Genomic DNA, 230,975 nt, shown 5'->3' with positions numbered 1-230,975 from the left:
TGGAGGTTGGTGAAGAACTCCAATTTCTTCAGCCTTGATATAATTGGAAGGACCATATCTTACGGCGCTAATCTGAAACCTATGGAATATTTCATTATTTGTTTTTAAAGAAAAAATGTTATTTATTTCAAGATATTTGTCAGAAGAATTTTCGAATGGTACTCATCATATTCTGTAGAATAGTGGCATTTTCGAATTAGATTCTAAATCTATTTCTAAACGAATTTAAAAGCATTTTCCTCATCAACTTAGTATATTTAAAAAAATTTCACTCCGGTGATTGGAATTGTTTGAAAAATTCATTGAACAAATACTTCCTGAGAACAAAATCCTCTCCGGTCAATAGATCCAGAGCTTACACAGGGCAATTGAGGTTCAGTGCAATCACTACCTTCTTTAATGGTGATAATTAAATCTGCATTTCCCAAAATGGTTCCCTCGAGCGTATAATCTTGTCACCATGCGATAATTTTCCAACAGAAGAATTGTCGAATATAAGCCTACCTAGTCATTAGCATTAATCACAGATCTTTCTTTTTTTTTACAATTAATATCAGACGAATTTCGCTTTTAATTTTATAACTACTATCAGCCAATTTATCAAACCTTAAATCTCAGTGATCATGATTTGTCAGTGAATACCGGTAGGAAAAAAAAAAAAAAAAAAACTAGGTGCCCACTTGCACTTATATTTGATGTTGATAGTAAAGTCGTATTAATTTTTTTAAATAAACTTATCATCTGGGATCCACAACGAGGCGGGCCGGCTACTGGATCTCAATGCGATTAATGTGGCGGAGAGTCGGCATCAATGGCGGAGGGCAGATGGAGGGGGATGGGTGATATTCCAAGCCACGAGCTCTCTCTGTTTTGGTGAAAGGTTGAGACGTAACTTTGATTTGCTGGGAAGTATAAGCAGGATATACTACATTAATTTGACCTCGAAACATAAGAATAGCAAAGTCAAGTCTGCTTTGCATCAGCTAAAAGTCAACACATTAAAAGGGGTTTAATATAATGCTTCTTTTTTATAAAAAAAAGAAGAAGAAGAAGAAGAAGTTTGGCTGGCTGGGAAGGGAAGAATCTTCGGGGGCTTTGTTAATCTTGATTATTAAATAACTATCTCTCATTAATCTGCCGCTGTGATAGGCACACTCTTTGACTTGCACCACAAGAAAATCATACTTTCTTGTTAGGTTATGCAACTGCTTAATTAAAAATATAGTTCTCCACAATCATTAATTAATTAAAAGGGTTTTAATATAATACTTTTTTTATTAAAAAAAAGAAGGGGAAGATTCTTTGAGGGATTTGTTAATCTTGATTAATAAATAATTATCTGTCATTAATCTGCCGTTGTGATAGGCAGATTAATGACAAATATTTTTTTTTATCTAATTATAAAAAATACTTGTTTATACGGTTAATAAAAATTGTTCCTAAATATCATTATATTTCAAATCTTGGTTTTATAAAATAATTTATTTTTTATTTATAGATTCTTGTTTGTTTACATATAAAAATCTATTTTATAGTAGTTTTAACCAGATATATATTTTTTAAATCTATATTTTTAAAACCCACATCTGAAAGTATTTTTTTTTTAAATAAATTTTTTTTATAGTGTAATCGTAAAAACTACACACTAAATAACTCTTTTTTTTTTTAATTATTAAATCTCAAGGACTATTTCGAAATTGGATCAAATTTAATCAAGGTTTGTTGCTCTATTTAATATAATTAAAAAGAAATGGAGAAAATTATAATTGACTTTCTTGTATTATTGAAAATTATTGCTGGCTCTTTCTTGCATATAACGCAATAATGCTTTGTAGGTTGAAAATTATAATTAACTTATTGGATTTAAAAGGTTCTTTAACATGGTATCAGAATTTTGATAATCATGCGGTTATAAATTCGAATCTCACCACCTTTATTTATTTAATAAAAATTAAACATAAAGTAATGTAAGTTTTTGCAAGTTTCAAGCTTAAAATATTTTTACTTGAAAGAGCATGTAAGAGAATAATATAAATCATATTTTAAAATCTCATCTAACAGCTTAAGCTATTGGGTTGAGATTGTTCTTTAATAAATGTAATGGACTGCTATAAGGATAGTGTTTTTCTAAAAAAAAAAAAAAAATTTCTCAAAATGGTATAATTCTGTAATGCTCTATATATGTCCATGAACTCATCAACATAATGGGCATGCAATACTATAAGGAATGTTTATAGGAGAAGTTGCTCTAATAGCTATGTGCTATAGGTTGCACTGCATGATATATTACGGCCTTCGATGAAGAATAATCTCACACTGCTCTGAATTGAGGATATTGCATCGCCAGTATAGTCCTATTCATAGCCTTTTGGATTTCATGATTTTCAGTATTGCCACGTTATTCAAGCCTTAATTATCGAGAAGTTAGTGCTGTATATTTTAATGGTTGTAGTTTAATTAGTTAGATTTTGAGTTTATTTTTTAAAAGTTATTAATTCAAATTTTATGAATTTTAGAATGATTAAAGATGTGTATAATTATTAATTTCAGGATCTCAAGAAATCTACCGAAATATATAAACTGGTTCACAATTAAAAAAACAAAAACTAGTACTGTAACATCATCTCACAGTATGAAAGCAATGATAGGCACATTTTGTTTTTTATCCAATTATAAAGAAAAACTTGTTTAGTTAATAAAAATTGTTCCTAAATATAATTATATTTTAAATATTGGTTTTATAAAATAATTTATTTTTTATTCATAGATACTTATTTATTATTTATTTTACATGTAAAAATCTATTTTATAGTAGTTTTAACTAAATATATATTTTTTAAAATTTATATATTTAAAACTGCATTGAAAAGTATTTTTTAAAAATTTATTTTTTCTTTAAACCGTAACAGTAAAAACTATACACACTAAATAACTCTTTTTTATTATTATTAAATCTGAAGGACTATTTCGAAATTGGATCAAATTTAATTTTGTTGTTTTATTTAATATAATTAAAAAGAAAAGGAGAAAATTATAATTGACTTTCTTGTATTATCTTATTGAAAATTATTGCTGGCTTTAATTCTTGCGTATAACGCAATAATGCTTCGTAGGTTGATATGAAGGTCCAAAACAAAGCTGCTTTTTAGGTTGATCCAATGGAGTTCTATAAGTAAATTACAAGAGTAAGTTGGATGGGAATATTTGAAATCAAATTAAAAACTGAAATGCAAATGCTATTTTGTTTTATGAGAAAAAAAAAGCCTACAACCCATTGTCTTTTGGACTAAACAGAAAAAAAAAAATCCTTGTGATAAACAAAACCCATTAAGCTTGAAGCAACATAGTACTGATGGTTTTGCGAGGGAGAAAAATGAAATTTGATGAAGTTCTCCCATTCTCCTTTACCCTTGTTGTCTTAACTCCATTCTTGCCCTAAAATAAATTACCTTTAGAGTGATGATTTATGTAGAAATTGCCCTGGAAATTAAAAAGTAAACGACCCTTAAATTTGAATTCCCAGAAAGATTGCATTTTCCAGCAAATTCTTGATGGTGCTAGTCTCAGCCAAAATCAACCGTGAGAAAATGAAAGCAACTATAAAAACAATCAAAAAGTGTTTTTGAGGAAAAAAAGTTTAGTGATTAGAAGGTGTGGAGATTAATTTGAGTTTATATAAGTGGTTGGATCATGTGGTAAAATTTTGCGAGCATGTTTTTTATTTGAAAACAAAGGGGAGGAAGTGTTGGGGATTCCAGCACCCCCATGCGCGGACCGGGGGTGTACTGATATTTGCTCAAACGGAGGGTAAAGCACACTGAGACAATATTTTAACGTGGTTCGGCAAAACCGCCTACATCCACGGGAGAGAGTCCATATTATTAGAGATATATAGAGAAAGGATTACAACATACATGGAGGAGGAGGAGGATCACTTCACTCAAACTCAACTCCCAGCTCTTTTGCTGCACTTGCAGCTGCCATATCAACGGCTCATATTCAATCTCAGATCCGGTTGCACGTAGGATCAGCTACACTGGATCCTGTCCCTCGGCTCGGCTCCAATTCGGCTCGGCTCATTCGGTTCGGCTTGGCTCGGCTCGAGTTGGTGACGTGGCAGGTGGGTCCCACTTGATGACGTGGCTGCTGGCTAGTCGTTGACTGGTCTATGACGTGGCTGCTGACATGGCATGCCTACTGTGCATGATGACTTCACCATTACATCAGGCTGATGTCATCATGGGCCATGCTACTGTACATGATGATGTCACAATTACATCATGCTAATGTAATCCCTCACATGTCTACTGTTCATGATGACGTCACTTTTACATCATGATGACGTCATCCTTATCCGAGTCAGCCACATGGGTCGGGTCAACTGGTATTCGGATCGGGTCAACTCATCCGGGTGAAGAAGACGCGTGGGGCGCGTCTGCGCGCGTGGACAGACGCCTTGCCGGAGAGTGATGGAGAGTGCGGCCATGTCCGACGTCCGATTTTGACGCCGTTTTCACCGTTGGCTTCGTCTCTTCCTCCTCTACACAGTGGTATAGTCAAAACACAATTTTGACAACTTTCATTTTTTAGCAAAAATCAAACACCCCTTTAAACCATCAGCTCTGATACCAATTGTTGGGGATTCCAGCACCCCCATGCGCGGACCGGGGGTGTACTGATATTTGCTCAAACGGAGGGTAAAGCACACTAAGACAATATTTTAACGTGGTTCGGCAAAACCGCCTACATCCACGGGAGAGAGTCCATATTATTAGAGATATATAGAGAAAGGATTACAACAATCATGGAGGAGGAGGAGGATCACTTCACTCAAACTCAACTCCCAGCTCTTTTGCTGCACTTGCAGCTGCTGCAATGGCAGCAAGGCTGCTGCCATTGCAGCTCTCTTTCTCTCCACTCTCTTGCACACACTCACGTTCTCTCTCTCATTTTGCTCTCACATAATGCCTCTATTTATAGGCATTTCATGGCAGCTGTTCCACTTGTTCTGCTGTCAAACATGGCTGCAAGGTTAGGCATGGTAGGTTGCCTAACCATTGAAAATGGTGGCTGCCAATAGTCAATGGTTGGTGCCAACCATTTGCTGCACATGCAATGGCAACAACCCAACAATCACCCCCTTTGCCATTCATGTGGGGCAACTATCCTCTTGCTTCTTCAGCACAGACTTGCATCTTGCAGCTCTTCCAAACTTACCATTCTGAGAGCATATGTGGTCGAGTTTACAGGTACTCGCCAAACCTTTCAATCACCAGAGTCACCAAAGCACACCTTTTCTCACACAAAAGGATCACTACAACCAGATGGTCTGTCACTTCACATCTGAAGAGTGTTAACGCTTGTCTCTGGGACACACTGCATTCCCCTTCGAGCGTATCAACCATGCTCGGTCCGGAATGATTCATCAAGCCTCACACCAAGGCTTACAACACCCCCTCAAACGGAAATTACCATTTCCAAGTGCGACAGTCATTATCTGAGTATCTCAATATGATCACGAGCTCACCACTCTTCCAAGAGTCTACTCATCCAGGAGTTGCGCCTGCCCTCTGTTCCACCCTAGGAACCACGCCTTACTTCTTCGTGAGTCTCTCGCTCTTAGTCGTAAGAGTCCAGGTAGCTCTCCACCTTTAACCATGGGGACAGCCCATTAAAGGTTGATCCATATATGTCTTGATACTTTGAGTATTACAATGCCTTCACCGAGCTCACCACCTTGACAAGAGTCAACTCGTTCCCGAAACTTGCGCATGCCCTCTGCTCCTTCATAGCAGCCGCGTCTTAATGCTCCACAAGTCATCCACTTATTGTCCAAGGCAAATGTCTTCTAGCTCATTGATCTTTAGCATGGAGGCAATATCCATGAAAGTCAATCCTGCATTTGTCTTCATACTCATCATAGCCACTTCATTGGCTATCCATCTGTCCACTCATATCCAGCCATCACATTGGCTCTGGGGTTGTTATGAACTTGGGCTCCTATCGTGGCCCACACACCTTCTCCTTAGGTGTCTCCGCTCGTCGTCATGCGGCGGTCTGAAATGGGGCTCCTATCGCAGCCCTCACACCTTCTCTAAGGCGTCTTCGCCCGTTGTTATGGGGCGGTCTAATCTTGGGCTCATATCATGGCCCTTACACACCTTCCATCTAAGGTGTCTTCGCCCGTTGTCATGGGGCGGTCGCATCCTCCTTCAGCTGAGATGCTTCAAAGTGGCTCCAAAAAAGTTCTCTACCACCATGTGCACTATGGGAGAGATAACTGCCACTGATTACATAGAAAGAGAAACTTGCGGTATACTCCTCGCAATCCTCCACCTCGATTTCTATGTTTGGAGCTTCTGTGCCTTTCTGTTTGACAGCTCCACCTACACCAACTCTCTTTGGTGTCTTCGCCTTTCATCATAGGCTGTTGCCTTGTATCACAGGCATTTGCACCCCCTCAATTAGGTGCTTCTACAACAGCTCTCTTTCCATCCTTGCATGCATTGGAAAGGTCTTCGCCTGTTGTCTTCATCAAGAGCATAAGAGACTTCCTGTTGTACAAACTTTAACAGTCTCTGCTCTGAGCTTCATCTGGGAACACTTCTTCTCCTTGCACCTGTTGTCTCATTACAGTACCTCGTTGGATCTTACAGGTACCTCTGCACAATCTCCGTGTGCCCTCGTGCAATTTTTGCTCTCTAGATTTCTCCCTATTCCTTGCTTATGTTTGACAGCAGCTCATCCTGTCACAACACCTGTCCAAGTCAAAAATAGGGTGCCAATCTTTATCCTCTTGCTGTATTTCTCTTCCATTATCAGGGTCTTCATCAATTCTCCCTTCGAGAAATCACAGTCACCGAATCTAACTTCTTTGGAGAAATCACCACTTCATCAGATCCTTGATCATACGGAACCCAACTGTTCCCTTATGCCGCCATCCTGCTAGTCTTCAACTGTTTCATTACAAACTGCTATATATACGAAAATAGTACCGTATGGATAATCCTTCCACTAAGCAAGTTCCCAGGAAAGATTGGAGGGGTCACACTGGTCCCGCTTAAAACCCAATCTCCTAGACAGAACTTCTCAAGCCATATCTATCCATCGTACTGTCTTTCCATATATATAACCATTTGCTAGCTTTGTCGCGGCTTTCCTTTACAAGTGATCTGGAATATACTGGTTTAATACATCAGTTCTCAACATCTGGCGAGACTACCAGTTCTTAGATTCGTCAAGATTGGTCTTCATCCATTTTCACTCTACACCTCTAATTGTCCACATGATCAGGTGTTCAGAGTGTCCCAATTTTGCCTTCCCTCAAGGCAGTTAAATTTCTCCCCACTTAGCAGTTCAGCACATGCAATTGGGTAAACATGTGCACCTTCTTCTTCTTCATCTCCATTGACCACCATGATGACCTTCAGATGCCTCCTGATCGGGCAATCTCTTTGATTAATTCACCACTGCCATTTTTGGTCTCAAATCTCAATGATCGGACCGTACCATTGCATTCGGAATGATCAAATTAGCTGGAAACAAGTCTGAAATCGTCCAAATCGCATTTCAGACGGCTAAGCTTTGATCAAAACAATTCTGGCCTGATAAGCGGCCCAGATTCAATCTCAGATCCGGTTGCACGTAGACTCTGCTGCACAGAATCTTATCCCTCGGTTCGTGGCTCGGCTCGGCTTCAAAACGGCTCGGCTCAGCTCGGCTTGCGTCTGGTGACGTGGCCGGTGGGACCACTTTGATGACGTGGCTGCTGACTAGACGCTGACTGGTCTATGACGTGGCTGCTGACATGGCATGCCTATTGTGCATGATGACTTCACCATTACATCAGGCTGATGTCATCATGGGCCATGCTACTGTACATGATGATGTCACAATTACATCATGCTAATGTCATCCCTGGCATGTCTACTGTGCATGATGACGTCACTTTTACATCATGCTGACGTTATCCTTATCCGGGTCAGCCACATGGGTCGGGTCAACTGGTATTCGGGTCGGGTCAACTCATCCGGGTGAAGAAGACGCGTGGGGCGCGTCTGCGCGCGTGGGCAGACGCCTTGCCGGAGAGTGATGGAGAGTGCGGTCATGTCCGACGTTCGATTTTGACGCCGTTTTCACCGGTGGCTTCGTCTCTTCCTCCTCTACACAGTGGTATGGTCAAAACACAATTTTGACAACTTTCATTTTTGAGCAAAAATCAAACACCCCTTTAAACCATCAGCTCTGATACCAATTGTTGGGGATTCCAGCACCCCCATGCGCGGACCGGGGGTGTACTGATATTTGCTCAAACGGAGGGTAAAGCACACTGAGACAATATTTTAACGTGGTTCGGCAAAACCGCCTACATCCACGGGAGAGAGTCCATATTATTAGAGATATATAGAGAAAGGATTACAACAATCATGGAGGAGGAGGAGGATCACTTCACTCAAACTCAACTCCCAGCTCTTTTGCTGCACTTGCAGCTGCTGCAATGGCAGCAAGGCTGCTGCCATTGCAGCTCTCTTTCTCTCCACTCTCTTGCACACACTCACGTTCTCTCTCTCATTTTGCTCTCACATAATGCCTCTATTTATAGGCATTTCATGGCAGCTGTTCCACTTGTTCTGCTGTCAAACATGGCTGCAAGGTTAGGCATGGTAGGTTGCCTAACCATTGAAAATGGTGGCTGCCAATAGTCAATGGTTGGTGCCAACCATTTGCTGCACATGCAATGGCAACAACCCAACAATGATCAAAACAACCACAACAATGATTGTTGTGTATGGACACCGCTCGTCGTCTGACATGCGACGGCTAAGCTTTGATCAAAACAATTCTGGCCTGATATGAGCCCAAGATTAGACCGCCCCATAACAACGGGCGAAGACGCCTTAGAGAAGGTGTGAGGGCTGCGATAGGAGCCCCATTTCAGACCGCCGCATGACGACGAGCGGAGACACCTAAGGAGAAGGTGTGTGGGCCACGATAGGAGCCCAAGTTCATAACAACCCCAGAGCCAATGTGATGGTTGGATATGAGTGGACAGATGGATAGCCAATGAAGTGGCTATGATGAGTATGAAGACAAATGCAGGATTGACTTTCATGGATATTGCCCCCATGCTAAAGATCAATGAGCTAGAAGACATTTGCCTTGGACAATAAGTGGATGACTTGTGGAGCATTAAGACGCGGCTGCTATGAAGGAGCAGAGGGCATGCGCAAGTTTCGGGAACGAGTTGACTCTTGTCAAGGTGGTGAGCTCGGTGAAGGCATTGTAATACTCAAAGTATCAAGACATATATGGATCAACCTTTAATGGGCTGTCCCCATGGTTAAAGGTGGAGAGCTACCTGGACTCTTACGACTAAGAGCGAGAGACTCACGAAGAAGTAAGGCGTGGTTCCTAGGGTGGAACAGAGGGCAGGCGCAACTCCTGGATGAGTAGACTCTTGGAAGAGTGGTGAGCTCGTGATCATATTGAGATACTCAGATAATGACTGTCGCACTTGGAAATGGTAATTTCCGTTTGAGGGGGTGTTGTAAGCCTTGGTGTGAGGCTTGATGAATCATTCCGGACCGAGCATGGTTGATACGCTCGAAGGGGAATGCAGTGTGTCCCAGAGACAAGCGTTAACACTCTTCAGATGTGAAGTGACAGACCATCTGGTTGTAGTGATCCTTTTGTGTGAGAAAAGGTGTGCTTTGGTGACTCTGGTGATTGAAAGGTTTGGCGAGTACCTGTAAACTCGACCACATATGCTCTCAGAATGGTAAGTTTGGAAGAGCTGCAAGATGCAAGTCTGTGCTGAAGAAGCAAGAGGATAGTTGCCCCACATGAATGGCAAAGGGGGTGATTGTTGGGTTGTTGCCATTGCATGTGCAGCAAATGGTTGGCACCAACCATTGACTATTGGCAGCCACCATTTTCAATGGTTAGGCAACCTACCATGCCTAACCTTGCAGCCATGTTTGACAGCAGAACAAGTGGAACAGCTGCCATGAAATGCCTATAAATAGAGGCATTATGTGAGAGCAAAATGAGAGAGAGAACGTGAGTGTGTGCAAGAGAGTGGAGAGAAAGAGAGCTGCAATGGCAGCAGCCTTGCTGCCATTGCAGCAGCTGCAAGTGCAGCAAAAGAGCTGGGAGTTGAGTTTGAGTGAAGTGATCCTCCTCCTCCTCCATGATTGTTGTAATCCTTTCTCTATATATCTCTAATAATATGGACTCTCTCCCGTGGATGTAGGCGGTTTTGCCGAACCACGTTAAAATATTGTCTTAGTGTGCTTTACCCTCCGTTTGAGCAAATATCAGTACACCCCCGGTCCGCGCATGGGGGTGCTGGAATCCCCAACAATTGGTATCAGAGCTGATGGTTTAAAGGGGTGTTTGATTTTTGCTAAAAAATGAAAGTTGTCAAAATTGTGTTTTGACTATACCACTGTGTAGAGGAGGAAGAGACGAAGCCAACGGTGAAAACGACGTCAAAATCGGACGTCGGACATGGCCGCACTCTCCATCACTCTCCGGCAAGGCGTCTGTCCACGCGCGCAGACGCGCCCCACGCGTCTTCTTCACCCGGATGAGTTGACCCGATCCGAATACCAGTTGACCCGACCCATGTGGCTGACTCGGATAAGGATGACGTCATCATGATGTAAAAGTGACGTCATCATGAACAGTAGACATGTGAGGGATGACATTAGCATGATGTAATTGTGACATCATCATGTACAGTAGCATGGCCCATGATGACATCAGCCTGATGTAATGGTGAAGTCATCATGCACAGTAGGCATGCCATGTCAGCAGCCACGTCATAGACCAGTCAACGACTAGCCAGCAGCCACGTCATCAAGTGGGACCCACCTGCCACGTCACCAAACTCGAGCCGAGCCAAGCCGAACCGAATGAGCCGAGCCGAATTGGAGCCGAGCCGAGGGACAGGATCCAGTGTAGCTGATCCTACGTGCAACCGGATCTGAGATTGAATATGAGCCGTTGATCAGGCCAGAATTGTTTTGATCAAATCTTAGCCGTCTGAAGTGCGATTTGGACGATTTCAGACTTGTTTCCAGCTTTGAGCGTTCCGGATGCAATGGTACGGTCCGATCGTTGAGATTTGAGACAAAAAATGGCGGTGGTGGATTAACAAAAAAGATTGCCCGATCATGAGGCATCTGAAGGTCATCATGGTGGTGAACCGCTAACTTATGAAGAATCCTTACAAGATGGAAACTCAAGCAAGTGGGAGTTGGCCATGAAGGATGAGATGAGTTCGTTGCTGAAGAACAAGACTTGGGAGCTAACCACACTGCCTGAAGGAAAGAAGGCTTTACAAAACAAGTGGGTTTACAGAGTGAAGACTGAGCATGACGGAAGTAAACGGTTCAAGGCAAGACTTGTTGTCAAAGGGTTTCAACAAAAGAAAGGCATTGACTACTCTGAGATATTTTCTCCAGTTGTGAAGCTCACAACAATCAGAGTTGTTCTGGGGATAGTAGCAGCAGAGAATTTACATCTTGAGCAATTAGATGTAAAAACAGCCTTTCTTCATGGAGAATTGGAGGAAGACATTTACATGCAACAACCAGAGGGGTTTGAAATACAAGGAAAGGAGAACCAAGTCTGCAAGCTAAAGAAAAGCCTATACGGTTTGAAGCAAGCTCCAAGACAGTGGTACAAGAAGTTTGACAACTTCATGTGCAGTTCCGGGTATACAAGATGCCAAGCTGATCATTGTTGCTATGTCAAACATTTTGACAACTCTTACATCATTCTACTATTATATGTAGATGATATGTTGATTGCAGGATCCAGCATTGAGGAGATTGATAAATTGAAACAACAGTTGTCAAAACAGTTTGAAATGAAGGATCTGGGAGCTGCTAAACAAATACTTGGCATGAGAATCTTCAGAGATAAAGACAAAGGCGTACTAAAGCTTTCACAAACAGAGTATGTCAAGAAGGTTCTCAGCAGGTTTAGTATGGATAATACTAAACCAGTAAGTACACCACTGGGGAATCATTTCAAGCTCAGCAAAGACCAGTCACCAAAAACTGAGCTAGAAAGTGGATACATGGATAAGATTCCATACGCCTCAGCTATCGGCTCTTTGATGTATGCTATGGTCTGTACCAGACCAGACATTGCCCATGCAGTGGGAGTTGTAAGCCGATATATGAGCAATCCTGGAAAGCAGCATTGGGAGGCGGTTAAATGGATCATGAGGTACTTAAAAGGGTCATCAGAAACATGTCTCACCTTCACAGCTGGTGGTTTGAAACTTGAAGGTTTTGTAGACGCTGATTTAGCAGGAGATGTTGATAGCCGAAAGAGCACTACAGGATATGTATATACTCTAGGAGGTACTGCTATTTCCTGGAGTTCTACCTTACAAAAGATCGTCGCTCTTTCAACAACAGAAGCTGAATATGTTGCAGTCTCAGAATCTGCAAAAGAGATCGTATGGTTGCAGAGTTTTCTGAAAGAATTGGGCAAGATGAATGAAAAGGGTACTTTGTATAGCGATAGTCAGAGTGCAATCTTCCTTGCCAAGAATCCAGCATTTCACTCAAGGACGAAGCATATTCAGATCAAATATCACTTCATCCGACAATTGCTAGACGAGGAGCAACTGATGCTAGAAAAGATCTGCGGAAGCAAGAATCCAGCTGACATGTTAACCAAAGGAGTTACTCTTGATAAACTGAAGCTATGTAAAGCTTCAGTTGGTCTCAAAGATTAAAAGATAGATATAGCACCATTTGTGTCCAAGTGGGAGATTGTTGTGTATGGACACAAATGGTTGTTGGCAGCCATGTCAAAATGAAGTGCTCACTAATTTCAATGGCTTGTTGCTCGTGCATTTACCATAAATACCAAAAATAAATAGAAATGAAGGTTTTCTTTGTTTGAAAATAATAAAAATGTTATTTTTGTTGATATTCAAGGTAATAATTTGTTATAAATCTATTATTTATTTTTAATTTCTGCCTTCAAATAGAGAGAAACTACAAATTTATTAGAACTTAATTTCGAGCAAAGATAAATACCGGCTTCGTATAATCAAAAAGAATATAAGAATATCAACCTTAAATCTTAAAAAAATTATTTGTTTTGTCCACCATCTCGTCTGAAAGAAAACAAGTGTAGAAGAAAATAACTTAATGGCAATAAAAGAAATAAAAAGGCACTATAAAAGCAATAAAGAAAGAAGTAAATAAAAACAATAAAAGAGAAAGATAAATTGAATTGAATTAAATTAAAATTACATGTATAAAAATGATATTTATTCACAGTAGTTTTATAAATTGCACATTGTCATTGCAAAATACATGGCCCTTCTATCACCTAAATTGTGTCACGATGTTTCAATCCCTATACAAATGACAATTGAATCAAAATCAAAGACAGGACGACTGAGCAATATGAACAATATAGAGAGAAACATATATCATATTCAAACAACGTTTTAAAAAAAAAATTACAACATGTAAGCATTATTGTAAAACCCAGACCAATGAGTTGACTCGAGATTTTACAAAAAATAAAAAATAAAATTATAATTGATCCAATAAAACCAGAATTAGAGTGACCGGCATATAACTCGGATGAGACCTAACTTATTATTATTTTATAATTAACAATAATCTTCTTTGCTCTAGGATAAAAGACTCATTCTTCACCTTCTTCCATTGTTTTAAAGCCCGATCCAGCGTAATAGATTAACTTTATTTGTAAACACAAATTAAGAAATAATCCGAACTCATTCCTTAATAAAAAAAAATTTCTACATACGATTGTTAAATTCTTGCAGTACACTGGACCTTGATATTTTTTCTTTCTTTCTTTTGTTGGTGAGATAATTTGTTAAGCAAAGGATTGCATATCTTCCTTTTCTTTTCTTCTTCTTCTTCTTGTTTTTTTTTGGTATAATAAAGAATGAAGGAAAAGACAACCAGACTGATCAAGCCTGCAACATCAAACGAACACCTGCAGGAGGATCCTCCCAGATAACTTCATATCGAGTTCATCCCATTGTAGCAAGAAAACCAGCATATTGATTAGCCTCATACAATGCAAATGCATCTGTCATGAAGCATATACACTTTCACTTTCCTGGTAGATCATACGAGGGATAAGAATCAGCAACAGAATTGGGTTGCTCACTTATTTTTTTAGCACAATCATCTCTTGAGTTGCTCACTTATTCTAGTGCAAATTGGGTTGATGATCCCACTAATCATCACTAAGCTAATGGATATTATTTCTTCCTCAGGGATTCAATCATTTCATAGAAAAAAGAAAAATATATTTACTTCTCGCCCTGGTTTTATATATATATATATATATATAGAAGTAGAACATCATGCTTTTACAGATATATGCTCCGAGAAATTGTGGTTGTGATAGCTTCGTTAGGATATGAGAGTTCATTTCTCAAATGCCACATTGTATCATTCTCATAATATTCAAAGTGTTTTTTTATTTAAATTTCTCATAACAAAGTGTTTATGATAGAACTAAATGTTGGGACCTATGATCAATGCTCAGAATTAAGAATACACAATTTAAGTGTTTTATGAAATATATGTATTTTATTTGTTATGGTGAGTAATTTAGGTTATTTATTTTTAGTTGATATAAATTTTTAATTAAATGTGCTATTTCGTAAATTAAATTTATGTTAGCTGTGTGATTTATTTGTGGTTAAAATGGTTAAAATTTATGTCTACGTGGGTTAACATTTCAAATTCATGACCTGGATCTTGAGACCATAATAACCTCAAATAAAACAAATCAAAACAAATTATGAAACTCGATTATCAATAAATCTATTGTTGAATAATAAAATTAAAAAAAAATCTAAAAAAAAAGAACACAAAAAGATGACATTTCATAACAAAATTATGAAAATGTCATCGACAGTCTCTCAAGGTCTTTTTAAACTTCGATTACCCTTAGTTTAACTTCTAAGCCTCCAAGGGATTTGTTATCTTTTTCTATTCTCTTTTATTTTCAAAACATCACATAGTCATTGTTTTTTAAAGTGATTTTTGTTTAGAAATATATCAAAATAATATTTTTTTTAATTTTATTTTTAATATCAACACATCAAAATAATCTGACAAAAAAAATTAAAGTAAAGAAAAAATAAAATAAAAAATCAATTTTTTTCAAAAACGCTTTTGTTGCAAAGAATAACAGGTTTTTAGCTTCATCAAAGGATACTTTATCACATAAGCTCCATTTATTTAGCACAATCGTTTCTTGAGTTTCTTCAAATGACATGATCTTAACAATTCTAAGTTTTTTAGGCTTGATAATTTCTTCAAATGATAGTGGTTACTACTGGTTATTAATTTAAAGCAAAGAAAAAAATAAAATTTAATTTAATTTTTTTTTAAAATGCTTTTGTTGCAAAAACAAACCGGCTTTTAGCTAGATAACCTCCTTTTTTTTTTTTTTTTTAAGAACAATCATCTCTTGAGTTGCTCACTTATTCTAGTGCAAATTGGGCTGATGATCCCACTAATTTTCACTAAGCTAATGGATATTATTTCTTCCTCAGGGATTCAATCATTTCATAGAAAAAAGAAAAATATATTTACTTCTCGCCCTGGTATATATAGAAGTAGAACATCATGCTTTTACAGATATATGTTGTTGTGAAATTAATTAATTATTTCATAGAAAAAAGAAAAATATATATGCTTTTACATATATTCAATCATGCCCTGGTTAAAACGGTAATCTATGTTGTTGTGAAATTAATTAATTAGATAAATAATTTGTTGGTAGAAAACATGTTAATTTTAAGATTATTATTTCTAATTGTTTTTTGGTTTTATTTAAAATTAGTTGTGATTTTTAAATGTAATTTGATAACTGAACTGCAATGAAATTCAATAAATAGTTACCACAAGTTGCTTGATAGGTGGTTGCAAAACGACGACAAATACGATTGCAACGGCATGTTGTTGGTTGCGAAATACGATTTGCAACCATTTTGGCTCCATTTGTAAGATTTGCAACTCCGTCTCAATTTGACTAGCTACTATTATTTGAGTTAGCTATCAGTAGGTCGTCAATTTTATTCTGGTTAATGTTCTGTTTTGAACACTATATTTTGGTTTTAAAGTATTTTGACGTATTATTTCGGAGTTGTATTATTTATATATAATTTAAAATATTAATATAATAAAAAGAAATTTAATTTAAATCTAAAGATAAACTAACTTGAAATAATGCAATTCAAATTTCAAACACAAGGAAAACAATAAGAGTTAAACTGAAATGACTCAATCGACTCAATGAGCCCAAAAACAACCTGAATGACCGGTGAAAATATAGTTTGAATAAAAAAATCAAGAAAACATATATTTTTTTAAAAAATATTGAGACAATAACGTATTGGATCGACCCGGGTCAACTTGGGTTAACCTTTCAAAGCCGTGACCCGGGTCTTGAGACCATAATAACCTCAAATAAAACAAATTATAAAACTCGATTATCAATAAACCTATTGTTGAATAATAAAATTGAAAAAAAATCTTAAAAAAAGAACACAAAAAAATAACCTCTCAAAACAAAATTATGAAAATATCATCGACAGTCTCTCAGGGCCTTTCCTAACTCCGATTACTCTAAAAGTTTAACTTGAGATATCATAATGTCAAGAGACTCCTCGTAAAATGTTAACCTAATCCAACAGTCGAATTAAGAAATATGATTAATACCGTAAAACTAAATAATATTTAAAAAAAAAAACATTATTTTGCCGGAATGGAACGGCTAGAATGAAACCGGAACGTTCCATTCAAAATTTGGATGGAATTTGTGGATGAAACCGAGATTCTTAGCGAGATAAAATCTATTCTAGTTTGTTTTTTTTTTTTAAATTGAAACGAGATATACCGGTTATCTCAAACAAAACAGAACAAAATTGATAGTTAATAGTTAATCAAATTAATGATCTAAGACAATAAAGTAGGATAAATATCATCTTGTATAGTGAAAGTGTTATTGTAGACCAAAATCATATAATCTTTATCTGTTGGATTGAAGGTGCAGAGTTATCCAATGATTGGAACTCACCTCTGAATTTTTCTTTTCTTTTCTTTGTTTGGAAAGTGAGAAAATAAAAAGGAAAATTATTTGGTAAGGGAAGGGAAAATTCAGTTATTGGTGGATTATTTTTAAAAAAAATTTTATGTTCCTCGACAAAGATGCAAGTGTTCTGTTTTTTTAATATTTTTTATTTATAAATATATTAAAATATTTTTTTATTATATTTTAAAAAATCTACATTTAAATTATTTTATTTTTAAAAATTATTTTATTATTATTTTGATGTTATAATATTAAAAATAAAATTTATTAAATTAAAAATATTATTTTAATATATTTTTAAAAAATTATAAAATCCAGCTCCCAATAAATATAATATTAAAGGTTGAAATTGAGAAAAAAATTAAATTCATGAGACTAGTATATAATCCAGTATAAAAAAAAATACGAACCATAATTTCTGAAACAATTTAATATTAAAAAATAAAACTTGAAAAAAAATTAGGTTCTTAAACGGTGAAATTAAAATTAAAAAAAAAAGTAAAAAAAAAAAACGAAAAGCGAAAAGAAAAAAAAACATAAAACACTATTAGAATAATATTTTATGGTTGTAGCTATAATGTTAAAGCATTCTTCAATCTACATTAGTTGATAATTCATGGGTATCCTTGTTGTTCTTTATTAATATACTTGTCACTGTTGTTTGTTAGTATTGTACTAGATGTGGCTTGTGGGTGGGTTGAATTCTGAATTTTTTTCAACATAAAAAAATAATTGAGTGTTGTCAGCTTGTTTTAAAGAATTATAAAAAATACATGGCTAAAGTCATGTAGTCCAATAAATTAATTTTATTTAATTATATGATAAAAAATAATAATAATAAATAAGTGTTTTTTTTAAAATGATCATGATGATATGGACAAAAAAAATTATTTGTCAAAAACAAATCATGAAGGTCAATTCCATAACTCAATGCTTAATGGTGTATTTGAAGTAAAAAATTTAAAAGAAACTAAAAAAAACAGCCCGAGTTAGCATATCAAATCCACAAACTATGTTGGGGGACTGAAATAATCTCATAGAAAAAAACAATTATAAGATCCAATTCTCAACAATCTACATTAGTATATCAAAACGATCTAAAAATACTAAAAAAATAAAAAATAAATAATTTTTTCAAAAACATTTTTAAAATACAAAAAACAAATATGTTCCAAACAGTTTATGTTTCTATGAAGAGAACATATCATTTACTATGATCTTAAAAATACATTCTCTTTACACCGTGTATTTAAAAGAGTGATTAATCTTGTTGATGATAACTTCAAGATTCAAACTCAAAATTAAGAGAAAAGGAGAAAATCTCTTTACCAATCTTGGGATTGTCTCAGCGAGGCATTGAAACTTCAAAAGCCTAGTTTAAGCATCAGAGATAAAGATTATGTTAGCTTTCGTTTGCTTTCAGAGGTAAGCAATTAAGAAAATCTCTTTGTTCTTCTATTTCTTTTTCTCTACTTTTAAATCCAGAGGTAAGCTCCAAAGGTTGCTTTCATTATCTAACATAAAGAACATTTCCCGCCAAAAGATCAGTCCAATAATAGCACTAACAGGTAAACAGTGCAAGAGTTCTTCGTGAATCTTGGTAATAGCGGCATTAATGGTGATGATTGGGTCAGAGGATGCGGAAGAAGACATGGTCGAGGATTAGGAAAGATATTTGTTAGAGATCGGCTCTGCTCTGATACCATAAAACATAACAAGCACAATCTGATTTATATACAAAAACGCTTGCAGTAATCTTGGCATATCAGCTGTCATTAGTTGAAATCTTCTGTTATATGAGTTGGCACATGATGACAGTTCATTCTTTCTTGATAGTTGTCATATTAAAATATAATTATTTAATCTCTATAATTTTAAATCTATAAATAACATAATCTTATTTTATTAATTTCATATCTTTTTGAATTTATTATTTAATTTTTTAAAAAATATTAAGTACATAGGATGCAAAAAAATAATATGAGAAAAGAAGGTATATTTCATTAGCAAATGACTTAATTAACCTTTGTCAATTCACTAAATTTTAACTAATTGTAGTAACAACAACAATAATATATTAAAGTTTGAATTTTGTCAAATTATGCAAAAGGGAAAGAAGAATACATTAATCTTAGATTGGTACATGAAATGAACACCGTCGCTGATAAAAATAAATAAAAGAATAACCCAATTCTCATCTTAAAATTTTCTTGGACTCGACAGCAATTCGCACCACTATATCCTTGTCAAAATAATTATTAAATTATTTCTACCGTGAAACCCAAGTACCATTCATATTAATTAGGCCTTCACTTTTTCTCCGGGGAAAAACAATAGCCAAAATAATCCTCCCATCTCATATCTAGCTAGGAACCCAAAACAAAGCAAATCATGTCTACCATAATATACAATAGCCAAAATAATCCTCCCGTCTCATGTCTAGCATCCTTGCTATCTTGGCTTGGAACATTGCTTCCAATCCATCGTGGGCATGCAGTACACGGACCCCACACTCAACCACTTGACAACAATCTAATGGTAAGAGATTGTCGTTCATATCTACCAGGTAGAATTTAATTGAGACCTCACTGTATTTACTAAACATATTCTTTTCTTTGGCAACCAAACAGGGATCAAATCCCACAAATATATGATTCGAGTCGATGCGCCTTTCATCATACCAACCATGGAGATAGCAATAGAGATCATGGCTATCACCGTGCTTATTGCGGAAGTGATACGCGCATTTAACTTGCAATCTATGGCTAACAGAACAGAATGCAATGACAGCACAAAGAGAGAAACCCAAGAACTCGCTGTTAGCCCAATCTGAAGATATCTGGAATGTTACTGTAGATCCCCAACTTTGATGGCTAAACCACTCCGGAGTCACATCTCCAGGGAGGCAGAAACTACATGCCCTTGCTAGAACATCAGGCTCCTCCTGTCAACACAATTCAAATAACATCTTTTTAAAATGAGATGAAGGAAAGAAAAAAGTATATCAGAGGTCTGAGAAACAGACCTGACAGTCCGCCAAGAATTTATAGGTCCTACACATGACAGAATAATCCTCCCATCTCATGCCTTGGAACCTTGCTCTCTTGGCTTGGAACATTGCTTCCAATCCATTACGATCCAGAGGATAAAAACGAAAGTAGCCCGGTATGATCAAATCAAAGCGATGTTTCTCACCTTCATACAATACACGGACCCCACACTCATGTACTTGACAAAGCTCTAATGGCAAGAGATTTCCGTTCATATCTTCCGGTTGGAATTCAACTGAGACCTCATTGTATTCACTAAACATATAATCTTCCTTGGAAACCAAACATGGATCAAATCCCACGAATATGTGTGCTGAGTCGATGCGCTTCTCATCATACCAACCATGGAGATAGCAATAGAGATCATGGCTATCACCGTGCTTATTGCGGAAGCGATATGTGCATTTAACTTGCAACCTATGGCTGACAAAACAGAATGCAATGACAGCACAAAGAGAGAAACCCAAGAACTTGCTATTAGCCCAATGTGAAGATATCTGAAATGTTACTGTAGATCCCCAACTTTGATGGCTAAACCACTCCGGAGTCACATCTCCAGGGAGGCAGAAACTACATGCCCCTGTTGGAACATCGGGCTCCTCCTGTAAACACAATTCAAATAGTATCTTTTTAAAATGAGACGAAGGAAAGAAAAAAGTATATATATGAGGGGTTTGAGAAACAGACCTGATGGTCCGCCAAGAATTCATAGGTCCTACGCATGACAGAATAATCCTCCCATCTCATGCCTTGGAACCTTGCTCTCTTAGCTTGGAACATTGCTTCCAATCCATCACGATCCAGAGGATAAATCCGAAAGTAGCCTGACATGATCAAATCAAAGCGATGTTTCTCATCTTCATACAGTACTCGGACCCCACACTCGTGTACTTGACAAAGATCTATTGGTAAAAGATTTCCGTTCATATCTTCCACTTGGAATTCAATTGAGACCTCACTGTATTCACTAAACATATAATCTTCTTTGGCAACCAAACAGGGATCAAATCCTATGAATATGTGTGCTGAGTGGATGCGCTTCTCATCATACCAACCATGGAGATAGCAATAGAGATCATGGCTATCACCGTGCTTATTGCGGAAGTGATACGTGCATTTAACTTGCAAACTATGGCTGACAGAACGGAATGCAATGACAACACAAAGAGAGAAACCCAAGAACTTGCTATTAGCCCAATGTGAAGATAACAGGAATGTTACTGTAGATCCCCAACTTTGATGGCTAAACCACTCCGGAGTCACATCTCCAGGGAGGCAGAAACTACATGCCCATGCTGGAACATCGAGCTCCTCCTGTTAACACAATTCAAATAGCATCTTTTTAAAATGAGATGAAGGAAAGAAAAAAGTATATCAGAGATTTGAGAAACAGACCTGATGGTCCACCAAGAATTCATAGGTCCTACACATGACAGAGTAATCCTCCCATCTTATGCCTTGGAACCTGGCTCTCTTGGCTTGGAACATTGCTTCCAATCCATCACGATCCAGAGGATAAAAACGATAGTAGCCTGGCATGATCAAATCAAAGCGATGTTTCTCATCTTCATACAGTAGACGGACCCCACACTCGTGTACTTGACAAAGATCTAATGGTAAGATATTTCCGTTTATATCTTCTAGTTGGAATTCAACTGAGACCTCACTGTATTCACTAAACATATAATCTTTTTTGGCCATCAAACAGGGATCAAATCCCACAAATATGTGTGCTGAGTCCATGCGCTTCTCATCATACCAACCATAGAGATAGCAATAGCGATCATGGCTATCACCGTGCTCATTACGAAAGTGATAGGTGCATTTAACTTGCAAACTATGGCTAATAGAACGGAATGCAATGACAGCGCAAAGAGAGAAACCCAAGAACTCACTATTAACCCAATGTGAAGATAGCTGGAATGTTGCTATAGATCCCCAACTTTGATGGCTAAACCACTCCGGAGTCACATCTCCAGGGAGGCAGAAACTACATGCCCCTTCTGGAACATCGGGCAGCTGTTAACACAATTCAAATAGCATCTTTTAAAAATGAAAGGCGGCAAATAGAGAAAAAAAAAAGATGTAAATCGGAGGTTTGATAAACAGACCTGATGGTATAACCTTTTGGTATAAAGTTGAAATTTCAATAATGAGTACTCCAAGATTTGATTGACCACAGGCAACCTCAAGCAATTAGTGAAAATGAATTCAAAAATGTTCCCCTCCACTACAGTTGATGACCTTGATACTAGATAATTCAAACTCTGGCAATTGTCTACATCCAACTTTGATAGCCGTGGTGGAAGCTCCGGTAATGATTGAAGTCTCTTGCAATTCCTTAATCCTAGATATTGCAACTCAAAGAGTTTATTGATGCTTATAGGTATAGTCCTCAAATTGTTTCCACTTAGATCTAACACTTCCAGTGACGATAAAAGACCAAGACTGTCCGGCACTTCCGATAGACTGCAACCATCTAGATTTAGCTTACGCAAACAATCTAGATCCACGCGATGTCTTTTAGATAATTGCAAGCCAACAAAACAATGGATGTCTTCTAGATATTTGCAGTTTCCCACTTCCAAACAGGCAAGTCCCTTCAGATTTCCAATCGGTGAAGGCAACTTTGTTATGCGTGTCTGTTCTAAATAGAGATATCTCAAACATACCATCGGCTCCAAAACTTCCGGAAAATCCCTAAATTGGAGGCAACCTGAGAGATTAAGCCTTCGCAGCTTTTTCAACTTACAGATGCTGCTTGGAAGAATCTCAAATTGTTTGCAGTTTCGCAGGTGCAATTCATTAAGCTCACACAAACATTCAATTGAAGAGGGAATCTCTCTTATTGCTGTCCCATCTAAATACAGCTCCCTTATATTTCTTGAAACCTTTGGAAACTCCGTGATACTAGAGCAACCGGAAAGATCAAGTTTTTCAAGGCATCCCAACTTAGAAACCGCACTCGGCAGATTCTTTAGCCTGTTGCAGCCAACTAGATCTAAATAAATGAGTTCCCTTAGACCACCAATTGAAGATGGCAGTTCTTCTATTGCAGTTCCATTCAAGTACAAGTATCTAATATTCCATGAAAAGTCAGGAAACCTGCTGATAGATGAGCAGCCAGAGATGTCGACGATTAGAAGAGATTTCAACAAATATATGTTTTCTGGAAGATTCAACACGAGCTTGCAGTTCTTCAAATTCAACGTAACAAGTCCACTGAGTTCCCCAATTGATTGGGGAAGCTCTTCAACAGCAGTCTCATTTAAATTTAAATATGTCAATTTCCCTGCAGTCTCTGGGCACTTCTTGAGATTTGCACAACCAGAAAGGTTCAGAGTCTCCAGACAACTTGAATTAATTCTACTGGGAAGATTGATTAGTCTTTTGCAGCCTCTCAAATCTAAATCAACAAGCTTGTCTAGATGTTGAATAGATGAAGGAAACTTAACCAAACTTTTACAGAATTGAAGATTCAATCTCTCAAGGTTTCTGGCCTTTGAAAGGTCTGGCAGGAAAGTTATGTGCTCACAATTGCTGAGGTTGACATCTTTTAAATTGCCGAGATTCTGAAGCAAAATGAAATCAACAGAAAGAAATTACACATGCATACCACTCTAAATTTCAAAGAAAGAACTATACATGCATAGAGTTATTTTAGAATACCTGGTCTCCTCTCCACAGTTGCTTGACCTTGCTAGATGATAGGTTAAGTTCAACAAGGTTCTGTGGACGAAAATTGCAAGGCAAAGATGTCAAAGGGTATCCATCCCAATGGAGATACCTCAACTCATGAGAAAGAGACTCGAGGCCACTAGGAAGGTGCACTGTGCATTTATCTCCAGCTGCAGAATTATAAATTTTTAGCAGTCTAAGATTATACATCCTTGCGAAGGCTGTAGAACTCAACTCTATTTCTCTTATTTCTGAAACATCCAAGAACATCCCTTCAACTTTTTCAGTTCTTATTTTTGAAACATCCAAGAATATCCCTTCAACTTTTCCAGTTCCCTGAAACCAGTAAAGGAGAAGCAAAGTTTAAGTAAGATTTTAAACTTACTAGTACAACCATAGTGCATTGCATAGGAAAGGGAAAACTTTCGGGCATATGAATCTTACCAGATTATTGGTCAACACTTGATATGCATCTTTTGGATTCCATAATCTGCTTTGTTTTCGTAGCTCGTAAGCAGATTCTTTTCGAACAACTTCATGGGCCATTTCTTGCAAAAGATCATGCATTTCAACCTTGTCATCTGAAATTTTAATGAGACACCTGTCAATGAGAACACTAAATCCAATATCTGTTTTGAAACCGCAGCCATCTAGTATCCGCTTTACAAAATCAACTCGATGCCCTCTAAAGAAACATGCAATGTCGAGAAATATACTCTTCGTGTTATTATCACGTAGTGCATCAAAACCTATTCTCAGCAAGTCACAAATGTTCAGCTCGGGAAAGCTTTCGATCTCATTTAATTGAGATTCCCAAAAATGTCTTTCTCTGTTGAATAAGAAGGAACCCAAAACTCGAAGAGCTAATGGGTTCCCTTTGGCATAATTTATTGCCGTGATTGACAACTCCATATAAGCTTTTGGGGGGTGGTTTCCCTTAAAAGCATTCAAGCTAAAGAGTTGAAGAGCTTCGTGGGAGTTTAATTCCCCAACCTCGTATATTTCATCAACTACATTCTTAAGTACTTGCTTGTCTCTTGATGTTACAACAACAACACTTCCTGCACCAATCAAAGGCACTTCATTTAAATGCTGGAATTGTCGTACATCATTCACATCATCCAAAACAAGGAGAACTTTCTTTTGGCAGAGTCTATCCCTGATGAAAGTAGGTATATGTGGTGTGCCAACACGAAGATTTTCTTCCTCCAGTAGTTTAGAAAGAAGTTCATCTCGTAGATCATTTAATCGACCCTTTTCTGATTCCTGCCTTATGTTCGGAAGAAAGTGGTGGCCTTCATATTGACTTGAGAAGCTATCGTAGAAAGCTCCAGCGATGGTTGTCTTGCCTATACCACCCATGCCCCAAATTCCTATTGTGCGGACATCAGATGGCACAATAGATAGTAATTTGTTGATTTGCTCAATGCGTGAATCTGCTCCAACCAGACCTCTTAATTTGCTTGGGGATGCACGATTTAACCTTTTCCAGATAGTTTGCACAACATCTGTTACTAGTTTGGACTCCGGACTGCAAAAAATGAAAGAAGCATCCTTAACTCAAATTGTATCTTTAAGAAAAAAATGTAAGTAATGTAAGCAAATTAAGAAAATGGTGAATGTAAGCATCTTCCAGATAATTTGCTCCAGTGATTTTTTTTTTATTATAAGAAAATGTTGTCAAAGGTGAGGTTTCCATTAAGGTGGAAGTCCATTGGCTGTTGATGGAAGTTAGTTTTCCACAAAAAAACAGAACAGACTTGTGCCTTTTGAAGCAACAAGTACTATGAACTAATTAGAAGCACAATTGATTTACAGGAGAGAAAAAAACTATAATATGCACAAGAAATCTTAATTGTTATAAATAAATTTTAATTGCTATAATTCCAGAAAAAAAGGTTGAAGATGAGAATCTATAGTTACCTAGTAACCTGTGAATCCCATCCAGATATACTGGCTGCATTTGTCAAGTCAGCCCTCCACCTTGGCACCTTGTCCATCTTCCCCTTGAAATTTTTTTCAAGCTCGGCAAATGCATTTCCAAAACTCCCAGTCTGTTCATCAACATCAGATGGGTTCACATGATAGAAGACCGGTAAAACAATCTGCCCATAAGTCTCTTTGCATTCAAGTATTTTCACCAGTTCATCCACACACCACGGAGAAGATGCATAGTTCTTGGAGAATATTACTACAGAAATTCTAGATTCTTCAATCGTTTTTAGAAGGGCAGGGGTAATTTCTCCTCCTCTTTCAAGCCTATCATCAATGAAGGTCTTGATTTTCTTACGACACAAAGCATCATAGAGATGGCTGGTAAAATTATTGCGCGTATCCTTGCCTCTAAAACTAAGGAACACATCATACTTCCATTTATGAGCAACAGCAGATGAAGATGCCATATCAGACAGTTACAAGATCGTGTCTTCCTCAATCACTAAGAATCGAAATCAATAACTGCTCTCCTTTTTCTCCTAAAGACATACAAAGAGCACCCACTTCAACAGCTGAACATTCGTTAAGAGAAATTGAAGTCTAATAGTACAAGAATCCACACAACATATATTTATCAGAAAATTCCTCAAACTCTTAACGATGGATATATACTAGCTTAATTTGATATGAACTATCTTAATTTGATCACTGTCACTTGCTACCAATGCTAGCTTGCTATACTTTCATTGAAAGAACAGTAACTAGGTGAGCAAAACGAATTACAGATGGAAGAATTAATATGTTCATGAAACAAACTTATCAAACTCGTATATATAATCTTAAATAAAGAAGACGCATGATCCAGAAAGACTTACCAACAGATCATAAGAACAGTTGACCTGTGTTTTGCATCAGCAAACAAGACGAAGAAGAAAAAATGTTGGCCAATGAACTTGTCAATGGCAACGGTAACCTGTCATGGCCGATGAATCTGTTAAATTTAAATAAGCAATAATTACAATTTTCCCTTTCCTGAGTTAAAAGTCTATTTGAGAGTGTGGTTGTAGTTGCTTTTCAAAGTATTTTTTATTTAGAAATGTATCAAAATAATATATTTTTTTATTTTTTTAAAATTATTTTTGATATCAGCGCATCAAAATGATATAAAAACACCAAAAAAATATTAATTTGAAGCAAAGAAAAAAATAAAAAAAATTTATTTTCTTTAAACGCTTTTGAAACGCAAAAACAAACAGGGTCTTAATGAACATCAATTAACCTCTCTTAAATACCTGGATGCTTACAGAGGCGGAAGTAAAGGGGGGCAAGTAGGGCCCGAGCCCCCACTTGCAAGACATTTTAATTTATTTTTTTATTATTGGATAATTAAGTGTGGAGAAGGTTTTTTATTTTAAAGAGGTGGGCCTTCTTACAGTAATTAAGTGTGACTTTTTTTTTATTTTTTTTGAATTATTTTGCACAGCCCTAATCTTGCAACCGGTCAAAAACAGAAATAAAAATACAAATCGCAAGAAAAAATTTTCTGCGGAAAGATTGAAGCAGAGCCACCAATTAATTTATCTTTCATCAAACAAAACAAGGTAACTTAAATTTAAAATCTATTTTTGTTTTGTTTTAAGATGTTTGTAAATAATTTGATGAGATTTTTTTTATAATTCTACCATCTTTGCTTCATTTTTTCTCAGATCTGCTAGTTTTACCAATTGTTTTTTGAATTCTTGTTATAGTGATTTTTTTCTAATTAATTAGATATATTTTATTGGTTTGTTTTGATTATACTTGGATTTTTTATGTTTTGTTTTTAGCAAATCCACCAAAATTATCAATTTTTTCTCACGATATATGTTTTGATTTTAGACTGAACCATGAATAAAATAAGAAGAATTGTTTCTTTTTTTGAAAAAAAAATATTGATAACTCACTGTCTAGTGAACCAACTCCAATGTGTAATGTTAAAGTTATAGTTGAGCAGCCCCAATGCGCTTCAGTTTACAAAGAACCTGAGTTGATTAGTGAGCAACCTCTTACTATGATCGACATTGCTCATTTAATTAGAGATCCAAGCAATCGTCCTCAAATTTGGGAATACCCAGTTAATCAACAAGATGAAATTTAAAGGGCATACATTAACCTGGGGCCATATCAACCTTTGATGTCGAATATCTGCTGACTGGTAAAAAAACATCCTCGTCGATTTCAGTCTCATTAGACTAGTTGATAGGTTGATTCGACTTTTTTTTACTCTTACTGTTTCAACAGCAACTACTGAACGAGCTTTTTCAGCGATGAAAATTGTTAAAATAAGACTTCGCAATCGAATGGAGGATGATTTTCTTGCAAATTATTTGATTGTCTATGTAGAAAAAGAAATTGCTGAAAGATTCATAATTGATATGATAATCGATAATTTCTATTATATGAAAGAACGACGAGTATAATTAAAATAAATATGTAAGAATCATTCTTTATTCTTTTTTGTTTTATTTCAAAGTTTATCAAACATAAATAATGCTTCGCTTTAACTAATGTTTTTTATATACTTTGTATGTTTATATTTGATAGGTATAAAGACCAACAACATTAAAGTGATGGATATATTATGAAGATGAAATTAACTTCATTGCTTTGACTCAATTTGATATTGCTTCGAACCTTTTACCTTATATAAAGGTCATTATATTTTTATAGTAAGTTATTTGAATAAAATTAAATTATGCAGGTTTTTTTTTACAACTCATGTACAATACATTAAAATAAATATTATATTTTGTTATATTAATTTTAGCCCCCAAACAAATAATCCTAGCTCTGCCCCGATGCTTATGTATTTTATATAAACTAGGTGCCCACTTGCACTTATATTTGATGTTGATGGTAAAGTCGTATTAATTTTTTTAAATAAACTTATCATTTGAGATCCACAACTAGGTGCCCACTGGCACTTATATTTGATGTTCATTAATTTGACCTCGAAACATAATAAACATAATTAGTTGCAACCACCTCATATCCATTGCAAAGTGGCAATAAAGTAAAATGGAAACATTCAAAGGGCATTTTTGTACAATAACACAATTCAAAACGACCGCAGACTAATATTCTAACCCTTATCAAGAGCATCTCCTCTCCTTCTCTCCCTATCCCTTCTCCTTCTCCTCGTTCCAATTAATGTGATAATATAAAAAAATTAAAAATTAAAAATATTTTTAAGTAAAATATATTTTTAAAAATGACCTTATATAACAGCACCAAACTTGCATTTTTTCCCTTTTGGATTCAACCCATTAGGCAATGACTTTGTCTTTTACAAATTTAATAAACCGATGATTTTGCGAGGGAGAAAAATGAAATATAATATTATTTTCTTTTGGACTAAACAATTTTGTTGCCTTTTGGACTCAACCCATTAGGCAATGACCTTGTCTTTTACAAATTTAATAATTTTCATATTTAAATGTTCAATCCCTGTCATTACCAAAAAAAAAAAAATCCTTGTGATAAACAAAATCCATTAAGCTTGTAGCAACAAACCGGTGGTTTAGCGAGGGAGAAAAATGAAATTTGATGAAGTTCTCCCATTCTTCTATACCCTTGTTGTCTTAACTCCATTCTTGCCAAAAAAAAATAATTACCTTTAGAGTGATGATTTATGTAGAAATTGCCCTGGAAATTAAAAAGTAAACGACCCTTAAATTTGAATTCCAAGAAAGATTGCATTATCCAGTAGATTCTTGTGTTGAGATTTTATCTCGTCTAATCAGGGATTGTATAGGTGTAAGATTCTATATTTATTCCTTGAATTAAAAAAATTAATTCCCGTAATTAGTTTCCAGATTTCCTTATATATTTAGTTTCTTGTTTTGATATAGGTTTGTATCCTATAAATTATATCATTCATATTCAATCAATACAATAAAAAATACAATTCCAAAAAAGATTGCATTATCCAGCAGATTCCTGATGGTGCTCTCAGCCCAAATCAATCATGAGAAGGTGAAAGCAACTATAAAAACCATCAAAAAGTGTTTTTTTGAGGAAAAAAGAGTTTATATAAGTGCTTCGATGTGTTACTCTTCACTAATGTTAATGGCTTGTTGTAAGTTCATTTACCATAAACATCAAGAATGAATAACAAAACACAAACTTAACTTTGATACAAAGGAAATGAGGGATTTCTTTGTTTTGAAATAATAGGAATGTCATGTTATTTCTCGTTAATATTTAAGGTAATTAATAGCTTGTTATAATTCTATCACTATTTTTAATTTTTTCTTATAAATTAAGAATTTAATCTTGAATGGAGATAGGTAATAGTCTCATAAAATCAAACAGATTGTAAGGATACCGATCTTGAAACTTAAAAAGATTATTTGTTTTGTCCCACCACCATTTATGAAAGAAAACAAATCTAGAAGAAAAGAACCATATTTTGAAAAGATATTATTTAAAAAAAAATATTATTTTAATGGATTTACAATAAAAAAAATATTTTAAAAAATAATATCTATCACACTTACAAACACCTCCTGAGATTAACCGGGGAAAAAAAGAGTGAAAAAAGTTGGAAACTTGGAATGTGATTAGCTGGTTGGAGACCTGGTTACAGGATATATGTAGTTGTGCCTTTTAAACATAAACTAGCCGATGTGTATTTGTGACTAACATGTGCCTCAAGGCCATACCTTGATTTATATAACTGGAATGTCTCACCTGCACTAATCTATTCCCATAATTAAAGTAAATATAGTCTTAAAAAAAAATAACTCACTAAATATAATAATCCGAACAAATAAGAACCAAAATCAACCAGTTGACCCATTGGTTTCATTCTAGACAAATCTTGATAAAAATACCTAGCGATGATTGCGACAATTGCAAGTTACTCTAATCTCCTTGAAAGAAATATATATTTTTTAGTCACAAAATTAGCTCAATAAAAGATTATTTGTTTTGTTCACATATGTTGACACTGTTTATCATATCAATTACCAACAGAAATATTCACTTCTTAATTGCACTGTTAATTATTGTTCTTTACAGAAAAAATCACCGACAGATTGAAACATCATTGGTGTTCTTTGGGGGATTTTTGAAAAGTTTTTTTTATTAAATTGAATATTTAGATTAAATATTACAGATAAAATCACTGACGGATTGAAAAATCGTAAGTAATATTTGGTGGTTTCTGAAATTTTTTTATTAAATTGAAAATTTAAATTAAATATTACAGACGGATTCACCGATAAAATGGTTAAAAATATTTATATTTAATTATGTGGTGGTAAAACCTTTGGTAAAATGCCCTAATAAAAAGACTAAAATATCTCATTTCACAACAGACGAACATCAATATTCCTTTCTTTCTCATCTTTTCTCTTCTCTTCTCTCCTTAACTCCTTCTCTTCTCCTCCACGCTCAAGTATGTCTTCTCCTCTTCTCTTCTTTTCTTTTCTCAGTTTTTTTTATTAACATGCTTTATGAATTTTTTTTCTCTCTCAGCTCCACTCGCAACTACATTAAGATAAGATTTTTTTTCTTTTTTTTTTATGTTTTTTTCATTAAATTTTGTTTTAAAAAAATTATGTTCTTAATAATTGTATGAATGTTGTTATAGGGATTTTTTTTTCATGTGAGATTAATTTTTAGTTGATTTATTTATAGGATTTTTAAATAGATTTTAATTATTTAATTATTTTTCTAGTTTTGTTAAATAGATTTTTTAAAAAAATATTTTTAAATAATCACCAATGAAATTGCATACAGTATTTTTGTTGGTTATATGACAAGGTCCTCGAGGGAAATACCGACGAAATGAAGCGGGTAAATTTTTTTTTCAATGCGCTTTTTCCATCAGTAAATCTATCGATAATAATATTTTTTTATTACCAACGGACTTATCGACAGATAAAAAATTACTGACAAAAAATTCACCGACGGAACATTTTCATATGTGATCTCATCGGTAAATTAATTACCAATGGAATGATAGTACAAATACTGACAGAATTTGTTGTACAAACTATCTAAATTTATTGTGGTCAATCATTTCCATCTAATCAATCATTGTCTTATCTTCCTTATCTATAGTCAATCATAAACTTCTTGGTCGATTATACTATTCATAATTAATTTCAGCTTATTTTTTCTATATAATAATACACAATATCTGCTCTTATTTGTTTTACACATAAATATTTATTTTTTATGTGAAAATCTTGTAAACACTATAGCTTGATTGGGATGCTATAGGGCATAATTGATAGATATTTGCTCAAGACTAAGTTGTCCTGAAAGAAAATAAATATAATATTGTTTTATGAGCCAAAAAAATTGTATTGATACGTTAGCCCACCAGCAATGCTTTTTTTTTTTGTGCTAAATATGCTCTACAGGAAACATTGTAATATTATTATAAGAATCTAAACTAGTTTCTAAGAGAATTTAAGACAATCTTAAACAATATAGACTCATGAGTTCTGATGACAAGTTGTAAATAAAATAGAGAAACGATCAGTTATAAGGAAGAAAGTATAGACAGAAAGACAACAAATGAATTATTAACAACTAAACTCCAGGTGATAGAGATTGCCAGAAAGTCAAGATAAAAGCCAAAGAATTTCATCATCACTGTAGAAAGAAACTGAGTAACTCTAACTAGAGAAAGCTTTTGTTGGAATACTTTCCATATAATTCTTTTGGCCAAATGAAACAATTTCATTTGATTTCTTTGAACCTTTTAGGTCTCCGACTGTAAACCTTCAAGTCATTTGTGGTAGATTCTGCACCATTCTTGAAGTCACTTCCACCGGGTTTCGCCTCATTGTCACGCTTGTTATCACGGCATCTCTAGGTTTTTCCGCCCACCAGCATTAGTGAATTGTTGTACAAGCTGTCTAAATTCCGTTGGAGTTGCTGCAAATACCTTACAGTATGGCAAGATAAAATCGCAATCGTTCTCTGCTTGGGTGTATAGTTGGCGGACCCCACACTTTCTCACATGACAATAATGCAAGGGGTTGTTGTCCAGATCTTCCACGGAGAATTCAACTGAGACTTCACTGAATTTACCATACCAAAAATCTTTTGTAGCATTCAAACAAGGATCATATCCAAAAAAAGGTGATCTGACCGGATAGATTGTTTTTGCAATGAGCCATAGCAACTGGCAAAGTAGCAATGGAGAACGCAGGGATCGGCATGGTCATTCTTGAAATGGTAAGTACATTTGACTTGGAATCCACCAGAGTCATCACAAGATGGTTCAAATGCAACAACAGTGCACAGCATGAAACCCAATAACTCACTACTAGGGCAATGTGAAGGCAGCTGAATTGTCACAGAACTGCTGAATTCTGCTGCACAAACCACGCTGGAACTTTACATCCTGGGAAGCAAAAACTAGATACCCCAGCAGCTACTGATGAAATCTGCATCATGAAAAACATGCTCAACTCTACATCCATTAAAACACGAGAGAAGAGATTATAATACGGGATTGAACGTGTGTGTGTGTGCGCGTGAGAGAGAGAGAGAGAGAGAGAGAGAGAGAGAGACCTCACTGTAAAGTCTTTTGGCATATAGCTGAATTTTCAAGAGAGCGTATGCCATGATATTGTGGTGTGCAGTCTCACCCATCATGAGACAATTAGTAAAGATGAATTCAAAAAATGTTTCCATCAACTATAGCTGATGAGCTTGGGACTGTTCTCAGTGATGTGCAGCTGTGAGCATCTAGTTTTGCAAGCCGTGGTGGAAGTTTTTGTAATGACCCAAGCCTCCTGCAATAGCGTAAGCCAAGATATTGCAGCTCATAGAGTTCACTGATATTTGTAGGCAGTCTAACAAAGTTGTTTCCACTCAGATCCAATGCTTCCAGTGAGGTTAAGCAGCCAAGACTTTTAGGCACTTCTAGTATTCCGCAACCACTTAGGTTTAGCTTGCGCAAATATTTTAAATCCACATCCTGCTCAAGCAATCGCAAGTCACCAAGATATTTTCCTTCCAAATATTTACAATTTCCCAATGCTAAGCAACAAAGCCCCTTTAGATTTCTAATTGGTGAGGATAATTTTCTTATGCCTGTTCTGTCCAAGTAAAGATATCTCAAAGATTCCATTGTCTCCAAAATTCCCGGGAATCTCTGAAATTGAGAGCAACCTGAGAGGTTGAGCTTTTGCAGAGATTTCAACTTGCAGATACTCCCAGGAAGAATATCAAATTTTGTACAGTTTCGTAGATGCAATTCAACAAGTTTGTAAAAACACCCGATTGACGATGATTTCTTCTATTGTTGTCCCATCCAGATACAGCTCTTTTATATTCCACGAAATATTTGGAAACTCTGTGATACTGGAGCAGCCAGAGAGATTAAGTTTCTCAAGATATGCCAGCTCATAAATGGTACTTGGAAGATTCTTGAGCCTTCCACAGTTGGACAGATCCAAAGAGATTCTCCAGAGATGACCAACAGAAGATGGAAATTCTTCTACTGCAGTTCCACTCAAGTATAAATACCTTGTATTCCCTGGTATGTTCGGAAACTTGGTGACATTTGAGCAGCCAGAGACATCAACAATAACAATAGACTTCAACAAACAAATACTGTTTGGAAGATTCCCAAGTTGTTTAAATTCCCTCAAATTCAAAGCAACGAGTCTACTTCGATGTCCAATAGATTGGGGAAGTTCTTTGATTGCAGTCTCATTGAAATTTAAATACATCACATGCTCTGTAGTCTCTGGGTACATCTTGAGATTTGAGCAGCCAGGGAGGTTAAGAGCCTTGAGATATTTCGATTTAATATTCTTGGAAGACTCAAAATGCTTGTGCAGCTTCTCAGATCCAAATCAACAAGCTTCTCTAGAAATTGAATAGATGAGGGAACCACTTTCAGAGTTGTACAAAATTGAAGATTCAATCTCTCAAGATTTTTAGCCTTTGATAGGTCTGGAATTGCAGTTAGATGCTCACAATTACTAAGGTTGACCTCTGTTAAATTCACAAGATTCTGCACCATCAGAGCATTGATAACAAAAAAAAATTAGTATCTGTACATTTTAAAATTCATTTGAAAGAGGAGAAAGATTACATGTGTACTGACTAAACCATACCTGGTCCCCCTTCCAAAGTTCTCGAACCTTGCTGTGTGACAGGTTAAGTTCAACAAGGTTCTCTGGATGAAAATTGGATGGCAAAGATTTCAGAGGGTATCCATCCCAGTGGAGATACCTCAACTCATCAGAAAGTGATTTGAGACCATGAGGAAGGTACACTTTACAGTTCTTTCCAACTTCAGAATTATAAATTTTGAGCAATCTAAGATTATACATCCGCGCAAAAGCTTTAGAGCTTAACTTGATTTCTTTTATTTTAGAGGTGTCAAAGAATATCCCTTCAACCTTTTCAGTTCCCTAAAGATCACAGCAAGGAAAAAAATAAAGCATGATAAGTAACACAAATCCATGGTCATATGTGAATACTTTCAAACTTCATAGACCAAATCTCGAAAAAGAAACAAGAAAAGAAAGAAATTAAGCATTCGCATACATGACACTCACCAGATTTTTTGTCAAAACTTGATTGACATCCCTAGGACTCCATAACCTACTACGTTTTCCCAGTTCTTTAATGGATTCTTGTCGGACAATTTCAAAAGCCATTTCTTGCAACAGATCATGCATTTCAAGCTTTCCATTTGAAATAGTAATGAGGCACCTTTCAGCAAGAAAAAAAACTCCAATATTTGTTGAGAAACCACAACCATCCAGTATTCTCTTCACGTAATCAATTTGCTTCCCTTTAAAGAAACACGCAATATCAAGAAATATGTTCTTCTCTTCATCACCAAGTGCATCAAAACTTACTTTCAACATATTATAAATTTTCAGCTGAGGATTTCTTTCAAGTTTATTCAATGCATTTTCCCAGTCCTCTTTCCTTTGGTCAAATAGAAAGGAACCCAAAACTTTAAGAGCCAATGGGTTTCCTTTAGCATAATTTACTGCCCTGATTGATAGGCCCTTATAATCTTTTGGAATGTGGTTACCTTTGAAGACAGACAGACTGAAGAGTTGACGAGCTTCACTGCAATTTAATTCCTCAACCTCATATATTTCATCAGCCACATTCTTAAGCACTTGTCTATCTCTGGACGTTACAAGAATTCTACTTCCTGGACCAAACATATCATGCCTTTCAATTAAACATTCCACTTGTTCTACATCACTCACATCATCTAGAACAGTAAAAACTTTTTTGTGCCGGATCCTTTCCTTGATTAAAGTGGATCCCATGCGTGGAGTGTCAATACGTAGATTTTCCTGCTCTAATACTCTGGAAAGGAATTCCTCTCGCAAGCGAATCAAGCCACCACATTCTTCCGATTTCTCTCTTACATTGGTAATAAAACAGCAGCTTTCATATTGACTTGAAATACTGTTGAAAACAGCTTCAGCAATGGTTGTCTTACCTATACCACCCATGCCCTATATTCCGATTATGCAAGCTTCAGATGATCTAATGCATAAAAGTGTTTTGAGTCATTCAATGCGTGAATCTATCCCATCTAGGCCCTTAGAGTCACCTAATGATGTGTGGTTCAATTTTTTCAAAATGAATTGCACAATTTCACTTACAAGTTTGGACTCAGGCCTACCAAATACAAGGAACAAGCGTTAGTAAAACAAAAGTTATCCCAAAAAAAAGTAAATAGAATAATGAAGATAATGCAGTATCTTTTTATTTTTTATTTTTTTTGTTAAGAGTTCATTTGGAATTTTTGTGATCATCACGCTTGTAGCAACTAACTCAAATTTCTTAAATTTATAATGTTTCTTGAAATTCACCAGTGCATAGCATTTTTAAGGCTCATTTAGAAGTCCTAGGAACATATACAATTTAAAAGTTATAATTTTGCACAAGTAAACCCACAAGAAGTGCGGTGACACAAGACTGGGCAATTAAGTTCCATCACAGTAATAGTCCTTCTGTGGATTCAAATTAACATGGGAATCAGTTTTAAAAGCTCAAACTGAGATATTATAACCTTTAAGTGAAATAAATTTATGCTTTTTAAAGTTATTATCCTGAACTGGAAAACATAAACTAATTAAATTGCTAAAGAACATGTCAAAGGACTGCCCCTTTTAAGCGACTATACTAAATGACCATTTCATGATGAGCAAGTATAATTTGGTTTGCATACTGAATAATGCTAGAAATACTTAATTCTGATATAATTGATGTGTTACCTCAAAAAGGATCGAGTTACTTCACCTAACTAAACAATGTACTAAGCTAGTAATTCGATAATTGCCAAGTGTTGATTCTTAAAAAACTTTTATTAGTAAAGAACAACGGCAGATTCTATTACCGTGCCCAAAAACATCTAGCCCCTTCATCTAATTAGTGTTTTGAAATTTAATGTGGAACGGTAACTCCATCATTTCCAGGGCAGCTAAAAATAAAGAAACTTGCATCCTTTCCAAATTCTGAAAAGTGCAAAGTATGGGAACTTTATTGTTCTTATTTATTTTCCAACCATTAGCTAGTTCCATACCCATTGGAAATCAGCCTTTTAACATTATGCATAATTTTAGCTATATTAGGAAATGGGCATGCTAAAAATGGCACAAATAATACTTATATTCATGTATTCAAGTGAAACCTGCAAAAGGTATGGAATAGAGAGAAGGCTACCTAGTGACTTGTGAATCCCATCCAGAAATATTGGCCACATTTGTCAAGTCAGCTCTCCAGCTTGAATCCTTGTCCATCTTCCATTTAAAATTTCTTTCAAGCTCAGCAAATGCATTTCCAAAACTCCCTCTCTGTTCATCTACATCAGATGGGTCTACAATCTGGTAAAACAATCTGCCCACATGTTCTCTTGCATTCTAGTATCTTCACCAGTTCATCCACACACCACGGAGAAGATGCATAGTTTTTTGAGAATATCACTACTGAAATTCTTCACTCTTCAATTGTTCTCAACAGTGTAGGTTCAATTTCTTCACCCCTTTCAAGATCATTATCTATGAAAGTCTTGATTTGTTTACGACATAAGGCATCATAGAGATGGCTGGTAAAATTGTCACGGGTATCCTTGCCTCTAAAACCGAGGAATACATCATACTTCCATTGTTGAGCAGTTGTAGAAGAAGATGCCATATCCGACATTCACTAGCTTGTGCAGAAAATCACTTGAAATCAGAAGATCATAGATACTCTCTTTTTCACTTGGTAAAGAAAAATTAAGGATATAAATCACAGCAGATAACACTAAACAACAGTCGAGAATTTTAAGAGAAGGAAAAATCACTAAACTCTTTAAACACTAAACGCTGAAACCCACCTTACAAATATCAAGGATTCAAAAATTTCTTCACAAAAAAATCACTAGATCCTTCCACGCCAAAATGCCGACAAAATGGGAATACTTGCAGTTTGTTAATGGACTAGAAAGTTAGAAACCATGCTCAAATGTAGGCTTACGCTCAATCATTTGATAAGAAAATAACTTTTTTTCTTAAATCTCAGCAAATAAATCTTTCATTCAGCTAAACTCAAAGGCAAACCGTGAGACTTGGAGCTTTACAGCACGCTTAATTTATCAAATAAACATGCAATCTCAATCAAGAAACCCAGAGAGAGTTGATAATTGAAATAAAGAAACAAACAAAACAGACCCAATCTCAAACCTTAAAACTAACGGTAGCATCAATTTGAATACTACAAAGTGGAAAAAAGAAACGAGTTTGGACTTACAGAGTAGATACAGGAAAGACAGTAAGAGGGGTCCGGCAGCAACTTTCTTGTTTGATGTTTCAGTCAGCCAAGAAACCATAGAAGAAAAACAACACTGATTCTTGTTTCCAACAAGAGACCGAGAACATCACAAGATGATCTTTTCCATGGGAAATGGATACGCAAAGAAGACTTGGGGGAGTGAAATGTCAATGCCACGTACTTTTATATCACTAAGGACGCATTAAATTTGGAACGGCTATGTTGGGGCTAAAAGGGAAGACAATTCCTAACTATTGGTCAAGTAGTTTACTGGCGAAGGAGACATACCTTTAAATTTTTTTTAAATAATTTGTATAAAATCTAATTTTTTTAATATATCTTATTATTTTCAGATTATTCAAAAAAAATATTATCATTTGTTAAAATATATATGTACTCAAAAATATTTTTTTAAATCTGAAAAAAAATGTCAAGTGTCATTGCCTCATTGGTCTCTCTCTTAACTAAAACTTTCACACTATTAAAATCTCAACAAATTATTTAATTTAATATAATTAGAGTCAAATTTAATAATATAATTATAAAATTATATTATTAATTAATTTTTTTTAATTTAAAGCATCAAAGATTAACTTAAAATAATAATTAATAATCAAAATAATAAACATAATGTATCCAAGTTTCTTTCAAATCTCAAAAGCAACCAAGAATATTTTTTTTAACTATTAAAAACTCACATATGTGATTGTGAATGTAGTCAAGATGAGAATAAAAAAATGAGATGTAACCATTTAAAGATGAGCTAAAAAAAACTTCTAATTAGATGGCTTGCCCCAACTCTTCAATTTTTTTTTTAAGAATATTTTGTATTTTAAAAATTTGAAAAAAATTAATTTTTTCTATTTTTTTCAAATTATTTTTTTATTTTCAAATTGTTTTGATATGCTGATATCAAAAATAATTTTTTAAAAAAATATATTATTTCAATACATTTCTAAACGAAAAATATTTTTAAAAATAATTTTTACCACACTCGCAAACAGACCCTAAACTATTTGCTTAAAATATTAAAATATTTATATGTTTAAACTTAGAAATATTTATTTAAAAAATTTAATTATTTCAATACACTTATAAACAAAAAGTATTTTAAAAAACAACTTTTACTACATTCGCAACCTTTATTGTTTGTTTGAAATTTTTATATGTTTAAATAAAAAAATATTTATTTCTAATAAAGCATTTTATCAGAAATATTTGCTTAAAATTGATTATATATTTTTAAAAAATTAAAATTTCAAAATTACTTAAGAATAAAAGATTTTAGAAATAAAAAAGAATACATTAATCTTAGATTGGTACATGAAATGAACACCATCACTGATAAAAATAAATAAAAGAAAAACCTAATTGTCACATTAAAATTTTCTTGGACTTGGCAGCAATTCGCACCACTATATCCTTGTCAAAATAATTATTAAATTATTTCTACCGTGAAACCCAAGTGTCATATTAATTATGCCTTCTCTTTTTTCTCCCGCGAATAACAACGCCAAAATAATCCTCCCATCTCATGTCAAGGTCATAGAACCTTTCTCTCTTGGCTTGGTGCATTGCTTCCAATCCATCATTCGCATGCAGTAGACGGACCCCACACTCAACTACTTGACAAAGATCTAATGGTAAGAGATTACCGTCCATATCTTCTAGTTGGAATTCAATTGAGACCTCACTGTATATACTAAACATATCTTTTTCTTTGGCAACCAAACAGGGATCAAATCTCATAACTATGTTTTCCGAGTTGATGCGCCTCTCCTCAAACTCATCATGGAGATAGCAATAGAGATCATGGCTAATACCGTGCTCATTGCGGAAGTGATATGTGCATTTAACTTGCAACTCAAAGTCGAAAGAATAAAATGCAATGACAGCGCAAAGACAGAAACCCAAGAACTCGCTATTAGCCCAATGTGAAGATAGCTGGCATGTTACTGTAGATCCCCAGCTTTGATGGCTAAACCACTCCGGAGTTACATCTTCAGGGAGACAAGAACTAGGTATCCTTTTTGAAAAATTGGGCTCCTGTTAACACAATTAAAATAGCATCTTTTTAAAATGAGACGAAGGAAAGAAAAAAGGTATATCAGAGGTCTGAGAAACAGACCTGAAGGTATGCCAAGAATTCAGAGGTCGTATGCATGACAGAATAATCCCGTCTCATGCCTTGGGACCTTGCTCTCTTGGCTTGGAACCTCGCTTCCAATCCATCTCGATCCAGAGGATGAAAACGAGAGAAGCCTGGCATGATCAAATCAAACTGATGTATCCCATCTTCATACAGTAGACGGACCCCACACTCAAGTACTTGACAAAGATCTAATGGTAAGAAATTGCCGTTCATATCTTCCAGTTGGAATTTAACTGAGACCTCATTATATTCACTAAACATGTCTTTTTTTTTTGCATCCAAACAGGGATCAAATCCCACAAATATGTGATCTGAGCTAATGAGCTTCTCATCATACCAACCATGGAGATAGCAATAGAAATCATGACTATCACCATGCTCATTGTGGAAGTGATATGTGCATTTAACTTGCAAACTATGGTTGAAAGAATCAAATGCAATGACAGCGCAAAGAGAGAAACCCAAGAACTTGCTATTAGCCCAATATGAAGATAGCTGGAATGTTACTGTAGATCCCCAACTTTGATGGCTAAACCACTTCGGAGTCACAACTCCAGGAAGGCAGAAACTACATGCCCCTTCTGGAACATCGGGCAGCTGTTAACACAATTCAAATAGCATCGTTTTAAAATGAAAGGTGGCAAATAGAGGAAAAAAAGATGTATATCAGAGGTTTGATCAGAAACAGACCTGATGGTATAACCTTTTGGTATAAAGTTGAAATTTCAATAATGAGTACGCCAAGATTTGATTGGTCTCAAGCAACCTCATGCAATTAGTGAAAATGAATTCAAAAATGTTCCCCTCAACTACAGTTGATGAGCTTGATTCTAGATAATTCAAACTCTCGCAATTGTCTGCATCCAACTTTGATAGCTGTGGTGGAAGCTCCGGTAATGATTCAAGTCTCTTGCAATTCCTTAATCCTAGATATTGTAACTCCAAGAGTTTATTGATGCTTATAGGTATAGTCTTAAAATCGTTTCCACTTAGATCTAACACTTCCAGTGACGATAAACGACCAAGACTGTCCGGCACTTCCGATAGACTGCAACCATCTAGATTTAGCTTACGCAAACAATCTAAATCCACGCATCTCTTGGGCAATTGCAAGTCAACAAAACATTCGATGTCATTTAGATATTTGCAGTTTCCCACTTCCAAGCAGGCAAGTCCCTTCAGATTTCCAATCGGTGAAGGCAACTTTGTTATGCGTGTCTGTTCTAAATAGAGATATCTCAAAAATACCATCGGCTCCAAAACTTCTGGAAAATTCCTAAATTGGAGGCAACCTGAGAGATTAAGCCTCTCCAGTTTTCTCAACTTGCAGATGCTGCTTGGAAGAATCTCAAATTGTTTGCAGTTTCGCAGGTGCAATTCAGCAAGATCAAACAAACATTCTATTGAAGAGGGAATCTCTCGTATTGCTGTCCCATTTAAATACAGCTCCTTTATAGTATTAGAAACCTTTGGAAACTCCGTGATACTTGAGCAACCGGAAAGATCAAGTTTTTTAAGGCATCCCAACTTAGAAACCGCACTCGGCAGATTCTTTAGCCAGTTGCAGCCAACTAGATCTAAATAAATGAGTTCCCTTAGACCACCAATTGAAGATGGCAGTTCTTCTATTGCAGTTCCATTCAAGTACAAGTATCTTATATTCCTCGAAAAATCAGGAAGCCTGCTGATAGATGAGCAGCCAGAGAAGTCAGCAATTAGAAGAGATTTCAACAAATATATGTTTTCTGGAAGATTAACCAGGTGTTTGCAGTTTTTCAAATTCAACGCAACAAGTCCACTTTGTTCCCCAATTGATTGGGGAAGCTCTTCAACAGCAGTCTCATTTAAATTTAAATATGTCAGTTTCCTTGCAGTCTCTGGGCACTTCTTGATATTTGAACAACCAGAAAGGTTCAGAGTCTCCAGAAAACTTGAATTAAATCTACTGGGAAGATTGATTAGTCTTTTGCAGCCTCTCAAATCTAAATCATTAAGCTTGTCAAGATGCTGTATAGATGAAGGAACCTTATCCAAACTTGTACAGAATTGAAGATTCAATCTCTCAAGGTTTCTGGCCGTTGAAAGGTCTGGCAGGGAAGTTATGTGCTCACAATTGCTGAGGTTGACATCTTTTAAATTGACGAGATTCTGAAGCAAAATGAAACAACAGAAAGAAATTACACGTGCATACCACACCAAATTTCAAAGAAAGAACTATGCATGCACAGAGTTATTTTAGAATACCTGTTGTCCTCTCCATAGTTGCTTAACTTTGCTAGATGACAGGCTAAGTTCAACAAGGTTCTGTGGACAAAACTTGCTAGGCAAAGATGTCAAAGGGTATCCATCCCAATGGAGATACCTCAACTCTTCAGAAAGATACTCGAGGCCACGAGGAAGGTGCACTCTGCATTTAACTCCAGCTTCAGAATTATAAATTTTTAGCAGTCTAAGTTTATACATCCTTTCCAAGGCTGTAGAACTCAACTCAATTTCTCTTATTTTAGTAACATCCAAGAATATCCCTTCAACTTTTCCAGTTCCCTGAAAACCAGTGAAGGAGAAACAAAGTTTTAAGTAAGATTTTAAACTTACTAGTACAACCATATTGCATTGCATATGAAAAGGAAAACTTTCGTGTATATGAATCTCACCAGATTATTGGTCAACACTTGATATACATCTTTAGGACTCCACAATCTACTCTGTCTTCCTAGCTCGTCAAGAGATTCTTTTCGAACAACTTCATGGGCCATTTCTTGCAAAAGATCATGCATTTCAATCTTGTCATCTGAAATTTTAATGAGACACCTGTCAATGAGAACACTAAATCCAATATCTGTTTTGAAACCGCAGCCATCTAGTATTCGCTTTACAAAATCAACTCGATGCCCTCTAAAGAAACATGCAATGTCGAGAAATATACTCTTCGTGTTATGATCACGTAGTGCATCAAAGCCTATTCTCAGCAAGTCATAAATATTCAGCTCAGGAAAGCTTTCAATCTCATTTAATTGAGATTCCCAGAAATATCTTTCTCTGCCAAATAAGAAGGAACCCAAAACTTGAAGAGCTAATGGGTTCCCTTTGGCATAATTTATTGCCGTGATTGACAACTCCATATAAGCTTTTGGGGGCTGGTTTCCCTTAAAAGCATTCAAGCTAAAGAGTTGAAGAGCTTCGTGGGAATTTAATTCCTCAACCTCGTATATTTCATCAACTACATTCTTAAGTACTTGCTTGTCTCTTGATGTGATAACAACAACGCTTCCTTCACCAAACGAACGCTCTTCAATTAAATGCTGGAATTGTCGTACATCATTCACATCATCCAAAACAAGGAGAACTTTCTTTTGGCAGAGTCTATCCCTGATGAAAGTAGGTATATGTGGTGTGCCAACGCGAAGATTTTGTTCCTCCAGTAGTTTAGAAAGAAGTTCATCTCTTAGATCATTTAATCGACCCTTTTCTGATTCCTGCCTTATGTTCTGAAGAAAGTGGTGGCGTTCATATTGACTTGAGAAGCTATCGTAGAAAGCTCCAGCGATAGTTGTCTTGCCTATACCACCCATGCCCCAAATTCCTATTGTGCGGACATCAGATGGCACAGTAGATAGTAATTTGTTGATTTGCTCAATGCGTGAATCTACTCCAACCAGACCTCTTAATTTGCTTGGGGATGCATCATTTAACCTTTTCCAGATAGTTTGCACAACTTCTCTTACTAGTTTGGACTCCGGACTGCAAAAAATGAAATGGGTGAATGTAAGTAATGTATCTTACACAGCATCTTTAACTCAAATTGTGTCAAAGGTGAGGTTTCCATTCAGGTGAATGTAAGTAATGTATGGGAGTGATTTTTTTTTATTATAAGAAAATGTTGTCAAAGGTGAGGTTTCAATTAAGGTGGAAGTCCATTGGCTGTTGATGGAAGTTAGTTTTCCACAAAAAAACAGAACAGACTTGTGCCTTTTCAAGCAACAAGTACTATGAACTAAGAAGCACAAATGATTTACCGGAGAAAAAAAAAACTATAATATGCACAAGAAATTTTAATTGCTACAATTTCAGAAAAAAAAAAAGTTGAAGATGAGAATCTATAGTTACCTAGTAACCTGTGAATCCCATCCAGATATACTGGCTGCATATGTCAAGCCAGCCCTCCACCTTGGCAACTTGTCCATCTTCCCCTTGAAATTTTTTTCAAGTTCGGCAAATGCATTTTCAAAACTCCCAGTCTGTTCATCAACTTCAGATGGGTCCACATGATAGAAGACCGGTAAAACAATCTGCCCATAAGTCTCTTTGCATTCAAGTATTTTCACCAGTTCATCCACACACCACGGAGAAGATGCATAGTTCTTGGAGAAAATTACTACAGAAATTCTTGATTCTTCAATCGTTTTCAGAAGGGCAGGGGTAATTTCTTCTCCTCTTTCAAGCCCATTATCAATGAAGGTCTTGATTTTCTTACGACACAAAGCATCATAGAGATGGCTCGTAAAATTATTGCGCGTATCCTGGCCTCTAAAACTAAGGAACACATCATACTTCCATTTATGAGCAACAGCAGATGAAGATGCCATATCAGACAGTTTCAAGATCGTGTCTTCCTCAATCACTAAGAATCGAAATCAATAACTGCTCTCCTTTTTCTCCTAAATGTCGGTGGGAGAAACCACTGGTGGTGGCTTTGAAACACTCAGAGGGGATAAAACACAAAGTTTTATTTCAAGAACAAAAGCTTACAGGAGCAAAAATAAACACAAAAGCTTAATACACGCCCTCTCTCTTTCTTTCTAGTGTTTCTCTCTAATCTCTCCACACATAATAGCATAAGCTCAGCTTGCTATTTATACACGAATTCAAAACAAGAAAATTCAACTTTCAAGTGTGAAGGCGGTTGGCGGCTGTGGCGGTTGTGGCGGCAAACAGCTGGTGGCTGGTGGCTGGCGGCTGGGCGGTGACAGCTGGTGGCTGCCTTCCTTGACCTTCTAGATTGATTGAGTTTAATACAACAAATCTCCCCTTTAAACTCAATCGAGGGATGTCATGCCAAGCATGAACTTCATTCTGATAAATGTTTCCCTCTTCAATGGCTTTGTATTTTTGCACTTCTTCTTTTGCATTCTTCTTTGTCTTATAGACCCATTTGACACCTATTGCTTTCTTGCTTTCTGGTGGATAAGTCAACTTCCAGGTATCATTCTTCTTAATGGCATGCATTTCTTCATCCATTGCTTCTATCTTCTCTTCTGTGATAGCTTTGTTGAAGCTAAGTGGGTCATTCTCTGCAAAGAAACAAAATAGAGTTGTATCTTCGATGACTTGCGTGGCATCGTACAACTCGTCAAGATTTCTCATCCTTCTTGGTCCTTCTGACGATGAGGATGTTGCTGCTGGTGTTGATGATGATTCTGGTATGTTTCTCCTGTTGAATACAGGGAATCTGTGTTCCGGACTTTGTGGCTCTGCTGGTACTATTGGACCTTCTGCAAGTACTGTTGGTACTTCCACTTCATCTTCAAGGATCAAATCAATGTTGATCCATCTGACTGCTTCTTCATCATCAGTCCATTGCCAAGTTTTATCTTCTTCAAAGATAACATCTCTACTCATAATTACCTTCTTTGTGATAGGATTATACAGCTTGTATCCCATCCTTCTCTCACCGTATCCGACAAAGATGCATTTCTCGCTTTTATCATCGAGTTTGGTCCTTCTTGCATCTGGGATCTTTACATATGCCACACAACCAAAGACTCAAAGATGAGTAACACTTGGTTTGTGACCACTCTATGCTTCTTGTGGAGTGACAGCTTGCACACTTTTGGTTGGGCAGCGATTCAGTAGATACACTGCACATGATACAGCTTCAGCCCAGTATTGTTTGGGTAGCTTCTTTGCTTTGAGTAGACTTCTTGCCATGTCAAGAATCGTTCGATTCTTTCTCTCAGCTACACCATTTAGCTGTGGTGTATACGCAGGTGTTGTCTGATGTCTGATACCTTGTTGTGTACAAAAGGCTTCAAAGTCATTTGTTGTATATTCTCCACCTTGATCAGATCTCACTGTTCTGATCTTATAGCCACTTTGCTTCTCAACAATTGCTTTAAACTCTTTAAAACAATTGAACACCTCTGACTTCCTCTTCAGAAAGTATATCCATGTCTTTCTGCTAAAATCATCAATAAAAGTAAGGAAGTACCTATTCTGTCCAGTCGACATAGGCTTTATGGGACCACACACATCTGTGTGCACTAACTCCAGTGGCCTCTTTGCTTTCCAGTTGACTTCTTTGGCAAAACTGGATCTGTGATGTTTGCTGAGGACACAACTCTCACAGACTTCATCTGGATGATCAATGTGAGGCATACCTTTGACCATCTTCTTGCTTGCTAGCATCTTCAAGCTCGTGAAATTCAGATGTCCAAGCCTCAGGTGCCAGAGCCATTCTTCACTGTTGGTGATGGCACTCAAACACTTTGCTGCATCATACTGGATGTTCAAAGGAAACATCCTATTCTTGGACATTTTCACATAGGCAATTAATCTCCAATTGTTGTCTCTAATTGTCAGATGACAATTCTTCGAGTAAAAAGTATAACCTCTCTCCATAAGTTGACCTAAGCTAATCAGGTTTTGCTTTATGGCTGGGACATAATAAACATCGGCGATGTAGCTGGAATCGCCGTTCTTCAACTTGATTGGGATGCTGCCTTTACCTTTGAATGGAACCTTTGAGGTATCTCCAAAAGTAACTAGACCTTGCTTGGTCTCATCTAGATCACCAAATAACTCTCGGTAGCCGCACATGTGATTGCTGGCTCCAGAATCTAGATACCATATATCCTCTTGTTTCTCGTCAAGTCCTTGTTGGACAAGTAATGCAGCTGCTTCTGTGTCATCCTTCTCTGCATAGTTGACTTGCTCACGTATTTCTAACGGAGCTTTCCTTCGGCATTCAGTGCTATAGTGCCCAAATTGATTACAACTATAACACTGGATATTCCTCTTGTCACGGTTATTGTAACCGCCTCCTCTTCCTCTAGGAGTAAATGCTTGTTGTCCTCGACCTCCTCTGGTGGTGGTTCTACCACCTCTTCCTCTGAAACCTGTATTCCAAGATCCTCTTCCTTGGAATTGCTGAAATCCTCCTCGTCTTTGTGTTCTTTCTTGAGTGGTATATCCACTTGTTGAGGTCTCCCCTTGCTCATATCTGTCTTTGAGCGACAACTTTGCTTGTAAGGCATGCTCAATTGCCTTATCTCCATTTCTTTTGACAATCTTTTGCTCATGAGCTTGCAAAGAACTCATAAGTTCATCCACTGTCAACTTGTCCACTTCTTTGGACTCTTCAATAGCGACAACAACAAAATCAAATTTTAGATCTAGGGATCTCAAAATTTTCTCAGTAATTCGAGAATCTATGATGGCTTCTCCATTTCTCCTCATCTGATTGACTATCACCATAATCCTTGTGTGATAATCAGAAATAGATTCTGAGGACTTCATCTGCAATAATTCAAATTCACCTTGTAAGGATTGGAGACGAATCTTCTTGATTCTGTCGGCACCTTTGTATTTTTGTTGGAGAGCCTCCCATATCTCTTTCGATGTTTCTGCGGAAGCAATTATCTCAAATATTGCTTCATCAAGACCTTGATAGATGATGGTCTTTGCTTTGTTGTCTTTCTTTCTATTGGCTTTGAGGACTTGCTTTTCTGCCTCTTGTAGAGTATCTTCTACTTCTTTGGACTCTGGTTCATCATAACCATATTGGACGATCTCTATACACTCTTGTGAACCAAGAAATGCCTTCAATCTGATGCACCAACTATCATAGTTGTCTTTGGTTAGCTTCGGGATGAGTGTATGTGCATTTTCTGTAGTCATTTTGCTCTTGGAATGACTATATCACCTTCTGGGAATTGAATTTCACAAAACGGACACTGTAGATCGATCCGGAATGGTCGAAATAGTAGGGAACCGGTCTGACTTTGTTGAAAATGGGTCAGAAATAGGGTGAACCGGTCAAAAAATCAATTCTGTACGGCGGGCGGTTCGCTGGGGAGAACCGGGAATATTCTGGGGAATATTCTATCGACTCGGCTGCGGCTAACGAGCGGCTCGGCTTAAAACGGGAATATTCTCAGGAATATTCTTCGGCGCGGCTGGAGGCGCGACTTACGGCTCGGCTGGGCTCGGCGTAAACGGCTTGAATATGGCGCGCGTGGACGACACTCGTCTTCTACCTCTGGTGCGCGTGGCTGCGTGTGGTCAAACAGTTCCGAATCTTCAGGTGGCGCGTGTGGGCTACCGCGGGCTCCGATCAAAGTGATTTTTGCGCCAGTGAGTTCGTATGGATGAGCTCTACACGGTGGAATGATCAAAACTTGTTTTTGACAACTTTAAAAATTCGGCTATCTCCCAAAACACTTCTGTTTTCTGACGAACGGGGCTCTGATACCAATTGTCGGTGGGAGAAACCACTGGTGGTGGCTTTGAAACACTCAGAGGGGATAAAACACAAAGTTTTATTTCAAGAACAAAAGCTTACAGGAGCAAAAATAAACACAAAAGCTTAATACACGCCATCTCTCTTTCTTTCTAGTGTTTCTCTCTAATCTCTCCACACATAATAGCATAAGCTCAGCTTGCTATTTATACACGAATTCAAAACAAGAAAATTCAACTTTCAAGTGTGAAGGCGGCTGGCGGCTGTGGCGGTTGTGGCGGCAAAGAGCTGGTGGCTGGGCGGTTGGTGGCTGGGCGGTGACAGCTGGTGGCTGCCTTCCTTGACCTTCTAGATTGATTGAGTTTAATACAACACTAAAGACATACAAAGAGCACCCACTTCAACAGCTGAACATTCGTTAAGAGAAATTGAAGTCTAATAGTACAAGAACCCACACAACATATATTTATCAGAAAATTCCTCTAACTCTTAACGATGGATATATACTAGCTTAATTTGATATGAACTATCTAAATTTGATCACTGTCACTTGCTACCAATGCTAGCTTGCTATTACTTTCATTGAAAGAACAGTAACTAGGTGAGCAAAACGAATTACAGATGGAAGAATTAATATGTTCATGAAACAAACTTATCAAACTCGTATATATAATCTTAAATAAAGAAGACGCATGATCCAGAAAGACTTGCCAACAGATCATAAGACCAGTTGGCCTGTGTTTTGCATCAGCAAACAAGACGAAGAAGAAAAAATGTTGGCCAATGGACTTGTCACTGGCAACGGTAACCTGTCATGGCCGATGAATCTGTTAAATTTAAATAAGCAATAATTACAATATTCCCTTTCCTGAGTTAAAAGTCGAGTGTGGTTGTGGTTGCTTTTCAAAGTATTTTTCACTAAAAATGTATCAAAATAATTTTTTTTTATTTTTTAAAAATTATTTTTGATATCAACGCATCAAAATAATCTAAAAACACCAAAAAAATATTAATTTGAAGCAAAGAAAAAAATAAAAAAAATTATTTTTTTAAAACGTTTTTGAAACGCAAAAACAAACAGGGTCTTAATGAAAATCGATTAACCTCTCTTAAATACCTGGATGGTTACAGAGGCGGAAGTAAAGGGGGGCAAGCAGGGCCTGAGCCCCCCCTTGCAAGACATTTTAATTTCTTTATTATTGGGTAATTAAGTGTGGAGAAGGTTTTTTATTTTAAAGAGGTGGGCCTTCTTACAGTAATTAAGTGTGACTTTTTTTTTATTTTCTTTGAATTATTTTGCGCAGCCCTAATATAAATCCTGCAGCCGGTCAAAAACAGAAATAAAAATACAAATCGCAAGTAAAATTTTTCTGCGAAAAGATTGAAGCAAACCCACCAATTAATCTTTTATCAAACAAAACAAGGTAACTTAAATTTAAAATTTATTTTTGTTTTGTTTTAAGATGTTTGTTAATAATTTGATGAGGTTTTTTTATGATTCTACCATCTTTGCTTCATTTTTTCTCAGACCTGCTAGTTTTACCAACTGTTTTTTGAATTCTTGTTATAATGATTTTTTTCTAATTAATTAGATATATTTTATTGATTTGTATTGATTATGCTTGATTTTTTTTTATGTTTTTTTTTTAGCAGAGCCACCAAAATTATTATTTTTTTCTCACGATATATGTTTTGATTTTAGACTGAACCATGAATAAAATAAGAAGAATTGATTCTTTTTTTGAAAAAAAAAAGAAAAAATATTGATAACTCACAGTCTAGTGAACCAACTCCAATGTGTAATGTTAAAGTTATAGTTGATCAGCCCCAATGCGTTTCAGTTTTCAAAGAACCTGCATTGATTAGTGAGCAACCTCTTACTACAATCGACATTGCTCATTTAATTAGAGATCCAAGCAATCGTCCTCAAATTTAGGAATACCCGGTTAATCAACAAGATGAAATTTGAAGGGCATACATTAATCTAGGGTCATATCAACCTTTGATGTCTGAATATCCGTTGACTGGTAAAAAACATCCTCGTCGATTTCAGTCTCATTGGACTAGTTGACAGGTTAATTCGACTTTTTTTTACTCTTACTATTTCGACAGCAACTAGTGAACGAGCTTTTTCAGCGATGAAGATTGTTATAATAAGACTTTGCAATCGAATAGAGGATGATTTTCTTGCAAATTATTTGATTGTCTATGTAGAAAAAGAAATTGCTGAAAGATTCACAATTGATATGATAATCGATGATTTCTATTCATGAAAGAACAACGAGCACAATTAAAATAAATATGTAAGAATCATTCTTTATTATTTTTTGTTTTATTTCAAAGTTTATCTAACATAAATAATGCTTCGCTTTAGCTAATGTTTTTTATATACTTTGTATGTTTATATTTGATAGGTATAAAGACCAACAACATTAAAGTGATGGATACATTATGAAGATGAAATTAACTTCATTGTTTTGACTCAATTTGGTATTGTTTCGAACCTTCTACCTTATACAAAGGTCATTATATGTTAATTTATAGTAAGTTATTTGAATAAAACTAAATTATACAGGTTTTTTTTTTACAACTCATGTACAATACATTAAAAACAAATATTATATTTTGTTATATTAATTTTGACCCCCCAACAAATAATCCTAGCTCTGCCCCGATGCTTATGTATTTTATATAAACTAGGTCCCCACTTGCACTTATATTTGATGTTGATGGTAAAGTCGTATTAATTTTTTTAAATAAACTTATCATTTGGGATCCACAACTAGGTGCCCACTGACACTTATATTTGATGTTCATTAATTTGACCTTGAAACATAATTAGTTGCAACCACCACCCCCACCTCATAATGTATCCATCAATTTATATTCATGAAAGAACGACGAGCACAGTTAAAATAAATATGTAAGAATCATTCTTTATTATTTTTTGTTTTATTTCAAAGTTTATCTAACATAAATAATGCTTCGCTTTAGCTAATGTTGTTTATATACTTTATATGTTTATATTTGATAGGTATAAAGACCAACAACATTAAAGTGATGCATACATTATGAAGATGAAATTAACTTCATTGCTTTGACTCAATTTGGTATTGTTTCAAACCTTTTACCTTATACAAAGGTCATTATATGTTAATTTATAGTAAGTTATTTGAATAAAACTAAATTATGCAAGTTTTGTTTTTCCAACTCATGTACAATACATTAAAACAAATATTATATTTTGTTATATTAATTTTGACCCCCCAACAAATAATCCTAGCTCTGCCCCGATGCTTATGTATTTTATATAAACTAGGTCCCCACTTGCACTTATATTTGATGTTGATGGTAAAGTCGTATTAATTTTTTTAAATAAACTTATCATTTGGGATCCACAACTAGGTGCCCACTGACACTTATATTTGATGTTCATTAATTTGACCTTGAAACATAATTAGTTGCAACCACCACCCCCACCTCATAATGTATCCATCAATTTATATTCATGAAAGAACGACCAGCACAGTTAAAATAATTATGTAAGAATCATTCTTTATTATTTTTTGTTTTATTTCAAAGTTTATCTAACATAAATAATGCTTCGCTTTAGCTAATGTTTTTTATATACTTTATATGTTTATATTTGATAGGTATAAAGACCAACAACATTAAAGTGATGGATACATTATGAAGATGAAATTAACTTCATTGCTTTGACTTAATTTGGTATTGCTTCGAACCTTCTACCTTATACAAAGGTCATTATATGTTAATTTATAGTAAGTTATTTGAATAAAACTAAATTATGCAGGTTTTTTTTTACAACTCATGTACAATACATTAAAACAAATATTATATTTTGTTATATTAATTTTGACCCCCCTAACAAATAATCCTAGCTCTACCCCGATGCTTATGTATTTTATATAAACTAGGTCCCCACTTGCACTTATATTTGATGTTGATAGTAAAGTCGTATTAAGTTTTTTAAAATAAACTTATCATTTGGGATCCAAAACTAGGTGCCCACTGACACTTATATTTGATGTTCATTAATTTTACCTTGAAACATAATTAGTTGCAACCACCACCCCCACCTCATAATGTATCCATCAATTTATATTCATGAAAGAACGACGAGCACAGTTAAAATAAATATGTAAGAATCATTCTTTATTATTTTTTGTTTTATTTCAAAGTTTATCTAACATAAATAATGCTTCGCTTTAGCTAATGTTTTTTATATACTTTATATGTTTATATTTGATAGGTATAAAGACCAACAACATTAAAGTGATGGATACATTATGAAGATGAAATTAACTTCATTGCTTTGACTCAATTTGGTATTGCTTCGAACCTTTTACCTTATACAAAGGTCATTATATGTTAATTTATAGTAAGTTATTTGAATAAAACTAAATTATGCAGGTTTTTTTTTTACAACTCATGTACAATACATTAAAACAAATATTATATTTTGTTATATTAATTTTGACCCCCCCAACAAATAATCCTAGCTCTACCCCGATGCTTATGTATTTTATATAAACTAGGTCCCCACTTGCACTTATATTTGATGTTGATAGTAAAGTCGTATTAATGTTTTTAAAATAAACTTATCATTTGGGATCCACAACTAGGTGCCCACTGGCACTTATATTTGATGTTCATTAATTTGACCTCGAAACATAATTAGTTGCAACCACCACCCCCACCTCATAATGTATCCATCAATTTATATTCATGAAAGAACGATGAGCACAATTAAAATAAATATGTAAGAATCATTCTTTATTATTTTTTGTTTTATTTCAAAGTTTATCTAACATAAATAATGCTTCGCTTTAGCTAATGTTTTTTATATACTTTATATGTTTATATTTGATAGGTATAAAGACCAACAACATTAAAGTGATGGATACATTATGAAGATGAAATTAACTTCATTGCTTTGACTCAATTTGATATTGCTTCGAACCTTTTACCTTATACAAAGGTCATTATATGTTAATTTATAGTAAGTTATTTGAATAAAACTAAATTATGCAGGTTTTTTTTTACAACTCATGTACAATACATTAAAACAAATATTATATTTTGTTATATTAATTTTGACCCCCCCAACAAATAATCCTAGCTCTACCCCGATGCTTACGTATTTTATATAAACTAGGTCCCCACTTGCACTTATATTTGATGTTGATAGTAAAGTCGTATTAATTTTTTTAAAATAAACTTATCATTTGGGATCCACAACTAGGTGCCCACTGGCACTTATATTTGATGTTCATTAATTTGACCTCGAAACATAATTAGTTGCAACCACCACCCCCACCTCATATCCATTGCAAAGTGGCAATAAAGTAAAATGGAAACATTCAAAGGGCGTTTTTGTACAATAACACAATTCAAAACGACCGCAGACTAATATTCTAACCCATATTAAGAGCATCTCCTCTCCTTCTCTCCCTATCCCTTCTCCTTCTCCTCGTTCCAATTAATGTGATAATATAAAAAAATTAAAAATTAAAAATAATTCTAAGTAAAATATATTTTTAAAAATGACCTTATATAACAGCACCAAACTTGCATTTTTTTCCCTTTTGGATTCAACCCTTTAGGCAATGACTTTGTCTTTTACAAATTTAATAATTGCCATATTTGAATGTTCAATCCCAGTCATTACCAAAAAAAAAAAAAAAACTAGAGACCAAGGGATCATAGCCATGCTCGATTGGATCTTAGCCTAACCGAGCTTCATAGGCAATAACATCATCTCACAGTATGAAAGCAATGAAAAGCGGAAGATTTTATCTTCTTCGTCGGCTTCTGGGCTGGAACCCTTTATGTAGACAGATTTGCAGAATCTGATTAAATTCATGTTAATTTTCTTGGTGAGGCCAAATTAGCAAAGTCAACTCTGCATTGCATCAGCTAAGAGTCAACACGTTAAAAGGGGTTTAATATAATAATTTTTTTTATATATATAAAAAAAAAAAGAAGGGGAAGATTCTTCGGGGTTTTGTTAATCTTTATTAATAAATAACTATCTCTCTTTAATCTGCCGTTGTGATAGGCACATTCTGTTTTTTATCCAATTATAAAGAAAAACTTTTTTAGTTAATAAAAATTATTACTTAAATATTATATTTCAAATCTTAGTTTTATAATATTATTTATTTTTTATTCATAGATACTTGTTTATTTACATGTGAAAATCTATTTTATAATAATTATAACCAATCACATATTTTTTTAAATCAATATTTTTTTAATTTTTTTTTAAACCATGACCATAAAAACTACACACTAAATAACTCTCTTAAGGACTATTTCAAAATTGGATCAAATTTAATCAAGGTTTGTTGTTCTATTTAATATAATTAAAAAGAAAAGGAGAAAATTATAATTGACTTTCTTGTATTATTTTATTGAAAATTATTGTCTTTTGGACTAAACAATTTTGTTGCCTTTTGGACTCAACCCAAAGGCAATATTGTCTTTTACAAATTTAATAATTGTCATATTTAAATGTTCAATCCCAGTCATTACGAAAAAAAAAAAATAATAATAAGCTTGTAGCAACATACCGATGGTTTAGCAGGGAGAAAAATGAAATTTGATGAAGTTCTCCCATTCTTCTATACCCTTGTTGTCTTAACTCCATTCTTGCCAAAAAAAAAAAACCTTTAGAGTGATGATTTATGTAGAAATTGCCCTGGAAATTAAAAAGGAAATTACCCTTAAATTTGACTCCAAGAAAGATTGCATTATCCAGCAGATTCTTGTGGTGAGATTTTATCTCGTTGAATCAGGAATTGAATAGGTATAAGATTTTATATTTGTTTCTTGAATTACAAAAATTAATTCTTGTAATTAGTTTCCAGATTTCCTTGTATATTTAGTTTCTTGGTTTGATATAGGTTTGTATCCTATAAATTATATCATTCATATTCAATGAATACAATAAAAATACAATTCCAAAAAAGATTGCATTATCCAGCAGATTCCTGATGGTGCTCTCAGCCCAAATCAATCATGAGAAGATGAAAGCAACTATAAAAACCATCAAAAAGTGTTTTTTTGAGGAAAAAAGAGTTTATATAAGTGCTTCGATGTGTTACTCTTCACTAATGTTAATGGCTTGTTGTAAGTTCATTTACCATAAACATCAAGAATGAATAACAAAACACAAACTTAACTTTGATACAAAGGAAATGAGGGTCTTCTTTGTTTTGAAATAATAGGAATGTCATATTATTTCTCGTTAATATTTAAGGTAATTAATAGCTTGTTATAATTCTATTACTATTTTTAATTTCTTCTTATAAATTAAGAATTTAATCTTGAATGGAGATAGGTAATAGTCTTGTCGCACATGTGCGGCGTCGCGGCGATTGTCCACCATTCTCAGGGAAAAATGATATATGTGGTCTCTCTATCAAAGGTGGAGAGACAAGGAATTCTTGTCTCTTATCAGTGGAAAATTTGAATGGAAGTCGCCACCTAGTATTCTGGTCACTAGAAACCCTAACTGGTCTCAGAGATCAGGTACGGAGACTGGTTGCGTAAAGGGAAGGTATTAGCACCCCAACTACGCTCTACCTAAGGTAGGCTGCATTATTTTAATGTCTGATAAAAACTATGGTCTTATTGTGTTTTCTAATTGTTGGTCTATTTAAGGTTCAAGAAAAGCCCTCCTTAATAAGGAGGTTCTTATCTTAATGGAGTAAAACCTAACTGTTCTACGTCCGAAAAAAATAGAATATAAATCCAGAATACGTCTTACGTGTAATGTCGTACCCTGGATACTAAAAGATAAACAAAATAAAATTGTTGTTGTTTTTGAAAATTTGGCCAATATTCTCTTGACTTTAATAAACTGGTTATTAAAGCCAAAATGCATGCTAAAACATTTTTTTGCTGGTGTATGACAAACACAATATGATTTTTTAGCTTTGAGACACTTGGCCGTATGCACAAAAACATTTTTTTTATTTTTTTTGTATTTTTGGAAGTTTTGATGAAAACCAGGTATTTTAATACCGGATTCGTATTTTTTCAAAATGACAGAAAACAGACCGAGATTAAACAAAATAGCGTAAAACAATACACGCGGGAAATCACAAATATTGAAAAATATTTGTTCTTTTAAATTTTTTTTTGAAATGGGCCGGACTCGGCCCAGATCAGTGGGCTGGGCCTCACCCGGCCCAAAACCAAATGGGTTGGTTACTGTGCACCAACACAGTAACCAGCCCCTTCACCATTTGCTGCAAAACGTGAATTATTCACGTTCTGCATGCAAATGCAGGCAGGGGTTGAGCAAGAGGAAACAAAACGGGGCAGCAGGAGGTTACCTGGGGCGGCAGCGGTGCGGTGCGGTGCTGCTGGCGGCGGTGGTGCTGTTGTCGCGGTGGAGGGACTGCGGTGGCCGGCGGAGTTGCTCCTTCTTCTTCCTCTCCCTCCTCTTTTTTTTTCTCTTCTTTTTTTCTTTCGGTCTTCAGACCATTCTCCCGCTTCTTCTTTTCTTTTTTTTCTTTCGGTCCTCTCCCTTCTCCCCTCGTCTTCTCTTCTCCTCTGTTCTTTTCTCTCATTTTTTTTTCTTTCCTTTTTTTCTTTGTTTTCCTTCTCTTCTTCCTCTGTTTTTTTCTTTTCTTTCTCTCTCTCGGTTTTTTCGTTCTTTTTTTCCCCTTTTTTTTTCGTGTCTCCTGTCTCCCCTGTATTTATAGGGGAGAAAAGGAGACCTACACCCCTGCCCAGTCAATGGCGCAGAGGTGTAGGGTGGACGGGGCGGCCACTGTTCAGCCGCCCCTCTACCACCCTAGGGACACCTCTCCTCCCCTAACTCTGACACGTGGAAAGCTGTGCAGGTGGAGGGTCCCTGGTCGGCGTCTTGTTGGGTCATCGGGGGAAGGGAAGGCGGTGAGAAACAGGGGAGAAAAGATCTTCTTCTTCCCTTGTTTCGCGCGTCCAGGGGAAGAAGAAGACCCACAGTGCCTTCAAAACGGCGCCGTTTCGGCCCCTTTTTTTTAATGAACAGTGTATGAAACGGCGCCATTTTAGACAAAACACGTCGTTTCATTTAAATGAAAAGGCGGCAAAATGTGTCAGAGTTCACATTGGTCCTCAATTTGTGATTTGTTCAATTGCGTCCTCAATTGTAATTTTAATTGTAAAAATCAATTCAATTGCATCCCTGCCAAAAATCCAACGGCAGCCCTGAAGTTGGCTGCCTTTTTCACTTTGGTCCTTGGTTTTGAAATTATGTAATTTGACCCTCAATTGATCAATAAACTTCTAATTTCTTCAATTGGGCCCCTGACCGGTTTTAATTCCAGCCCCTCTATTTATGCGCTTTTTCCATTTTGGTCCTTGGTTTTGGATTTCTTCAATTAAGTCCCTAATTGGCCATCAAACTTCAATATTTATGCAATTAAGCCCCTAATTTGACCAAATTAACTCTCAAAAATTATAATTTGACCCCAGAACTTTAATTTCTTCCAATTAAAGCCCAAAATAACTCCAAAAATCAATTTTCTTGCAATCAAACTCTCCATAAATTCAATTAAACCTTCAATAACATTTAATTGAGCCCATAAACATCTGATTTTGGATTTTTCTTCCTCAAATTGAATTTTCTTCATCAACAGGGCTATCATTAGTCAATAAAATACTGTCAAATTTTAATCTTTGTATTTTTAAACCTCCTCAACATTTTTGACCTTTTTCTGAGCGCTCTGACATCCTCTTCTCACTGCTATTATTTTTTTGATAATATTTTTTTGATTTTTTTTGTATTTTATTATTTTTTGTGCGGGGACTCAAAAATGGGTTACAACAAGTCTCATAAAATCAAACAGATTGTAAGGATACCGATCTTGGAACTTAAAAAGATTATTTGTTTTGTCCCACCACCATTTATGAAAGAAAACAAGTCTAGAAGAAAAGAACCTAATTGCAAGAAAATACATAAAAAGGCACTATAAAAGCAATAAAGAAAGAAGAAAACAAAAATAATAAAAGAGAAAGAGAAAGATAATTTACTTGAATTGAAATTACGATGACAATTATTCATAGTAGTTTTATTGCCCTATTTGTACTGTTACAAGATTTTAGAGATCTATACAATATCTTCAACCAAATCTTATAAAGACATATTAGATAAGGAGTTTAAATGTTAAATCCTAATACAAACTATACTTTAACTAAAACATTGCTCATTCTTTGATAAATACATCATTACCAGAAAAATTGATAAATATAAATAGAGATACTAACGGAATGTTTCTATCGGTAAATTGCAGTGAATTTTGCCATACTAACGGAATGTTTCTATCGGTAAATTGCAGTGAATTTTGCCGACAGAAATATTCTCTCGGTATATACCGAGTATCGGTAAAATTCGTCGATAAACTCGTTGGTAAATTGTTCACATATCCTTGACACTGTTTATCATGTCAATTACCAACAGAACTGTTCACTTCTCAATTGCACTGTTAATTATTGTTCTTTACAGAAAAAATCACCGATAGATTGAAACATCATCGGTGTTCTTTGGGGGGTTTTTTGAAAAGTTTTTTTTATTAAATTGAATATTTAGATTAAATATTACAAATGAAATCACCAACGGATTGAAAAATCATAAGTGATATTTGGTGGTTTCTGAAAATTTTTTATTAAATTGAAAATTTAAATTAAATATTACAGACAGATTCACCTATAGAATGGTTAAAAATATTTATATTTAATTATGTGGTGGTAAAACCTTTGGTAAAATGCCCTAATAAAAAGACTAAAATCTCTCATTTCACAACAGACGAACATCAATATTCCTTTCTTTCTCATCTTTTCTCTTCTCTTCTCTCCTCAACTCCTTCTCTTCTCCTCCACGCTCAAGTATGTCTTCTCCTCTTCTCTTCTTTTCTTTTCTTGGTTTTTTTTATTAACATGCTTTATGAATTTTTTTCTCTCTCAGCTCCACTCGCAACTACATTAAGATAAGATTTTTTTTTCTTTTTTTTGTGTTTTTTTCATTATATATTTTTTTAAAAAAAAATTTGTTCTTAATAATTGTATGAATGTTGTTATAGGATTTTTTTTTCATGTGAGATTAATTTTTAGTTGTTTTAATTTATAGGATTTTTAAATAGATTTTAATTATTTAATTATTTTTCTAGTTTTGTTAAATAGATTTTTTAAAAAAATATTTTTAAATAATCACTAATGAAATTGCATACAGTATTTTTGTTGGTTATATGACAAGCTCCCCGAGGGAAATACCGACGAAATGAAGCGGGTAAATTTTTTTTTCAATGCACGTTTTCCATCAGTAAATCTATCGGTAATAATGTATTTTTATTACCAACGGACTTATCGACAGATAAAAAATTACCGACAAAAGATTCACTGACGGAACATTTTCATCTGTGATCTCATCGGTAAATTAATTACCAATGAAATGATAGTACAAATACTGACAGAAATTGTTGTACAAACTATCTAAATTTATTGTGGTCAATCATTTCCATCTAATTGATCATTGTCTTATCTTCCTTATCTATAGTCAATCATGAACTTCTTGGTCGATTATACTATTTATAATTAATTTCAGCTTATTTTTTCTATATAATAATACACAATATCTGCTCTTATTTGTTTGACACATAAATATTTATTTTTTATGTGAAAATCTTGTAAACACTATATAGCTTGATTGGGATGCTATAGGGCATAATTGATAGATATTTGCTCAAGACTAAGTTGTCCTCCTGAAAGAAAATAAATATAATATTGTATTATGAGCCAAAAAAATTGTATTGATACTTTAGCCCACCAGCAATGCTTTTTTTTTTTTTTTGGTGCTAAATATGCTCTACAGGAAACATTGCAATATTATTATAAGAATCTAAACTAGTTTCTAAGAGAATTTAAGACAATCTTAAACAATATAGACTCATGAGTTCTGATGACAAGTTGTAAATAAAATAGAGAAACGATCAGTTATAAGGAAGAAAGTATAGACAGAAAGACAACAAATGAATTATTAACAACTAAACTCCAGGTGATAGAGATTGCCAGAAAGTCAAGATAAAAGCCAAAGAATTTCATCATCACTGTAGAAAGAAACTGAGTGACTCTAACTACAGAAAGCTTTTGTTGGAATACTTTCCATATAATTCTTTTGGCCAAATGAAACAATTTTATTTGATTTCTTTGAACCTATTAGGTATCCGACTGTAAACCTTAAAGTCATTTGTGGTAGATTCTGCACCATTCTTGAAGCCACTTCCACCGGGTTTCGCCTTGTCACGCTTGTTATCGCGGCATCTCTAGGTTTTTCCGCCCACCAGCATTAGTGAATTGCAATACAAGCCGTCTAAATTCCGTTGGAGTTGCTGCAAATACCTGAAAGTATGGCAAGATAAAATCGCAATAGTTCTCTGCTTGGGTGTATAGTTGGCGGACCCCACACTTTCTCACATGACAATAATGCAAGGGGTTGTTGTCCATATCTTCCACGGAGAATTCAACTGAGACTTCACTGAATTTACCATACCAAAAATCTTTTGTAGCATTCGATCATATCCAAGAAATAGGTGATCTGAATGGATAGATCGTTTGTGCAATGAGCCATAGCAACTGGCAAAGTAGCAATGGAGAACGCAGGGATCGGCATGGTCATTCTTGAAATGGTAAGTACATTTAACTTGGAATCCACCAGAGTCATCATAAGAGGGTTCAAATGCAACAACAGTGCACAGCATGAAACCCAGTAACTCACTATTAGCGCAATTTCTTCACCCCTTTCAAGATCATTATCTATGAAAGTCTTGATTTGTTTACGACATAAGGCATCATAGAGATGGCTGGTAAAATTATTGCGCGTATCCTTGCCTCTAAAACTTAGGAACACATCATACTTACATACATGAGAAACAGCAGATGAAGATGCCATATCAGACAGTTACAAGATCGTGTCTTCCTTAATCACTAAGAATCGAAATCAATAACTGCTCTCCTTTTTCTCCTAAAGACATAAAGAGCACCCACTTCAACAGGTGAACATTCATTATGAGAAATTGAAGTCTAAGAGTACAAGAACCCACACAACATGTATTTATCAGAAAATTCCTCAAACTCTTAACGATGGATATGTACTAGCTTCGTTTGATATGATCTATCTTAATTTGATCACTCGTCACTTGCTACCAATGCTAGCTTGCTATTACTTTCATTGCAAGAACAGTCACTAGCTGAGCAAAAAGAATTACAGATGGAAGAATTAAGACGTTCATGAAACAAACTTATCGAACTCGTATATATAATCTTAAATATAGAATACAGCGTGAACCAGAAAGACTTACCAACAGATCATAAGAACAGTTGATGATAAGAGACGATTTTTCTTGTCTATTGCCTTCTCTTACTCCTTCAACTAAATTCTTACAGACAATCTGAGCTCATCGTTATCTAAGTGAAAGATGGTTTGATCAAGAAATAGGTGAATGTGAGAAGACTTTGGGGTCAATTCCAAATACATTGGCCAATGGGCTTGTCAATGGCAACGGTACCCTGTCATGGCAGAGTTTTTTTTGGATCAGACTGCCGTGCAATTGATTAATCAGCATATACAGCTGGCGCCTCGTTTGAATCTGGGCATCATTTCCCAAATTCTCCCACGAAACAACAAATCACTGATATATATATATATATATATATAAAGAAGAAGAAAGGAATTCATGGAGATAAGCTAAAAAAATCTGAAAATGGCAGAAGAGGATTCAAAGAAGTCTCTCGGAGAGTGCATTACAAGCACACAATTCCCAATGCCAATTCCAAGTCCCATCCCTTCTTCGAAAGAAAAGCCAAAATCTTTAGGGGGTTGTGTTTGTTTCCTGAAAAGTGATTTTGAAAAAATTATTTTCTAAATTTTTTTGTATTTATTTGTTATTAGAAAAGTTGATCAATAAAAAACACTTTACAGTCAAAGAAAAATTTAACTTAGTTTCCAGGAAAGTATTTTCCTGAAAAATTTGGGTGGAAAACACTTTCTGGAAGTTGTGAAAAATTTAGAAATGTCATATTATTTGCTAATTATATCAAATTTGATCCTCAAACTTTTGATTGTTATATATATTTTGTTTTGAATATTTATTTTTTAATTTTATCTCTTAAAATTTAATTTTTATATTAATTTTGGTCTTCATTTTTATAATTGTTATTTATTTTTTCCTTATCATTTTTTTATTGAATTTTTTTATCTATCAAATTTGGTCCTCATTCTTTTATTGTTACTTATTTTATTTGAAATAATTTATGAAATGTTAATTATTATTATTTTAATTTCTTCATCTTTTATTTTTTTTTATTTTTTAGATTTGATCTCTATATTTTGATTATTATTTATTTTATATGAGATAATTTATGAAATTATATTTTTTTTCAATTTCATTCTCATTCAACTTTTTAATTTATAAGATTTGTTCCTCATTATTTTAATAAACTTGAGAAAAATAAAACATTAAGAAGTTATTTTCCAGCTCATTTTCCATGATATAACCAAACACTGGAAAGTGTTTTCCAACTTATTTTTCATTACACTATCAAACATCATAAAATAATTTACTTTTCCGGAATTCACTTTAAAAAAAAAAACTACTTTTCAGCAAACAAACGGGACCCTAGATTCCATATCTTTCAATCAAAAAATCAAAACAGAGAGAAATCCCATAATATGGATGGCTGGTGCAACACTTGATTTGAAGCTATCTGGATAGTATCCAGTAGTGGAAGTGGGCAAGTTAGCTGGTAGGAAATGGAGAAAGAGTAGTGACTCTTAGTGCCCAGCCATTGAAACCCCTTTCTAGTATTGTTCCCAAGAACTTTCAGGAGATGGTGTAAATTCAACAAAACGGTGCGTAAATCAACGGAGAGAAAAGGACCCTGTTTAGCTAATTGAAACGGTGCGTTGGAGGCTGCAAGGGCTATGTCAATTTGAATTTGAAGGAATAATTTCTTCTTCTTCATCTTCTTCAGCTGGACATAAATGAAACGGTCCTCAAGGTTGAATTGTGGAAACTGCAGCTTCAATTCATCAGTGAATTCCCAAGTTGCATCAGCAGGAGAGAGACCATCCCAATGAATTAGGACTTGAGTGACCGTCTTGTTCTTTATTTCGCAATTCGTCTTCCTAATAGGATCCTTGGTTGCAGGTAAGGTGTTCGAGAGGCAATGTAGGAAGGGTGCCCTGCACTGCATGTTTTCAAGAACCAAATTTGAAGATTAAAGAAACATGTAGTTTTTTTTTTTTCAAAATTATGGATTGATTGGTTTTTCTTTTTTTTTTTTTTAATTATTACGGTCCCTCAACTTTTTGTTTTAATTTAATCTCTCTATATTGATTTTATTTAAAATTTGACTTGATAATTTGTTTTGGATGCATATCTTGACATAGGAATTTTATAATATTAAGGAAAATTTATAGGGTTTAGTTGATACTCAATTTTGACAATTAAAACAAAATTCAGCTAATATAAAACTATTAAGTGTTTAAAGATTAAAACAAATTTAATTTTTAATATTTTTATTTTTATTTGGTTTGCTTTGAATCCTTTTTTTATTTAATTTTTTCTTTCAATTTAATCCCTTAGTGTTTGGTTTTAATTAATTTTTATATCAAATTTGGTTCTCATTCTTTTAATTGCTATTTGTTTTGTTTTGAATTATTTTTGTTAATTGATTTTTTCTTTCATTTTCATTGCTCAACATTTGATTTCATTTTATTTTTATGTAAATTTGTTTCTCAACATTTTATTTATTAATTTCATTTCTCAACATTTTATTTATTGAAAATTTTGGATCATAATTTTTTCGAGTTTGTCTTCTATAGAACAACCTCAAGACATAGGTTATAAGTTTGGAAGGTTAGCTTAAATTGATTTTGATCTTTTATTTTTATTTTTTCTTACAAATGATTTTTTCCAACTTCATCATTAAATATTGAGTTTGTTGGGGATTTGGATTCATAATCTTTTTTACTTTTCTTTTTATAGATTATCTTGATCGCATGTCTTGGGTTGACTCAAGTCTTCTTTTTTGTTTTTTAAACTTTCACTCTTTGACATTGTGTTGGTTTAAGAATTGAGTTCTGTAGTTTTATTCAATTTATTTTTTTTAGGGTTATCTTAGTTTCATGACCATGTCACAAATTTAGCTAGCTGACTTACTTGGGTTAGTTTTTTTTCTTTTTTGAAATTAATATTAATCCTTTTCAATTTCATCCTTCAACATTTTATTTGTTAGGAATTGAGGTTTTATTATTTCTTTATTTTTCTTTGTACGATGTTATTTCGTTCTCATTTAATTTTTTCTTTGTTATTAAATAAGATCATTAAGACCTTCTAAGATTATTAGGAGGATATTTTCCCATGATATTGTTAATCCTTTATTTTTTGAAGTTAGTCATTGTCAAAAGATTTTAGTTCATTTTTTTTATTGTTATTGCTTTTTTTAAATTATATTATTAAATTAATCCAACCGAGTAAATAACTTGTATCTCGTATTTTTCTAGTTTTTTTTTAAAAAAAAAAAACACTAACATCATCTAAGCATTTGGTTTTTATCTTAGAAAAAATTTGGTCTGATCTAGGGCGCAACTTTGGCCAGCAATTTAGTTGCAATCTAAACTGATATATACTTCAAGATATAGATTTAGGGATAGTTACAAAAAAAATAAAAATTCTTAAGGTTTGTTGGTGATTTTACTTTCTCAGTGTACTTTGAGAAATTATATTTTACATCATAGGTTAAACAAAAACTTCAAAAATAATTAAAAGACAAAATTTCCCTTACATATAATATATGAAAAATAACATACCACTCTTTTTCTCGTGTCCCATTTTCTCCCTTCAAAAAATAACCGATCCTAAGGTTGGTTTTGGAGAAAGTTAAAGGTTTTTACGAATGTGCATGACAGTGATGACAACAACAAGGATGTTAAAGTTATGGCACACTCTACTAAAATAAGAGATAATTAAAACCTAAGAACTACTAAAATAGCTTTCTAATCAGGTTATGAAACCCTTACAAAAGGTATAAGCTTACGTTTCACAGCCAAGATAGATTAGTTTTCTTGTTAGATGATGATTAATATGTAGTAGACTAGTAAAACAAAGTCCTTATTAGGGTTTTCGAGTTAAGGATTCTTGATGCTTAAGTTAACAGAGATAGATAATGAGAAGAGTCTAAAAAAGCTGTGATATGGAAATTATAGAGATTTGGTATAAAAGGATGGAGAAGTAAAAGAAGAAGTGTTTAGAATCCTTTGTGCCGGATCCTTTCCTTGATTAAAGTGGATCCCATGCGTGGAGTGTCAATACGTAGATTTTCCTGCTCTAATACTCTAGAAAGGAATTCCTCTCGCAAGCGAACCAACCCACCACATTCTTCCGATTTCTCTCTTACATTGGTAATAAAACAGCAGCTTTCATATTGACTTGAAATACTGTTGAAAACAGCTTCAGCAATGGTTGTCTTACCTATACCACCCATGCCCCATATTCCGATTATGCGAGCTTCAGATGATCTAATGCATCAAAGTGTTTTGAGTCGTTCAATGCGTGAATCTATCCCAACTAGGCCCTTAGAGTCACCTAATGATGTGTGGTTTCAATTTTTTCAAAATGAATTGCACAATTTCACTTACAAGTTTGGACTCAGGCCTACCAAATACAAGGAACAAGCGTTAGTAAAACAAAAGTTTCCAAAAAAAAAGTAAATAGAATAATGAAGATAATGCAGTATCTTTTTATTTTTTATTTTTTTGTTTAGAGTACATTTGGAATTTTTGTGATCATCACGCTTGTAGCAACTAACTCAAATTTCTTAAATTTATAATGTTTCTTGAAATTCACCAGTTCATAGCATTTTTAAGGCTCATTTAGAAGTCCCAGGAACATATACAATTTAAAAGTTATAATTTTGCACAAGTAAACCCACAAGAAGTGCGGTGACACAAGACTGGGCGATTAAGTTCCATCACAGTAATAGTCCTTCTGTGGATTCAAATTAACATGGGAATCAGTTTTAAAAGCTCAAACTGAGATATTATAACCTTTAAGTGAAATAAATTTATGCTTTTTAAAGTTATTATCCTATATGACCATTTCATGCTAGAAAACATAAACTAATTAAATTGCTAAAGAACATGTCAAAGGACTGCCCCTTTTAAGCGACTATACTATATGACCATTTCATGATGAGCAAGTATAATTTGGTTTGCGTACTGAATAATGCTAGAAATACTTAATTCTGATATAATTGATATAATTGATGTGTTACCTCAAAAAGGATCGAGTTACTTCACCTAACTAAACAATGTACTAAGCTAGTAATTCAATAATTGCCAAGTGTTGATTCTTAAAAAACTTTTATTAGTAAAGAACAATGGCAGATTCCATAAACATTTAGCCCCTTTGTCTAATTAGTGTTTTGAAATTTAATGTGGAACAGTAACTTGTTTAGTTAGGTGAAGTAACTTGTTTAATGTGGAACAGTAATTTAATGTGGAACAGTAATCATTTCCAAGGCAGCTAAAAATAAAGAAACTTGCATTCTTTCGAAAATCTTAAAAGTGCAAAGTAAGGGAACTTTATTGTTCTTATTTATTTTCCAACCCTTAGCTAGTTCCATACCCATTGGAAATCAGCCATTTTGTATAAAATTTAATTTTTTTTAATATATCTTATTATTTTCAGATCATTCAAAAACAATATTATCATTTGTTAAAATATATATGTACTCAAAAATATTTTTTAAAATCTGAAAAAAAAATGTCAAATGTCATTGGTCTCTCTCTTAACTAAAACTTTCACACTATTAATATCTCAACAAATTATTTAATTTAACATAATCTAGATCCAAATTTAATAATATAATTATAAAATTATATTATTAATTAATTTTCTTAATTTAAAGCATCAAAGATTAACTTGAAATAATAATTAATAATCAAAATAACGATGATGAAAGGTCATATATCCAAGTTTCTTTTAAATCTCAAGAGCAACTATTAAAAACTCACATGTGTGATTGTGAATGTAGTCACTATGAGAATATCAAATACCCATAAAAATAATGCAAATCTGAATAAAAAAAATGAGATGTAACCATTAAAAGATGAGCTAAAAAAAACCTGTATTTTAAAATTTTAAAAAAAATTAAGTGTTTTTATTTTTTTTAAATTATTTTTTTATTTTTAAATTGTGATATGCTGATATCAAAAATAATATATATTATTTCAATACATTTCTAAACAAAAAATATTTTAAAAAAAAATTTTTACCATGCTTGCAAAAAGACCCTAGACTGTTTGCTTAAAATATTTATATGTTTAAACTTAGAAATATTTGTTGAAAAAATTAAATTATTTCAATATATTTATAAACAAAAAATATTTCGAAAAATAATTTTGACTACACTAGCAACCTTTATTGTTTGTTTGAAATTTTTATATGTTTAAATGAAAAATATTTATTTTTGATAAAGCATTTTATCATAAAATATTTGCTTAAAATTGATTATATGTTTTTTAAAAATTAAAATTTCAAAATTACTTAAGAATAAAAGAATTTAGAAATAAAAATTTCAGTTTTTTCAAAGAAATAAAATCATGCTCTTGTGTAGTGTAAGAGCGTTTTCAATATGAAATGAAATTTTATCAAGTTGATTGATAAAACTTGTTAAACTAGTATATTAAAAAAAAATAACATGGAAATACATAATAAACATATTTGAAAACGTAAAGATATATTATAAGTATAGTGATATAATGATATATTAAGCTTGACTCGAGTAGAGTTTTTATTCAAGTTAAATAAGATAGTGACCTGGCAAAATTTATTACCAAATTTTTAATAATTTAATCAAATCTAGTTCAAACTAAACCAAGTTAACATCTAAAAAATATTAAAACATTATCGTCCTAATTGACCTAGTGAGCATGGAGAATATTATTACAATGTGAAACAAATTTAATGAGCATACACAAATTATATATTTTCTGTATTATAAAAAAATCCACAACAATTAGAATTTTTTTCTCTTGATGGCAGGGATGTGTATGGATGAGCATATACATTACTTATCGGATAAAAAATTTAGATATTTATATCTTATATATTAAGTTTTAGATATTCATATAGGTATTTATTATTTGACTATTATTTAATATTTAACAAAAAATAAAATATTTAAAGTATTTATAAATGTATTAAATAATAAGTGTGTGTATCTTGAGTTAGGTTTGGGTTGGGTTTTGAGTCAGTTTTGATAATATTTATATTTTATTCATTATTTATTATACAAAATAATATTAAAAAAAGTTTATTTATTTGGACTGAGTCGGGTTAGATTGATATTCATCAAGTTTAGATTAAATTGTTATGGATATGTATTACAATTTTATAATCAAAATTATTTTTTTATTTCATGATTTAGATTGTGATTAAGTCATTCAACCATGGATAAAAAACTCGAAGCCAAAGAGAGAAAAAATGATGGAAAGGAACCATCAATTTGCCCTTTGATTAGCAGAACCCAAAAGAAAAGGAGAATCCGACGGTGGAGGTACAGGCATCCGTCTTTGGAATCTTGAGATTACTAAAAAATGCTTGCAAGAAAATAAAAGGTTGTTTTCATATTAAAATATAATTATTTAATCTTTATAATTTTAAATCTATAAATAACATAATTTTATTTTATTAATTTCATATCTTTTTTAATTTTTTAAAAATTAAAAATAAAAATAAAAATTTAAGTACATAGGATCCAAAAACAAATATAAAAAAAGAAGATGTGTTTCATTACCAGATAACTTAATTACCAAATAACTTAAATAAAAAATAATTAGCTTTGCTAAACTAGGAAGACTAAATTTTAACAGAATAATAATATATTAAAGTTGTCTCTGCTCTCCATTTCATCCATCAAGTTTGGATTTTGTCAAATTTTGCAAAAGGGAAAGAAGAATACATCACTGATAAAAATAAATAAAAGAATAACCCAATCGTCACATTCAAATTTTCTTGGACCTCTATATCCTTGTCAAAATAATAACTTATGAGTAACATCGTCAAAACCATTACCCCAATCGTCACTGTCTGGCAACATTGCTCTCTCGGCATGCAATAGACGAACCCCACACTCAACCACTTGATAACGATCTAATAGTAAGCTATTGAAATTACCAATCGTTTCTACCGGTTGGAATTCAATTGAGACCTCACTATATTCACTAAACATATCCTTTTCTTTGGCAACCAAACAGGGATCAAATCCCACAAATATAAGATCTGAGTAGATGCGCCTCTCACCAAACTTCTCATGGAGATAGCAATAGAGATCATGGCTATCACCGTGCTCATTGCGGAAGTGATATGTGCATTTAACTTTCAACTCAAAGTTGAAAGAATAAGATGCAATGACAGCGCAAAGACAGAAACCCAAGAACTCGCTGCTATCACGATATGAAGATAGCTGGAATGTTACTATTGATCCCCAACTTTGATGGCTAAACCACTCCGGACTCACATCTCCAAGAAGGTAGAAACTAGATGCTGATGCTTGAACATAGGACCCCCCCTGTTAACACAATTCAAATAGCATCTTTTTAAATAAGACATTGCAAATATAGAAGGAAAGAAAAAAGCATGTCAGAGGCTTGAGAAACAGACCACACGCCGGGGTAATCTGAACCTTTTGAAATGAAGTTTAAAATCCAATAATTCATACGTCCTACGCATGATAGAAGAATCCTCCCCTCTGTTGGCTTGGAACCTTGCTCTCTTGGCTTGGAACCTTGCTTCCAATCCATCTCGATCCAGATGATGAAAACGAGAGGAGCCTGGCATGATCAAATCAAAGGGATGTATCCCATCTTCATACAGTAGACGAACCCCACACTCATATACTTTATCTAATGCTAAGAGATTGCCGTTTATATCTTCCAGTTGGAACTCAACAGAGACCTCACTGTATTCATTAAACATATAATCTTCTTTGGCAACCACACAGGGATCAAACCCCACCAATATATGTGTTGAGTCGATTTGCTTCTCATCATACCAACCATGGAGATAACAATAGAGATCATGGCTATCACCGTGCTCATTGCGGAAGTGATATGTGCATTTAACTTGCAAACCATAGCTGACACGATAAAATGCAATGACAGCGCAAAGAGAGAAACCCAAGAACTGGCTATTAGCCCAATGTGAAGATAGCTGGAATGTTACTGTAGATCCCCAACTTTGATGGCTAAACCACTCCGGAATCGCATCTGCAGGGAGGCAGAAACTACATGCCCCTTCTGGAACATCGGGCAGCTGTAAACACAACTCAAATAGCATCTTTTTTAAATGAAAGGTGGCAAATAGAGAAAAAAAGATGTATATCAGAGGTTTGAGAAACAAACCTGATGGTATAACCTTTTGGTGTAAAGTCGAAATTTCAATAATGAGTACGCCAAGATTTGATTGAACCAACGCGATCTCGAGCAATTAGTGAAAATGAAATCAAAAATGTTCCCCTCAACTACAGTTGATGAGCTTGATACTAGATAATGCAACCTCTCGCAATTGTCTGCATCCAACTTTGATAGCCGTGGTGGAAGCTCCGGTAATGATTGAAGTCTCATGCAATTCCTTAATCCTAGATATTGCAACTCAAAGAGTTTATTGATGCTTATAGGTATAGTCTGAAAATTGTTTCCACTTAGATCTAACACTTCCAGTGACGGTAAAAGACCAAGACTGTCCGGCACTTCCGATAGACAGCAACCATCTAGATTTAGCTTACGCAAACAATCTAAATCCACGCATCTCTCGGGCATTTGCAAGTCACCAAGACATTCGATGTCTTTTAGATATTTGCAGTTTCCCACTTCCAAGCAGGCAAGTCCCATCAGATTTCCAATCGGTGAAGGCAACTCTGTTATGCTTGTCTGCTCTAAATAGGGATATCTCAAACATACCATCGGCTCCAAAACTTCTGGAAAATTCCGAAATTGGACGCAACCTGAGAGATTAAGCCTCTCCAGTTTTCTCAACTTGCAGATGCCGCTTGGAAGAATCTCAAATTGTTTGCAGTTTCGCAGGTGCAATTCAGCAAGATCAAACAAACATTCTATTGAAGAGGGAATCTCTCGTATTGCTGTCCCATTTAAATACAGCTCCTTTATAGTATTAGAAACCTTTGGAAACTCCGTGATACTTGAGCAACCGGAAAGATCAAGTTTTTTAAGGCATCCCAACTTAGAAACCGCACTCGGCAGATTCTTTAGCAAGTTGCAGCCAACTAGATCTAAATAAATGAGTTCCCTTAGACCACCAATTGAAGATGGCAGTTCTTCTATTGCAGTTCCATTCAAGTACAAGTATCTTATATTCCTCGAAAAATCAGGAAGCCTGCTGATAGATGAGCAGCCAGAGAAGTCAGCTACGAGAAGAGATTTCAACAAATAAATGTTTTCTGGAAGATTAACCAGGTGTTTGCAGTTTTTCAAATTCAACGCAACAAGTCCACTTTGTTCCCCAATTGATTGGGGAAGCTCTTCAACAGCAGTCTCATTTAAATTTAAATATGTCAGTTTCCTTGCAGTCTCTGGGCACTTCTTGATATTTGAACAACCAGAAAGGTTCAGAGTCTCCAGAAAACTTGAATTAAATCTACTGGGAAGATTGATTAGTCTTTTACAGCCTCTCAAATCTAAATCAACAAGCTTGTCCAGATGCTGAACAGATGAAGGAAACTTAACCAAACTTGTACAGAATTGAAGATTCAATCTCTCAAGGTTTCTGGCCTTTGAAAGGTCTGGCATGAAAGTTATGTGCTCGCAATTGCTGAGGTTGACATCTTTTAAATTGACGAGATTCTGAAGCAAAATGAAATCAACAGAAAGAAATTACACGTGCATACCACAATAAATTTCAAAGAAAGAACTATGCATGCATGGAGTTATTTTAGAATACCTGGTCTCCTCTCCACAGTTGGTTAACCTTGCTACATGATAGGTTAATTTCAACAAGGTTCTGTGGACGAAAATTGCTAGGCAAAGATGTCAAAGGGTATCCATCCCAATGGAGATACCTCAACTCTTCAGAAAGAGATCGAGGCCATGAGGAAGGTGCACTCTGCATTTAACTCCAGCTTCAGAATTATAAATTTTTAGCAGTCTAAGTTTATACATCCTTTCCAAGGCAGTAGAACTCAACTCAATTTCTCTTATTTTTGAAACATCCAAGAATATCCCTTCAACTTTTCCAGTTCCCTGAAAACCAGTGAAGGAGAAACAAAGTTTTAAGTAAGATTTTAAACTTACTAGTACAACCATATTGCATTGCATATGAAAAGGAAAACTTTCGTGTATATGAATCTCACCTGATTATTGGTCAACACTTGATATACATCTTTAGGACTCCACGATCTGCTTTGTCCTCCTAGCTCGTTAAGAGATTCTTTTCGAACAACTTCATGGGCCATTTCTTGCAAAAGATCATGCATTTGAACCTTGTCATCTGAAATTTTAATGAGACACCTGTCAATGAGAACACTAAATCCAATATCTGTTTTGAAACCGCAGCCATCTAGTATCCGCTTTACAAAATCAACTTGATGCCCTCTAAAGAAACATGCAATGTCCAGAAATATACTCTTCGTGTTATTATCACGTAGTGCATCAAAGCCTATTCTCAGCAAGTCACAAATGTTCAGCTCGGGAAAGCTTTCGATGTTATTTAATTGAGATTCCCAAAAATGTCTTTCTCTGCGGAATAAGAAGGAACCCAAAACTCGAAGAGCTAATGGGTTCCCTTTGGCATAATTTATTGCCGTGATTGACAACTCCATATAAGCTTTTGGGGGGTGGTTTCCCTTAAAAGCATTCAAGCTAAAGAGTTGAAGAGCTTCGTGGGAGTTTAATTCCTCAACCTCGTATATTTCATCAGCTACATTCTTAAGTACTTGCTTGTCTCTTGATGTTACAACAACAACACTTCCTGCACCAATCAGAGGCACTTCAATTAAATGCTGGAATTGTCGTACATCATTCACATCATCCAAAACAAGGAGAACTTTCTTTTGGAAGAGTCTATCCCTGATGAAAGTAGGTATATGTGGTGTGCCAACGCGAAGATTTTGTTCCTCCAGTAGTTTAGAAAGAAGTTCATCTCTTAGATCATTTAATCGACCCTTCTCTGATTCCTGCCTTATGTTCTGAAGAAAGTGGTGGCCTTCATATTGACTTGAGAAGCTATCGTAGAAAGCTCCAGCGATAGTTTTCTTGCCTATACCACCCATGCCCCAAATTCCTATTGTGCGGACATCAGATGGCACAGTAGATAGTAATTTGTTGATTTGCTCAATGCGTGAATCTACTCCAACCAGACCTCTTAATTTGCTTGGGGATGCATCATTTAACCTTTTCCAGATAGTTTGCACAACTTCTCTTACTAATGTGGACTCCGGGCTGCAAAAAATGAAAGAAGCATCTTTAACTCAAATTGTATCTTTACGTCGAATAAAAAATCTATAAGAAACTGGTGAAATTTTTTTATTATTATAAGCAAATGTTGTCAAAGGTGAGGTTTTGAACTCAAGATCTCCCCCTTCGATATTGTACCATTAAGGTGCAAGTCCATTGGCTGTTGATGGAGGTAAGTTTTCCACTAAAAAACAGAGCAGACTTGTGCCTTTTCAAGCAACAAGTACTATGAACTAAGAAGCACAAATGATTTACTGGAAAAAAAAAAAAACTATAATATGCACAAGAAATTTTAATTGCTATAATTCCAGAAAAAAAAGTTGAAGATGAGAATCTATAGTTACCTAGTAACCTGTGAATCCCATCCAGATATACTGGCTGCTTTTCTCAAGTCATCCCTCCACCTTGGCACCTTGTCCATCTTCCCCTTAAAAAAAATTTCAAGCTCAGCAAACGCATTTCCAAAACTCCCAGTCTGTTCATCAACATCAGAGGGGTCTACATGATAGAAGACCGGTAAAACAATCTGCCCATAAGTCTCTTTGCATTCAAGTATTTTCACCAGTTCATCCACACACCACGGAGAAGATGCGTAGTTCTTGGAGAAAATTACTACAGAAATTCTTGATTCTTCAATCGTTTTCAGAAGGGCAGGGGTAATTTCTTCTCCTCTTTCAAGCCCGTCATCAATGAAGGTCTTGATTTTCTTACGACGTGTAGCATCATAGAGATGGCTGGTAAAATTATTGCGCGTATCCTTGCCTCTAAAACTAAGGAACACATCATACTTCCTTTTACGAGCAACAGCAGATGAAGATGCCATATCAGACAGTTACAAGATCGTGTCTTCCTCAATCTCTAAGAATCGAAATCAATAACTGCTCTCCTTTTTCTCCTAAAGACATACAAAGAGCACCCACTTCAACAGCTGAACATTCATTAAGAGAAATTGAAGTCTAAGAGTACAAGAACCCACACAACATATATTTATCAGAAAATTCCTCAAACTCTTAACGATGGATATATACTAGCTTAATTTGATATGATCTATCTTAATTTGATCACTCGTCACTTGCTACCAATGCTAGCTTGCTATTACTTACATTGCAAGAACAGTCACTAGCTGAGCAAAAAGAATTACAGATGGAAGAATTAATATGCTCATGAAACAAACTTATCAAACTTTTATAAATAATCTTAAATAAAGAAGACGCATGATCCAGAAAGACTTACCAACAGATCATAAGACCAGTTGACTCGTGTTTTCCATCAGCAAACAATACGAAGAAGAAGCTGAATATTGTTGATGATGAGAGACGATTTTTCTTGTCTATTGCCTTCTCCTACTCCTTCAAGTAAATTCTTACAGACAATCTAATCTCACCGTTATCTAAATGAAAGATAGTTTGATCAAGAAATATGTGAAAGTGAGAAGACTTTGGGGTCAATACCAATTATTGATCAAGAAACAGGTGCATGTGAGTAGACTTTGGGGTCAATACCAAATACGTCGGCCAATGGACTTGTCAATGGCAACGGTACCCTGTCATGGCCTATGATTTTTTTTCTTTTTTTCTTTTTTAGTGCCCAATGGATGGGCTTCCTAAAGTAATTTGTTAGGGTTTTCCAAGCCTAAAAGCCCTCCAAAATCTTAACCCATTTCAACCTTTGTTTTGGGTTTTGCAAACAAAGATATACATATCATAACTAATTCTCATTAGATTGATAGGAAATATAGAAAATTTTGGGTGTTCCAATACATATATGTTGGAAATATGTATTGAGTAGTCATTTGCTTTTAGCTTGCATTCATTAAAAAAATATATCATTCTTGTACTAAAAAATATTTTTTTCTTCTTTGCAAAAACAAATTTTTTTCTCTATCAAAATTATCATGTAATTTAATTAAATTACATGATAAGACAATTTTAAGGTCTAATAAGTAAAAAAATGCCTAGCATGATTACTTCCAATTGTACTGTTTTTGTTTTTGTTTTTATTTTTTAAAGTTACTAATCAGTTGCCTACCATTATTTTTATATTTAGATTAACGAAGTAATACTAAAGTAAAAAACTATTAAAAATATATACCAACTTTACAAAAATATATATTTTATAATTGGTGATCAAATAATGTTCATTTCAGCTGGTAATTCCACTAAATAACAATTATCATCTAGTTTTATAATTTAATTTAATTCTTATTTTCCCAAAAAAAGAAGTAATTAAGCCCTTAACATTGCTTTGCTTTATGATTGATATTGGTTATTTGTTTTTCATGCATACGCATGAAATTCTTGATGTTTCGTTTAATCTCTTGATTAATGCTCGATTTGGAAATGCAAAATTTAATTTTATTGATTTTAAAAAATTATAATTTAAATAACTAAATTTAAAGATTAAAAAAATATTTAGTTTTTTTTGTCAAGAATAGAGATTGATTTGTATGGTTAGGGGGAAGTTCATGTCCTGTTCTTATGTTAGTCCCTTAACTGTTTAATCTCTTGGTTAATTCTAAGTTTGGAAAAGCCGATTTTAATTTTATTGATTTTAAATAATTATAACTTAAATAACCAAATTTAAAGATTAAAAAAATATTTAGTTTGAATTATGTCCATTTATGTATTTTGCTTGAACATCCTAAAGAAATTGCCCATTTTTTTATTTTTATGACTTTGAGCATTTATCATAGGCTGATAAAAGAGAAAAGAGAAGTTATAGTAACTTATTCTGGAATTTCAGAGGTAATAAAGTCATCATTTGTTTCCAATGGGGTTTAGCTAGAAGCCTCGAGCAAAGAGCAGCACTTTATAGGATGAGGATTGGAAACCTGTCTCAAAAGTATCTTTCACTATGCACCGGTCTTCAGCGAGCAACTCATCACCCACTCCATCTATTTCAGCCAATCAACAAGTTCAGTTAGCATTTTTACAATCAGAATCTTTCATAAATATTGATATACTACCTCTATAATCGCTATTTTTTTTTATTAAATGTTACGTCATTAGAAAAGATGATGAATTGTATTTTGGTGGATGATTGTTAAGATATTGACATACTACCTCTTAAAACTATAAAAGAGCTTTGAATTCCTATAAATGAACTCTTTTTAAGTCATATGATGATTCAAGACTTTAATTAAGGAAGGAAAAACACCATGAAAAAAGATAAAACTTGTGATATCTATGGAAGATATGAAGTTCAATGTACTTTTTCAGGTCATAAAAGGCCAAAACCACTTATAACATGTTACTTGGATGACCATGAATATATAAAAATGGTATCGTCTTCTCAACCCTTTACCAATACTTTAAATATTGTTAAAATGGACAACTGAGAAAAATAATGATAGATACCAACCTTTTTACTATAGTTTAAACCCACTTTGTTTTAATAAAATTATTAATTAATTAATTCGGGTAAATGGGTCGGTCATGACGTTCAATTATTTAAAAGACGAAGCTTTATCCTTTTAGTTTGGCCCATCGTTGCAAAAACATTGCCTTTTTGTTTTTGTTTTTTGTTTTTTTTCAAAACTCACCACCTTAACATCTTAGCTACAAACATTAATTTGATATTTATAAAAAATATTGAAGTTAATCCTTTTGTGTGCGCGTTTGTAATAGAGGTGTGGTTGATTTTCTTGGTGCAATTTATATAAAAAAACATGTATTTTTTATTTTTAATGAGATATAATTTATACTTTAAGAAAATTATACCTTAAAAAAAACCTAACCATATCCCTATCTGAAACACACTCTTAATTACATTACCTCAGTGACGTCTGCATTCAAACACCAAGGTAATTGTTCTCCTCCACTCCTCTGTCAAGTATTGTATAACACGCACAATAAGCGTCTTGCTAATCTCATTTTTATATTATTATTGCTAAGTGTATTTTTAATATTATAATATATGCTATTTTTTAAAATTATTTTTTACTTAAAATATATTAAAATGATTTTTTTATTTTTTATATTAGTATATCAAAATTACCAAAAAAACACTAAAAAATTACAAAATATTTTTGTTTCCAACAAAAAAATATCAGTTAAATACATTGTGTTGATTAAGATAAACAAGAGATAAATTAAAAAAATTATCTTAATATTTTTTTAAAAAATATAATTTTATTTTTATGTTTAATAATAATACTAAAAATTTTTATAATACCTTTATTTTTTTTTTATTTTTAAAAAATTTAGATCTCTCATATCATAGTAGGAAAAGCATTCCCTAAGCCAAGTAGAGGGAAAGCCTTGTTTAGGAAATAAACATAGGCCCAAACTGAAAGGCCACAGAAATTCAATTCATCTAAACAAAAGACCTTATGGTCTCTTTAAGCAATATTTCACTTTTCTAGAAAAACATGAAAATAAAATTATGTTCAAATAATACTATGAAAAAAAAAAGAAGGAAAAGTGTTTTTCTCATATCTCAATCCATGTCTTGAAAAACATGTTGGGAATGATTTTCTCCCCGCTGCAAAAAGTTAATGAAAACTGCGCATCTCAAAGAATTTTCAACTAAATGATGCTTTTGAACAAAAATACCCTCATAACTTCCAATTTTTTTTAAAAAATTTATTTTTTATATTAATATATCAAAACAATTTAAAAATACTAAAAAAAAATTAAAATTTAATAATTATTTTTTAGAAAATTACTTCTAAACACTCTAATTGTCCTGCTATCTATCTATCTATCAATTGGTTTGGTGGTGAAGTTTTCATGTTTGTTTCTACTTACAATTAAATGAAAAATAAAGTCAACACATGTATAGTGTGAATAATTACTCGCACAATAAGCATCTTGCTAATCTCATTTTATATTATTATTGCTAAATTTATTTTTAATATTGTAATATATAATGTTTTTTAAAAGTATTTTTTACTTGAAAATATATTAAAATAATTTCTTTTATTTTTTACAATAACATATCAAAATTATATAAAAAACACTCAAATGAAACATTAACTTATTATTTTTTTTAAAACACATTTTAAAAAAGCATTTAAAATAAAATTTATTACAGTTCCCAACAGCTCTAAATATTTTTATTTACATTTCAGCTTTACCACTACCTTGAACGAATAAGTATCACTTATTCGTTTAAATATCTTTATAATGTATCACTTTCTCTTGGAATAAACAAGTGGATTTCAAATTAGTTGTCTAACAAAACAACCAGGGATGGCTGGCAGGGGGCCCCTGGCCTACGCAATATTTTTTTTTTCCTGTCTCTTTCTTGGATAATTATAAATTTGAACCCTAAAATTTGTAAATCTTAACTTTTGCCGCTTTAATTTTTTTTTTTAAATTTGGTGCTTAAAAAGTATAATACCATTTACCAGTGCTACAAAAGAAAAAGAAAAAAAAAACCTAAAGTTGTGTAAGGATTCATAATAAAACTCGATAGAATTGTGAAGCATCAACTAAAAAAACCGCTGCCGCCGAGACGACGCGGGCCATCGGCTGTTTTTTTTTAATAAATGAACGACTCTCTTGTCTCATCTCTGCATGTTGCAGGGCTTGCCTTTTGTTACCCAGTTCAGTTCAACAATGGAGTTACTGTGGTAAAGACTCATTGTCCCAGAAAAAAACTTGTTCATCACATGAGTATAGGCACAAAAACTTCAATATCTCCCATTTTACTTGATATTTATTGATATGTAGGGCATCTTGAATTTTGTTTTTTTTAAATCAAGTATTATAATATATATTTATAATATCGATATGCAGGACATCCAATTTTTTTTCAAATATCCTAGGATAAAAAAAAAAAAAAAACTCATGTGCTAGGTACTCTGGAATTGTTGTTTTTTATGGGAAAAATATTACTCTAAAAAAAAAACTATTTTTTTTTGTCTCTTTCTTCATTTTTCTCTCAAAATAAACATGAAATTATTTTTTAATTCTCTCACCAGTCCCTACTAATAATTACGTTATTTTTTCTTTGTTTCTATTAATATTATGTAGCCCATCAATTTATAAAACACCCGACATCCTTATAAAACAACGTTGTTTGACATTATCAAATGAAAGCGTTGGAATTCAATTGTGACATTAATGGCAATTAAACAGGGAGATAGTAATAAATATCATGGTTATCACCGGTGTTTATTGCATAAAACATTTCTAAACTCTGATTACTTTAAAAGTTTAACTTCAGATATAACAATGATGGTAACTTTATATTTATTTATGATTGAATAATAAAAAATATATTTATAGAGCTTGCTTAATATTATGATAATAATTATTTTTTATTTGAAAATGTATTAGAAAATAATATTTTTTAAAAAATATTTTTAATATTAGTATATCAAAATATCTGAAAATCTAAAAAAAATTATAATTTTTTTAAAATATTTTTAAAATATAAAAATAAATATCCACGAAATAGTTTATATGTACATGAATACAACATATTAATCATTCACTCTGCACCGTGTATCTAGAAGAGTGAATCTTGGTGATGATAACTTCAAGATTCAAACTCAAAATTAAGAGAAAAGACGAAAATCTCTTTACCAATCCTGGGATTGTCTCAACGAGGCATTGAAACTTCAAAAGCCTAGTTTAAGCATCAGAGATAAAGATTATGATAGCTTTCGTTTGCTTTCAGAGGTAAGCAATTAAGAAAATCTCTTTTTTCTTTATTTCTTTTTCTTTACTTTTGAATCCATAGGTAAGCTCCGAAGGTTGCTTTCATTATCTAAAATGAAGAAATAGAGTTCAAAAAATTATTATAACTCAGTATAGTGTTACGTAGCAGCTACTACTAATAACAAGAGAGTTAATTATAACTTAGTTTTTTAACTTAACTAAACTAATTAATTATTGTAAAGATAATTATTTCATCTCTATAATTATAAATCTGTCAATAACTTGATCTTCTTTTTATTAATTTCATATCTTTTTTTCTAATTTATTATGTTTTTATTAAAAAAAATTAAAATTTAAGCACATAGGATGCAAAAAGTATGAGAAAAGAAGGTATGTTTCGTTAGCAAATCACTTGATTAACCTTTCTCAAATCTAGTAAGGAATTAATTGTTTTGCTAAACTACAGAGACTAATTAAATTTTAGCTATCCATCAAAGTTTGAATTTTGTCAAATTTTCAAAAGGAAAAAAAGAATACATTAATGTAGATATCGATGGCTTTTCGTTACATACAGATGAAAATTTTATATTGGTACATGAAATGAACACCGTCACTGATAAAAATAAATAAATAAATAAATAAAAGAATAACCAACATATTAAAATTTTCTCGGAATCGGCAGCAATTCGCCCCACTATATCCTTACAAAAATACTCGGCAGCAAGTCAGTCACCGCTCGGTTTGGAAACTAGGTGACAATGGGACAGTCAAGGTTTCCTCCCAGGTATCGGATTCTAGATTATATTCTAGAGGTATTGTGGGAAAAACTGAGAGGCTGCGTAGTAAGGATATGAATCTGTGACAGTGGACAGACATAGTGCAAGGGTATTTCAGGTCTGGTCTGATGAGAGTGTCGGGGTTTTTTTATTAGCGATAACACAGGCTCATTAACTGCAGAGAATCAAGATAGAATCAAGGAGAGAATCGGTCCAAGCATTAAGGAGAAAATCATGGCATTACAGTTGATTGTGTAATGTTTAGGAGTTGATTAATTCTAATTATAGAATGTATAGATATAATTCCTTGTATGGCTTTTAACAGCTATTTTCTTATTCTCTACTGTTGTAAAGCTTTTCTATATAATGAAACTTTTTTATATAATGTAAAGCTTTTCTATATAATGAAACTCTAATGCCATAAGCAGTTGCTGTGGTTTATCATTACTGGCTTATAAAACCTTTACACTTTTAACAGGGGTGGTTTGTCACCGTCTCAAATATGACAAGCTTGCGCTGACACAAAAAAAATTACTGGAGAGACATAGAGGGCAGTGGCAGCCCGTATGACAATTGCAATTTTGGGCCGGGCGACGGATAGCACAAGGCATACTGATTTTGCAACAGGGGGTGTTGGCAGAATATTCATGGGTTTGTGGGAAGTCTAGGCGCGAGCGCGCCAACAAGATCATATTGCCTTGACAGCTCACAACGGACAGTGGCTAGATTTGGTAGGCAACGTGTGAGGACCTTCTCTAGCATTGAGGGGAGATGGCGGATTGTCCAAGCCACAGACAATGGACTAGATGATGGCATGTCTAGGACAAGGTGCTGGGACCTGGTACGATGGACTGTCTAGGCCAAGACAGAAACACAACAACAATAGCAGCAAGAGTGCTGACAATTGACCATGTGGTTCGTGAGGGACAGACCAGGTTATAAGAACATATAGGGCGGACTGGCCAAGAGAGGCATGTGGGGTGGACAGCTCAAGGGAAGCATGGTGTTGACTTTCTAAGAAGGGTCTGGGGCAGAGCACTCATGTGTGGAACTTGTATTAAATGGGCTGGAAAAAGGTTATGCTGTGGAGCATGCAATAACTTGTAAGCAGAAGGTAAATTCTGCGTATCACAACGGATTTGTGTATTCCTTTGTCAAAAATGCTTTTATGTTTTAAAAAATTAAAATTTCAAAATTACTGAAGAATAAAAGATTTTAGAAATAAAAAATTCATTTTTTTCAAAGAAATAAAATCTTGTTGTCATATTAAAATAGCATGCTAGCTCTTGTATAGTGTAAGAGCGTTTTCAATATGAAATGAAATTTTGTCAAATTGATTGGTAAAACTTGTGAAAATGATATATTAAAAAAGAAATACATAATAAACATATTTGAAAACGTAGAGACATATTAGTATAATGATATATTAAGCTATTTACCTTTTAAAACAATATCTAAAAAAAAAAAACAGGTATTTTACTTCTCTTAGTTACAATACTTCAAAACACTTCAATTGTTCTACGAAATGACAGTACTGCCATTCTATGCTAACATTGAAAAGTACAGTATTAAAATAAAAAAATAAAAAAAATGCTTGCAAGAAAATAAAAGCTTGTTGTCATATTAAGATATAATTATTTAATCTCCATAATTTTAAATCTATAAATAACATAATCTTATTTTATTAATTTCATATCTTTTATTAATTTATTTTAAAATTTTTAAAAATAAAAATAAAAATAAAAATTTTAAGTACATAGGATGCAAAAAAAATATGAGAAAAGAAGGTATATTTCGTTAGCAAACTACTTAATTAACCTTTGTCAATTCTAGTAAAAAATCATTAGTTTTGCTACGAAGACTAAATTTTAACTATAACAACAACAACAATAATATATAAAGTTTTCTCTAAAAGACATGCACTTGCACTCTTATGTACTTGAGTCTAAAGATAAGCAGGTTTGCTCTCCATTTCATCCGTTTGAATTTTGTCAAATTTTGCAAAAGGGAAAATAAGAATACATTAATCTTAGATTGGAACATGAAATGAACACCATCACTGATAAAAATAAATAAAAGAATAACCCACTTTTCATATTAAAATTTTCTTGGACTCGACAGCAATTCACCCAAGTGTCATTCATATTAATTATGCCTTCTCTTTTTTCTCGAGGGAAAAACATTGCCAATTTCATCCCATCTCATGTGTTGACAGTTGCCTCATTTGCTGCTAAAGAAGAGGTCTTCGATGCTGAGAAGGCTGGGAAGATTTAGTCAAGATTAGCTCTCCATTATAATAGCATGTTTGTTACAAATAAAGCTGTTATAGAACAACTCTTTGTTAGTTAAGATTTCATCATTATTTTTCTGTAGTTTGTTATCAAAACTCTTCTATAAAAGAGTGATTTCATTAATAAAGAATTATGCTTGCAGTCACAATAACAACAATTCTTATTGCTGGTTTATTTCTTTGTTTCTTCTGTATCTCTATACTGTTTTATCAACTTCAAGTTGGTATCAGAGCTATATTTGATCTTGCGGGACCAACTTGAGAGAAGAGAGTAACTTGTGAGAAACCTTTTACACCAAAAATACAAACACAAAACCCTCCTATTTTTTTCAATGGCATCAAATATGTATTCTCTTGCATCACCACCAGTATTTACTGGAGAAAACTATCAAATGTGGGCTGTAAGAATGAAAACATACTTGCAGGCCTGTGATTTCTGGGATGCAGTAGAACAAGAACATGAATCCCAACCACTACCTGTTGATCCTACTATTGCTCAAATTAGAAACCATTGTGAGGAAAGAGCAAGAAAGTTCAAAGCAAAAACATGTCTCTACTCTGCAGTTTCAGAAGCAATATTCCCTAGAATTATTGCACTTGATACAGCCAAGCAAATATGGAATTATCTTCAAGAAGAATTCCATGGTAATGAGAGAATAATTCAGATGCAGGTATTGAATTTGAGAAGAGAGTTTGAGATGCAGAAGATGAAAGAAACAGAAACAATCAGAGATTTTTCTGATAGATTACTTTCCATAGTCAACAAAGTAAGACTATTGGGAGAAGATCTTCTTGATAAAAGAGTTGTTGAAAAAATTCTGGTAACTTTACCTGAAAGGTTTGAATCAAAAATTTCTTCCTTAGAAGAATCTAAAGATCTGTCAAAAATATCTTTGACAGAATTGCTCAATGCTTTACAGGCACAAAAAACAAAGAAGAAGAATACGGCAAGAGGAGTCCATGGAAGGAGCTTTTCAAGCCAAAATGCATGTTCAGAAAGGAGACAAAGGCAAAAAGAAGATCAACAAATATAATGGAGTCGATAGCAGCAAAAGATCTGGAAACTTTCCTCCCTGCCAACACTGTAAGAAAACAAATCACTTACAGAAATATTGTTGGTGGAGACCTGATATTAAATGCAGAAAGTGTAATCAACTGAGACATATGGAAAAGATTTGCAAAAGCAAAATTAACCTGCAAGAAGATGAAGCTCAAGTTGCAGATCAACAACAAGAGGAACAGCTGTTTGTGGCTACTTGTTTTGCTAGCAAACATGCAAGTGATTGTTGGCTGATAGATAGTGGTTGCACAAATCACATGACAAATGATGAAAATCTATTCAAGCAACTTGACAAATCCAGTGTTTCTAAAGTCAGAATTGGAAATGGTGAATATATTCCTGTCAAAGGAAAAGGAACAGTTGCTATTGAAGGAAATTCAGGTATAAAATTCATTTTAGATGTTCTTTTTGTTCCTGAAATTGATCAGAATCTGTTGAGTGTTGGTCAGCTTCTTGAAAAAGGATACTCAGTTGTGTTCAAAGACAAACATTATTCAATCTCTGATCCTGCTGCATTAGAAATATTCACTATAAAGATGAAAGGAAAAAGTTTTTCACTTGATTGGATGGAAGAGGAGTCAGCTACTTTTCTAAGCATAACAAATCAGTCAGAATTGTGGCACAAAAGGCTGGGGCATTTTAATCAAGCAACGTTGATGCAGATGCAGAAAAAGAAGATGGTGCAGGGAATGCCAAAACTGGATGAAGAAATCACAATATGTTCTTCTTGTCAATATGGCAAACAGAATAGACTTCCATTTTCTCTGAGCAAGGCCTGGAGAGCAATGAAAAAGCTTCAGCTTATTCATACTGATGTTGCTAGACCTATGAAAACAATATCATTAAATGGAAGCAGATATTATATTGCTTTCATTGATGATTATACAAGAATGTGCTGGGTCTATTTCCTAAAGTTTAAGACTGAGGTAGCAAGTGTTTTTATGAAGTTTAAAAACTGGATTGAAAATCAAAGTGGTCATAGAATTCAAGTTATAAGATCTGATAATGACACTGAATACACATCAAACAAGTTTGCAAAGTTTTGTCATGATGCAGGGATTGAACATCAATATACTACACCTTACACTCCTCAGTAAAATGGTGTAAGTGAAAAAAAAAACAGAACAATCATGGAGATGGCAAGGTGTCTGTTATTTGAGAAAGATTTACCTAAAAAGTTTTAGGCAGAGGCTGTGAACACTGTTGTGTTCTTGTTGAATAGGCTGTCAACAAGAGTATTACAAAACAAGACTCCATATGAAGCTTGGCACGGTTATAAACCTTCACTCCAAAATTTAAAGATTTTTGGTTGCTTATGTTTCACCTATGTTCCTCGGGTAAGAAGAGATAAACTTGATAAAAAGGTTGAAGCTGACATCTTTGTTGGCTACAACAATGTTACAAAAGGCTACCGAGTTTTTCAACCTCAAACAGAAAAGGTGATTGTTAACAGAGACATCAAATTCATTGAAACCGAAAAGTGGAACTTCAAAGAAGCAGGAAAAAATGCAGGTCAGGAGATTGTGCAAGATATTGATGACATTGATGAAGCACCAGTCAGAGGAACTAAATTGCTTACAGACATTTATCAAACCTGCAATGTAGCTGTGTTAGAACCTGCAAAATTTGAAGAAGCAAAAAATGATCGAAAATGGATTAATGCAATGAAAGAAGAGCTGGGGATGATTGAGAAGAATCAAACATGGGAATTGGTGGACATGCCAAAACACAAAAAACCTATTGGAGTAAAATGGGTTTACAGAACAAAGTTGAATGCTGATGGCACCATCAACAAACACAAAGCCAGATTGGTGGTTAAAGGTTATGCACAGATTTTTGGTTGTAGACTTTTCAGAGACCTTTGCACTAGTTGCACACCTAGACACTAAAAGAATGCTACTAGCAGTTGCAGCTCAAAAAGGTTGAAAAATATTTCAACTTGATGTGAAGTCTACATTCTTGAATGGTTATCTGCAGGAGGAAATTTTCGTGGAACAGCCAAAAGGATTTGTTGTGGGAGGTGAAGAAGAAAAGGTTTACTTATTGAAGAAAGCTTTATATGGATTGAAACAGGCTCCAAGAGCCTGGTATAGCAGGATTGATGAGCATTTACTCAAACTTGACTTTAAGAAAAGTTTGAGTGAATCAACCTTATACATCAGAAATTCAAACTCTGATTACATTGTGATTTCACTTTATGTGGATGATCTTTTTGTTACAGGAAACAATCCAAGCATGATAGACAAATTCAAAGCAGAAATGATGAATGTCTTTGAAATGACAAACCTCAGTGAAATGTCTTATTTTCTTGATATGGAAGTGCAACAAAACCAGAGTGGAATCTTTATTTGTCAGTAGAAATATGCCAAAGAAATTTTGAAGAAATTCAAAATGGAAGAATGCAAATCAATGACTGCTCCCATGAACGTGAAAGAAAAATTTTGTAAAGATGATGGAGCTGATAAAGTTGATGAAGCAATTTACAGAAGTTTGATTGGATGTCTGATGTACCTCACAGCTACAAGACCTGATATCATGCATGTTGTAAGCTTGTTATCAAGGTTCATGCATTGTGCAAGTGAAGTTCACTTCAAGGCTGCGAAAAGAGTTGTGAGATATATCAAAGGTACACTATGTTATGGCATTCAGTTTAGTTGTATTAAAAATTTTGATCTCCAAGGATATGTAGACAGTGATTGGGCTGGCAGTTGTGATAACATGAAGAGCACCTCTGGATATTATTTCAATTTTGGATCAAGAATTTTCTCCTGGTGTTAAAAAAAACGAGATAATTGCTCAATCAACAGCAGAGGCAGAGTATGTTGCAGCTGCAAATCAAGTTTTATGGCTGAGAAAAATCTTAGCAAATTTGGACATGGAGCAGAAGAAAGCTACTAGGGTCAATGTTGATAATCAGGCTGCAATTGCAATATCCAACAATCCAATCTTCCATGGCAAAACAAAGCATTTCAAGCTCAAGTATTATTTTTTAAGAGAGGTTCAGAAAAATAAAGAATTACAACTTATTTATTACAGGACAGAAGACCAGCTTGCTGACATTTTAACCAAGCCATTGTCAAAAACAAGTTTTGAAATATTAAGAAACAAGATAGGCATCTGCAGCAAAAGATGCAAGGAGTGTTGACAGTTGCCTCATTTGCTGCTAAAGAAGAGGTCTTCGATGCTGAGAAAGCTGAGAAGATTTAGTCATTTCTTTGTTTCTTCTGTTTGTCAACTTCATCATGCCTTCGAACCTTCCTCTCCTGGCTTGGAACATTGCTTCCAATTCATCTCGATCCAGAGAACAAATCCTATAGTGGCCTTGCATGGGCAAAGCAAAGCGATATATCTCATATTCGGTGTCCAGTGGACGGACTCCACACTCGTATACTTGACAAAGATTTAATGGTAAGAGATTGCCGTAAATATCTGCCGGTTGAAATTCAACTGAGACCTCACTGTATTCACTAAACATATCCTTTTCTTTGGCAACCAAACAGGGATCAAATCCCACGAATATGTGTGTTGAGTTGATGCACTCCTTATCATACCAATCACGGAGATAGAAATAGAGATCATGGCTATCACCGTGCTCATTGCAGAAATGATATGTGCATTTAACTTGCAAACTATGGCCAAAAGAACAAAATGCAATGACAGCGCAAAGACAGAAACCCAGGAAGGACTTGCTATTAGCCCACTGTGAAGATAGGTGGAATGTTACTGTAGATCCCCATCTTTGATGGCTAAACCACTCCGGAGTCACATCTCCAGGGAGGTAGAAACTACTACATTCCCTAGAACTCATGGTATAACTCATCGGCATCTGTTAACACAATTTAAATAGCATCTTTTGAAAATAAAACATGGCAAATATGGAAGGAAAGAAAAAAGTATATCTATAGGTATAACACAATTAAAAAGGTTTGAGAAATAGACCTCATGGTATAACTCCTCGGAATAAAATATAGAAAGCAGTAAGGAGTTCGTCAAGAATTCATAGATCCTACGCAAGTCAAAAAAATCCTCCAATCTATTGGCTTCTAACCTTGCTCTCTTGGCTTGGAACCTTGCTTCCAATTCATCTAGATCTAGAGGATAAAAACGAGAGGAGTCGATCAAATGAAAGCGTTGTATCTCATCTTCATCATTGGCATGCAGTAGACGGACCCCACACTCAACCACTTGACAAAGATCTAATGGTAAGAGATAGCCGTTCATATCTTCCAATTGAAATTCAACTGAGACCTCACTGTATTTACTAAACATATCATTTTCTTTGGCAACCAAACAGGGATCAAGTCCAACAAATATGTGTTTTGAGTTGATGCGCTTTTCACCATACCAATCATGGAGATAGCAATACAGATCATTACCATAGCAAACATGGAGATAGCAATACAGATCATGGCTATCACCATGCTCATTGTGGAAGTGATATGTGCATTTCACTTGCAAACTATGGCTGAAAGAATGAAATGCAATGACAGCGCAAAGAGAGAAACCCAAGAACTTGGTATGAGCCCAATGTGAAGATAGCTGGAATGTTACTATAGATCCCCAACTTTGATGGCTAAACCACTCTGGAGTCATATCTCCAGGGAGACAGAAACTACATGCCTCTTCTGGAACATCGGGTAGCTGTAAACACAATATTCAAATAACATCTTTTTAAAATGAAAGGTGGCAAATAGAGAAAAAAAAAAGATGTATATCAGAGGTTTGAGAAACAGACCTGATGGTATAACCTTTTGGTATAAAGTTGAAATTTCAATAATGAGTACTCCAAGATTTGATTGATCCTACGCAACCTCTTGCAATTAGTGAAAATAAATTCAAAAATGTTCCCCTCAACTGCAGTTGATGAGCATGATACTGTTCTCAAACTCCAGCAATTGTCTGCATCCAACTTTGATAGCCGTGGTGGAAGCTCCGGTAATGATTCAAGATTCCTGCAATTCCTTAATCCTAGATATTGCAACTCAAAGAGTTTATTGATGCTTATAGGTATACTCCGAAAATTGTTTCCACTTAGATCTAACACTTCCAGTGACGATACAAGACCAAGACTGTCCGGCACTTCCCATATCTGGCAACCATCTAGATTTAGCTTTCGCAAACAATCTAATTTGCATCTCTCGGGCAATTGCAAGTCAACAATACATTCGATGTCTCGCAGATGCTGGCAGTTTCCAACTTCCAAGCAGGCAAGTCCCTTGAGATTTCCAATCGGTGAAGGCAACTTTGTTATGCGTGTCTGTTCTAAATAGAGATATCTCAAACATACCATCGGCTCCAAAACTTCTGGAAAATCCCTAAATTGGACGCAACCTGAGAGATTAAGCCTCTGCAGTTTTCTCAACTTGCAGATGCTGCTTGGAAGAATCTCAAATTGTTTGCAGTTTCGCAGGTGCAATTCAGCAAGCTCAAACAAACATTCTATTGAAGAGGGAATCTCTCGTATTGCTGTCCCATTTAAATACAGCTCCTTTATAGTATTTGAAACCTTTGGAAACTCCGTGATGTTTGAGCAACCGGAAAGGTCAAGTTTTTCAAGACATACCAACTTAGAAACCGCACTCGGCAGATTCTTTAGCCTGTTGCAGCCACCTAGATCTAAATAAATGAGTTCCCTTAGATCACCAATTGAAGATGGCAGTTCTTCTATTGCAGTTCCATTCAAGTACAAGTATCTTATATTCCTCGAAAAATCAGGAAGCCTGCTGATAGATGAGCAGCCAGAGATGTCAGCAATTAGAAGAGATTTCAACAAATACATGTTTTCTGGAAGATTCACCAGGAGTTTGCAGTTCTTCAAATTCAACGCCACAAGTCCATTGAGTTCCCCAATTGATTGGGGAAGCTCTTCAACAGCAGTCTCATTTAAATTTAAATATGTCAGTTTCCTTGCAGTCTCTGGGCACTTCTTGAGATTTGCACAGCCAGAAACGTTCAGAGTCTCCAGACAACTTGAATTAATTCTACTGGGGAGATTGATTAGTCTTTTGCAGCCTCTCAAATCTAAATCAACAAGCTTGTCCAGATGCTGAACAGATGAAGGAAACTTAACCAAACTTGTACAGAATTGAAGATTCAATCTCTCAAGGTTTCTGGCCTTTGAAAGGTCTGGCATGAAAGTTATGTGCTCGCAATTGCTGAGGTTGACATCTTTTAAATTGACGAGATTCTGAAGCAAAATGAAATCAACAGAAAGAAATTACACGTGCATACCACAATAAATTTCAAAGAAAGAACTATGCATGCATGGAGTTATTTTAGAATACCTGGTGTCCTCTCCACAGTCGGTTAACCTTGCTACATGATAGGTTAATTTCAACAAGGTTCTGTGGACGAAAATTGCTAGGCAAAGATGTCAAAGGGTATCCATCCCAATGGAGATACCTCAACTCTTCAGAAAGAGACTCGAGGCCATGAGGAAGGTGCACTCTGCATTTAACTCCAGCTTCAGAATTATAAATTTTTAGCAGTCTAAGTTTATACATCCTTTCCAAGGCAGTAGAACTCAACTCAATTTCTCTTATTTTTGAAACATCCAAGAATATCCCTTCAACTTTTCCAGTTCCCTGAAAACCAGTGAAGGAGAAACAAAGTTTGAAGTAAGATTTTAAACTTACTAGTACAACCATATTGCATTGCATATGAAAAGGAAAACTTTCGTGTATATGAATCTCACCTGATTATTGGTCAACACTTGATATACATCTTTAGGACTCCACGATCTGCTTTGTCCTCCTAGCTCGTTAAGAGATTCTTTTCGAACAACTTCATGGGCCATTTCTTGCAAAAGATCATGCATTTGAACCTTGTCATCTGAAAATTTAATGAGACACCTGTCAATGAGAACACTAAATCCAATATCTGTTTTGAAACCGCAGCCATCAAGTATCCGCTTTACAAAATCAACTTGATGCCCTCTAAAGAAACATGCAATGTCCAGAAATATACTCTTCGTGTTATTATCACGTAGTGCATCAAAGCCTATTCTCAGCAAGTCACAAATGTTCAGCTCGGGAAAGCTTTCGATGTTATTTAATTGAGATTCCCAAAAATGTCTTTCTCTGCGGATTAAGAAGGAACCCAAAACTCGAAGAGCTAAGGGGTTCCCTTTGGCATAATTTATTGCCGTGATTGACAACTCCATATAAGATTTTGGGGGGTGGTTTCCCTTAAAAGCAATCAAGCTAAAGAGTTCAAGAGCTTCGTGGGAGTTTAATTCCTCAACCTCGTATATTTCATCAGCTACATTCTTAAGTACTTGCTTGTCTCTTGATGTTACAACAACAACACTTCCTGCACCAATCAGAGGCACTTCAATTAACTGCTGGAATTGTCGTGCATCATTCACATCATCCAAAACAAGGAGAACTTTCTTTTGGCAGAGTCTATCCCTGATGAAAGTAGGTCCTATATGTGGTGTGCCAACGCGAAGATTTTCTTCCTCCAGTAGTTTAGAAAGAAGATCATCTCGTAGATCACTTAATGGACCCTTTTCTGATTCCTGCCTTATGTTCGGAAGAAAGTGGCAGCCTTCATATTGACTTGAGATGCTATAGAAGAAAGCTTCCGCAATAGTTGTCTTGCCTATACCACCCATGCCCCAAATTCCTATAATGCGGACATCTGATGCCACAATGGATAGCAATTTGTTGATTTTCTCAATGCGTGAATCTACTCCAACCAGATCTCTTAATTTGCATGGGGAAGCACGATTTAACCTCTTACAGATAGTTTGCACAACTTCGCTTATGAGTTTGGCCTCCGGACTGCAAAAAATGAAAGAAGCATCTTTAACTCAAATTGTATCTTTACGTCGAATGAAAAATCTATAAGAAACTGGTGAATGTATGGGAGTAAATTTTTTTTTTATTATAAGCAGCATCGATATTGTACCATTAAGGTGGAAGTCCATTGGCTGTTGATGGAAGTTAGTTTTCCACTAAAAAACAGAACAGACTGAAGAAGAGATTTACAGGAGAGGAAAAAAAACTATAATATGCACAAGAAATTTTAATTGCTATAATTCCAGGAAAAAAATGGTTGAAGAAGAGAATCTATAGTTACCTAGTAACCTGTGAATCCCATCCAGATATACTGGCTGCGTATGTCAAGTCAGCCCTCCACCTTGGCACCTTGCCCATCTTCCCCTTGAAATTTTTTTCAAGCTCAGAAAATGCATTTCCAAAACTCCCAGTCTGTTCATCAACATCAGATGGGTCCACATGATAGAAGACCGGTAAAACAATCTGCCCATAAGTCTCTTTGCATTCAAGTATTTTCACCAGTTCATCCAAACACCACGGAGAAGATGCATAGTTCTCGGAGAAAATTACTATAGAAACTCTTGATTCTTCAATCGTTTTCAGAAGGGCAGGGGTAATTTCTTCTCCTCTTTCAAGCCTGTCATCAATGAAGGTCTTTATTTTCTGACGACGCAAATCTTTACAGAGATGGCTGGTAAAATTATTGCGCGTATCCTTGCCTCTAAAACTAAGGAACACATCATACTTCCATTTACGAGCAACAGCAGATGAAGATGCCATATCAGACAGTTACAAGATCGTGTCTTCCTCAATCTCTAAGAATCGAAATCAATAAGTGCTCTCCTTTTTCTCCTAAAGACAAAGAAAGAGAACCCACTTCAACTGCTGAACATTCGTTAAGAGAAATTGAAGTCTAAAAGTACATGAACCCACACAACTTATATTTATCAGAAAATTCCTCAACCTCTTAACGATGGATATGATCAATCTTAATTAATTTGATCACTCGTCACTTGCTACCAATGCTAGCTTGCTATTACTTTCATTGCAGGAACAGTCACTAGCTGAGCAAAAAGAATTACAGATGGAAGAATTAATATGTTCATGAAACAAACTTATCAAACTCATATAGTGTTAATGTTGCTGTCATGTAACAATTAATATTGTTGCTGAAAACATGAAAACAAAAAAGACTAAATGCATGGAATCAGTAGCAACAATGGCAAAGGTTACCTCTCTACGGAGTTTATGAGGTGGTCGGAGTCCGCCTACGTGGTGACTTTAATGATCAAATTGCAGCAATCGGAAAGGTTAATTAGCTGATGAGTAAAGTACTGAGGACTGAAGGTTAGCAGAGGTAATATTTCATATAACTAGCGATGTTATGTATAATTGTCAAAGTTAAAAGGTTAGCTGAGTATTGAGTGGTAATTTCCTTAGCAGCATCAGAGTCAAATGGCATGATTTTCCACTCACACTGGCTGGCCCTCACACTCCCTCCATCTCTCAGGGGACCTTGCTTCCTTTTTTAAAAAATAAATAAAGGCATGATATGTGAGATTTCACTTTTTCTTTATAGATTCAGAAACGACACTTTACATCATTGCTGATATAATTAAATTAAGAGCGTGAAAACTCAATCGACAAAAAATATAAAAATATTACATGATTGCCATTATAATTAAATTAATTATTAAAAAACCTTAACGGTCCAAATATTGCAACTTCACCATGAAACCATTTTTTTATTTCTACTTAGACTTACTGCACCGTTATAAAAATTATTTTATATTGTCGTAACCCAATTTTTGACCATTTTATTTTAATTATTTTATTTATTAAAAGAATTAAAAAAATAATGATGAAAAATAATAATAATAGTAATAATGGAAAAACAAGTAAAATGAAAAAAAAGAGAAGAATGAATTAAAATTTGGGTTAAGGGAAAAATGATTGGAAGTTTTGGGGTTTAATTAAACTTTGGAATTAATCTAATTAATCCAATCAAGGGTTTAATTGGAGAATTAATAAGTTTTGAGACTTAATTAAGCTTGAAATTAATTTAATTAATCCAATTAAGGGTTTAATTGGAGAATTGATAAGCTTTGAGACTTAATTGAGCTTAGAATTAATTTAATTAATCCAATTAAGGGTTTAATTGGAGATTTGATAAGTTTTAGACTTAATTGGACTTTGGATTTAATTAAATTAATGAAATCAGGGACCTAATTGAAGACATAGCAAAGTTTGGGGTTAAATGGGGACACGATTGCAGCAGATTAAAGTTCAAGGACTAACTTGTAAAAGGCGCCGAAATGCAGGGAAAATTACTGTCTAAACCAGGGGCTTAATTATAAATTTTTCAAACCTTCACGGGTCAAAGTGAAAATGGCCACTGTTTATCTCCAAACGGCGTCGGTTGAAAGAACGCTGTTCATCTTCTTCTTCTTCTTTAACCAGAGACCGTTTCCAGCAGTAATAAGCCGCTCACCTCAGTTATGGACGCTTTAATGTTTTCGTCCCTCTGCATGCCGTCCGTTACCACCGATTGGACTCTATAAAACAGAGGAACAACGAAGAAAACGGGGCGGAAGACCCAGAAGACAAAAACAAAACCAGAGAGGAAGGAGGAACACGAAGAAAAAACTGGGGGAAGAACTAAAAAAAAGAGAGAGCAGAACCGGGGAAGGATGAAAAAGACTGGGGGCTGACTGAAGGAAAGCTAAAACAGAGGAGAGGAAGCGGTGTTGGTGGAACAACCCTTCCACACCGCCGTCTTCGTTTGCGAGCAGCAGGAACAGACGAAGAAGGAGAAGAGAGAGAGAAACCGGGAAAGAGAGGACTTACAGACAAGGAACCAGGAGGGAGAAGACATCGTCCGGCCAGAGCTAACCGGTCGTCACCTTCGTCTTTATCTTGACCCCGCAGCTGCACCAGCCCCAACAGCTCTTACATACGGTGAACATCTAGCAGTCCACCATTGAAGCAGCTGTCTCATCTCAGAATAGAAGGGACACGAAGGAGAAAACCAGAGCAAGGAGAACCAGTGAAAATAAGAAGAAACAGGGGAGAGTGTCCGGCCAACAAGTAACCCTCTTCCCCCCCCCCCCCCCATCGTGCTCCTGAGGCCAGCGTTCACCGGTTCCTCAGTCGTGAGAGGTTTCTTCTCCGCCCAAGCTGAATAGCCAATCGTGGGCACCGTCTCCCTAAGCCTTGCCAGGTAAGTTCTTCAGCTTTCTTTCTTTTGGTAAATTAATTACCGTTTGCATGCCTGCGTGAGTGATTCACGCATGCAACAGTGGCAGCCGGGTCACTGGTTTGGACCAGTGACCCAACCTTCTTTTTTTTACCATGCAACATAAATTAAAAACTAAAGAATAAAAAAAAACAGAAAAATAAAAAAGGTAGAAAAAATAAATAAAAAATAAAAAATAAAAGATGTGTATGCGTGAATAAAAATAACATAAATTTATTGGTTTATTCACTGACGCCAGAGTCAGGAATAAAAATACCGGTTTAAATTTATATTATTTTTATTCATTATATTTTATTTTATTTAGCTAGAAAAATAAAAAAATATGTGCATGTGTAAAAATAAATTTATTTTATTTGAATATTCACTGACGCCAGAGTCAGGAATATTGCAAGTAAACCATCAGAGCATAAACCAATAAATATTTAGCAATTTAAGACAAAATCAGCAATGCAGTCTGCCTCAGGCAGAATGTTTAAGGGGTGATAATATCTTCCTTTTTACGTAACCAATCCCGTACCATAGAATCTCTGTTGACCAGTTAGGATTCCTAGTGACCAAAATACTAGGTGGCGACTCCTTAAACAGGCCTTTTTCCTAAAAGAACAAGATGCCAGAAATCTGTTCATTTTCCATAATCATGAGATAAATTTTAGGGTTGCCGCGATGTCGGGTGCGACATATATTAAAAAAATATAATTTATATATATATATATATATATTTCATATTAAAAAAATAATTTTTTTATAAACATGAAGTATATATACTAAAAAATTTCAAATCATACATTAATAAAATAAAATATTTTTCTGATATTTATATAATAAACTTTAAAAAAGTTAATAATCAACTAAAAAATATAAAAAAAAAACTCTTGTTAAGAGAAAAGAACATATTTGAAAAAAAACAAAATCAGGTCTAAACCAAGTTTTGCTGAACCGCCCGAGTCACGAGTCAATCCGGTAGGTTAACTGGATTTTACCGGATTTTTATTTATCCTAGTTTTTTAATTTATTTAAATTGATTTAATTATTAAATTAATCTATCAGACCGATACAAATTTAATAACTATATTAATACGTTGTGCACATCTAATTCTCTATTATGGCGCCCAACCTCCTAAATTTATTTTTTTAAATTGAGTTTATTTTTACTTTCATTTTAATTTTATGTATTTTTAAATTTATTTTTTAATATTTTAAATAATTTATTTAAATTAAAACTTTCAAAAATTTATATACATGAATTAATAATTTATTTAAAAAAATTATATAATTATTTAATAATTCAAGAAAAAATACTGGCTAGGCCCTTTTAACAACACTGATTCTTGTTTCCAACAAGAGACCAAGAAAGTCACAAGAAGATCTTTTCCATGGAAAATGGATACGCAAAGAAGACTTGGGGGAGTCAAATGTCAATCCCTCGTGCTTATCTATCACTGACACATTAATTATGGGTCAAATAGTTTATTGACGAAGGAGACATATCTTAATTTTTTTTATACAATTTGTATAAAATTTAATTTTTTTTTTATATTTAATTATTTTAAGATTATCCAAAAAAAATTATCATTTATATATATATATATATATATTAAAATCTGAAAAAATGTCAAATGTCATTAGTCTCGTAACTAAAACTTTCACACTATTAATATCTCAACAAATTGTTTAATTTAATAAAATCTAGAGCCAAATTTAATAATATAATTGTAAAATTATATTATTAATTGATTTGTTTTTTAACTAAAAGTATCAAAGATTAACTCAAAATAATGATTAATAATCAAAATAAGTATAAAATTATACAAATTTTACTTGGTTGCTTTTGTCACTTTTCAATCAAATACAAAATATTCTTTTGAAGTAAGGTGGCGAGAAATTCAGTTTATATTGTTTGGATATATAGATGATAAATAAATAAAAAAATACTATATTATCCATACACAAGAAGAGGTAGGTCATCATAGGAACATGCTTAACTTGGGTGTGTTCTTAAAGGAAATTTTAAAAAGAAAAAGAAATGTGTCAAATTTTTATTTTCCTTGCTTTCACAACAATTTGAAAAGAAAAATTTAATTAATCAAAAAGAAATTTAGAAATTTAATTTCTCATTTTTCCTCCTTCTTTTTTCTTCACTATATCTAATATTTTTAGCATCCAAACAAAGAAAACAAACTTAATACACTTCTGAACTAGATCAATTGTCACCGTACAGATAATTTTTAACCTAGTTCAAACTCAATTTTCCTTACCTATTAAATTCTTTCATACAGATAATGTAATGGGGTATATATAAGGATAGTGTTTTCCCAAAAAACAAATCTCAGAATGATATAATTAGCGGTTACTACTTATCACTGGTTATGTATGTATGATGCATATCTCTTGTCTCGTGTTCCTCGGACTAACATTAAATTAAGCTATTATTACATTGATTGAGACTAATGTTAAGATTAATTTATGATCCCTCACTATATTGTCAATTGGTTGAAAGTACTCTTGCATTTTGTTGCACTCATCATGTTATTTAGTTTATGCATGCTACTCGCATCACTCATAATCTTTATAGTCTTAGAGTGGGTTTAGAATTTGTTTGATATTGTGGTAACTATTGATTTGTTGTATAAGTTTTAATTTTTAAAAATAATTTAAAATAAAAAAATAAAAATTAGGTTGTTTTTTTATTGTTATAAAGCAAACTTGAATAAAAAAAAATGAGATGTAACCATTAAAAGATGAGCTAAAAAAACTTCTAATATACTTTTTAGTTCTCAACTTTAAATCAGTTTATTTTTTATGTTTTTAGATTATTTTGATGTGCTGATATTAAAAATATATTATTTCAATACATTTCTAAACAAAAAGTATTTTGAAAAACAACTTTTAATCACTACACTCGCAAGCCCTTTGAGCAGCACCTCTCGGTATCCAAAAATATCCTTATGTCGTGTTGTTGGGAGCGTCGCTATGTCCTTTTCCTATTGGTTTAACGTGCGTCTCTAGTATGCATTTTTTCCCTATTATTTTCTCTCTCCTCAAAAATTACAGTTTGCCCTCTTTGTTGATGATATTTTAATTTTAGTTTAGTAAGCTTGGGCTAGCTCAACCGAATTGCTCTCCAATCCGTTTGGCCCAAAGCGCACAACTCTCCAGTCCACTTAGGCCAACCCAATCAGACTCGCTCAAAGTCACAGCCTCGACTTGGTATCATGCAAATTCCTTACACCAATGGTAAGTACATCACAATGTATTATTACGAACTCCAAAAAGTCACCATAGCATCACGCACCACCTACTAGTGCTACATGTTAAAATGTAATTAGCTGAATTAGAGGATACCTTTCCATATACAAAAGGTATATTCGATAGGAGTTCTAAAAGGATATACATTAATGTATTCTTTTCAGAATATGAAATCTATTCCTTTCAGAACAAGAAACCTGTAAACCGCCATATATATGTTTGCCTATATAAGGCATTCCTCCAAGAGAGAAGAATAATAAGCACAGTTAAATAAAACCTAAACTCTAAACTTTATCATGGTATCAGGGCATAGTTAAAATTCTTCTCTCTTTGCTGCCCCCATCCGGAATTGGTCTTGAAACAAGGGATCAACCATGGATGATACAAATACCTCTATAATTCTTATAAACCATGCTCCAATCTCTGTTGAATCACCCAACCTAAACAACTTACCCTTTGGATTTAAATTGAATGAGACAAACTTCAAAATCTGGTCACGAATGATTGAGCTTCACGCTGCTGGATTGAACAAACTTGGCTACTTAAACAGACAGAATGCTAGAATGGAAAAAGGAAATCCCGGTTACTCAAGATGGTGCATTGAAGATGCAGTGGTGCGAGGATGGCTGCTGGAAACTATGGAGCCTCATCTCATCAGCTTATTTATACACCTTTCATCAGCCAAGGAAATCTGGGATAGTGTCACTCAAACCTTCTATGATGGGGCTGATGAGTCTCAATTTTATGAGTTACGCTGCAAGGCCACAAGATCGAAACAGAATGGACGTCCAGTTAACTTATACTATGCAGAACTTAACAGCATCTGACAAGAAATTGATAAACGACAACCAATTAAGATGATGTGTACTACAGATCTTAGAACCAGACAAGAAGAAATTCGAAAAGATCGGATTTATGACTTTCTCGCGGGACTAGATGAGGTATTCGACCCAGTACATAGTGATCTTCTTCGCATGAAATCTGTTCCAGGTATTGAAGAGTGCTTCAATACTGTTCGACAAGAGGCTCAACGCCAAGTCACCATACTTGGCACAAAGAACACGGGTGAAGGTACTTTCATGGCAATGATTTTCAAATCCACAGCCTCCTCTCACTTTCGCACCCTTAGAGTTGTTGAGGAAGCAGAAAAAGATAAATTGTGTTGCAGTCATTGTAATGGAAGTCGCCATACCAGAGACACCTGTTTTGAAATTCATGGCTATCCCGAATGGTTCTTAGAAAAACATAAGCAAAGTAAAGCACACAGCAATAAACGTCCAGGCCAAGCAAAATTCATAGCTATCATGGTTTGAATCCCTCGGTAATTCCGTCGGTAAACTCGTCTGAAAAAAATCCACGTCATCACACTATTGCAACTTCCTAAAAAAACTGTATCGTCTGTCGGCGATACGATCGGTATATACCGACAGACGTATTCCATCGGTATATACCTACCGTATCGCCGATGGACTGTATCTGTCGGTATATACCGACAGATTTTGAGACCGAATATTTTCTGTCAGTAAAAATTTCCAATGAAAAAATTCTATCGGTAAGTCCGTAGGTTTTCTCTGATTTTCTGGTAGTGAAGAAATACATTCAAATAATGGTTAATGAATATCCTGAAAGCACTCGTTTAACTTTTCCCTTATCAATATAACTTTTAAAGTCGATTAATAATTTTGATTATATATTACCCTGCAAAGACATTTTATGATGGTTTACTGTTTATATGAATATAGTAAAGAATCTTAATATATATTTTTAGTTAGTTTATAATAATTTTTTTGTTGTTATTTGGCAAAGGCATGCATTATAGGATGCAGGTTGCGGTTAGAGAATGGATGACAACACTTAATATTTTATTTTTTACAAAGAATAGGTTGTCTGTAACTTTTTTTAGAAAAAAAAAAGGGAAGAACAATATATCATCTACTCCTTTAGTCCAAAGAAAATAAATAGATTAGGGTAGGTGTTGGGCCCGACCCTTTGTGAGCTCTCTCTCTTCCCAGTGTGCGCAAGTTGGCCCGAACACCCACGTTAATAAAAAATAATAATAATAATAATAATCATGAGGGGTGTAGCTCAACTGATCAAGCTTTGAGTTTGCTCCCTAAAGATCACCAGTTCGAGTCCTATAAACCTCAGAGCTATTGGAGACTTACATGGTCGTTAACTTCAGGGCACCAGGGATTAGTCGAGATGAGCGCAAGCTGGCCCGGACACCCACATTAATCTAAAATAATAATAATAATAATAATAATAATAATAATAATAATAATAATAATAAATTATTAATAAAGATTCAATTAAACTCAGTGTTTTATAATTAAAATTTTTAAATGTACTCTAAAAATAATTTAATCACATTTAAGATTTTTTTTAGTTTTTGACCACATAAAATATGAATATAATATTTTGATATTTTTTTGTTGACTTACTTTAACAATTATAAAATATTTTTGTTTTCAACAAAAAATATCAATTAAAAACATTGTGTTGGTTAAGATAAATAAGAGATATATTATCTTAATAATTTTTTTAAAATAATTATATTTTTATGTTTAATAATAATACTAAAAAATTTCATAAAACCTTCAATTTTTTTTTATTTTAAAAGAAATAAGATCGCTGAGAACGTAGCGTGGAAAAACATTCCCTAAGCTAAGTCGAGGGAAAGCCTTCTTTAGGAAATAAACATATGCCCAAACTGAAAGGTCTGCTTATGTTTGGCTAAATAAAAAAAAGATGGGTAGAGTGTACGACACCTAAAGGAGTATGGGAGGCGCCCGAGCCCTTTGGGCAGCACCCCTTAGTGTTTAAAAATACCCTTATGTCGTGTTGTTGGGAGCGTCGCCATGTATTTTTTCTATTGGTTTGACGTGTGTTTCTAGTATCCATTTTTTCCTATTATTTTCTCTCTCCTCCCCGAAAATTACAGCTTGACTCTCTTTGTTGATGATACTTCAATTTCAGTTTAGTAAGCTTGGGCTGGCTCAACCGAACTGCTCTCCAATCTGGTTGGGGCCAAGTGCACAACTCGCTAGTCCACTTCAGCCAACCCAATCAGAGTCGCTCAGAGTCACCGCCTCGACTTGGTATCATGCAAATTCCTTGTATTAGCCCACATCACAATGTATTATTACGAACTCCAAAAGGTCACCATGGCGCCACGCACCTGCTAGTGCTACCATAGTTATCAGACCCGACCTGGGGGTGGAGCCGGCTAAAAAGTCAGGTCCCGGGTCAACCCGAATCAACCCGAAAAATTAAAAAAATTAAAGTTTTAATATTTCATATGAAAAAATTAAGAAATAATTCGTGTGAATATAGGTTATACATGTTATAAATAATGAAGTTTAAAAGATTATTTCAAAAGGTTTTTTATCCCACATTGAAAAGATACTATGTTAGTATGTTATCCTTTAAAGTTGAAGTATTTAAACCAAAAAGATTTTTTATCCCATATTGAAAAAATATTTTTTTTCCTTGTGTACATGGAGTATATATATACTAAAAGGCTTCAAATCCCACATTGAAAAAATAAAACATTCTTCTAGTATTTATATAGTGAACTTTGAAAATGGTTAATAATCAACTAAAACTTATAAAAAAGAGAGGTTTTTGGCTAGAAGAAAAAACACATTTGAAAAAAAAATGTCTCAACCAGGTTTTGCCGGGTTGTCCAGGTCATTGATCAACCTGGTCGGTCAATCGGGTTTTACCGGATTTTATTTATCCTAGTTTATATATATATATATATATATATATATATATATATATATATATATATATATATATAATGGACTCTGTGTAATCCACTAGAATAATTTCTATTATTTTTAGTGACCGAAAAAACGATATCATTATCACTAGAATAATTTAATATAAGGGATGATATGTGAGATTTCACTTTTTCTTTATAGATTCAGAAACGACGCTTTACATGTCAACATATCTTGTTGATATTGTGAGAATAAAAAATGATTTGTATTCAGTTGTATTTCCACCATGCCCTTCATTAAAAAAAAAAATGAATGGTATACATGTAATAAAAATTAATAGTTTATAAATAGTTTATATTCACATGAATTGTTTTTTAATTTTTTTATATGAAATATTAAAACTTCAATTTTTTTTTTTTCCGAGTTGATTTGGGTTGATCAACCCATGTAACCTGAGACCCGACAACTTGGCCGAGTCAACTCCTGGGTCGGGTCTGATAACTATGGTTTCAACCCGCGAGAGAAGTAATTTGCATCTCCTCTAAAAACCAGATTAAAAAGATCTAAAACACTATGAAAAACACTACAACATTTAACAGTTTTATCGACGGAATTTTTCCGTCGGTGTAAGACACATATTCCGTCGGTAATTAATTTACCAACGAAATCATCGACGGAAATGCTCCGTCGATGAATCTTTCATCGATAATTTTTAGTCCGTCGGTAAATGCGTTGGTAATAAAAAATATTATTACCGACGGATTTACTGACGGAACAGACGCGTAAAAAAATTATCCGCTTGATTCCGTCGGTATATCCCTCGAAAAAGACCATCGGTAATTCTGTCGGTAATTATTTAAATTTTTTTAAAAAAACATCCATTTTATAAAAATATAAAATAATTAAATTAACATAATGAATACTCTATAATATATACTCAAAATGCTTGGAAAAAAGAATAAGAAAATCAACTCAAACAAATTTGCAACAAATAAATAAAATGAAAAAATAAATTCAACTAAAAAAATTCATATGAAAAAAATGAAGTTGCAATTGCTAAAATTTTAAAAATCCTATAAATAAATCAACTAAAAATTGATCTCATATGAAAAAAATTCTCACAACAACATTTATACAATTATTAATAACAAAAACAATTAAAAATAAAATAAAAAACAAATATAGTGAAAAAATCATGAAAAAAGAAGAAAAAAAAAGCTTACCTTAATGTAGTTGCAAGTGAAGCTAAGGAGAGAGAAAAAATTTCATAAAGCATATTAATTAAAAAAAAATCTAAGAGGATAAAAGAAGAAAGAAGAAGAAGACATACCCGAGCATGGAGGAGAAGAGAAGAGAAAGAAATATTTTTTTCTTCTTTGCAAAAACAAATTTTTTTCTTTATCAAAATTATCATGTAATTTAATTAAATTACATGATAAGACAATTTTAAGGTCTAATAAGTAAAAAAAAAAATGCCTAGCATGATTACTTCCCTTGTTATGAAATGAATCGTACTGTTTATGATATGTGCTCCATGTGTAATTCGTATTATTTTTATATTTAGACTAACCAAGTACTAAAGTAACAAACTATTAAAAATATATACCAATTTTACAAAAATATATATTTTATAATTGATGATAAAATAATTTTTATTTCAGCTGGTAATTCCACTAAATAACATGTATCATCTAGTTTTATAATTTAATTTAATTCTTATTTTCCTAAAGAAAAAAGTAATTAATCCTTTAACATTGTTTGCTTTATGATTGATCTTGGTTATTTGTTTTTCATGTATACGCATGAGACTCTTGATGTGTCACGAAAATGTTTAATCTCTTGGTTAATACTTCGTTTGGAAAAGCAAAATTCAATTTTATTGATTTCAAATAATTATAATTTAAATAACCAAATTTAAAGATTAAAAAAATATTTAGTGTTTTTTTGTCAAGATTAGGGATTGATTTGTATGGTTAGGGGGGAGTTCATGTCCTCCTTTTTATTTTGGTCCCTTAACTGTTTAATCTCTTGGTTAATTCTCGGTTTGGAAAAGCCAATTTCAATTTTATTGATTTCAAATAATTATAACTTAGATAACCAAATTTGAAGATTAAAGAAATATTTAGTTTTTGCTTTGTCAAAATTAGGAATTGATTTGTATATGGTTAGGGGAAAGTTCATGTCCTGTATTTTATTTAGGTCCCTTAACTTGTTTTTTTTTCAATTTAATCTCTTCACATTGACTTTATTTGAGATTGACTTGGTAGTTTATTTTGGATGCCTTGACACATAGATCTTACAATATAAAAAAAAATAAATTATGAGGCATAGTTAATACTTGGTTTTGATGGGTAAAACAAAATTCAGCTAATATAGAACTATTAAATGTTTAAGAATTAAAATTAAAAATAAAACAAATATAAAAACTTAGTAAACAAGTAGGATAAATAGGTTGTGGTGTGCAGCACACATACCAATGTTTAAGAGATATCAATTATGTCTATTTATGTTTTTTGCCTGAACATACTAAAGAAATTGCCCATTTTTTTATTTTTATGACTTTGGGCATTTATCACAGGCTGATAAAAAAGAAAAAAGTAGTTATAGTAACTGATTATGGAATTTCAGAGGTAAAGTCATCATTTGTTCCTAATGGGGTTTAGTTAGAAGCCTCGAGCAAAACAAGTGGTATTGTTGCACCAACAGCAAAGAGCAGCGCTTTATAAGATGAGGATTGGGGACTGTCTTAAAAGTATCTTTCATTATACACCGATCTTTATCAAGCAACTCATCACCCACTCCATCTATTTCAGCTAATCAACAAGTTCAATTAGTATTTTTGCAATCAGAATCTTCCATAGATATTGATATACTGCCTCTATAATCACCATTTTTTTTATTAAAGGTTACGTAATTGAAAAGATGGTGAATTGTATTTTGATGGATGATGGTTAAGATATTAATATACTACCTCTTAAAACTATAAAAGAGCTTTGAATTCCTATATATGAACTCCTTTTAAGTCATATGATGATTCAAGCCTTTAATTAAGGAGGGAAAAACACCATAAAAAAAATAAAACTTGTGATATTCATGAAAGATATGAAGTTCAATGCATTTTTTCATGTAATAAAAGGCCAAAACCACTTATAACATGTTACTTGAATGACTATAAATATATAAAAATGGTATCGTCTTCTCAATGCTCCACCAATACTTTAAATATTTTTAAAATGGACAGGTAAGAAAAATAATGATAGATACCAACCCTTTTACTATAGCTGAAACCCACTTTACCTTAATGAAATTATTGATTAATTAATGCGGGTAAATGAGTCGGTCATGACGTCCAATTACCAAAAGGTCTTTTAGGAGACGAAGCTTTATCCTTTTAGTCTGTTCCATCGTTGCAAAAGCATTCCCAAATTATTATTATTATTATTATTTTGTCAAAACTCACCGCCTTAACATCTTAGCTGCAAATGTTAATTTGATATACATATAGAAACCGATATTTCTCTCTTCAATAATCAGTTGAATGACAATTTTCTTCCTTGATCAATTTCTATTTTTGCACGTCTTTAAAATCAATTTGAGTACTTAGACTTTTGGTTAGAAAGCAAAGTTGATCCCTATGATATGTTGGGGGTAAATTTTAAATCATAGTGGTTTGTTTAATATGTGTTAAAATTTTAGAGGACACCATAGTAGATATGTTATGTTTTTATGTTGGTCATGAAAATATCAAAGTTAATCTTTTTGTGTGTGTTTGAAATAGAGATGTGGTTGACTTTTTTGGTGGAACCCATATAAAAATCATGTATTTTTTATTTTTAATGAGATATAATTTATGCTTTAAAAAAATTATACCTTAAAACAAAACCAACACATCCCTCGCTAAAAAAGCACACTTAATTACATTTCCTCAGTGGCTAGGAATATAGACACATTAGGCCACACATTCAAGAAGAGAAGTCACATGAGATCACACGCTCTACTTCCTCTGCTCCAAATTAATTTATGTGTTTAATTTTTTATTTATAATTTATTATACATACTTAAAAACATTACCATATAAAATAACAATTATTTAACATATTTAATTAATTTCATTGATTTTTATTTGAATATTTGATTTTTAATTTTTTTAGGATATCATCGGAATATAATCAAAACATCAATTCCACAACCCCTATTACCTAAACCTGGACATATAAAGTAGTTATATAGATAAAGTAGTCTTTAACATGTAATTTATTTGAATATTTGATTTTCAATTTTTTTTTACTACAATTCAATAATAAATGAAGTTTAAGAAATACATTCAAATAATGCTTAATAATGAATATCCTAAAAGCACCCGTTTAACTTTTTCCTTATCAATTTAACTTTTAAAGTTGTTTAATAATATTGATTATATATATATTACCCTGCAACACTAAAAACAGACTAAGATTTTTTTACTAAAGTTTATTGTTCGTATGAAAAGTAAATAACTTTAATATATTTTTTTTTGTCAATTTAGCAAAGGCACGCATGACAGGGTGCAAGTTGCAAGTAAATAATTTTCTAGTTTTTACAGACAACAAGTCGTCTGTGGTTTTGTTTTAAAAAACAAAATAATAAAGAACGGATATTATATCATTCACCCCCTTAGTTAAAAGAAAATAAAAACATTAGGGCCGCCTAGCCCTTTGCTCTCTCTTTTTCAGTTTTTCCCATAATAATAATAATAATAATAAATTATTGATGAAGATTCAATTGAACTTGGTGTTTTATAATTACAATTTTTAAATGTATTCTAGAAATAATTATATTATATTTATGATTTTTTAAAATTTCAATCTCACAAAATATAAATATACTATTTTTTTTTGTTAATTTTTTTTAACAATTATAAAATATTTTATGAGACATATATATTTGTTTAGATTTAAAAACAATTAGGTCTCTCACATCATAATGCGGAAAAGCATTCCCTAGTCTAAGTCAAGGGAAAGCCCAGTTTATAAAATAAACGGAGGCCCAAAATGAAAAGGCTGCTTAATTAGAACATTACTATACACCCATACAGATCCAATTCACCTAATCAGGAGACCTTATGGTTTCTTTTAAGTTAGGAGTGAGTAAAAAAACAATTAAAAAACTAATTCAATAGAGAAAACTAAAAAAAAATAACTGAAAAAACTAAACCGTGAAAAAAAATCGATTATACCAATTAAAATTTTAAAAAAACCGACCGGTTCGGTTCGGTTTCGGTTTTATAAGCATGAAAACCGAACCGAACCCAAACTGAAAAAAACCGGAAAAAAACCGAGCCAAACTGAAGCCAAAACCGGTCGGTTTGAACCGGTTTCGGTTTTTTTTAAAATTCAGTTTGGTTATTTTTTTTTAATAAAAACCGAACCGAACTGAAAATGATCACCCTATTTTAAGTAATGGAACAATATTTCACTATTTTAGAAAAATATGAAAATAAAATTATGTTCTAATAATACAATGAAAAAAAAGAAAAGGAAAAGTTTTTTATTTTCAGATCTGAATCCAATGTCGTGAAAACCATGATTTCTTTGTCTTAATATCCATCTATCAATTGATTTGATGATCAAATTTTCATGTTTATTTATACTTACAATTTATTGAAAATAAAATCAATATTGTATAGCACGCACAATAAGCGTCTTGCTAATCTCATTTTTATATTATTATTGCTACGTGTATTTTTAATATTATAATATATGCTATTTTTAAAAATTATTTTTTACTTAAAAATATATTAAAATAATTTTTTTGTTTTATACTAGTATATCAAAATTACCAAAAAAACTAAAATAAAACATTAACTTATTTTTTTAAGAAAATATATTTTTAAAAAGCTTCCAAAATAAAATTTACTATAATTCCAAACACCTCTAAATATCTTTATATTCATTTCAGCTGAAATGCAATCACATTCTCCTAGATTAAACAAGTGGATTTCAAATTAGTTTTCTAATAAAAACAACAGGAGTGGCCGGCAGGGCCCCAGCCCGTGCAAAAATTATTTTTTTCCCTGCCTCTCTCTTAAATAATTATTCTAATGCGCCGGCTCCACTCCACCCCACCTCTGGAAACAGCCTAAAAAAAGTATAAATACCATTTACCAGTGCTAAAAAAACAAAAAAAACTTAAAGTTATGTAAGAATTCATAATAAAACTCAATAGAATTGTGAAGCATCAACTAAAATAACTGCTGCCCCCAGACGACGTAGGCATCAGCTAGTCTCTTCTATAGTTTTAAAATCTGATTCAATTCGGCTAATTAACCTGAGATCTCATTGATCATGGGCTAGAATTCAGGCGGGTTTATAAAAAAATAAAAATAATTAAATAACCAACTAACTTGGCTAACCTGGTAGATTGATTAACCTAGCTAACTTGGCTAACTTTTGATTATGTCAATTATATCCTATATCATAAACTTCTTTAATTTGAAAATTAAGGATATTGCAGTGATTATTTTTAAAATAAATTTTTATTTTAAAAAATATTAAAATATTTTTTAAAAATTTATATTTGAAATTAATATATCAAAACAATTTAAAAATACTAAAAAATATATAATTTAATAAAAAAATAATTTAAAATTCACTCCAAAACACCCGAATTAGCTGCACCTTCATCATGATCTCTTTGTCCTACTATCTATCTATCAATTGATTTGATGTTTAAGTTTTCATGTTCATTGCTTCTTACAATTAAAAGAAAAATAAATTCAACACATGTATAATTACACACACTTTGTTAATCTCATTTTTATATTATTACTGCTAAATGTATTTTTAATATGTAATGAATGGTGTTTTTTAAAAGTGTTTTTTATTAAAAAATATATTAAAATAATTTTTTATATTTTACATTAGTATATTAAAATTATCAAAAAAATACTAAAATAAAACATTAATTTATTTTTTAAAAAAATATATTTTTAAAAAACTTCCAAAATAAAATTTACTGTAATGTCTTTATTTAAATTTCAGCTGTTATTATTTGAAATGGAATCACTTTCTCTTAGAATAAACATTTCATTAAAGTATCATATTTCAAATATAGCAACATTTCTCTAATTTTCTATATAAATATTTTTTTCACGTTTGTATATGATTTCGTATACAAAAGATCATTTAACTTGCAGAGACCCTTTGGAAGAAAAAGTCAAACTCCACCACCATAGGAAACCTATATGTCAAGTGGGTCACATGCATAATTTTTGTAACATGCTAAATTTGAAAAACCAGCAATCCTCTCTCCAAACCCTTAGGTCTAACCCTAATCCTGTTCACCTCCAGGTTTTTCAAGGCATTCATGTGCTAGCTAGTCAAAGGCTATAAGGTGACGTGCACCAATAATGTCGTTTCCCTCTGAAATTTCTTGACGAAAACAAAGAAAAAAGTGAAAGGAGTTCTGGCTTAGCCCTGAAGCGTTGGAATTAACAAAGGAAAGGTAGGATAGGAAAGGGATCCCAAGAAGAAGAGAATCAAATGAAAGAAACAGATGAAGATTATACGGCAAATTTCCACTAATTAGCCGTTATTTTATGCAGTTTTCTCGGTTATAATGTGATCCTTTTCTTGATATACATATTTCTCGAGATAAACGAGACCCGAAAAGCCAAAAATTTGTATGCAGTGGTCGGGTAATGACCGAACAGGGATGGTGCTCAATGAAGATAATGGCGCCTGAGCCACTCGAGTGTGTTGTTTTATCACATGAAATTAAAATGGCCCAACACTATCTTTTTAGGACCCATTTGGATTAGGGCCATCGGCTGGTTTTTTAAAATGAATGACCCATAAAAACTCAATATCTCCCGTTTTACTTGATATTTATTGATATGTAGTACATCTTGATTTTTTTTTTTAAATCAAGTATTATAATATATATTTATAATATCGATATGCAGGGCATCCAATTTTTTTCAAATATCCTAGGATAAAAAAAAAAAACTCATCTGGTAGGTACTCTGGAAATGTTGTTTTTGATGGGAAAAATATTACCATAAAAAAAACTATTTTTTTTGGTCTCTTTCTTCATTTTTCTCTCAAAATAAACATGAAATTAATTATTTTTTAGTTCTCTCACCAGTCCTTACTAATAATTACGTTATTTTTTCTTTGTTTCTATTAATAATATGTAGCCCATCAATTTATAAAACACCCGACATCCTTCTAAAACAACGTTGTTTGACATGATCAAATGAAAGCGGTGGAATTCAATTGAGACCTACTGTATTCACTAAACATATAATTTTTTTTGGTAACCAAACAGGGATCAAACCATGGAGATAGCAATAGAGATCATGGCTATCACTGTACTCATTGCGGAAGTGAGTAACGAATCCCCTACTTTGATGGCTAAACCACTCCGAAGCACATCTCCAGAGAGGCAGAAACTAAATACCCCTGGTATAGTATTAGTAGCAGCTACTACTAATAACAAGAGAGTAAATTATAACTTAGTTTTTTTAACTTAACTAAACTAATTAATTAGTTTTCGTCATTGTAAGGATAATTATTCAATCTCTATAATTTTAAATCTATCAATAACTTAATCTTTTTTTTTTTTATCAATTTCATAAGCTTTTTCTAATTTATTATGTTTTTATTTTCAAAAAAATAGAAAAAATAAAAATTTAAGTACATAGGATGCAAAAGGTATGAAAAAAGAAGGTATGTTTCGTTAACTAATGACTTGATTAACCTTTCTCAATTCTAGTAAAGAACTAATTGTTTTGCTAAACTACAAAGACTAAATTTTAACTATGCATCAAAGTTTGAATTTTGTCAAATTTTGCAAAAGGAAAAAAGAATACATTAATCTAGATATCGATGGCTTTTGATTACATACTGATGATAATCTTATATTGGTACATGAAATGAACACCATCACCGATAAAAAAATAAATGAAAAAATAACCAACGTGTTAAAATTTTCTTGGAATCGGCAGCAATTCGCCCCACTATATCCTCGTAAAAATACTCGGCAGCAAGTCACCGCTCGGTTTGGAAACTAGATGACAATGGGACAGTCAAGGTTTCCTCCCAGGTATCGGATTCAAGATTATATTCTAGAGGTGCTAAATATTGTGGGAAAAACTGAGAGGCTGCGTAGTAAGGATATGAATTTGTGACAGTGGACAGGCATAGTGCAAGGGTACTTCAGGTCTGGTCTGACGAGGGTGTCGGGTTCTTTTAACAGCGGTGGTTTGTCACAGTGTCAAATATGACAAGCTTGCGCTGACAAAAAAAAATATTACTGGAGAGACATAGAGGGCAGTGGCAGCCCGTATGACAATAGCAATTTTGGCAGCCCAAGGCATAATGACTTATGCGAGCGGTGGGTTGGGCGATGGATAGCCCAAGGCATATTGATTTTGGCAACAGGCCGGGTGTTGGCAGAATATTCATGGGTTTTGTGGGAAGTCTAGGCACGAGCTTGTCCATGGGTTTTGGAGGAGAAAACAAATTGAAATATATTGTTGGTAATTCCGTAATTCTGATGGAAGCTTCTCAGTTAATTCTTGTTACATCTTAATTGATAATACCTCATCTGCGAATGATAAACTTTTCGAAGCAAATGTTTGGATTAAAGGGGCTCCTCTGAAAGTTCAGGTGTTTCTCTGGTTGGCAGTACAAGACAAAATTAGTACAAGAACTTTTCTCCATCACCAAAATATTTTGTCTGTCACACAAGCTTTATATGTCTTTTGCAGCTCAGATTTGAAAACCTCATAGCATCTCTTTATACACTGTAACTTTTCTAGGAGTGTTTGGATGAAAGTTTTGGATTGGTGGGATATCCAATGTTGTTTACCGAGAACACTTGACTCGCTGCTTTTGCAGTAGCCCAAATTGGTACATGACAAATTCCAAAGATCAGCTTGGAGACTAATTTCAAGTAGCACTATTTGGGGTATTTGGTTGTTGAGGAACAAAATTATTTTTGAGGAGGGAACTATAAACTTGTTAGATTGTTTCTCCACCATCCTGCATCATGCTGCTATTTAATTGCATACTCTGGATTCAAACTTTACTTATACAGGAAATGACCTCTTAAGATCTTCTGATGTCATTAAATTGTGGTGTAATAAGAAATCTTAGGTAGTCTTTTTGTTATTTGCTATAGTTTTTTTTTTTTTTAATATCCTTGTATTTTACTTTGGCTATTGGCTTTATGACCTTTTTAATATACTTTAGATGATTATCCAAAAAAAAAATATATATATTTTTTTATTTTTTTAATTATTTTATTTTATCAAAATTTACTGACAAAAATAATTTTATTGTGATTATAATCAGGAATTTCCAATCAAAATAATTTTAACACGAAATTGAAGCAGTAAAACTATTGTTATAACCTTCAGAAAGAATGCACTATGTGTTGCCTTTAAACGCTTGGCCCACAATGCCTCAAGGGCAACATCCATAGCATCTTGAAACCCAAGATCAGTCGCATTAGGGTGTGCATAAGCGAGTCTCGGCATCAAATTTATTACTGTACTTCTCATTCTCTCCACCTGTTCTCTGTCAATCTTAAAAAGTTCTTCCTCAATACTAACTACCCTTTTGCTTCCATTTCCCGTCTTCAAAGCATTTTCATCTATGTAAATTGAATACTCACTCACATCCCCAGCTGGAAAAAACCACTCATACTGAGTATACACAGTGTGAGGTGAGAAAAACACAGGTATGCAACCTGCCAACACTGAGTCAAAAGTTGACTTCCGAGTGAGCGAGTCACCGGGAGCTTGCAGACAAAACTGGGACTGAGACATCACCTTAAGTACCTCAATTGGGTCATGGCATTTACCAGGTCCTTTCCCACATTTTAGAAGACTTTGGGGGTCAGTTCAGCTTCAAGTCAAGGACAACGGTTCATCATTTTCCTTTTCCTTTCCTTTCTTTATCAAATTGACAGGCTCCATAGATCTTAGGGACAACATATTAAAATTCTCTTGGAATCGGCAGCAATTCGCCCCACTATATCCTTATAAAAATACTCGGCAGAAAGTCAACTTGTAAACAGAAGGTAAATTCTGCATATCACACGGATGGATTTGTGTGTTCCTTTGTTAACATCGGCAATGAAGGTTCAAAAGATTTCTTGTAAATTGTTGTGTATATTACATGCTCACTTTGCTTGTGTGTTACAAGTGAAAGTGTCAGAAAAACTCATTGGGGGTAAAAAAAAAACACTTAGTTTATAGATAAACACAAGCAAATTCATGAAATTCGGATTATGTAATTAGACAATTCTCTAATATATCATTATATTTTTTTTATTGTGTCTGTTATATTATTTTGTACAGTATTGAATTTTAAAACATATCCTTTTATCAAGTTTTTCATCCAAATTGATATATTTTTATTTTTCATACTAAAAATGCCTTTGAGTTATATAAGGATATAAAACAATTTGCTTAAAATTGTTTATATGTTTTAAAAAATTAAAATTTCAAAATTACTTAAGAATAAAAGATTTTAGAAATAAAAATTTCATTGTTTTCAAAGAAATAAAATCATGCATGCTCTTGTATAGTGAAAGAGCGTTTTCAATATGAAATGAAATTTTGTCAAATTGATTGGTAAAACTTGTTAAAATGATGTATTAAAAACAATTATGGAAATACATAATAAATATTTTTGAAAATGTAGAGACATATTAGTATAATGATATATTAAGCTATTTACCTTCTAAACCAATATCTAAAAAAAAACAGGTATTTTACTTCTCTTAATTACAATACTTCAATACACTTCAATTGTTCTACGAAATGATAGTACTGCCATTCTATGCTAACATTGAAAAGTACAGTAATAAAATGAAAAAATAAATAAAATGCTTGCAAGAATATAAAAACTTGTCGTCATATTAAAATATAATTATTTAATCTTATGATTAAATAATTAAAATATAATTATACCAAAGAAAAGCAGGTTAATTAGCTCTCCATTTCATCCATTAAAGTTTGAATTTTGTTAAATTTTGCAAAATTCAAACTTAAATTGGTACATCACTAATTAAAATAAATAAAAGAATGAACCAAGTGTCTGTTAAAGCTGCAGTTATATGAATAACAAATGCTGAAAAATCTGTTATAAAACAGTGACTTTAAAGATTAAGTCACAAGTTTCTATCTTCAATACAGATTCTCATAAATTAGTCTCATAGATTCTAACAGTGTCATATTAAAATTTTCTTGGACTCGGCAGCAATTCGCCCCACTATATTGTCAAGTGTCAAAATAGTTATTAAATTATTTCTACCGTAAAACCCAAGTGTCATATTAATTATGCCTTCCCTTTTTTCTCCGGGGAAAAACATAGCCAGTTTCATCCCATCCCATGCCTTGGAACCTTGCTCTCTTGGCTTGGAACATTGCTTCCAATCCATCTCGATCCAGAGGATAAAAAAATTGAGAGTAGCCTGGCATGGTCACATCAAACCGAGATATCTCATCTTCATCCTTGACATGCAGTAAACGGACCCCACACTCAACCACTTGACAAAGATCTAATGGTAAGAGATTGCCGCTCATGTCTTCCAGTTGGAATTCAACTGAGACCTCACTGTATTCACTAAACATATCATGTTCTTTGGCAATCAGACAGGGATCAAATCCTATGAATATGTGTTCCGAGTCCATGCGCCTCTCATCATACCAACCATGGAGATAGCAATAGAGATCATGGCTATCTCCGTGCTTATTGCGAAAGTGATATGTGCATTTAACTTGCAAACTGTGGCCGAAAGAACGAAATGCAATGACAGCGCCAAGAGAGAAACCCAAGAACTCGCTATTAGCCCAATGTGAAGATAGGTGGAATGTTACTGTAGATCCCCAACTTTGATGGCTAAACCACTCCGGAGTCACATCTCCAGGAAGGCAAAAACTGGATGTCCCAGCTGGCACCTGTTAACACAATTCAAATAGCATCTTTTTAAAATGAAAGGTGACAAATAGAGGGAAAAAAAATGATGTATATCAGAGGTTTGAGAACCAGACCTGATGGAGCCTTTCGGTATAAAGTTGAAATTTCAATAATGAGTACAGCAAGATTTGATTGATCACAGGCAACCTCAAGCAATTAGTGAAAATGAATTCAAAAATGTTCCCCTCAACTACATATGAGCTTGATACTTTTATCAAACTCTGGCAATCATGTGCATCTAACTTTGATAGCCGTCGTGGAAGCCTCGGTATTGATTTAAGTTTCCTGCAACTCCTTAAACCTAGATATTGCAACTCAACGAGTTTGTAGATGTTCATAGGCATAGTCTCAAAATTATTTCCACTTAGATCCAACACTTCCAGTGATGACAAACAACCAAGACTGTCTGGCACTTTCGATATACAGCAACCATCTAGATTTAGCTTTCGCAAATATTTTAAATCCATGTCTCTCTCAGGCAGGTGCAAGTCAACAAGACATTCGATGCCCTTTAGATATTTGCAGTTTCCCACTTCCAAGCAGGCAAGTCCCTTCAGATTTCCAACCGGTGAAGGCAACTTTGTTATGCCTGTCTGATCTAAATAGAGATATCTCAAACATACCATCGGCTCCAAAACTTCTGGAAAATCCCTAAATTGGAGGCAGCCTGAGAGATTAAGCCTTCGCAGGTTTTTCAACTTACAGATGCTGCCTGGAAGAATCTCAAATTGTTTGCAGTTTCGCAGGTGCAATTCATGAAGTTCACACAAACATTCAATTGAATTGAAGAGGGAATCTCTCTTATTGCTGTCCCATCTAAATACAACTCCCTTATATTTCTTGAAACCTTTGGAAACTCCGTGATACTTGAGCAACCGGAAAGATCTAAATAAATGAGTTCCCTTAGATCACCAATTGAAGATGGCAGTTCTTCTATTGCAGTTCCATTCAAGTACAAGTATCTAATATTCCTCGAAAAGTCAGGAAACCTGCTGATAGATGAGCAGCCAGAGATGTCAGCGATTAGAAGAGATTTCAACAAATACATGTTTTCTGGAAGATTCACCAGGAGTTTGCAGTTCTTCAAATTCAACGCAACAAGTCCACCGAGTTCCCCAATTGATTGGGGAAGCTCTTCAACAGCAGTCTCATTTAAATTTAAATATGTTAGTTTCCTTGCAGTCTCTGGGCACTTCTTGAGATTTGAACAACCAGAAAGGTTAAGACTCTTCAGACATCTTGAATTAATTCTACCGGGTAGATTGATAAGGCTTGTGCAGCATCTCAAATCTAAATCAATAAGCTTGTCCAGATGCTGTATAGATAAAGGAACCTTAACCAAACTTGTACAGAATTGAAGATTCAATCTCTCAAGGTTTCTGGCCTTTGAAAGGTCTGGCAGTAAAGTTATGTGCTCACAATTGCTGAGGTTGACATCTTTTAAATTGACGAGATTCTGAAGCAAAATGAAATCAACAGAAAGAAATTACACTTAATTTCAAAGAAAGAACTATGCATGCATAGATTTATTTTAGAATACCTGGTCTCCTCTCCACAGTTGCTTAACATTGCTAGATGATAGGTTAAGTTCAACAAGGTTCTGTGGACGAAAATTGCAAGGCAAAGATGTCAAAGGGTATCCATCCCAATGGAGATACCTCAACTCTTCAGAAAGAGACTCGAGGCCATGAGGAAGGTGCACTCTGCATTTAACTCCAGCTTCAGAATTATAAATTTTTAGCAGTCTAAGTTTATACATCCTTTCCAAGGCTGTAGAACTCAACTCAATTTCTCTTGTTTTTGAAACATCCAAGAATATCCCTTCAACTTTTCCAGTTCCCTGAAAACCGTGAAGGAGAAACAAAGTTTAAGCAAGATTTTAAACTTACTAGCACAACCATATTGCATTGCATATGAAAAGGAAAACTTTCGTGTATATGAATCTCACCAGATTATTGGTCAACACTTGATATACATCTTTAGGACTCCACAATCTGCTTTGTCTTCCTAGCTCGTCAACAGATTCTTTTCGAACAACTTCATGGGCCATTTCTTGCAAAAGATCATGCATTTCAACCTTGTCATCTGAAATTTTAATGAGACACCTGTCAATGAGAACACTAAATCCAGTATCTGTTTTGAAACCGCAGCCATCTAGTATCCGCTTTACAAAATCAACTCGATGCCCTCTAAAGAAACATGCAACATCGAGAAATATACTCTTCGTGTTATTATCACGCAGTGCATCAAAGCCTATTCTCAGCAAGTCATAAATATTCAGCTCAGGAAAGCTTTCAATCTCATTTAATTGAGATTCCCAAAATTGTCTTCCTTTGTCAAATAAGTAGGAACCCAAAACTTGAAGAGCTAATGGGTTCCCTTTGGCATAATTTATTGCCGTGATTGACAACTCCATATAAGCTTTTGGGGGGTGGTTTCCCTTAAAAGCATTCAAGCTAAAGAGTTGAAGAGCTTCGTGGGAGTTTAATTCCTCAACCTCGTATATTTCATCAACTACATTCTTAAGTACTTGCCTGTCTCTTGATGTTACAACAAGAACGCTTCCTGGACCAATCAAAGGCATTTCAATTAAATGCTGGAATTGTCGTACATCAATCACATCATCCAAAACAAGGAGAACTTTCTTTTGGCAGAGTCTATCCCTGATGAAAGTAGGTATATGTGGTGTGCCAACGCGAAGATTTTCTTCCTCCAGTAATTTAGAAAGAAGTTCATCTCGTAGATCATTTAATCGACCCTTTTCTGATTCCTGCCTTATGTTCGGAAGAAAGTGGCAGCCTTCATATTGGCTTGAGATGCTATAGAAGAAAGCTTCCGCGATAGTTGTCTTGCCTATAGCACCCATGCCCCAAATTCCTATACGGCGGACATCTGATGGCACAACAGATAGTAATTTGTTTATTTGCTCAATGCGTGAATCTACTCCAACCAGACCTCTTAATTTGCTTCGGGATGCACGATTTAACCTTTTCCAGATAGTTTGCACAACTTCTGTTACTAGTTTGGACTCCGGACTGCAAAAAATGAAAGAAGCATCTGTTACGTCGAATAATAAATCTATAAGAAACTGGTGAATGTACATTTTAATTGCTATAATTCCAGGAAAAAAAAGGTTGAAGATGAGAATCTATAGTTACCTAGTAACCTGTGAATCCCATCCAGATATACTGGCTGCGTATGTCATGTCAGCCCTCCACCTTGGCACCTTGTCCATCTTCCCCTTAAAAATATTTTCAAGCTCAGAAAATGCATTTCCAAAACTCCCAGTCTGTTCATCAACATCAGATGGGTCCACATGATAGAAGACCGGTAAAACAATCTGCCCACAAGTCTCTTTGCATTCAAGTATTTTCACCAGTTCATCCACACACCACGGAGAAGATGCATAGTTCTTGGAGAAAATTACTACAGAAATTCTTGATTCTTCAATCTTTTTCAGAAGGGCAGGGGTAATTTCTTCTCCTCTTTCAAGCCCGTCATCAATGAAGGTCTTGATTTTCTTACGACACAAAGCATCATAGAGATGGCTGGTAAAATTATTGCGCGTATCCTCGCCTCTAAAACTAAGGAACACATCATACTTCCTTTTATGAGCAACAGAAGATGAAGATGCCATATCAGACAGTTACAAGATCGTGTCTTCCTCAATCACTAAGAATCGAAATCAATAAGTGCTCTCCCTTTTCTCCTAAAGACATACAAAGAGCACCCACTTCAACAGCTGAACATTCATTAAGAGAAATTGAAGTTTAAGAGTACAAGAACCCACACAACATATATTTGTCAGAAAATTCCTCGAACTCTTAGCGATGGAAATGTACTAGCTTAATTTGATCACTCGTCACTTGCTACCAATGCTCGCTTGCTATTACTTTCATTGCAAGAACAGTCACTAGTTGAGCAAAAAGAATTACAGATGGGAGAATTAATATGTTCATGAAACAAATTTATCAAACTCGTATATATAATTTTAAATATAGAGCATTAACCAGAAAGACTTACCAACAGATCATTAGAGCAGTTGACTTGTGTTTTCCATCAGCAAACAAGACAAAGAAGAAGCTGCATATTGTTGATGATAAGAGACGATCTTTCTTGTCTATTGCCTTCTCCGACTCCTTCAAGTAAATTCTTACAGACAATCTGATCTCATCGTTATCTAAATGTGAGAAGACTTTGGGGTCAATACCAAATTTTTTTTTTTGACCCAATACCAATTATTGGGTCAATACCAATTATTGATCAAGAAACAGGTGACTGTGCGAAGACTTTGGGGTCAATACCAAATACATTGGCCAATGGCAACGGTACCCTGTCATGGCCTATGATTGTTTTTCTTTTTTGTTTTTTAGTGCCCAATGGATGGGCTTCCTAAAGTAATTTGTTTGGGTCTTCCAAAACAAAAGGCCCTCCAAAATCCTAACCCATTTCAGCCTTTGTTTTGGGTTTTAGAAAGAAAATTCCATTTATTATTATTATTATTATTCATAAAAAATTCTCCATTTACCTGTTATTTCCATGGTATTATTGACACTTTATTTTCTTAAAGCTATTTATTGGATTGTAATTTAACATAATTTTGAAGATGTCTTTCATTTAAATAGGGACAAAAATATACTTATCATAACTAATTCTTATAAGATTTATAGAAAATAAGAATTATGTTGGAAATATGTATTGAGTAGTCATTTGCTTTTAGCTTGCATTCATTCAAAAATAGGGTTTAGTCAGAAGCCTCGAGTAAAACAAGAGGTGTACAGCGCTTCATAGGATGAGGATTTGGGACTTGTCTTAAAAGGATCTTCCATTACACACCGGCCTATAGCAAGCAACTCATCACCCACTCCATCTATTTCAGCTAATCAACAAGTTTAGTTAGCATTTTTGCAATTAGAATCTTCCATGACATTTGCAGTATTTAGTACGCAGTCAGTCATATCATAGCCTCCGGTTGATATACAATGGCCTCCAAGGACATCTTCAACTGTTATTCCTTGAGTAGATGATGGGGGGAGAGGAGGGGGGATGATCCGGAGTTTTAGGTCTAGCATTACCTGAAGCTATTGCCAAAGCCTTGCTGGCTATTTATAAAAGAAGTAGTAATGCCCTCTTTTGATATTGTGCAAGTTCAATATTTCCCTTATGTAATTCTTCTCTGACATATGCTCTGTGGCAGCTACATTTGTAATCTATTTTGCTTTAATCTCTTGTAAATGGCTAATTAAATTTTGCTTCAAGCAGGTGCATAATAATTTTTGTTTTCGCTAAGACTAAAGCAACTGAAATGCATAAAAATACGCAAGAAGAAGGCAACCGAAATGCAACATTTCATTCATTCAACCTCTGACATGAAAAAATGTGAACATGTATGATCCATATCTTGCAACACCTTCCATCTACTTGACTACCCTTATATATTTATCCTGTGCACCTATAATCGTTCTACTAATCCTTCTCTCACTAGCCTTAGTGAAATTATTGACTAATTAGTGCATTCCTAACTTACATCTCTATTACTTCAAATTCGCCTTTTCAATATGTTCAAAAGTCATCATCTTATTAGACTGTTGAGCAATGACACTGCTTGTTGATGGATTTTGAGATAAAACTATCTCGTATCCATCATAGTATGAGTCCATACCTTCAGCCAAGATTTGCCAAACGAAGCCACCACCAATTGTCCCTCCATTTCTTGCGGAGTTGTAGATGCTTGTATGGACTGTATTCAAAAAAGAATCCCTCACACTTGTAGTGTATCCTGGATCTTTATTTGATTTCCCAAATTCAGCAAAAACCAATGGCTTCTTCAATATGGTTTTTGAGTCTGTCCAATGACTGGACATCCACCTTTGCATGAATTCCATTTGTGCATTATCATTCTGTCCAGATACCCTGTAAATTTGATAGAACAGTACCATGTTAATTATCTTGGCAACATGTCTTCTTAAGCTTGGTGAATAAAACAACATGATTGATTGATTATTATTTCATTTTGTGCTTACCATATGTCAGGGTATACATGTATTATAGCAAAACCAATCTCCCTGACGAGATGATTACTAATAAAATCTGTGTTTTCTGTTAGGAATTGAGTCCCCATAGAAGCCTTTCATGCCTACTGACAACAAATGCTTGGTATTAATAGATTTAACAAAGGGTGCCATCTCTTGAACCCATCCCTGTTAGATTTAAAGACGATCATTAATTAGTGGATGATACTATAATTAAACTGACGACTACCTGTAAAAATAATCAATTATTCATAGTTGTTGTTTGTTACATTTACAGTCTTTCCTGAGTAGTCAACATGGCAGTGAGGTTCGTTTATCAATTCCCATGCCATGATGGTTGGTTCATCCATATATACAACTCAAGTGATCGTGTTAATCCTTGTTAATACTATTTGTGTTAAAAAAAAGAAGAAACATTATTCATTTCTAATCATATCATTACGGAAGGGAAATCTGTCACTATTTGATTTGGTGCTCAAAATATATACCTTGACATGGTTCTTGCAATAGCCCTTCACAACTGCATTTGTATAAAAATCATCATCTTTGTTTATTGGCACTCCTGCGGCTCTAGCCCAGTTCACGTACTGTGGTCTCCCTCCAAAGTCATGGTAGTTGTTGCTCAATGTCAAGATAAAGCAAATTATGTACTTTCTTGCCTCGAAAATCACGAAATCAAGTCCCTAAGAATTACAAACAGTATTTAGCATTGCTTAAATTTTTCTCAGTTAGGAAACAAGTTAAAACACAATTTTAGAGACAGAAATATACAAGGATACACCTGAAAGACATGCTCGTTATAAACCCCAGGAGAAATCTGCAGAGCTTGATAACCTTCATCACTAAATGCCCATATTCAACAGACAGTGAGACTTGCAGCAGTAGCCTCGTGAAACACATTAGATACTTTGTACCTTTGACTTGGCGGTGCTGCAACATTCATCATCTAGTAGGAGTTGAACCCACTGAAAAGGAATTGAGAGCCATTTAGGACAAGTTGGGCATTTCTAGTTTGAATGAATCCAGACGTAGAAAGCCCAGCTTCACAAGTAACTGAGGCTAAAAGCAATAGAACAACACTCAATAATATAAAGCTTACATTCCCAAAAAGCTTTCCATCTTGCTTGAAATTTATGTTTTAATTCACCTTTGGTTGATTGGTGCTTGAAAGGATGGATGTGAGGAGAAGTTGGGGAGGTGTGGTGCCTATTTATAGAAGTGAAGGGTGAGAAGCGTATAGATGTTCTTAATTTAATATATGTGGAAATGTTTTAAAGACTGAAAAAACTATTTATTTGCATTTTTGAAAAAGAAAAACATACAAAAAAAATCAATTTGGATATTGTTATTTAAAGGAAACATGGAATTGGTGAGGAATTTATGAGATATAACAGAAATTGTTTAGGATCATCCTTAAAATGACGGTGGCTAAACATGGCCATGTCCAAGAAGGAAACTATCAAATATAAATTATCACCAACCTAATTCATTGTAGTTCTCATAAAAAAATATTTTGGCTCTCTACAAGAACCTCTTTCACTCTATGAACGATAAAGCAGTTTGAATGATGTTAAGGAAAAAAAAACATTATTATTTTATATTAATAATTGATGTTGGGCTTACAATGTTTATGAAGTATTTAATTTAATAGTAATTATATTAATTAAATACATTAAAATCCCCTATTTAATAAGTATTAATAGAGATGAGAATTTAATTTGGACTCGATGGATATTGACCCGATCTGACCTAAATATACAGGATTTTTTTTATCTGATGAATAACTCGTAGAGTATGAATATTGTCAAACATCACTCCAAACTCTAAAATTTATATTTATATTATATAAATATATTTATAGAATATTTATATTTTTTAATACAATATTATATATACATACTTTAATATCAATATAAAACACGTATATATGTATAATATTTATTAGTTTATGATTTAATATATATTATTTTATTTTTTATTAATTAATGTACAATCATCAAAGGGTCTTCTAAGAGATGAAGCTTTATTCTGTTAGTTTAGTCCATTGTTGCAAAAGCATTGCCAAAGCCTTTATGTAAGAATTAACCACCTTAACAACTTGGCTGCAAACGTCAATTTGAAAAAATAAAATGTATATCTGTTGTAGAAACAAAAAAAAAATTTTACCAATCAAAATTTATTGTTTTTCATTTTTTTTATTTTTACATGAAAATAAATGATAAAAAAAATGGATCTTTATATGTTTCTAGCCTAATAAAAAGTTGATACGTGAGATGAGATATTTAAAATATCTTGTTATATATACAAGATCCTATAAATAAAAATCAACCAATAAAATAATGTCATGTGACATTGGAAAAGAACTTAATAGCCCCTACAAAACTCTATAAATAAAGAGCCTCACCCAAAAAAAAAAAAAAAAAGCTCTCAACTACAAAGAATGAAACCATGGTGGATCAAACATAAATGTTCTATAAGAGTTCTTCAACAATATTTTGAAAACAAATCAAAAATATTTTTCAAAACATCAAATCATCAAATATCACTCTGCAATACATATTTAAATTAATGTTCTTGCAAAACACAAATCTTAACTTGATTTTACAAATAAATTAAGTCACTATATACCAAATTCAAATGAAGAATTAAAGGATTGTTTATTCTTTTGTAAAAATATTTTAAATAAAAATTATACCCAGTTATAATTTAATAAAATCAAATATTCGTCCAGCTTGTGAAATTTCATATATATAAAAGATTGTACCCAATCACTCAATTTTCTTTTCCTGAAAATAAAAGATTAAGGAATCATAATATTTTAATATATATACATATAGTCCGTGGAGAGATTGTTTTGGGCCTTACGAAAGAGTTGAAAAAATTATTGTAACTCAGTATAGTATTAGTAGCAGCTACTACTAATAACACGAGAGTTAATTATAATTTAGTTTTTTAATTTAACTAAACTAATTAATTAGTTGTCGTCATTGTAAAGATAATTATTTAATCTGTATAGTTTTAAATCTATCAATAAATTAATCTTTTTTTTTAATTTCATATCTTTTTTTCTGATTTATTATGTTTTTATTTTAAAAAAATAGAAAAAATAAAAATTTAAGCACATAGGATGCAAAAAGTATGAGAAAAGAAGGTATGTTTCGTTAGCAAAAATGTCTCTCTCTGCTGAATAAGAAGGAACCCAAAACTCGAAGAGCTAATGGGTTCCCTTTGGCATAATTTATTGCCGTGATTGACAACTCCATATAACTTAGTTTTTTAACCTAACTAAACTAGATGTTTCTTCACCCATCCCAAATAAAACAATTCCATATCCAAAATCCTAAGATTCTAAAAAACACAACAAATTCAATCAAAATCTCAACTCTCTCAAAAGTTAGTAGGCATTACAAAAAAAAAAAAAAAAGAGGAGGAGAAAACAAGTCAATTACAAAGAGAATATTTTGTTTTTGTTTGTGCTCGTGCATGGAGATGGAGAGAAGAAATCATGGAGAGAAAATTGATTTTTTATGTATACTAGATTGATATATTGTTCCCTTTGTATGGGTTATAAAAGGATATATATTTTTTTTTGTTTCAAAATTTAAATCTTGAAGTATAATTCCAAATTAGTTGTCTAACAAAACAACCAGGGATAGCCGGCAGGGGTGGCCGGCAAGGGCCCCTGTCCCGTGCATTTTTTTTTATTTGTATGATGATACATCATACACATATTATACTTAGATCTATCTTCTAAAATAATGATCTGAATAATCTTCAAACTTAATTTTCTCAACCTACTAAAATTTTTCGTACAGATAATGTAATGGAGTACAAGGATAGTGTTTTTCTAAGAAACATTTACTCAAAATAGTATAATTATGTAATGCTATCATGTCCACGTACAGGGGTGGAACTAGGAGGAGGCTCGCGGGTCCCTGTGCCTGTAAAATATTTTAAATTTTTGTATTATTAATGTTTAAATATAAAATAATATAATATATTTTTATTTTAAATAGATAAGTTTCTTAATAATAAATTATTTCTTGGAACTAGGAGGAGACGAGCAAGGGCCCGGCCCCTGTGCCTGTAAAATATTTTAAATTTTTGTATTATTAATGTTTAAATATAAAATAATATAATATATTTTTATTTTAAATAGATAAATTTCTTAATAATAAATTATTTCTTGAGTTGTGGCCCTCCTATTATATAATTCTAGCTCCGTCCATCCCTGCATGTCTTAGAAATCTCTAGTAATGCTTTATTTTTCGCTAAATATGCTTTACAGGAAACATTGAAATATTATTATAAGAATTTAAACTAGTTTTTATGAGAATTCAAGACAATCTTAAACAATATACACTCATGAGTTTTAAATAGAGTTACAAACAAATGAATTATAATAACTTAACTCCAGGTGAGATAGAGATACAAACCAAATAATTTCATCCTCACTGTAGAAAGAAACTGAGTGACTCTGACTACGTACAGAAAGCTTTTGTTGGAATACTTTCCATATAATTCTTTTGGCCAAATGAAACAATTTCATTTGATTTCTTTGAACCTTTTAGGTCTCCGACTGTAAACCTTCAAGTCATTTGTGGTAGATTCTGCACCATTCTTGAAGCCACTTCCACCGGGTTCCGCCTCATTGTCACGCTTGTTATCACGGCATCTCTAGGTTTTTCCGCCCACCAGCATTAGTGAATTTTTGTACAAACTGTCTAAATTCCATTGGAGTTGCTGCAAATACCTGACAGTATGGGTGTGTAGTTGGCGAACCCCACACTTTCTAACATGACAATAATGCAAGGGGTTGTTGTCCATATCTTCCACGGAGAATTCAACTGAGACTTCACTGAATTTACCATACCAAAAATCTTTTGTAGCATTCAAACAGGGATCATATCCAAAAAAAAGGTGATCTGACCGGATAGATTGTTTGTGCAATGAGCCATAGCAACCGGCAAAGTAGCAATGGAGAACGCAGGGATTGACATGGTCATTCTTGAAATGGCAAGTACATTTAACTTGGAATCCACCAGAGTCATCATAAGAGGGTTCAAATGCAACAACAGTGCATGAAACTCAGTAACTCACTACTTGCGCGATCTGAAGGCAGCTGAATTGTCACAGAAGCTGCTGAATTCTGCTGGACAAACCATGCTGGAACTTTACATCCAGGGAAGCAAAAACTAGATACCCCAGCTGCTACTGATAAAATCTGCATCATGAAAAACATGCTCAACTCTACATCCATTAAAACACGAGAGAAGAGATTATAATACGAACGTGTGTGTGTGTGTGTGTGTGTGAGAGAGAGAGAGAGAGAGAGAGAGAGGGAGGGAGGGAGGGAGAGGGGGAGAGAGAGACCTCACTGTAAAGTCTTTTGGCATGTAGCTGAATTTTCAAGAGAGCGTATGCCATGATATTGTTGTGTGCAGTCTCACAACATGAGACAATTAGTAAAGATGAATTAAAATTTTTTTCCATCAACTGTAGTTGATGAGCTTGAGACTGTTCTCAGAGATGTGCAGCTGTGTGCATCTAGTTTTGCAAGCCGAGGTGGAAGTTTTTGTAATGACCCAAGCCTCCAGCAATAGCGTAAGCCAAGATATTGCAGCTCATAGAGTTCACTGATATTTGTAGGCAGTCTAACAAAGTTGTTTCCACTCAGATCCAATACTTGGAAGATTCTTGAGCCTTCCACTGTTGGACAGATCCAAAGAAGAGATTCTCGAGAGATGACCAACAGAAGATGGAAATTCTTCTACTGCAGTTCCACTCAAGTATAAATACCTTGTATTCCCTGGTATGCTCGGAAACTTGGTGACATTTGAGCAGCCAGAGACATCAACAATAACAATAGACTTCAACAAACAAATACTTTCTGGAAGATTCCCAAGTTGTTTACAGTCCCTCAAATTCAAAGCAACGAGTCTACTCAGATGTCCAATAGATTGGGGGAGTTCTTTGATTGCAGTCTCATTGAAATTTAAATACATCACATGCTCTGTAGTCTCTGGGTACATCTTGAGATTTCAGCAGCCAGAGAGGTTAAGAGTGAGATTTTTCGATTTAATGATTCTTGGAAGACTCGAAAGGCTTGTGCAGCATCTCAGATCCAAATCAACAAGCTTCTCTAGAAATTGAATAGATGAGAGAACCACTTTCAGAGTTGTACAAAATTGAAGATTCAATCTCTCAAGATTTTTAGCCTTTGATAGGTCTGGAATTGCAGTTAGATGCTCACAATTACTAAGGTTGACCTCTGTTAATTCACAAGATTTTGCACCATCATAGCATTGATAACAAAAAAAAATAGTATCTGTACATTTTAAAATTCACAAGATTCTGTGTAGTGACTAAACCATACCTGGTCCCCCTTCCAAAGTTCTCGAACCTTGCTGTGTGATAGGTTAAGTTCAACGAGGTTCTCTAGATGAAAATTGGATGGCAAAGATTTCAGAGGGTATCCATCCCAATGGAGATACCTCAACTCATCAGAAAGTGATTTGAGACCATTAGGAAGGTACAGTGTACAGTTCTTTCCAACTTCAGAATTATAAATTTTGAGCAATCTAAGATTATACATCCGCGCAAAAGCTTTAGAGCTTAACTTGATTTCTTTTATTTTAGAGGTGTCAAAGAATATCCCTTCAACCTTTTCAGTTCCCTAAAGATCACAGCAAGGAAAAAAATAAAGCATGATAAGTAACACAAATTCACGGTCATATGTCAATACTTTCAAACTTCATAGACCAAATATCGAAAAAGAAACAAGAAAAGAAAGAAATTAAGCATTCGCATACAAGACACTCACCAGATTTTTTGTCAAAACTTGATTGACATCCCTAGGACTCCATAACCTACTACGTTTTCCCAGTTCTTCTATGGATTCTTGTCGGACAATTTCAAAAGCCACTTCTTGCACCAGATCATGCATTTCAAGCTTTCCATTTGAAATAGTAATGAGGCACCTTTCAGCAAGCCAAAAAACTCCAATATTTGTTGAGAAACCACAACCATCCAGTATTCTCTTCACGTAATCAATTTGCTTCCCTTTAAAGAAACACGCAATATCAAGAAATTTGTTCTTCTCTTCATCACCAAGTGCAACAAAACTTACTTTCAACATATTATAAATTTTCAGCTGAGGATTTCTTTCAAGTTTATTCAATGCATTTTCCCAGTCCTCTTTCCTTTGGTCAAATAGAAAGGAACCCAAAACTTTAAGAGCCAATGGGTTTCCTTTAGCATAATTTACTGCCCTGATTGATAGGCCCATATAATCTTTTGGAATGTGGTTACCTTTGAAGACAGACAGACTGAAGAGTTGACGAGCTTCACTGCAATTTAATTCCTCAATATTTCATCAGCCACATTCTTAAGCACTTGTCTATCTCTGGACGTTACAAGAATTCTACTTCCTGGACCAAACATATCATGCCTTTCAATTAAACATTCCACTTGTTCGACATCATTCACATCATCTAGAACAGTTCAAACTTTTTGTGCCGGATCCTTTCCTTGATTAAAGTTGATCCCATGCGTGGAGTGTCAATACGTAGATTTTCCTGCTCTAATACTCTGGAAAGGAATTCCTCTCGCAAGCGAATCAACCCACCGCATTCTTCCGATTTCTCTCTTACATTGGTAATAAAACAGCAGCTTTCATTTTGACTTGAAATACTGTTGAAAACAGCTTCAGCAATGGTTGTCTTACCTATACCACCCACGCCCCATATTCCGATTATGCGAGCTTCAGATGATCTAATGCATAAAAGTGTTTTGAGTCGTTCAATGCGTGAATCTATCCCAACTAGGCCCTTAGAGTCACCTAATGATGTGTGGTTCAATTTTTTCAAAATGAATTGCACAATCTCACTTACAAGTTTGGGCTCAGGCCTACCAAATACAAGGAACAAGCGTTAGTAAAACAAAAGTTATCCAAAAAAAAAGTAAATAGAATAATGAAGATAATGCAGTATCTTTTTATTTTTTATTTTTTTTGTTAAGAGTTCATTTGGAATTTTTGTGATCATCACGCTCGTAGCAACTAACTCAAATTTCTTAAATTTATAATGTTTCTTGAAATTAACCAGTGCATAGCATTTTTAAGGCTCATTTAGAAGTCCAAGGAACATATACAATTTAAACACTATTTGACATTCACTAGCTTGTGCAGAAAATCACTTGAAATTAGAAGTTCATAGATACTCTCTTTTTCACCTAGAAAAGAAAAATTAAGGATATAAATCACAGTCCACAACACTAAACAACAGTCGAGAATTTCAAGAGAAGGATAAATCACTAAACTCATTAAACACTAAACGCTGAAACCCACCTTACAAATATCAAGGATTCAAAAATTTCTTCACAAAAAAATCACTAGATCCTTCCACGCCAAAATGCCGACAAAATGGGAATACTTGCAGTTTGTTAATGGACTAGAAAGTTAGAAACCATGCTCAAATGTAGCCTTACGCTCAATCATTTGATAAGAACATAAATTTTTTACTTAAATCTCAGCAAATAAATCTTTCATTCAGCTAAACTCAAAGGCAAACCTTAAGACTTGGAGCTTTACAGTATGCTTCATTTATCTAATAAACATGCAATCTCAATCAAGAAACCCAGAGAGAGTTGATAATTGAAATAAAGAAACAAGCAAAACAGACCCAATCTCAAACCTTAAAACTAACGGTAGCATCAATTTGAATACTACAAAGTGGAAAGAAGAAAAGAGTTTGGACTTGCAGAGTGGATACAGGAAAGACAGTAAGAGGGGTTCGGCAGCAACTTTCTTGTTTGATATTTCAGTCAGCCAAGAAACCTAGAAGAAAAACAACACTGATTCTTGTTTCCAACAAGAGACCGAGAACGTCACAAGATGATCTTTTCCATGGAAAATGGATACGCAAAGAAGACTTGGGAGAGTCAAATGTCAATGCCACGTACTTTTCTATCACTGAGGACGCATTAAATTTGGAACGGCTATGTTGGGGCTAAAAGGGAAGACACAATTCCTAACTATTGGTCAAGTAGTTTACTGGCGAAGGAGACATATCTTTAAATTTTTTAAAAATAATTTGTATAAAATTTAATTTTTTTAATATATCTTATTATTTTCAGATTATTCAAAAACAATATTATCATTTGTTAAAATATATATGTACTCAAAAATATTTTTTAAAATCTGAAAAAAAATGTCAAATGCCATTGGTCTCTCTCTTAAGTAAAACTTTCACACTATTAATATCTCAACAAATTATTTAATTTATTATAATTAGAGCCAAATTTAATAATATAATTATAAAATTATATTAGTAATTGATTATTTTTAATTTAAAGCATCAAAGATTAACTTAAGATAATAATTAATAATTAAAATAATGATCAATTGTCGTATATCCAAGTTTCTTTCAAATCTCAAAAGCAACCAAGAATATTTTTTTTTAACTATTAAAAACTCACATGTGTGATTGTGAACGTAGTCAAGATGAGAATAAAAAAATGAGATGTAACCATTAAAAGATGAGCTAAAAAAACCTTCTAATTAGATGGCTTGCCCCAACTCTTCATCTTTTCGGTTTTTTTTAAGAGAATGTTTTGTATTTTAAAAAATTGAAAAAAATTAAGTTTTTTTATTTTTTTCAAATTATTTTTTTATTTTCAAATTTTTTTAATATGCTGATATCAAAAATAATTTTTTTAAAAAATATATATTATTTCAATACATTTCTAAATGAAAAACATTTTAAAAAACAATTTTTTCCACACTCACAAACAAACCCTAGACTATTTACTTAAAATATTAAAATATTTATATGTTTAAACTTAGAAATATTTATTTAAAAAATTAAATTATTTCAATACATTTATAAACAAAAAGTATTTTAAAAAATAAATTTTACTACTTTCGAAACCTTTATTGTTTGTTTGAAATTTTAATATGTTTAAATAAAAAATATTTATTTCTGATAAGTATTTTATCAGAAATATTTGCTTAAAATTGATTATATGTTTTTAAAATTTTAAAATTACTTAAGAATAAAAGATTTTAGAAATAAAAAGAATACATTAATCTTAGATTGGTACATGAGATGAACACCATCACTGATAAAAATAAATAAAAGAAAAACCTAATTGTCACATTAAAATTTTCTTCTTGGACTCGGCAGCAATTCGCACCGCTATATCCTTGTTAAAATAATTATTAAATTATTTCTACCGTGAAACCCAAGTGTGATATTAATTATGCCTTGTCTTTTTTCTCCGCCGAGTAACAACGCCAAAATAATCCTCCCATCTCATGTCAAGGTCATAGAACCTTTCTCTCTTGGCTTGGTGCATTGCTTCCAATCCATCATTCGCATGCAGTAGACGGACCCCACACTCAACTACTTGACAAAGATCTAATGGTAAGAGATTACCGTCCATATCTTCTAGTTGGAATTCAACTGAGACCTCACTGTATATACTAAACATATCTTTTTCTTTGGCAACCAAACAGGGATCAAATCTCATAACTATGTTTTCCGAGTTGATGCGCCTCTCCTCAAACTCATCATGGAGATAGCAATAGAGATCATGGCTATCACCATGCTCATTGCGGAAGTGATATGTGCATTTAACTACCAAATCAGGATTGAAAGAATAAGATGCAATGACAGCGCAAAGACAGAAACCCAAGAACTCGCTATTAGCACAATGTGAAGATAGCTGGCATGTTACTGTAGATCCCCAGCTTTGATGGCTAAACCACTCCGGAGTTACATCTTCAGGGAGGCAAGAACTAGGTATCCTTTTTGAAAAATTGGGCTCCTGTTAACACAATTAAAATAGCATCTTTTTAAAATGAGACGAAGGAAAGAAAAAAGGTATATCAGAGGTCTGAGAAACAGACCTGAAGGTATGCCAAGAATTCAGAGGTCGTATGCATGACAGAATAATCCCGTCTCATGCCTTGGGACCTTGCTCTCTTGGCTTGGAACCTCGCTTCCAATCCATCTCGATCTAGAGGATGAAAACGAGAGAAGCCTGGCATGATCAAATCAAACTGATGTATCCCATCTTCATACAGTAGACGGACCCCACACTCAAGTACTTGACAAAGATCTAATGGTAAGAAATTGCCGTTCATATCTTCCAGTTGGAATTTAACTGAGACCTCATTATATTCACTAAACATGTTTTTTTTTTTTGCATCCAAACAGGGATCAAATCCCACAAATATGTGATCTGAGCTAATGAGCTTCTCATCATACCAACCATGGAGATAGCAATAGAAATCATGACTATCACCATGCTCATTGTGGAAGTGATATGTGCATTTAACTTGCAAACTATGGTTGAAAGAATCAAATGCAATGACAGCGCAAAGAGAGAAACCCAAGAACTTGCTATTAGCCCAATATGAAGATAGCTGGAATGTTACTGTAGATCCCCAACTTTGATGGCTAAACCACTTCGGAGTCACAACTCCAGGAAGGCAGAAACTACATGCCCCTTCTGGAACATCGGGCAGCTGTTAACACAATTCAAATAGCATCGTTTTAAAATGAAAGGTGGCAAATAGAGGAAAAAAAGATGTATATCAGAGGTTTGAGAAACAGACCTGATGGTATAACCTTTTGGTATAAAGTTGAAATTTCAATAATGAGTACGCCAAGATTTGATTGGTCTCAAGCAACCTCATGCAATTAGTGAAAATGAATTCAAAAATGTTCCCCTCAACTACAGTTGATGAGCTTGATTCTAGATAATTCAAACTCTCGCAATTGTCTGCATCCAACTTTGATAGCTGTGGTGGAAGCTCCGGTAATGATTCAAGTCTCTTGCAATTCCTTAATCCTAGATATTGTAACTCCAAGAGTTTATTGATGCTTATAGGTATAGTCTTAAAATCGTTTCCACTTAGATCTAACACTTCCAGTGACGATAAACGACCAAGACTGTCCGGCACTTCCGATAGACTGCAACCATCTAGATTTAGCTTACGCAAACAATCTAAATCCACGCATCTCTTGGGCAATTGCAAGTCAACAAAACATTCGATGTCATTTAGATATTTGCAGTTTCCCACTTCCAAGCAGGCAAGTCCCTTCAGATTTCCAATCGGTGAAGGCAACTTTGTTATGCGTGTCTGTTCTAAATAGAGATATCTCAAAAATACCATCGGCTCCAAAACTTCTGGAAAATTCCTAAATTGGAGGCAACCTGAGAGATTAAGCCTCTCCAGTTTTCTCAACTTGCAGATGCTGCTTGGAAGAATCTCAAATTGTTTGCAGTTTCGCAGGTGCAATTCAGCAAGATCAAACAAACATTCTATTGAAGAGGGAATCTCTCGTATTGCTGTCCCATTTAAATACAGCTCCTTTATAGTATTAGAAACCTTTGGAAACTCCGTGATACTTGAGCAACCGGAAAGATCAAGTTTTTTAAGGCATCCCAACTTAGAAACCGCACTCGGCAGATTCTTTAGCCAGTTGCAGCCAACTAGATCTAAATAAATGAGTTCCCTTAGACCACCAATTGAAGATGGCAGTTCTTCTATTGCAGTTCCATTCAAGTACAAGTATCTTATATTCCTCGAAAAATCAGGAAGCCTGCTGATAGATGAGCAGCCAGAGAAGTCAGCAATTAGAAGAGATTTCAACAAATATATGTTTTCTGGAAGATTAACCAGGTGTTTGCAGTTTTTCAAATTCAACGCAACAAGTCCACTTTGTTCCCCAATTGATTGGGGAAGCTCTTCAACAGCAGTCTCATTTAAATTTAAATATGTCAGTTTCCTTGCAGTCTCTGGGCACTTCTTTATATTTGAACAACCAGAAAGGTTCAGAGTCTCCAGAAAACTTGAATTAAATCTACTGGGAAGATTGATTAGTCTTTTGCAGCCTCTCAAATCTAAATCATTAAGCTTGTCAAGATGCTGTATAGATGAAGGAACCTTATCCAAACTTGTACAGAATTGAAGATTCAATCTCTCAAGGTTTCTGGCCGTTGAAAGGTCTGGCAGGGAAGTTATGTGCTCACAATTGCTGAGGTTGACATCTTTTAAATTGACGAGATTCTGAAGCAAAATGAAACAACAGAAAGAAATTACACGTGCATACCACACCAAATTTCAAAGAAAGAACTATGCATGCACAGAGTTATTTTAGAATACCTGTTGTCCTCTCCATAGTTGCTTAACTTTGCTAGATGACAGGCTAAGTTCAACAAGGTTCTGTGGACAAAACTTGCTAGGCAAAGATGTCAAAGGGTATCCATCCCAATGGAGATACCTCAACTCTTCAGAAAGATACTCGAGGCCACGAGGAAGGTGCACTCTGCATTTAACTCCAGCTTCAGAATTATAAATTTTTAGCAGTCTAAGTTTATACATCCTTTCCAAGGCTGTAGAACTCAACTCAATTTCTCTTATTTTAGTAACATCCAAGAATATCCCTTCAACTTTTCCAGTTCCCTGAAAACCAGTGAAGGAGAAACAAAGTTTTAAGTAAGATTTTAAACTTACTAGTACAACCATATTGCATTGCATATGAAAAGGAAAACTTTCGTGTATATGAATCTCACCAGATTATTGGTCAACACTTGATATACATCTTTAGGACTCCACAATCTACTCTGTCTTCCTAGCTCGTCAAGAGATTCTTTCCGAACAACTTCATGGGCCATTTCTTGCAAAAGATCATGCATTTCAATCTTGTCATCTGAAATTTTAATGAGACACCTGTCAATGAGAACACTAAATCCAATATCTGTTTTGAAACCGCAGCCATCTAGTATTCGCTTTACAAAATCAACTCGATGCCCTCTAAAGAAACATGCAATGTCGAGAAATATACTCTTCGTGTTATGATCACGTAGTGCATCAAAGCCTATTCTCAGCAAGTCATAAATATTCAGCTCAGGAAAGCTTTCAATCTCATTTAATTGAGATTCCCAGAAATATCTTTCTCTGCCAAATAAGAAGGAACCCAAAACTTGAAGAGCTAATGGGTTCCCTTTGGCATAATTTATTGCCGTGATTGACAACTCCATATAAGCTTTTGGGGGCTGGTTTCCCTTAAAAGCATTCAAGCTAAAGAGTTGAAGAGCTTCGTGGGAATTTAATTCCTCAACCTCGTATATTTCATCAACTACATTCTTAAGTACTTGCTTGTCTCTTGATGTGATAACAACAACGCTTCCTTCACCAAACGAACGCTCTTCAATTAAATGCTGGAATTGTCGTACATCATTCACATCATCCAAAACAAGGAGAACTTTCTTTTGGCAGAGTCTATCCCTGATGAAAGTAGGTATATGTGGTGTGCCAACGCGAAGATTTTGTTCCTCCAGTAGTTTAGAAAGAAGTTCATCTCTTAGATCATTTAATCGACCCTTTTCTGATTCCTGCCTTATGTTCTGAAGAAAGTGGTGGCCTTCATATTGACTTGAGAAGCTATCGTAGAAAGCTCCAGCGATAGTTGTCTTGCCTATACCACCCATGCCCCAAATTCCTATTGTGCGGACATCAGATGGCACAGTAGATAGTAATTTGTTGATTTGCTCAATGCGTGAATCTACTCCAACCAGACCTCTTAATTTGCTTGGGGATGCATCATTTAACCTTTTCCAGATAGTTTGCACAACTTCTCTTACTAGTTTGGACTCCGGACTGCAAAAAATGAAATGGGTGAATGTAAGTAATGTATCTTACACAGCATCTTTAACTCAAATTGTGTCAAAGGTGAGGTTTCCATTAAGGTGAATGTAAGTAATGTATGGGAGTGATTTTTTTTTATTATAAGAAAATGTTGTCAAAGGTGAGGTTTCCATTAAGGTGGAAGTCCATTGGCTGTTGATGGAAGTTAGTTTTCCACAAAAAAACAGAACAGACTTGTGCCTTTTCAAGCAACAAGTACTATGAACTAAGAAGCACAAATGATTTACCGGAGAAAAAAAAAAACTATAATATGCACAAGAAATTTTAATTGCTACAATTTCAGAAAAAAAAAAGTTGAAGATGAGAATCTATAGTTACCTAGTAACCTGTGAATCCCATCCAGATATACTGGCTGCATATGTCAAGCCAGCCCTCCACCTTGGCAACTTGTCCATCTTCCCCTTGAAATTTTTTTCAAGTTCGGCAAATGCATTTTCAAAACTCCCAGTCTGTTCATCAACTTCAGATGGGTCCACATGATAGAAGACCGGTAAAACAATCTGCCCATAAGTCTCTTTGCATTCAAGTATTTTCACCAGTTCATCCACACACCACGGAGAAGATGCATAGTTCTTGGAGAAAATTACTACAGAAATTCTTGATTCTTCAATCGTTTTCAGAAGGGCAGGGGTAATTTCTTCTCCTCTTTCAAGCCCATTATCAATGAAGGTCTTGATTTTCTTACGACACAAAGCATCATAGAGATGGCTCGTAAAATTATTGCGCGTATCCTGGCCTCTAAAACTAAGGAACACATCATACTTCCATTTATGAGCAACAGCAGATGAAGATGCCATATCAGACAGTTTCAAGATCGTGTCTTCCTCAATCACTAAGAATCGAAATCAATAACTGCTCTCCTTTTTCTCCTAAATGTCGGTGGGAGAAACCACTGGTGGTGACTTTAAAACACTCAGAGGGGATAAAACACAAAGTTTTATTTCAAGAACAAAAGCTTACAGGAGCAAAAATAAACACAAAAGCTTAATACACGCCCTCTCTCTTTCTTTCTAGTGTTTCTCTCTAATCTCTCCACACATAATAGCATAAGCTCAGCTTGCTATTTATACACGAATTCAAAACAAGAAAATTCAACTTTCAAGTGTGAAGGCGGTTGGTGGCTGTGGCGGTTGTGGCGGCAAACAGCTGGTGGCTGGTGGCTGGCGGCTGGGCGGTTGGTGGCTGGGCGGTGACAGCTGGTGGCTGCCTTCCTTGACCTTCTAGATTGATTGAGTTTAATACAACAAATCTCCCCTTTAAACTCAATCGAGGGATGTCATGCCAAGCATGAACTTCATTCTGATAAATGTTTCCCTCTTCAATGACTTTGTATTTTTGCACTTCTTCTTTTGCATTCTTCTTTGTCTTATAGACCCATTTGATACCTATTGCTTTCTTGCTTTCTGGTGGATAAGTCAGCTTCCAGGTATCATTCTTCTTAATGGCATGCATTTCTTCATCCATTGCTTCTATCTTCTCTTCTGTGATAGCTTTGTTGAAGCTAAGTGGGTCATTCTCTGCAAAGAAACAAAATAGAGTTGTATCTTCGATGACTTGCGTGGCATCGTACAACTCGTCAAGATTTCTCATCCTTCTTGGTCCTTCTGACGATGAGGATGTTGCTGCTGGTGTTGATGATGATTCTGGTATGTTTCTCCTGTTGAATACAGGGAATCTGTGTTCCGGACTTTGTGGCTCTGCTGGTACTATTGGACCTTCTGCAAGTACTGTTGGTACTTTCACTTCATCTTTAAGAATCAAATCAATGTTGATCCATCTGACTGCTTCTTCATCATCAGTCCATTGCCAAGTTTTATCTTCTTCAAAGATAACATCTCTACTCATAATTACCTTCTTTGTGATGGGATTATACAGCTTGTATCCCATCCTTCTCTCACCGTATCCGACAAAGATGCATTTCTCGCTTTTATCATCGAGTTTGGTCCTTCTTGCATCTGGGATCTTTACATATGCCACATAACCAAAGACTCAAAGATGAGTAACACTTGGTTTGTGACCACTCCATGCTTCTTGTGGAGTGACAGCTTGCACACTTTTGGTTGGGCAGCGATTCAGTAGATACACTGCACATGATACAGCTTCAGCCCAGTATTGTTTGGGCAGCTTCTTTGCTTTGAGTAGACTTCTTGCCATGTCAAGAATCGTTCGATTCTTTCTCTCAGCTACACCATTTAGCTGTGGTGTATACGCAGGTGTTGTCTGATGTCTGATACCTTGTTGTGTACAAAAGGCTTCAAAGTCATTTGCTGTATATTCTCCACCTTGATCAGATCTCACTGTTCTGATCTTATAGCCACTTTGCTTCTCAACAATTGCTTTAAACTCTTTAAAACAATTGAACACCTCTGACTTCCTCTTCAGAAAGTATATCCATGTCTTTCTGCTAAAATCATCAATAAAAGTAAGGAAGTACCTATTCTGTCCAGTCGACATAGGCTTTATGGGACCACACACATCTGTGTGCACTAACTCCAGTGGCCTCTTTGCTTTCCAGTTGACTTCTTTGGCAAAACTGGATCTGTGATGTTTGCCGAGGACACAACTCTCACAGACTTCATCTGGATGATCAATGTGAGGCATACCTTTGACCATCTTCTTGCTTGCTAGCATCTTCAAGCTCGTGAAATTCAGATGTCCAAGCCTCAGGTGCCAGAGCCATTCTTCACTGTTGGTGATGGCACTCAAACACTTTGCTGCATCATACTGGATGTTCAAAGGAAACATCCTATTCTTGGACATTTTCACATAGGCAATTAATCTCCAATTGTTGTCTCTAATTGTCAGATGACAATTCTTCGAGTAAAAAGTATAACCTCTCTCCATAAGTTGACCTAAGCTGATCAGGTTCTGCTTTATGGCTGGGACATAATAAACATCGGCGATGTAGCTGGAATCGCCGTTCTTCAACTTGATTGGGATGCTGCCTTTACCTTTGAATGGAACCTTTGAGGTATCTCCAAAAGTAACTAGACCTTGCTTGGTCTCATCTAGATCACCAAATAACTCTCGGTAGCCGCACATGTGATTGCTGGCTCTAGAATCTAGATACCATATATCCTCTTGTTTCTCGTCAAGTCCTTGTTGGACAAGTAATGCAGCTGCTTCTGTGTCATCCTTCTCTGCATAGTTGACTTGCTCACGTATTTCTAACGGAGCTTTCCTTCGGCATTCAGTGCTATAGTGCCCAAATTGATTACAACTATAACACTGGATATTCCTCTTGTCACGGTTATTGTAACCGCCTCCTCTTCCTCTAGGAGTAAATGCTTGTTGTCCTCGACCTCCTCTGGTGGTGGTTCTACCACCTCTTCCTCTGAAACCTGTATTCCAAGATCCTCTTCCTTGGAATTGCTGAAATCCTCCTCATCTTTGTGGACTTCTTTCTTGAGTGGTATATCCACTTGTTGAGGTCTCCCCTTGCTCATATCTGTCTTTGAGCGACAACTTTGCTTGTAAGGCATGCTCAATTGCCTTATCTCCATTTCTTTTGACGATCTTTTGCTCATGAGCTTGCAAAGAACTCATAAGTTCATCCACTGTCAACTTGTCCACTTCTTTGGACTCTTCAATAGCGACAACAACAAAATCAAATTTTGGATCTAGGGATCTCAAAATTTTCTCAGTAATTCGAGAATCTATGATGGCTTCTCCATTTCTCCTCATCTGATTGACTATCACCATAATCCTTGTGTGATAATCATAAATAGATTCTGAGGACTTCATCTGCAATAATTCAAATTCACCTTGTAAGGATTGGAGACGAATCTTCTTGATTCTGTCGGCACCTTTGTATTTTTGTTGGAGAGCCTCCCATATCTCTTTCGATGTTTCTGCGGAAGCAATTATCTCAAATATTGCTTCATCAAGACCTTGATAGATGATGGTCTTTGCTTTGTTGTCTTTCTTTCTATTGGCTTTGAGGACTTGTTTTTCTGCCTCTTGTAGAGTATCTTCTACTTCTTTGGACTCTGGTTCATCATAACCATATTGCACGATCTCTATACACTCTTGTGAACCAAGAAATGCCTTCAATCTGATGCACCAACTATCATAGTTGTCTTTGGTTAGCTTCGGGATGAGTGTATGTGCATTTTCTGTAGTCATTTTGCTCTTGGAATGACTATATCACCTTCTGGGAATTGAATTTCACAAAATGGACACTGTAGATCGATCCAGAATGGTCGAAATAGTAGGGAACCGGTCTGACTTTGTTGAAAATGGGTCAGAAATAGGGTGAACCGGTCAAAAAATCAATTCTGTACGGCGGGCAGTTCGCTGGGGTGAACCGGGAATATTCTGGGGAATATTCTATCGACTCGGCTGCGGCTAACGAGCGGCTCGGCTTAAAACGGGAATATTCTCAGGAATATTCTTCGGCGCGCCTTACAGCTCGGCTGGGCTCGGCGTAAACGGCTTGAATATGGCGCGCGTGGACGACACTCGTCTTCTACCTCTGGCGCGCGTGGCTGCGTGTGGTCAAACAGTTCTGAATCTTCAGGTGGCGCGTGTGGGCTACCGCGGGCTCCGATCAAAGTGATTTTTGCGCCAGTGAGTTCGTATGGATGAGCTCTACACGGTGGAATGATCAAAACTTGTTTTTGACAACTTTCAAAATTCGGCTATCTCCCAAAACACTTCTGTTTTCTGACGAACGGGCTCTGATACCAATTGTCGGTGGGAGAAACCACTGGTGGCGGCTTTGAAACACTCAGAGGGGATAAAACACAAAGTTTTATTTCAAGAACAAAAGCTTACAGGAGCAAAAATAAACACAAAAGCTTAATACACGTCATCTCTCTTTCTTTCTAGTGTTTCTCTCTAATCTCTCCACACATAATAGCATAAGCTCAGCTTGCTATTTATACACGAATTCAAAACAAGAAAATTCAACTTTCAAGTGTGAAGGCGGCTGGCGGCTGTGGCGGTTGTGGCGGCAAAGAGCTGGTGGCTGGGCGGTTGGTGGCTGGGTGGTGACAACTGGTGGCTGCCTTCCTTGACCTTCTAGATTGATTGAGTTTAATACAACACTAAAGACATACAAAGAGCACCCACTTCAACAGCTGAACATTCGTTAAGAGAAATTGAAGTCTAATAGTACAAGAACCCACACAACATATATTTATCAGAAAATTCCTCTAACTCTTAACGATGGATATATACTAGCTTAATTTGATATGAACTATCTAAATTTGATCACTGTCACTTGCTACCAATGCTAGCTTGCTTTTACTTTCATTGAAAGAACAGTAACTAGGTGAGCAAAACGAATTACAGATGGAAGAATTAATATGTTCATGAAACAAACTTATCAAACTCGTATATATAATCTTAAATAAAGAAGACGCATGATCCAGAAAGACTTGCCAACAGATCATAAGACCAGTTGACCTGTGTTTTGCATCAGCAAACAAGACGAAGAAGAAAAAATGTTGGCCAATGGACTTGTCACTGGCAACGGTAACCTGTCATGGCCGATGAATCTGTTAAATTTAAATAAGCAATAATTACAATATTCCCTTTCCTGAGTTAAAAGTCGAGTGTGGTTGTGGTTGCTTTTCAAAGTATTTTTCACTAAAAATGTATCAAAATAATATATATTTTTATTTTTTAAAAATTATTTTTGATATCAACGCATCAAAATAATCTAAAAACACCAAAAAAATATTAATTTGAAGCAAAGAAAAAAATATAAAAAATTATTTTTTTTAAAACGCTTTTGAAACACAAAAACAAACAGGGTCTTAATGAAAATCGATTAACCTCTCTTAAATACCTGGATGGTTACAGAGGCGGAAGTAAAGGGGGGCAAGCAGGGCCTGAGCCCCCCCTTGCAAGACATTTTAATTTCTTTATTATTGGGTAATTAAGTGTGGAGAAGGTTTTTTATTTTAAAGAGGTGGGCCTTCTTACAGTAATTAAGTGTGACTTTTTTTTTTATTTTCTTTGAATTATTTTGCGCAGCCCTAATATAAATCCTGCAGCCGGTCAAAAACAGAAATAAAAATACAAATCGCAAGTAAAATTTTTCTGCGAAAAGATTGAAGCAAACCCACCAATTAATCTTTTATCAAACAAAACAAGGTAACTTAAATTTAAATTTTTTTTTTTTGTTTTAAGATGTTTGTTAATAATTTGATGAGGTTTTTTTATGATTCTACCATCTTTGCTTCATTTTTTATCAGACCTGATAGTTTTACCAACTGTTTTTTGAATTCTTGTTATAATGATTTTTTTCTAATTAATTAGATATATTTTATTGGTTTGTTTTGATTATGCTTGATTTTTTTTTTATGTTTTTTTTTTAGCAGAGCCACCAAAATTATCATTTTTTTCTCACGATATATGTTTTGATTTTAGACTGAACCATGAATAAAATAAGAAGAATTGATTCTTTTTTTGAAAAAAAAAGAAAAAATATTGATAACTCACAGTCTAGTGAACCAACTCCAATGTGTAATGTTAAAGTTATAGTTGATCAGCCCCAATGCGCTTCAGTTTTCAAAGAACCTGCGTTGATTAGTGAGCAACCTCTTACTACAATCGACATTGCTCATTTAATTAGAGATCCAAGCAATCGTCCTCAAATTTAGGAATATCCGGTTAATCAACAAGATGAAATTTGAAGGGCATACATTAATCTAGGGTCATATCAACCTTTGATGTCTGAATATCCGCTGACTGGTAAAAAACATCCTCGTCGATTTCAGTCTCATTGGACTAGTTGACAGGTTAATTCGACTTTTTTTTACTCTTACTATTTCGACAGCAACTAGTGAACGAGCTTTTTCAGCGATGAAGATTGTTATAATAAGACTTTGCAATCGAATAGAGGATGATTTTCTTGCAAATTATTTGATTGTCTATGTAGAAAAAGAAATTGCTGAAAGATTCACAATTGATATGATAATCGATGATTTCTATTCATGAAAGAACAACGAGCACAATTAAAATAAATATGTAAGAATCATTCTTTATTATTTTTTGTTTTATTTCAAAGTTTATCTAACATAAATAATGCTTCGCTTTAGCTAATGTTTTTTATATACTTTGTATGTTTATATTTGATAGGTATAAAGACCAACAACATTAAAGTGATGGATACATTATGAAGATGAAATTAACTTCATTGTTTTGACTCAATTTGGTATTGCTTCGAACCTTCTACCTTATACAAAGGCCATTATATGTTAATTTATAGTAAGTTATTTGAATAAAACTAAATTATACAGGGTTTTTTTTTACAACTCATGTATAATACATTAAAACAAATATTATATTTTGTTATATTAATTTTAACCCCCCAATAAATAATCCTAGCTCTGCCCCGATGTATTTTATATAAACTAGGTCCCCACTTGCACTTATATTTGATGTTGATGGTAAAGTCGTATTAATTTTTTTAAATAAACTTATCATTTGGGATCCACAACTAGGTGCCCACTGACACTTATATTTGATGTTCATTAATTTGACCTTGAAACATAATTAGTTGCAACCACCACCCCCACCTCATAATGTATCCATCAATTTATATTCATGAAAGAACGACGAGTACAGTTAAAATAAATATGTAAGAATCATTCTTTATTATTTTTTGTTTTATTTCAAAGTTTATCTAACATAAATAATGCTTCGCTTTAGCTAATGTTTTTTATATACTTTATATGTTTATATTTGATAGGTATAAAGACCAACAACATTAAAGTGATGGATACATTATGAAGATGAAATTAACTTCATTGCTTTGACTCAATTTGGTATTGTTTCAAACCTTCTACCTTATACAAAGGTCATTATATGTTAATTTATAGTAAGTTATTTGAATAAAACTAAATTATGCAAGTTTTTTTTTTCCAACTCATGTACAATACATTAAAACAAATATTATATTTTGTTATATTAATTTTGACCCCCCAACAAATAATCCTAGCTCTACCCCGATGCTTATGTATTTTATATAAACTAGGTCCCCACTTGCACTTATATTTGATGTTGATGGTAAAGTCGTATTAATTTTTTTAAATAAACTTATCATTTGGGATCCACAACTAGGTGCCCACTGACACTTATATTTGATGTTCATTAATTTGACCTTGAAACATAATTAGTTGCAACCACCACCCCCACCTCATAATGTATCCATCAATTTATATTCATGAAAGAACGACGAGCACAGTTAAAATAAATATGTAAGAATTATTCTTTATTATTTTTAGTTTTATTTCAAAGTTTATCTAACATAAATAATGCTTCGCTTTAGCTAATGTTTTTTATATACTTTATATGTTTATATTTGATAGGTATAAAGACCAACAACATTAAAGTGATGGATACATTATGAAGATGAAATTAACTCCATTGCTTTGACTCAATTTGGTATTGCTTCGAACCTTTTACCTTATACAAAGGTCATTATATGTTAATTTATAGTAAGTTATTTGAATAAAACTAAATTATGCAGGTTTTTTTTTACAACTCATGTACAATACATTAAAACAAATATTATATTTTGTTATATTAATTTTGACCCCCCCAACAAATAATCCTAGCTCTACCCCCATGCTTATGTATTTTATATAAACTAGGTCCCCACTTGCACTTATATTTGATGTTGATAGTAAAGTCGTATTAACTTTTTTAAAATAAACTTATCATTTGGGATCCACAACTAGGTGCCCACTGGCACTTATATTTGATGTTCATTAATTTGACCTCGAAACATAATTAGTTGCAACCACCACCCCCACCTCATATCCATTGCAAAGTGGCAATAAAGTAAAATGGAAACATTCAAAGGGCGTTTTTGTACAATAACACAATTCAAAACGACCGCAGACTAATATTCTAACCCATATTAAGAGCATCTCCTCTCCTGCTCTCCCTATCCCTTCTCCTTCTCCTCGTTCCAATTAATGTGATAATATAAAAAAATTAAAAATTAAAAATAATTTTAAGTAAAATATATTTTTAAAAATGACCTTATATAACAGCACCAAACTTGCATTTTTTTCCCTTTTGGATTCAACCCTTTAGGCAATGACTTTGTCTTTTACAAATTTAATAATTGCCATATTTGAATGTTCAATCCCAGTCATTACCAAAAAAAAAAAAAAAACTAGAGACCAAGGGATCATAGCCATGCTCGATTGGATCTTAGCTTAACCGAGCTTCATAGGCAATAACATCATCTCACAGTATGAAAGCAATGAAAAGCGGAAGATTTTATCTTCTTCGTCGGCTTCTGGGCTGGAACCCTTTATGTAGACAGATTTGCAGAATCTGATTAAATTCATGTTAATTTTCTTGGTGAGGCCAAATTAGCAAAGTCAACTCTGCTTTGCATCAGCTAAGAGTCAACACGTTAAAAGGGGTTTAATATAATAATTTTATATATATATATAAAAAAAAAAAGAAGGGGAAGATTCTTCGGGGTTTTGTTAATCTTTATTAATAAATAACTATCTCTCTTTAATCTGCCGTTGTGATAGGCACATTCTGTTTTTTATCCAATTATAAAGAAAAACTTTTTTAGTTAATAAAAATTATTACTTAAATATTATATTTCAAATCTTAGTTTTATAATATTATTTATTTTTTATTCATAGATACTTGTTTATTTACATGTGAAAATCTATTTTATAATAATTATAACCAATCACATATTTTTTTAAATCAATATTTTTTTAATTTTTTTTTAAACCATAACCATAAAAACTACACACTAAATAACTCTCTTAAGGACTATTTCAAAATTGGATCAAATTTAATCAAGGTTTGTTGTTCTATTTAATATAATTAAAAAGAAAAGGAGAAAATTATAATTGACTTTCTTGTATTATTTTATTGAAAATTATTGTCTTTTGGACTAAACAATTTTGTTGCCTTTTGGACTCAACCCAAAGGCAATATTGTCTTTTACAAATTTAATAATTGTCATATTTAAATGTTCAATCCCAGTCATTACCAAATAATAATAATAATAATAAGCTTGTAGCAACATACCGATGGTTTAGCAGGGAGAAAAATGAAATTTGATGAAGTTCTCCCATTCTTCTATACCCTTGTTGTCTTAACTCCATTCTTGCCAAAAAAAAAACCTTTAGAGTGATGATTTATGTAGAAATTGCCCTGGAAATTAAAAAGGAAATTACCCTTAAATTTGACTCCAAGAAAGATTGCATTATCCAGCAGATTCTTGTGGTGAGATTTTATCTCGTCGAATCAGGAATTGTATAGGTATAAGATTTTATATTTGTTTCTTGAATTACAAAAATTAATTCCTATAATTAGTTTCCAAATTTCCTTGTATATTTAGTTTCTTGGTTTGATATAGATTTGTATCCTATAAATTATATCATTCATATTCAATGAATACAATAAAAATACAATTCCAAAAAAGATTGCATTATCCAGCAGATTCCTGATGGTGCTCTCAGCCCAAATCAATCATGAGAAGATGAAAGCAACTATAAAAACCATCAAAAAGTGTTTTTTTTTAGGAAAAAAGAGTTTATATAAGTGCTTCGATGTGTTACTCTTCACTAATGTTAATGGCTTGTTGTAAGTTCATTTACCATAAACATCAAGAATGAATAACAAAACACAAACTTAACTTTGATACAAAGGAAATGAGGGTTTTCTTTGTTTTGAAATAATAGGAATGTCATGTTATTTCTCGTTAATATTTAAGGTAATTAATAGCTTGTTATAATTCTATTACTATTTTTAATTTCTTCTTATAAATTAAGAATTTAATCTTGAATGGAGATAGGTAATAGTCTCATAAAATCAAACAGATTGTAAGGATACCGATCTTGGAACTTTAAAAGATTATTTGTTTTGTCCCACCACCATTTATGAAAGAAAATAAGTCTAGAAGAAAAGAACCTAATTGCAAGAAAATACATAAAAAGGCACTATAAAAGCGATAAAGAAAGAAGAAAACAAAAATAATAAAAGAGGAAGAGGAAGATAATTTACTTGAATTGAAATTACGATGACAATTATTCATAGTAGTTTTATTGCCCTATTTATACTGTTACAAGATATTAGAGATCTATACAATATCTTCAACCAAATCTTATATAGAATATTCTTATTAGATAAGGAGTTTAAATGTTAAATCCTAATACAAACTATACTTTAACTAAAACATTGCTCATTCTTTGATAAATACATCATTACCAGAAAATTGATAAACACAAACAGAAATACTATCGGAATGTTTCTATCGGTAAATTGCAGTGAATTTTACCGACGGAAATATTCCATCGATATATACTGAGTATCGGTAAAATCCGTCGATAAACTCGTTGGTAAATTATTCACATATCCTTGACGTTGTTTATCATGTCAATTACCAACATAATTGTTCACTTCTCAATTGCATTGTTAATTACTGTTCTTTACAGATAAAATCACCGATGAATTGAAAAGTTATCGGTGTTATTTGGCGGGTTTTTGAATTTTTTTTATTAAATTGAATATCTAAATTAAATATTACAAACGAAATCACTGACGGATTGAGGTTAAGCAGCCAAGACTTTTAGGCACTTCCAGTATTCCACAACCACTTAGGTTTAGCAATCGCAAGTCACCAAGATATTTTCCTTCCAAATATTTACAATTTCCCAATTCTAAGCAACAAAGCCCCTTTAGATTTCTAATTGGTGAGGGTAAATTTGTTATGCCTATTCTGTCCAAGTAAAGATATCTCAAAGATTCCATTGTCTCCAAAATTCCTGGGAATCTCTTAAATTGAGAGCAACCTGAGAGGTTGAGCTTTTGCAGAGATTTCAACTTGCAGATACTCCCAGGAAGAATCTCAAATTTAGTACAGTTTCGTAGATGCAATTCAACAAGTTTGTAAAAACACGCGATTGACGATGGGATTTCTTCTATTGCTGTCCCATCCAGATACAGCTCTTTTATATTCCACGAAACATTTGGAAACTCTGTGACACTGGAGCAGCCAGAGAGATTAAGTTTCTCAAGATATGCCAGCTCATAAATGGTACTTGGAAGATTCTTGAGCCTTCCACAGTTGGACAGGTCCAAAGAAGAGATTCTCCAGAGATGACCAACAGAAGATGGAAATTCTTCTACTGCAGTTCCACTCAAGTATAAATACCTTGTATTCCCTGGTATGTTCGGAAACTTGGTGACATTTGAGCAGCCAGAGACATCAACAATAACAATAGACTTCAACAAACAAATACTGTCTGGAAGATTCCCAAGTTGTTTACATTCCCTCAAATTCAAAGCAACGAGTCTACTTAGATGTCCAATAGATTGTGGAAGTTCTTTGATTGCAGTCTCATTGAAATTTAAATACATCACATGCTCTGTAGTCTCTGGGTACATCTTGAGATTTGAGCAGCCAGAGAGGTTAAGAGCCTTGAGATATTTCGATTTAATATTCTTGGAAGACTCAAAATGCTTGTGCAGCTTCTCAGATCCAAATCAACAAGCTTCTCTAGAAATTGAATAGATGAGGGAACCACTTTCAGAGTTGTACAAAATTGAAGATTCAATCTCTCAAGATTTTTAGCCTTTGATAGGTCTGGAATTGCAGTTAGATGCTCACAATTACTAAGGTTGACCTCTGTTAAATTCACAAGATTCTGCACCATCATAGCATTGATAACAAAAAAAAATTAGTATCTGTACATTTTAAATTTCATTTGAAAGAGGAGAAAGATTACATGTGTAGTGACCAAACCATACCTGGTCCCCCTTCCAAAGTTCTCGAACCTTGCTGTGTGACAGGTTAAGTTCAACAAGGTTCTCTGGATGAAAATTGGATGGCAAAGATTTCAGAGGGTATCCATCCCAATGGAGATACCTCAACTCATCAGAAAGTGATTTGAGACCATTAGGATGGTACACTTTACAGTTCTTTCCAACTTCAGAATTATAAATTTTGAGCAATCTAAGATTATACATCCGCGCAAAAGCTTTAGAGCTTAACTTGATTTCTTTTATTTTAGAGGTGTCAAAGAATATCCCTTCAACCTTTTCAGTTCCCTAAAGATCACAGCAAGGAAAAAAATAAAGCATGATAAGTAACACAAATCCATGGTCATATGTGAATACTTTCAAACTTCATAGACCAAATATCGAAAAAGAAACAAGAAATGAAAGAAATTAAGCATTCACATACATGACACTCACCAGATTTTTTGTCAAAACTTGATTGACATCCCTAGGACTCCATAACATACTACGTTTTCCCAGTTCTTTTATGGATTCTTGTCAGACAATTTCAAAAGCCATTTCTTGCAGCAGATCATGCATTTCAAGCTTTCCATTTGAAATAGTAATGAGGCACCTTTCAGCAAGAAAAAAAACTCCAATATTTGTTGAGAAACCACAACCATCCAGTATTCTCCTCACGCAATCAATTTGCTTCCCTTTAAAGAAACACGCAATATCAAGAAATATGTTCTTCTCTTCATCACCAAGTGCATCAAATTAAACTTACTTTCAACATATTATAAAAATATGTTCTTCTCTTCATCACCAAGTGCATCAAATTAAACTTACTTTCAACATATTATAAATTTTCAGCTGAGGATTTCTTTCAAGTTTATTCAATGCATTTTCCCAGTCCTCTTTCCTTAGGTCAAATAGAAAGGAACCCAAAACTTTAAGAGCCAATGGGTTTCCTTTAGCATACTTTACTGCCCTGATTTATAGGCCCATATAATCTTTTGGAATGTGGTTTCCTTTGAAGACAGACAAACTGAAGAGTTGACGAGCTTCACTGCAATTTAATTCCTCAACCTCGTATATTTCATCAGCCACATTCTTAAGCACTTGTCTATCTCTGGACGTTACAAGAATTCTACTTCCTGGACCAAATGAAGAGAAATAATATTCTTCTTATTATTTCAATCAACGAAAAGATTACAATATATACTGATAGTTCTGCATCAGGATCTGGACCACTTGAACGCGATACCGTCGTTTGTTTCTTGGTCCTCCAAGAAATAGGTGCTCCTCTAAGTAAAATGCAATAACCGGTAACTAATCTCCTTATGTCCTTACAACGAGCCCAATCAGCATCACAAAATGCTTGTAACTGAAGGTTACCCGTGGATGGTAATATGATGCCTTGTCTAGGTGTTTGTTTGATATATTTGAGGACTTGATGAGCTGCTGCTAGATGAGGTTGCCGAGGTTTGTCCATGAACTGACTTAAGATGTGCACAACATAAGTCAAGTCGGGTCTAGTTATAGTCAGATATATCAACCTTCCAACTAACCTTCTGTATGCTGATCCATCCTCCAAAAGCTTGCCATCAGATTGTGTTAATGATACATTTTGGTCCAAAGGAAACCGGGATGGCTTGGCACCCAAAAATCCTGTATCATTCAAAATGTCGAGGGCGTATTTTCTCTGTGACAAACGGATCCCATTTCGTGATCTTGCAACTTCTATGCCAAGGAAGTACTTAAGTTGTCCCAAGTCTCTCAGCTTAAATTGTCTGGACAAGAAAAGCTTGGTGTTCTCTATGTCCTGCAAATTGTTTCCAGCCAATATCACATCATCCACATATATCAGTAATGCTAGAAAGTTACCCTGATAGCTGCGGACAAACAAAGAATAATCAGATAAAGACTGGTGGAATCCTGCAGCCTTGAGTGCATTGGACAACTTGGTAAACCATTGTCTAGAGGCTTGTTTCAAGCCATATAGGGATTTATGGAGTTTACAAACTCGTGTCTCCCCTTTTCGTCCGAAGCCAGGAGGCAGTGGCATGTAAACATCCTCATCCAAGTCGCCATTCAAGAATGCATTGTTGACATCTAATTGGTGGAGATGCCAACCATGCAAAGCTGCCACACTGAGTAAGATACGGACAGTGACCATTTTTGCGACAGGGGCAAAGGTTTCCTGGTAATCAACGACTTCAATTTGGTTGTATCCCTTAGCCACCAGCCGGGCCTTATATCGTTCAACTATCCCATCAGCTTTCAACTTGATCTTGTAGACCCATTTGCAGCCGATTGGCCGTTTATGAGAAGGCAAGGGAACCAAGCTTCAAGTTCCAGTAGCTTGTAAAGCAGCGATTTCAAGATGCATGGCCTCACGCCACTGTGGATGCTGAACAGCCTGGGAAAAACTGATAGGTTCTTTGAGAAGGGTGAGCTGAGTGGTATAAGCTTTATGATTAGGAGAAAGATGAGCATAAGATAAGTAAGAACATAGAGGATAAGCAGTACCTGAAGTGTGAACCAAGTTCATGGAGGATGACGGTTCAGTCCTTGAAGGGAGGGTCATGTCGAGGTGAAAATCCTGCAGATAAGAAGGAGTGGTAATCGATCGATGGCCACGATGAAGAGGTTGAGTAGGAATAGGAGAGGAGTCGGGTTGAGTGATCTGTGAGGAATCAAGTATGTGTGGGGTAGGGGTGGCTGGAGAGGGAAGATCATCGAGTGTTTGATGGGTAATAGGAGGAAGGGGTGCAAAGTCTATGTCAAAAGGTAAAAATGAATTGGGAGTGGGAGAAGTACCAGCACTTGGTGTGAGGGAAGGAAATATATTTTCAAAGAAAACGACATCCCTTGATACTAAGACCCGTTTTGTAGCTAGATCAAAGACTCGATATCCCTTTTTCCCATAAGGATACCCAAGAAAAATACATTTAGATGCTCGAGGATCAAATTTGGAGCGACTCTGTGCATGAGTGGAAACAAAACATAAGCAACCAAATACTCGTAAGTGTTAATAATTGGGAATTATGTTAAATAATTTTTCATATGGTGTCTTTCCGTGGAGAATGGGGGTTGGTGTGCGATTGATAAGGTAAGCAGAAGCAAGAATAGCATCACCCCAAAATTGATGAGAAAGATCGGCCTGAATAAGTAAGGCACATGCCATATTTAACAAATGTCTATGTTTACGTTCGGCAACACCATTTTGTTGTGGAGTATTAATGCAACTAGTTTGGTGAATGATACCTTTATTAGCGTAAAAGCTTTCGAGTTTGAATTCAAGACCATTGTCACTACGAATAATTTTGACCTTGAGATCAAATTGATTTTCAACCATGTTGATGAAGTTGACTAGAAGATCCTTAGTGTCTGATTTGTGTTTCATAAGATAAATCCATGTGCATCTAGTGTGATCATCAACGATAGTGAGAAAATATTTTGCACCTGAAATAGAAGCAACTTTATAACCACCCCAAATGTCAACATGGATTAAATCAAATGGAGATGTACTCGTAATGGAACTTGAAGAAAATGGAAGTCTTGTTTGTTTTGCTAACGGACAAATTAAACATTTATCGTGAGAACAAGAATTAACTTTAGGAAATAACTGGGGTACTTTGGCTGAGGGATGTCCAAGACGTTGATGCCAAGGGTTCGGATGAAGAGTTTGGGCATGGTTGCATGTTCCTTTCTTAGCTTGGTCGAGAAAATATAGACCCTCCCTTTCAATTCCCGTCCCAATCATCTTCCCCGAACGTAGGTCCTGAATCACACAAAATTGGCTTAGAAAGATGGTTATACAAGAGGAATCAGATGCAAGCTTGCTAATTGAAATTAAGTTCAATCGGAAATATGGGACACACAAAACATTGTTAAGAATTAAATCAGAGGATAGGTGAACTCTGCCAACATGAGTTACTTGTGTTATTGACCCATTCGGTAATTCAACAGTGCGGCCATTGACAGGTCTTGAGTATGTGAACAGGTTTTGATCAGAAATCATATGATCTGTGCATCCACTGTCCAAAATCCATGTACTTCTGTTGCCATTAGAAATGAGTGAAAAAGCCTTACCCGAGAGTTCATCATGAGTTGGGCAGTTACCAACATGATTGGCAGAAGTTGTTTTATTCTTTAGCATGTTGAGTATCTGTTTGCATTCTGCAGTTGTGAAGGGAAAACTCATCTCCTTTCTTTCACTCTTGTGTGATGCCACTTGGTTGCCTTTGGAAATTGTCGCATTAAACTCAGCTTCAGTCACTGCTTTCTTTTTGCGACAATATTCTGCTATATGTCCCTTCCATCGGCAAAAGGTGCATCTGAGATGTGCACGGCAATCCTTGGCAATGTGGTTTGTTCTGTTACACTTGAAGCATCTCAGTTCAGCTTCAATCTCATGGTTTGAATTCCTCACAGCGAAGACAGCAGCCTCAGGCTGAGGATGGCTTTTCCCTGTTGTCACCTCTGATTGTTTCTCATGGCGAATGACCAGTGAATATGCTTTGTTTACTGTGGGTAATGGATCTTGTAACAGAGTGTTGCTGTGAACACCTACGTATGAATCATTAAGATCCATGAGGAATTTCATGGTTTTCTGTGTCTCCATATATGCAGCTACTTCTTTGATTGCCCCACAAGTGCATGTTGGAAAAGTGCAAAGTGCATCACGTTCATCCCATAGGCCCTTTAGCTTTGTGAAGTAAGACCCTACAGACATGTTTCCCTGCACACAGTCATGAATTTCATTCTCAACATTAAATAGTTGAACCACATTTACATGCGAGAATCGTTCCTGTAAGTCAAGCCACATCTGTCTGGCATCTTTGCAGTTGATGACGCTTGTGGCAATTTCTTTGGACATGGATCCTAATAGCCAAGTTTTCACCAGACTATTGCATCGGTTCCATTGTTGATGTTCATCAAATTTCTTCTCATCAGGCTCCTTCATTGAGCCATCTATGAACCCAATCTTATTTTTAACTGTCAGAGCCATAGTCATGGATTGGCTCCATGTACTATAGTTGTCTTCAACCAGGGATTGTGGCACAAGAACAGCACCAGGTTGGTCTGAATGGTGAAGATAAAATTGATGATTGGGATGATCCCATCTTGCGCCTGCTGCTGTGCTTCCTTGATCTGCCATAGGAGTCGGCTGAAGGCTTTGTGTTTTATTTTGATACCTAGACTATTGCTCTGATACCATGAAGAGAAATAATATTCTTTTTATTATTTCAATCAACGAAAAGATTACAATATATACTGATAGTTCTGCATCAGGATCCTGCACTATTGCCTATAATCAAGCCTAATTATTTACAAACAAGGAAACAAATAATTAACGATTCAATTACAAGTTTGCTACCTATTCAGTGCTGATTTGGTTTGTTGCCTAATCAGTGCTTGATTTCCTTAACACATATCATGCCTTTCAATTAAACATTCCACTTGTTCTACATCATTCACATCATCTAGAACAGTTAAGACTTTTTTGTGCCGGATCCTTTCCTTGATTAAAGTGGATCCCATGCGTGGAGCGTGGAGTGTCAATACGGAGATTTTCCTGCTCTAATACTCTGGAAAGGAATTCCTCTCGCAAGCGAATCAACCCACCACATTCTTCCGATTTCTCTCTTACATTGGTAATAAAACAGCAGCTTTCATATTGACTTGAAATACTGTTGAAAACAGCTTCAGCAATTTCACTTACAAGTTTGGACTCAGGCCTACCAAATACAAGGATCAAGCGTAAGTAAAACAAAAGTTATCCACAAAAAAAGTAAATAGAATAATGAAGATAATGCAGGATCTTTTTATTTTTTATTTTTTTGTTAAGAGTTCATTTGGAATTTTTTTTATCATCACGCTTGTAGCAACTAACTCAAATTTCTTAAATTTATAATGTTTCTTGAAATTCACCAGTGCATAGCATTTTTAAGGCTCATTTAGAAGTCCCAGGAACATATACAATTTAAAAGTTATAATTTTGCACAAGTAAACCCACAAGAAGTGCGGTGACACAAGACTGGGCAATTAAGTTCCATCACAGTAATAGTCTATCTGTGGATTCAAATTAACATGGGAATCAGTTTTAAAAGCTCAAACTGAGATATTATAACCTTTAAGTGAAATAAAGTTATGCTTTCTAAAGTTATTATCCTGAACTGGAAAACATAAACTAATTAAATTGCTAAAGAACATGTCAAAGGACTGCCCCTTTTAAGCGACTATATTAAATGACCATTTCATGATGAGCAAGTATAATTTGGACTGCCCCTTTTAAGCGACTATATTAAATGACCATTTCATAAAAGTGTTTTGAGTCATTCAATGCGTGAATCTATCCCATCTAGGTCCTTAGAGTCACCTAATGATGTGTGGTTCAATTTTTTTCAAAATGAATTGCACAATTTCACTTACAAGTTTGGACTCAGGCCTACCAAATACAAGGAACAAGCGTAAGTAAAACAAAAGTTATCCCAAAAAAAAGTAAATAGAATAATGAAGATAATGCAAAGTATAATTTGGTTTGCATACTGAATAATGCTAGAAATACTTAATTCTGTAATATCTGATATAATTGATGTGTCACCTCAAAAAGGATCGAGTTACTTCACCTAACTAAACAATGTACTAAGCTAGTAATTCGATAATTGCCAAGTGTTGATTCTTAAAAAACTTTTATTAGTAAAGAACAATGGCAGATTCTATTACCGTGTCCATAAACATCTAGCCCCTTTGTCTAATTAGTGTTTTGAAATTTAATGTGGAACAGTAACTCCATCATTTCCAAGGCAGCTAAAAATAAAGAAACTTTATTGTGCATTCTTTCGAAAATCTTAAAAGTGCAAAGTAAGGGAACTTTATTGTTCTTATTTATTTTCCAACCCTTAGCTAGTTCCATACCCATTGGAAATCAGCCTTTTTAGCATTATGCATAATTTTAGCTATGTTAGGAAACGGGCATGCTAAAAATGGCACAAATAATACTTATATTCATGTATTCAAGTGAAACCTGCAAATGGTATAGAATAGAGAGAAAAGGTTACCTAGTGACTTGTGAATCCCATCCAGAAATAATGGCCGCATTTGTCAAGTCAGCTCTCCAGCTTGAAACCTTGTCCATCTTCCATTTAAAATTTCTTTCAAGTTTAGCAAATGCATTTCCAAAACTCCCTCTCTGTTCATCTACATCAGATGGGTCTACATGATAAAAAAAAAAACCTGGTAAAACAATCTGCCCACAAGTTCTCTTGCATTCTAGTATCTTCACCAGTTCATCCACACACCACGGAGAAGATGCATAGTTTTTTGAGAATATCACTACTGAAATTCTTGAATCTTCAATTGTTCTCAACAGTGTAGGTTCAATTTCTTCACCCCTTTCAAGATCATTATCTATGAAAGTCTTGATTTGTTTATGACATAAGGCATCATAGAGATGGCTGGTAAAATTGTCACGAGTATCCTTGCCTCTAAAACTGAGGAATACATCATACTTCCATTGTTGAGCAGTTGCAGAAGACGATGCCATATCCGACATTCACTAGCTTGTGCAGAAAATCACTTGAAATTAAAAGTTCATTGATGCTCTCTTTTTCACCTAGTAAAGAAAAATTAAGGATATAAATCACAGTCGATAACACTAAACAACAGTCGAGAATTTTAAGAGAAGGACAAATCACTAAACTCATTAAACACTAAACTCTGAAACCCACCTTACAAATATCAAGGATTCAAAAATTTCTTCACAAAAAAATCACCAGATCCTTCCACCCCAAAATGCCGACAAAATGGGAATACTTGCGGCTTGTTAATGGACTAGAAAGTTAGAAACCATGCTCAAATGTAGGCTTACGCTCAATAATTTGATAAGAACATAACTTTTTTACTTAAATCTCAGCAAATAAATCTTTCATTCAGCTAAACTCAAAGGCAAACCGTGAGACTTGGAGCTTTACAGTACGCTTCATTTATCAAATAAACATGCAATCTCAATCAATAAACCCAGAGAGAGTTGATAATTAAAACTAACGGTAGCATCAATTTGAATACTACAAAGTGGAAAGAAGCAAAGAGTTTGGACTTACAGAGTGGATACAGGAAAGACAGTAAGAGGGGTTCGGCAGCAACTTTCTTGTTTGATGTTTCAGTCAGCCAAGAAACCATAGAAGAAAAACAACACTGATTCTTGTTTCCAACAAGAGATCGAGAACGTCACCAGATGATCTTTTCCATGGAAAATGGATACCAAAGCTAAAAGGGAAGACAATTCCTAACTATTGGTCAAGTAGTTTACTGGCGAAGGAGACATTTCTTTTAAAAAAATTAAAATAATTTGTATAAAATTTAATTTTTTTAATATATCTTATTATTTTCAGATCATTCAAAAACAATATTATCATTTGTTAAAATATATATGTACTCAAAAATATTTTTTAAAATCTGAAAAAAATTGTCAAATGTCATTGGTCTCTCTCTTAACTAAAACTTTCACACTATTAATATCTCAACAAATTATTTAATTTAATATAATCTAGAGCCAAATTTAATAATATAATTATAAAATTATATTATTAATTAATTTTCTTAATTTAAAGCATCAAAGATTAACTTAAGATAATAATTAATAATCAAAATAACAATGATGAATTGTTGTATATTCAAGTTTTAAATCTCAAAAGCAACTATTATATATTATTTTAATATATTTCTAAACAAAAAATATTTTAAAAAATAATTTTTACCATACTTACAAACAAACCCTAGACTGTTTGTTTAAAATATTTATATGTTTAAACTTAAAAATATTTGTTGAAAAATTTAAATTATTTCAATATATTTATAAACAAAAAGTATTTCAAAAAATAATTTTGACTACACTAGCAACCTTTATTGTTTGTTTGAAATTTTTATATGTTTAAATGAAAAAATATTTATTTTTGATAAAGCATTTTATCATAAAATATTTGCTTAAAATTGATTATATGTTTTTAAAAAATTAAAATTTCAAAATTACTTAAGAATAAAAGAGTTTAGAAATAAAAATTTCAGTTTTTTCAAAGAAATAAAATCATGCTCTTGTGTAGTGTAAGAGCGTTTTCAATATGAAATGAAATTTTATCAAATTGATTGGTAAAACTTGTTAAACTAGTATATTAAAAAAAAATAACATGGAAATACATAATAAACATATTTGAAAACATAAAGATATATTATAAGTATAATGATATATTAAGTTTGACTAGAGTAGAGTTTTTAGTCAAGTTAAATAAGATAGTGACCTGGCAAAATTTATTACCAGATTTTTAATAATTTAATCAAATCTAGTTCAAACTAAACCAAGTTAACATCTAAAAATAATTAAAACATTATCGTCCTAATTGACCTAGTGAGCATGGAGAATATTAATACCATGTGAAACAAATTTAATGAGCATACACAAATTATATATTTTCTGTATTATAAAAAAATCCAATTTTTTTCACTTGATGGCAGGGATGTGTATGGATGAGCGTATACATTACTTATCGGATAAAAAATTTAGATATTTATATCTTATATATTAAGTTTTAGATATTCATATAGGTATTTATTATTTGACTATTATTTAATATTTAATAAAAAATAAAATATTTAAAGTATTTATAAATGTATTAAATGATAAGTGTGTGTATCTTGAGTTAGGTTTGGGTTGGGTTTTGAGTCAGTTTTGATAATATTTATATTTTATTCATTATTTATTATGCAAAATAATATTAAAAAAAGTTTATTTATTTGGACTGGATCGGGTTAGATTGATATTCATCAAGTTTAGATTAAATTGTTATGGATATGTATTACAATTTTATAATTAAAATTATTTTTTTATTTCATGATTTAGGTTGTGATTAAGTCATTCAACCATGGATAAAAAACTCAAGCCAAAGAGAGAAAAAATGATGGAAAGGAACCATCAATTTGCTCTTTGATGAGCAGAACCCAAAAGAAAAGGAGAATCCGACGGTGGAGGTACAGGCATCCGTCTTTGGAATCTTGAGATTACTAAAAAATGCTTGCAAGAAAATAAAAGGTTGTTTTCATATTAAAATATAATTATTTAATCTTTATAATTTTATATCTATAAATAACATAATTTTATTTTATTAATTTCATCTTTTTTAATTTTTAAAAAAATTAAAATTAAAATTAAAATTTAAGTACATAGGATCCAAAAACAAATATCGGAAAAGAAGGTGTGTTTCATTACCAAATAACTTAAATAAAAAACAATTAGCTTTGCTAAACTAGGAAGACTAAATTTTAACAGAATAATAATATATTAAAGTTGTCTCTAAAAGATATGCTCTCCATTTCATCCATCAAGTTTGGATTTTGTCAAATTTTGCAAAAGGTAAAGAAGAACACATCACTGATAAAAATAAATAAAAGAAAAACCCAATTGTCACATTCAAATTTTCTTGGACTGGACAGCAATTCACACCTCTATATCCTTGTCAAAATAATTATTAAATTATTTCTACCGTGAAACCCAAGTTTCCTATTAATTATGCCTTCTCTTTTTTTATCGGGAGAGTAACATCGTCAAAACCATCATCCCATATCATGTCATTGTCTGGCAACATTTGCTCTCTTGGCTTGGAACATTGCTTCCAATCCATCATTGCAATACACGAACCCCACACTCAACCACTTGACAACAATCTAATGGGAAGAGATTGCCGTAAAAATCTTCTGGTTGGAATTCAACTGAGACCTCACTGTATTCACTAAACATATCCTTTTCTTTGACAACCAAACAGGGATCAAATCCCACAAATATGAGATCTGAGTAGATGCACCTCTCATCAAACTTCTCATGGAGATAGCAATAGAGATCATGGCTATCACCGTGCTCATTGCGGAAGTGATATGTGCATTTAACTACCAAATCAGGATTGAAAGAATAAGATGCAATGACAGCGCAAAGACAGAAACCCAAGAACTCGCTGCTATCACGATACGAAGATAGCTGGAATGTTACTATAGATCCCCAACTTTGATGGCTAAACCACTCCGGACTCACATCTCCAAGAAGGTAGAAACTAGATGCCTCCTGTTAACACAATTCAAATAGCATCTTTTTAAAACAAGACATTGCAAATATAGAAGGAAAGAAAAAAGCATGTCAGAGGCTTGAGAAACAGACCACATGCCGGGGTAATCTGAACCTTTCGGAATAAAGTTCATAATCCAATAATTCATACGTCCTACGCATGATAGAAGAATCCTCCCCTCTATTGGCTTGGAACCTTGCTCTCTTGGCTTGGAACCTTGCTTCCAATCCATCTCGCTCCAGAGGATGAAAACGAGAGGAGCCTGGCATGATCAAATCAAAGGGATGTATCTCATCTTCATACAGTAGGCGGACCCCACATTTATGTACTTGACAAAGATCCAATGGTAAGAGATTGCCTTTTATATCTTCCAGTTGGAATTCAACTGAGACCTCACTGTATTCACTAAACATATAATCTTCTTTAGCAACCAGGCAGGGATCAAATCCCACGAGTATGTGTTCTGAGTCAATGCGCTTCTCATCATACCAACCATGGAGATAGCAATAGAGATCATGGCTATCACCGTGCTCATTGCTGAAGTGATATGTGCATTTAACTTGCAAACTATGGCCGAAAGAATGAAATGCAATGACAGCGCAAAGAGAGAAACCCAAGAACTGGCTATTAGCCCAATGTGAAGATAGCTGGAATGTTACTGTAGATCCCCAACTTTGATGGCTAAACCACTCCGGAGTCGCATTTGCAGGGAGGCAGAAACTACATGCCCCTTCTGGAACATCGGGCAGCTGTAAACACAACTCAAATAGCATCTTTTTTAAATGAAAGGTGGCAAAGAAAAAAAGATGTATATCAGAGGTTTGAGAAACAAACCTGATGGTATAACCTTTTGGTGTAAAGTTGAAATTTCAATAATGAGTACGCCAAGATTTGATTGAACCAACGCGATCTCGAGCAATTAGTGAAAATGAATTCAAAAATGTTCCCCTCAACTACAGTTGATGAGCTTGATACTAGATAATGCAAACTCTCGCAATTGTCTGCATCCAACTTTGATAGCCGTGGTGGAAGCTCCGGTAATGATTCAAGTCTCGTGCAATTCCTTAATCCGAGATATTGCAACTCAAAGAGTTTATTGATGCTTATAGGTATAGTCTGAAAATTGTTTCCACTTAGTTCTAACACTTCTAGTGACGAAAAACGACCAAGACTGTCCGGCACTTCCGATAGACTGCAACCATCTAGATTTAGCTTACGCAAAGAATCTAAATCCACGCATCTCTCGGGCAATTGCAAGTCAACAAAACATTCGATGTCTTTTAGATATTTGCAGTTTCCCACTTCCAAGCAGGCAAGTCCCATCAGATTTCCAATCGGTGAAGGCAACTCTGTTATGCTTGTCTGTTCTAAATAGAGATATCTCAAACATACCATCGGCTCCAAAACTTCTGGAAAATCCCGAAATTGGACGCAACCTGAGAGATTAAGCCTCTCCAGTTTTCTCAACTTGCAGATGCTGCTTGGAAGAATCTCAAATTGTTTGCAGTTTCGCAGGTGCAATTCAGCAAGATCAAACAAACATTCTATTGAAGAGGGAATCTCTCGTATTGCTGTCCCATTTAAATACAGCTCCTTTATAGTATTAGAAACCTTTGGAAACTCCGTGACACTTGAGCAACCGGAAAGATCAAGTTTTTTAAGGCATCCCAACTTAGAAACCGCACTCGGCAGATTCTTTAGCAAGTTGCAGCCAACTAGATCTAAATAAATAAGTTCCCTTAGACCACCAATTGAAGATGGCAGTTCTTCTATTGCAGTTCCATTCAAGTACAAGTATCTTATATTCCTCGAAAAATCAGGAAGCCTGCTGATAGATGAGCAGCCAGAGAAGTCAGCTATGAGAAGAGATTTCAACAAATAAATGTTTTCTGGAAGATTAACCAGGTGTTTGCAGTTTTTCAAATTCAACGCAACAAGTCCACTTTGTTCCCCAATTGATTGGGGAAGCTCTTCAACAGCAGTCTCATTTAAATTTAAATATGTCAGTTTCCTTGCAGTCTCTGGGCACTTCTTGATATTTGAACAACCAGAAAGGTTCAGAGTCTCCAGAAAACTTGAATTAAATCTACTGGGAAGATTGATTAGTCTTTTGCAGCCTCTCAAATCTAAATCAACAAGCTTGTCCAGATGCTGAACAGATGAAGGAAACTTAACCAAACTTGTACAGAATTGAAGATTCAATCTCTCAAGGTTTCTGGCCTTTGAAAGGTTTGGCATGAAAGTTATGTGCTCGCAATTGCTGAGGTTGACATCTTTTAAATTGACGAGATTCTGAAGCAAAATGAAATCAACAGAAAGAAATTACAAGTGCATACCACAATAAATTTCAAAGAAAGAACTATGCATGCATGGAGTTATTTTAGAATACCTGGTCTCCTCTCCACAGTTGGTTAACCTTGCTACATGATAGGTTAATTTCAACAAGGTTCTGTGGACGAAAATTGCTAGGCAAAGATGTCAAAGGGTATCCATCCCAATGGAGATACCTCAACTCTTCAGAAAGAGACTCGAGGCCATGAGGAAGGTGCACTCTGCATTTAACTCCAGCTTCAGAATTATAAATTTTTAGCAGTCTAAGTTTATACATCCTTTCCAAGGCAGTAGAACTCAACTCAATTTCTCTTATTTTTGAAACATCCAAGAATATCCCTTCAACTTTTCCAGTTCCCTGAAAACCAGTGAAGGAGAAACAAAGTTTTAAGTAAGATTTTAAACTTACTAGTACAACCATATTGCATTGCATATGAAAAGGAAAACTTTCGTGTATATGAATCTCACCTGATTATTGGTCAACACTTGATATACATCTTTAGGACTCCACAATCTGCTTTGTCCTCCTAGCTCGTTAAGAGATTCTTTTCGAACAACTTCATGGGCCATTTCTTGCAAAAGATCATGCATTTCAACCTTGTCATCTGAAATTTTAATGAGACACCTGTCAATGAGAACACTAAATCCAATATCTGTTTTGAAACCGCAGCCATCTAGTATCCGCTTTACAAAATCAACTTGATGCCCTCTAAAGAAACATGCAATGTCCAGAAATATACTCTTCGTGTTATTATCACGTAGTGCATCAAAACCTATTCTCAGCAAGTCATAAATGTTCAGCTCGGGAAAGCTTTCGATGTTATTTAATTGAGATTCCCAAAAATGTCTTTCTCTGCGGAATAAGAAGGAACCCAAAACTCGAAGAGCTAATGGGTTCCCTTTGGCATAATTTATTGCCGTGATTGACAACTCCATATAAGCTTTTGGGGGGTGGTTTCCCTTAAAAGCATTCAAGCTAAAGAGTTGAAGAGCTTCGTGGGAGTTTAATTCCTCAACCTCGTATATTTCATCAGCTACATTCTTAAGTACTTGCTTGTCTCTTGATGTTACAACAACAACGCTTCCTTCGCCAAACGAACGCTCTCCAATTAAATACTGGAATTGTCGTACATCATTCACATCATCCAAAACAAGGAGAACTTTCTTTTGGCAGAGTCTATCCCTGATGAAAGTAGGTCCTATATGTGGTGTGCCAACGCCAAGATTTTCTTCCTCCAGTAGTTTAGAAAGAAGTTCATCTCGTAGATCATTTAATCGACCCTTTTCTGATTCCTGCCTTATGTTCGGAAGAAAGTGGCAGCCTTCATATTGACTTGAGATGCTATAGAAGAAAGCTTCCGCAATAGTTGTCTTGCCTATACCACCCATGCCCCAAATTCCTATTGTGTGTACATCTGATGGCACAGTAGATAGTAAATTGTTGATTTTCTCAATACGTGAATGTACTCCAACCAGACCTCTTAATTTGCTTGGGGATGCACGATTTAACCTTTTCCAGATAGTTTGCACAACTTCTCTTACTAGTTTGGACTCCGGACTGCAAAAAATGAAAGAAGCATCTTTAACTCAAATTGTATCTTTACGTCGAATGAAAAATCTATAAGAAACTGGTGAATCTTTTTTTATTATAAGCAAATGTTGTCAAAGGTGAGGTTTTGAACTCAAGATCTCCCCCTTCGGTATTGTACCATTAAGGTGCAAGTCCATTAGCTGTTGATGGAAGTTAGTTTTCATGAACTATGAAGCACAAATGATTTACAGGAGAAAAACATAAACTATAATATGCACAAGAAATTTTAATTGCTATAAATAAATTTTAATTGCTATAATTCCAGGAAAAAAAAGGTTGAAGAAGAGAATCTATAGTTACCTAGTAACCTGTGAATCCCATCCAGATATACTGGCTGCGTATGTCAAGTCAGCCCTCCACCTTGGCACCTTGTCCATCTTCCACTTGAAATTTTTTTCAAGCTCAGCAAATGCATTTCCAAAACTCCCAGTCTGTTCATCAACATCAGATGGGTCCACATGATAGAAGACCGGTAAAACAATCTGCCCATAAGTCTCTTTGCATTCAAGTATTTTCACCAGTTCATCCACACACCACGGAGAAGATGCGTAGTTCTTGGAGAAAATTACTACAGAAATTCTTGATTCTTCAATCGTTTTCAGAAGGGCAGGGGTAATTTCTTCTCCTCTTTCAAGTCCATCATCAATGAATGTCTTGATTTTCTTACGACACAAAGCATCATAAAGATGGCTGGTAAAATTATTGCGCGTATCCTTGCCTCTAAAACTAAGGAACACATCATACTTCCATTTATGAGCAACAGCAGATGAAGATGCCATATCAGGCAGTTACAAGATCGTGTCTTCCTCAATCACTAAGAATCGAAATCAAGAAGTGCTCTCCTTTTTCTCCTAAAGACATACAAAGAGCACCCCACTTCAAAAGCTGAACATTCGTTAAGAGAAATTGAAGTCTAATAGTACAAGAACCCACACAACTTATATTTATCAGAAAATTCCTCAAACTCTTAATGATGGATATATACTAGCTTAATTTGATATGATCAATCTTAACATGATCACTCGTCACTTGCTACCAATGCTAGCTTGCTATTACTTTCATTGCAAGAACAGTCACTAGCTGAGCAAAAAGAATTACAGATGGAAGAATTAATACGTTCATGAAACAAATTTATCAAACTCGTATATATAATCTTAAATAAAGAAGACGCATGAACCAGAAAGAGTTACCAACAGATCATAAGAACAGTTGTGTTTTCCATCAGCAAATAATACAAAGAAGAAGCTGAATATTGTTGATGATGAGAGACGATTTTTCTTGTCTGTTGCCTTCTCCTACTCCTTCAAGTAAATTCTTACAGACAATCTAATGTCACCGTTATCTAAATGAAAGATGGTTTGATCAAGAAATATGTGAATGTGAGAAGACTTTGGGGTCAATACCAATTATTGATCAAGAAACAGGAGCATGTGAGAAGACTTTGGGGTCAATACCAAATACGTCGGCCAATGGACTTGTCAATGGCAACGGTACCCTGTCAAATGGATGGGCTTCCTAAAGTTACTTGTTTGGGTCTTCCAAACCAAAATCGTAACCTTTTTAAAGTGTAATAAGTAAAAAAATGGCTAGCATGATTACTTCCCTGGTAATGAAATGAATCGTACTGTTTTTTTTTTTTTTTTAAGTTATTATGATATGTGCTCCATGTGTAATTCGTATTATTTTTATATTTAGACTAACCAAGTACTAAAGTAACAAACTATTAAAAATATATACCAATTTTACAAAAATATATATTTTATAATTGATGATAAAATAATGTTCATTTCAGCTGGTAATTCTACTAAATAACAATTATCATCTAGTTTTATAATTTAATTCAATTCTTATTTTCCTAAAGAAAAAAGTAATCAATCCTTTAACATTGCTTTGCTTTATGATTGATCTTGATTATTTGTTAGATTCTTGATGTGTCAAGAAAATGTTTAATCTCTTGGTTAATGCTTCATTTGGAAAAGCAAAATTTAATTTTATTGATTTCAAATAATTATAATTTAAATAACCAAATTTAAAGATTAAAAATATATTTAGTTTTTTCGTCAAGATTAGGGATTGATTTGTATGGTTAGGGAAAAGTTCATGTCCTGTTTTTTATTTTGGTCCCTTAACTGTTTAATCTCTTGGTTAATTCTCGATTTTGGGAAAGCTAATTTCAATTTTATTGATTTCAAATAATTATAACTTAAATAACCAAATTTGAAAATTAAAGAAATATTTAGTTTTTGTTTTGTCAAAATTAGGGATTGATTTGTATGGTTAGGGGGAAGTTCATGTCCTGTATTTTATTTTGGTCCCTTAACTTGTTTTTTTTTCAATTTAATCTCTTTACATTGACTTTATTTGAGATTAACTTGATAGTTTGTTTTGGATGCTTTGACATAGGGATCTTACAATATTTATATAAAAAAATTATGAGGCATAGTTAATACTTGGTTTTGATGGGTAAAACAAAATTCAGCTAATATAGAACTATTAAATGTTTAAGAACTAAAATTAAAAATAAAACAAATATAAAAACTTAGTAAACAGGTAGGATAAATAGGTTGTGGTGTGCAGTACATGTACCAACGTTTAAGAGATATCAATTATGTCTATTTATGTTTTTTTCTTGAACATACTAAAGAAATTGCCCATTTTTTTATGACTTTGGGCATTTATCATAGGCTGATAAAAAAGAAAAGAGGAGTTACAGTAACTGATTCTGGAATTTCAGAGGTAAAGTCATCATTTGTTCCTAATGGGGTTTAGCTAGAAGCCTCGAGCAAAACAAGTGGTATTGTTGCATCAGCAGCAAAGAGCAGCGCTTCATGGGATGAGGATTGGGGACCTGTCTCAAAAGTATCTTTCACTATACACCGTTCTTTAGCAAGCAACTCATCACCCACTTCATCTATTTCAGCCAATTAACAAGTTTAGTTAGCATTTTTGCAACCAGAATCTTCCATAAATATTGATAAACTACCTCTATAATCGCCATTTTTTTTTATCAAAGGTTACATCTTTGAAAAGATGGTGAATTGTATTTTGATGGATGATGGTTAAGATATTGATATACTATTTCTTAAAACTATAAAAGAGCTTTGGATTCCTATAGATGAACTCTTTTTAAGTCATATGATGATTCAAGACTTTAATTAAGAAGGGAAAAACACCATGAAAAAGATAAAACTTGTGATATCCATGAAAGATACGAAGTTCAATGCACTTTTTCAAGTCATAAAGGCCAAGACCACTTATAACATGTTACTTGGATGACCATGAATACATAAAAATGGTATCGTCTTCTCAATGCTTCACCAATACTTTAAATATTTTTAAAATGAACAAGTGAGAAAAATAGTGATATATATCAACCCTTTTACTATAGTTGAAACCTACTTTGTCTTAATAAAATTATTGATTAATTAATGTGAGTAAATGGGTCGGTCATGACGTCCAATTATTAAAAGGTCTAGATGAAGCTTTATCCTTTTAGTCTATCCATTGTTGCAAAAACATTCCCAAATTATTTTTATTTTTTTGTCAAAACTCATCACCTTAACATCTTAGCTGCAAATGTTAATTTGATATATATATATATATATATATATATATATATATATATATATATATAAAAGGAATTATATATAAATCGATACTTCTCCCTTTAATAATATGTTGAATGACTTTTTAATTTCTTGATCAATTACTATTTTGGCATGTTTTTAAAATCAATTTGAGTCCTTAGACTTTTGATTAGAAAGCAAAGTTGACCCCTCTGTTATGTTGGGAGGTAAATTTTAAATCATTGTGGTTTTGTTTAATATGTGTTAAAATTTTAAAGGACACTATAATGGATATGTGATGTTTTTATGTTGGTCATGAAAATGTCAAGGTTAATCCTTCTTAGTATGTGCCTGGGAAGTTAGTTTTTTCAAAGTATAATTTGTATTTTTAAAAGGATTATACCTTGAAAAAAAATTAATTTTATTTTTTAAATTGTTTAATAATATTGATTATATAACAATCTAGGATTTTCAAAGTATAATTTGTATTTTCAAAGTATAACTTTTTCCTTATCAATTTAACTTTTAAAATTGTTTAATAATATTGATTATATTGAAGTTATGTATTAAAACAATATTGAAGAACGGATAATATTGAAGTTATGTATTCACCTTCGTTAAAAGAAAATAAATAGATTAGGGCCGCCTAGCCCTTTGCTCTTTCTTTTTCAGTTTTTCCCATAATAATAATAATAATAAATTATTGATGAAGATTCAATTAATGAACTTGGTGTTTTATAATTAAATTTTTTAAATGTATTCTAGAAATAACTGTATTATATTTATGATTTTTTAAAATTTCAATTATAAATATACTATTTTGATATTTTTTGTTAACTTGTTTTAACAATTATAAAATATTTTTGTTTTTAACAAAAACAATAATATCAATTAAAAATATTGTTTTGATTAAAATAAATAAGAGATGTATTAATAAAAAGTTTATCATAATAAATTTTTTTCAAAATAATTATATTTTCAAATTTAATAATAATACTAAAATATTTTATGAAACCTATATATTTTTTTTAGATTTTTAAAAAATTAGGTCTCTCACATCATAACGTGGAAAAGCATTCCCTAGGCTAAGTCAAGGGAAAGCCCAGTTTAGGAAATTAACATAGGCTCAAACTGAAAAGCCTGCAAACACAGTCTAAAATAACTGCTGCCCCAGAGACGACGTGGGCCATCGGCTCTTGTCTCATTTATAGTTTTAAATTCCAGCTTGGTTTGGCGGATAATTTGAGACTTCGTTAATCCGAGGCTTGAACCAGATCGATTTTATAAAAAAATAAAAGTAGTTAAAAATTTGGCTGACTCGGCTAACCTGGTGAGATAATAAGTTGAATGATATTTTTTATTGATCAATTACTATTTTGGCATGTTTTTAAAATCAATTTGAGTCTTTAGACTTTTGATTAGAAAGCAAAGTTGATCCCTTTGTTATGTTGGGAGGTAAATTTAAAATGGTATCGTCCTCTCAACGCTCAACCAATACTTTAAATATTTTCAAATTGAACAAGTGAGAAAAATAGTGATAGATACCAATTCTTTTACTATAGCTGAAACCCACTTTGTCTTAATTAAATTATTAATTAATTAATATGGGTAAATGGATCGGTCATGACATCCAATTATCAAAAGGTCTTTTAGAAAACAAAGCTTTATCCTTTCAGTCTATTCATCGTTGCAAAAGCATTCTCAAATTATTTTTATTTTATTTTTTTGTCAAAATTCACCACCTTAACATCTTAACTGAAAATGTTAATTTGATATATATAAAAAAAGGAATTATATATAAACCGATATTTTTTCCTTTAATAATAATAAGCTGAATGATATTTTTTATTAATCAATTACTATTTTGGCATGTTTTTAAAATCAATTTGAGTCTTTAGACTTTTGATTAGAAAGCAAAGTTGATCCCTTTGTTATGTTGGGAGGTAAATTTAAAATTTTAAAGGATATTATAATGAATATGTGATGTTTTTATGTTGGTCATAAAAATATCAAGGTTAATCCTTCTTAGTATGTGTGCTTGGGAGGTTAGTTTTTTCAAAGTATAATTTGTATTTTTAAAAGGATTAAATCAACCATACATCTCTCACAAACACACCCTTCATTACATTACCATAGTGGCGCTTGCATTCAAACACCAAGATAATTGTTTTCCTCCACTCCTTTCTCAAGTAAGCCACATGACCTCAGTTGCCAGGAGTAAGAGGAGAAGATCACACGCCCTACTTCCCCTGCTCCAATTTAATTCATGTGTTTAATCATAAATATAATTATTAAACCAGATTCTGTACAAATTTTATAGCATTTTACTACTTAGAATCAATGTATAAGTTTTTGTATTGATTAAATTTAAATTAAAAAAATCCATTTAAAACTAGAATAAAAAAGTAATCAAATTTTAAAAATATATATAATATATTTTAAATTGTTGATTCATGTTGAGTTTCAGTTCTTAATTACTTTTGATTTTTTTTTGTAGAAAAACTATTGTACCACTTGATTTCATTATTTTATTTAAAAAAATTGATTGAAAGACAAAATCCATATAATATATAATACATCTACTATGTTATAAACTTTTACATAATTTATAGGAATTCAATTTATGTTGATTGAGAATTGTAGATAGTTTTCTTGATTATTTTTATCTTCTATATTTCATCAAAAATATTTAATATAAGTTTTATTGGTTACTTGAATAATTTTTTAATTAATACGCTAACAGTTACTAGTTTCTATAAAAAACATCCCTTATTATTAAACAAGGAGTATAACCTTGTGTGTGTATGTAAAAGGAAACTCGAAGGCTGATCTCGAACAAAGCTTAGGTTACTGGTTAAAGCCCATGTCATGGATCGAGTTGATCCAAGTAAGTCCAAAGATAAAAATAATTGTTATTATAATTTTAAAATCTGATTCATAGGTTAACCTAAAATAACGCTTGGTTTACGAGTGAGGTTGATCATTAATCTTGGTCAACATAAAAACAAAATTAGTTATTATCATAGTTATAAAACTCAATTTAAGAGTTGATAGGGGTAATACTGAGTCACGGGTAGAGAGAATCAACTTAAATTAACCTGAATTAACATATAATAAAAATAATTATTATTATAGTTTTAAAACCAACCAAAAATAGTCACGTAGAGGTGGACAGCTTAAGGGAAGCACGGGGTTGACTTTCCTATAAGGGTCTGGGGTAGAGCCCTCATGTGTTGAACTTGTAATTAAATGGGCTGGAAAAAGGTTATGCTGTGGAGTATGCAATAACTTGTAAGCAGAAGGTAAATTCTGCGTATCACACAGACGGATTGGTGTCTTCCTTCGTCAAAAATGCTTTTATGTTTTAAAAAATTAAAATTTCAAAATTACTTAAGAATAAAAGATTTTAGAAATAAATATTTTATTTTTTTCAAAGAAATAAAATCATCCATGCTAGCTCACGAAAATGATGAAATGAAATTTTGTCAAATTGATTGGTAAAACTTGTTAAAATGATGTATTAAAAAAATAGATATCATGGAAATACATAATAAAAAATATTTGAAAACGTAGAGACATATTAGTGTAATGATATAATAATACATTAAGCTATTTACCTTCTAAAACAATATCTTAAAAAAAACAGGTATTTTACTTCTCTTAGTTACAACGAGATGACATGCCCGCGTGCTGCCGCAGGCTTATAAAACAAATGCACTTGATAGTATTATAATTGTGAACCAACGCTAGATAAGTAATAAAAATTAAAGGTATGATGGAACAAATATTTCATGACGGGAAAAAATTTGTGTTGGTGATCAAAAACTTAGAGACTGAACAAAATAATTTGTAGCAATCTACAGTGTTTTGTGAGGAAAGATACAATGCTTTCGCCACATGATTTAGCTTTTCAGTTAATAAAAAGAAAAAAAATTACAAAACTAAATTCTCTACCAACTTAATATTTAAAAAAAACGAACAAAGATAATTTTGGAAAGAGAAAAACCCATGAGAAAAAACATTATAGCAATTGACAACGTTCTGTGAGGAAAACTATAGTGTTTTTTCCAATAAAATAAAATAAAAAACCATTTAGAGAAATATTGTAGCAATCCACAGTGTTTTGTGAGAAAAACTACAACGCTTTTCTCATATGATTTAGCTTTATTGTAATTATAATTCTTAACCAACTAAATATTCAAAAAAACATTGACAAAGATAATTTTGAAAAAAATCATAAAAAAATCACATGGAAAAACACTGCAACAATTCACAGTGTTTTAAAGAAAACAAATACAAAGCTAAATTCCCAATCAGCTTAATATTAAAAAAAAAATCGACATAGACAATTTTAGAAAAAAAAATAACAAAACAAACATCAAAAAAGGGGAAAACAAATCATGTTAGAAACACTGTAACAATTCACAGTGTTTTGTAATGAAAGCTATAGTGCTTCCCCACATGATTTAGCCTTATTTGTAATGACATGTAATTGTAATTCACAAACAACTCAATATTAAAAAAAATAAAATTGAAAAAGATAATTTGAAAAAAATTATAACAAAAAAAAACCATGCGGAGAGACACTGTAGCAATCCACAATGTTTTATGAGCAAAGCTACAATGTCTTCCCCACGTGATTAAGCTTTATTACAAAGTTAAATTCTAACCAACTCAATATTAAAAAAAAAAATCGACGAAGATAATTTTGGAAAAAAATATTATAAAAAAAGAAAACACAAAAGAAACTAGAAAAAAACCGTGTGAGGAAAAACTGTATCAATCCATAGTGTTTTGTGAGGAAAAACTTGTATTTACTTGTAATTGTAATTCTTAACCAGCTTAATATTTAAAAAATAAAATTGACAAAGATAATTTTAGAGAAAAACATAACAAAAACAGGAAAAAACCATGTGGGAAAAAACACTGTAGCAATCAACAGTAATTTTCGAGGAAAGTTATAGTGCTTTCCTCACATATTGTAACTGTAATTTTTAACTAGCTCCATATTAAAAAATAAAATAAAAAAAAGATAATTTCAGAGAAAATCATAAAAAAAAAACCATGTGGAGAAATATTGTAGCAATCAACAATGTTTTAAAGAAAAAAATACAAAACTAAATTCTCAATCAGCTCGATATTAAAAAAAAATCGACAAATATAATTTTGAAGAATAAAGAAATAAAATAGAAAAACTATGTGGAAAAACATCGCAGCAATCCACAGTATTTTAAAGAAAAAAATTACAAAACAAAAATTTTAACCAGGTCAATATTTAAAAAATAAAATCAACAAAAATAATTTTAGAAAAAAAGAAGAAAAAATAAATGAAAAAAAAAAGAAAAAATAGGAAAGTTGAAAAAAAAAGTAATTTTGAAAAAAAAAATTTGAAAAAAAAAGAGGGAAAAGTTAGCAAAAAAGAAAAAGGAGAAAAGCACTATAAATTACTGTTGTAATCCATAGTGCTTTTTGTATGGGAAGAAACAATGATTTTTGATATTTTTATAATACTTCAATACACTTCAATTGTTCTACGAAATGACAGTGCTGCCATTTTATGCTAACATTGAAAAGTACAGTATTAAAATAAAATAAAAAAATGCTTGCAAGAAAATAAAAGCTTGTTGTCGTATTAAAATATAATTATTTAATTTCTATAATTTTAAATCTATAAATAACATAATTTTATTTTATTAATTTCATATCTTTTTTAATTTATTTTTTAATTTTTTAAAATAAAAATAAAATTTTTAAGTACATAGGATGCAAAAACACAAAATTGAGAAAAGAAGGTATATTTTGTTAGCGAACGACTTAATTAACCTTTGTCAAATCTAGTAAAAAATCATTAGTTTTGCTAAACTAGGAAGACTAAATTTTAACTATAGTAACAACAACACTCTCAAAGATATGCACTTGCACTCTTATGTACTTCCAAAGATAAGCTATGGTTTGCTCTCCATTTCATCCATTAAAGTTTGAATTTTGTCAAATTTTGCGAAAGGGAAAGAAGAATACATTAATCTTAGATTGGTACATGAAATGAAAAAAATAACCCAATTCTCATCTTAAAAGTTTCTTGGACTCGACAGCAATTCACCCCTCTGTATCCTCGTCAAAATAATTATTAAATTATTTCTACCGTAATACCCAAGTGTCATTCATATTAATTATGCCTTCTCTTTTTTCTTGAGGGAAAAACATAGCCAATTTCATCCCATCTCATGCTTGGAACCCTGGTCTCTTGGCTTGGAACACTGCTTCCAATTCATATCGATCAAGAGGACACCTGCCATGGTCACAGCATCTTTATCTTCGGCATCCAGTAGATGGACTCCACACTCTTGTACTTGACAAACATCTAATGGTAAGAGATTACCGTTCATATCTTCTAGTTGGAATTCAACTGCGATCTCACTATATTCACTAAACATATCCTTTTCTTTGGCAACCAAACAGGGATCAAATCCCACGAGTACGTGATCTGAGTCGATGCGCCTCTCATCAATCTCCTCATGGAGATAGCAATAGAGATCATGGCTATCACCGTGCTCATTGCGGAAGTGATATGTGCATTTAACTTGCAAACTATGTTTGAAAGAATGAAATGCAATGATAGCGCAAAGAGAGAAACCCAAGAACTCGCTATTAGCCCAATGTGAAGATAGCTGGCATGTTACTGTTGATCCCCAACTTTGATGGCTAAACCACTCCGGAGTTACATCTCCATGGTAGCGGAAACTAGATACCCTTTTTGAAACATCGGGCTCTTCCTGTTAACACAATTTAAATAGCATCTTTTTAAAATGAGACATGACAAATAGAGAAGAAAAGAAACATACGGTATAACTCTCCGGAATAAAGTTGAAAATCCAATAAGAACCTCACCAAGAATTCGTAGGTCCTACACATGACAGAATAATCCTCCCAACTCATGCCTTGGAACCTTGCTCTCTTGCCTTGCAAGCTTGCTCTCTTGCATTGGAACATTGCTTCCAATGGATCATGATAATAGTCGATGCAATGTATCTCATCTTCATACAGTAGGCGGACCCCACATTTATGTACTTGACAAAGATCCAATGGTAAGAGATTGCCATTTATATCTTCCAGTTGGAATTCAACTGAGACCTCACTGTATTCACTAAACATATAATCTTCTTTAGCAACCAGGCAGGGATCAAATCCCACGAGTATGTGTTCTGAGTCAATGCGCTTCTCATCATACCAACCATGGAGATAGCAATAGAGATCATGGCTATCACCGTGCTCATTGCTGAAGTGATATGTGCATTTAACTTGCAAACTATGGCCGAAAGAATGAAATGCAATGACAGCGCAAAGAAAGAAACCCAAGAACTTGCTATTAGCCCAATGTGAAGACAGCTGACATGTTACTGTAGATCCCCAACTTTGATGGCTAAGCCACTGCGGAGAGACACCTCCAGGGAGGAAGAAACTACATGCCCCTTCTAGAACATCGGTTAGCTGCTAACACAATTCAAATAGCATCTTTTTAAAATGAAAGGTGGCAAATAGAGAAAAAAAAAAGATGTATATCCGAGATTTGAGAAACAGACCTGATGGAGCCTTTTGGTATAAAGTCGAAATTTCTTTAATGCGTACGGCAAGATTTGATTGATCCTACACAAGCTCAAGCAATTAGTGAAAATGAATTCAAAAATGTTCCCCTTAACTACAGTTGATGAGCTTGATCCTAGATAATTCAAACTCTCGCAATTGTCTGCATCCAACTTTGATAGCCGTGGTGGAAGCTCCGGTAATGATTCAAGTCTCTTGCAATTCCTTAATCCTAGATATTGCAACTCCGAGAGTTTATTGATGCTTAAAGGAATAGTACTAAAATTGTTTCCACTTAGATCTAACACTTCCAGTGACGATAGACAACCAAGACTGTCTGGCACTACCGATATATGGCAACCATCTAGATTTAGCTTACGCAGATAATCTAAATCCACCCATCTCTCGGACAATTGCAAGTCAACAAAACATTCGATGTCATTTAGATATTTGCAGTTTCCCACTTCCAAGCAGGCAAGTCCCTTCAGATTTCCAATCGGTGAAGGCAACTTTGTTATGCGTGTCTCTTCTAGATAGAGATATCTCAAACATACCATCGGCTCCAAAACTTCTGGAAAATCCCTAAATTGGAGGCAACCTGAGAGATTAAGCCTCTCCAGTTTTCTCAACGTGCAGATGCTGCTTGGAAGAATCTCAAATTGTTTGCAGTTTCGCAGGTGCAATTCAACAAGTTCAAACAAACAATCTATTGAAGAGGGAATCTCTCGTATTGCTGTCCCATCTAAATACAGCTCCTTTATATTATTTGAAACCTTTGGAAACTCTGTGATACTTGAGCAACCGGAAAGATTTAAATAAATGAGTTTCCTTAGATCACCAATTGAAGATGGCAGTTCTTCTATTGCAGTTCCATTCAAGTACAAGTATCTTATATTCCTCGAAAAGTCAGGAAGCCTGCTGATAGAAGAGCAGCCAGAGATGTCAACAAGCAGAAGAGATGTCAACAAATACATGTTTTCTGGAAGATTCACCAGGAGTTTGCAGTTCTTCAAATTCAACGCAACAAGTCCACTGAGTTCCCCTATTGATTGGGGAAGCTCCTCAACGGCAGTCTCATTTAAATTTAAATATGTCAGTTTCCTTGCAGTCTCTGGGCACTTCTTGAGATTTGCACAGCCAGAAAGGTTCAGAGTCTCCAGACAACTTGAATTAATTCTACTGGGAAGATTGACAAGTCTTTCGCAGCCTCTCAAATCTAAATCAACAAGCCTGTCCAGATGCTGAATAGATGAAGGAACCTTAACCAAACTTGTACAGAATTGAAGATTCAATCTCTCAAGGTTTCTGGCCTTCGAAAGGTCTGGCAGGAAAGTTATGTGCTCACAATTGCTGAGGTTGACATCTTTTAAATTGACAAGATTCTGAAGCAAAATGAAATCAACAGAAAGAAATTACACGTGCATACCACAATAAATTTCAAAGAAAGAACTATGCATGCATGGAGTTATTTTAGAATACCTGGTCTCCTCTCCACAGTCGGTTAACCTTGCTACATGATAGGTTAATTTCAACAAGGTTCTGTGGACGAAAATTGCTAGGCAAAGATGTCAAAGGGTATCCATCCCAATGGAGATACCTCAACTCTTCGGAAAGAGACTCGAGGCCATGAGGAAGGTGCACTCTGCATTTAACTCCAGCTTCAGAATTATAAATTTTTAGCAGTCTAAGTTTATACATCCTTCCCAAGGCTGTAGAACTCAACTCAATTTCTCTTATTTTTGAAACATCCAAAAATATCCCTTCAACTTTTCCAGTTCCCTGAAAACCAGTGAAGGAGAAACGAAGTTTTAAGTAAGATTTTAAACTTACTAGTACAACCATATTGCATTGCATATGAAAAGGAAAACTTTTGTGTATATGAATCTCACCAGATTATTGGTCAACACTTGATATACATCTTTAGGACTCCACAATCTGCTTTGTCCTCCTAGCTCGTCAAGAGATTCTTTTCGAACAACATCATGGGCCATTTCTTGCAAAAGATCATGCATTTCAACCTTGTCATCTGAAATTTTAATGAGACACCTGTCAATGAGAACACTAAATCCAATATCTGTTTTGAAACCGCAGCCATCTAGTATCCGCTTTACAAAATCAACTCGATGCCCTCTAAAGAAACATGCAATGTCCAGAAATATACTCTTCTCTTCACTATCAAGTGCTTCATAACTTATTCTCAACACGCTATGAACTTTTTGCCGAGTTAGTTTTTCAACCTTGTTCAATGCACTTTCCCATTCTTTAGTCGTTCTGCCAAATAGAGAGGAACCTAAGACTTTAAGAGCTAATGGATTCCCTTTAGCGTAATTTATTGCCCTCACAGACAGCTCCATATAATTGTATGGGGGCTGGTTATCCTTAAATGCATGCAAACTAAAGAGATGAAGAGCTTCCCGGTGATTCAGTCCCTCAACCTCAAATATTTTGTCTGCATATTTCTTAAGGACCTGTTTATCTCTAGAAGTTAGGATAATTCTACTTCCTGGACCAAACGACTCACATCCTCCAAGTAACATTTCAATTTGATCTACATCATTCACATCATCGAAAACAATTAGAATCTTTTTACGGCAGATCCTGTCTTTAATGAAAGGGTGTCCAATACGTGGAGTGCGAATATGTAGATTTTCTTCCTCTGTTATTTTAGAGAAAAGTTCATCTCTTATACGAAATAATCCTCCATTCTTTTCTGATTCCCTCACATTTGCAAGAAAATAGTGACCTTCATATTCCCTTGCGATCTTGTTGAAAATCTCTCCAGCAATGGTTGTCTTACCAGTACCACCCATGCCCCAAATTCCTACAAAACAAAACTCCGGTAACTTTGTGCATAATGAGGCTTCGATTTGCTCCATACGTGAATCCATTCCAACCAGGCCCTTCAAATCACTTGAGGATGCATAATTCAATTTCTTCAAAATATGATGCACAATTTGTTCCACGAGACTCGACTCAGGCCTGCCAACATGGAGGCGAACAGATATGTCAAATAGTACCCCAAAGAAACACAATCTTTTCTTGAGGTTGGAACTTGTGTGACGGATTCCAATTGCCATACATTATAACACCACATACATGTGAAATCTAATCCCAATCACTTGCAAGTAATTCTTTTTCTAAATTTACAGATGCATGGAAAAACTATACTTTAAACTGCTCATTTGGTAACATTTAGAAGGCACATAACATATTATAAAGCTCAAAACATATGCTTCTGAATCCAAAAATATGATTATCAACTTTAAGAAATTTTAATTGCTATAAATAAATTTTAATTGCTATAATTCCAGAAAAAAAAGGTTGAAGACGAGAATATACAGTTACCTAGTAACCTGTGAATCCCATCCGGATATATTGGCAGCACTTGTTAAGTCAGCTCTCCACCGTGGAACCTTGTCCATCTTCTGCTTAAAATTTCTTTCAAGCTCAGCAAACGCATTCCCAAAACTCCCTGTCTGTTGGTCAACATCGGACGGGTCCACATGATAGAAAACTGGTAAAACAATCTGCCCGTATGCCTTCTTGCATTCAAGTATCTTCACTAGTTCATCCACACACCATGGAGAAGATGCATAGTTTCTTGAGAATATTATCACTGAAATTCTCGATTCTTCAATTGTTCTCAAAAGTGCACCCGTAATTTCTTCTCCCCTTTCAAGTTTGTCGTCTATGAAGGTCTTGATTTGTTTACGACACAGAGCATCACGGAGATGGCTGACAAAATTATCGCGCGTATCCTTACCTCTGAAACTAAGAAACACGTCATACTTCCATTTTTGAGCAACAGCAGATGAAGATACCATATCAGACAGTTACAAGATCGTGTCTTCCTCAATCACTAAGAATCGGAATCAATAAATGCTCTCCTTTTCTCCTAAAGACATACAAAGAGCACCCACTTCAACAGCCGAACATTCATTAAGAGAAATTGAAGTCTAAGAGTACAAGAACCCACACAACATATATTTATCAGAAAATTCCTTAAACTCTTAACGATGGATATATACTAGCTTAATTTGATATGATCTATCTTGATTTGATCACTCGTCACTTGCTACCAATGCTAGCTTGCTATTACTTTCATTGCAAGAACAGTCACTAGCTGAGCAAAAAGAATTAATATGTTCATGAAACAAACTTATGAAACTCGTATATATAATATTAAATATAGAAGACGCATGAACCAGAAAGACTTACCAACAGATCATAAGAACAGTTGACTAGTGTTTTCCTTCAGCAAACAAGACGTAGAAGAAGCTGAATATTGTTGATGATAAGAGACGATTTTTCTTGTCTATTGCCTTCTCCTACTCCTTCTAGTAATTTCTTCAGAAAATCTGAGCTCATCGTTATCTAAAAAGATGGTTTGATCAAGAAATATGTGAATATGAGAATACTTACAGGTCATAAGAACAGTTGACTTCTGCATTGCATCAGCAAACAAGACGAAGAAGAAGCTGAATATTGTTGATGATAAGAGACGATTTTTCTTGTCTATTGCCTTCTCCTACTCCTTCAACTAAATTCTTACAGACAATCTGATCTCATCGTTATCTAAATGAGAGATGGTTTGATCTAGAAACAGGAGAATGTGAGAAGACTTTGGGGTCAATACCAATTATTGATAGAGAAACAGGAGAATGTGAGAATACTTTGGGCCAATGGACTTGTCAATGGCAACGGTACCCTGTCATGGCCTATGATTTTTTTTTCCTTTTTCTTTTTTAGTGCCCAATGGATGGGCTTCCTAAAGTAATTTGTTAGGGTCTTCCAAGCCTACAAGCCCTCCAAAATCTTAACCCATTTCAACCTTTGTTTTGGGTTTTGCAAACAAAATTCCATTTTTTTAATTATTATTATTATTATTCATAAGAAATTCTCATTTTACCTATGTTTTCCATGGTATTATTGACACTTTATTTTCTTAAAGCAATTTATTGGATTAGAATTTAACATAATTTTGAAGATTTCTTTCATTTAAATAGGGACAAAAATATAGATATCATAACTAATTCTTATAAGATTTATAGGAGATATAGAAAATAAGCATTATGTTGGAAATATGTATTGAGTAGTCATTTTCTTTTAGCTTGCATTCATTCAAAAAAAAAATTATTCTTGAACTAAAAAATATTTTTTTCTTCTTTGCAAAAACAAGTTTTTTCTCTTTAATTATCATGCAATTTAATTTAATATTTTCATATTTAGATTAACGAAGTACTAATGTAAAAGACTATTTAAAATATACACCAACTTTACAAAAATATATATTTTATAATTAATGATAAAATAATGTTCATTTTAGCTAGTAATTCCACTAAATAACTTGTATAATCTAGTTTTATAATTTAATTTAATTCTTATTTTCCTAAAGAGAAAAAGTAATTGGTCCTTTAACATTGTTTTGCTTTATGATTGGTCTTGGTTATTTGTTTTTCATGCATATGCATGAGATTCTGAATGTGTCGTGAAAATGTTTAATTTCTTGGTTAATGCTTTGTTTGGAAAAGTAAAATTCAATTTTATTGATTTCAAATAATTATAACTTCAATAACCAAATTTGAAGATTAAAGAAATATTTAGTTTTTTTTTGTCAAAACTAGGGATTGATTTGTATGGTTAGGGGGAAGTTCATGTCCTGTTTTTTATTTTGATCTCTTAACTTGTTTTTTTTTTAATTTGATCCCTTCACATTAATTTTATTTGAGATTGAGATGGTAGTATGTTTTGGATGCTTTGACATAGGGATACTACAATATTAAGAAAAATTTATGGGGCTTAGTTGATACTTAGTTTTGATGAAGAAAACAAAATTCAGCTAATATAGTACTATTAAGTGTTTAGAAACTAAAATTAAAAATAAAACAAATATAAGAACTCGGCAAACATGTAGGATAAATAAGTTGTCGTGTGTGGCACACATACGAATGTGTGAGAGATACTTATCATATGTTTTTCTGCATGCACATATTAGAGAAATTATCTTCTTTTTTTTTATTTTTAGGACTTTGGGCTTCTATCATAGACTGCTAGGAGAGAAAAGATGAGCTATAGTAACTGATTCTAGAATTTCAGAGGTAAATTCATCATCTTTTCCCAATAGGGTTCAGCTAGAAGCCTCGAGCAAAACAAGTTGTACTGTTGCACCTGCAGCAAAGAGCAATGCTTCATGGGATGAGGATTGGGGACCTGTCTCGAAAGTATCTTCCATTGCACATCGGACTTTAGCAAACAACCCATCACCCACTCCATCTATTTCAACCTTTTCAATGTGTTGAAGAGTCGTCATCTTATGAGATTGTTGAGCAATGACACTGCTTGTTGATGGGTTTTGAGATGAAATAATCTCATATCCATCATAATATAAGTTCATGCCTTCAGCCAAGATTTGCCAAACCAAGCCACCACCAATTATCCCTCCAGTTCTTGCAAAGTTGTAGATGCTTGTATAGACTGTATTCAAGAAAGAATCCATCACACATGTACTGTATCTTGGATCTTTGTTTGATTTCCCAAATTCAGCAAAAACCAATGGCTTCTTCAATATGATTTTTTAGTCTGTCCAATGACTAGATATCCCACCTTTGCATGAATTCCATTTGTGCATTATCATTCTGTCCAGATACCCTGTAAATTTGATAGAACAATACCATATTAATTATCTTTGCAACATGTCTTTTTAAGCTTGGTGAATAAAACATCATGATTTATTGATTATTATTTCCTTTTGTGCTTACCATATATCAAGGTATGCATGTATTATAGCAAATTCAATATCCCTAACGAGATGATTGCTAATAAAATCTGTGCCGATTTGGTAAGCAGGATTGTATCGTTTTCTGTCAGGATTTGAGTCCCCATAAAAGCCTTCCATACCTAGTGACAACAAATGCTCAGTGTCAATAGATTTAACATTGGGTGCCAGCTCTTGAACCCATCCCTGTCAGATTTAAAGACAATCATTAATTAATAGATGATATTATAATTAACCTGATAGCTACCTGCAAAAATAATCAATTATTCATGGTTGTTGTTTCTTACATTTACATTCTTTCTAGAGTAGTCAACCTAGCAGCGAGGTTCGTACATCAATTCCCATGCCATGATGGTTGGTTCATCCATATAAGCAACTCCAGTGACCGTGTTGATCCTTGTTAACACTCTTTGTGTTGAAAAATAAAAAAAGAAAAGAAACATTATTCATCTCTAATCATAACATTACAGAAGGGAAATCTGTCATATTTGATTTGGTGCTCAAAGTATGTAACTTGACATGGTTCTTGTAATAACCCTTCACAACAGCGTTTGCATAAATAAAAATCATTATCGTTGTTTACTGGCACTCCTGCGGCTCTAACCCAATTCATGTATTGTGGTCTCTTTCCAAAGTCATGGTAATTATTGCTTAATGTCAAGAATAAGCGAATTATGTACTTTCTGGCCTAAAAAATCTCAAAATCAAGTCCCTAAGAATTACAAACAGTATTTAGCATTGCTTAGATTTTTCTTAGTTGGGAAACAAGTTAAAACACAATTTTGGAGATAGAAATATACAAGCATATACCTGAAATACATGCTCACTATAAACCCTTAGACAAATCTGCAGAGCTTGATAACCTTCATCACTAAATGCCCATGTTCGACAGACAGTAAGACCTACGGCAGCAGCCGCATGAAACACATTAGATACTTTGTACCTTTGACTTGGCTGCGCTGTAGCATTCATCATCCAATAAGAGTTGAACCCATTGAAAAGAAATGGAGAGCCATTTAGGACAAATTAGGTGTTTGTAATTTGAATGAATCCAGACATAAGAAGCCCATATTTACAAGTAACAAAAGGCTAAAAGCAATATAATAGTACCAAAAAAATGCAAAGCTTGCATCCCTAAAACTTGTCATCTTGCTTGAAATTTATGTTTTAATTTGCCTTTGGTTGATTCGAACTTGAAAGGATGGATGTGAGGAGAAGTTGGGGAGATGTGGTGTCTATTTATAGAAGTGAAGGGTGATGAGTGTCACAACCCAATTTTTGACCTATTTTAATTATTATTATTAATTTATTTACTGAAAAAAAATAATAAAAAAATTGATGATGGAAAAATAATAATAATAATGATGGAAAAACAAGTAAAATGAAATAAATGAAGAATGAATTAAAATTTGGGTTAAGGGCAAAATGATTGAAAGTTTTGGGATTTAATTAAACTTTGAAATTAATCTAATTAAGCTTGAAATTAATTTAATTAATCCAATTAAGGGTTTAATTGGAGAATTGATAAATTTTTAGACTTAATTAAGCTTGAAATTAATTTAATTCATCCAATCAAGGGTTTAATTGGAGAATTGATAAGTTTTGAGACTTAATTAAGCTTGGAATTAATTTAATTAATCCAATCAGGGACTTAATTGAAGAAATATTAAAGTTTGGGGTCAAAATTACAAAATTGAAATCCAAGGATCACATTGAAAATGGCGCGCAAATGCAGGGGGCCAATTACAGTTTGAAGTAGGGGCTTAATTACAAAACGTTTAAAACTTCAAGGGCCAAAACGCAAATAATCGTTAAACTTCAAAACGGCGCCGTCTGTGGATACGCTGTTCATCTTCTGCAACGGACGACCGCCGCTGCCATCGCTGCCATTACACCTGCAATCAATGGTTGGAAGAAACGGATTGTTCTCTGGATATAAAAAGCCAGAGAACGAAAGGTCATTGGGAAAGAAGAAAAAAGACAGAACCGGGGGGGACGAAGAGAGACAGAACCGGGAAAATTTTGGTCCCTCAACCAGCAGCAAATCCTCGTGCTTTTACCGCCATTGTCTTCGTCTTGAACGGAGAAGACTGGGCAGAGACACAAACAAGAAAGAAAAACCACGGAAGGGGGAAGGAATCACAGAACCGAGGGGCTGAGAGGGACACCGAAAAAAAACAGGGGGACAGAGGGAAACCAAACAGAGCACAAAACAAAGCAAAGAAAAAACACCGAAAGAAGAGAAAAATCAAAGAGCAACACAGCGAGGGGTATTGGTTTTCGCCATTGTTTTTGTCCCTGCAGAAAACCCAGAATCAACAACCAATTCACAGCAGGCCGGCCTCTCCATCATCTTCTTGGTTTCAAAAGTCGCTGAGGAAAACGAAGAGGAAACGCAGACAAAGTGAGCACAGAAGGAAGATAAAAGGGAAACCATAGGCGAGGATCCATCAGCACTGCAAGCGTCTTCGGTCTCCAGCAGCAGGTACGCTCGTTTCTTCATTTTTGCATTCTTTAAATTTGCAAGAACACTGCGCGAAGGCAATTTAATTGCCTTCGAACAGTGCCACGCACGCGTGCTTTGGCCCAGCCGGGTCACTGGCTTGGGCCAGTGACCGGGCCGGGCTGGGCTGGGTCTAGCCCAGTCCATGTAGGCTGACCGGGCCCAGCCCATGTGGGCTGACCAGGCCCAGCCAAAAAAATAAAAAATAAAAAAATAAAAAAAATAAAAATAAAAAAATGTGTATGGATGAATAAAAATAATGTAAATTTATTGGTTTATTCACTGACGCCAGAGTCAGGAATAAAAATACCGGTTTAAATTTATATTATTTTTATTCGTTGTATTTTATTTTATTTAGCTAGAAAAATAAAAAAAATATGTGCATGTGTAAAAATAAATTTATTTTTATTTATTTATTCACTAGGCGCTAGAGTAAGGAATAAAAAATATTGATCTAATTGTTTTTTTGTAGCTACGAATTTTTACCAACGCCAGAGTTGGAATTATTTGAGCTCGAATATTCACTGGCGCCAGAGTCAGGAATATTATAAACAAATCATCATAGCATAAACTAATAAATATTTAGCAATTTAAGACAAAATTAACAATGCAGTCTGTCATAGGCAGAACGTTTAAGGGGTGATAATATCTTCCCTTTTACGTAACCAATCCCGAGTCATAGAATCTCTGTTGACCAGTTAGGGTTCCTAGTGACCATAATACTAGGTGGCGACTCCTCAAACAAGACCTTTTCCCCTAAAAGAACAAGATGCCAGAAATCTGTTCTTTTTCCACTATCAAGAATTATTTTGTGGGCCGCCGCGATGTCGAGTGCGACAGGATGGCGACTCCACTGGGGAATTTAGGATTAAGCTTTGTCTTTTGTCTTATTATTGCTATTTTGTTTGTTGTGTTTATTTGTTTATTTTTCCTGCATTTACTGTTTTAGCATGCATCTTTGTTTGTGTTGTCATGCATCACTTTAGAAGCACACACTTTACAAACTAGGATAAGTGGGGGAGTAACGGTACCCCAATGGCTTTAGCCTGGGTAAGACTCGTGAAACCATCCAACTCTCGCTTGATTGTTTACTTGGAAGTGGTTGATATGCCAAACTGATATTACTTAGGGCCTTTATTTTCACACTACTTGTAAGCCTCATATCGACCTTTCATGGACGGTCACTGAGCATGCGAGAGACCCTTTGAAACTAGATAATGACCAACCTTTTGATGCACTCAACAATTAGGATCTTCCTATTAGGTTGTCATCCCATGAAGGGTGAGTCCGCATTTCATACGTTTTTTTTAAATTAATTGTTTTAGCATTTTTGCATAAATTGCATGATTTACATTTAGCAGGTTGAAATATAGGTTCCCCTTGAAACCCGCCTATAACACTCGTTCGAGAAAAAGACAAATGGAAAATGAAGAAAGAGCCCAGTTGGAAGCCCAACATCAAAAAGAGGTGGATAATCTTAAAGAAGAAGTTGCAAGGCTTACTAGTCAACTCGAGCAGGCCTTGAGAGATAAATCCAGAAAAGCAATACTTATAGCTCAGCCTGAAGATATGCATATAACTCATTTTGATCCACAGAATCTGGGTGCAAATAGGGTGTCAGCTGAATTTCAACAAACTATGCATTTTCAGTCAGCATACCCCTCAAGAATTTCGTCTACCATTGATTCTACCGAGAAAGAATCTCAGAAGGGCAAGATGATAAAAGAAGAGGGTTTGGAAAAATGGACTGCCCTAGAAGAGAGGATAAGGGCAGTTGAGGGAAATCATTTGTATGATCCGGTGAGAGCCGCCGAGATGTGTTTGGTGCCCAACATTGTCATTCTCAAAAATTTTAGAGTGCCAGAATTTGTCAAATATACGGGAACTTAATGCCCTATAACTCATCTTAAAGCATACTGCAACAAAATGGCCGAGGTGGTTGATGATGAGAAATTGCTAATTCATTTCTTTCAAGACAGCTTAAGTGGCGTTGCCCTCACTTGGTATATGCGATTGGATAATACCAAGGTTAAAAAATGGAAGAATTTAGTTGATGCCTTCATGAGGCAATATAAGTTCAATATAGATGTGGGCCCTGATCGATTAAGCTTGCAAGCTATGGAAAAGGACAACAAGGAGTCCATAAGAGAATACACTCAAAGGTGGCGTGAGGCTGCCGCATAGGTTAACCCTTCTTTGTTGGAAAAGGAGATGATCAACTTATTTGTCAACACTTTCAAGACCCCGTACTTTGAATACCTGGTTAGAAGCTCTGCACAACATTTTACTGACTTAGTTGTTATAGCTGAGAGGATTGAACAAGCCATTGGGTTAGGTAAAATTGTTGATCCAACTAAAAAGAACGGTTTTACTGAAAAAGGAAAGGACACTGAAGGTGGTTGTCAAGGCACTTATCATTCCTATAACTGATTTTTTCATACCGACTCCTAGAAATCAAATATCTTGAAGAAAAAGCTACGGTGATATTAGGCCAAGAATGATCTGCATATGGCTTCAACTAACTGCTGAAAAGATACCCTTGTCAAGAAAAATGAGTGATTGAAAGATTTTGGAAATTCCAATTAATGATCACTAAATGTTTAGCCCCTTTATGTGTTATCATGCCAGTATTCATGTTGGCATAAAGTCTTTGTTATTGAACTTATTTTCCTAAGTTTCAATGAAATAATGAGTTTGTCATTCAATCGTGTTCACGACCAAGCATTATTCATCTGATTAAGAGAGTTTTCTTATAAGAACTTACGAATACACTTTTGAAGCCTCGCGTGATCTCATAGACTCAATTCATCCCTTTTACCAAAATCAATTTCTCTATTGGAGTTTTGAAAATTTGATCTGGCGTTTTAATTTCAAAAATAAATTGATGTTTTTTCAAAAATGATATTTTTAACATTCTACTTGTAGAATGACAATTGAATCAAGCAACTCCATCATTGAGGTGACTATTATAAAAAAAAAAAGAAAAATGAAAAAGAAAAATGAAATGAATAAACACCCTTACCCCATGACTTTTGAATCATGTGTTTTTAAATGTATGAATAATGGTATGTAGTGAACTCGTTGCTCATGACCCTTAAAATGCATCTTTGCAAAGACCAAACCATCATATTGGATGAGGTCAAAGTTTATTGATCATAGCTGCTTGCGCTTGAAATGAGGAAAGGCCATCTTTGTTATTCCTTTCACTTTCTGAAATAAGTACATCCCTTGCGATCCCTTTTTGAGCCTGAATAATTTTTCTTTCATGAAAACAAATCCCGACTAGGATCACACCCCACACTGGGGGGCAAGAGAAAATTTCAATAAGAAAAGAGAAAATGCCGTGAGAAAGCCAAAAAGGCATAAGAGCTCAAGAAACTCAAATGCTAGGGGGCATGCCCAAATCACTAGAAAAAGTGACATCCAAGATAAAGTGAGTATGTCCTAACAAAGTAAAGAAAAAAAAGCAACAAATCAAAGAAGAGCGGCAAAAGAAAAATATGAATGATGTCAATAGTCAAACTGTTGATAGTGATCCTTAGTCTTTGAAACCCTGAAACACTCTTTGAGCCTTATGAATCTTTTTCTTTCATAGCCAAGAACCACAGCCTACGTTACATCCCGATAGAAGTCATTTCTAATCAAGCAAGCAAGCAACCTAGAACAATAAACAATGCTCTCAAAATGCAAAGAATACTTTTTCATAAGATTCATGACATCAAGAATAAACTACTCATTATTATTCATGCTGATAAAAATGAATGTTCAAAAAGAGACAAGTTTTTCTCATACAAAACCTCAAGCTTTTTCTCGAGCCTTTCACTTTGAAACAAAAGGTCATCTCATGACGTATTTTCACTGAAGACCTCATTACCAAACACAAGAGCAAATAATCTCTTTTCCAAGAAAGCAAATAACCAAGGAGTTGCAAGATTTCAAAAGCAAATTATTTTAGACTCACATCAAAAACAATTTTTGTTTTCAAAATGCAAGATCAAGATTTTAAGATTTATTCTAAACCCATACTCCACCAAACTGAAAAGGAGAGAAATGGGAGAATGGCCTCTTAAAACCATTATTTGTCTAAGTCGCTGACAGAGCACACTTAGGGGCAATGACCAATACAAGGGGGCAACATTGTGTTTAGAAGAAAAAAATTCTAGAAAAAAAGATGGTAATTTCCTTCAACCAGACAAGGGGGCATCTTGGTTTACAAAAGACAGTTTGATCCTTTCAGCAAGTGACATCGAATGTTTCCAGCAGTGAAACGAGGAGTAATGAGTGGTCCTCTCAAATCATTTAACGAGTCAGAAGATCTTTAGCAAGCAAGTGGGTCATGATGGGCACCAAAAAGGCTAAGTTGTGCAAACAAATCTGGAAATAGACTTACATGGGCCAACTCGAGTGGGCTAGAAGCCAAGCGACAAAGATGACTCAAATCAAAGATAGTAAGTCCTTATCAGTCAAGCAACAAGAAGACTAAGAAGAAATGGGGGGCCTATATTTCAAAACAGGTAAAGATGCATGCATATCATCTAAACCTTGAGAAATTGGACAATGAGTTTTGCAAATCTCATTAGAGAAAATTCCAGCGGAATCCATCAAGTGAAAGGCCAATTTGAAATGGCCAGGATTGAAATTGCTTTTGAAAAATTTTCACTTTTGAGAATTTTTCAACCTGGGCAGGCCGCCCATAATAATTAGGCCCTCTGAAAAATCTCTATGTTTTTCCATCACCTTAAAATGCGCCTTCGAGCCTTTGATCATCATTTTTAGGGTGCTTTCAAGTCCTTATCTCCTTTCAAGTGCGCCTTCGAGCCCTTGACCATCCAAGGTATTGCGTTTCTTAGCCCTACCTCCCTTTTCGAGAACACCTTCGAGCCTTACCTCCCTTCAAATGCACCCTCGAGCCTTTGATCATCATTTTTAGGGCGCTTTCAAGCCCTCATTTCCTATTCGAGCGCCTTTGAGCCCTTGGTTTCCTCTTCGAGCGCCTTTGAGCCCTCGTTTTCCTCGTGGAGTGCCTTTGAGCACTCGCTTTTCTCTTCGAGAGCGCCTTTGAGCCCTCGCTTTCCTCTTCAAGTGCCTTTGAGCACTTGCTTTTCTCTTCGAGCGTGCCTTTGAGCCCTCGCTTTCCTCTTCGAGTGCCTTTGAGCACTTGCTTTCCTCTTCGAGTGCCTTTGAGCACTTCATTTTCTCTTCGAGCGCGCCTTTGAGCCGTCGCTTCCCTTCGAGCGCGCCTTTGAGCCCTCGCTTCTCTTCGAGCGCGCCTTTGAGCCCTCGCTTCTCTTCGAGCGCGCCTTTGAGCCCTCGCTTTCTCCCTTCGAGCGCGCCTTTGAGCCCTCGCTTCCTCCCTTCGAGCGCGCCTTTGAGCCCTCGTTTTCTCCTTTTGAGCGCGCCTTTGAGCCCTCGCTTTCTTCCTCGAGCGCCTTTGAGCCCTCACATTCTTTCGAGCGTGCCTTCGAGCCCTCATTTTTGTTTTTTTTACTTGGGTAGGTCACCCATCACAATGAGACCACTTCTAAAAAAAACAAAAAAAACAAAAAAAAGTAGGTCGTCTTCCAAACGACTTGTTTCTTGATTTCTGCATCTCTCTGTAAAGGTCGTGTGTCAAATATACTGTTTTCAAAGTTTTCAAGGCTAAAAAAAAAATAAAAAAAAATAAAAAAAAGATGTTCTTTCTGTATCTACTTTTCTTTATAAATTTACTACACAAAGCTAAAAGAAAATAAAATTTTCCAATATCTTTGCATAGTAAATATTATAAAGAGGGGGCAACTGTCATAACCCAATTTTTGACCTATTTTAATTATTATTATTAATTTATTTACTGAAAAAAAATAATAAAAAAATTGATGATGGAAAAATAATAATAATAATGATGGAAAAACAAGTAAAATGAAATAAATGAAGAATGAATTAAAATTTGGGTTAAGGGCAAAATGATTGAAAGTTTTGGGATTTAATTAAACTTTGAAATTAATCTAATTAAGCTTGAAATTAATTTAATTAATCCAATTAAGGGTTTAATTGGAGAATTGATAAATTTTTAGACTTAATTAAGCTTGAAATTAATTTAATTCATCCAATCAAGGGTTTAATTGGAGAATTGATAAGTTTTGAGACTTAATTAAGCTTGGTTTATTCACTGACGCCAGAGTCAGGAATAAAAATACCGGTTTAAATTTATATTATTTTTATTCGTTGTATTTTATTTTATTTAGCTAGAAAAATAAAAAAATAGAAAAATAAAAAAAATATGTGCATGCGTAAAAATAAATTTATTTTTATTTATTTATTCACTAGGCGCTAGAGTAAGGAATAAAAAATATTGATCTAATTGTTTTTTCGTAGCTACGAATTTTTACCAACGCCAGAGTTGGAATTATTTGAGCTCGAATATTCACTGGCGCCAGAGTCAGGAATATTATAAACAAATCATCATAGCATAAACTAATAAATATTTAGCAATTTAAGACAAAATTAACAATGCAGTCTGTCATAGGCAGAACGTTTAAGGGGTGATAATATCTTCCCTTTTACGTAACCAATCCCGAGTCATAGAATCTCTGTTGACCAGTTAGGGCTCCTAGTGACCATAATACTAGGTGGCGACTCCTCAAACAAGACCTTTTCCCCTAAAAGAACAAGATGCCAGAAATCTGTTCTTTTTCCACTATCAAGAATTATTTTGTGGGCCGCCGCGATGTCGGGTGTAACAATGAGCATATAGAGGTTCTTAATCTAATATATATGGAATGTTTTAGAGACTGAAAAAACTATTTATTTACATTTTAGGAAAAGAAAAAATACAGAAAATTAAATTTGGATAATGTTATTTAAAAGAAATGAAATTGGTGAGGAATTTATGAGATGGAACAGAAATTGTTGAGAATCGTCCTTAAAATGATGGTGGCTAAGCATGGCCAATCTAAAAAGAAAATTATCAAATATAAGTTATCACCAGCCTAATTCATTATAGTTCTCATAATAAAAATATTTTGGCACTTTACAAAAACCTTTCCTATTCTATAGACAATGAAGCAGTTTGAATGATGTTAATGAAAAAAATAACATTATTATTTTATTTTATTAATTGATGTTGGGCTTACAATGTTTATGAATTGTTTAATTTAATAGTAATTATATTGATTAAATATATTAAAATCCCTTATTTAATAAGTGCAAGTAGAGATGATAATTTAATACGGGTTTAATGGACATTGACCTCATCTGACCCAAATATTTGGGCTTTTTTTTATTTGATTGATAATTGGTAGAGTATGAATATTATTATACATGACCCGAAACCCCGAAATATATATATATATGTATATTATATAAATATATTTGTAGAATATTTGATTTTTTTTTAATATGATATGAATATATATATATATATATATATTAATTTATTTTTTATTAATTGATATGCAATTATTAAAGGGTCTTTCAGGAGATGAAGCTTTATCCTTTAAGTTTGGTCTATCATTGCAAAAGCATTCCCAAAGTCTTTATGTAAGAATTAACCACCTTATCAACTTGGTTACAAACATCAATTTGATAAAAAAAAATTTGCAAATTTGTTGCAAAAATAAAAAAATTTATATCAATCAAAATTTGATGTTTGTTATTTTTTTTACATGAAAAGATAAAATAAAATAAAAATAAATAGCATGAAAAATAAATGATAAAAAAATGGATCTTCATATATTTTTGGGTCAATGAAAGGTTGACACATGGAATGAGATATTTAAGATATCTTGTCATATATACAAGATCTCATAAATAAAAATCAACTAATAAAATAAAATCATGTGGCATTGAAAAAAAACTTGAGAGCCCCTACAAAACTCTATAAATAAAGGGCTTCACCCTAGAAAAAAAAAAGATTTTTGGAGATACAAATTTCTTTTCAAGACAAACTCTTCAAGTAAGGAAACTCTCTCAAAAGCTCTTAACAAATGAAACCATGTTGGATCAAGCATAAACGTCCCATAAAAGTTCTTCAACAATACTTTGAAAACAAATCAAAGATACTTTTCAAAGCATCAAATCATCAAATATCGTTCTTCAATACATATCTAAATTTATGTTCTTGCACGACACAAATATTGGCTTAATTTCACAAATAAATCAAATCATCATATACTAAATTCAAGGGAAGGATAAAAGAATTGTTTATTTTTTTTGTACGAATATTTTAAATAGAGATTGTACCTAGTCATATATTTAATATAATCAAATATTTATACACATGTGCTTATCAAATTTCAAGTGCTTAAAATTGTGTCTATAAATTTCTAGCAACTCCACTAGAGACATCTATACCTCTCATCTCTTCCCTTCAGAAAGAATTTCCAACAACCTCTCAATGATAACAAGGAAGAACATGATTATCATTGTCACTTCCACCAAAAAAAAAAAAAGCAAGGCTACTGATTCAAGTCACCGACATACCGATGAAGATTCTTCAACTGTCATTGAAAACAAAATTCATCGTAGAGTTGTATGTGCCAACTAAGCCAATTATTGAGCTGATGTCAGCATGGAATTCAAAGGAGGCACGAGAGCTTGCTCTAAAGTTGATGCTACAAGTAACTCCACCACAAAAGTCAAGTGGGGTCCGTGGGCTTTTTTCCGGCTCTTAAGGTGAGTACTCTAAAAATTCATCCATAGAGACTTCTCCATGTCAATCACTAAATAAGGTTTTGGGTTTTAACACCACGTTAGTGATGATGATCGAGACTGCATCTTTGGAGGATCAAGTGGCTAACTTGTCAAAACTCGTTGAAGGGCTTTCGAGTTCATTCAAGGCAAAAGAACACTAGATAACAAAGATGATAAACAAACTCGAGAGCATGAACGAGGGAGGCCAAACTTCAACTATAAAGGATTTTTAAGTAGATCAATTAGATGTCGTTGAGGATTCTACAATTAGAGCCACAAAGAATATCCGTAGTATTACTGATGACATCATCACCATAAATTAACTAAAAGAACTTATCAAAAACATCATAACAGACAAAGTAGAAAGATTAATCCAACCTTCATATTCTTATGTGAAGTTGTACACCCAAAGAATTGACCTGCTAAGGATGCCTTTGAGCTAGCAACCATTAAAGTCTCAATAATTTGATAGAAAATAGAATCCAAGGCAACATGTAGCTTACTTTGTGGAGACTTGCAACCATGATAAAATTAATGGTGATCTCATGGTAAAATAGTTTGTCCATTCCTTGAAAGGTAATGCCTTCGATTGGTACACTAACTTGAAGTCTGGCTCAATTGATAGTTGAGAGCAATTGGAACGCAAGTTTCTTAACCGCTTCTATAACACTTATAATATGGTTAGTAAAATTAAACTCACCAATGCACGTCAATAGAAGGAAAAGCATGTCATTGATTATATTCATTTATGGAGAAACCTTAGCCTTGACTATAGGGACTGACTTATCAAAACTTATGCGCTAGATATGTGTATTCAAGGGATACATTAGGGACTATGCTGTATTTTACAAGGTAACACACCAAAGCTTTTTGAAGAATTGGCTACTCAAGCACTTAACATGAAACTTAGCATTGTTGCTGCTAAAAACTCATAATTACCTATGCAATAGCCCAAGAGCAATAAGCCTGAAAGTCATAGATTCAGAAAGAGCACTCCGAAGGTTGAGGAAAACAGTCTTTAATAACTAATTATGTTGTCGTAAAGGTACCAACTGGAGTCAAAATAAATGATTATGCAATACTGACTACTTTTCAAAATGGTAAAAGAAAGAAGTGATCCTTGAAAGAGTGACAAGAAAAGGAGTATTTGTTCCTTAACTAAAACATATCTAGAATGCTAGATTATTTACTCAAAGCAAATCTTATTGAGCTACCAGAGTTATTGCAAATATCATTGCTTAATCAGTCATCGCATAGAAAAATATTTTGTGCTGAAAGATAAGTTCATGAGGCGCATCTCAAAGAATTTTAAACTATATGATGCTTTTGAACAAAAATGCCCTCCTAACTTTTGATTATGTCAATTATATCCTATATCAACTAACTTTTTCTAATTTATAAATTAATAATATTTAGAGTATTATAGCAGTTGTTTTTTAAAATATTTTTTATTTAGATAAGTATTAAAATATATTTTTTCAAAAAAATATTTTTAATTTCAACACTTCAAAACAATTTAAAAATACTAAAAATATATAATTTAATAAAAAAAATTAAAATTCACTCTCAAACACCCTTAATTAGCTGCACCCTCGTCATGATCTCTTTGTCCTAATATTCATCTATCAATTAATTTGTTGGTCAAGTTTTCATGTTTATTTCTACTTACAATTAATTGAAAAATAAAATCAACATTGTATAGTGCATAATGAGATGACATGCTCACGCGCTACCGCGGGCTTATAAAACAAATGCACTTAATAGTGTTATAATTGTGAACCAATGCTAGATAAGTAATAAAAACTAAAGATATGATGACACAAATATTTCATGACGAAAAAAAAAAGGTTGTGTTGGTAATCAAAAATTTAGAGATTGAACAAAATGATTTGTAGCAACCCACAATGTTTAGTGACGAAAGATACAGTGCTTTCGCCACATGATTTAGCTTTTCTGTTAATAAAAAGCAAAACAAATTACAAAACTAAATTATCTACCAACTTAATATTAAAAAAAAAACCAACAAAGATAATTTTGGAAGGAAAAAAACCCATGAGAAAAAACATTGTAGCAATTGATAATGTTTTGTGAGGAAAACTACAGTTTTTTCCCCAATAAATAAAATAAAATAACCATTTAGAGAAATACTGTAGCAATCCACAGTGTTTTATGAGAAAAACTACAACGCTTTCGCCATATAATTTAGTTTTATTGTAATTATAATTCTTAACCAACTCCATATTCAAAAAACAAATTGGCAAAGATAATTTTGAAAAAAATTATAAAAAAATCATATGGGAAAACACTGCAACAATTCACAATGTTTTAAAGAAAAAAAATTACAAAGTTAAATTCTTAATCAGCTCAATATTAAAAAAAAAAATCAACAGAGACAATTTTAGAAAAACAATAACAAAAAAAAACACAAAAGAGGAAAAAAAATCATGTTAGAAACACTGTAGCAATTCACAGTGTTTTGTAATGAAAGCTAGAGTGCTTCCCCATATAATTTAGCCTTATTTGTAATGACTTTTAATTCTCAAACACCTCAATATTAAAAAAATAAAATTAACAAAGATAATTTTGAAAACATTATAAGAAAAAAAAAAACCATGTGGACAGACACTGTAGCAATCCACAATATTTTGTGAGGAAAGCTACAGTGCTTTCCCCACATGATTAAGCTTTATTAAAAAGTTAAATTCTAACCAACTCAATATTAAAAAAAAAATTCGACGAAGATAATTTTAGAAAAAAATATTACAAAAAAAAACACAAAAGAAACTGGAAAAAAACCATGTGAGGAAAAACTATATCAATCCATAGTGTTTTGTGAGGAAAAACTTGTATTTACTTATAATTGCAATTCTTAACCAACTTAATATTTAAAAAATAAAATTGACAAAGATAATTTTAGAAAAAAACATAACAAAACAGAAAAAAACCATGTGAGAAAAAATACTATAGCAATCCACAGTAATTTGCGAGGAAAGTTACAGTGCTTTCCTCACATATTGTAACTGTAATTTTTAACCAGCTTAATATTAAAAAATAAAATAAAAAAGATAATTTCAGAAAAATCATTAAAAAAAAACCATGCGGAGAAACACTGTAGCAATCAACAATGTTTTTTTTATAAATTACAAAACTAAATTCTCAATCAGTTCAATATTAAAAAAAAACGACAAATATAATTTTGAAAAAGAAAAAAATAAAATAGAAAAACTATGTGGGAAAACACCGCAGAAATCCACAGTATTTTAAAGGAAAACAATTACAAAGCGCAATTTTTAACCAGCTCAATATTTAAAAAGTAAAATCAACAAAAATAATTTTCAAAAAAAATAAATGAAAAAAAAGAGAAAAGAGAAAAGTTGAAAAAAAAGGAAAGTAATTTTGGAAAAAAAGAAGGAAAAAAACGAAAAAAAAAATAAGAATAATTTGGAAAAAAATGAAAAAATACAAAAAAAAAGTGAAAAAAAAGAGGAATGCACCGTGGATTAATGTTGTAATCCACAGTGCATTTGGGTGTGGGGAAACAATGATTTCCCCACACCCTTTAGTTATACGAGATGGCATGCCCGCGCGCTGCCGCGGACTTATAAAACAAATGTACTTGATAGTGTTATAATTATGAACCAGCGCTAGATTAGTGATAAAAACTAAAGGTATGATGAAGTCAATATTTCATTATGGGAAAAAAAGTTGTGTTGGTGATCAAAAACTTAGAGACTGAACAAAATGATTGTTTTCACCATATTTTTTAGCTTTTCTGTTAATAGAAATAAAAAAAATTACAAAGCTAAATTCTCTACCAACTTAATATTAAAAAAAAAACCAACAAAGATAATCTTGGAAGGAAAAAGAACTCATGAGGAAAAATATTGTAGCAATTGACAATGTTTTGTGAGGAAAACTACAGTGCTTTCTCCAATAAAATTGACAAAGATAATTTTAAAAAAAATCATAAAAAAAACATTTAGAGAAATACTGTAGCAATTCACAGTGTTTTGTGAGAAAAGCTACAACGCTTTTCCCATATGATTTAGCTTTATTGTAATTATAATTCTTAACCAACTCAATATTCAAAAAAAAATCGACAAAGATAATTTTGGAAAAAATGATAAAAAAAATCATATGGGAAAACACTATAACAATTCATAGTGTTTCAAAAAAAATTACAAAGTTAAATTCTCAATAAGCTCAATAGTAAAAAAATAAAATCGACAGATACAATTTTAGAAAAAAAAATAACAAAAAAAAACAGGGAAAAAAACCATGTTGAAAATATTATAACAATTCACAATGTTTTGTGAAGAAAGATGCAATGCTTCCCCACATGATTTAATCTTATTTGTAATGACTTGTAATTGTAACTCTCAACCAACTCAATATTAAAAAAATAAAATTGACAAAGATAATTTTGAAAAAATCATAAAAAAAAAAAAATCATGTTGAGAGACACTCTAACTATCCATAATGTTTTGTGAGGAAAGCTACAATGCTTTCTCCACATGATTAAACTTTATTACAAAGTTAAATTCTAACCAGCTCAATATTAAAAAAATAAAATTGACAAAGATAATTTTGAAAAAAAAATATTACAAAAAAAGAAAACACAAAAGAAACTGGAAAATATCCATATGGGAAAAAACATTATGGCAATTCATAGTAATTTGCGAGGAAAGTTACAGTGTTTTTCTCACATATTGTAACTGTAATTTTTAACCAGCTCAATATTAAAAAATAAATTCTAAAAAGTTAATTTCTGAGAAAATCATCAAAAAACAAAAAAAAACAAAAAACCATGTCAAGAAACACTATGAGCAATCAACAATGTTTTAAAGAAAAAAAATTACAAAATTAAATTATCAATCAGCTCAATATTAAAAAAATAAAGTCAACAAATATAATTTTGAAAAATCAAAAAGTAAAATAGAAAAACCATGTAGGAAAATACTGTAGCAATTCACAGTATTTTAAAAGAAAAAAAATTACAAAGCAAAATTTTTAACTAGCTCAACATTAAAAAAGTAAAATCGACAAAGATAATTTTGAAAAAACAAATAAACAAAAAAAAGGAAAAAGTTGGAAAAAAAAGGAAAGTAATTTTGGATAAAAAAAGAAAAAAGGGGAAATTTCATAAAAAAGATGAAAAAAAAGTAAAAAAAAAAGGAATGCATTGTGGATTACTATTGTAATCCACAATGTATTGGGTGTGGGTGAACAGTGAATTCCCCACACCCTTTAGCTTATTATTTAATTGTAATTCCTAACCAGTTTAATATCAAAAAAATAAAATTGACAAAGATAATTTTAGAAAAAAAAAACTATGTGGAAAAAAATACCGTAGCAATCCACAGTAATTTGCGAGGAAAGCTACAGTGCTTCCCTCACATATTGTAACTGTAATTTTTAACCAACTCAATATTAAAAAATAAAATTGAAAATGATAATTTTGGAGAAAATCATAAAAAAAACAAACAAAAAAAATCATGTGGAGAAAAACTGTAGCAATCAACAATGTTTTAAAAAAAATATATAAAACTAAATTATCAATCAACTTAATATTGAAAAAATAATATCAAAAAATATAATTTTGAAAAATAAAAGAATAAAATAGTAAAACCATGTAGAAAAACACCGTAGCAATCCACAGTATTTTAAAGAAAAAAAATTACAAAGCAAAATTTTTAATCAGCTCAATATTAAAAAACTAAAATTCACAAAGATAATTTTAGGAAAAAAGCAAACAAAAAAAAGGGAAAAAAAATAAAAAGTGCAAAAAAAAGTAAAACAAACAAAAAAGTAACAAAAAAAAAGAAATGCACTGTGGATTACTGTTGTGATCCACAATGATTTTGGTGTGGGGGAAAAGTGATTCACCCACATCATTTTGAATATTGTTAATGTATAATTACATGTATAATAAACGTCTTGCTAATTATCATTTTTATTTTAGTATTGCTAAGTGTATTTTTAATATTATAATATATAGTATTTTAAAAAAAATATTGTTTAATTAAAAATATATTAAAATAATTTTTTTATATTTTTTATATTAGTATATTAAAATTACCAGAAAAACACTAATATAAAACGTTAACTTATTTTTTAAAAAATATATATTTTTAAAAAATTTTGAAAATAAAATTTACTGTAATTTCAAACACCTCTAAATATCTTTATTTACATTTCAGCTGTTATTTTTGAAATGTAATCACATTCTCCTAGAATAAACAAGTTCATTTCAAATTAGTTATCTGACAAAAACAACAGGAGTGGCCGGCAGGCCGTAGCCCGTGCAAAAATCATTTTTCTCCCTGCATCTCTCTTAAATAATTATAAATTTTAGCTCTGGAATTATTAAATTTTAACTCCTGCCCTTTCTAATTTTTTTTTTTTAATTTGATCCTCCAATTCTAATGCGCCGGCTTCGCTCCACCTCTGGAAACAGCCTAAAAAAAGTATAATACCATTTACCAGTGCTAAAAAAAAAAAAAAAAAAAACCTAAAGTTATGTAAGAATTCATAATAAAACTCAATAGAATTGTGAAGCATCAACTAAAATAACTGCTGCCCCAGAGACGACGTGGGCCATCGGCTCTCGTCTCATCTATAGTTTTAAATTCTTTGAGAATCCGCTAATTCGGTAAACCAGGACGAGTTTATAAAAAAATAAAAGTAAAATTTGGTTGGTGGGTAGATCTCATAATGCAATTTATTCGATAAGATTTAATCAAAAATTTAATTATAATTTATTAATTATTTTTTTATTTTTTATCAAAACAACATTATTTTAATTTTAAAAAATTTAGAATTAATCTGGATGATTTAGTGACCCGGTCAAAACCCGGTGACCGGAACTTAAGCTGGATTTAAAGGTTAGGGTTTAAAAACATTCGTCTCATCTCTATAGTGCTTGCCTTTTGTTACCCAGTTCAATATATAAAGAAAATATTGAAATATAGTGAACACAACATTTAAAAAAAAAAAAACAGAAAGATAAATATAATAGATTCTTAAATCTGAGCTGAACAAATTAGGATTTGGATATGGACGAACATTTATAAAATTCCAATCTAATTAGAAAGATCCTCACATATATTTTTATTAAACAAATTGACAATCATAATTTATGAATACTTCTTTCATATGAATTAACATATTTTTATAAATTTCTTACAACTTAAATGATAAACTATAATAAAACACAGCACACCCACACATATGTATACGTACATAGATATGTACATCAATCTATATGTCGTGAATATTATTAAAGAAAGTTAAAATGAGTGATTTTAACGTTCTTATTATCCTTCTAAATTACACCTAATCGATAATTTATTATTTTTACAAAGGATTAGTTGTGCTTAATTCAGATACTCATTATTTGTATATATATTTCTTAAAAAATGGTAAAATATAAATATGTACAAGATAAGTTAATATTTCAATAAGATATCATTAATTAAAGTATCATATTTGCATTCCTTAGGTCGCAAATTACATAGCAAATCCTCTTGTATTTTTTTTAAAAAATTCTCATATAAGTTTTTATCATCTTAAATGGTTAAATTGCTTTTAGTTTTTGTTATATTTGATAAGAAATACCTCCCTTTGTTTTCTTTTTCCAAATTTCTTTAAATATAGCTTTTCATGAGAATGAGATTTATTTGATTTTGACAATTTATCTAACAATAATTAGATCCATACCAGGCTCCCTCTTGCGTTGGTTTTTGTAAAATTTTGATTTTTTTTTTAATTAAGATTTTTTTAGTATTTTAGATTGTTTTAATACATCGATGTCATAAAATAAATTTTAAAAAATAAGAAAAAATTTATTATTTTTAAGTAAAAAATATTTTAAAAAACAATCGCTACCACAATGTTAAACGGACTCTAAGTAAGCAGAAATGAGTTTTTTTTTTACCTTAGAACATTTAACAAGAATTAACAAAAAAAACATATTTCATAAGCTTTTTAAGAAAATAGCATTGCTTAGATGCCACTTACGAGTCATATGCAGCTATCTTAAATTATTAAATGTACTACAAAAAATTACATGAGAAGAAACAAAAAAGAAAGAAAAAGCCTCAGACATATTGAAGCTATATCACCATCATAGCTATAAAAAATATATTATTAAGATAAATCTAACAAAATCAGAAAAAATTACCATAATTATTCTGTATATAATCTTTTGATGATGATATTTCATGGACAATTTTATTAACAATTTATAATATCAATAAAACATTATATAAATGTTGAAAAAATATTTTTTTGAAATTCTCTGGTAGTGATATAAATTTTTTTTTTCACGTTTATGATTTTACATATGAAAGATCATTTAATTTGCATAGACTCCCTTCCAAGAAAAAGTCAAAGTCCGCCACCATAGGAAACCTATCCACATCTAATTTCTGCAAACAAAAATTCCATTATATGTCAAGTGGGTCACATGCATAATTTTTGTAACATGCTAAATTTGAAAAACCAGCAATCCTCTCTCCAAGCCCTTAGGTCTAACCCTAATCCTGTTCACCTCCAGGTTTTTCAAGGCATTCATGTGCTAGCTAGTCAAAGGCTATAAGGTGACCTGCACCAATAATGTCGTTTCCCTCTGAAATTTCTTGACGAAAACAAAGAAAAAAGTGAAAGGAGTTCTGGCTTTGCCCTGAAGCATTGGAATTAACAAAGGAAAGGTGGGATAGGAAAGGGATCCCAAGAAGAAGAGAATCAAATGAAAGCAACCACACCCATTCATCTCCTCGAAACAATGTTCCATTTTTATTTTTTTCTGGCGCCGATATCTTTGCGCGATCCAAGGGCTCAGCAGCATGCGCCATTCACGCCTCTTCTTTTTCGTCCGAATTTGACCCAAGGAAAGAAACACATGAAGATTACTCGGCAAATTTCCACTAATTAGCCGTTATTTTATGCAGTTTTTTCGGTTATAATGTGATCATTTTCTTGATGAACATATTTCTCGAGATAAACGAGACCCGAAAAGCCAAAAATTTGTATGCAGTGGTCGGGTATTGACCGAACAGGATGGTGCTAAATGAAGATAATGGCGCATGAGCCACTCGAGTGTGTTGTTGCATCACATGAAATTAAAATTAATGGCCCAACACTATCTTTTTAGGACCCATTTGGATTAGGTGCCATGATGTTCATAAACCGAAGTCTAAGATAAAGCAGCAGTGGTTCGGTGGTGCTGTTACACTTTGAAGTGCTAAAACATTATAAAGAAAAAGAACAAAATTAATGCATATAATTGCAGGAAGAGGGGAATCGGGGCGAATGGAAAAAGTTCATGTTTTTCCACTTTCCCAACATTTAAAATTGTCCTTTTAGGTAAAATAAATCAAAAGTATTATTGATATTGCCGTAGTAGTTACACTACTTTTTGAAATGTTGAATTATATTAAAACAATATATTTTTTAATTTTTAAAATTTATTTTTGATATTAATATATTAAAATAAAAAAAATTAATTTTAAATAAAAAATTATTTAAAAAAAAAACAGCATTTCTCCGACAAAAACAAATAAGGTAGAAGTGTCACTCACCTCTAAACTTAATTATTGATGGTAAAAGAATATCCATTGATGGGATGAAATTTAGAAATTCTTGATTTGTTTTCTTCGATTGTGCTGTATGATTATTATACTTGTGATTTTGTGAGTTGTGACTACAGTACAAAAATCAAAGAAAAGGTCAAGGACATTAGTTGCATCAATAATCTCTTTCCTATGCTTTTTTCTGTACTGTGATTCGTGTATGGTGGACAACCTTGAGAGGGGAGCGTTTGTGACATTATTCAGCTCGTGGTCCAAGCCCTGCTCATGTCAAGAACGATTGAACCCTACTGTCTAGTTCTAATTAGCCTCTTAATAAACTCAAAAAAATAATAATTAATTTGGCTTCCTCTCGTAAAACAGTCACTTAGATTTGGGAATCAAATAAAATGTATTCGATCTGGGATAATTTATAGATGAAAGGAATAATATACCAATTTACTTCCCGAATCTTTTTATTATTGGATTAACGATATCCTTGTTCTTAATTAATGCATGAGATTTCGATGAAAGTGTGCTTAGAATTTAATAAAATTATCCAAATTGTGAATTTGTAATATGCAAACGATCATGGATTCAAATTCAAGATATATCCCATTCCACTCAATTGGAGTTTAATATTACATGCTTGCTTTCGTGGCCATACATGATTACTTCATACATTGCATGGGCAACTTTTGCGTCATAGGGAATCCTAAAATCTTCAGACAAAGTTTGAACCTAATTATATCAAAGCCCTTAAATGATTCAATATCAGGAACAATAAAAAAGGGAAGTCTTCAATGGAAAAGCCTTGATTTGCGGTAAGGGAAATCCCCGTGAGACTTTTCTCTTTTATATATATATAGGAATGTCATTGTTAATCAGTCATAAACAAAGCATATTCTTTGGTACTTGCTAGCTTAGGATTCCAGTGAAAATGAGAAGGGGAGCTTCTTTCTGCCTCTTGTTTTCGCTGTCACTTGCTCTCTTGGGTTTTGTCCATGCCAACCCCAATTACAAGGATGCCCTAGCAAAGTCCATACTGTTTTTTCAAGGTCAGAGGTCAGGGAGGCTCCCCAGATCCCAGCAGCTCGCTTGGAGGTCCGATTCCGGGCTCTCTGATGGCTTATTCGCCCACGTATGTCGCCGTTCTTGTTCTTTACTGTTACTACATTATTCCAATATATAGTCCATTCTTTTCTCTTGCATTTGCAATATTTTATTCTATTTCTCTTACGTCTAATGTCAATTAAGTATTTTCTTAAGAGATCGAGTCTTTAAAAACCGTGTTTATCATTTACATAGGTGGATTTAACTGGAGGGTACTATGATGCTGGAGACAATGTCAAGTTTAATTTCCCAATGGCCTTCACCACGACAATGCTCTCATGGAGCACGCTCGAGTATGGCAAGAGAATGGGACCTGAATTACCAAATGCAAGGGCCGCAATCCGTTGGGCCACGGACTATCTTCTAAAATGTGCCACCGCCACCCCTGGTAAGCTCTATGTGGGTGTTGGTGATCCGAATGTCGATCACAAGTGCTGGGAGAGGCCAGAGGATATGGACACGGCCCGAACTGTGTTTTCGGTCTCGGCAAGAAGCCCTGGCTCGGATGTTGCCGGTGAGACCGCCGCGGCATTAGCTGCTGCCTCAATGGTTTTTCGAAAAGTCGATCGTAAATACTCGGCCTTGCTACTGAGAACAGCCAGGAAGGTTTTTCAATTTGCCATGCAATACCAAGGTGCCTATAGTGATTCTCTTGGATCAGCAGTGTGCCCATTTTACTGCTCGTATTCTGGTTATAAGGTAAGATTGGCTAGTAAATGAGGAAAACATTTGGTTAAATTTTTTTTCCTTTTTCTTTCTTGTTTTTTTTTAAGGTAAAGAATATTTCAACTAGAATCTTTTCTAGTGGGCTTGCCTGCTGCGTCTTCTGGGTAGACTAGTCATGCAAAACATATTAGGCCAATAGTTGGAGAAACTTGAATAATATTAGGTACCGGATTTGGCACAAATATTGACAACTTCTATGTAAGGTTTTTGGTAAAAAAGTTAAATTAGATTTTTTCTTACAAAACCTTATGCATAGTTGACTTTCGAGCAGAAAATGGCCAGTGCTGTTCTGGGTTCAAACTTCGTTATCAATGTCCAAAGTGAACTTATTTATAAATTATTTTAATCTCAGAGTCAAAAGACATGACAGAATGACCTTGTTATTTTGTTTTTAATTTCTTTTTTCAGGATGAACTACTGTGGGGAGCTGCATGGCTGTTCAGGGCAACAAACGAAATGTCCTACTATAACATCTTCAAGTCCTTGGGAGCTGACGACCAACCTGACCTATTCAGCTGGGACAACAAGTATGCTGGTGTTCATGTTCTTTTATCAAGGGTAATTAAGTGGGCAACTCTTGAATTTACAATATTTATCTACTTTATTCGATTTTAAAAAAAATTTAATGACTGCCAGCTTGTTCATAAATATACAGGGAAAAAAAACCTCAAAAATTAACTGTTGTCATTTATTTTTGCAGCGAGCATTGCTCAACAACGACAAAAACTTCGAGCAATTTGAAGGAGAAGCAGAAAGTTTCATGTGCCGGATCTTACCCAACTCACCTTATAAAACTACACAGTATACACAGGGTAAAACCACCTCTCTCTCTCTTCTATATATATATAATATTTTGTTGTTTCCAACATTTAAAATTTTATTCAACACAACAATTTCACTGTGACGCAGGTGGACTGATGTACAAGCTACCTGAAAGCAACCTCCAATATGTGACATCCATAACATTCTTGCTCACCACTTATGCTAAATACATGAAAGCAACCAGGCACACCTTCAACTGTGGCAATCTCTTGGTCACTCCAAATTCCCTGTTATATGTGGCTAAAAGACAGGCAAGCTATAAAAGACTTCTTTTTTTCTCTATGAATTAGATTAATCTATAATTTCTTTCTTTTCTTGCTCAATGTTTGGTCTTCTACTACTAATTAACTTAAGGAACTTTATAGGTGGATTACATACTAGGGGAGAACCCAATTCGAATGTCCTACATGGTAGGATTCGGGCCAAATTTTCCTAAGAGAATTCACCATAGAGGTTCTTCTTTGCCATCATTGGCAAGCCACCCACAAGCTATAGGTTGTGATAGTGGCTTCGAGCCTTTCTTCCATTCAGCAAATCCTAATCCTAACATCTTAACCGGAGCTATTGTCGGCGGTCCAAACCAGAATGATGGCTACCCAGATGAACGCAGCGATTATAGTCATTCGGAGCCTGCTACATACATCAACGCTGCTATGGTGGGACCCTTGGCATACTTTGCTGCTACCTTAAATTAGCTATCAAGACATCACGGTCTCTTTCAAGCAACTGTTTCTTGTATATATATCTATTATGCTCGCTCCAAAATGGGGTTAGTCTTCTCACCAAAAAGAGTGAGATTTGAATTGCTTTCTTTAGTTATTTCCCTAGTTTCAAGTGATGTTTAGGACATCAGCTGTGTTCAAGTTCCAATGAACTTCAATGAACAAACAGTTCAATGTTTGTTTCTCTACCAACAAATTACATAATTGGTCGATTGCTCTTTAGAAGTAGGATAACATATAGAACAAGGTAAGTCTTTCACATCTTAAATCGAAAAACAAGAAACGAGCTAAAAAATTTGACAGCAGTAGACATAGGATAGCTAAAAAAATCAAGTTGTACGATCACAGACAACGAGAAAGCAAAGGCTTAAACAAATATATATTATGTGTGAATCTGAAATTAATGGAAACAAAAGGCACCCTGACCCTTTATTGCCATCCAGTTGGATCCTACTTCCAAACTTACATATCAGTGTAATACTTTTCCTTTATTCTGCTCTATAAGGTAACAAACTTAAGTGAACTATCATGCTGCCAATCATTTTTGTGCTCGTTTAGTTCCTTTGGCAGTTTATGTCAATCTGTTAAAAAAACTTCTCGAGCAACAATAATAACCTAGTTGCAAATGTTCATCAGATTTTAATTAGTTGCATCGGTAAATGACAAACCGGCAAGCAGTGAAAGTATAGAACTATGATACAAGGATGAAGATTGCGTGGCACTCCCAAAAAAAATAAGTATATCTTAAAGGTGTGTGAGGAGCATAAGTATGTGGTAAAGTAGTGTTAAGTAAGAGACAGAAACTCGTAAAAAAATGGATAATTACTAAAGGAAATTCTTACGAAGAGGTGATGGATGACATATTTATATGTATAAAAAATAAATAAAGGTGAGTCTATGTCATCCTTGACAAGCTATGCTACGAATATATCAAGCCGAATCTTTCTAAACATCCAGTTTAGCCTCATGGTTAGTCAAAGATTGCTACTTTTTAAAGCTTAACCTTTAGACTAAGAAAACTCTATAATTCTTACAAATGGTTAACTACCATTGACAATGTAGGAAAAGTTATTTCTTTTAAAAAATAATATGAACCTTGATGGTCTAATATATCCCTCTTATATTAAAGAATTCTTGAGTAGAAAATGGTTTATAATTCTAAAGCATCTTTAATGTTTGCATGTATAAAAACTTAATAGGTCGTCCTTCTATGTAGGTTTTTTTGGAATTTTTTGATATAAAAAAAATTGTTTGGTTAAATATCAAAACAAAAAAAAATTACATAGAAAAAACATAAAAATATATTTTATCAAACACAACCTTAACAAAAATAATTTAGACCGGCCGGGCCTGAGATTCAGATCCAGAATCTAGATTCAACCCACTTTTTTTTTTTTAAATTAGATCTTGCCTAATTATACGAACTGGACTAGACCCAGCTACCTGGCCTGATCACTCGTCCAACCCAGTGGACAGGCGGGCAAAAAACGAGAACGCACGCCGCACGTTCAGTACAGTGTATGAGTAATTAAAATTCAAGCGGGGAAGAAAGGGAGGGAGACTTAGCTGGTCTGCTACCTCTGATGGCGACGACGAAGCTTGAGGGAGATCGGTCTATTGGACTGGCCACGCCTCGTTCTTCTCCTCTGCTTTTGCTTTTACTTCTCTCCGGCCGTCCTTCTCTTCCGGTTTCACTGTTTTTCTTTATGTCCGTTAGCTCTCTCTCTAGGTGGTCTTCCTCCTGTCTTCTTTTTTTTCCTCTTTTTTGGTTACACCCCCTCTCTGCCTTTTATAAGCTCCCCTAATGCTTATCTCCCCAGGACCATGATAAGGCCTAGGGACATTGTGTTTCGGTCGAATTGGGGCACCAACAGTCCTGCCCATGCCAGACTGTTGGTGGCGGTTTCCTCGGCCTGCTGGCGATCTCGTGGCGGTGGGAGGGATTTCGGCTAAAACGGGGTCCTGTTCTTGGTATTCATTTCATTGCTTGGTCTGGCAGAATTTCCCTTTGCAGGTGGCGTCCCCAACTTCCAGACGAAGAAGAAGAAGGAACAGTACCTTTGAAACGGCGTCGTTTCTGGGTGAGAATGGCAAATTGCATTTTGGTCCTTAGCTTGTCGACATTTTATTCAGGCCCCTGGATAAATTGTAATTAGACCCCTGTATTTCGGATCCTGTTACAAAACAGTCTCTGACTTCCAAATTAATCAATTTAATCCTTAATTGACTCTATAACGTTTAATTCTTTCAAAATCACCCCTGAAAAATTAATTAAACTCCCTATAGTACACTCACCTTTTTATTTTGGCCCATAAACTTTAATTTCTTGTAATTTTGACTCAAATCAGCCCTGAATTTTAATATTTTTTCAATCAAGCCTCTAATTTCATTAATTAAACTAATTTAAAATTTTAATTAAGTCTCCAAACTTATCAATTCTTCAATTAAACTCTCGATTTTATTAATTAAATTAATTTAAAGTTTAATTAAGTCCCCAAACTTATCAATTCTTTTAATTTCTACCAAAATTAGCTCCCAAATTTATAATTCCAACCTGATTGATCTATGAGGGGGGTTGGCTAATTAGTCATTTAGCCTTCGCTCTGAACAACTAGGATTTATTTTTAGCTTTTTTGGACCATCGAGACTATTTATAGTAGAATTCAGTTTTTCTTTGTGCTAGTTGTCTTTCTTGTGTTATTTACATTTAGTCACATGTCCATCCTTATCTATGCATGGTTAAATTAATCCCTTAATGTATATTAAGTTCTATTTCTATTACTATGTAACACTAACAACTAATTATTGATATATATAATTTAGCAAACTTAAGACACGTTTGAAATTGTACATTAGCAAACTTAGTGATTGAATTGTGTTTTTTTAACAATTTTATTTATTTGAGAAAATAAAGGATCTCATAATAAATTACTTTAATTGTATCTTATTTTTAATAAAAAATATATAGCATTTTTATAAAGTGTCATGTTCAAATTAGACAAATATTGATTGTGGAGAAAAAAACACTAAAAAACTATTGTTCATTAAAATTAGAAGAATACTAAAAATGCACTCTTTTATCACTTAAATGAAATTTCAAATTTAATCAACAAAACAACTAAAACAAACCAATGTTTTACTGCAGTTCACTCACTATTAAAATGACAGTGTTGTAATATTTTTTAATTCTTAGTTTTTTATATAATTTATTTTTCTTTTTGAATTTACATGTGGTTTATTTGCCACCCATCTAAATTCCCTTTGTTCTTATCTTATATCAACTAAAAGTTTCTCATTTCATTTTTCATTCTTTGTATCTTCTCTTTTGGTGTCTAAAATTTCTTTGATTTTTTTTGCAGTTTGAGGAGATAAGAGGAAAGAGAGTAGCTGAGAGGCTAAATAAATCTTTAGTTGATTTTTTCTGTATGTTGAGCACATGCATATGTGGGTCTAGCAAGCTGCCGGACTTAACATTTTAGGGGTCAGCTACGTGTTGAGTCCAAATACATGTGGGTCTTGCAAGCTGCCAAACCCAACATCTTAGGGCTTAGCTATATTTTAAGTCCAAGTACATGTGGGTTTGACAAGTTGCTAGATCCAACATCTTAAGACTCACTTAGCCTGAATGAATATAGAACAAAGCTTTTTAAGCCCTATATTAGGCCACAAGACTTCACTTGTTTTTTTCTCATGATCCTTAACATAAAATATTAAGGTTGTGGATAATCATCTCTTTATACCCTTATGTGTATAAAAATATTTAAAAAGGCCTACCACTGATCCTTCATTAATAATGTGTAAGGGATACTTATTCATGTTTAATGCATGTGTCAAATATATTTCCTTTTATTAATGTTGTAAAAGCAATATGACATTTAAGTCCCTTTTATTTATTAAAAAATAAGACTTATGAGCCATAAGTCTTATAAATCTTTCAATAAAAAAATTTCGCAACTTAATTTTTTACTGAAAATTTATTTTTAAAATCTCTTTTTAAAATATCATTGTATTTTCTCAAAAAAATAATTACTTAAACATCGAAGAGTTCTCAAATCCATCAAAAAAAAACCTTTTGCAAGCAACAAACACCTACTAGTTTAGCTAGAAAAGGTATGAGAAAAGAGAAGAGGTGGAAAAAAAAACATGAAATCAATTGAAGTGTCTACAACTAACCATGCATTAATTGAAAAATATATGGTGATAAAAATCAAGAATGATATTGCTAGAATCATTTTGAGTTTTACGATGCCAATGGAAGAGGTAAGTAACTAGTATGATATCTCAATTCAATCTGAATAATATCCCTTCATACAATGGATAATTCACTTCCTTCATCCAATGTATTAAGCCATCCTTCCTCCAAATATTTCCGTCTCGATATTGTTACTTCACTGACATATTTTCTTTTCAACTCTTACTTGCAGGGTCATTCAAAGCATTGAAGAAAATGACTTTTTTGCAGCTCACAAATTCCCAAAAGCTCTCCACATTAGCGTAAACTTGCACTCCAGCAATGTTTTTCTTTTGCTATAATGTAAATATTACTATATGTTTAATATTTGTAATAACATGTATTGGAAAGGACAAAAAAAAAAACAAAAACAAACTACATTTGCTCGTGTAGTTTTTTATTATGCGTATATGTTAAGATACCTTAGATGAGAATAGTAGCTTTAAATATGTTAATAATTTGGCTTTCTAATTAATATCTTTTTAAGGATGAGTTTGTTATTGCATTGAAAATGCTGATTTAAAAAAATATATTTATTTTTTATTTTTTTTTCTTAGTATTTTTTTCTTGTTTTTATATGTTGATGTAAAAAAAAATTAAAAATTAAAAATATTATTTTTATGTACTTTCAAATAAAAAAAAACATTTAAAAACAATAACTACTATCATAATATCAAACACTTAAGTGTTATCGCCTAACCAGAACACATCACTAATTTCTTGGTAGGCATTGAATATTTTAGCAAAATTGAACCGGAAAAAAAATGCTAAAAGATATAAAATAATTACTAAATAAACTAAAACGTGTGGGGCGAACACTGTGCAGCTGCACTGTTCAGCTCCTCACGTTTTACTGTGGACAACATTGTTCACTATTTTTTTTTAAGTTTCACTATAAATTATTACTAAATAAACTAAAACATGTGGGGTAAACACTATGCAGCCACACTATTCACCCCCTCATGTTTTACTAAAGACGACATTGTTCATCATTTTTTTTTAAACAAAAGTTTTGCTATAAATTTAAGAGGAAAATATGTGAGGTGAGCATTATGCAACCACATTATTCAACTCCTCATATTTTACTGTGGATGATACTATTCATTTTTTAAAAAAGGTTTGCTATAAATTTAAGGAAAAAAATATCGAACCCAGTTGATTTCATGGTCCAAGTCATGAGTTTTTTTTTAAGGTTGAATATAAATTTAAAGAAAAAAATATTAAACCTGGTTGAGTTCATGGTCTGAGTCATGGTTTTAACGAGTTAATCCACAACAACCGGACAATTATTTTTTTCTTATATATTTTTTTACTGGTATCTTTTATATATATATATTAAATTAATTTTTAAATTTATGTTTCAATTAATATCCGTTATATGTGATTGTTTTTGCTTATTTAACCTTTTATTGGTAGAGATTATATATATATATATATATATATATATATATATATATATATATATATATATATATATATATATATATAGTGTTGTGTGTATTTAGTTTTTGAATTTTTTTTAAAGTTAAATATAAAATTAAGGGGAAACAATATTGAACCTGGTTGAGTTCATGGTATGGGTCATGAATTTAACGAGTTAAGCCATAACAATCGGGGAATTGTTTTTTCTTATATTGCTTTTTTGTTTACTGGTATCTTTTTTATATATATTTTTTAAAATAATTTTTAAATTTATATTTCAATTAATATCACTTATATGTGATTGTTTTTGCTTATTTAACATTTTATGGATAGAGATTGTTTTGTTATGGTGTTGTGCATATTTAATTTTTAATTTTGTTTGAAAGGTTGAATATAAATTTAAAGGGAAAAGAATATTGAACCTGATTGAGTTCTTGGTTCGAGTAACAAGTTTAATTTAAAAAAAAATTAAAGAAAAAAAATATTGAACTCGGTTAAATTTATAGTACTTGTCATAGGTTTAATTTTTTTTGTTAAAGGTTGAATATAAATTTAAGGAAGAAAATATTGAACCCGGTTAATTTTATGGTCCGTGTCACGAGTTTAACGAGTTAAGCCACAACAACTTGGGAATCTTTTTTTTCTGATAATGCTTTTGTTTTGGTGTCTTTTTTATATATTTTTAAAAAATAAATTTATATTTCAATTTTGCATATTTAACCTTTTTTGGATAGATTATTTTTTGATGGTGTTGCATGTATTTTAATTTTGAAAAAACTTATTTTGATTCATCAATAATTTTTTTTTATCATTTTGTATACAAGAACTTTATTTTAAAAAATAAAAAATATTTATTTTCAGATAATATTTATAATATGTGCTGCATTGCATAATATTATTTTTCACTTTTATTTTATTTAATTAATTTAATATGTGTATCTATTTTTAATATCATTTGATTGAATGAAAAGATTAATTTTAATAAATAAATTCAAAAAATAAAATCTGGTAAATATTCCGTTTAGTAACACATTTGATTTTTTTAATTTTATTTATAATTATTGTTAATATCTTTTTTTCATTTATTAATTTATATAGTTTTTAATTTATTTGAGTATATATATCCATGAGTTTTTTATTTTACACTTTAATTTTTTTTTGTACAAAAATACATTGAAAAAGCCTGCTTGTACAATTGTTTTGTACGGAAAAAAATATTTTGACTGCAGGCGACGTATAATTTTATTTTTCTTTCACAAACAATTTACAACACAAAAAAGGGTTAGTTCGGCAAACCTGCCAGTTTGCAACAAATAATTTTTATTTATGTTTAATTGAATAAAAAATTATTTTAATTAATAAATTTAATAAACACAACCGTGTCAATATCTCATCTTATAAAATTAAATATTTTAATTTACACATATCTTTTTATTTTTTCAGTTTTATTTTAAGTTACCATTTATGATTTTTTTCATTTATTAACATATATAATTCTTAATTTATTTAATTATATATATATAAATTTTAATTTTCATTTAAAATATTATTAAATAAAAAAATGTTAAAAAATCTACATATAAATTTATTCATTAAAAAAAAATATTTGAGTGGCGGCAAAACCCAGGTAAAGAATTTGTCTTGTCTACACCTATAAACGGCGCTCCATGATTGAAAAAGAAAGAAAAAAAATATAAAAATAAAAGGACGGAGATTAACAAGAAGGGATCGTGGAAAGACTACGATTAACAAGAAAGGTGGTGGGAAGCACAACAGAAGCCTCCATTCTTCATTACATACACAGCTAGAAACAGAGCAGGATCAGTTTTAATACCTACAGATCGGCACAATCAAGCAAGGGTTGTGTCAGTTTTAATATAATCAATGGCTGCAACAAGCTCCAGATGCAACACAACCTCTCCACCCTTTTCTCCTACCCAAAATAACTGTAAATGGACATATCATGTGTTCCTGAGTTTCAGGGGTGAAGACACCCGCAAGAACTTCACTGGTCATTTATACAGTGGCTTGAGTAGATTTAAGCTTCTTGTTTTCAAGGATGATGAGAAGCTTGAGAAAGGAAAAGTGATCGCACCAGAGCTCTTAAAAGCAATTGAGCAGTCAATGTTTTCAGTCATTGTTCTTTCTAAGAACTACGCTTCTTCATCTTGGTGCTTAGATGAACTGGCTAAGATTATAGAATGTGGTGATCAAAAAGGGCAGAAGATTTTTCCTGTGTTTTATGATGTTGAGCCGTCAGACGTGAGGAAACAAACAGGGAGCTTTCAGGATGACTTTGCAAAACATGAAGAAAAGTACAGAGAGAACATAGACAAGGTTAGAAAATGGAGGGCTGCTATGACACAGGTAGCCAATCTATCTGGATGGACTTCGAAGAACAGGTTAGGTTTATTCACTTTATATTTGGCTTAAGCAATTCAAAATCTTAATCGGTTTTCAAAGTTATAGCTTCCAAATTGGAAGATAGAGAATTTGAACTTGGAAGTATGAATTTCCAGATAATAGGCTAGAGACAAGTGTTTGATCTATTCAACCTAGTAAGTTCCTTGCCCTAGATTAGATACTATTCAGAATCCAGACCTTGCTTCTTGTCCTGTTTGTGTTTATCACATTTGAACGTCTTGCATTTTTCTACAATTTCTGGCTTGGCCTAAATTAATTTTTTTTGTCATGAAATTATAATTTTTAAACACAGGAATCTCATGCTTGGATTTTTCTGATGTCCTCATCCCACAAGTGATGCCTATTGTTTCTTCTTTTGCTGCAGGAACGAGTCAGAAATAATTGAAGAAATTGTTCAAAAGATAGATTACGAATTGAGTCAAACATTCTCAAGTGTCAGCGAAGACTTAGTTGGAATAGATTCTCGAGTGAGAGTAGTGAGTGATATGTTATTCGGAGGACAAAATGATGTTCGCATTATTGGGATTTGTGGGATGGGTGGCATCGGTAAAAGCACCATTGCCAGAGTGGTCTACGACAAGATTAGGTGTGAATTTGAAGGTAGCTGCTTCCTTGCAAATGTCAGAGAAGGTTTTGAGAAACATGGGGCTGTTCCATTACAAAAGCAACTTCTTTCTGAGATCCTAAGGGAAAAGAGCCCAAAGATATGGGATCCAGAGAAAGGAATCGCTGAGATAAAGAACAGGCTGCAAAACAGAAAGGTGCTTGTCATTCTTGATGATGTAGATAATCTAAAACAGCTGCATTTCTTGGCTGTGGACTGGAAATGGTTTCTTCCAGGGAGCCGAATAATCATAACAAGTAGGGATAAGAATTTGTTGAGTACACATGCAGTGGATGGTATATATGAGGCCGAGGAGTTAAATGATGATGATGCTCTTGTCCTATTGAGTCGAAAAGCATTCAAAAAAGACCAACCAATAGAAGGTTACTGGGAGCTATGCAAAAGTGTTCTAGGCCATGCCAGGGGCCTTCCATTAGCTGCTAGAGTCTTGGGTTCTTCTCTCTGTGGCAGAAGCATGGATTTTTGGGAAAGTTTCATTAAGAGACTAAATGAAATTCCAAATAGGGACGTCATGGCTGTTCTAAAACTAAGTTTTGATGGATTAGAGGAACTAGAGAAGAAAATATTCTTAGATATTGCTTGTTTCTTTAAGGGGATGAATAAAGATCAAGTAACAAGGATACTTAACCAATGTGGTTTTCATGCAAATTATGGAATACAAATTCTCCAAGATAAATCTCTCATATGTGTGTCAAATGATACATTGTCGATGCATGATTTGTTACAAGCAATGGGTAGAGAAGTTGTTCGTCAAGAATCTACTGCAGAGCCGGGAAGGCGTAGTAGGTTATGGGCAAGTAAAGATGTCTTTCATGTGCTCGGGAAAAACACGGTAAGCAGCTATATATAGAAATTTACCCAGAAATTTTCATTGCGCTGAAGAATTGATTTTAATTACCTCTACTTGTTAGAGAATAATATAAATCATATTCTGTGACTTTATCTAATAATTTAACCTATTGGGTTGAGATGGTTCTTTGACATGGTATCAGAGCCTTGATGACCAAGCGGTCATGAGTTCGAATCTCACCACCCCTATTTATTTGATAAAAAATTAATGTGAACCTGTGCAAGTTTCAAGTCTAAAGAGCTTTCACTTGAGAGGATGTGTTAGAGAATAATATAAATCATATATTGGGACCTTACCTAATAGCTTAAGTTATTTGGTTGAGATAGTTATTTGACATACTTCATATATCATTCTATTTTTTATTTGCATTTTGCACTTCACACCATTGGCTTTTTGATGGCAGGGGACAGAAGAAATAGAAAGCATAGCCCTGGACTGGCCTAACCCAGAAGATGTGGAAGGCACAATGCTAAAAACCAAAAGGTCAGCATGGAACACGGGAGTCTTCTCAAAAATGAGCAGGCTAAGGTTGCTCAGAATTCGTAATGCATGCTTTGATTCAGGACCGGAATATCTGTCTAACGAGTTACGGTTTCTTGAATGGCGTAATTATCCCTCAAAATCTTTGCCATCCTGTTTCCAGCCAGAAAATCTTGTTGAAGTTCACATGTGTTACAGTAACTTGCGACAACGTTGGCTTGGAAATAAGGTAACATCATCAGTTTAGAGATTTCAGACTTTGTGTTTGAAATAAATATGAAGTAATGACCTCTTTGCTTTTATCTTTGGATTTTGACAGCAGATTCTTGACAGTTTGAAAGTCGTTGATCTCAGTTACTCCGAATATTTAACCAAGACCCCTGATTTCACTGGGATTCCGAATCTTGAGAGGTTGATTCTAAAGGGTTGTCGAAGGCTGTCTGAGGTCCATTCATCAATTGGTCATCACAATAAGCTGATTTATGTGAATTTAATAGACTGCAAAAGTCTTACAAGTCTCCCAAGTAGAATAAGTGGTTTAAAGTTGCTAGAAGAACTTCATCTCTCTGGCTGCTCAAAACTGAAAGAGTTTCCAGAAATTGTGGGAAATAAAAAATGTTTGCGGAAGCTTTGTTTAGATCAGACTAGCATTGAAGAACTGCCCCTATCAATTCAATATTTGGTTGGCCTAATTTCATTGAGCCTCAAAGACTGTAAGAAACTTGCTCGTCTTCCAAGCAGCATAAATGGTTTAAAGTCCCTCAAAACTCTCCATCTATCTGGCTGCTCTGAACTTGATAATCTGCCAGAGAATTTGGGGCAGTTAGAATGTTTGAACGAGCTTGATGTTAGTGGAACTGCCATAAGAGAACCACCAGTCTCCATTTTTTCCCTGAAGAATCTTAAAAAATTGTCTTTTCATGGATGCGCGGAATCTTCGAGGTCCACCACTAATATTTTGCAGCGTTTAATGTTTCCACTGATGCCAAGAAAAAGAGCAACCTCAACAACTCTGGTGTTACCTTCTTTATCAGGTTTATCTTCTCTAACAAAGCTGGATCTAAGTAATTGCAATCTTGGGGAAGGAGCGGTACCCAATGATATTGGCTACTTGTCCTCCTTAAGGCATTTGGATCTAAGCTGTAATAAATTTGTTAGCCTGCCTACAAGCATCGATCAACTTTCAGGACTTCAATTTCTTCGCATGGAAGATTGCAAGATGCTTCAATCACTCCCTGAACTTCCATCAAACCTCGAAGAGTTCAGAGTCAACGGTTGTACATCATTAGAAAAAATGCAATTTTCAAGAAAGCTATGCCAATTGAATTATCTGAGATATCTCTTTATAAATTGCTGGAGATTGTCTGAGAGTGATTGCTGGAATAACATGTTTCCTACCCTGCTCAGAAAATGCTTTCAGGTCTCTCTCTCTCTCTAACAATTTGCATTCTATGCTGCAGGGCCCTCCTAATTTAATCGAGTCATTTAGTGTCTCTCTCTCTAACAATTTGCATTCTATGCTGTAGGGCCCTCCTAATTTAATCGAGTCATTTAGTGTCATTATTCCTGGAAGTGAAATTCCAACTTGGTTCAGCCATCAGAGTGAGGGATCATCAGTGAGTGTACAAACACCTCCCCATTCCCATGAAAATGATGAGTGGTTGGGATATGCTGTATGTGCCTCTTTGGGATATCCTGATTTCCCACCTAACGTATTTCGAAGTCCTATGCAATGTTTTTTTAACGGCGATGGAAATGAGTCGGAAAGCATTTATGTGAGATTGAAACCGTGTGAGATTTTGTCAGATCACCTTTGGTTTCTGTATTTCCCTTCTCGTTTCAAAAGATTCGACCGTCACGTTAGGTTCAGGTTTGAAGACAACTGTTCTCAAACAAAGGTGATCAAGTGTGGAGTTCGTCTTGTATACCAGCAAGATGTTGAAGAGTTAAACCGGATGACAAATCTATATGAGAACTCAACTTTCGAGGGTGTTGATGAATGTTTTCAAGAATCTGGTGGCGCCCTGGTGAAACGACTCGGTCATACTAATGATGTTGGAGAGGCCAGCGGAAGTGTTAGTTCTGATGAGCAGCCCCCCACCAAAAAGCTGAAACAAATATAGCAGAAGTTGCACTTGCATCCGCTTACACTCATGGCGGCAGGTATGTTTTCTAAATCTCCTAGTTTAAAATTATTTGTAATTCATTTTCCAAATTCATAGCAGAAGTTGTTCATAACCGAAGTTGGTATATTCTTCTTCTAATATACAAACAATCTAAATTCTATATATTATTGATCTTCGTCGTGGTTTGACTGCTACCAATGCCAACGAAAACATTATCAAATGAAAGGTCTCATCACTAAGAGTTTGTTCATATCAAATTTGGATCCACTTTACAATCTGATATGAGTGTTTTAAGATTTAAAAATTTTGTATCTAAAAGTTAAAGATTTGAGTTTGAAAATTGTTCTTTTTAAATGTAAAAGTGTTGTTTAGAAGATGAAAATGATTTTTATTTTTATTTTTTACGATCATTTGAGGTCACCTGATTGCCTGAGAAGTGGTGACCAAGCAGCGAGTGGGAGATGTGCATGGAGGAAGGAGGAGGAAGGGTGCTGCTAGAATTTTTCAGCAAAAATCTTGGTCTAGTATTTATGGTTCACATTAGTGCAATTAAGTCCTTATGTATTATCTAGTTGCAATTCAGTCCCTTTCTAAATTATTAAAAAACATGTGTTGAATTATATAATTAAGTTATTTATGAATAAAATTGTAATTGTTTATCTTGAAGAAAAATAATTTGTCATAGCTAGTTTGTAATCAAAATGAATATTGTGGGTGATTGGCTTAAAATTTTATAAAATATAGGGCTCACATAAATAAATACTAGTGTGTGAGATTTAAAGTTTAGGGTAAATTGGTTATTTTACACAGTTATCACACCACATTTTTTTATTGAGTAGGATTGCTGTGCATTTAAAAGGTTGGATGCTAATAGAAAAAAAAAAAAACTAAAAGGGAATGTAATTTCATTATATCATACATATATTTTTCTATTTACTACAATAATAAAATTACTGTTTTGTCATTCTAAAAAAATCAACATGAGAATTATTCATCCTTGATCTATTGAAAATTGCTTTTTCACTTCTATCATTGTCTTTCCAATTGAGAATTATACAGATTAGAAGAAATTTTTTTATTTTTTTATTTTTTTGCATTTTAAATGTATTTTTAAAATAATTTAAATTTTTTTACTTTTTTTACTTTTTTTTTTTACAGACATATATCAAAAATAATTTTTAAAAAATAAAAAATATTATTTTATATATTTTCAAATAAAAAAACACTTCAAAAAATAACTACATAATTCCAAACATCTCCGAAATCAAGATTCCAAACGTCTCGGAAATCAAGAGGATGCTGCCGTAAAATTTAGATCTATCATGTTACGAATAACATTCATCCCGAGAAAATTGTATTCTGTACACTTCCGTGTTTCTTCTTGGAGCAACAGGAAATGAACAGAACGAGTTCTCCATGTGGCTTTGTTCTCCGCTCTTAGTTTTCTTAATTTTCATTTCAACATATTTTTGAAATTCTTCCATGATAGATCTTATAAATTCTTTTAGCCTCAGATCTCCTGCGAGTAGACCTCCCCTGGAAAATGTGGACAGTTTCACTCATGAACCTTTACTATGGAGGTCAAATCTACATATGGAAGCACAGCTGCGGGTTGGAGGCTTGGAGCCGAATTACAATGACCAGTTGTGAAACGTGGACCACCGCAGCATCTTTATTTCTGCAAGCAAGAAAATCCTCATTTGCATTGTCATCAGAGCCACCGAGTCTCTGTGGAATACAATTGTTTTGGGCCAACGTGCATATTCCCAGTGAAATTAATCGATTGCTATATATGTATGGGAATTGTTAACACATCCACAATACTTCCCTTGTCCAAAAGGATTTTCCCAAATGCAGCAGGCCAAAGCTGCCTAGTCTATACATGCCGAACTCCTTTGAGCAACCAAAATTTCTGTTTGTTTCTTGGCCTTATCCAGCAATTGTAGATGGCGACAGATTCTCTAGCTCCCTTGCAAAAAAGGGAAAGAGAAGTCATCAATTCCATAAACAATTTGCAGGATTAGATAGGGTCGCATCGATGATATCACAATGGCACACTGGTCAGTACTTCCCATAATCAATCAGTGTTTTTCTAAGATCATCGGGAAAAAAGGATGGAGCCAAAGAAGATACTGATACTGGGCAGCAGCGTGCATTGGGAACATGAAGCGTCTGAGATGTAGTACATGTTTAGGCACCATCTGGAAGTTTTTCAGTTTGTTCCGCCCAACATCAAACAATGACAATAGCTCCATTCCCAAAATTTAGAGAATTGCAGGGGGGCAGCAGCAGATAGTCTCATCTAGATTAAAGATAGGTCTTGTGAATTGTGAATACAGCAAAACAGAAACATTCAGTTAATGATGCGGGGCAGGAAAAACAACTGTGCATTACCCATTGTCCCAAAGATTGATTCATTAGACACCCAAATCAAAGGTCAGCATGCCAGTCATCTAACTTCATAGACAAATATATGAAGGTCTCCAGGATTCAAGTAACGATAACCTCATACTTGTAAGGAACAAGATCTTTGCATGCTCTGCAGAAGTGAAAAGCGAGAAAAAGAGGCAGAAGAAAAGCAACTGTTTCATCTACTTTGTTAAACATGGGGAGAAAAGATCTAGGCATCTCTTGGTTGGGAGTAAAGGTAAGGTAAAAAGAAAAAAAGGAGAGAGAATGTCCACGTCATTCATGCCTTATTAAATCTTCCATTCCATATAATGTAGAAAGAAATCCACAAGTCCTCTATAGATGTCCATCCAATGAAACAATCTACAACTCGTCTATCCCATTCCTTCTTATTCATTATTCATCCATCCTCCTCAGCGTATAATTGAAGTCTTAATTTTCTAGCATTAAGCTATCAAAGAACGATCATCCACCTCTTCTTTAGAACAGTATGTTAGATTGCAAGGTCCGGGCTAAAGCACAAGCCAGATTTTTTAAATTTACCATATCTTCGTAAGGGAGGAAGAGAATAATATATTATTCATAGTAAACATTTAGCTCAATAAATGTCTTTCAGAAAAAACAAGGGTTTATGAAGAAGACAATTAAAGTCAGGTACATACTTGAAACAAACCAGACACTCTGTACACGTTGAAAAAAAGATGACAGAAATGAAATAGGCAAATTGTACTAGCATGCACTCACAAATATATGACAATCTCACCTAAAGTATACACGAGTGAGAACAACATGATAAAATTAGAATCTTAAGCATGCAATAGCTTCTTCTTCTTTTTTTTGTTCTTGCAAGAATCTTCACTACTTTACAACAAACATACACCAACAATTGAGTGAGAATCTTTCAGATATGCAGATTATATTTTCCTATATGCACTGTGTTTTACTTATTAAACATAATAATGCAGCCACTAACTTGGGACTACACTTGAAAACACATCTCATTCTAAAACGTTTCTGCCAGGGGTTAATCTAATGCAAGGCTCTTTAGCAAAGTCTAGTTCAGAAAAGGCTACAACATCAAGGGGCAATTGAAGGAGACCAAAGGAATCAACATGCCAGCCGACCTAAGCTTTAATGATGATACAAGTTGTCTCACAGGAAGATCACATGCCAAGCATTCTAAGACAATCTAGGGACCAAAAGATATAAATCATTGAAATCCCTAATTGAGATCTCACTTGCCATCAATCCACTGTCAAAGCTCAGAAGAAAAACCATATTTTTAATTAGAAGGCTAAAGAAAGCTGATTGTGCAAGCAAGATACCCCTAAATTCAACAGGGTGCAAACTCGTATACAGAGAAAATTGAGTTTCTCATGAAATGCCAAATTTTCTGGGGAAAAAAATGAAAATCATTGCCTATATCTACTTAAAAGAGAATAGGAAAGAAAAACTTCCAGCAGCAAACCTTAAGGTTGAGGAGTTCAGGTTAGATAACCCGGATCTCATACAACCCAGCTGGTAAGTAACTCACCCTTCCAATTTCCAAACCTCGGATTAGTAACAATACTGAAATCAACAGCCATGTACACTTTTGTTTTTATGGTGGGCAGTTTTCCCAACATGAACAGTGCCAAGTACCAGTTTTTTCCAAAACATCTTTTTGATGCTTTTCCCATACAGTGGGAATACAGAACACACATTAATTTACAAGACAAGCTGCATACTCGTCCAGGAATCCAAAGCATGAACTCCCTACATTTAAGGAAAACTCAAATAGACAACAAATTTGTTGTGCCCCAATAAATAGTTCTCACTTGAATTTCAACAGCCAGCAAGGATTCAGGAAATGCCCATGTAACTTGGGTAACAATAAAATTTGGTATCATGAAAATTATAATATGTAGGAAAAGAAAAACATTACAAAACTACAGGTGGCATTTTTAAGCAAACCAAGTGAAACACATCAGCCATGACTCAAGCTTGTAAAGAGTAATGAGTTTGATAAATGCATTCAGAAGAGTTTTTAGGCTGACAAGGCATCAAATTGATGTTTTTTGTTTTTTTGAAAAACATCAAAGTAACCCAAGAACGCATCAAGTTGACGCTTTTTTCAGACTGAAGGCACTTAACAAATGCACCTTCAATATCAACAACACCCCCACAGCGGGCTAGGTATTTTTTTTACGAACCAAGATGATTTTCTTAATAATGGTTATTTTGCTCACAAGCATCACTCTAAACAGCTTTAGCCAATAATTGATGAAGTAAATCTTGAATTGATAATTTTCGGCAAATAAGGCATCCCAACAACAACAACAACAACAAAAACATTTCTGGTTAATAAAAATGGAACTAGGTTTAATAGTGTAAAACAGTTGCATACAAATATCAAATCAGAAGCAGTTATAGATGGGAAGAAACAATTCCGGTTAATTCAGAATATACCGAAAAGTCATTATTATTATTAAGAAAATCAACAGGTAGGACATGACGAAAGGTTAAACAAAACATGTGCAATAAACAATCCAATCAGTAACTAGCTTAATCTTGGACATAATGGCCTGAGAATTGAAGTTAATACAATATTATCACGTACTGATACTAATGGCCTCCAAGCTCTCTCTCTCTCTCTCTCTCTCTCTGTTTTTTTTTTTTAATTATTTGTGGTGGGATGCTATAAGACCACTAGATATCCATTCTAGAACCTCATTTGTCTCCTCCTGTTAAATGGGAAAAGTATAAATGAATTGACAGAAAATTGAAAGGACCAACACCATCCAAGAAAGAGGAGGTAGATAAAGCAATGGGGAAGAACTTAGCTGTTGGGGTTTAAGTTACTATCCACTTTAGTTGAATAAACTGTCCCCAACAACAACAACAACAAAGCGAGCAAATGAAGAAACAAACACTCATCCAATCAGACTATTAGAGGCAAAAGACAGCAGGCAAGAAATCATTTTCTGCAAACCTTCTACATATTCACAACAAACTACACCTGACTGATTAACCAAAGAGACTTTCCAGTGTGACAGATAAGACTTTGCGCCCTACAAGGTCTTCTATTGAAAAATCAGTAGGAATATGGCATAGGGTTACTTGTATCATACCAACGAGACCTAGAACGACTAATGGCATTGACTGCGGACCCAAAAAGTCTTCGATCACTATCATTACTGTTGCCATTGGAATTTGAACCATATCCATTAGAAAGGTTTGTTACACCAGGAGGAGCTAGCAGTGAAGAAAGATAAAAACTTGCTCAGCAAATAACGAAAGAAACAAAAATAACAAACTTTCACATAAGACAATAGGAGACAGAAAAATAAAGTAAGCCACGTTACCTAGAGAATCATTTGCAGGGTAAGCTGAAACCCTGCTAGGTGCCGACAACCTCATGGAATGATTAGGGATTTCTAAATTATTAATCAGTACAGGGTGAGATGGCCTTTGTCTGTTAGAAGAATTGGGAACAGGCACAACCCCATTGAGATTATTTTGCGCAAGTTTATCCTGTCCAGATATCTGTTCAATAAAATCACCATATATCAATAAACAAACCCCAAAATAACATATGCAGGCAAGCAGGCCAAGGCTCCAGCCTCCATGAGGTTGATAGATAAATAGTATAACCTTCAATATTTTCAAACCCCATCATCTTTTCTTCAAAAAATCTCAACAATTACAATCACATGGAGAGGAGAATAATAGTTAAACACACAGAAATGATGATCAGCGAGACAAGATTTTGGTCTACAGCTTGAGGAAGACAAGGAAGAAGGAAAAGGAAGACAAGTACACACCGCGAATTTCAAGGTGCGATTGTAGAGAGTGACAAGGCCGGAGAATAGCTTGACAGCATAATCGGCAATTTCTTCAGTTTCATATTCGGCAAAAGCATAGCCTTTGGGCTTATCAGTTTCTCTATCTCGAGGAATGTGTAAATCCACGACACGGCCTGCTTGAATTAGAATGTCATACAAAACCCTGTCGCTAACTCTCTCGTCTAAATTACCTGTACAAATAGTAATTAAGGATCTAATTAAGACATAATCCAATGGTTTATCACATGATTGAAGCAACAATAGCAGAGAACTCACCGATGTAAATGCTGCAGCTCGAGGGACCAGACATGGCGCTCTCTTCTCCTTGTTGTGGTTTTGGATCTGAGCAAGATATCTTTTCAAGTTTCGCTTCTCCTGGAGTGGCTATAGCCGCAATATTTTAATTTTTTTTTAGTAATATGAAGACAACATTGTCCTTCTATCTTTTATATTATTTATCTTAACCCTTAAATTGCCTTCAATTTCCGACGTCGATTTATTTCCAATTATAACAAATACTTTAAAAAATTCTAAGATAATTTTAAAAACAATTTTCTTCACTTAAAACAAGAGAGTTTTAAAAACAATTCTAAGATAATTTTATGATATATATATATATAGAAAGACACCAAATAAAAAATACTTTAAAAAATAAATTTTACTAAACATCCAAATAATTACTACTACTCAACCACGAATATCAAGAAACAAATACTTACTTATATAATTTGTCCTGTTTATTTTTGCGTTCTAAAAGTATTTTAAAAAAAATTAAAAAATTTTTATTTTTTTCTTTACTTCAAATTAATATTTTTTTTATATTTTTAGATCATCTTGATGTGATGATATCAAAAATTATTTTTAAAAAATAAAAAAAATTATTTTGATATATTTTTAAATAAAAAATACTTTGAAAAGCAACCACAACCATATTGTCAAACAAATAATAAAAAACAAACTTTATTATCACTAGAATAGAAATAGAGTAATACAAAAGAGTAGCACTAGCTAATTGATAATGCTTTGCTAAGGCCAAATGAATTCTTCTTAACATAAATAAATAAGAAAGAGTATAGGTGTTGTCATTACATTTTTCTAGCATCAAATAAACTTTTAATTTTTAAGTAAAAACTTGTGTGTTAATTTAATAAAAAAATTAAAAATTATATATGCTAATAAATATTAAAAACATTATTGATGTTAATTGATATTAAATTGGGAAGCTAAAAGATAAATGCAAATTAAAATATTTGATCTTGTTCTACGAGAAATTCTTTAAATTTTGTTATTTAATTATATAACAATAAATATATTTTTTGTAAAAAAAGTAACAATTTAAATTCAATTTAAACAAAATGATTTGCTACTAAGATTCCTCCTTTCCTAATTTTTTTTCTATAGAGAAATATAATTCTTTTGTTTTATGTTCTTTATTTAATAAAAAATCAGAATAAATATAAAAAATTGAATGGTATGAAATAAGGGTAAGAAAAGCATCTCTCTAATTAACAACCTATTTGTTTTTGTGTTTCAAAACTATTTTTGAAACAATTTTATTTTTTTTATTTTCTTATTTGATTTAAATTATTTTTTTTATGTTTTCATATCATTTTGACATGCTAATATCAAAATTAAATTTTAAAAAATAAAAAAAAAATATTATTTTGATGTATTTTCAAACTATAAACACTTTAAAAAGTAACAACTACCACAATATCAAACGAATGATAAAACCATTTTATCTTGCCAACACATTCCTTTTTTACTAGGCATTTTTTACCAAAATTATGATAATCTTGATGAGAATATATTAAAAATATTATAATATACACAGTTTGTGGGTTTGTGCAAGAATTTTTTTGGGAGTGTCACCAAGATCCGAATACGACCTAGTTAAAATCCTGTTTCATTTTAAAAAAATTCAAGACAATTTCATTTTAATCATTTCTTTTTATATACTAAAACAATGATATTTTAGATCAAATTAGGTCAACTCAGGTTAATCCACCAAAATCACGACCTAGGTCATAGACCCAGTTAGGTTTAATAGCTTTTTTTTAATCTATTTTTTATTTAGTTGTACGACAATAAAAATTAACATGCATATGAAAGCTACCGAATAATGTTTTAGAAAAAATTATCATCATGAAGAGTTGAAAAAAAATAAGTGTTTGCTTATGTTATAAAAAAATGTTATAACCTTATTTGAAAAAAAAATCAAATTGTATCTAATCAAATAATATCCAGAAAAAATTCTGATTAATTTATTCTAATGAATTTAAATTAAAATGAAAAGAAAAAAATATAGAAAAAAAGTTAGGTGTTTGGGTCTAGGTTGGCCAAAGTGTTTAGCCCATGAAATAGAAGGCGAGGTGTGTAGGCTTGCAAGGACAACCCCTTATGCCTTACCATTATTATTTTTTTATTTTTATAAAATAGGTGGATGAGGTTCTGTCCATTAATTTTTTTTAATGGTAAGAGACAATCGCATACTGGCTCCACTATCTTGGTTAAAAAAACCATTTTCAAACACTTTTTCACCTAACTTTTTTTATTTTATTTTACTTTAAAATATGAATCTTGCATATGAGCATTCAAGTGGAATGGGTTAATTATATTTTTTATAGTTAAGATTATGATTATAGTAGACACGCACTATTAACAATGTGATCGACTTTTATCATAGTGTCTTTTGTTTAAAAAAAAAAACATAAACTAATGGTTACCAAACATACTCTAACTTCATTCCTAAATTTCACTTTCCTTAATACAATGTAAACTTAACAACATTCTAAATCATAATTTAAAATTATAAATAAACTCAATTCATAAAATAAATATATTTTGATGTAAATTCATGAAGCATTCAAATATGATTTTCAAACTCAACAAATAGATTTAAGTTTAGGTTTAATAAATTTTTTAAAGAATCAAAAACAAAAAAATAGCTACAACACAAAGATAATTTTGAGTCCATTAACCAGGAGTCCAATCGTGTTGTATCTAACATCAAACAAAAAAAGATTTAAGAAAAGAACAAAGAACAAAAGGAAGTTAAGTAGAATAAACCAAAGAAAAAGAAGAGAAAGTTAAAGAAGAAAAGAGAAAGAGGTTGGAAAAGTTTATAACTCTGCAATTTTTCAAATTAGTAATAACTTAAGGTAATGTATAGAGAGTTACATATAGGCTTAGTCCACAATATAAAACTATCTAAAATAAATAAAGTCTAATTAATAAAACTCAGCTAAAAGTTCAAATAATTTTTTTAAAAAAATCTAAAGCTCAATCTCTTAATAGGTTGGGATACTCTCCATCATTTATGATTATATGCGTGCATAAACCATGTATTAGGTCCAATATCTCCACCAACTCTTTTAGGGTTAGAGAAACTCAACCCCGTTGAGTGTAATTTAAGACGACTTTGATAATGCTCCCAAAAATTATGATTAAGTTGTTGTGATGTCTCTTTAATAATCCAAGTATAGTCTAAATCTAGTCGTCTAGCTCATAAACTAGGATTCATTGAATCTCATCATCCCTGGTAAAAATAACTTGTGCATCTAAAGTAGCATTAATATGTTTTTTTTGTGCCAATGATAAGGATAATAAGGTAGGGATGTCAAAAGGATCATCATGGATAGGATGTTGCAATTTATATATAATCAGGTCACGGAGATAATTGTAGTTTAATAACATAAATATTTGATTTAATCATTTGTAACACTTTATATTGGATAACATTACTCGCATGCAATTGTTGATTGGTTTCAAAAGGATACCATTCACATATAATATCATCATAAAATGATTTTCAATGTTAAATGCATTATGACACTTAGTTTGAACTTTATATTATTCATTATTTGTTTAAATTCATTTTATAATTTCAATATCAAAAACATGAACTTTACATACAAAAGACTCAGCTAACTCAGACATGCTTGTTTTAGGAGACATGAGAAGAAACCACCAATGAAACTAAATACGTAGTAAGACTCATATATAGAAGGATTCAGTACATGCATCAATGATTTAACTTTTTCAACTTCTCCACATATTTTTCCACATTCTTTTCTTGCACTAATTTGTTAAATTCTTCCACAATATCATCCATGCTGACAAACCTTTTGCGTATAGCCTGTGAAAATTCCTCCTAACTAGACAAATAATCATTTTTGTTTATAAATCATTCAAATCAGAGTTTTGCCTTTCCATCTAAGTATAATGATGCTAGTTTTACCCATTATTGGGCAGGAATAAAGGTAAGTTTGAAATACTTCATACACTTCCTCAACCAGCATCTTGGATTGTCTCCTACAAATATTCGCAGATCCACCATTAGCAATGCTATATTATACCCAGTTTTATAGTGATCATGGCTCCTATACTTGAATAATATTCCATCTGAACTAGTGTTGACTCTCATTTTTCTTTCATTAAACCAATTAGCCATATATCCTTTTGTACTCACACTAGTCTTTTTTTTCTTTCGTCTGATTGGCCAAAAACACTTGAAACTGGTTTGTTAATGCCTTAATCTCTACTTGCCTTACTTTAAACATTATTCTTTGTTCTTAGTCATGGAATCCCCTAGTTCTTGATGAATTTCTTGTATTTGATCTTCGAGTCTATGACAATACTCCTCCACAACTTTTATTTTATTACTTTCCAACATTTTTAATGATTTCTTATCAGAGTTTGATCCTTAAAACTAGCTCTGATACCAAATGTTAAGGTTTAACCTTAACAAGTAGATACAAAAAAGAAAATAGAGAGAGAAGAAAACAATAGACTATAATTGCTTACCCCTTAGTAAATGATTACAATCCCTTACATACACTTCTTATTCCTTATAATTCATCCTCTTAACTAACTGTAACAACCTTTTATATATCGAAAGGACAGTGGATTCAGCAGTGGGGGTCTGCAAACCTGAAAGAGGCACAAAACTAATGGATGGGTCAGTTAAGCAAGATCCACATAAACGTGGTACAAGATCGGGTCGTGTCGGTAGTTCAACCATTGAAATGAAAGGAGGCTCAAGGAATGCACTAACAAGGGAGTTAAGCAGGGGCCTAGAGCAAGAGGTTCCTTGAAAAGGATAATTAAGTTCATAAAAAATAACATGCATGGAAATAAATACATGATTAGTAGAACAATCAAGACAACGAAAGTCGTGATGGGACATACTGTAGCCAAGAAAGACACATGGACAACTGCGAGGACTTAATTTGTGAGGAGCATAGTCACGTAAGTAAGGAAATACAAGGCAACCAAAAGGATGAAAATTGGAATAAGTGGGAGATTTACTGTACAGAATCTCAAAAGGAGACAAACCATCAAGAGTTGGTGTGGGCAACCGGTTAATGATGAAAATGGTTGTGCTAAAGGCATCAACCCAGAATCGTAGAGGAACATATGAGTGAAAAAGCATTGCTAAACCAGTTTCAGTTATATGTCAATGTTTTCGCTCGTCCTGACCATTTTGGGTTGGTCTATAAGGGTAAGACATTTGATGATGAATGCCACAGTTTAGTAAATGATCACAAAAAAGATGATTTGTAAAT

At 33.6% G+C, this 230,975-nt stretch overlaps 8 protein-coding genes, 1 long non-coding RNA gene, 1 other non-coding gene and 2 pseudogenes across 21 annotated transcripts; 2 read left to right on the top strand and 10 right to left on the bottom strand.

Annotated features, from left to right (window-relative positions):
- Positions 1–19,519: 19,519 nt before the first annotated feature.
- Positions 19,520–76,279, bottom strand: LOC18108430 (disease resistance-like protein DSC1). The gene is made up of 9 exons (XM_052449397.1): positions 75,984–76,279; positions 25,776–26,334; positions 24,297–25,383; positions 23,844–24,188; positions 22,286–23,746; positions 21,570–22,193; positions 20,862–21,488; positions 20,150–20,776; positions 19,520–20,068 (listed from the first exon to the last, which is right to left on the bottom strand). Exons 2-9 carry the CDS (start codon positions 26,252–26,254, stop codon positions 19,520–19,522), a joined length of 5,799 nt encoding a protein of 1,932 aa, XP_052305357.1. The 5' UTR covers positions 26,255–26,334; positions 75,984–76,279.
- On the bottom strand, positions 32,283–38,810 carry LOC7459254 (disease resistance-like protein DSC1; annotated as a pseudogene).
- On the bottom strand, positions 39,960–120,702 carry LOC7459255 (disease resistance-like protein DSC1). Its single transcript, XM_052449753.1, has 8 exons — positions 120,487–120,702; positions 75,095–75,873; positions 73,649–74,735; positions 73,389–73,538; positions 73,240–73,350; positions 41,437–42,894; positions 40,723–41,343; positions 39,960–40,640 (listed from the first exon to the last, which is right to left on the bottom strand). The coding sequence occupies exons 2-8, from the start codon at positions 75,571–75,573 to the stop codon at positions 40,068–40,070; spliced, it is 4,479 nt and encodes a 1,492-aa protein (XP_052305713.1). The 5' UTR covers positions 75,574–75,873; positions 120,487–120,702; the 3' UTR covers positions 39,960–40,067.
- Positions 62,804–62,884, bottom strand: LOC112325389 (small nucleolar RNA Z122). Its single transcript, XR_002979444.1, has one exon. It is a non-coding gene; the product is annotated as a small nucleolar RNA Z122 (small nucleolar RNA).
- On the bottom strand, positions 70,146–180,793 carry LOC18108419 (disease resistance-like protein DSC1). 11 transcript variants are annotated; one of them, XM_052449749.1, is made up of 9 exons: positions 180,336–180,787; positions 179,463–180,012; positions 178,007–179,096; positions 177,597–177,896; positions 177,113–177,499; positions 134,192–135,186; positions 90,220–90,295; positions 70,945–71,595; positions 70,146–70,852 (listed from the first exon to the last, which is right to left on the bottom strand). In XM_052449749.1, exons 2-9 carry the CDS (start codon positions 179,939–179,941, stop codon positions 70,316–70,318), a joined length of 4,515 nt encoding a protein of 1,504 aa, XP_052305709.1. In that variant the 5' UTR covers positions 179,942–180,012; positions 180,336–180,787; the 3' UTR covers positions 70,146–70,315. The 11 variants fall into 11 exon arrangements, with proteins under 11 accessions (XP_052305709.1, XP_024448397.1, XP_024448399.1 ...); XM_024592629.2 differs by lacking the exons at positions 70,146–70,852; positions 70,945–71,595; positions 134,192–135,186; ... (3 more) ...; positions 179,463–180,012; positions 180,336–180,787 and adding exons at positions 88,432–89,310; positions 89,424–90,125; positions 91,769–92,068; ... (2 more) ...; positions 94,230–94,329; positions 94,499–94,632 and having other exon boundaries at positions 90,220–91,671; XM_052449747.1 differs by lacking the exons at positions 70,146–70,852; positions 70,945–71,595; positions 90,220–90,295 and adding exons at positions 132,657–133,322; positions 133,405–134,025 and having other exon boundaries at positions 134,116–135,186; positions 180,336–180,788.
- On the bottom strand, positions 126,777–128,145 carry LOC112325320 (uncharacterized). The gene is made up of 2 exons (XR_002979391.2): positions 127,869–128,145; positions 126,777–127,719 (listed from the first exon to the last, which is right to left on the bottom strand). It is a non-coding gene; the product is annotated as an uncharacterized LOC112325320 (long non-coding RNA).
- Positions 128,528–131,463, bottom strand: LOC18108424 (disease resistance-like protein DSC1). The gene is given in 5 exon segments (XM_052449755.1): positions 128,528–129,171; positions 129,319–129,863; positions 129,866–130,000; positions 130,003–130,403; positions 131,189–131,463. Coding segments are annotated over 5 exon segments (1,440 nt in total). The 5' UTR covers positions 131,209–131,463; the 3' UTR covers positions 128,528–128,832.
- LOC127904813 (disease resistance protein RPV1-like) lies at positions 155,158–158,238 on the bottom strand. Its single transcript, XM_052449756.1, has 3 exons — positions 158,043–158,238; positions 157,002–157,555; positions 155,158–155,678 (listed from the first exon to the last, which is right to left on the bottom strand). Exons 2-3 carry the CDS (start codon positions 157,493–157,495, stop codon positions 155,420–155,422), a joined length of 753 nt encoding a protein of 250 aa, XP_052305716.1. The 5' UTR covers positions 157,496–157,555; positions 158,043–158,238; the 3' UTR covers positions 155,158–155,419.
- A 1,451-nt stretch (positions 180,794–182,244) lies between the features above and the next one.
- Positions 182,245–185,395, bottom strand: LOC18108418 (mannan endo-1,4-beta-mannosidase 5-like; annotated as a pseudogene).
- An 18,944-nt stretch (positions 185,396–204,339) lies between these two features.
- Positions 204,340–207,195, top strand: LOC18108417 (endoglucanase 9). The gene is made up of 6 exons (XM_006371327.3): positions 204,340–204,775; positions 204,943–205,446; positions 205,882–206,031; positions 206,174–206,285; positions 206,383–206,546; positions 206,661–207,195. The coding sequence occupies exons 1-6, from the start codon at positions 204,575–204,577 to the stop codon at positions 206,988–206,990; spliced, it is 1,461 nt and encodes a 486-aa protein (XP_006371389.3). The 5' UTR covers positions 204,340–204,574; the 3' UTR covers positions 206,991–207,195.
- A 7,227-nt stretch (positions 207,196–214,422) lies between these two features.
- On the top strand, positions 214,423–219,906 carry LOC7458835 (TMV resistance protein N). 2 transcript variants are annotated; one of them, XM_024591058.2, is made up of 6 exons: positions 214,423–215,072; positions 215,459–216,551; positions 216,973–217,278; positions 217,369–218,469; positions 218,576–219,212; positions 219,592–219,906. In XM_024591058.2, the coding sequence occupies exons 1-5, from the start codon at positions 214,555–214,557 to the stop codon at positions 219,170–219,172; spliced, it is 3,615 nt and encodes a 1,204-aa protein (XP_024446826.2). In that variant the 5' UTR covers positions 214,423–214,554; the 3' UTR covers positions 219,173–219,212; positions 219,592–219,906. The 2 variants fall into 2 exon arrangements, with proteins under 2 accessions (XP_024446826.2, XP_052305705.1); XM_052449745.1 differs by having other exon boundaries at positions 214,424–215,072; positions 217,372–218,469.
- A 4,439-nt stretch (positions 219,907–224,345) lies between these two features.
- LOC18108414 (uncharacterized) lies at positions 224,346–225,833 on the bottom strand. The gene is made up of 4 exons (XM_006371323.3): positions 225,685–225,833; positions 225,388–225,599; positions 224,929–225,109; positions 224,346–224,818 (listed from the first exon to the last, which is right to left on the bottom strand). Exons 1-4 carry the CDS (start codon positions 225,716–225,718, stop codon positions 224,658–224,660), a joined length of 588 nt encoding a protein of 195 aa, XP_006371385.1. The 5' UTR covers positions 225,719–225,833; the 3' UTR covers positions 224,346–224,657.
- Between the last annotated feature and the right edge of the window lie 5,142 nt (positions 225,834–230,975).

This window comes from Populus trichocarpa, chromosome 19, assembly GCF_000002775.5.
Source record: "Populus trichocarpa isolate Nisqually-1 chromosome 19, P.trichocarpa_v4.1, whole genome shotgun sequence".
Lineage (NCBI taxonomy): Eukaryota > Viridiplantae > Streptophyta > Magnoliopsida > Malpighiales > Salicaceae > Populus > Populus trichocarpa.
This window is presented reverse-complemented; position numbering and strand designations above follow the sequence as displayed.

Bases quoted from the DNA above. Each gene is read 5' to 3' on its own strand.
- LOC7458835 (XM_024591058.2), top strand. From the start codon at position 214,555: ATGGCTGCAACAAGCTCCAGATGCAACACAACCTCTCCACCCTTTTCT. The intron at 215,073-215,458 runs GTTAGGTTTATT...CTTTTGCTGCAG, and splicing joins GGATGGACTTCGAAGAACAG to GAACGAGTCAGAAATAATTG. The intron at 216,552-216,972 runs GTAAGCAGCTAT...TTTTGATGGCAG, and splicing joins ATGTGCTCGGGAAAAACACG to GGGACAGAAGAAATAGAAAG.
- LOC127904813 (XM_052449756.1), bottom strand. From the start codon at position 157,495: ATGTCGGATATGGCATCGTCTTCTGCAACTGCTCAACAATGGAAGTAT. The intron at 155,679-157,001 runs GTAACCTTTTCT...TGTATTTGGTAG, and splicing joins TGGGATTCACAAGTCACTAG to GCCTGAGTCCAAACTTGTAA.
- LOC18108430 (XM_052449397.1), bottom strand. From the start codon at position 26,254: ATGGCATCTTCATCTGCTGTTGCTCATAAATGGAAGTATGATGTGTTC. The intron at 24,189-24,296 runs GTAAGATTCATA...TACTGGTTTCAG, and splicing joins AAGTGTTGACCAATAATCTG to GGAACTGGAAAAGTTGAAGG. The intron at 23,747-23,843 runs GTATTCTAAAAT...ATTTTGCTTCAG, and splicing joins AACTGTGGAGAGGAGACCAG to AATCTCGGCAATTTAAAAGA.
- LOC18108414 (XM_006371323.3), bottom strand. From the start codon at position 225,718: ATGTCTGGTCCCTCGAGCTGCAGCATTTACATCG. The intron at 225,600-225,684 runs GTGAGTTCTCTG...CTATTTGTACAG, and splicing joins GAGCTGCAGCATTTACATCG to GTAATTTAGACGAGAGAGTT. The intron at 225,110-225,387 runs GTGTGTACTTGT...TTTATTGAACAG, and splicing joins ATCGCACCTTGAAATTCGCG to ATATCTGGACAGGATAAACT.
- LOC18108417 (XM_006371327.3), top strand. From the start codon at position 204,575: ATGAGAAGGGGAGCTTCTTTCTGCCTCTTGTTTTCGCTGTCACTTGCT. The intron at 206,032-206,173 runs GTAATTAAGTGG...TTATTTTTGCAG, and splicing joins TTCATGTTCTTTTATCAAGG to CGAGCATTGCTCAACAACGA. The intron at 206,547-206,660 runs GCAAGCTATAAA...GGAACTTTATAG, and splicing joins TATATGTGGCTAAAAGACAG to GTGGATTACATACTAGGGGA.
- LOC7459255 (XM_052449753.1), bottom strand. From the start codon at position 75,573: ATGGCATCTTCATCTGCTGTTGCTCGTAAAAGGAAGTATGATGTGTTC. The intron at 73,351-73,388 runs CATGGCCTCGAT...TTGAGGTATCTC, and splicing joins AATGCAGAGTGCACCTTCCT to CATTGGGATGGATACCCTTT. The intron at 41,344-41,436 runs GTCTGTTTCTGA...TTGTGTTAACAG, and splicing joins CCAAAAGGTTATACCATCAG to CTGCCCGATGTTCCAGAAGG.
- LOC18108419 (XM_024592629.2), bottom strand. From the start codon at position 94,045: ATGGCATCTTCATCTGCTGTTGCTCGTAAATGGAAGTATGATGTGTTC. The intron at 91,672-91,768 runs GTATTCTAAAAT...ATTTTGCTTCAG, and splicing joins GACTGTGGAGAGGACACCAG to AATCTCGTCAATTTAAAAGA. The intron at 89,311-89,423 runs GTCTATTTCTCA...TTGTGTTAACAG, and splicing joins CCGAGGAGTTATACCATGAG to ATGCCGATGAGTTATACCAT.